The sequence below is a fragment of the Corvus moneduloides genome, chromosome 1, assembly GCF_009650955.1.
Source record: "Corvus moneduloides isolate bCorMon1 chromosome 1, bCorMon1.pri, whole genome shotgun sequence".
NCBI lineage: Eukaryota > Metazoa > Chordata > Aves > Passeriformes > Corvidae > Corvus > Corvus moneduloides.
Window position 1 is genome coordinate 59,171,130 of NC_045476.1, and position 256,308 is coordinate 59,427,437.

The 256,308-nt window shown below is 38.1% G+C and overlaps 1 protein-coding gene across 4 annotated transcripts; it reads right to left on the minus strand.

Annotated features, from left to right (window-relative positions):
• Nucleotides 1–101,914: 101,914 nt before the first annotated feature.
• Nucleotides 101,915–242,981, minus strand: NXPH1 (neurexophilin 1). Of its 4 annotated transcripts, none has more exons than XM_032111201.1 (3): nt 242,575–242,955; nt 241,452–241,613; nt 101,915–106,112 (listed from the first exon to the last, which is right to left on the minus strand). In XM_032111201.1, the coding sequence occupies exons 2-3, from the start codon at nt 241,503–241,505 to the stop codon at nt 105,351–105,353; spliced, it is 816 nt and encodes a 271-aa protein (XP_031967092.1). In that variant the 5' UTR covers nt 241,506–241,613; nt 242,575–242,955; the 3' UTR covers nt 101,915–105,350. The 4 variants fall into 4 exon arrangements, 3 of the variants coding, with proteins under 3 accessions (XP_031967092.1, XP_031967084.1, XP_031967102.1); XM_032111193.1 differs by having other exon boundaries at nt 242,322–242,955; XM_032111211.1 differs by lacking the exon at nt 242,575–242,955 and adding an exon at nt 242,139–242,217.
• Nucleotides 242,982–256,308: the final 13,327 nt, after the last annotated feature.

Sequence of the window (256,308 nt, forward strand, 5' to 3'; positions counted from 1 at the left end):
CCATTTACATAAAATTTACTCCTCAGGCATGCTATAACTGGGACTTTTTCTCTGGATCTCCCAAGTGAGATCATCTGGGTGGCATAACTTGCACTTGGCAAGGACACAAGCAGAACCACAGGACCCAGGGACTCGTCCTGCTGCATCACGGCAGCAGAGATTCTGACTGCCACAGATGGCATTATTTCAAGGCTTGTGTGATTTTCTTTTGATAAAAGATCTTTTTGTGACCTTGTGGACCCAGAAATCAGACTTCAGGAAAATTACTTTTATGTAGGACTCAGACAGCTGCTTTAAGTCCCCAAGACTGAGCAGAATGAACAAAAATCAGCAACACACAATGCCCGTCAGTGGTGAGTAATACTGAGGTAGCATGTGAAAGAAAAATATATTCCTTCCATCCTGCAGTACCAACACCCTTTTATGCTACGGTACCCACTCAAGGTGTAGGCCACTGGAATTCACTGGGACATAGGAGTTTTTGATGACACCATAACAATGAATTGTGATACCTAGTTTCACATGCTTCTTACAAGCGTTAGCTGAGGCCTTAACTCATCACCAGGTCATCTTGATCTGCATACCTTCCCGCATTAACAGCACTAGAGAGTTTCCAGCAGGACATGTGAAGCTTAGTCGTGGATCTGCACCTGTCATGGCTGTAGACAAGATCTGAGCCCTGACCCAGTCAGTATTTTTCACCTGCAATAGAACCACTTTCCCTGAAAGTACAACTCCCTAGGTAGCTGTAACTCACCTCCAGCTGACGGCAGGCTCTCTGAGTCTGCTGTAAAACAGCACACTATCAGGAGGCTCTACATTCCTTCTTTTACCGCCTCCTCACTGGCCTCTTACAAAGCAGAAAACTGAAGGACTGCAAAGAATGATCAGAGCCTGGTTTAACCCTATTTTCTGCCCCAGGAGGTTTACTGAAACACACCTGGGGAGGCAGAGAGGCAAGAGTACTCCTTGGCTCAGTGGGTCTAATTGTCTGCTCCAAGGAGTTAGGCTAAAACCAGGAAAAAGTTATTCAATTCCCACATGCAAACTCTCGGCGTCCTCATCTTGTGTCTTAATTTTCAGAAAATCAGCATTGCTACTATGCAAAACCAGAAATTGATCACATACTTAAAGCAACAGCATCTCAAAATGCCAGTTCATAAGTCAAATAATGTTTTTGTGGGTTTTGTTTTCTTTAAACATGGCACTCCAGCCATTTCTTATATCTCAGATAATACTGGAAAGGTTTTCAGTTCAAGTGAAATAAACTACCCTCTGAGGACACTATAGATTTGACATGTAGATTTACCCTATTAAGTCACAGTGAAGATGGAGCTATATTCAAACTAGGAGCATTTTGAAGATAACAGGATGAGATATATCAAATATGTATATGGATTTATATTCTCAGAATTTGCCAAGTAGATATAAATGAGGCATATATTGCTTCTCTCCTTGCCTTTAAAAATGTTACATACACCCTCCAAGTTACAGTAAACATGGTAGTTATCTAACTATGATGAGTATTGCCCCACAAATTGTAGCCCAGGGCCCAGTTTCTGCAGTGGGTAGCACTTAATCAGGCAGCTGCTTCTCTGACATCACATGTTGCCCATAATGTGCAGGGTTACACATGGCTAAGTACAAATTACAAAGACAGGAGGGAAAGAACCGGCTCCACAGTTACTGTTCCCTTAGAGCATTCATTTATTCCTTGAGTAACAGAGCAGGTCAAGCAGAATTTCTTATAAACAATTTGGTCTAGTTGTCTCCCTAAACTGGGATAAAATAAAAAAAAAAGGCAAATTCCTTCGCCTATAAATATGTTCACTTCAAACAAATGCTGCTTCAGTAAAGCTCCAGCCTTCTCTTCAAGTTCTCCTTATCACTTTGTATTATATTGTGGCTGACTTTAGAAAAGAATTAGCTGTTGAAGTGTCATATAATAAACCAATATGATTGCTCTAACCACATCAAAACTAAAGATTTTAATTATTTTCTGGAAAAAAGGCCAGAGGAATTGATGTAGATGTGTCAATTTTATTGAACACATGACCGTTTTCCCACTGTCAAATTTTTCCACTAGAGGACTTTCTAAAAATTGTTAAAAAACTGTTCTCTGGAAACACAGTACTGCTAGCTGTGTAGCGAGTACTAATTCAGGGCAAGGCATGTATTTCAAACCTTGTTATATGGTCTTAACTTTTTGCAGTTTAAAATGGGAATAATCCTTAAAACTGACCATTTTAAAATATGTAACCCAGTAGCTCTGTTCTTTATATATATTTAAATTGGCTTTTCTGTGTTGATGACAATAAACACAGATAAGTCTCTCAACACTAGGAGCACTGCCTGGCTGGAGAGCATAAAAGAACTTTGCAACAGGTCAACACTACATATGCAGCACATGCCCAAGGTACCGAACTCATAAGGCAGTATGAAGAAGAACCAATAAGTTTACACAGACTTGTTTCCACACTGTCACATTCAGTGAAAAAGACCCTCTGAGACAATTATTAGTTTCAATCACTGCTTGTGGACCCAGGCTGGCTGACATGTCAGTTCCAGCACAAGAGTGTCTCTACTCTTCACTCATCAGGATTTTTTTTCTGCGGTCTGCATGGTCATGGTGTAGATACATTCTCTGCTAATTAGTTTTTCTTTGATTTTGGATACCTGAGTGGCTGCTACCCAGGAACTCAAAAGCCATTCAGACTTGGCAATCTGCACATCTGTGATTGACGCTTTCTTACTTTAATCTTCTGCATGTAGGAATGAAACCAACTTTTTTAAAAGACACAGTGGGCTCTGTAATGCAGTAGACCATCTGTGTAAGCCATGAGAGCTGCCAACAACAGAGTACCCCTCCTGCGCTCTGCTTTTTAAATAGGCTCCTTGGGGAATAGCAGCTGAGATTTACATTGTCTCAAAGCAGTCTAAGAATGAAAGAAACGGGATGCCCAAATTGTGATGGCAAATCCCTCAGGCTTTGTTGTAAGGTAGGATGGAAATGATGATGATGGTGACAGTACACTAATGAGGACAATGATGCTGTAGGCTGGGTAAGTTACCGAGGATTCCTTAATTAGAGGTGTCTACATCATATAACTAGCTTGTCTTCTCTAATTTTCTTTCTGATAGTTCATATGTGGCTATTTACTTTTCCTTCTAAGACTTTCTGTCCCTAACCTTACCTAGACTCTTGAAAATCCATGCTAATGCTAATCTTAACTTGAAATAATTTTATGTCCATGTTTTCTACAACCTTGGCCCTTCCTTGTCACAACAAAAATCTGTATAATATTTTCAAGCTAGACTAAAATGTGTTTCAACTTTTAGTCAATTTCTGAAGTGCAAAATTTCTTCAGAGCTCATGAATCTCAAGTCTGAAAAAACACATGATGCCTTTGTAATATATCAAATTTGTAGGTTTTCTTGGACATCATGTGAAACTGAGGGAGTTTCAGATAGCAGTTCTGACAGAATTTTGCAATGAAAACAGAAAAAAATTTAAGTCAGCAGATGTTGCTCTAAGTGTACCAAAACCAAATAAATGTTTGTATGGATCCCTGCAAAGCAAAACTGTCAAACTGAACGTTATTTCAAGGCAACAGTTTGCTGTAATGAAAACCACAGTTAATACTTTCATATTTCCAAGACCCATATTACCATAAGTTCAAAGATATATTCATCCTCTCCTAATAGTTTTATGCTTTCAAAGGACATGGAAGCATATTTTCCTCTAAATAATGGCAAAAATTACACTGTTTCTTCCAGATGAAAGAAAGTGTATTCAGCAGAACAAAAGACAAAGGCCCAACAAAGAAGCGTAAGTGATCCTGTTTGTGTTTCCATATTTTTTTTTTTATCAGTGATAGTCTAGATCTCAGTGACACTGTGAAACCCTTAGCAAAACCCCATTTGTATATGAAAATAATACAAGACTCCTTCTAGCAAACACTTCTTAGCAAACACAGTACTGATTCTGAGTGAAAATATGATGAGCAATATTGTGGGTATCTACTCTACCCCTTACCACTCAGAGGCTGTTTTCTTTATTGACAGGACATAGTCTGGCATAGTATTGCAAGTGTTTTTGTCATTATTAAGATTTGTTGAAAAGCTTTTTATTTAGCACTGTCAGCTCTAATGGGGGACAAGATTGATCAGCATATCTGACAGAAGTCTCCTCTTCATAATTGCATTGTACCAAAGTGTCAGGTTCAAACATTGTGGCAATCCCTTCACATGCATTGAATTATAAATAAGGACTCAGCACTATTATGCAATTGTAGTCAAAATTGTATTTCTAAAAAGATATATTCAGCTTATATTGTTCACACATTCCAAGTATATACATAGCGGGACACCACGGTACATGTTAAAAGTCCCCAGTCTTGAATGAGTTCAGAAAAGGTGAACCAATCTGATTTCTATCATGTCCTCATGAATCCCCTGATCAGAATTCAATGCTCATTGAGTAGTTTAACAGGCCACTGTTGTTTCTCCCTCTTTTTGCTGGGGACAATTTTATTCTTAGGTGAATTACCACACTTAGTCCCTTCCCCCTTTGTTTTTTCTCTAGAGAACATTTGTAATAGATCAATATCTAAAAATATTGACTTGTATTTATGCAGTCCTTTATTTGTATATTATTTTATCTATCATGTTAAAAGAATATCAACCATGTTAAAAATGAAAATTTCATCAAATAATGAAGATACAAATAATCCAGTGTCTGATTTTCAGCAGTGGAAATCGGATGACCTTTGATGCTTATATCCAAAATTTGGATAAAATGTCCAATTACCTCTGAATGGTACTTCCATATTATTTATGTTTCTCCTGACGGTTATAGGTCTAAATGCTTTGGAACTGTCAAGGTGTAAACTCAAAAGGGCTCCTCAGTGTTACCCACAACCTATGCATTCCTAACCTAGCTCCTCTGAGGTACCTAAGTATCTTCTTTGCAAGATCATCTCAACTTTGTCCTATATAGCTTACTCATAACATTATCTTACTGTCCCTTTTCAGTTTGTGGATCTCAAAATATTCGTTTGGATCTCTACGCTTATAAATGGCCATTACACCGTGCAATTATAAATACAATTCAAGACTGGAATGGACACGTTTTCAAAGTTACCTCTCACAGTGTTCATTTGGATTGTTTGACTGTCTTCTCCTATCAAAAGAAGTCATGCAAAAGGGTGACCTGGTATCACTGAAACAGTTTCCAAAATCCTTCAATTCCCCCTCCCAAGTAAATACCAGACCATGGTACTTTTTTTTTTTTTTTTTTTTTTTGGTGACTAAACAATAGTCTCTGTTTTGAAGCTTTATTAGCCTGGATGTCTGATAACCGGTGAAGAATGGTTAATATTATGCCTGTAAGAGATGAGGACTGAAGGTAGGCAGAAATACAGAAAAGTAAATAAGGAAATAAAGGCATTATAAAAACCCCACAAAAACAACAATGCACGGTGATATTCAGACACATCCATATTTTAATGTAATAGTTAATTAGAATTTTATTTTTTCTTATATCTACTGTCCTGGGGTGACTTTATGATGTGTATTCCCTATCGCTGCTCTATGCCCAGAAATTAATTTTGTGCCTTTCTGTGCCTTTAAACTGAGCCTGAGAGGGGGGAGAGAAAAAAACCAAGCGAAATTTTCAAAACAGTTGTTCAAGGACAGAGACACACACTCCTCTGTGCTCTCCTGATGTGGTAGAAAGAGCAGAGGAAGCACCCTTCTTGCTTTTCAGCCAACTTTTGGCTCCTTTCTCCAGAGGGAGACAGAGAGTTGAACTTTGTTTTCCTGGGACTTCGGTTTTTCCCTTCTTCCCTTCTGGACTGTTTCAACATCAGAACACATTGGGAGGATTTTCCACCGGTGGGCCCACACCAACCCAGCTCCAAGGAGGAGGAGAGAGACCACACCTACAGAAGGGCTCTGAAATCTTCCCAGGTTTCTCTCCACAGCGAGAGGTTTTTTTTTTTTTGCATTATTATCCTTTTCCTGTGTGTTTGTTAAATAGTTTTTTTATCTCTTTCACTTTCCTACGAGGAAAATTTTTTTCCCCAAACCTGGTGGGGGAGGGATGGTTGTAACCTGCCTTATCTCAGAGGATATTTTCCTCCAAATTTGTCCAAACCGGCACACTACTATTCAGAGATGACATGACGGAATGACTTTTTAGGACAGCTTTGAAAGAGGAAGAAGAAATTACTTCACATGACTTTACCCAAATTTTGTTGGGTCTTTTCCATTAAAACTACTACTATGGAATGCATGGAATAAAAGCAGTTTCAGTGAAGCAAGACAAATGAAAAAAAACCAGACAAAAAAATTCTCTGCATTTGACATCAGAATCATTCCCCTCATATTGCAAATACCTTCCATGAACTCATCAGCTTCATCAAGTTTAGAAGCAATTTAGATTCTCCATTCCTAAGCCTTTCCAAATCTTTCTTTGTTGATTAGGAAACTATTTATAATTTCTAGTTTAAAATTATATATTTCTTTCCATTTAATTTTCTGTAAGTACTATCCTTCAGTATTTATGCCCTTGCATTTATTTCCTGAATGTATTTATGAAAAATAATCATACCCTTCTCAACTTTTATTTTGCTAGGCTGAACAAACCAATTCCCTTTAATCTCCTTATATACTATAAGTCTTCCATTTCCTCTAGACATACAAGGAGTCCTCCTTTGCTCCTGTTCCAGTCTCAGAGGATTTTGTTAGTTTGTTTTAAACACAGATTGCATAATGGAGTATTACTGTACTTTAAACGTGCTCCTACTAATAGCTTTGTAAAGCAACTATGCAGTACCTGGAATATTTCTCCTGAAAATATTCCACACTATATATTGCAAAACTGTCACCTTTTTCCATGGCTGAAATTTAACCATCCTTTTTTTTCGTGTAGGTTTGTTCTTCCATCCCATTAAATTTATTCACTACTTTTTCTTATAAGAAGTATTATGCTATCCATTCCAAAATACATGATCTTTTACTGCTCTGTCTCATTGCTGTCCACTCCTTGAAGATAGACCACCATGTGGTTCCTCACACTGGTAGTAAGTTTTGGATTGGTACAAACTCTACTTTTCTACAACATCAAGCCCATTAAGGAAAATATTGAACAGAGGTTTTAAAAATACCCAGCACCCAAAGAAAGCAAGAAGTGATGGATCCCCTTATTTCATAATTAGTATCAGGAATTATCATCTTTCTCTTATTCAGCTTTTTATTCACTATACAACAAACTCCATGTATCCCATGGTCTTCACTTCAATAATTACTTGTGGGCATTTAATCAAAAGCATTTCCTTAAACATGGCTAAAGAAAGTTAATAAATTTACCATTTTTTAAAAAATCAGTATTCTTAGCAGTAAGTTAATTTATTAGAAATTACCCCTCATAAAAACACTGTAATTTTTAGTTTACTTTCCGTTTACACCTGCTTGCTACATACAAAATTCTCAAACTGAAATGATCAGGTATTTCCTGACCACCTCCCCACCACACCCACTTTTTCAAAAGTAGATACTGTGTTTGGTATTTTATTTGTAGCTTTCTATGTCCTAAGTTCAATTCCCTAGAATAAATCTAACTGAAATAATGACTATTGGATTTGCAAATTATTTTTCCAATTGTTTTAATATTTCTAAATGGTAGTTAGATTTTAACCAGTTAGTAGCCCAAATATTGTTTTCACAGAATCACAGAATCTTTGGTTTGCAAAGACCTCCAAGATCATCAAGTCCAGATTTAGACTGATCACCACCTTGTCAACTAAACCATGGCACTAAGTGCCACATCCAAGTGTTTCTTGGACACTTCCAGGGACAGTGACTCCACCATCTCCATGGCAGTCCCTTCCAGTGCTTAACAACCCATTCCATGGAGAAATTCCTCCTAATATCAAACCTGAACCTCCCCTGATGCAGCTTGAGGCTTTGTTCTCTTGTCTTTTTAGTGGTTGCCTGGGATAAGAGTTCCACCCACCTGGCTACAGTCTCCTTTCAGGCAGTTGTAGAGAATGATTAGGCCTCCCCTGAGCTTCCTTTTCTCCAGGCTAAATACCCCCAGCTCCCTCAGCCACTCCTCATATGACTTACTCTCTAGACTCTGTAGATGTGTGTTTTCATCCCAAATTTGGCAGTTTTCATTACTCAGTGTGCTGTTTTGTGAGTACATACATATATACACTACATATACATGTTACTCTCTGCATTAAAACTGTAATTAAACTATTCATTTCCACTCCAGTTCACAGACTTTCTTTAGCCTTATACACATCCTTGGTATTAGTAATGTGTTGCATAGGCCTTCACATTTTATCTCATTATTTATATGACTGAAAGCTCTATTTCTATTTTTATTTACAAAATGAAAAAGTCCTCATCTTTTAGCTATTTTCACTGTATTCTTTATTTCTCTTAGTTTCAAGAATTATCTCTTTTGTTCATCATTCTTTTTCCCTTTATTTGACTATACCTTTCTTCTGGATGCCCATTTGAATTGTTTATTCTTAACTCATTATTTATCCTTTGTCACTTTACTATTTTCCATCTGAAATATAACCTCTGTAAAATATTTGCATTTATTTAGAGTAAATTAAATGAATTCTGGGCATCCTCCATGTTCCAATTCTTTGTGTCTTTTCAGTAACTCACATTAACAAGTTTCTTCTATCTCTTATGCTTTGATCTTCCCCCCATATCTACTTTCCTAAAAGTAACATTTTCAGAAGTACTGAAGGAGCTCTAGAATTGTTCACTCCCAGATTTTTTTCCATGATCTATTCTCAGTAAGATGTATGTCCCCATTCATTCTAAAAAACTAATTAATAAATTAATTAAAATGTTGATCCTCAGTGGTTTTGCTACCTGTCTCCATAAAAGACATGGGCCTATTACAGGAAGAATGACCTGGAAAGGATAAGAGGACAAGATGGTAGGAAAAAAAAAAGTGTACAAGATTTAAAAATGTGCTCAGGACACAAAACAAAAAAAAAAAAAAGAAGAAAAATTCAGGCTAATACAATTAGATGGGGACAAAATAACATAAATCATAAATTTTGCAGGCAGAAAGAAACCTAGATAGTCAAGACAGGAGAGACAATAGAAAGCAATTTAGACAGCAGTATGAAATACAGCAGCAAAAGCAACCCAATGCAATTTCGGTCTCTCTATGCATTGATGACACAACACAGTGAAGCACTCGATCATCTGGGAAAAGGAAAAGTAACTCAAGAACTTAAGGATGTTTCAACTGCATACCTTAAACAAGGAAAAGTGATTGTATCTTATACTAGAACCACCATAGAATCTCCTTCCAAACAACATCAGGGCTTAGACTACATTCAGTTGTCCAAATGCTGACTTTGTTGAAATATTATTTTTAGATGCCCAATGTGGATTCCATACTAGCTGCAATATTGCTGGCTGCAGTATTCACAAATGGGGAAGCTGAAGAGAAGTGTAGTGCCTAGGCTCAATCCTTCATAATCTTTATGTTTGCATTGTTAAAAAACTAAAACAAGTCATGAGTACTTCTTACCCTGGGCTCTTATCAAGACATTATCTGCCTTTACAGACAGTGTTAATACTTTATTATTAGATAATTTCAATCCTGTCATATAAAATTCAGACTAATTTCAGTATGTTTGGGTCAGTCTTCCTTCCTATTTTCTAGGATTTCAATGTTACCACCTGTACCGACATTTGAAAAACAGGATTTGTCCAGTATCTCACCACTGCTCATCCCTCCTCATCTCAAGTTGTTGCCTTGACTAGTCATGTTTTAAAACATAAGCACAGTTTCCATAGAGTTTTAAAGTATTTTTTGTTATCATGGAGCAGAAAGCTAGTCTTCATGGTATACACAAAGCAATGACTTTATACTTTACTCATTGTTTAAAGTCACACTTTACTGATTACTTAAGGAGATGACAGCACTGAACATGTAATCATTAGTATTCCCTAAGTAAAAAATGTAATGTTGTATAATCTCAAAATCCTCCTGTCAGCCTCTCCTCTTTTTTCTCCAGCTTCCTCTGAATATCCATCCTTTGTTTACTGCAGAATCTCTCAGCAGTTTGTTAGCTGAGCCACCTAAGACAGCAAATACAGCAAACACAGAGAGACTTTGTAGCAGAGCATTAACACCATTTATCAGGTATTTGTAAATCATTCTGTAAATACTTGCTACTGGTTCCCTCTCTTCATTTTTTCTTTCAAGGAGACCTGTGCTCACAAGGCCATTTCAGCAGGGAAATTCCTAGAGCTCTGATCCAAGTTACATATGAAGTTTAAACATACCCCAGAGTAGCAAACTGAGATGCCAAACTGCCCCAACCACTGCAGTGCTGAACGCCCTCAGTAAGATTTCACTTTGTACCGTGCTAGACATGAAATCTTTTATGAAATAGACATGAAAATTGCAATTTGGCTGGAAACTTTTATGACAGGGATAGTATATGCAGAATCTAGGAAAAAATCTATCTAGCATCAACCAACAGTTAGGAGAAATGCTTTGCACTTCATCTTTTAATGGAGTCAACCAGCCCTTCTCGAGATATGAAAGTATTTTGAGTTTGGCTTGAGTCCAGGGTGAGAATGTGAATGGAGTGTTTATCTTAGATAACAGGGACCACAGGACATATCTATTTGTTGTTCTTATTTGCAAATCCTAAATAATATTTTTTTTATTACGATAGTATTTTTAATTTTAGAATGGAGGACATTCCTATCACTCATCTGCTTATGAATTAGGCAGGACATTTCTCTCCTTCTATATTCCTCCCCTATCATTTGTGTTATCATCACATTTTAGTCACTTTGAAAATGTATTTTATTTCAATAACTAACTTCCTCCTACTATGCCCTACATGCTCAATTTCCAGATCAGTCTTGAGTGGGATGCCCTCTGAATTCTAATCACTAAAATCATATTCATATCTACACATTTATATCAAAGTCAATCTTAGGCCCACCTGTTTTAAGGATTAATTTTGAACTGCTCTACTAGAATCTATAGATGTCTGAGTTCACATATTACTGAAGGATTTGATAGACAGAGAGATACAAAGGTTTAGTAACTTAAATCATCATCTGACCTATGCTTGGCATTTCATTCCCACATCAACTATGTCTATAATCTCTAAAGCAAACATGGATTACAGCAGACTTGAATGAAAATTGATATTATAGTGTATATTGTCAGAGGAACTATTTCAGCAGCTCATTAGATTTTCAAGAAGTCTGACGACATTAAAGACATCCCTTGTTTATCTTGATCTAAAGTAAACAAAACTTTACTTTAGAAATTAATATTTATAGCCATTTGTCTAAGTAATATCATAAACTTAGATCTTTTTACTGTCTTGTGCTTTGAATCAACTTCATTTATTATGTAAAAAATAGCTTCCATTAAGGTGGTTGCTTTACATTAATCTCTAGAAAATGTAGTGTTTACCCTGCTAGAAAAGCAGAGTGTTACCAGACAGCACATCCCTTGTATCCCTTGTATTCCTACACAGGGCCATGCGAATTTGGGTAGAGGCTGTATCTAACCTTCTGCATCTACAAGACGGAAAAAACAAACATTTTCCTGAGATTTGACAAAAATGAATCAATTAGACCTCAGCCTTAGTTGCCTGAGATCTTAATATAAAGCACAGCTTTGATGGGCAATTGAACATGCAGGTATTCCTATAATGAGTGTACTGAAAGCGATTATGCTCTCCTCTTGATGATACAGAAGCACAGTCAGAGCCTTGTTCTGTTTTTACTGCCAAATCTGAATGTTAAATTAATACCTAATCTTTTAGAGTGGCCTGCAAGTATTAGACTCGTCCCTCTCTCTTCCACTGCTTTGTAACCTAGTGTGTTTTAACATAACCTCACCAAAGCTCTGCAGCTTAAAATGTATTGGTCTGGGTGTGTCCTTATGTACAAAGAATACTTCTGGCAGAAATACCAGAAATAAGGTATACAGGAGGGAGTTCTGAATCTGACTCTTTGGTTCCCAGACACCAGCGCAAATGAGATTATTCTTGAGGAGAACATAGCCATTCACATCAACAACATTCAGCTGTTAACAATCTAAAAAGAACAGGAATTATTGCTTTTTAAATATATTTATATAAAAATTTGTGAAGTCATTAGATTGTCCTCTGAGATTTTTTAACTTTTATTTCTAAAGACTAAAAATGCTTATTTGGAGATTTAAAAAAGCCCCATAATAATACCAATTTCAAATCTACTTTTCCTCTCCTGTTGCTATGAGGTAATGCTTTGTACCCACTTTTAAATCAAAGAAGATATATCTGTAGAAGTCACCTATGATTAAAGTTCCATCATTTTACCATCCTTTTCAGACATATTTACTGTTTGCGGGGTCTGTGGATTTTTAATATTCATGTAGTGAAGCAACATATTGCCTTAATTAAAATAAGTCACATTAATTTATCAATCTCTGTTTGAAATTTGCAAATAGTGATTAAGGGGTAATAGAAAGATGCAATCACAGCTAACAGGAATTCAGCAGTTGTCTCACAGTAAGAAACTCTTGACCTTACAACTCATTTGCTCTTCAGCTTGGCCTGGTAATCTCCAGAATGAAATGACGTGGAACACATGAGGATTCAGGTCAGAACCTTGTTAGAGTCAGTGTGAAAGAGCAAAAGATTATTAGGCCTCTCAATAATTTAAGATTGAAAATTATTTAAAGGCAGAATTGTGCTAGGATGCAAAAGGAGCAAGCAGAAAAATAATTAAATAATAAGTCCTTATTCCACTGAAATCACCTCAAACCTGATTTGTATTGACACTACACCACTATACAAGATGCCTACCTATGTGCAGACTGATTTTCTCTGTTATATTGTAAATATTTTTATTTTCAAAAGCCTATTGTGTTTTATGATAATGGACATCAAGAAACAGATAACAGTTCTATTATGTGTATGTAGGTTTTTCCTATTTGCTCTACTTCTTACACTGATAAAATCTTGTAGTTACTTATGCAAAAATATTTGGACAATAAACAGAGTCAGTACTGATTAACCACAAAGAACCAAGTTCTCTCTCAAAATGCCATTAAACTCCCTTCACTCCCACATTCAGGTACTGTGCTCACTCACGGTTTTCTTTACTCCATAAGAGTACCAATACCTGCAAGCTTGTACATAAATTGGAGGCAGAACAGTGTGTCCAAAAATGGCTTACTAGTCTAAAATCATAACTGGCAATATCTGAACAAACTATGCTCTTTGGAAGTTTGCAGTTGTGCAGTTTTCTTTCTGTATGTTTAGTACTATTCCCTATCTAGGAGTGGTTAAATGCCGTTTAGCATCATCTTATCATTATTTGCCCACTGCTTAGCTTCTGCCTTGAATCCAGACTTTACCTAAACTCTCCCAGTTTGGAGAGTACTATCACACACAGTCCCATCACATCTATCTTACTGTTATTCCAAATCTCTAACCTCAATGGTTAGTCTCTTGCCTCTCCTTCAGGTTTCCCGCAACGCCTCTACTAGATGAAGGCCTTACTTCGTCTTACTTACTTACTTAAGTCAATACTTACATTGACTGTAAATCCATACTCTAGCTATGGCTTATCAGTCTCATCCTCTAGTTACTGCCTACTGATGAACAATCCTCTTCAAGATCTCAATAGTTCCTGAAGGACTTAAGGTCCAGTAAAATATTCAGCCAGAGATTATGCTTTGGTTTTTTAATTGCATATCTAGGTGATTAAAAGAAACAGGATTTTCAGTGGCCCTTTGGCTTCCTCATATTCTTGAAGACTAGAAACATGGTTGTCCTATTCAATACCCCCAGAGAAGATAATCTCCACAGAAAATGTCCTTTGTGCTTCCCAGACACTTCCTGGCAAAAGAAGAAAGGCTGTAAAACTCTGTGCACTGTTATCCACAAAGTAAATATAAGGGAACTGATCTTAAGCAGTCATGTCAACACACACAAAAAAAAAAAAAAATCAGAAAAAGATCTCCATAAAATGAAGGGGGAAAAAAGGTAAGCAATATGTTGAAAAATATTTCAATATGATCACCAAAGTCAGGCTTCTCAGAAGACTATTCTCTCTCAGACGTAGTGAATGTGCTGTGATTCCTCTATTGTACCAAGTACTTACCAGGAGAGAAATTCTCAACTATTGAAAACAAGATCTTTGGGTTATATACATTCAAAAATGTATTTTAGGATCAGTTGGTAGATGCTATTCTTACATGTCTAGGACACACACATCCCATCTTGGGTTGCCAGCAAAATGCTCACACCAAGGCTTATTGCACTTGCTGCAATCCTCAAAAACAATCTCATGATATGAGAAATGCCATTAAGAGATTCCTTCCCAAATTACTTGTCGTTGTACAGGAAACCACCAGATGGCGACTAGAAATGCAGATCATCATTTCCTGAGACTGAATAATGTTCGGTCTTCAGACCTGGCTTGCTGATGGCCTCAAAGGGCAGTCAACTTAGAGTCGATGAAAGGAAAGCATTTATCACCTTCTGTAGTTTACACCTGCCTGCCAGCCAAAATTTTGAGAGAGCTGCAAACAACTTAAACATCCATAGATCTGTTCATAATGTCCTAGTCTGCTATGAAATTTATTCTATAAGCTCTCTTTTGCCCCCAGCTTAGCAACACATACACTGTGAATGCAGCAGAGATAAATCTGCTATCACTCAAGAAATCCTAGGTCACCTGTCAACTCAGTGTCTGGGAGCAAGTCATATTGTAACAGGGAACAGGAGCTCAACTGTTCTGAAAGATAAAGTGTATTAGCAGCAGAAAAAAATTAAAATAAAGGGAAAAAGGCTGAGGGCAGAAGTGAAAAAGTTTTTCCACTATTATAATAACACACATATTTATTAATCTCTCTTAGTGTTGCTTTAGTCCTAAAACAATCACTGTGTATCAAATGAATGAGAGTCTTCTTGTTGCCAATGTGTCAGCTGAACTGGGTTTATGATTTTCTTTGTTACATCTGCTTCATTAATTTGCTTTAAATGACCTGAGAAACTGCTGGGAACATATTTTACTGCTAAATAATTTATGTGGACGGTAACGATATGTGGATATTAGTCTGCAGTTGCATTCCCTTGTACATGTTACAGTCCACTCTCCCAGATAAAAAAGCTAATTACAAAACATCCACAGTTCTTAAATCCTCTAGTTAGACTAGCTATGCAGCTTCAGTGGCTAGTGGCACTCACATTTGTTTATGTTGCCTTGAGCTCCCTCTGTCTTGCTCAAAAGAACATGTTTACCATACTTGCATTGTGTACGTTGAGTATTTGAACATGCTTAGAAGCGGTGGCTTAGAAGACTGTAAATGAATCTTTATACTCAGCCTCTTCAGTTTATATGAGGAAAATACAACTCTTGATGGACCAGAGTACTTTGACATATTCAGGAGGTAATCTTTCTTCTTTCATTTTTGAAATAAAATGTTAAATTATTTGGGGTGTTTTAGTGGGTGGGAGGGGTTTGTTTGTTTTGATATTTCTTTATATCCCGAACTTCCTTATCAAGGAAAAAGTAGGAATTCTTCCCAACTGTCTCTTGATAAAAATGACAATACTTAAAATTCAGTGGAAGAAGCCAATTGTCTTTTGTTAATGTATTTTTTCAGTTCCAATCTGATTAATTGGATATGATGAATAATATTCTTTCTTTATCATCTTAAGAATTTTGCTTTAAATAAAGCCATCAAAATGTAAATCTAACATGTACAAAGAGCTTGGAGAAGTTGAGGAATAACCACAAGTGTAACAAAATTTGTCATCAAGAATTGTTTAGTTTTGTGAATTTTGCCTTGCAATGAATAGGAAGGAGACTACTACTTTACCAAAAAACCAGATGCAGTACAGTTATGGTATCAACCATCAAGTACATATTATAGTACCAAACAAAACATATTTTAAAGTAGAGGAATTAAAGGTGAATTAAATGCAGGTGTAGCTTGCAATGTGCTCCCATCTTCTAGAAAACTCTCTTTGCCCTTTTTTTTAAGAGAGAAGATTGCTCAATTGATTTAAACTTAAACTTGTTTTTTTAGTAGTCCTAGAACCTGAAGATGTGCCTCTTGATGGTGAGTGGAATTTGTGTTGTCAGTTTCTTTGGTTTTCAGTTGTCTTTCCAAAATTTGTTTGCAGCTGGGCCTGGACATGATATCTAAAGTTAAAGGTACAGAAAGTGTCATTCCGCATTGGAAAGTGGCCTAAAAAAGTACATCATCTCAGGGACAGCACTGGAATTAAAGTACTTATAGAAAATATCATGTTATTGTTATTAGTCCTCGCTACTCCTTTTGGTACTACAGCACACCCTCCCCACTCTTCCAACCAACACCACATGAGGTGTGTAAAGATGCAAGGGAACTAATTTCCCATTTTCTTCAAGCATGCTTGAGCATCAGCTTCATCATTCTCCTCAGATCCTTACAGTGGTCATCAGGTGCCTTACAGCTTCCACAGAAAAAGGAGAGATGATAGATAAAAATGCAGTATTCTTACAAGACCAGTCTAGCTCTTACTGGTCTGCAGTTGTTTACTATTGTCTGAGTTATTGATTCAGTTACCTGAATTTCATGTTGAACATTCTGTACTCCATAATCTATGGAAATTATATTAATATACATGTATATGGTACGTGTATACATATTATCTATAATGTCTAATATATAGTTTATAATACATTAATATTCTGAGCTTTGTCTTATCCCAAAATACTCATTTACCTGCCCCTGATGACCAAAATGTGGCTTGAGTGCAAATTTTTATTTCTAATTTTTATAGATCACATGGAATGACCATGCCCATTACAGTTTAAATGGATTTGAGCTCTTTAAGCACTTGTACAAAACTACAGCCTGTGATATAAAATATCACTTCATAAATGAAGTGGAAATGTACTAAGAAATACAAAGAAATGAAAGAAATTCAAGAAATAAAAGTATCTATATTCTTTAGAGCTCTTGTTGATAAGCCTATAATGTGTACGTGTTCTGCCAATAAGATTTTACTTACTGTAGGTTTCATTTCATAAATAAAATAGAAAGCATGCATGAAAGTAATTTTTTTACACCACCTATTTCCTTCAAAACCAGAGCATATTCCAACCCTAGTTTTTGTATATCTACTAAATGTGAGTTGTGAGCAACAAAACAAGAAGCATTTGAATTAAAGTTTGGGCATGCTTTTCTTACACTGTCCATTACAAAGGCCAAAAAAACTAGCAAACATTCAATGTGTCCCTTTTCAGGACTATTAGTCAGTCACCCAAATTTCAGCTGAACTAACTCCTAAAAGCTTTTGGCTTTTTTGTTGATATATGAAATGTACAAATAGAAATGAGAACTAACATAAACTTCTGAAAACAGCCCCCTTCCCTTAATCCATTATTCTGGGGGAAAAGCCATCATCTGCTCCAATATACAATGCTGAGTAGACTAGGCAATCTGCCAACGCCTCCTTTTTTGTGACATGAGGTCAGATAAAGCCCCATAAATTTAAAAGAAAACACCTCCATTAAGAATGGAATCAAACTACTTAACCAAATAGCAAACTGTTTTAATGTTAGGAACTTACCCTGATGCTGACTTTTGAGATTGGAAAAACAAAATAAGGAGGTGGTAAGGAGGGGATGTATCACTTCAGTGGTGTTCTTTCTAGTCTGATTTTTCACTGAGCAGGGCAACTCAGAAGGTGGTAATTTCAAAGCCACACATTCACAATTCTTGTCCTTCACTGTACATCATAAATTTCAGTATCTAATAAACTTTAAGAAGCATCAATGCTTGGTATGATGTAAGCAAAATATTTTAATACCTATCTCAGGTAAGATCACCACAAAATTAAAGAAGACACATCATGAGATTTGTGTAACTAAATGAAAAGTTTGTTTAAAAAAATGGAAAAAGAGGATTTTGCTATAGGGCCTACTTATTCAACCAGCTTTTAACTGTAATGATAACTGTAAGCACAGTTTTCCACCTCCAATTGTTTGCTATTTTTTATTGTTAACTTTCTTGTTTACTTGCACAATTTATAGGAACAGTTTTGTGTGAGAAAAAGTGTAGTCTCACACTGCAGTGAGGCAAAGGCACAGAGTTTCATTCCATAAACTTACTGTTCTCACCAGAAAGTCTTGCATCTACATTTTCTCTGTAGAGTGACAGGTTGTTCATCATAAAAAATGACTGTAACATCAGAGACAAGAGGATTTCACACAATTTTCAGTGAGGCAGATTTCCTTTTAAACTCAGTTTATGAGCTTCATTCTACTTTGACACCAAGACAGTCAAGATGTCCAGTTGGTAAATCTGAAATCTCTGAATGTGCAAGTGGACATTCCTAGATCCAAACTGTATGGGGCAAGTCTACCAATGTCCACTACTGTGGCTTCCAAAGCATTTTGAGGTAATGGCATTTTCTTTTTTTTTTTTTTATATCAGCAATAATAAAGCTGTAGATGGGATGCCCAGAGAAAGTGTGAAATCTCTGGAGATTCTGGAAACTTGACAGTACAAGTTAATCTTTTTTTCAGGGATCACTAAGTTACAGTTCTCTGCAGGTGACTAAGTTGATTGTCCAACCTGTGACTGAACAGCAGGAAGCCAAGAGACTGAGTAGTCTCTGTTACTTCTCCCACTGTTAGAATGGTAGCTGAAGGTTGCTCTGGACATTCAGCTCTAGAGGAACTGTGAGAGACTATGCTGTCCTGTCTTTCCATCAAACAACCCCACAGACACATCTATCCCTCAGCTCCTGGGTCACTCACCATCAGAATTTCTGATTTCTCAGATCTCAGAGAACAATCTTTTCTTACCTGCTCTCACCTTCTCTCCTCCTCCCCTATTGCCCCTTTCCCTCTTCTGTCCTAGCCTATGGATTAACCAAGAAAATGAGGCACAGTATCCCATTATGGTCTTCTACCTTGATATCACCTTAAAAGAAACAACAAATCTTTGAACCCTGCCCTCTCACTCCTTCCATTTAAAGCCCACGTCATCAAGTTGGACATCTACCACCAAAGATTCCCTTGCCTCTTCTAGAGAGAAGTATCCCATTCCTCCCTGATAGGCTATAATAATCAAAGAATGTCCTGTTGTTGTAAAAGCCAAAACCCTCAAGACAGCACTAGCCACTAAGCCAGAAATTTGTTTGCATAATATGTCTATTTCTGGCTGCAACCTGTTCTCTAACTGGTAAAATGCAAGAAAAGATAATTTGGGTACCAGTACTTCGCTTACAGATCCAGAGCTTTGTAGTCTTCTCTGATTTTGTTCAGGTTCCAGCTTGCAGTTTCATTTACTCCCACATGAAAGGGTAACATGGGACAGAAATCTGTGCTCTTGATAAGCTGTGGCACCCTCTTGGCAACATCTTGGACCTTAGCTCCCAGAAGGCAACACACATCTCATGACTCCCTGTCAGAGTAGCTGATCAGCTCCTGAGTGCCCCTTAACAGAGAATCGCCCCCTCATTCTTTCTTTTTGCAGTGTATACATCTGAAATACCTGTAAGGTAAGAAGCATCTTTGTCCCCATTTCCGAAGAGAGAATTGAAGCACTGGGAGATTAAGTGAATTGCCCAAAGTGATAGTGGTAGTAAGGAATAAATCCTAGTCTTCTGACACCAACTCAATGCTTTAGTAATCCTCTCAGTTACAGCTGCTATAAGAAAATAAGCCTGATCCCCTGTAAATATTGCCTAGACCTCCAGATGTGTAATCCTGCTTGAACGTGTAATGTCTGTTTCGTTGGCTGGAGAACTGAAAGCCAGCTAACTATACGAAGACATCATTATAACACTTTAACAGTGCCCATAACCACATTGAATAGTACTCACACTCTGTTGTTGCTGCCCTGTACAGCCACAGTAAAGTCAGGTCAGAATCTGCAGAGATGTAGAGCTGTAGATTCTTCTTCTATCAAAATGTTAAATAACGGTTTTTAAATTTAGTGTGTGTATAGAAGATTGTATTTGTACATATACTAAACACAGTACTTAGGTTTTTTTAATATTTTGAAACAACTATTTATTACACCTTAAAATACTGTCTTCATGAGCTAAAGGCAAAGGCCTACACACTGGTTTAAAGTTCTAGCAGGTCCTGGATAACACAGTGACAAGCAAAAAAAATCAATTTTACGCAACTAAAATGTTCCTATAGTTTCACGGGAGTGGTTAGTTATTGCCAAAATATGTTAATGTGAACCTCTGGTATTCAAGTTTGAGGTATATAAACACACAGAGAATGCCCACATTTTGCTCAGTTAAAAAAGTTAGAAAAAACTCATTTCTTTGGCACAGAAAATTCCAAACGATCATTGTACTTTGTGTGATATGGTATTAGAATGGAAAAATAATTTTTTGTCAGGTCCAAGGTATGAGACAACAAAGAAAGACAAGCTTTCCAGGTTTCAGTGGAGCAGACACAACTCTGCATTTGGCCTAATCTACTCAGTAGCATTTCCCTGAGCATGATGACCACGAAAGGTCCTAGGCCTGTTCATAGGAGGTCGGTGCTATCTTGCTGACACTGCACCTCCCTTTGCCCTTTCTCTCCACAGCCAGGAATGTGACTACAAAAGCAGGTGCTTTTGTGATTTTTTTTTTTTTTTTTTTTTTTGAGCCTCTTTTGTTTCCACTGAATGGAAGTCTACCGTGTCCATTCCCTCAGGGGTACCCCACTGGCAGGCAGGCTTTAGCAAGGCAACTTGGGGAAAAAGCTGGCAGGGAGATAAAATGTAGCTACCCTCTCCCAAGGAGTTCCCTATTAAAAAAATCTGAAAAGCTACTACCATTTATTCCCTTAAATCTCCACAATACCTAATTCAGTGCCACTGAGAATATTAACATTTTTTTAAAGCAATGCAAAGTGATGCCTGGACATTGAAAAAGCTATGTATATTTTTACCAAGTAAAATATGGCATAGAAACATGATATATATTTTCACATAATTACACATGCTTAGCATACTGATGTTCCTGTAGGTTTTTGAATCCACTGTCTGCCCAAACTGGAACTGTTTTGAGGCAAAAGGTGGCTCCATATCTTTATATAGTGCCTGTACCAGCATCAGTATTTAACTGTACAAATATTTCCAATAGGAGTTTTGAATATTAAGCTTTTCCCTAAAAGGGAAAATAGCAATATGCCTTGGAAAAATTGGGACAGGAAATCATTATTTGAAATTCATGTAAGTTGGTATTATGCTTTTGATCACTAATTTCTCTTCTGATATTCTGCTAAGAAGCAGTTGTCTTGAATTTAGTTTAAAGGAAAAGTAGAATTGTTTTGACACTGGAAATAGAAAATTTTCAGAAACAAGGAATTAAGAATTTAGAGGAAGCATTTTACATTTCTGTGAGAAGTTACTGTAAAATAACAAACAAAACACTCTGCCCTCATCTGCTTCCTTACACCCGCTGTGGGGAGAAACAAGACCAAGAAAACAACAGAACAGTGGGAACTTTCTCTGTGTAAAGAGGGGATTGTTATCAAGAGCTATAGCTTGAAAGCAACAGGTTGAAAATCTTTCAACAGCCATTCTTCTGGGAGAAAACTTTATTTCTCCTAAACTAAATTTTTTTAAATGAACACAGCAGGAATTTTGCATTGGAAAGAGTCTTTAGGTATATTGGATTTTTTATCCACAACAAACAAAAAGAGACCTCACCCAGAATAGTCAAAGCTCAATAGTTGTGCAGTTACCTGTATACATGGGTCCTTAGTTTAAAGTCCTTCTTTGCCCAACTCAGAAAATGACATTTTTACCTCCCAGCTGAGTATCCTGGATATGGAAATAGGATCAATCATACCCTTTCTTTAGCACGGTAACATTCTATGTAAAGAATCCAGTGGGCCAGCTACTTAAAGACTGACCCAATGGTCACCGTGTTCCCTTGAGAAGCAAGAAGCAGAGACCCAAGGCCCCTCTATGGTAAATATTTAATCATTTATCTGACATGAAACAGTTCCATTAAGACAGCTTGGAAAAGAACACTCTGCCAGCTACCCTACATGTCTAGTCAGCAGGAAAGACCTTGCTCATCTTGTTCCATCTATAATTATACACTAAAGAAAGAAAAACATGATAATAGACAGCTTTTTGTTGTAGCATACTGCTTTGATCACTATAAAAGCCAGAAAACCCATATGGGAAATAAGGGTGAAGGTTTTAGCTAGAACTATATATTGATTACAGTGATAGATATTTTTCTCCAATTTTTAAATCAAGATGTGGTTCAAGTTCAAGTGGTTATTATTCAGGGAAGTCTCATGGCCAAGTCAGTCAGGAGGGATTATTAGGAGGTTACACTAATTTCTTTGGGCTCTGTCAGTTTAGAATTTATGAAGATGACACAACGCAGGAAGGCAAGTCAGCAGCGAAGGGAAGTGAGTGACCTACTGAGCTGGTTGCATGGTTAGGCCAAACATTCAGACAGTGGCAACGGTCCCATCAGACTTGAGGATAAATATCTACTCTGAACAACCATATGAGATTTTGGACAGAAAAGGATCTTGTGGGCTTCTCCACAAATCCAAAAGAGTAAACAGAAATCCATTCTTTTCTTCCAAGGCAGTTTACTATTTAGGCAGCCAGAGCTGCAATATAAAGTACTACTCCTCTATAAAATTTTTTGTAACCTGAATATTATTCTTATATTGAAATGCTTTTGAGTCACCAGTACTTCAACCAGATTTCATAGCAGAGAAAAACAGCAGAGAGTATGAAATTCTTGCTCTAGATATCTACCATCTAGCCTGTCCAAAGCAGACTTACTGTCTGAACTCCATTATATTCATGGGGAGATAATCAATACAGTTAATGGAGTTTAAAGAACAATTCATCTGATCAAATTTAGGACAAGATGAACTGCTCTCTAGATGCCACTGACTGTATTGGCTATATCTTCATTGACTCTAATGGGACTTACACAATTAATTCAAATATGGCCAGATGCATTACATGCAACCAAGGCAAGATGAATCTTAACTAGACCCTTTCCATTATGTGGGTAATGAAAATACTCACAGCGACATTAGACAGTGCATAAGACTTTTTTTGTTTAAATCTCTTTGTTTCATCTGAAATTGAGCTGGACTGCCCTCAGCCTTTATCGCAGCTAAGAAGCTGAGAGCAAGCAGACATATTGCTAACAGTACTGTTCCTTGTGTGACATGGTGTAAAAGAACTGCTGTACCTCAGCAATGCTTCACTGGCTGGCCATCTAGGTTTGAGCAGATTACTGGCTTTGATGTGTATGCGAATATGCATAAATATGCATCCCTAGAAATCAAACTTTAACCTTGTCTGCTTGTAGCACTCTGCCCAAATCAGTAACACAAGGGATAACGGGACTTTGGAGTTGAAATTTTCAAACACTTGACTAACTTATATTGCTTGGAAATGAGAATGTTGGATCCTCAGTATTCCATTATTACTTCCCTTAGATTGTAAAATATGTTTAGTTATGTGTGACATAATGGAATTATTTTAACATAAATTCAAATCCCAGTAGATGAGTACAAGAATCTAAATATAGGAAAAAAACAGAAATAAAAATATTATGAATGTTTTAGAAAGATCTACATGCCAAAATATTTTAAAGAATGCTAGAAGGTGAAAAGTTTCATGTAATAACTGTTCTCATAAAGTATATGCAAATGTTCACTATAATGAATAAAATATTATTAAACTCTTTTGTACCCTGAATCCATGTTTGGCTCGACCTTATCTCATTAAAAACTTGGTGCTGAAATAATATCTGCCAGATGGCATTATAATTCTGAGTCCAAGGAGCATGGGCTAATTCCTTCAAGTGAAATGTTTTCAGCCAGGACATATCAGAAGTGGTCTCCTGTTACCTTTAAAATTTGTTTAACAGAGACCAATCGTTTGTCTAAAAGTACAGTCATACCGTTCAGTCAAATTCCAATACTTTAACTGACAGGAACACAATTTAAAATGACCAGCTGGGACAGTCCATTTTATTTCTTGTTATTGATTCTAGCAGGAAGAAAAATCTGTGAGTTTGTCTCAAAAGTTCATTAATACAAAATAGTTGTTTTCTACAGATTTATAGATATCATGGATATTTTAAATTTTATATCGCAGTTAAATTATTTTGGTTTCATTACTGACAATATTTCTGTAAATTTCTAATTTTCAAAAATTCTATTCCTCTCTGGGCATACATTATTTACTGGTAAAAGTAAGAAAAAGGACATTGTTTCTCCAAAAACATAGGACAACCTTCAGCTCCTGTGTAAGATGGCAGCAAGGAGATTCTTTGTAGTTTTACAACTGAATATATGTGCAGACCACAAGCTCTGTCATTTTGAAAAGGGATTTATGTCATTCTGAGCATGTAGTTATGAACAGCACAACTGCCATAGGTCAGTATGCAAACTAGAAGCAAAAGGATAAAGAAACTCCATTTGAGCTTTCAAAACCACAGGGAAGTAAAACAGGTACATTAAGCTATTAAAAATGACATGATACAAAAATGCAGACCTCATCAGGTTCATCTCGTTTGAGTCATGATACGGAATTGTCATGGTTTAAGAATGGTATTCCCCAAATTAGTACTTTCACTAAAAAGAAAACCACAAGCCTCTCCCCTCTCCCCCTCTGGTGGGAGACAGAAGGCAGAGATCATAAATTGATATAAGAACAACTTACTGGAAAAAGCAATGAGATAAGAAAATGAACAGTAACAGCAACAATACTAATAACAGAAAGTGCACATAGGACAGGGTGATTTACATGAAAAATGCTCACCCAGCCTGACCCAAGGCAGTTTCACCCCAGATAAAGAACAATGGTTAAAGGTTTCCCCACCCTGCCACACTGTCCCACCCAAAGCTATGCCCAACTTCCCAGAAGCAGACTCCCTTCCTTCTGCCCCCAGAGGTGATGTTTTTGGTGTGGAATGCAGACAAGCCCACATGGCTCCAAGGCACTCATGGCTACCACCAAAAAAATTAACCCTGTCCTGGCCAAACCCAGGACAGGAACCACAGTGGGGCCAGGTGGATTACATAGACTATCCTGAGTAGTGAAATTACAGGAAGAAGTAAATTAAAAATAAAAATGAAATAAAAAGAAAGGCAGAATTGTAATTTTAAAAGTCAGGGTGGAAAGAAAAGCTGCCAAAAAGTCCTGTATGAGCAACAATGACAGTCCTGTTATCCCAGACAAACTCTCTTCCACTTGAGAGTCAGCCCAAGGACATGAATGCTGAAAATAGTTCGATGCAAATGTCAGGAAAGACTGAAGACCTCTTTCTGGATGTCATCTCGGAGACAGACCAATGAGCCAGGTGTGCTAGACTATAACTTGAACCTACCAAGCCCCTGCTTATAGAAAGTATGTGTTTCAATATGGCAATAGGGCAGAACAATATTTATTAAGAGAATGGCCACCCTGAGTGACTGACTCAAAACCTGGGCTTTTAAACAGTATTGGGGAAGAGCTGTTTAGCAGGAAGTATCCATTTTGACTCAGCAAAATTACATTCTTGGTCAATCAGCAGGTTCTCAGACAGAATGATAATGCTCAGAAAGGAGCTTCACAGATATGCATTAAATACCAGAGAAACCCTGTAACTTGATGTGGACTGAAATCACCACAGACTAAATTTATCTGCTAGCAGAGTATACAAATGCTGCTATACAAATGATCCTGAATATCAGTGGACCTCCACAGTATGAAAAACTAAACACAATAAATCCACTTAGATCTTCTAAAGGACTATAGCCTACCTTATCATGGTCAGGAATTAGGAGCTGTCAGACCATAGTCATTGACTATAAAGACACATCAGTATCTTATATATTCTGGCTCCACTAGGTAATACTATGCTGCTACCCACATGCATATTCATGTAATACACATGCAACCTCAACATCTCAATAATCATAAGAGATTTGCAGAAGTGCTTTATTTTCTCTTTTTTTTTCTTTTGTAGATGCCTGTCTGTGTGTGTTTAACAGCATTGTGTTGGTCTTCAGTTTCATTCTTCCGGCTTTAGGAGTAACACAGACTAACCAGAACTGATAGTCAGCAAACAGCAGGGAATTGCTTTCAAAGCAGGAGAAACAGAGAAGATATTTTTGATCATGTTTTTGACCTGTCCCAGTGACCCTGTGGAGCACAGCACAAAACTTCATGAACGGAAATATTCGTTCAAAAAGGCATCTGAACCTCAGGATGTTGTAGCAGAAATTGTAGGCTGGTATTTTTTTTACAAGTCTCTTCAGGGTGTTAACTGTAGTCAGGGTGTAGAAACTATTCTTAGTCAGCATCAGTGTTTTATACTGATCTTAAGCACTATACTCATTTTAGTGCCTCACAGATCTTACCTACCAAAATTTAATTTTCAGCATGGTCACACAGCATTCAGTCAGCTTAGCATGTGGACATACTCTTACTTTGATGGTGTTTCTTTAACACTAACTACTTTAGCAAGAAGTGCTGTGCATTTCCAAATGTTAAGTTTCCATAGTTGTAAACATCAAAATAATCAATTCCATGTGCAGAATTGCAGATTGAATAGTGGTATTAAATCACATTAATCCTTCTGCTTTGATGTACACCTTCTTTATCCAGCAACAACAATCACCCTAGCAGGAAAGACAGTAATAGCAGATCTTCTGATGCTCAGAGAGTTCAGCCACAATCTATGAGGTTTAGCAGAGATCAACCCTTAAATCTCTGAAGCCAAATTAGAACATAAGACAAACTAGCTTTGTTTCAACTCCCACTTCCTGAGTTTTTCTGTTTTCTTTACACCACTTAGAGACTCAGTCTTCCTGTGCCTAAGACCTTTCAATTCCATAATCCTCCCTCTAGCTGTATGCTCTGTAACCTCTGAATGCAAATCAAGGGACCTCAGCTGGTGTTTCTGGCTGGCTGCTAAACAGTCTTCTCACGCTCCTGTTAAAGTCCCCTTGTGTTACACAGAAAATGCTCCCTAATTCACTTAAACTTTAGAAAATATCATGGTGCAAAGAATTTGCACCAAACTATTTCAGACTTTTATATTTCTGCAAAGATTTTTAGGTTTGAATATATACATAGCAATTTTATACATGGAGAAGAGCAAAGAGGAATTCTACAGGACTTTGGATCTTATTCATACCAGTTCATCCGATAGGCCAGAGGACATTTTCATGTCTGCCCCTCACTCCTGACCTAGTATATGAGCATAGTCTAGCTGCAAATTTGAAAGTTATTTTTCATTTTATCTGAAAAATTTTAGATTTATTTCATTTTCCCCAATTAAGCATAAATCCTTCACAATATCAGTCAATAAAGAAGGACAACCAAGTAGAAACATTCAACTGCTCAGAAGACAGCTAATGAGATTTATCTATTGTGTAAGTCAAACTTTTTCTATAAGAAAATTTTGCATCCTGTTAACTTTGTTTCCAATTTTTCTCTCCCTTTTCTTGCATTTACTTGAGTCCCATCCCCAGGGAAACAAAAAAGCTGATGAACATCAGCAACCTGATTCCACGCAGGCCATTTTTGAATAACTCTCAGAAGACGAGGAACAAGCAAATCCTAAGATTGGCCATGGCCAAGGGAATTGACACAGATCCCTACTTGCCAGAGGCGATTTTTTCCAGTTTTCTGCTGCAAATTCTAAATGCCTTGCTCAGCTGTTTATTAGAGTCAGAAATTAGCAAGTTCTTTGCAGAGCCTGCAAAATATTTGGAGCTTATCTGGATGGTGCCACAGGATCTCTACAGAATGGATCTCCAGATATTATTGATGACTGGTCATGTGCACTGTCAGAATGAAAGTGAAAAAACTACAATTGAATATAGATATCATGGTTGGTTTGTTGGTGGGGTTTTTTCTTCCATATTCTGTAAGATCTAAGACACTGCTTCTCTCACTGAGAAAAGGGATAGTTGAGCCATTTTCCCTCTCAATGTGGACCAACAAGCAGATAGATATTCCTCCCTGGAAGAAGGAAAAGTGTAATTTTCTTGAAGGTTAGAGGAGGTCAAATTTATGACTTCATCATGTAAAATACAAGGGGTGTTTGATTACCTAAAAATTTATAACAAAAACATCAATATTCTTTATAAACAAGTTGATTTTGGAAATGATGACACTGTTCGGAGGTCTAGCTTGCAGGCTACTGACCTTCACTCTTAGGGAAGGGAGATGATGCCACTCAGGGCTCCTTTGGTCTGTTGTCCCTGAATGACAGTGTTCAGACAGAAGCCCTGCCATGTAGAACAAGAACATAAATCAACATAGTTCTTATAGGATGTGAAAAGCATTTGATGTTTGGGGAAAAAGAGAACATCCCTGTCCTGTTATCTTTATGAAAGTTCACCAAGTTTCTTACTCTCAGCCTAATCTGCAGAGACTGACTCTCCAGCTGTCCTGGGGGGCAAAGTAGTTACTTCCCATGAAATGTCTTCAGAACTACCCCAAACTGAGTGTTCAAAGGACTTAAAAGCCATAAAAGAGAATTGATAGGTAAAGGGATCATAGACACACATTTACGCCCTTCGCATACAAGATGTAAAGCATGAATACCTGAATCTTATTCTCTGATAAGACCAGACTGAAATACATTAATAAAAAATGTGTGGACACATTTATTTAGTAACTAGTAGGCAGAATAATTTGATCTGGCTCATGCAGTCATTAGGACACAATAACTATACAGGCTGACATTCCCACAGGCAGCGAGAAAAAGAGCTACTGTTGTCAACAGCTTACATATATATGTCTTTTTGCATAGATGTATTACTTTGTTTGTGGTGGCACTAAAAGGATGTGGAAGTAAAAGAGTGCATATATTTCCAAGATTAAAGCAAGATATCCAAGTTCAACAACTGTCTGCTTCTGATTTTTAAAAAAAATACTATCTTGATGTTTTCCTATGTCACCAAACAGCTCTTTATCCTTGCTTTTCTTCTGCTATTTACAAGACAAAAAATCTCTTTTCTTATAGAGCTAAAGAAACAAGAATCTCACTGGTTTTAACCAGGGGAAAGGATGGACAAGTCATCGTATACTTGAAATTCCCAGGGAGAATTTTACGAGAAACAAGGAGAGGGTTAATTTCTCTGTATTGTCAGCAGGCTTCCTTCACCCCACAGCAAAAATTCCAGAACAGAACGGTAAGACCCAAATAACAAGGCAAATCATAATCATGATAGCAAATAAATAACAGTGTTAAGACATATTCCAGTCATCTCTTTTGCCTTTTATTTTGCCAGAGGCATTCTACTTTTTTCTATTAAAATAAAACAAATAAAAAGCAGTAACATTCTTTATCAGCTTTGAAAATATTACTTTAAAAAATGGATCCCTCTCAGCAATTTTATTAAAATAAAGTTGAATATCTTCTGGTTATAAAAGTGGAAATGATTCCGTGCTTTTAATTTCTTTCTGAAGTAACGAATTGCACAGCACCAGAATGCTGCTTACCATTACTGGTTCTGGCCTTAGGGAATGTTACTTTATTACCTTTCCAAACCATACTTCAGAGGAATTAATTAATTGATGCTCTTAGCAGCCTCATCCTGACAAAAACATATGATACTCAAATGTTAAACATGGAAGCTAAGATGAAACTGTCAGGAGAAGGCTGAAAGTGGTTATTAATATGGGTTTTGATAAATACCTTCTCAGGCTCACACTGTGCCTCGTCTACTTTCATCTTGGAAAGTAGTTAATCTGATTGATGAAGATCCTGTTTCAGATTGTCTCCATGCTGAGTTTAATAACTGCTTCTTTTTTTTCTCAAAAATAAAAAGTCCCTTATTGCAAGGCAAAAAAGCTTTGCACTGGCAATCATGTAAGAAGCCTAACAGTGAAACCCTTGGGTTTTTCCACATTCCATGCTTGAACAGTGTTGCTTAATTACCACACCATGCCATATATGATAGTCCACTCCCTCCTCCCTGGGTGCTTTGCAAAGCAGACTCTGATAAGAAAATTGTCATATGCTGCTAATGTTAAGCCCTTAGGCTTAAAAGAGTAAGTTCATCATGGCATCCTATCAGGCCTCCAGCACAAAGGGGCAACACAGCAAGCCAGCTTTGTGTCATTACTAACATTCCAGTGTTAAAAATGGGGTTTTGTTATTATTTAAATTATTCCATTTTAAACATATAGTCACAGTTATGGCTGCCAAGTTGAATAGAAAGGTGTACAGATTAGCATCTGTAGATGCATTACCATACAGAAACCAAACTTCAAAATACAGTACATATTTTAGAAGAGAACTTGAAATATTTTCTAAGCAACTAATTCTACAGATAAACTTGGATAACATTGAGGGCTACTGCAATACTGAGGAATAGGTTGTATCCACAATCCAGGCAAGACTCTACAGCCCCTTAGGAAATTGTCTGGGAAATGTTATTTTGTGTGAAAATACTGACTCATCAGAAAATAAATTTAGAAAGGTTAAATTTCTGCTGCCTTTTGTTCCAAAAATGATGTAACAGAATGTTCTCTTTTTGTGTATGGTTTTATCTGAAAGGGCTCTTTATTTCAGATTGTAGTTGCTTTTCATAATTAAAAGCATGAAGGGAAAATATATCTAAGTAAATGTAGAAAACTGTTTCAATTCACTGAAACTTTGTTTTTATACTGGTACCATGCAAATATTTCTGAAAGAGCAGCAAAATGTTTTCATTCTGTAAAGAATTACAGTATATTAGGGCAGCATTCCATGAAGTCTTCTCTTAACAATGTAGACAAACTCAATTTTGTTCCTGCATGACCAAGGGGTCTACTGGGAGTATAGTGCTCCTTGTTCCAGCAGCGGAGGCCTTAGCAGACATCTGAGGGGATAGAGAAGATGTGAATCTGTGTACAATGAAGGGAAAACACCTGAAGGGTCAGGCTTGGTGTTCCTTGCAGTAGTGGTAAGGAACAGGCCAGGCGAGAATTTAAATTAGACATCTGTTAGAGGCAGGAGCCACCTTTCCCCACATACCCAAACCCCTTACTGGTGGTGTTGCAGAAACTGATATGGTTTTCCAGGGCCTAAACACTGATAAAGGAAATAGGAAAGGCCCACAACATCCACCGTTCATCAATTCCCACATGTAAGCTAGCGTTGTTCCTTCCTTCCCTCACCAGGGAAGGAAGCAGTTATTTACTGTGAGGGAAGTTGCACCACTGCCTGCAAATGCCACACACACTGTGGCATACCACAGGGAATCTTGAGTTTGCTGCCAGTCAAAAGACTGATGATATCTCTGTCTCTTTTGAAATGGAGGAAAAGCTTCTCACATACCCTGACTCCAACAGAGCACTAAAACATAGCACTACCTGTATGCTTTCTCAAAATATGAAGAGGGGAGGGGAGGGGAAAAGGAAAGGTCTCACTTTCCTGAAAGTTAATGCCTTGATAAACATACAATACAACATGTTTAAATGGCACTCTTAGCAGTGTCATTTTATCAGATTATGCTGCTCATAACAATTTTAAACATCACATGAGTGCCTTGGGTGCTGCATTATTTTAGGTGTACTTTCCTGGAGGAACAGCACGCTGAGCCAACTGCCAGCAAATGTAGAACACAAACTTTGCAGGGAAGGACTAGAAATGCTTAGGCTGCCAATCTACACAGGAGCAGCTGGTGGATTTTCACTCCAAATTGGTGTGGCTTGTTTTGTTTTGTGGTAAGTTACAGAGACTGCAAGAAGGAGAAATCAACTGATCCGAACAGGTAAACAGAGACCATTTCTTATCAAAATGGAAATAAAATCACACTAGACTTGATTAAAAAAAAAGAAAAAAGGTTAAATAATTAGTATTTTTATAATGATGCCGACTCAGATTTTCTCTTGCCCTCTGAGTTTTTACAGTTTCACACCAGAAGGGAGGACAATAAGAAACTGTATATCTGCAACTGGGAATTATCTTTACATGGGTGTCCCAGTAGGAGAAAAGCAGATGTGGATTTTGCCATAATGGGCATCATCACTCATTCCCATAGCAGGACTGATAGAATGTGTATCAATAGAGGAGCACGAGGACTGAAATGAGATATTCTTATTTATTCATGATTGTAAAGATGAATTGCTAAATAGCAACCTTTCATCCCCAAAAGGACACCCCAAAGACTTCCACAACTGATTACATTACCAGAACTTTCCTCCCTGAATTCTTCATGGTCAACCTATTTTTCTCAACTATCAAAATTAAATTTATTTTTCAGAAAGGTATTTATAATCTGCACATATTAAATATGTCCTGCTTGTCTCAGGTCTCCTCAGACATGCTGTAGTTGAGTCTCTCATTTTTATGCATTCTTTAAAAAAAGGAGCAACTTGACTGTCTTTTGGTGGGAGTTTCATATAACCAAAAAGAGAGATATGGTTTCCTCTGCTGAAAAGCAGAACTATGAGTACTGTGAGTAATGAAGGGCATGCAAGTAAGTGAGATTTCTCAGTAGGAGAGAGGCAGAAATTGGGGCCAGGGGAGAGAAGAAAGGAGAAAAAAAAAGGGAACATTTAGGTGAGAAAGGAATTCTTTGTGGATGGAGATGATAAATTCTTTGGTGGAGCAAACCCAGGAAAAACTAGTAAAATTAGATATTTTGCATGCAAAATTTAATATTTTTATCCTTCATGCATACAGAAGGTTTTTGTGGTTTTGTTGGAATTTTCCTTCAAATTATGAACATTATCTTTCATGTGTGGATGAGGAGGGGGAAGGGGAAGTGACAGAGGAGTGCTGATTCTACCCATGATGATTCATAGCAAAGAAATTAGTACAACCACCGTCTCTTTCTCTACATTAGTTACTGGTATTCTTGTGTCTCTTCCTATAGCATTAAATGGTATGTAGCAGAAGAAAGATCAGTGGAGGATCTCTTAAAATTTTTTAACCATCTATATCACCAGTCGATATAGGTCTTCCCACTCCATCCACTTATCTCCTGGTTTGTTTTATGTATAATTCACTAGTTTTCTTCCCATAGCAAGGCTGGGAAAATCATACAATGAGACTTCTCATCCTGAAGCATAGTCTTTATCTGTCATGATGCCATGAAGATTTTTGCCTTTTCTTTTATACCCGTTACAGCTTTTTACAACTTCTGTATTCCTAGTGCTTTTTGCCTACATTCTTGGACTTGTTTGTCAAGCTAAGAGACTAAACATTTTAGAAGCTTCATAGCTAGGGATCAGTGTGCCCCAGACCCCAAGGTCCTCTCCAGAACACATTCTGTAAACCAAGATAGAACCATCCAGGAGAAGGTTCCTTGGGGAGGGGGGCTCACTTGAGCCTCTCATTGGGGAATCTTTGATAGATATACTAATTAGTAAAACCTATAATGTTATACCCGATCTTTGGGGATATACTCGGTGGGGTGCATCTCGATGCATATGACCTGGACGCGTGCACCTAAGGATCCTTAAAATAAATACCAAGGTAAAATCCCTTTTCCCCTTCTAACCGTGTATGACTCTTGATTTTAAGACCAGGAAAAGGCATCAGTCAGGCCGGTGCCGTAGGGGCAAATCTGTGTGAGTTCTGGGCCTCCCCAGAAAGGATCTTGAGACACTCAAAGGTGTCCAGAGAAGGGCAACAAGGCTGGTGTCTAGACAACAAGGTCCTAGAACACAAGCCCTACGAGGAGTGGCTGAGGGATCTGGTGTTGTTTAGCCTGGAGAGGAGGAGGCTCAGGAGAGAGCTTATTGCTCTCTACAACTCCCCCAAAGGAGGGTGCAGCCAGGTGAGGGTTGATCTCTTCTCCCACGCAACCAGTGGCAGGATAAAGGGACACAGTCTTAAGCTGCACCAGGGGAAGTTTAGGCCAGACATTAGGAAAAAAATTCTTAACAGAGAGAGTGATTGGACAGTGGAATGTGTCGCCCAGGAAAGTGGTGGAGCCACCATCCCTGGAAGTGTTTAAAAATAGACTGGACTTGCTACTCAGTGCCATGGTTTAGTTGATGAGGTGGTGTTTGGGCATGGGTTGGACTTAGGCTCAAAGGCCTTTTCCATCCTGATTAATTCTGTGATTCTTTTGTAAATGAGAACATTCTATTAACATGGGTAAAACTTGTCTGCTAACAGGAAAGGTCAACTGGCTCATCAGTTTGTACTGGGGGGTACTGAACCCTGCTCTTTTTTTTTTCTTTGCTATTCCTACATTTTAATACAAAGAAAACAATTAGTCTTCTGGAAAAATGATAGCTGAGGTTTAATTTATTTGAGAGGATTAAATTTCTACACCAACAAACAGTAGCTTTTCAAAAAAATACAGTACACTGTTGGCAAATTATTATTAAGAAATGCAGATTTAAGAATTCAAATTGGTATCAGATTGGTGGCAGCTCTGAGAAGCTGTGAGGATATACATTAGTTACTTTAGCATCTGCGGAAGAAACTGTAGGCCTAAGTGTCTTGCTTTTGTTTGTATCAATCCCTGTGACTGTTAAAGCAATAAGTATGTCTGACATGTTTCATTTCAAAGAAACCTCTTTGTGACTAACAATGAGTTGATCTCATTACCTGCTTCTTGTATCAGTCTGGTGAAAGAGTAAATCTGAAGTTCAATTTGTCAGTCTTTCTTCTTAATCAGTCTGGAAAAAAAGTCTTTAAACTAAAGTGACTAATTCAGAAAAAAATAAATGGAGAACTAGACGTTCTTATCTTTTGAAATCTGGGCTCTAGCTGGAAGCTACATTTTTTTTATTAAAATACCTTTTATAAGCCTAAGATATTAACTAGTCTAGAAAGAACATTTATCAAAGCTGCAGTTAGTCTCTGAAAAGCAGTTAGATCTGAGGAAAATGAAATTAAATATGAAAATTCAGTGCCACTGTGGAACGAAGCACTGCATGGAAATATAAAAGTGCTGGTATATATTACAGTAGTTTAGCACACACCACACAGAACAAGTCATTACATAATTATAATTAAAGTTGCTTAATTGTATTCCTACATTATTATTACCAAAGGCAAGAATCAAGAAACATTCACTCATATATGTGAGTCTCCTTCACTAAGGCTTATCACCCTTGGGAATACAGGCATCCACAACAGAGTAAATCAAAGTACCAGATACTCTCTTGGTTTGCTGCTATGTCTTCTATGTCACTCATCTTTGTAAAATATGACCATTTAAGAATGTATTGTGCATGAGCTAAACTTACTGTAAAGAATTTCAGTTTCGAATAAGAGGATAAGAGTACTCTCAAGAGTAGGACACTACTCAAGCAGGAGAAAATACAGGTATTATCAAAATAGCAATATCCAAACTGAGTCACTGAGTGAAGAACAGGGCAAGATGAAGTCACTTGAATGAATATAACAGCAAAAGATAGTGGGCAAATTGGAAAAAAATAGGGTAATTTAATAGCATCAGTTGAAAGAAGAGTGAAGTCCAAGAATCATCAAGGTCACCTCAAAGACACTCAGTCAAGAAAGGGCCTGAAATGGGAAGAGACTTAAAGTTCTAAGTACAAGAAGTCTCTCAAGGACTATCAAAGAGTTCAAGCTGAAATTAAGCAAACAACATGAGCTAGAAATAGAAAATGCAACATTTAATATAAAAGTAATATTTGAAGTGCTCAAACATGCTTATGTAGGCACTCAAAGTTCAAGTTTTGGCTAACAGGAACAAATATACATTTCCCCTTCCTTTATATTATTATATATAGTATATATTTGAGTCAACTATTTCATCTTCACAACCATGGTGCACAGGAGGAACTTTTCAGAAATGAAAGTTGAAATGCACATATTTTTACAAGAATTCAAAGGAACATGTCAGCTTATTGAATTTTTAAAAAATGGCTTTACATTGTGTAATGACCTAAAAAGAAGGAAGAAATGTGGAAGAAATCCATGTGAAAATGAGTGATGAGTAAAAATTCCATACAACAAAAAGAAAGTCCAGGTTTGGTGGGGAAAGTTTGCTAAATACAGCACTGAGCAGTACCTGTCTGCCTCCTGTCATTGACACTCACCTGGGTGGGACAGGGTTCAATTTGGTGCATTTGCTCTACCTCACTTGTCTTCAGCAAACCCTGCTTTCAGTTCCTGCTGCCCCACCACTTCACTGTCTGTACTTGATTTAGAAAGCAAATTTGTCCACTGCCCATGGCATATGTGAGTGGAGAATTTCTGCTGGATTTCTTTGCGGAGATATACTTACAGCTTTTTACCGGCTAGGCTCGTAGTTCAATGCCTTAGAAAGCCTCGGGCAGCCTAGAGAGGTAGCACAGGCAATCCAGCATTTCAGTAGCTCTAAAAGCGGTAAATCACAGCTGCAAAACTGATATCACCAGCAGAAGCAAAGAGGGAGAAATATAGCTTTTGGTTTGCCTAATTCCCACAATTAGAGCTTTTAAACAGAAACAGACGACAAGATGTTCACAGAAAGGGTGCAAGCCAAAGAGGGTGGGTCCCCCCTTGGTCCTTTCTTTTATTTGGAGAAGGGGAAAGGGGAGGGCTGGGGGCGGACCCAGGGTGACCGGCCAATCAGACACTGCTAAAGAGTTTGAGTTACATTTGGTTTTGCCTGCTCTTGGAACAAAGGGGTTCAGAGCACAGGGCAGAGGCAAGTGTCTTGGGGAGGGGGAAGGGAAGCTCGGAACAGGCAGCAACATTTCTTCTCTCCTGCCCTATCTTTAGCACTTTCCCCATATTTTTTATGTTACATCCTGAGACCTGCTTGCAAAAACTTACTAGGAATTTTGATTTGGATGCCAAATTATAGTTTATTCTAAGAGTTTGGCTTTTTTTGCCAAATTACATCTCTCATAGTAGACCAAGTTTATAGGCTTTCCAGCACATTCCTAGAAATGAGACAACGATGAAGCTGGGATACATTAAGAGAAATGCAGCCCATACAGAGAACTTAAACCACCAGAGAGAAAAGAAATAGGAGCTCCAAGACTGTAATTGGACTGTAGTTATTGTCATCCCAAAATAAAATTTCTTCATTGCATTTAAAAATGAAGATATTCCAGTTAAGGACAGCTTTTCTTCTGATATTCTTAAACCGGAAACAAAAATGTTCAAGCAGTCTCCTATCTTCACCATGACAATATATTTCCTTGTAGCAACCATATGTCAGAAAATATTTTGACAGAAAATTGCCAGGGAAACCTTTCTTTGAGGATAGAAATAAAAAACAACTACAACAAAACAAACAGAAGAATGATATCAATAGAAAACAGGTTTAAATGCATAGTTTCACAATTTTACTAGAAATATATTTGCATCAGAGACATGATGACTGAGAGAGACCAGTGGAGGTCATTTAGTCCAGTCACTCAAAGCAAAGCAAGTGATGTTGGTGACGGAATTTCTTTCTCTTTGCCAGGAGGAGAATGATGTTGACCCTCTTCCCCCTGTAAGGGACTGTGTTTTAACATTTTCCAACATGCTTTCATATTGCACTCTCTCCATTGATCTTCAGCTCCATGTTACATGCAAACATATGATAACCAGAGTGCCAGAGATATGATAGATATTTTTTCTTTGCTTTTTTTTATCCCTAAATCTGCTTTTTTTTCCTTGCTCACAAGGTTGCATTTCATTAAATGACCAGTGGTTTGTAGAGTTGGTATGTTCATTATCATCTCCTGCCACTTCAGGCTGTATGGATTCTTCTCTCCTTCATCCTGTCTTTATCTTAGCTGCTCTTCGTCTTCAGATACCAGGCTCTTGCTATTTGGTGATCACAGCTGCTCTATTTTTTTATTATTATTAAGACAATATTATTTTCCTGAGAGTTGTAAACAATACCTTCATATTACTACCTCTGTTTCCTACACACCTTAAAAAGCGAGATGCTTGTATTTCTTTTCTGAGGAAAAAATTGGAAAATAAAAAAGGGTTTTTTCAGCATTAGATCAGTAACCTGATCTCAGAGAAGAGGGAGGCTGAGTCATGATTACTGAATGCTGAACTCCTGAGATTGGCCGTACTGATGATTAGGAGAAATGTTCCTCAAAGGCAATAGCAAAAAAGAAAAGAAATGATTGTATGTGGTTGATTTACAAGTATGAGAATGAAACAAAGATCCAGATGGTGGAAAAATATAAGGGCAGGAGAAACTGGATGAACATCAGTATTTACAGGAATGGTGATGAGGGAGAAAGAAACAAGGGCAGTAATGGTAAGTGAGGAACATTGTCTGTGACAGTCAATACTCAATGTGAGCACTGTTCAATCAATATGCAAAGAAGCAGCTAAAGTGGCAACAGCAAAAGGCTCCAGGAAGAAGTGAAAATGGCTGCAGCACATACAGTGCGCATTTGTTAATCAACAAACAGCTGAAGTCGTACCATCCACTGTGACATGCAAAAGAGCAAAAGAGGCAGGGAGCAGGCAAACTAAGGTTAAGTGAATAACATATGATTGATTATTAACAAGGCCAGCAAGCAGGTGAGAAGCAAAGGCAGTTAAGACTGAAGGATGAAAAGCACAGTTCCTTGTAATGACAACAGAAAATGCCTAACCACACACACACACTTGCTCACGCTTGCAGCCCTGCTCTGCTCAGAACCCTTCCAGCCTCACACACACCAGATGAGCTGCAGAGTGGCTCAGGCAGGCTGGAAATTTCCCACAATACCCCATCTTTTTTGTCTCTAAGTGCTAAAGAGAATTCCCTAGTGCAAATTCTGTCTTGCTCCAGGCATATCCTCAACATTCATATAATACCCCCCTTTTCAGTCCTATATTAGTGAGTAGGAACTATGATTACCTGCTATCACCATATACATTCTACACTGCTAGCAATAATGTGCACTCTGCTCTTTCAATTCCTTTCGCTATTCAATGCTTTGCTATTTCATTGGCCTTTTACCTGTCCAGATCTTTACTTTCATTTGTTACTATTTGTTTCATTTGTTAGTCGTGGAGCTTATTTTTATTGTAACATATGATGAAATAAATACAACTTGTCAATGGAACAGAGAAGGACACCTAGAGAAGGACAGCACATTGCAGTCAGCCTAAAAATAAAGAGGAGTAGAAACATTTAGTTAGAGCCCTTAGAGATAAGAAGGATAGCCACAACTAGACTTCCTCCGGTGCTACCATGACATTTTTCTCTTATGGTTTGTGTTTGTTTAGGTATTTTGGATATGGGGTAGAGTTGGGTTTTTCTTCAGCTTATGAATAAACTGAAATGATTCCCAAAGGAGATATATTGTAAATGAAGGTGAACAGGTTCAATCAATTATATCAGTATACTACAATAGGATCTATCAAGAAATTTGTGACCCATAAGTCATATACCTTGTTTGCTTAACGAGACTGCTCAGGACAGCTGTTCAGAGGCAATTTCTCAGCATAATCAGGAATCTGAATATTACCCTTTGAACAGCTGAACAGGTTGTGATATTATCCACTCTAAGAAGAAGAATTTAGTTAGACTATGATGGACACAGCCCTTATGAGCTTACAGTACCATTTTCTGCCTGGATGCTGAAATTCTACTGCACATTACACATTTTAGGTACAAAATATTCAAAACCAATGTAAGGCCCTGAGTTATCAGCAAATCTGACTTAGTTTTTCCATAGTAATTTGAAGTGGAAGATATTTAGCTTAGGAAAAATACCATACGTATTTCTAAGAAGGACTCATGCAAAACTTGCTGTCTCTGGCCTGAGATAATTTTATACTATGATATTATAGAGTTATATGTTATAGATTACATATCACTCCCATTACATTCCTGTAATAGTTAAATAGTAAAGGGCACAATACAAAATCACATATTTTTCACAGATGTGCCATGTTTGGAAATATGTTTTAGGTACAAACACTGGGAAAATGCTTTCCGAGTTTCTTTTTTGATTATAAAACTAATTACTTTTAATAATTTTTGATTAAAAAATTAAACTGAAACCATGTTTGTACAGACCCTCAAAATACATTTTTTTTAGACTCTTATAACTTGAAAAAATATTTTCATTAAATCTACATATATTCATGTTCTCTAGTACCTTTTATGGAATTGGCATTTTCCTGGAGGAATGTCCATGAAAGCATGTAAACTACGTCTTACTCTCAAAAAGTTTTTAGTATAAAGAAAGAAAAAATGAGCTGTTTCTCTGTGCCACTTCGTACAGTTACTCTCAGATATCATTATCAACTAAAACAGTTATTCCACATAGCAGATTAATCTATAGACATATAGAGTCTGCATACAGCTCCATAACTACTAAAAAGAAATAGATATCAATATTCAGACAGATTAATATTACTATAGCCTCTTTCACCTGCAAGTCAAAAAAACAAAAGTGTGTATAACTTAGAAGAATAAATACTAGCAATAATGGTCAGAATACCACAAGTTTACCACTGAATTTTATATTTTCTGTGAAATAAACAGTGAGAGTATAAGCATGTTCATAAATGAAGGGGAAAACAGCACTCCATAACAATAGGTGTACATTGAGTTAGGTTAAGGGGAAATAAAGCCTTAACAAATGACAAGGAAATTTGCACATCTTAAGGAGCTATTTAGCAGAATTCCATACAGGTGTGTTTACATCAACAGAGGTTTGGGAGCCCTCAGTAATGACTTTCAAATCTATTTGTTAATCTTAGCCACACTGAACAGAAGGCAAGAATCTCTAAGATATCTGACAGAAGAGAAAGATAGCATCAGTGCATAGTGATGGAGGACTTAGGAATGTTTTGATGTTCAGCTCTTGCTGGTTGCTGGGATTTGGTTCAGCCGAGAGCCATTACAAGCTTCACAGTTGTAGCAAGGCCACAGTTGCCATTTTCACCTTACTAAACATAACATAATACAGCTGCTAAATCCAAACCCAAAGGAAATTGGATTGGATTATTCACACTTACAAAGCAAGTTTTCAGAGATCACTGGCCTTTATTTATTAACACAACTGTGGATTTTTGCAGCCTGAGCAGGAGTAACTTCTTGAGTAATATGGTACTAGCTGTAGTGACTTTACAATGCCATGTGGAGGTGAAGAGATCTAGACAGAGGCCAGAGATTTGTAGGAAACTGCCACAAAGGGGAGCCTTTTGTAAAGGAAATGTTAATAGAAAAGGACTCTGAGAAGGACAGATTGTCTAGTCATTGTAACTCCCATTAGTTAAAGTTCTCAAGTGAATGGGGAATATAACATAGTCAGCCTCTATGAGAAATCTTTATCTACAAAAGGAAATGTGCTAGTAACTAGAGAGGAGCATTTCCTTCATACAATTATACATATCTGCATAATTGTAAACTTTAGCTTACCCAGCTGCTGTGATATGGATCAAGGTACTGGAGTGTAAGGGTTTAGACTTTATTCGATATTAGTCCTCTGTGTTTCAACAGGGAAGAAGCTGCATGTTGAAAACGGAGTGGGGAAAGGTAGTTTCATGTCAGCTGCTCTGATACAGAAAGGGCTGAGGGGGTTTCCCACGCTCATCCCCATGGATCTGAACTCTTTATACGAAGTGAGAAGGTGACATCAAAAAGACATTTGTGTTGGCTGACTAGAAAGAAAATGATAAAACCAGACAGAGGTCTGGAGATATAATGTATAGATAGATAAGCAGTAAGCAGCTATAGCAATCTCAGTTCATTACAGAAGACATAAATCAAAAAAACCTGATTCAGTCAAGACATATGGAGATGCCATGTAGTACAGGAAAAAGGCTAATACTGTGACCTGTCATCATGTCAGAATTATTTTACGGTAGAAAACATGGGGCTGACTTTGAAGAGTACTTCATGACACGTGCAGGGAGGTTTGCCAAATTCAAGTACTGGGGTATACAAAAGGAAGTCCCGCCAAAGCACTCCTCAGGACACTGCACTCATTATTGATCCTATGCGAAAGTTACCTCTGTATCAGTTTAAGAAAATTAACCTTGTTTCCCCTTCCCCACCTTTTACTTTCCCAAAGAGAAAATGCTCTGTAAATTCTATTCCAATTACTCCAGTTTTATATTTCCCAAATGGTTTTTTCCAACATTGTTCTCTTGCAAGCATATAGTATAAACGTGTTGAGAAATGCTATAAAGATAGGACAATATAATTTCCTCAGACTCTAAGGGGATTTGTCAATTATCCCCAGAGCAGTAATATTGGGAATGGGGAGGTATGTTTCCTTGCCACTTTAATTCCCCTGGGGAAGACCTTCGCACATTTCAGGTAGGATTTTCTATGAAGGCCATATTTCTATGGGCTATGTAGGCACCTAAGGAAGAGCAAGAATCACAGTGAAGTTTATAAAAGCATCCAATTTAATGGTGGATTAAAATTATCAAAACTAGGCTGAAAAGCAAAAAAAAAGTGAAAATAAGACTCTCACAGTATTTAAACACTCTAAAAAGTCTCAACTAAATCAAATTTAAAAGCATGCACCCCATGAAAATAACCAATGGGCCTTCTGTTCCTACGTTATTTATGAGCTTATAAAAATTCCACCTTTAGAGCCGTCACTTTTTAATTTTGACAAAAAATGCAAATGTCCCAGTTCTAGAAATAATTGCAACATCATCTCATGTTTTCTGTATTAAACAAGAAAATAATTAGGTATATAACACTATTCTTCTGGTCACTCAGGAGCAGTGGCTGACAAACATTTTATAAAGTCAGTGAATTGACTGGACTGTTTCAGTGCTCATTGATGGCTGCTACCTATTTCACTGTCTGCAGTTGCTGGAAAAATTATTAGTCTAACTAAGACAAAAATAATGTTAATGTCCCAGAATTCTGTTGCAAAGTAAAATGACTGAAGAGCCAGATTTATGTTTGAATCCTATTTGAAATGTTATTCATGACATTTTCCAACAAAAGTTGCAATTAGTGTCATGGACATTGCTGTCATCGCAATGCAAACACTTTGTTTCTTGTCTGTCAAAATCAGAGCAGCTGTCACAATTTAACTAAATTGAAAAGAATTGTAATTAGAAATCCCCACTTTATAAAATTTCCCCATAGTTTAGCTAAAGTCAAAGTAGTAATTACTCAGATTTCAGTCAGAAATGCAGTCTTCAAACTTTTAAAATAGAAAATATTGCCTTTTTGCTTTTCTGAATGCCAAAAGAAATTAGAAAAAAATGGAGGTTAACTGAGATTAGAATATTACTGTATATCCTCAGTATTAGAAAGTAATACTGTGAAAAAAAATATTAAATTATATATATTGTATATAATCCTCTATCCCTTAAGTGTTTTCTGTATAGAAAGTTGATGCATTTACCCTAGAACCAATAACATGTAAAGGGCACAATAAAGAGGCATTTAGAATTAGAGACTCAGTTTGCATCATAATTTTTCAGGTACTCAGAGAGATTCCACCAGAAAGTTCTTGTTATTTAAAACCAATAAATGATGCAGAATAGTATCTGATGTAGCTACAGCCCCAACATAGTTGCTGGTTTGGGCAGACTAGGAAGGAAGAATTAGTTTTAAACCTTTCATCCAACTCAGATCCCTACAGGGGCTGTCGTTATCATGATGGCAGTGTGGTATCATACAATTTATGAAAAATTTTGCAGCTGTGACTGGCTTTACTAATTTATTAAGAGGTATTTTAATTAGTTTAAATTTCATTTAACCTATAAAACCATTAATTCTTAAAAATAAAATAGTTTTCAGTAAATTCCTATACTCTTTTTTGCAATAATTTGCAAATATTTCTGCTTCTTAAAAAAAAAATCTTTTTAGAATTTACCCTTTATTGGTCAGCAGAGACATTATTCAGACAATTCGTTATTGCTACTTTCTTGCCTTTAAAATCAAAAAATTCACCAACATTTCTTACAGAGTAACACATAGACTCAGCAAAATATTAACAGTCAGGCCTCTGTCCCAAAATTTCTGAAGAAAGACAACAAGACAGCTGAATAATGAGGGATTAAAATTTCTTCATGAACAGACAGCAACATTTAAGTTTGTTGAATAAATTACTGGCTGTTAATATTTTTTTTATTTCCAGGTATCCTTGATTTATTTCCCATTTGAATGTCACTTTCAACTTTTAAAATACATTTATGTCTCCCTTTATACAAAACCCCATATTTTCAGAGTTAGACATATGAAATAAAAGCACACTGAGTTATCCAAGTAAGTGACCTGATTTTTAGAAATGTTGAGACTCAGCTTCCAGTGTGATCAATATATATTGATTCTACATACTACATTCTCTTTATGCAGCTGAAAACATACCAATGTTGCCATCCAGTATTTCATCAGGAAGCTATAAAAATTTCTTAGATATCTGTATTATTGACAAACTAAAAGAAAGCATCAAACTATAATTTCAGTGGTGTATAATCTTAATAATGCTCAGCATTGATTTGTAGAGTTTGAATTAGAGAACTTATTTATGTATTCTCTGAAATGCAACAAAAGTTTTCAAACAGAATGCTATAGAAAGGGCTTAAAAAGTGTCTCTTACCTCTCAGTTCACTTGAAATCTTTTTTCTTAGAGATGTTGTTATTAACAGTATATATTCATATTCTACATTTCATGTAAGGACAGTTCCTCTGTGAAGCCAAGCCACTGATCCTAAAAGGTTTGTTTTGTTTTGTTCATATCATTCTTACCATCCTGAAAATGCCATAACTTCCCTTATCTTATAGCTCTTACTGGATTATAAACTGGAAAAATCGACATCCTATCTCTGTTAACCTTTGGCAAAGCTTGAGGAACTATTTCTTGCTCATGAAAAAGCCATCTAATTGCTAATCTATAATCCTTTTAATATGCTCTACGTTGTGGATTGATCTATTGCCAGCTGACCCAGCAGTGCCCGTGGCTATACTAATCCTATTATTCACGTGTTCCAATGGAACTCTTTAATGAAGTCTGAAGGGCTTGCATATTACTGATATTAAGCATGGTTACACTTGTATTGCACCTAATTATGGAACATTCTATTGTATCACCTAATTGTGCAAATTACTTTTTTTCCCAAGGCATAACTTATTTCAGCTATGAGTTTTATCATATTGTTTTCATCTGTGTTCTTTTTTTTTTGGAGGCAATGACTTATTTACAGCTTCAACGCTATGTTTTTAATATCCTAATAAGTGTTACATTGCTTGACCAGACTGAAAATAAAATTAGCTAGGTAAAGAAAGATGTTCTGAAAAACAGGAGCCATAAATAGTAATAGTATCTTATATAATTAGAATTTAACTCGACGATTTAAAGCTACTCTAGAAATAATGACAAATTGCTAGACCTTAAAATACTCTTTTATGAAAACATATTTAACAATATTATAAATCTGTAGAGAAAGAAATTAGTGAAACATGTTAATAGAAATTACACTCTGCTATCATCTGCCATAGTTCTTCAATCTTGACTTTTTGACTTTCTTCCTCATAGAAAATATAGAAACAGTATGGTTTGCATTGCCTTCTCCTTTAGGAGTTTGAAGCAATTCACAGCTGTTGAGGCTGATGTAATCACTTTCAGTGTCCCATACTAAAAACAAATGTTTTTCCACTTCATGCATTGCACAGCAACTAGGCACATCATCTGTAAGTACAGCATCAGAAAAAAAGTTTCTAATCCAGCCATCTGTAATCCAGGGCAATTTAGAAAATAAAGGCTGCTATTCCCTTCACTGATGCCCTTCATTCAGTCTTGTTATGGTTTGGGTCATGTACCTGCCCTGCAGTTACAAAAGAAATCACTTACCCTTCATAATGCCATAAGAAAAATAATAGCCTGCTCACTCAAAAAATCACTCAAACCAGATGTCACGTTTCCCTGTCAACCATCCCAAGAAATAAGAGCATCAAGAACACAACCTGTGTTTTCTAAACTGCATCTTGGGTATGTTACCATCTTACCCCAACTTGGCAGAAGCCTCTATTTGCATTGTATTGGAAATTAACATTTTACTATTAACCCCTAATAATTAAAGAATAGTAAGCATGTTGTAATATCTCAGCTGTTGAGTGATCAGCAGAATATATGTGCTCCTCACTGGTAAAAAAGAAATAGCAAAGCCTCAACTGAATAGTAACCCTCAACTTTTTCTGAAAAGAGAAAAATCAAGCTTCTTCTCTTAGATCTGTTTCAAAATATTAAATCTATCCCATAAAGCATAACCTTAGACAAGTAATGTAACAGTGGAGTATTGATTACTTTCTTAGTCTTGATAAGGTTTATGTATTTATATGTAAATACAGATTCACGACAAAATATACTTATGATAGCCAGCTTATACTACACAATATTGTGCAACTGGCTTTTGCTTGTGCTTTCTAAACACCAGAGAAAATGAGGATGAATGCATGCTGTCTCTGAAACACTTCATTAAGGTTGTCTAATTAGAATGCTACTTAATTATCCAATATAATGCCTACAAGTGCTTATAAGACATGCAAATACTCATAGACACATCTAATTCAGGATAATAGTTTAAAATGCACTACATTGGTGGCTTTGGGTGTCATAACAGTAAATAAAACTGCAGTAGTTGCACATTACTCAAGATGTATGAGGTTCCTTGAAAAAATACTGGTCTCACAAAAATCTCTTGAAAGAATAATCTCCTCTGGCAAGCACTAGTTCTCACTTTCAGTTTGGCTTTTCATACAAGTCAGTTGCTTCCCCAGGACACTCTGCCTAATCCCTTCATGAGTCTTTCCATAGAGCATCCTTCTTTCCTATCTGCACATATATCTGAAGTTCCTGACAAAGAAAATCAGAGACACTAATGAATTCATTGTCCTTTCATGGTGTCAGAAATTTGGGACCTACTTCAGAGGATTTGTGTCTTACAGCATAAACCCAGACAAACCCAGACAACATTTCCCACAACTAAGAGGCCAGGAGCAACTCTAAAGTACTTTCTCACGCTATTTTATGTCACTTCCCTGCACTGTACAAGGTAACTACACAAGCCCCCTGAAATATTACCCAAACTACAGGAATCACCTAGAAATGAGACACACAGTGCTTAAAGAGACTTGATAAGCCAGAACTGAAGACTAAAAATTCACCTAAAGTTTTGGTGCAAGCCAGATACCCACGCTGAGTATTCTTCCTCCTTACCAGTAACCTCACTGTCATCCCAAGGAACCTCTGAATTTTAGGTGAGATCCAGCATGGACAACAATGTAACAAGCTGGGAAAGAGAGTAGGTAAGAGAGATAAGTGAAAAAACAAGTAGTTCAACAAGGGAAATCAATAGATTATTCAACCCTGGGCAATATATGCTATTAACATAAATATGTTCATTAGCCTGCTAATAGATTTACCAGGCAAAAGCATTTCTCCCTTTAGGACTACAGACACCACAGAATATAAGTCTCTGACTCTCTTAAAAGAAGAGAACCATGCCAGTGTTGGATATATTTCCTTTGATCAACACTAGCAAACACTCACCAAACTGAAAAAAAAAAACAACAAACCAACAAAAAATAAACCACCCCAAAATCAAAAAAAAAAAAAATCCAACTGGTTATGCAAGACATCAACATTGCTCTGGTGATACCTTAATTAGAAGTTTCTTGACTAACTGAAGCAGGAAACCATTAAAGAAGACAGTAAGAACCAAGTTAGGACAATGTCATCAGTCATGTAGGCTGAGAGAAACAGTGTGAAAGGCCCAGAAGATCATGGATTGCGTGCAAAAATGAAAACCATCTGGGAAAATATATGTAGAAGTTGATTTATTTTTTTACTATTTCAGATTCCTGAGATCCTGCCCATTATTAAAATTTCAATTTGTTATCAACTTATTTTTCTAATATCTTATCTTTGAAAGAAACTAAGCTAAGATTTTAGGTTTGGAGGGAAGGGGAAGAGGGAAGGAATTATGTATGCTATCTTAGATTTTGACTAAATGACATTGATAGTCACTATGAGTCTATTTCCACATTATTTTTAAGATATCTCTGGTAGTTTACACTCAGCAGCCATATGTGTGTATCACTTATCTGGTATGTTCTCTAGGACTTGTTGAAGTAAATTGGCACAGATTGATTTGGGGTTTAAGATATTAGGTTTTTGTTTTGCTTTGGGGTTTTTTTCAAACAATTTTAACCCATTTTCAATCGCCCTTAAAAAAATCTTCATTTACATCCATAAGGAGTAGTAATAGTTTCTTCAATTTTTAAAGTTAAAGATTAGATGATTTTCTCTTTCTGGAAGTTAATGAATTTTTAACTCTGCAGGTTGTCAATTTGCAGTTTGAATGATGATGAACTAGGCTTTGAGCACCTTTGCAAGAAGGCTTCATAAAGTTTCTGTTGTTGATGATACAGTTAGAGAATCTGAAAGAGTGAAAGCAATTCAGATACTTCTGCTAATATATTGATTGGCTGTCTTAAAATTATCAGATTCACAGGTGTGTTATTTGGCTAACTATTCTGGGAGCTGGTTGGTAGAGCTCAGCATGGCCATTAGCTCCTGACCTCCTACCTTGCAACCACTTTGAAATTTTGAAAGAAGTTTCATGTCTATAAGATTCATATTATCATTAATTATTCATATTAATTATTCATATTATTCATATGAATCATTTATCTGTTGTTTGCTGGATTACATCTATTATTTGCTTTCTCCAGAAATATGTATTAGAATTCACATATCACTGGTTCATCACAAGGATGTATTTCATCAAAAGAATTTGCAAGTGCAATATGTGATGCTTCTCTGTACAAAGTACAGCACAAATTTTAATTAAGTTTCCCAAAAATGAAACTGACTGGCCATGGTATCATTTTCCTGGTAGTATACTTTGTTCCTAATTTTTACCAAAATATCATGAAGAAGTCAATATTTAGAAAATAAGTGACAGTAAATTCACAGATTAAGCACCCAATACAAAGAACAGCTCAACTATATTTAAAAGTCCAAAATCAAAGTTCATTGTAAATTGTCATAACTATCTGATTTGGGAGTTGATCGATCAAACAAACTTAAGCAGCAATATATTTCATAAAATTGTGAGAACCTTGCGGCAAAGCCATCAAACAGAAATAGCAACATTAATCAAAAATGGCTCACTGCAATAAGTGAAGGTTTAATAAGTATAAATGTACTGAAGCAAAACATTTAGTTAACCCTACATGCTCTGCTGATTCAGCAGGCTACACCATAGGTTGTTCTAGTAAAGCATGTTTGTATCATAAAGTAATTGAAGGAATCAGCTCCTGTGACGCCAGCAGCCTGTTTTTTTGTGAAAAAAACTTTAGTGTGGAAGAAGAGAAAGAGGGAGACTGTTCATTTGCAGCAGATAAAAATAAATCTTTTGTTTATGCTAGGTCCAGTGGAAAAAATATTACCTGAGGATAAATTAAAATAGCTCCAGGAAAATATTATATTTTTCTTAAATCTGAACAAAAAATGCATGTTCTAAAGGTTGAAAAGCATTTAACTATTTTTGGGGGGACATATTTTCATGTCTTTGTTTTATACTATGCAGACTTATCAGTGGTTTTTGTTTGGTTAGTTTTTTCCCCAGGCTAATCCTAGAGAATATTTCTTAACAGTCTAGTTATTCTGAAACACAGTGCTCTCAGTGGGCTATAATGAGTTACACCGTGCAATCTCTATCCAGGAGAAAAAGTTCACACAAGGAAAAAAAGCCAACATCTTTAAAATGAGTCAGTTTGGAATGTACTTTACTTCAAGACATATTCCATTAACTGTGTGGGGGTTTTTCCCCTCCTTTTGGTTGCATTTAAACTCCATATAACTCATCAAGGAAAAATATGGTACAATGGAAAAAAAAAATTTTCTCCATGTGATCAAAATAGATAACATAAATTCAACCTCAAGAACAATTCCTTCAATACATTAAGATAAACTTGATAAAGTCTGTGAACAGTTCAGACTGTAATGCACTATGAACCAGGCAGTGGACATACAGCTAATTCAGGCCCTGAAGTCTGTGATATTTTTCTTAAAAGAACTATGGCTGAATAAATATAAGGGTTAAGATTATGAGAGTATCTGGAAGGACATGAAAATATGGATAATAAATAAAACAATCTACTGAGGATGGACACTGGGTCTGGAGGGTTACTATTCAGGCCAGGGAAAGTTGAGAAACAAAGAAGCTGTGCAAAAAGTGCAGAAAAGTGACATCATTTTTGCATCTTCTACACTTCTGAACTAGCAACCAGAACTTTTAAGCATGCACCATCCCAAAACAATGTGCTGCTGTAAGGTGAGTACAGGCAATCCTCAGATGAATCTCCTCCCACTTGCAACTATCCATCCATCCCACCAGTTCCAGGGTCTTGTGGAGGCTATTGCTGCTGTGAGTTAAAACTTCTGGCACAGGGAATCTTCACATCTCATTTCTACCCACATATTTTTAATGGCTCCCAGTGCCAGCAAGTGTGTCGGGAAAAAGACCTATTGACTCAGATAGTAATATGATAAAGAAAGAATTTGTTACTTTTTGTTCTCTCTTCCTTCCTCTTCCACGCTACGCTTCTATTAAACTCTTCAAAGTATTACAAAGACAAATGATGTAAATACAGTTAGAAATTTACTTATAGGATCAACTATTTAAATCCTGGGAGACCTAAATTGAAACTATTTCTGAATTCAGAATAGGGACTTGGGTACCTTTTTTCATATTACAAGAGTACTCTTACAAATTGTCTACTGGCTAGGGTCCAATAGATGTTTCTTGTTCTCTCAGTTTTGAACTCTTAGTGATACAAAATAACTTTCAGTACTGTAAAAACTATATATAATACATATATGACAGGCAAGAATTTTAGAAGAAAGTGCATCAGATGAAGTAGCTGGAAATAAAAGACTTAAATATAAGTTAAAGTAAGTTATTTCCTGATCCTTAACAAAATAGCAGCAAACTCAAAAGGAAATCACAGTTTGAAACAACAAATTTAAGTAAAACAATTATATTTAATGATCTGCAAGGACAAGCTAGTTAACTAGTTAAAAATAATGAATCATGAACCAGGAAAGAAAAGAAACTGTAATGTGTCTGAAAACCACTATCAGAATTAAGTACATAACTCTGAGTATAAATCAGAGTTGTAATTTTAATTGAAAGATTTACCTTTGCAGCTTTTTTGTACTTCTCTGATGAGCATCATGTCTAATAGATCAGAAAACAGCCATTTTGTTGAAAATATTCTCCCAGTCTTAGTTGACCAAGTGAATTCATTTTGACACAAAGTGATTGCTTTGCTTCACCTGCATAGTTTCAGTGCAGCATTGGGCACAGAAGTTCCCCTGGAAGGATACCTATGACTTTTGATGTTCCCTTTGATACAGTGGGGGAAGAGATGGTGGTGACTGTGCTGGCTCCAGTGGACAGGTTTGTTAGTTGTTCCTCTGATAAGGTCTGGTTGTATATATTAGCCTGGTGGATGTTTGGTTCTTGTGGTGAGTTGGAAAGCTCAGAATGTTCAAATTAACGGAATTTTCTTTATAAGAGGGAGAAATGAAGGAAAATATTTTAAAATACAGTGTTCCAGTGCCAATTGCTATCATTCAATGATTTTCATATAGATTAGTTTATGTTATACCGTGTGAAAACTAGAACTACAGAGTTTGTGGTATCTGTAACTTGTTTGACCTCTGCTTTCTGCTTTAAACTTGTACATGATATTAAAGCATTGAGAAACTGGAAAATACATACATTAGCGTTCCTACCTAGTGTGATGCTTTGTGCTTTACGATAAAGTTCTTAATTGCCTGATCTCAAATTTCTGTGAAAATATGTGGTAATTTGGAATCTTTTTTCACGACATGCACATAAACACATGCATTCACAAAAGTCTGTCTGGAGGGAGATATCAAACTGAAAATTTTTTAATACTAGCTATCATGAGAATTTATTGAAAGTTTTAGTGGGAAGATGCTAGACTGGTCTATAAAGAGTCACCGTCTCAATGCCATGACATGAACCACAGCATTAATTTATTTTATAGATGACCTGGAATAAAGTTCCGAAATCTATTCTTCCATTTTTTTATGCTATTTGCTGTTGAGGCTTAAATCTCTAATTTTGGTTGAATATCATATTTAGATCCAAAGAATCTTTCTGCACATTTCTGAACATATTTCCCACACTAAAGCAGTTCCACAAAGTAGTTCATTTCTAAGGGAATTTTTTTCTCATCATCTCTGGTCGGGGTATAGTTTATACTCATCAAGGGGAAAAGTTGTCTCACCCACTGAGTCTAGGCAGGTATCTTAAAATGGAGATTTTTGAAGATTCCAATGAAAACAAATATATCTTCTAGTGATATTCACCTTCTTCAACAGACCCAGAGAGAGGAAGATGAAAGTTCAGGGAAGAAAGAGTCTTATAAAAACTGTTGTTTGATTTTTACTGAGGAAGGTTTGACTGATCAAGACAGAAAGTTGTATGTGTTTCTAACCGCGCATTAATTGATCGTTATTTGTAAACATTGCTTTATACTTTAAAGACAGTCAATTGGTTCATTGTAAGGCTTACTCATGCATGGAAAATAAAGCCCTATGTTTCTGCTAGTTCCTTGAGTAGTGTTTTACTAGACTACTCAAAAATTAATTAAATAACTAAATACTAATTCTTGCATTTTCCTATTTTTAATTTGGTCTGTATTCCAAGAGTGGGTTAGGTTTTTTTTCCCAACATCAGTATAATACCTAAAAAACTTGAAAAGAAAACACACACACACACACACACAAACACACACAAAACCCCAAAACAAAACCCCAAAAACCTCAGAATACTTGAAACACAGAAACATTTCAAAATATCGCAAGTACTTTATCTTCTGCAACTTCTTATCTTTTAAAGCATCAGCTTTATGACTGATAAAGCATCAGCTTTATGACTCAGCACCTGCTAAGTCACAGTTATATGTGTAAACTTTGAGATGGAAAAATGCTTAATGGCAAAATACAGAATTTGGCTTGATATGGAAAGAGAGTATTGATTCCTCATAATATGGAGTACTTTGACAACTGAAAGCAGTGTAAGATCTAGTCCACTGAAGCGAGCAAAAAGATCATTGATTTCCTTGTGGTTTTTTACATTTAAAATAAATAAACAAACAAACACATTCTTTTGTAATTGTACCATATTCTTTTAAAGAAAGCTTCTGAATTAAATATGGAACCTTTGTTTAGAAAAAGCCAATTATTCACCCGGGTATTTTCCAAGATAAACACTATTGCAAATAGTGAAAATGAGCAGCAAATATCATTTGAGCATGAAAACAATCTTAAATTGAAAAAAAAATTAAACCTTTTCTATTTCAGAATATTTCTCATCTTCCTATTAAACATTATCCACCTTCTCTAATGCAGGATTCAATTTCCAGCACAAAAGAGATAAAACATTGATAATGGTAATGGATATTAATCTGAAATGGAATGAAGAAAAAAAAAAGAAGCATGCATTAATATATGTTAATGTTAATGTTTGCAAAATATCCATAATATCATATTTTTAATGTATTTAGGCAAACTGAAAACAACTGACATTAACAGTGGATTACAAATTCCTTTATTTTGTGTGTCCTCATATAATTTACATGCTGAGATCGTTATGTTTCTTGACACACATGCAATGAAAATAGCAATTAAATAAATTAATCTGGCACTACTGAAGTCGGCATTGCAGTACAGTCTCTCTCAGGTTTTGAGCCTCCAATATACCCCAAACACCCAGAAAACAAACAGGACACACAGTATCATATGTACTAGCTTACACCACAGAGTTCTCTTAACACACAGAGAAACTGCCAATATGCCCTTGGAAAATATATTGCATTAAACATGTCAATATCAAACACTATCAGCTTAATGAAACAGATGTTCAGGATTCCAAGTGGATTGAATGACACTGATAACTTCATTCACAAGTAATAGTCAATATAAAATATGATTTTCTTAATAGAGCAGAGCACAGTATTGATAATTAAATAAACTTTTAATAATGAATCTGTCACAGAGCAAGAAGTGCCATGAATCATTCATAGTTACATGCTTGAGGCAAAAAGTGAAAAATGAGTGGTTTTTTTCACTTTTTTTCTGGCGAGATTTGCTTTTCCAAATTAGCTGGCCAAACCAGCTGAATAATGAGGTCAAATTTTTGACAGGGTTAAAACATCATGGGTTTACATCTTTTAAGTAAGTTGGCTGTACAGCTTTAATGTTCAGTAAATTATTCAAGATTATGTAAAGCAAGAAACTATGATAGAATAGATGACATGAGGTTTCCTTTGCAAAGCTGTAGTAAACAATAGCGGTTCTTAATATTTCACTGTATTTACTTCCTACGAATATACATATTTTCTTCAGTTTGGTCCAGTCTGGAAGCGTCTGGCATGACTTGGGGTAAAAACTGAAACACAACACAACTCTCCTATAATCTGTCCACAGAGTTTTTGGGGCTCAGGTACTCCAAAACATAGAGTCATTCTTGATGTACCAGGAAAGCTCTGAGGTTTCTAAGAAGGTGGCCTGCTAAAGATACCTCAGACAGGCACCTCACACAAAGCCGTGCAAAGAGACAGAATTTACTCAAAAGAAAGAATATTGGAGGAAGATAAAATGTTGTGTCAAGTTTTCAGATGACACCAAATTGGTGAAGACAGTCAACAGGCTCCAGAGCAGAGCTGCCCCCCAATGGGACCTGGAGGGTCGGGAGGAATGGGCCACAGGGGCCTGATGAAATTCACCATGGACAAATGCTGAGGCCCACACATGAGAAGGGAGATCACCTTGTAATGATATTGGATGGAAAACAGCTCTGCTTAAAGGTCCTGGAGCAGTTTGTAGAAAGTGAGTTAGGTGAGCATGAGCCCAATGGTACTTATTGGTACTGAAATGTTATAAACTGGCCCTAGTGTTTTTTGTTCAGTCTGACTCTGCTAAGTTTTGTGGAGATGAAAAAAGACCAGGCAGAATAGAGACTACTCAGTGAAATAGCCAGTGAAGACTGGAAACACTGCTAGAGACCTTCTGGATAAGACACTACCCAAAAGAGCTTGAGCTCCAGACTCTACGCTTCTGTTATTCCGTTCCCATCTTCATTTTCCTGAGGGTCAAGCAACAGCACAAAACATTTCTATGTTGCAGTCTATATAGTGTAGATTTGTATCTTACATATTTTTAAAACAAATTATCTTAAATTACAAAATTAAATAAATTAGCTTTCATTGTGCTCCATTCTGCAGAGACTAGTTTTCTTCCACTTAACTCACTGACAACTTACTTTACCACAGTGACACAATGCTGCAAACTGCAAGAGAAAAACAGCTCAGGAGAGAAACTACTCAGTAGGTAATTGGTGACCTCTAGTACCGGTTCATCAGTGATGTGTCAAGCATCACTGCTGTGCAGCACAACTCTTTGCATGTTCCTAGAGGACTGTACAGTTTGTTTTCCACAGGACTGCAAGGCAGGGTTAATAGTTTCATACAGATACTTTCTAGTCTGTCTCATATTCTTTCTCTGCTGTGCCATATTTCTTCAGTTTCTTCACTCAAAAGGATTTACTTTCTTACAATCAGATAGATATGGTGAGTAATACAAGTACCTCTGTATTATACTCACGTTCTCAATTAGTTCCTCCCTATTGAAGAAGTAGATCCAGGACAGTTTCTCCTCTGGTTGCATTTTCTACTTTCTGGATCATAAAGCTGTCTTCTCTGTATTCTAGGAACTACTTCAATGTTTTACTGTCTTCATTACCTAATGGGTTTCAAAATGGTTATTGTTAAGTCCCTCATGAATATAGTAGCTTCGGCCTTTTAACACTTCAAGAGTTGATGTAGGAATTTTCCATTCCAAGTCAAGTGACCTGTAACAAACACACACAGTCATATCCTAATCATATCCATTTATTTTTCCAAAGTATACAGTACATCTAGCCAGTACTGTTTTGTTTTCTTATTTTTCTATTTAAGATTCAAATAGTTTATATTATATGGCTATATTATCGCCTTTTTTTTTTTCTTTTTTTTTGGGGTGGGGGGGCTGTTTTGGGGTTTTTTTTTTTTATTTTAATTCTCCCTTAGGAATATGTTGGTTTGTGTTTTCTCCTCTTTTGATGTCTTAGCACTTTTCTTGCCCTCTCTTTCTCCTGACACATGTTGCATCTTTCTTTTCTACTGTTTAATACAAATAGCCTAGAGCAACTAAAAGATTTCTTTTTTGTTTCAACTGAAAATTAAGCATTTTACCCTACGGGCTTTGCCAGAAAAGATAAAGATCTTTGTCATCTATTTGTATACATTCCTTTAAGAAAGCATATTCTGTATATCAACTAACTGATACAGTAAGGCACAGTAGTTGCTAGGAGAATTTTTCACTATAATAACAGAACAAATAGTGATTTGTCTGAATATAATTTATAGCTTCCCTAAGGCTGCAGTAAATTATGCATCTTCTTTTACACACAGAATGTCTTACAAATGTCTACTGAAGATACCTCTTTTTCTACCTGTGTTTTTTTCCCATAATGCTTCATATTTTTAATATAGACAGCAATATGTTCATAAGAATGAATAACATTTCTTTTTTCTTTAAAGCTAACATCCACAATAAGTATGATTTCCTTATAAGTACGCTCTCTAAAGTAGCCAGCTTCTAATGACATATAGCAATTGTTAATTTCTAATCATTATGGAACACAGTAGAATTGGTAGAATGTCCATTCCTCCTTCCTTTTCACCAAGGGTATTAGGACATTTTGTTAGCAACTGAAGTATTTAGGAGAATCACAGAATGGGTCACGTTGAAAGGGGGTCATCTGCTCCAACCTCCCTGCTCAAGCAGGGCCATCCTAGAGAATGAGTGCTAAGTTTTCAGAAATACTTCTAACTTCTCTGGGTAATTTTAAAACATGCCCTTTGAGATGCTGAAAATCAAACCAGAGTAATTTTTTATTTTTGTTATTGGTTTCCTCTCACAGGGAAGAGTTCTAGTAAACTCCCTAGAAAGAGAGCTCTAATTTTATGTTATTCATCTTGGTCACAGAGTGCAGCATCAGCAACTGTCACTTGCTCAATTACTTTTGGTTGTCAGAACTGACTTACTGGTATCAGAGACCTTTACTGAAATTTCCAGGAAGCTTCACATCCTTCAGTTTACAGATTGCAAAATTATTTACAGAATAGTGTTATAATGCACCTATAAAATCAATTTGTTCCAAAGGAACTGCAAATTACCAGAATTTAAAATAAAAGTCTTACATGAATCACAGTTACGGCTTCCAACAAGTTCCAGTGTTCTCAAAACAAGAGAGCATTGAGAAGGCAAACTCACAAATGAAGAAATGAAAGTTTGAGCTCTCTAGAATATAATTTGTGCAGTGTTCAAAAGTTAAGAATAGTCACATTCTTTAGCTGGATTAATTTCAATATTTTTAATTACAGTTTGCTTTCATGGTATTAACTTTAAAGATACAGGTATTTGCACCCAATGAAAATGTAACTGCATTTCATACGCTAAGACAATGTGGAGTCTGAAGGCAGTGGTATTTTTGATGAATGTAAAATATAATGTCTAAGGCGATGAGTGTCAAAACTGACACACTAAAAACCATGATAAGAACTTATAGTAAGAAAATTTCTTACTTATTTAAATGATCAAAGAATTTATTATTTATGGAAAAATGCACTTTTGACCTTATACTCCTAAGCCTATATTGTTCTCAACTCATGGCAAGGAATAAAAGGCTGAACAAATCCAAGAGCTTATGTGAATCAAATGATTCATTTCAGTCATAGAGCAAGTGCAGTAAATTATACTAAATGCAGAACAAGACAGCAGAAGAGAAAGCAAATAGCTCAGGAAACTGACTCTTATTTTAGAAGGCAAAATGATCTTAAACTTGCACAGCAAATCTTGAAGAAAATTCATAACCATATTGTGTAGGTTATCTATATTATTCCAGTGTAGGATTGTAGTGGCTTGACCCTGGCTGGACATTGGGTCCACGAAGCTGTTCTACCACTCCCCTTCTCAGCTGAGCAGGGGAGAGAAAATATAAGGAAAGCTTCATGGATCAATACAAGGACAGGGTGAGTAACTCAGCAGTTACGATCATGGGCAAAACAGATTAGACTTGTGGAAATTAGATATTTATTTTTATGCATCAAAATCAGAATAAATTAATGAGAAAACAAAATCCAAATCTTAAAACACTTTCCCCCTACTCCTCCCTTCTTCCTGGGCTCAGCTTTACTCCCAGTTTTCTCTACCTCCTTCTTCCCAGTGGCACAGAGGTTAGGGAATGAGGCCTGGAGTCAGTTCATCACACATTTTTTCTTCTGCTCCCTCCTCCTCAGGGGAGGACTATTCACACTCTTCTGCTCCAGTGTGCGGTTCCTCTCATGGGAGGCAGTTCTACATAGGCTTCTCCAACATGAGTTCTTCCCACAGGTTTCAGTTCTTCATTCACTGCTGCAGTGGGGGCTCCCCACAGGGTCACAATTCCTGCCAGCAAATCTGCTCCAGCATCATCTCCTCTGATTCCATGGCTCCACAACTCCTGCCAGGAGCTTGCACAAGTGCAGGCTTCCCTTGGGGTCACAGGCTTCTTGGGATACCTGTCCCTGCTCTTGCATGGAGCCCTGCACAGGCTTCAAGTTGATCTCTGCTCTACTGTGGCCCTCCAAGGGCTTCAGGGGAATCTCTGATCTGGCATCTGAAGCACCTCTGCCTACCCCTTCTTCACAGATCTTGCTGTTTGCAGAGCTGTTTCTCTCATGTATTCTCACTCCTCTCTTATCTGTCTGCAGTTGCTGTTGTGCAGCACCTTTTTTCTGCTTCTCAATTACGTCATCCCGGAGGTGCTACCACCATCACTGATGGGCTCAGCCTTGGCCGGCAGTGGGTCCGTCTTAGATCGGGATGGCTTTGTCTCCATTGGACATTAGAGAAGCTTCTGGCAGCTTCTCACAGGAGCCAGCCCTGTAGCTCCCCCTGCTACCAAAACCTTGCCACACAAACCAAGTACAAGGATTTCCTCTTAAATCTTTTTTATTTAAAGGAAGGAGACAAACAGTTACATCTAAATAGTTCTTTTTCTTTTTTTTTTCACTGCTGGTTTGATTTTCTTAACTGGCCTTGTTTAGGTTCTTCAGCAGGATCAAATGAGCATCAGACACAACACAAACAGATGCGAACATGGCTACAGTGGACATGGGCGAAGATGATAAAAATACGGACAATTGCAACAGAATGCCTTAAACTCTCCTAGAGAAAACCACTTCATCTGCTGTGTATGGAAAACCAAATCCTCATTTATGTTTTCAGGACATGTTTAATCTCTTAGGTCTGTGACATTTGGTTTTAAATTCAATAATATTCCAAATTACTCCGGGAGTTTAGACTTGCTATGCGAGAAGTTTGCAAATATTAGCTAGCTTTTAAGGAAACATACTGGTAAATATTACTCAAAGGTATGAGCACTGAGGAACTGGGTAGGAAACTATCTTAGCCTACGGTAACACTGCATCAAGCCAAAACTACAACTTCTGAAGGGTTTTATGGGAAAAAAATAGAGAACATCTGTTCAGAAGAGGCAGTAGCTCCCATGGGATATGAGAATTGCAAGTTCAAGACATTCTTTCCAAATGAGTCAGGCCAAAGATGTAAAGTCTGCTTTTTCATACTGTCAGTGCATGGCTATCTGTTTGCAATGACAGGATGGGTTTTTTCTAGTTTTGACAGAAATTAAATGCTGAATAAGAGAAACCATTCCTGAATAAAAAAAAATCTGTGCATTCATGTGGGTAGTTCCCTTCCAGTACCTCAGTATGTTCTACTGACAGTTTCTCAATTTCTAGTATCATTTTTATAAGCTCTGTTACTTAGTTCCTGGCTTTTTCAGACTACTAAAATTTGTCATAGTACATTACAGAGGTCTTCCTTAACAGAAGGAAAAAAAATTGCCTAGAGTCAGTGATCAAAAAGATACTTCAACGGTAGCTGTGAAAACTAAACCATTATATGGGCTCAATATTATCATTAACTATAAGCTTTTACTAAGCAAATCTGCCTGGTGTCTAGTTCTTTGTGCATTTCTAAGTTACAACCAGTCTTTGATTCCTGAATTTGAGAGAGTGATGTATAGTGTACAGTTTGTCTTCTATTGTATCTCCAAGATAGTTTTCTGCAATGTTAATTTTCTTATGTTTCACACACCCAAGAAACTCAGGAGGTTCAGAGGAGTTTATAGTGACAGCTGTTTTAGAATATATGGGGGTTTGGAGTTGCTGCTGATTTGAAACCTATGACCTCATACTACAAGGTCCAAGGTGATTCAAGGGAAAAGTTTCAGATATTTTTAAGTTTTCCAAGTTAGCTGTTGACCTGCCCCAGCACAGAGGAAAATTTTAAGCAGAGACTGAGACACTTCACCTTGATCCCTGACTCAAGAAGAAAAGGGGAAAGGATTTGACAGTCAGCTGCCAAGGAATGTAAATGAAGATTGCTGTTTTATTATTAACTTGATTGATATATTCTAGGTAAAAGCACTCTGGAGCACTCCTGTTAGGTAGTGATATTGGGTGAAATAGCTGTTTTGCATCTCCCCAGTTATCATTATGTTAATTAAGTTAATAAAGTTACAGCCTCTAGCAGCAGTCATATTCTTATGTGTGCATCTTATTTGCCTGAGGTGCTTAAATCAACACACAGGTCTTATCAAGCCCGACAAAAATCCATATTTTGTTACATGATTACCAGTCTAAAAAGAAATTTGGGGGGTTTGGAATGTATTCAGTTACTGGTGCATTGAAATTTTTCCATTTTTAGGAAATATACCAAAGGGATATATACATAACTTCCAAAGTACAACTGCAGTCCACACATACAAACTCAGGTTGCATAAATGAGGATTTTTAAGGATCCCAGGGTAGTGCAGACAATCATATTTCTTTTTTAACACTATTTTATAGGTCATTACATCAAATGGATTAACCTCTACCTATTTAAATTCTTTTTATCTAATTTGATGAGATTTTTCCAAATATCCTAAAATTTCTCTTTTCCGGAGAGTTTTCAGAGCAGTTTTTTACTTTATAATTAAGAGAGCTGTTTTCTGATCTTGCTCTAAATAATGATAGTGTAATTGGATTTTAAATTAAAATACAAGTGAGAGGAGAAAATTCACTTAAAACCGAGTCAAATAAACATTATCACTCCTATCATTTAGCAGTTCTAAATTAGCCTATGGAATCCAAAAGACATTATGGAAACCTAAGGATAAACCAGCTTCATCAAAGTTTGACTTGTTATCGTTTGAAAAAATTGATATTGAAATGGAAACATCTGTACAAAAGAAACAGAAACTATTCTGTTTATACACAAAAAAAAATTTGAGGACATCTGAAAGAAAAGACTTAAAGGGCAGGTTAAGCCATATTATTGCTATAGTATCCCACATTTACCCCTCTAAAGAATCCAATTTCAGCCACTATCTGAGAAAAGCTGTAACATAAATGTTCCTTTGATTCTACTGAGGAATATCATTATATCAGACCAGCAAGGTTAAAAGCATTTTATACATTGAAGGATTACTTCCTTATTTGTTTCTTCATCTCACTATGGATTTTCAGTATAAATGCAAAATAGAAGATGGCCACCAGCAGATGATGTCACAACCAGGAGTTGTGATAAGATGCACTCACCACATTAATCCGTAGGCTTGCACACCATTCTGCAAGACCCTCCAGGCTTTTTAGTGTGGAAGGCAAACTGATTGATGGGGTTGACAGCCCTGAAGGATGGGATACCATCCAAATGGACCTGGACAAGCTTGAGATGTGGCCCATGGGAACTCAAGAGGACAAACAAAGCCAAGTGCAAGGTCCTGCACCCAGGTCAGGGCAATCCCCATTATCAATACATGTTGGGGTATGAACAGTGGAGAGCAGCCCTGCCCAGAAGAACCTGGGGATGCTGGTGGATGAGAGGCTGGACATGACCCAGCAATGTGCACTCATAGCCCAGAAAGCCAAATGTGTCCCGGGCTGCATCCAAGGCAGCAGGGCAAGGGAGGGGATTCTGCTCCTCTCCTGCCTGAAACACTGAATCCAACTCTGGGGTCCCAGCACAGGAAGGACATGGACCTTTGTGAGCAAGTCCAGAGGAGGCCGACAAGATAATCAGAGGCATGGAGCACCTCTCCTAAGAGGAAAGGCTGAGAAAATAGGGATTGTTCAGCCAGCAGAAGAGAAGGCTTAGAGGAGATCTTACTGCAGCCTTTCAGTACTTGAAGGAAGCCTATAAGAAAGATGGCAACAAACTTTTTAGCAGGGTCTGTAGTGACAGGATGAGAGGAAATGGCTTCAAACTAAAGGACAGTCAATTTAGATTAGATATCAGAAAGAAGTTTTTTACAATGAGGACTGGGAGACACTGACACAGGTTGCCCAGAGAGGTGGTAGATGCCCCCTCCCTGAAAACATTCAACATCAGGTTGGACAGAGTTCTGATAAACCTGATCTAGATTAAGATGTCCTTGCTCATTGCAGTGAGGTTGGAATAGATGACCTTCAAAAGGTCCTATCCAACTCAAACTATTCTATGATTTCATGAAGAAACAATGAAAATATCTAAGTGAAGGTTTGGGTCAGAATACATGACTAGATGCTGCTTTAGGGCATGGTCAGATATGGGGGTTGAATTCAGCCTTTCTGTGGGTCCTCTGGGTCCACAACTGACTTGGCAGTTTGGGGAAAGAATGTGGAAAAGAGACTGTTGGTGAAAGGGACATTGTTTAAATAAGTTCTGGAAATTCAACAGTGTTAAGTATTTCATACCATGACTGGCAAATTAAAATTCAGAAACCAAAAAACAAACACACCCAAAATGTATTCATTAAAAAACAATGGGTTTCACCTTATTATTTTTGAACTAATGTCAAAAGATAATTAACTCATGAGTCTCTGATTTCAAAACTTATTCTGGTTGGGTTTTTGATTTTTTCCATAATATCCAGTAGGAATTCTATGGTGATATTCAGTGAAGTTTTCCACATTCATATGTGAAACTACTGAATGCAACAGAACAATCAGTCAGTAGAGTACCAGTTGCAATGAGACTTTCAGTTGTAATGAGATGAAGCCTTTCTCTCTATAGAAACAAGTAAAGTAAGCAGAAAGCTTACTGTCTTTGTTTAAAATACTTTGGGTTCTAATAATAAATTTCAGATCTAATTTGAGATATCTTAAGGTCAATAGAAAAGCTCCCAACAGTTACCAGGGCTTTTGATAAGGTTTATGGGTTTGGGGTTTTTTTCTGAAAGAGAAATTACATCATATTTTCCTTTGAAAGGAGTTCATTGATGACAATTGTTACACTTGACTTGATGATGTATGGAAAAGTTGGGCAATGTTTTTTTCCCAGCTAGTGCCTTTTTTTCCCTCCCTTCTACAGCTGCAGCCAGTTGTGTTACCTACGTTCTACAATGTAGAATTAGGATTTAGATTTAGCTAAACTCCTATATCTTTCAAACTCTGCCCTGTGATTTCATTCTCAAAAAAAAACCCCAGAACCCCAATCTATCATACTCTAGTGTATGATTAGTATGATTGTTTGATTAAACTGTGCTTAGTTTCAATCAGCAATGCTAACATGTCAGGAAAGATTATCTCAGTCCAGCCCATTTTCAAAACTGTCACTGGCTCATAAGTTCTTTGTTATGTTGACACAAAACACATCAAGTCAAAGAACATTTTCTGTTGAATGGCAGCTGGGACAGATATCACATGTGTAGTGTTAGTATCAGCACTTCCATAGTGTGCAGTCTCGTCTGATTTTACTGTAAATGCTTTTTCCTGCATCTGATTCACCTAAAAGCCTCAGATATCATTAAACAAAAAAAGTGTTTATGATAGCCTATTTGTATAGCCATAATTTAAAAAATACTGATCAGGAATACCAATTTTACAAAGGTTGTCATCCTCCTTATATTTAGAGAACTTACTTGACATTTGGGTTTAGTTTTCACTTTTCTTTTTCTTTGGGTTTGACAATTTAGAGTGGAGTTCTTTTCCAGTTCTTTCTAGTTCACACAAATTAGCAATGCTAGTTCTAGTACAAATCTCAAAGTTTTGGTATTGATTTCACAGACACCTCAAACAAGATTTTGAAAAGCAAAACCTATTAGGAAACTTAATCATTTGTAGTAAAATTATGTTAGCTACTACTTGGCAAGATTGCTTCAGAACTAAGGCTTTGAAGCCTGTCACAGGTCTTAAAAATAAAATTGCTTGAGTAGTTGAGGAGAACTGTATTAAAATGCAAATTTCCAGCTGCTAATATTTCTTCAAAAACCAATAATCCCTCAAGGCCACCAGTATGTCAAATACTTAATGGAAAAATATCCCTTAGGCAGAATGGCCTTTCTAAGTTGACTTTTGATTAAACTTAAAATACTATATAGCAAAAAAACTTAAAATCAAAAAGAGGATATAAATATAGTACTAGACTAAAATGTCATAAAGAATGCAATTGGAGGGGCAAATTTAAGGTCGCTAATTTTTAAGTAATTTTCTACCCTTTCTGAGGATTAGTCAAGGAAATATTTGCTAATATAAGGTATACCTTATAGTACACACCTACAAATGGGCCTTGGAGGAACAGAAACTAATATTTTTTTCAGAGTAATACTGATGTAAACAAAAAGTTCTGATATAGTTGGTGTGTACAGCACTGACGTCAAAGTCTCCACTGCCAAACATTTCTGCTTCTACTATGTTGTACAAAACCTCAAACTTAAGGCTCAAAATTATCAAGTGAGAATGCAACAGATCTTATTCTCCCTGGCTACCAAATCCCAAGGGTCTATGCATCTCTGTCAAACATAGGAGAGAATTTTCTTTTGAAAAAGAATGACTCAGTAAAAAGTCTAACCCTGCTCTCACAAAAAGCAGTGACAAAACATTAATGTGACAAGGACTAGGATATTGGTTTGTTTAAGTTACAGTACACTTTGACTGCGTACATCAAAATTTTGAGGAAATGAAATTGTTGTTTAAACATTAAATCAATCATAGAACCAATAGCTGCTAGCATATTGAATTCCATCATTCCTAAGTGTTGTCCAACAAAACAGATTTGTGGAAATCATAAGATGTCTGTTTACTGATTAGCATACTCTGTGACAAGCGTGCTGTTGCAGTACCACCTTTTACAACGAAAACTTTGTGGCAGCAAGGTAAAAACCATGAGATGTGTTGGGGTTCCTCCCCCTGCCATGTGGCCCTGGGGTAGAGGCATGACCTACGGAGTTTCCCCACTCCCTGGTCAGCCTCCTTCCCCTTTGGTTGTTTTGTGTTCCCCCGTGCGGAAAAGGACCTTGCGGGTCCAGTGATTGTGGCAGTTCCTTGGCAGTCCCTGGCCATGTGGCTGGAAAATAAACATCTCTAAAATATCTACCAAGAGTCAGCCCCTATTTTTTCCCACAGGCCCATTGTCTTATACATGTTGCAAAAATCCCCACTGCAACAGAGATGCACATGGTTTGTAATGTCACTGAGTGAAGAGACTATTTAGTAGCAAGAAAATGCAACACTCGGTGCCTGATGAATAATCCAGGTTCAGCTCACCTCCAATGTGCTGCACAATTGTTTTTGAATGGGAACTGGACAAGTGTTTTGGTCAGATAAGAAAATCTTATGTGATCACGAGGAAACAGCAGCTGGATTCTCAGCTGGGGTGAAGCAGAACAGTCTGACTAAAGCATCTTGAACATACAAGGATCTTTATCAGTTAAAGACATGACATTGCATTTGATCTTCAGAAGATGTGGTATGATGTTCTTAATCTGTAACATAATTCCAAAGAACATGTTTTCAGCACTAAAGGTATTTTATAGTACTTTGAAACATAATAATCTGTATAGCTTCACTTTAACTTTTGAGGCTTCAGTCACCAATGCATTAATCTAGTAATTGTGAACCAAGTAAAAAGAATTAAATTACCCTGAGGAAAAAGTATGAGGCAGAAGCAATACCAGGCCCCTGCTTTTAAATAGCTCTAGTTTTTTAGCAGCGCAGATCCATAGCCTCCCTGAAGAGTTACGGAGGCACCCTGAAATCTATATTCCTCCCAATCAGTTCCTTACATCTAAGAAAACTAACTGCCCTAGGTCTCACCTGCAGATGTCTTACCATCTTCCCATATAACCTAAGCTCTTGATACAGGATTCTGAATTTTAACCTTCAGTTTAAAGAATACAATGCATTTTCTCTCAATAATTAATAATCTCTCAATAGTTAATAATCTAATCTAGTAACCTTTAAAGACTCTTCAAAGGAAAGTATCCACCCTTTTGAAACCCCATGGGTTTAGTTCCTGGGTGAGCAGATAAAGTAGAATCAGACATAGACACTTCACGTGGTCAGCACATTTCCAGTTCACCAAGTACTCAATTCTTTTTTGTAAAAATAAATTGAAGTCTAAAGAAACTTTAATTTTGGGGTTTTTTCCAATCAAAAGGAGGTCACTTATTGAGTGTTGAGGACACCATATTAAAGGCAGTGACCAGTGATCACACTCAAAACCTGGCTGTGATCGATGATCAAAATACACTTTCTGACAAAGTGTTGCACAGTAGCATTTCTCACAGCATCAAAATAGCTATACAAACTATTTCATTTACACTGGGTGGAGGATGATTAGTAGTACATTTTCAGTCTGACAATTATATGCTTAAGAGAGGGTAGAAAATAAAAATGAAATATAGTTAGGAGCACGATAAACAAAGATTACTTCACTTACAGTATTTGGCATGAACAACTTTAAATGAAAAATAATTCAAGTGCATTTCAATCTAACTCCCTGAACTTGTCGTTAAAATTAATTTTGTTGATTCATGCTTAGGCCTTAGCTGCACTTCCAGCCAAAGTACATGTCATCAAAACCATATAAGTACAGTCATATTGTTGTTCTAGCTTTACATGGCATTTAACAATGCTTTATTCTAAACCCATTTTTGGTTGTTTTTAAGCCAGACTTCGCAGCAATAAGTTGTTGCAATAAGCACTGTTGAACCAAAGATGGAACCAGACAGTGTTCTGTATTCAGTTCAGGGAGACCTAGACCCCTTTCTCTTCATCACTCCAGAGAAGAAGAAATGAAAGGCTGTTTCAGTATTTCTGAGATTCAGAATTAAGTGCTGTCAGACTTTCACTCCTTTAATACTCTTTTAGGTTGTGTTGTTAGCAATTTAAGCTCACAAACAGGTGACCCTATGTTACGAGATTATAGCTTTCTTTCAACATCAGTTGTTCGGCCTTTGTTTATATATCAGGATGTTCTGACAATCTTTTGAAAGTTAGTAGTCTTACCCTTTTATTTGGTCTGTTTTCTGATATTTCCCTTTATTTTCCCCAGGGTCCATTCGGAGTTAAATTTTAGTTTTGAACAAATTCAAACATCCTTATTTCTCTGTTCACTAAATAGTTGTTTTGTTTTGGGTTGTTTTTTGTTGTTTTTTTAAATTTAGTTATTCCTAAGTGGCCTTTTTACATTTTAATAGACAATTGAGAAGGCATTCCTTTTACTTGTTTACCTTTTATCTTAGAAAGTCTGTGGTGGGTTGACCTTGCCCGTATGGCAGGTGCCAACCAAGCCTCTCTACCACTCCCCTTCCCAGCTGGACAGGGGAGAGAAGAAAAGATGGAAAAAAAACTTGTATGTTGGGATAAGGCACTTCACTAAAGTGAAAGCAAAAGTTTACACGTGCATAAGCAAAATTTTAAAAAAGGGTTTATTCTCTACTTCCCATGAGCAGGCAATGTTCAGCCACCTCTTGGGACGCAGGGCTTCAGCACATGTAGGGTTGCTCCAGAAGACAAACACTGCAAATAACAAATGCCGCCCGCCTTGTCCCACCATTCCTCCTCCTCCCTTAGGTTTTCTATCTGAGATGATGTCATATGGTATGGAATATCCATTTGGTTAATTTGGGTCAGCTGGCCTAGTTGAGTCCCCTCCCAAGACCTAGTCCACTTCCAGCCCCTTTGATGGGGGGGGAGGATGTTGAGAGACAGAGCTGATGCTGTGCCAGCACTGCCCAGCAGTAGCAAAAACACTGGTGTGTTATCAGCATCTTTCAAGCTACCAATGCAAAGCACAGCACTGTGAGGGTTGCTAAGGGAAAGTGAACTCCATCTCAGCCAGGCCAAATACAAAGACATATTTTGTCTTTTAGTTTGGTAAGGAAGTTGCTTGAGCATTGTCAGATTTCTAATTGATTCCCTAAATGATAGTGTTGCTTGTGACTCATTTTGGGGGTTTTGGTTTTTTACATTTAAATTGCTTTTTACTTTGTTATCCAGTTATAGCATCAGACAGCCTTGTTATATTGTAGGTAATTTTTTTGATATTCACATAGCAATGGGATCAGGAAGGGATTATGCAATGGTTTACTTTTAGACATATGGTATTTTTGACTGCAAATTTCAAAAGAGCCTTATCTTAAATAGTTGAGAAACAATTAAATTTTCCATCAGAGAAAGAACATGAATAAGTTAAAAGTAATGAGTTTCTGTAAGACATATCCCAACAATCAGTGTTGTCTAAAAATTAAATCCTTTGGCATTGTTATAAAAATTGCTTAAACTAAGAATTATATTGTGTTGTAAAATTAGGGTTTATTATCAAAGAACAACAAAAGTAAGAAAGAAAAAGTCTGATAAGTGATTTGGATTTACTGCCCAGCAATAATGCTTATTCTCAATGGCCTCCTCGAATTACTATAAGTAATGGAATTTTCCCTGTTGTGTCTGTTGAGTAACTGTCATTTTGTTGGGTGGGTAAGACTAAACTTATCTTTAAGGTTGACTGGTATCTTTAAAGGTGAATTCTTTTCCTTGTTATGAACTTATGATTCTCTTGTCTTTTGACCAAAGTGGCAAATAGATTTATAAGCTGTGATTTCCTACTATGGTGGCTTGAATTTGGCCAGGTGACTGATTCCCATCCAGCCACTCCCTCTTTTCACTCCTCTCACAAGTCTCTGCTCAGAGAGACAAAAGATGAGAAGAGCTTGCAGGTTGAAACAACATCTTCCTTCTCTCCCTCCTTTTTCCCAGGCTCAACTTCACTTCCTCATTCTCAACTTCTCTAATTTCTCCCTGTTCCAAGCAGTGCAGGAGGATGAGGAATGACGGGGTCACAGTCAGCCCATAGTAGTTCCTTTCTGCTGCTCCATCCATCCTTTTACTCTTCTTCAGTGTGGGCCTCTCCATGGGCCGCAGTCATTCAGTGAAAACCTGCTCCAAAATGGGCTCTCCATGGACCACAAATAATTTAGGAAACATCCACATGCTCCAGTGTAGAGTCCTCCATGAAGTGTGGATGTCTTCTTCAGCATGGTACTCCCATAGGTTGCAGGACATTACCTGTTCAATCACGGCCTCTTCCACAGGCTGCAGAGGATTCTCTGCTCTGTTCCTCCTCCTCTCCCTTCCCTAACCCTCGTGTTCCTACTGCTGCTTCTCACTGGTTTTCCTCACTCCTATTTGTCATTTTTCCTTTTCTTTATTTTTTTTTTCCTTTTCCCCACAAAGGCTTCACCAGCTTTGCTTATGGTCTCAGCTGTGTCCTGTGGCAGACCATAGAGAAGCTGGCAGGAGCTGGCTGTGTCCAGTACTGGGCAATCCCTGACCTCCTCCCTCAGAGGCCAACCCTGCAACCACACCACTCACCAATAGATATTTCTGATAAATATTTTATGCAAAGTAAAAAATCTTAATAAAGTTCATATAAGTTTTCCTAAAATAGAACTAAATTGTTTAGGAAAGTAAATTAGGAAATGATTCCTAACACAGGTTTAAAATCTGCAAAAATATATGCATGTTTACTAAAATCTTTCTCAAATAACAAACTACTATCTTGCCTATATATTTTTTTTCTTTTATGATGCAAATTATGAGTCTTTTAGCAATCTCTCATTTAGGCTGCATATGTCAATAAACTGTCGAAGACCACCCAATCATACCATATATCATGATAAACACGTTCTTTAAGCACTGTCTGTAAAACCCTGCCTCTTTAAATCAGAAAGAACACAAGCAAGAGTTTAGTAACACAAATTCCCCACAACTAAATTTGAATTATTTTATTGAAAAGCATTTTTGCATCTCTATTAAGATTTACTTCCTATAATGGTTTTGCACAAACATGCAAAGCAAGCAGCAGTTTCTTGTTGTAAATGAAAATAGAGGCAATGATACCAGATGGATGAGGAGACAAAGGGTCAAACTAACCATAAACAGAACTGTCAGAAGAAATCTGATTAATTTTCAACTTGTTGGTAAATGAATAAGGCCCCTTCATTCAATCTGCAGCCAAGACAGTGGCTCTAAAACTGCAATGCCATAGGCAGACAAACACTCTGCATATGCATTTTACATCAGTATGTGAGCATTGTGACACCAAAGGGGCAAAGATGTGTGTGGTTTAATGTAGAAGGCATCTAGGTAAAAACAAATTGTAATTAAATAACAAAATTAGCACAAGTGACTGCAAATAGGCAGGATATAATGCCAAATACATAAGAAGGATATTCACATATGAAACAATCACTAAAGACTAGCAACCATGTAGATGCAGGGATGATAACTAATAACTTGTGGAGGTTTTAATGAAAGAATTTGGTAATGTCTTTTTCTAAACCTCAGAACTGTTCTGTTTTGTCAGTATCTTAAGCACCCCCATCATACCAGTCTCCAAGTCCCTAAATTTTATCTATATCTACATATATCTGCACATGTAATAAACTTCATGGCATCTCCCTATCAGTATTTAATCATGAAAATGTTAAAATTTTCGCATCCAACCATTTCCAAAATGACAAAGAATTACATAGGTATCACTGCACAAACTCATAACAAGTCTGCTGAGAAAGGAAAACCCAAATTACGTCTAAAGTATCTCCTCAAATACACTTGCTGAGAGCATATTTCAAGCTAAGCTAATCTACCAAGTCAGCAAAGCCAACAAAAGGAACTTAAACCAGGGATATTTCTCCCTCTCTTTACCCTAACCTGGTACTATCATCTGCACTACCAAATCCTAGTTCCCCAGTGTCAGAGAAGCTTGGGATACCAAGTCTCCTCAGTGTTCCTTCTCTACTGGGAGAAGCAATGTAGCTTGGAGAGAACAAAATTTGGACACACAGAACTGCACATAAAACCATCAAATGTGTAAAGTCTAAGGCATGAGACAGGCAATAGGAAATCTGGGAGGGATGGTGTGGTAAAGGTGTGATCATCAGCATTAGTCCATTCAGATCTCTCTGGGGCTACTGAACAGCTCATTATTATAGGACTCCCTGATGAGTCTTCAAGGGCTGGTGGTGACACAAAGTTCCTCAGTCCCTTCAATTTCTGTGATCACATTGCAGTTTCTGATGATGATGGAGATTGTCTGCATCCCACGTAGGGAGTTAGGGTTCAGTCTCTGGTGACCAAAAAGTCTCTGGATTTGGACTCTTTAGAAAACATTCCCTAGAAAACACATACAACGCACTCTTCAAGTCTTCTCAGTATAGTCAGCCCTTTCTGGGGAAAAAAGAATAATGAAACAACAGAATGAGCATCTTACAAATGCAACAAGTTTTGGTGTATGGGCAAGACAAGAATCCTGATACATCCTGGATCTTGGGATTTATCTACAGAATCTGTATCAGCTCTGTATCACTCCAAAAAGCAATCACAGTAGGGGGAGGCCACGTCTCTTCTTTACTATTATCCTCAAATGGGATGCATAGGTGGCTTTGTTAATCTATGTGTTGAGAAGTACTTGGGAAGAAAAAAAATGGCAGTATAAGAATATATTTCTACAGTAGGTAACATGTTATGTAGAAAAATTTTTATGTAAGAAAATTCTGTTGCCTTAATTTTTCTTTTGAAATACCTTATGTTTTGATATGCTGTTCATTCAAGTGACTGAACGTTTCTTCTAAGAGCAGATTTAATAGAAAAGAAAAAACAAAGTATGAGAAAAATAATAAAAAGAGAGAGCTAATGAATATGATGTTTAGTATGCTCTCTGCCATTTAAGGCTTATGCTGCCACAACTCCAGTTAGCTGAGCACAGCAGTAGTTATGAGGAGTAATGAGTTTGCCAGACATTTTGAAATTCCTCTCCTGCTGTGTCCTGTCAGTTGAAAAAGAGGGAGACAGTGATGGCCAACAATTTAAACATAATGGATTGACCACAACTGGCACCTAAAGAACAATAAAGCAAAGACCAAATGGCAGGATCTGACCAGACAGCTTGTAAGCTCCCTGAATATGACAAGGATTTTTACATTTTAAGTTTTGTTTGAAAAGAAAAATGCAGCTATAGATTCAGTAGCCTGAAAACATTTAATTAGAAATAACCACATTCTATTGTAATAAAAAGATAATTTATGACATAATAATGAATATTAAAGATGGCTACATAATTTTTCTCTTTTTTCTGCCCAATTTAAAGTAGGGAGGTATTTCTTGATAATCTTGAGTAATAGATAAGAAAAAGATGCATGCCAAATACATTTCTCCAGTTCTAGTGATGTTCCTGTGAAAGACCAGAGATTACTTTCCTTCTGCATTCCTCCTCAGAAAGATTAAAGTCTGGATTTTTAAAAAACAAAGAAGATCTTCATAGCTGTCACCATGCTACACAGTTAGAGTATTCATTATTTTCTGGTAAAAGAGGGATTGGACATCAAATTTTCCACTCCAAAACAATATTCCTCTGCCAAGTTATTTAGATCAGATCTATATGAAAAATTTATCCTGCTAGAACTTTATTTTCAGAATAATATTTTAGTTTTGATAAGAAAGATGAAAAAAAAAAAGAAAAAATCATAAACTCACAACAAATGGCTTTTCAGTTCTACTATTTAGCTGGAGCAAGTCAGCCTGGAGTGGGCTGTGAAGCTGTTCCTATTTTGGTATATACTAGAAGACTCATCAAAGGAGAGGGTTTTCTTTTCTCCTGCTAAGGAACCCAAACCTTAGTTTATGGGGCTGAGCTAGTCACCCCATGATTCTGCTATAGACAGCAGAGAAAAAGGAAGGCACCTCTAGACAATTATTTATCTCCCTAAAATGATGGATCAGATTAATTGTATCTATTTTTGCTTATATTTTCTATAAATGGAGTCTCAAGTGTTTAATTCTGAATTAAATATCCAGTTTTTACACACCTAAACTTTGTGCAAATCTTTTTTTGCCATCAATGTAGCTCATTTGGTTACTTTTCTATAAATATGCCATTTTACTACTTTTGAAATAAAAAAGACAAGGCACTTTTGCCTAAAATTCAATCCTTCATGATTCCAACAGTCCCTATTTTCAAAGGGCAGAACCTTTGGACTAAATATATACAACTTGTATCATGTTGTATAAATTAAGTTATGCAAAGTTCTAAATTATTTAATGCAAAAAATAAAGGTAATATTGATCATGCCTGACAATGCATGTCTGTACCTGTGATATAAGAAATAACAACTTTCTATTTTTTTTTTTGTAGACCACAGCAGTGACTTGTTGCAAGGCACATTTGGACAACTGTAAGTTCACAGCACTATGAGCTGATCTGGAAGCCCCCTAGCCCCTGAATCTGGAATTCAGCCACTCTGGAATTCACCAGAACACTGCTAGAAGAGATTTTAGTTCACAGATCACTAGCATGATGGAATCGTTATCTTAAATGCCTAACTAATTTCCTTTTATTTTTAAATATTTAAAAATGATGGGATAGATTTATTTCAAACTAAGAAAACAAGAATTGGGCATGCCAAGCTCAGAGCTTCACCTGCTTTGTCTCCATCAAGCATCCTGACTGTAGAACAGTTATGCAAAGAAGCCTCTGGACTACCTGGATAATGTATAAAGCTCCACCAGATTTACTTAAGGAAGGTAGTGCTGGATCACAGGGTGCAAGTGTCCAAAAGAAGCACAGAGACACAGAGTCATCGTAAAATCTTCACGTCCACATCCATTGGATGTAAATATATTCCCACTTTTGTCATACAAAGGGAACACATGGTTTTGTCACATTACTTGGCAGACACACAGCTTGGTGTCACGTCACATACCCAGGAGAGCTCGTGCTGTGCACGCACCAGTGCAGGTGCTGCTTACGTGTGCAGGAAGAAGGGAACTCCAGTTGTGTACCGGCCACATGTAAGCTCCCAGCGCTACAGCACTGAATCGAATGCTTGCATCCGACTTCCCGAAATAATTCCCTGCCTGCTTAACACACTAAGCACCACAGAAGGACTGCAGCTTTTACAACTAGATAAGGAGAGCAGCTTACAGCAAGAATGGCAATAGGCTTAAGTACCATAATCCACAGCCATGGCTGTAGCCTAGACAGAGTTTTGTGAACAGCATATAAACCTATCCTGGCCTCACAGGGTGTTCTTGCTATTCAAAACCATTTCAAAAAGTGTTTTTACATGTAGCTCTGTCACCCACTGTAATGGCTGAACTGTATCATCTTTTCTGCAACATGATTATTTTTCAATCCAGGATTCCTGGTATAGTTCATTCTCCTTGAACGGACAACAGAGAAGTTTAAGTAGGGAATTTACAAGTGAAAAGTAGAAAATAATCCTCTTCAAATACAAAAAGGAATATTCCTGTTTAAATTTCTCCCTGGCTTTTATATTTGGCAATATTTTTATGGGGAATATAATGAATTTTTAAATACTAATACTAACAAGCACAATAAGGGGAAACAGATTTATAGCAATCATTCTCAAAAACATTTCAAACCATTTTTTCATACAAAGGCAATTCTCTATTTCACAGCTCTATTTTGTCACTCAGAGAATCATATCTCTTATTAAACAAGGGAATCTGGGGTATTTCCAGCAAAGGGAATCCAGGGTGTTTCCAGCAGTTGTAAGCAACTGGTATACTTTGTGCTTAAGAACAACCAAGCCCTTCAAGAAATAATTTTCTCTATTTGGAACAATAAGAAAGAAACACTGGGTGTTAGAAGGATGATGCCTTAGGATTTTGGCTTTTATATTTTTCAGATCCTGTACTGCTTTAGTGTGTAACTCTAAAACTCCACATAGCCTGTTGGCTGCTGTTCTCCCATTCTGGTTAGACATAAGAAATCCTCTCTAGGCCTGAGACTCAAGGACACCTTGTTGTCCCAGGCCCCGAAATATGTAAACAAAGCCTCTAAAAAAGGGGAACAAACTTGGGGGAATGACATCATTACCTGAAATTGTAATTGGACAATTAACCCTGATATGCAAATGGACCAAACTTATAAAAGTGTGAAAAATCCATGACCCATGGTCCATTTTGGGTGTAGCCCTAGCCCACAGTGTACCTTATTGAAGGCCCTTCAATAAATACCTGCTTTTATCCTCTTAATTTTGTCTAGCCTCTGTTTTTAGGTTGCCGCACCAAGGCATCAAGGAGGCATGACCTTAATGCTCCAGTTTTTGAAAGCAAGTATTTATGAGGTTAACTAAATTTGCAATTAGTTAAGAATTTTGCAGTTGAATGAGTGTAATGTCCTTACCCACATACATGTCAGTGGTACAATAAACCTCATATTGTCTGACTTAGCTAGGTTTATTCTAGGCTGGAGTCTCAGTCCCTGTTCTGACATTGATTCTAATCATATTTTGAAAGCAGTAAAGCTTTGGGTAGATATCATTTTCCACAACTGCTAGTATAGGACTGATGTTTTATTCTTAAAACTGAGTAGGAAAGCAGCATGGTCTATGTTCTGAGGGTCTTCAGAGGGGCCTGACTTTCACTCTGGTCTTGCCTTTATTCTGACATGTAACAGAACGCCACTCATGTGTCTGCATTGCCATAGTCTGTCCAGATTCTAGCATTGTCAGGGAAATTCTTCTAACTATAAATGCAGAAATTAATTCCAAATTGCTAAGCCTTGGGTGAGAGGCTAAATCTTAGAGCATATTGACTGTGTACTCAGTCATCTCACTACAGTCATCTAATCTGAATCTTTATTCAGTTTTATCCATGAGAATTTTTTGCTATGGTACTATAATGTCTCCACACAATAAAAAGTGTTTACTAAAAATCTACCTGAAATACAATGGGAATAATTTTGTTGCCTGAACCAGGTTAGCATCTCCCACTTTAAAGCAGAGATAAAGGCAGATTTCTGAAAGATGTACATCACTGTCACAAGATACAAGACAGAAAGTTCAGAAAAAGGGAATGATCCATGTGAAGCAGGAGACATGGGAGTCAATTTCTTCCTCTGTCACTAACTCTGTTTATGTCCTTAGACATACCAATCAGCGCTTTTTTTTTTCTGTGTTGGACTTCCTTCAAGGATTAATAATATTTCCCTGTCTCACAATATTTGACAGACAATCCACACAAGACTTTGAAGCATTTGGATACGAGGGTACCAATACTAGTCTACAAAAGGGTATTCAATAGAGACTCCACACCAGACTCCTATTATGGGCTCCTCTTCAATGCCTTCACTCGTGGTTTTTCATTTCCATCAGCCCAAGCGCCGCTCCGCACAGCTGCAGCAAGTGCAGCCACCCAATGATCAAGATCAAGACCAGCTTCCACACTTCAGTTCATACAACCAGCTAGACCAGTGCTGAAACCTTTTTATATTTTTTGTCTCAAATTTCTCTTATGCTTTTGTTTCTTTTCTTTCTTGTTCCTCCTCCCACCTTTCTTCCCCATTTCTGATCCTGAATCATACTGAGTTGCCTCTTGTAACAAAGGTTTCACAGTCCTTTCCTAATTGGCAAAACCCTCCCAAGGGGATGACTTTTTAGCATTTCAACATCTCATATTACTGCTGTGATCTTTTACATAAGAGCTGCCAGACAAAAATGATTCAGGTTCAGTTTTCCAAATGAGATGACTAATGGGAGTAGACAATGGATCTGCAGATGGACGTGTTTGTCTCTTTCTACCCCATGAATGTGCAAATATATCACCATTTAGATGACTGGCATTTTGTGGGTTTTGCAGGAGCTATTTATAATATTTTTACACATTCAAACTAGAAAATAATCTTCCTATGTTCAAAACCATTATCTATTAGAGATTACATATCCTCAAAGTCATATTAAATCCTAGTGTTGGATATAAAGACTTTTTCTAATTAATTCAATTTGGTTATGCAGATTTGGTTCTGTCTACATAATTTTTTCATACAGCATTTTTAATATTACCTCTTTTACAAAGAGATTAGACTTCACAAATTAAAATAAAAATCTACATGAAAAATAGGATGACATTGGTCTGCCTTTAACCCTAGCATCTAGTTCTTCTCTAAGATAATGGCTGCTAAGCAGACTAAAGTTCTTAAGTTGAAATGTGACTGCATAAATCATGCAAAACAATTCAAAGTTTCTCGGCATCAAGAGGCTTGCAGGCTTGAGGTGTGATTGAAGAGTAATAATGTGCGTTTGTCAGTGAGTTAGCCTGGATCTGAAAAATAGACTAGTTGATTGAAGGACTTGACCTAATGCTCTCATTCTTCCATCTCTACTCTGTCCTTGTTTCCAGACTACTCTAGATTTTTCTTCCCCACTTTTTAGTAGAAGAAAATTTTCCATCCATTCCACTTATGTAAATGAATTTCACTGAATCCGTTAGTTTTGGTGAGATCACTCTTTATGGTACCCTTACTATTATCAGTTGATCTGACAGACCTAACAATAAGTAATAAAAATAGCTTTGGCACAGGGATCACAGATTTTTTTTCCAGAAAATTTCACATTACTTAGATACAAATCTATTTAACTAGAACAGTAGCACTTTAGGTAAATATAGGTAAAATTTAAAAAAAAAAAATTTACAGAAACACCAAGAAGCATGAAAAAATATACCTACTTAAATATGCCTATTTAAATTTACCTCAATTGCACCTGTATTGGTTTATTCACGGCCTGGTTTTTGGTAGCTAGGGAGACCACAGAGGTGGCATCTGGGAGAAGGCACTAGAAGCTTCCACCGTGCCCAGCAGAGGCAGCCCTGTGTTGATGCAAGTGGCCCCACCCACTCTCACCACTGAGGATACCCCCAACACCAAGCTGTGGTGGTCAGGCACTGAGGTCTAAAGCAGCTCACTCTGTGGTGAGGGTGAGAACCCACAATCCCCCAGTTCTATGATTTACATGTTTCCCTACAACTGGTTTGTGTTTTCCCCTCCCAGTTTTATCTATAAATCTATGTATATTCATTTCCCTTAGTTAATATGTATTGATTCTAGAAAGTTCTGATGTGCTTGACACCCCATTGGTTCCTTCCCTAAGTCCCTCCTATGTGTTATTCCCATTGGTTCACTCACTGTTAACCCCGCCTTCTTGCCCTTATCTCATTCCCCGCCTTCCCATCCCCACTATAAAATCTCTGGACCGTGTCAAAATTTTGGCTCTTTGTCCCTGTCCCTTCATCTGAATAAATCTTAGCATGGAATCCATATGGAGAGTCTTCTCTGTTCTTCGGCTCCACCTGCGTGCTCTCACACCTGTGACAGAGCAGATTGCTCCCTCGGGCGAGGAGCTCTTTGCCTCCTTTTTGTGTGTGCCACCTTCCAAAGGGGTTGCAGCCTAGACCTCCGGGCTCCTCTTTGTTGGCACGCTGGGTGCAAACCCCCTCACAACCCCTGATGGGTCTGAAGATGGACATGCTGCTCACCAAACCTGGCCCAATTGGAGATGGTGGTAATGCCTCTGTGATAACAGATTTAAGAAGAAATCAAAACAAGGAAGTCTTCATTATAGTTTTTTTCCTCTGTCTAGTTGCAGAGGGGAGTGAGCAAGAGGTTTTCATGGGTGCCTGGCATTTGGCCAGTCTCAAACCACAACAGCATCATTTGATAGAAAGTTTAGTCTGCTTTATGTGTCTTAAATTATTCCCCATCTAGAAAAGATTACTAGGGGTTCACCAGTACTTTTCCCAGACCATAACAATTATTGCACAAATAAAAATGTAAGATCTGTGCTAAAGGACTACCTGAGAGTTTTTTATGACCTATACCACATTGTGCTCATCTTGTTACAGGACAGAAAAAACCCTCCAAGCTTGACACATGAAATAAACTATTTTCTTCATTTCACACAAAATTCTGTGTATTTCCAATGCAGGAAAAGAACATTTAACATTCTAATAAACACTGGAAATAAAAGGTCATTTAAGGAACGAAAAATGAAATTTGCATTTCTTACACCTCTTATAAGTTGCCTTATCCATAGTTGTCATCATTGTCATCAGAGTAGAAGGATATTCTAATTTTAAAAAAAATTATATGAATGGCAGTACAATAATTCACAGGTGATTTCAGATTTCAGTGTTCTTGAAGAAAAATGCAGGTTTAATTTTGAATAGCTAACAGGGAAATTAATGAAGATGTATGACTTAATTTAGATATAAGTGAAAATGGCTGCTACCTATTAGATGCTTTCCAGAAGTGCATTCCTTCTAAGCTGCTCTATCACAGAAATAAAGAGATCACTTTATAATATCTTTTCATTATCTTTATTATCAATCATTCATCATGTGCTTTGGCTGTTTAAAAATAAGAACAAAATCATTGAACAAGTCTGGCTAAAGATAATGCTGCTTGAAATTAAAGGAATAGTTTTTCTTTGTGTTATCATTTTCAGAGTGCAACGAACAACTGATTTATTTCAATATGTATTCAAAAAGTAGTGCTGCAAGTTTGTAAACACTGTTTCTCTGTTTTATGCCAGTATTATATCTATGCTACTTCCACACAAGAAGGCATCCATAAGGGGAAAAAAGTAAGTTTTACTTTGCGTATTTTTATAGCTGATTTATTGTTTCTAGGGATTTAATCAAAGTTTCCCCTCAGAAGTCTAATTTTTGAAGCCAATTTGCATCTTACCAGCTATTTTAAAATGCAACCAATCATCAGAAGGCCCATTTGTATGTTTAATTCTTTAGCTGAGAGGGGGATTTTTAAAGGGAAATTCATCCAGTTTTGAAAAGGTTTGCAAAAGTTTTGCACTCATTTATGCACTCCGTTCAGGCTGTAAGTGAAACTCTCAGTGCTGCTTGCTCAGGAGACTTTAACCCAATTAAAAAGCCCTTGACAAAATAGGCTACTGCATTTCAGGCTCAGTTAGCCTCAGGAGAAAACATCAGGGATAGGGACATGACAACATGGTCAATTAACATGACTTCAGATATGTTAGCCCAGCGCTGCAATGCCATTAACTAAAATCAAGTGAACTAACACAATTAAACAGAAGAGCCTCTTTATCCATCCAAATATACCCCAAAGACTAAGAAAGATGATCCAATGCCTGCCAGATCTTTTCAGGGAAGACACAGTTAAAGCTCCATTTGGAGCACCATTGCATCCTTAGATACAGCCATGTATTCAAGTGAAACTAGAAATCAGTCATAAATTTTGCATTTATCCTCAGTTTCTCCTGCATAGAAACCATTCAAATGCCTTACAGGAGCAGTGAAGCATCCTCCCTGTCCTTTTTTTCTTCCGTGATCCATCCATACTGCACACTCAATAGGCTAGCACTGGTACAGAACCTGTACAGCTTGGTTTGTGTTTCCTCTACCTGTTATAATGACCCCTTCCAGGAAGGGCTTATTTGGAGTTTTTTTCCAACATTTACTTTGTCCATGTAGGACTATTCATCTTTTCTGATTGAATGTACATCTTCAGCTTTCTGACAAAGGGTGACATTGACATGCAAACCAAAACTATCATCACTCACTTTGGAGGTTTCTTTGACCATGAGTGGTCATTGTACAAAAAGTTCATTGAGATATAAAAGTGGAATATTATTTTTTAAGTGTATTGACGGACCAAAGATACAAAACTAATTTAATGTATCTTGAGTGGAGAAGTCTCATAAATTGTATAGGCACTTAAAGAATAAACCCTAGCAAATTTTAAGTACAAGAATAGAGACAATCGCAAGAACTGCATTGAGCTGTGGTTTGATAGTGTGATACTGACAATGTTAAAAATAAAGTTGTCCAATTTAACAGATGACTAAAATAATGCAGATGAAAAGAGAGAAAAATGCAAACATTTTCACAGCACTACATAAATTCTCTAACTTATATTGGATGTTAACACTCAGAACCTTTGCAAGGCTTCTCTTAGTCAAAACTGTTATGGAAAAAAACTGTGGGTGCACAGTGCACGTCAGGAAATACCCTTCTCACAGCTGCAGTCCAGAGCCTCTGGATCAACATGTATCGCTTTTACCTGCACCACTTTGTTTACATACTGACATGAAATGAAGCTTCTAGTCAGGCACATAAAACAAGACAAAACTTCCACATGATTTGTAACTACCAAGCTCCGTGCATGTCAGTGTGGCAACTCATGAAACTATTACACATTTTTATCCCTATCCTTTCAATTTTTTCTTCTTCCTGCCTTGTTGTTTATTGCATTCATTATGACCCATTTTAGATTTGATCCTGATCTCTTCAAGGGAGAGACTGTTTTCTCTTGGTATTTTGCACAGTGATTTTTTTTTTTTAAATCAAGTAATTTGTTTTAAATAATGTTTGAAAGAACAATTAATTGATTTGAATAATCAGTGTTAGCTCTTCTGTTATTGAATCAGAAAAAAATAATCACACTTGCTGAATAATCATTTGAAATTAGAATTTTAAAATATTTGGAAAGTAATTTGACCAGCTTAAGTATTCTGAAATTTGTCTCAAAATTCTCCTGGCGGAGTCTCATAGGCAAACTGTGATAAATGCTGTCTGTCGTATCTAAGATTTTTTCCATCATGGAGACAGTAGGATTTTACAGACCTGTAATGGCTGTCAGCCATTCAGGTATGGATTACACTTCTTTCCTATAAAGATCCTTTTGTTGTTTCTGGATGGTAATCATTGCTGTCAGTCATGATACTCTCTGTAATTTCATGGTTTTCCTGACTATGAGAAACAGTAAAACAGCAGCTCTCCATTCCCACCATTCTAAATTTCTCCCTCAAGTCTTGTTTAATTCAAAATAAAATTAAGACAAAAATTTATGTTAGCAGTATTTGACCTTCCAGCATATTGCATTCAATGGGAGTACGAACCACACAGCAATCAGACAATACAGGCTCAACAAAAACTGATTTTTTCGGTCAAATAATATAAAAAAATATATTGTCTGTGGGGATTTGTACAAGATTGTCATGGCTATTCACAAAAATTTAGCTTACTGTCACAGAAGGAACTGCTCAGCCTGAAGAAGGGATAATTTCATGGGGAACATGAATGCCAGGACCTAAAAGGAGGGCATCAAGAATGGTTCTCCACAGAGGTGCATGGCTGGGAGGATGACATGGACATAAGTTGAAATAACAGAGGTTCAGACTAAATGTAAGGAAAAGAAAATTTTACCATGAAAGGAGCTAAGCAGTGAACCTGTTTGGGCAGAGAGTTTAGGTAGTCTCTTTCCTTGGAGATTTTGAAGACTGGATAAAGCCATGAGTATCTTGTGCTGAAGTCATAGTTAACCGTGAAGAGAAGACTTCTTCCATTCTGAATTTTCCAATGATCCTTTAATCCTATATCTAATAGAAATGCAGAATATGATAATGGGTTGTGTGGTTGCATTGCACTTAGAATTGTATGGCAATACACTGAATACAGTCCTTTTTTCATCCATGAAGAACTATTATTACATAGGCAGAAGAATTCAGCTGATTTAGTGGTTTGTACAATGCTTAATACAGTAGGGGACCAGGCTGGGGGAGTTTAAGTGCTTAAGTAGCATAGATCACAAATAATTATATTAAGCATACAGTACCAAGTATTTAAGCATTATGACTTACTTGCAATAAGACAGGGCATGCATTCATTTTAAATACACTACTAATCAAAAATATTTCACCATGTATTTACACATACTTCTGTATGCTCTTATATACCTACGCATACAGCAACACACAGCATATTATAAAGTAATTGAAGTAACTACATAAAACTCACAATATAGTCACAGGAATATCAGCATACACATGAAGCTAAAATTTCAGCCTTGACTTCACTGGAGAGAATTAGCATAAACAGCATTTGCAGAAAGTGTCAGCACTGTTGAAAGCTGTGTCATAAATCGGGTTATCATTTCTTTTCAGGCTGCAGAGGAAAACCTCTTCACCATCTTCCTCATATGCACTTATCCAGGTTGCCATGTTTTAGTGAACAAAAAGGAATCACCCCTTCTCTGTGAGTGTGTGCGAATAATTTCTCTAGGTATATATGGGTACAGATACAGAAATAATAACTGGAAAGGAGCAGGCTGAACAGATTAAAGGGACAGGTTAAGACATAGCATGTGACAGCCTCCAAAGAACTGGTATGCTCCAGGGACCAGATATCCTATTGAATCTACAAGAATTGATGATCTGAGAAAGCCAAGAGTTGAACAAATCTGTGCAAGGGCAGTAGCACACAGTGGGATCAACAACAGTCTGTGTCTCCTGAACCACTTCCAATGATGACTGCAAAGACTAGAGGACTGTGCACATACCTTATAAAAGAATGGACCTTGAGGGACTTTCCAAACACCTACAAATAAACCATTGATCCAGCAGATTGCAAACATTTAAAATAGCTGGAATCTGGGATTCCAGCCTACTGCCTTGCAGAAAATGCAGCAAGAAGCTAAAATGACTCAGTTTAGCTCAAATAAAGGCAGCAATGAAATTGAAGTATCTTGAATCCACTGTGATTGGTAATGCTAAGAGCATATTTTAAGAAATGTTACTTTTTTCCCAGATTTTTTTCATAGGTTTATTAAGTCTAACAGCACCCACAAAAAAGGAAAACATTCTTCAACATCTTGATATTGAATGCATAATTTTGTCTTGCCCTGGATGTCTTATTTTACTTACTGTTCCCATAAACAGGAGCTGACCTCTCCTGTCAGAGACAAGTTATAACTTTTAAGTGCCAAGATAGGCACAAATTGCTATTTTGCTTTACTTTCTGATTTTATATTACTTCTGTGATTTGTAATGTACTGCAACTCCATTTGCAGTCTATATTGTCTTTGTGGGGAGATCAATTAAAGATAACAAGACAAATTCTTGATTATATTCAGGGAGTCAATTTTAATATTACTTAAAGAGGGGATTGTAATCTTATCAAGGATGTAATCCCTCCAGTTTTGCTTTTGCTTACTGGGAGGTTTGAACATAGTAATTCAAACCAATATGATATGGAATATAAGCAAAGTCCAATTTAACAGTGTTCCATCACATAATTTAAATAAATAACAGTGTAATGAAGTCAAAGCTAAAAAAGAAAACTGCAGTGACATTTCTGATGGCGTATTCTAAGAGGCAGTGAATCTCAAAGTCAGTGCAGAATATGAAGGAAGTATCAAATTAATACCAATTTCAGAGAAAAATACAACCTCTTACTGTACTCAGAATGACTTTAGAGCATCTTTATATTCAAGACAGCATAGTATTCTTGAAAGAGAACAATGAGGTAGCTTGACTCCACTAACTGCTGCCTTCAGTGAATATGGAAACATCAGATACTTCCTTTTCGTACAGGATTTCATGAATTGTTAATATCAGAAAACTGATTACGAGGTGGGTGTGAGATCTTGTCTTACTGACAATCAGAACTGACATCAGAATGTATCATTTTAGATATCTAACTTGAGACTTTTGTAAACAAACTGTTGAGATACATAGATTATATTTCTATCAAGCTTTCATTTTGCATACATACCTGAGGCACTGAAAGTCCAAAGTGTTTGCTATTGAACAGATGTAGACATTTTAGGTCTGTTGAAATTGGTCAAATACTTTTGCAAACTAACATATTGGTGTGAATAGGATTCAAATAATAATTTAGCAACTTTCAAAACAATTTGCTAGTCATTATTTGCTCATAGGTGTAGGTAAAGAGGCCTGAGAGAGGATGGAGTCATTTCATGTACTCTGGAAGCTTTATCCATACAAGACTGATCCCACTTCAGTTAATGGAACTACCGTGACATATAAAGGTGCATCAGAGTGTAGTACTGTCTCTGGTTCAACGCAGCTTTTGATTTCTCCTTGTTCTTCACTGTGCAAGACCTAGTTCAGCTCATTTGAAATAAATTTATGAACAACTATATTTAATTATTTGGGTTTGGAAGATAAGCAAGAAGTAAAAAACATAGCATTTTGTGTTGCTTTCATTACATTTTTGTAAGAATGTGACTGACCTTAAAGCAAAGAAGGCTAAGTGTCCTGAGCTTCATTAGGAGGAGTATTGCCTCAAGCAGGTCAAGAAATATGATCCTTCCCCTCTGATCAGCACTGGTGAGGCCACACCTGGAGTACTGGATCCAGTTCTGGTTTCCCCAGTACAAGATGACATGCTGGAGACCATTCACTGAAGGGCCACAGAGAAGATTTAGGGGCTGAAGCATCCTTCATATGAATAGAGCTATACTGAGCCTGAAGAAGACTCAGGGGTAACCCCATCAAAGTGCATGAATATCTGAATTGAGGCAGTGGAGAAGACGAAGCCAGGCTATTTTCAGTGGTGATCTGTGACAGAACAGGAGTCAATGGACGCTGAAGGTTTCATCTGAACTGTGAGGGTGATGGAGCACTGGCACAGGTTGCACACTCTATATCCTTGGAGATATTTAAAAGCCATCTGGGCCTGATCCTGGAGAACCTGCTCTGGTGACCCTGGTGACCCTGTTTGAAAAGGGTTGGACAAGATGACTTGCTGAGATCCCTCTCAACCTCAATGACTTGGTGATTCTGATTCTGTGGCTCTTGTATCTCACATTCCTTTTGGAAAGTATCAGAAATACTGACTGTGGTTTGCTCCCACAGGTGCAGAGCCTAGAGCTGTGTGGGCATGGCTGAATTGCTGTTCTGTACCACCCACTGCGCAGCTGGGGGCGTGGCTTTGGGGGAAATTAAAAAACAGCCTCAGGGCAGAAGTGCACTGTTCTGCTCTACTTCTTCCTTGGGGCAGCTGCCAGGACCAGCACTGAGGACTCTCTACCTCTCCCGCTGCTGCCCTTCCTCTCCCTCAGAGAATGCAGCTCCAGGCAGCGAACAGGTCTGAGCCATGGCGCATCTCCAAAAAACGACAAACTCAGCCAAGCCTCGGCTCTGAAGTGGCAGTGAGATGAGCCCCAGCCGAGTCCAGTGGAGCCAAGCAGACAGGTCAGAAGCAGCAGCACCACACAGAATTAAATCAGAGGAGTGGAGCAGTCCAGAGGTGGGCACTGCAGTGCTGTGCAGATGATCCAGCTTTTGGCGAGATTGTCTGTCATCATTTTTCATTGTGTTGGGCATGGGGATGGGCAATGCCAGCTGTGGAGAACCTCCACCAACTTGTCTTTGTCTTGGCAGCCACACGGAACTGGGCTGAGATGGTGAACTCCTCTTGTGTGTAAAGCACTGTCTTGGGGTGACCTTATGACGTGTATCCCATATCGCTGCCCTATGCCCAGAAATTAATTTTTTGTGCCTTTCTATGCCTCTAAACTGAGCCTGAGAGGGGGAAGGAAAAACTGAGCAAAACTTTTTCAAAGCAGTTTGCAGCTTGTTCAAGGTCATACAGAGATAGCAATTTTTTTTTCCAGCCGCGGCGGGGGAGGGAGGAAGCACCCAGCTTGCTGCTTCCAGGACAGTTTTTTTGGCCTGTTGTTCAGCTTCTTTTTCTCCAGAGAGAGACTGAGAGTTGAATTTTCCTTTCCCTGGAATTTCGGATTTTCCCCTTTTCCACTGGACTGCTTCAATATCAGAACACATCGGGAGAACTTTCCACTGAGCATAGAGGGCCTGGCCCTGGGCCAAGCCCCAGCTCCGAGGAGACCAAAGGGAGGACTCTAACACTTTCCCAGGTTTTTTCTCCACAGCGAAAGATTTTATTATTTAGCATTATTTTCCTTTCCCTGTGTGTTTGTTAAATAAATAGTTTTTATCTCTTTCATTTTCCTTTGAGGAAAATTTATTTTCCCCGAACTTGGTGGGGGAGGGGTGGTGACCTGCCTTCTCTCAGAGGATATATATTTCTAAATTTGGCCAAACCAGCACAAGCACCTTCTATTTTGTCTACTTTTGTTATTAATATTGTTGCATTACTGTATGTTTCTTATTCCATTGCTATTTGTTTTCAGTAAATTGTTATCTCAACCCATAGTCTCTACCCTCTGTCTCTCTCACCAGAAGGGGACTGGGGGAAGGGGACCAGCGTATTTGGAGTTTAGTTCCCAGCTGGTTTTTTTTAACCACCACAAGTATATAAGGGCTTTCATGACCAGTTTTGCCAAACATGGGTTTGTGAAACCAGGCGAGTGGGAGGAATGAAAAAACAGGAGACACAAGGAACTGAGCTCACAGTTCAGTGTTACCGTCCTTATGTGGGCCTGCAAAGCCCAAGTTCAGCTGGACCCCACCACACAGGTGCAACTTGACCTCTTAGGACTTAATGATGCTGCAAGGTCTGCATTCACTGAGCAACACTTCTATGAGCTGGGCCAACTTGAAAGTCTAGTATGCACTGCAGGCCACAGGGAGCCTCACATTTATCTGAAAAGACATCCGCAGTGCCAGCTGGGGGCATGTGCATCTGCGGCAACACCGTTTTTTATAAAAGTGTTTGGGCCCCATTTTTAGGAGTCTTTTAGCTGATCAAACTCCTGGTGGTCCTAACCAGATTTGAATGGGCTGCTGTGTAGGCATCCAGGATCTGCCACAGTGGAGAGTGAGAGAAGAAAGTAGAAGGACTAAGGAGCTGGATTTGATAGTACCAAGACTGATAACTTGTCCCACTGTGCATCTCGCATGAAATTAGGTTTCTCAGTCTCTCTCCCCATTTATGGTACCCCTTTCAGACACAGCTGGTGTCACTTGACTGTTTATGCAGATGTTCCAGCTGTTAAGGACTTTAATCTGGCCCTTCTGCTACAAGGTTTACAGGATAGAAAGTGTTAGGCACTTTATGTGAATTATATATCATTCACAAACTAGATGTTCCCAGCTTCTGTAATAGTCCATCTTCAAGGCCTCAAGGCTGGAGCTAGTGCTCTAAGCAGCTAATCAGTAGGGAAAGTTGCAGCAGTGCTTTGGATGCTGTGAAGCTGCCAGTTGCGAGAGACTATACACGTAACTGAATTGGACACCTGGGAGGTTGGGCTGTAGTTATAGCTGTGAAAACAGCAGCCGTGCCAATACTATGAATCTAAGCACCAATCTGTTGTTTTGGGAGCCTGAATTATTTTGAAAGATCTAGCAAATGACTGTCAAGGAGACTTAGAGCTACAGCTATAACTTGTGATAGGATGTTTCACAGGTACTTTCTTAGGTCCTGAGGTAGTCACATCAGTTCAGGTCCACTCCAATATGTGTATTTACTTATGGTTGCTTGGACTAAGAACCCTGCAGAGACTGGTATAGTTGGCGACTGAGAGAAAATTCAATTAGGAAAGAGCTACCTTTTCTGTTCACAGCAGTGCAGGCTGGATATCCCAAAACTCCAACACCCCTCAGTGACTTATGAAAACTGGACTTCAGGTTCCCAAGTCATTTTATACTGGCATTTCACATCTCTTTCTGAATTTCTAGAACAAAAATAATTACTGTTCCACCAGTAAGGAGTATAAAGCAATGGTGAAGTTAAACATGGTACATTTAGGGTTTATGTTCCCATGAAACATCTGTCTCAGGAATATGTCTTACTTTGCCAAGCAAAGACAGAAAAAATCTTATTTAAAGCAACACTGTTGAAAAAACTGTTTTCTCATTACATAGAGTGTTGAACATTAGCTTCTAGTACTTGTGTTTCTCCTAATTGTAGTAAAACTATTTTTAAAGTTGTAGCAGTATTTAATGAAAAAACAGTACAAAAATTGTCTAACCCACAACAAAAAGAGTTCTGCCTACCTACTCTCCCATTCCATCTGATGTATTTTAAACTAGTTCTGAGATAACATTGAATGTTCCAAATATATTTAGCAATGTTAAATGCAAATTATGAGCCGGCAGGGCTAGCTACAAAGCATAAGGCTTACTGACACTTTTTTCCTTCATAAAATGAGACTTGTAATTCAATTATGTACTCATAGGGGGAGAAAATGGTGCATGTTCCAGCCAGCAGCTCCCATTGTCCACATGTGCATTCTTGGATCAAACAGATCTAATAATTCCTTGTTAAAGTCATCATTTCCCATTAGATGAGCAACTGTGGCTGGTAAAAGGTAATGGTTACAGTGTGTTACACAATTAACACAGTGTGAAATGAACTGAAATATGTTTTCTAAAGACGATTTTCAATGGAAATGGAGTATTTAGACTGTATATATCAAAAATACACACCCAAATGTGGATTGTACTGAATATTTTTACAAAACTGACAATGTGCTCAGTCACAGCAGCTCTTATACTACAAATAAAATTAGTATGCTGTCAAAAGCATAGCAAACATTCTTTAGGGCTATGAAAGAGAAAATTTGCATTAGAAGAAAATCACTTGAAGTTGTCTGGAAATACATAAATGATGGAAATATTTTCAGGCTTTGTAATGGTTTCTGCCACAAAATGTACTAAAAATTCAGATAATCAGAAGGACTGCAATGGGTAATAGCAAGTTTAGTGTAAGTAGAAAGAATTAAGAAAAGAAAATTATATGGGTCTGGGGATAAAAAAAAAAAAAAGAAAGAAAAAAGAAACTAGCAAACTCATAAGTGAAAAGTTTACTGTGTTTTCTATGGTGTGTTCCAAACTACCCCAGAATAATTCAAGTAGTCAGTGAACCACAATATCCATCAGTTGTGAGCTACAGAGGTTGCTTATCATTTCATGCAGTTTCTGCCTCTCAATAAAGAGAGCAGGTTTGGTAGCAGATATCTGATCTGAATTTAAAAAAATAAAAATCCATACCTCTTTTCATGTAGTGGAGCATTTTTACTACCTGTAGGCTAAACGCAATTCTGTGGAGTTTAGAGCAATGAAACCATTTAATATCTCACCTGGGTAATGACACACTGCTGGAATTTGATAGAAGGTGCTCCAGAAGATAATGTTGTGAAATTTGTTCTTCAAGGGCATAAATCATTACCAAAACTAGCTGAGACTCTAGAGCCATTTAGACAGGTCTGTATGCGACTGTGTCCCTGCTAACAATTCTTGCTTCTCAAATGGATTTATGGGTATGAGGCAGGCTGACCAGGTTAGTGCACTGGGAAGGTTAATGTACAAGTGGCAGCATCTGACCATTTAGACAATTCCTGAGGTGCTGTCGTGTTGAACAGAGCAAATCTCTGACTCTCAGGTGGCCCTTAGGAATCTTTTGGTATAAAGAAGCCCCACGTTAGAATCATAAAATCACAAAATGGCTCAGGCTGGAATAGAATCATAGAATCATAGAATCAATCATAGAATAATAGAATCATAGAATCATAGAATCGTAGAATCATAGAATCATAGAATATGCTGAGATGGAAGAGATTTCTCAGGATCAACTCCTGGCCCTGTGCAGGACACCACAAGAATCCCACCATGTGCCTGAGAGCATTGTCCAAATTCTTCTTGAACTTAGACAGACTTGGTACTGTGACAGCTTCTCTAGGGAGCCTGTTCAATCACCCTCTGGGTGAAAAAACTTTTCCTGATATTCAACCTAAACCTCCCCTGACTCAGCTTGATTACAAGAGTGAAAAATCTCGACACACACCCAATAGTGCTGTTGTGGTGAAGTGGGTTTCCTATTATAGAATCATAGAATCATAGTATCTTAGAATCATCATAGAAGCATAGAATGGTTTGGGTTGGAAGTGACCTTAAAGAACATCTAGTTTCAAGCCCCCTGAAATGAGCAGGGACATCTTTCACTAGACCAGTTTGCTTAGAGCCACATCTAACCTGGCTTAGAACACTTCCAAGGGTGGGGCAATTCTGGCCAGCCTGTTCCCGTCCCCTCACCACCTTCACAGTAAAGAATTTCTTTCTAATAGCTAATCTAAATGTATTCTTTTGGTTTGAAGCCATTCCTCCTTGTCCTGTCACTCCATGCTCTTGTGAATAGCCTCTTTCCATCTTTCTTGTAGGCTCCTTTCAGATGTTGAAAGACCACAATTAGGTCGCCCTGAAGCCTTCTCTTTCCAGGCTGAACAATCCCAATTCTCTCAGCCTTTCCTCACAGAAGAGGTGCTCCATCTTAGTCTGGTCATCTTGGCCATCCTCCTCTGGACTCTCTCCAACAGGTCCATGTCCTTCCTGTGCTGGGATCGCAGAGCTGGATGCAGCACTGCAGGTGGGGTCTCAGCAGAGCAGAGTAGAGGAGCAGAATCCTCTCCCTTGCCATGCTGGCCACGCTGCTTTTGATGCAGCCTAGCATATGGTTAGCCAGGTGCAAAGATATGGCTAAGCATCTCAGAAAAGGATTTCAAAACACTGAGACATACTACATTAGAGAAAATCTGGCTGAATCTCGAACACAGGCAATATTCTGCAGATCCCTTACTGCAAAAAAAACGAAGTTCAGCTTCCAGTCAGGATGAGATCAGGCCATTAGTAATTAAGTTACATGAAAAGAAAAAAAAGTGATACACCTTGTCTTCCTTTTGGGGCAGGAGGGCTTCTCAGGTGAAGAGATACAGAAGCCAGATGTTAGAAACAAAAATACTTAAAAACAAGGGTCTATCTATACTCTATAATGGAACACAGTACAATAATCTCCCCTGTAACTACTGGAATAACATGGCAGGTTTTATTTTCTATTTTTCTGTGTTGCTCTCATGCTAGATTTCTTTTTCATAATTACTCTGTTGCTCTTGAGTGTTGCTTTGCCGTATACCACTATGCTTGTCCTTGAGGCTTTCATTTTACAAGCCTACAAGGTATCAGGTGTTTGCTGAGACCAGTTCAGAGAATAATTAGGAGATACACATTTTATCCCATTAATAGGATACAGTAGCACTGAGATAGTTTTTGAGGCACTAGGCAGTATCTCCTTTTCCTTGTCTTTCTCCCTAACCTTCCTTTTTATCCTCCATAATGCACACCTTGAAACTCCCATCTCCATTTAACTAGTTTTTGGAACAGGGACTGTCTGCTTCTGGCTGCACAGTGGGTGAGATCATATATCCCATTATGCAAATAGTAAGCAATAAATAGAAATAAATAAATAAATAACCATATGACAAACGTCAAAAAACAATGGTTCCGTTCCTCTGTTTGCAATCTTTCGAAAGAACGCAACTTTTTGTAGGACTGTTCCTTTTGCATTGTCAAGATCCCACTCTGTGTTCCCTGGGAATGGGATGAAGAGGTGTTTAAGTTTCAAAGATGAGGAAGAAAAGCCACCACTAAAACATCCATTGACTATATCTTGTCTCTCAAAAATAGGGAAAGATTTATTCAGCTATCTTGTCTCTTTCTGAAGATTTAGTTACGTTAGTCTATGAGACAGTTACAACTTTATCTATAGGCTGTGATGCCTTTGATTGTAGTAGTATTCATTAAAATCATGGCAGAAAATCCAGAGGCTCCAAAGTGAATCTTAACAAGGATTTTGGTGGTCTTGAGATTGGATATCACATGAACACTCTGATAGGCATTTGAGACTGTTCCAAAACGGAGTACTTCAGATAATGTCAGTGCTTTCATATAAGCAAGGAATGTCAGAAATTACAGACCAAAACTTGACCCAGTATGAAAACTCAGAAGACTTGATTCCCTCATAGTCTAAATTTGACCTTGTAACTATGCCCTCTGTGAAAATGGTGTTATGCGACTTGCCTTAACAGTGAAATGCTGGGGCATGATATCTCCTTCTATAGTTGAAAATACACACAAAAGAAAATATCTGCTCTTACAAATCAAACACACTGTACCCCTTAGCAGATGATGTCCAGATAGGTAACTTCAGATGATTGGCAGACAGAGTTTACAGCCAAATCTCTTAGAAACCAGCAATTTAGTTTCAGTCCACAGACCTTTGAAACTACTCTTCATGACTCAGATCATCCGTACATGATTTTTTCAATACACTAAGGGCATTTGATAGTTCAAAGTAACAAAGAAGAAATTGGCTATAATGATGCTCTTCAACTGCTCTTTTCAGAAACTTCAAAACAATGACGTGTAATTGTAGATGAAAAAAATATTGTCATGTCTCAGCAGAACAGCTTTTCTTCAAGTGGAATATGTGCGATAAAAAGCCCTTACATAATTGTCTACAGTAGTGGTGAAGGGGACAGAGGGAAGTGTGGGATCCTTCACACAGGTCATGCAGAAATACCTTTAGTTAGGAAAAAGAGACAGATCTATCTTCTTGCTTTGAACAGCAGGAAGCAGTATTAGTGAAAAGAGACCATATGGATGCATGAGCTGATGCAGTTCCACATGGAAAAGCTGCTCCGCAGTTGTTGCCTCCTCACAGAAGCACAGTCCTTGGAAAGCAGAGGTTCCACACTGTCTCCTCTTTAGGCTGATGTTATACAGGACTAATAATATCAGAAATATAATTAAGTGAAGAGTGGAAAGACCCTCTTCTAACAGAATTTCTGCAGGAAATGAGTTAATTTGTGCCTATCAGGCTGTTAGGCAATTGAGAATAACTGGTATTTTACTTCCAATACTGAACAACACTGCAAATAAATTCTGAGTATATTGATTAATCAGTGAACAAGTAAATAGAGAGAGAGACACTTTCTTCCACTGCAGTGTAAATGGTCTTCCATTTGTTTTTTGATTAAGCTGTAGGGGTTAATTCACAGATGGACAAATGCACCTTGAAGCCCATCAAGCTTGTCCTTATGATACTGAACCCAAAATTTCATGCTATTCTTTCCTAGCTGACTGACTAAACAGTCCCCTTGAATAGCTAGATCTCCTTCCCCAAAAAACATAGGCCAAAATTGCCCTTGTTAAGTTGCTGTCTATCAGGAGAGGAGGTAAAACCTACACTTCTTACAATTTCAAACAGTAAAACTCCAGGATACTTGAAAGCTTCTATTCTGCTTAAGTGCTGAAAAATGAATACCTAACATATACCTAAGCCTTACTTCCCTCTTCTTGAAAACCTTGGAGGTGTTCAGAATGGTAGGCTTTTTCAGAGTGCATAGAACAGAAACGAAGAGAAATCATAGCCTTAGAGAATGCAGGTAGAGTGTATAATTCGGCAGAGTAGGGAACACTGAATTTGGAGCTAGGATACGTCCTCCAGTTTCTAGGCAAGTGATGTAACCAGATGATTCTCATAGAAATGGTGAGGATGAAGCCTGTGTATTTTAAAAGGGAAAACTTTTTTCATTGTTTTGGAGGAAATACAGGAGTGAGGACTGATTCAATTTATACTGCAGCTGTCATGAGATCCAATTAAAAAAAAAAGACATGTCTGAGTGTTTGAAGACAACAGCCCAGGAGATGAAGAAGCAGAAAACTTCTTTTACCAGCAAACTGCAGAAACAAGACTGGTGTTAAAGGAAATCACTTCCTCAGTTCCAGTCCAGGATCTACAGAGTCATTCATGTACATTTTTACAGCCAGGTGTGAGCTGACTTCACTTATCCTATGGACTTACCTCCCTTCAGCCTGAAAGCTGTGCATATTTATCACCTCAGTGATGTTCTCACATTTAAACCCATCACAGATGTCTGTTAGCATAGGAGAGTGTGTTAATACAGCTTCCTCCTCACATTTTGATCAGAGCACTGGCAAAGTCTCTGCCTGCAAGTAATCAGAGACCTGGGCCTTTGTTTTCACTCTCTACATGTTCTGATAGCCACCAGAGGTAAACAGAGAGGTGATAGCTAATAGTAAAACAGTGTAAACAGTAGACATAGGTGAGTTTTGTTTTACAAATATTTGTAGTTAAATTTTTACAAAGAAGGATCAAATTCAGATTAAATGATGAAAATTTAATGATCCGAAAACTGAAATGGTATTTAGAGAGCTAAAGTCCTTGTTTTGACAAGAAGATACCATTAACATATCTTAGACGTGTGATGTCCATTAAAATGTGGGAGCTTGTCTTAGAGTTATATAAAAGTCATTTTCCCAAACTGGAACCTCTGATCTAGGCAGTTTTTATTTGTAACACATACATACTAACAGGCCAGAGGTAACAGGTACTTCTAATATATTAAAAAATGTCAGCATAAATCCCAAAGAAACTATGAACAGCATTCTCCAAGGAATTATTTCACTCATTAATATGAGAAGGAATTAGGCCCTTATTAATTGTCACTGGTGTCAAGAGAAATACTTTTCTGCCTTGACTTTACACACAAGAATCTACTTAAAGTTTATGACCTTTCTTCATTCCAAAAGCAGATAAATTATAAAAGTAGCTCATTCCCTCAACACATTAAAGGTATCTCTTCTGGTGAATAATTTGTTGAGTCTTCTGTTTAGTCCCCAGTTAATCATTTCTTTAAACTTGCGTGATTGCAGTCTAAAAACTGTAACTGTAAAAATGTTATCTTGGTTACGCTGACAATGTTAAGACTCCACCTGTGCCATCTCGCAATGATTTACAATATAATTAAAGACTACAAAGTCTATGAAGAGCTGATGTAACTTTGAAAGGAAAAAAGGGGGAGGAGACAAGTGCTTTATTGAATACCAAAATTATTTTGATAAATGGGGGGGTTGGTCTGAAATCAATAACAAGAAATTCAGTAGAGACAGGTGCAGAGTACTACACTTGGGGCTTGTCTATACAAACAGATTAGTACAGAAAACTAAAGCATGAATTTACAGTACACTTGCTGCTGCATACTAACTTTTCTTGCTGACACTTTGCTAAGCAGTAAGTATAGCTCTCTGTCATGTCTTCTACTTCACATTTTGCACAGAGCCAGCATTAGTGCAGGCTACAAGCATCCACAGGGGAAGCTGGCATGGAGCAGCTAGTGTGCTGTAAATTTATACCCTATCTTACTGAAATTTGGTAGTTTAAATTCTACCTTAGGCAGAAAAAATCATCGAATGCACAAATAGAAAATGTGGAATTACAGGTTAGACAACCCAACTGCATAAGCAAGTTGTAGTCAGCATAGTCAATGATAAATGATGAAAAATAACTATGATATTGGTATTACATAGAACACTGTTACTAGTACACAGAAAGAAACAGAAAAGAATTATTCAGATTCTGCTTTTCTCACTGTTGGCAAGATATAAGCCAGAATAGTCTGTTTTCTTTGGAGTTCCACACTTGAAAGGGTAGGCAGACTTTAGAGTAGTCAGAGGAATGCAGTCAAACATGCTGTAAGAACCAAGACTGATAAATCCAAAACAACTATGACTGATGGCTGAGTATGGCAACAGTCTTCAAAGATGTAAAAGAATTCTATAAGACAACTTCCTCCTTATTTTTTCAAGTCCAAGGAGACTTGGAAGAAAATAATTGTTTCATTTACAATTGTGATATTCCATGCCAGCAGTTTGGAAGTGTTGATGTATACCATCCTGAAGGGTACAAGACCAAGGGCAACAATGGAAACAAGGGGAAATGGGTTTATTACTCTCATTTGTAACATGAAGACATGTTCTAGGAGTGAGTGCAAGAATAGCAGTAAAAAAGGGAAAGTGAGAGACTTCAAGATTAGCTTCCTTTGAGAAAAGGGCACAAGAACATACAGTTTGAGAACTACTGAGTTTGGAGACAATTTACCTTGAAAGAACAAGAAATCAACTACACTGGAGGGTCCTAAAAAGTATTCACAGACAAACACCTTTCCATGTGGTCTAAGCATTCTTGAACCTTTCTCTGGGCAGAAGTTCAGAATTAAACAGCTTTGCAATTCCCTTTAATTTCTTTTTAAACCTGTAGCAGCCATGCTAAAATACAGACCTTCTAGTGATGTGTTCTTGGCTCAAATACATTCTTTGCAATTAGCTACAGAGCAGCAACACCTATTGAGTGAAGCCTGACAGCAAGTGACTGGGACTCTAATTTTAGATATGAACATTTATCACCCATTTTTCAGTTTCCCATCTAACTTATCTTCCTCGTCTTTGCTATATGTAAAAAGAAATTTTAGTGTTATACTTCTCATCATTGAAAAGAGAAGTAAATATGATAATTACAATATATGCAAATTATGCTTATATTTATATTTGTTCTGTTATTATTCATTTGCATTTGCTTACTTAGCTGTCATTCTATGTGCGTCCTAGTTCTCCATATAATTTTCATTACTGAATGTGTTCTATACTGAATTTACAGCTTGCATGTTACAGCAGGTTCAATCCATCTTATATTAGGACCCAGGTAGCCTAAAAAATAAGCCTTTGAGTTGGCTTCATTTCTCTTCCACAAAGACAGCACATAGAAATGATCTTAAAGTGAGAGATGAAAAATCAGTACCTGCTAGAAAAAGAGTGGAGAGTAAATTTAAAATATGCCAACTGGATAAACTAAAAGTTCTGGAAATTTAAGAATTCAAAAGGTCAAAGGGGAGATTACAGTTACAGAAAGTTAGAAAGCCTTCTCTTGACAACTAGCCATCAGTCTAAGTCATATAAGACTGGCAAAAGGAATCCAGTGTAAAGCCTTTTTAAAAATAATGATAATAGTATCTGGGGGAGAACAAGACAAAGTGAAAGGAATAGAATAAGCCTACAGGCTGGCAATTACAACTGTGTATTAGCCTTCTACCTAGAAAGATACAAGGAATAGCAGGAAACTAAATGGAAATAGTGTGTATTTCCTAGCAATTATGTGAAATTTTATTACTGATTTGTTCTACCACCAAGCTAATCGCTTTGCCTTTAGTGATATTTAGACACAGACAACAACTTTTTTTACATTAGTTCCCATCCCTATGAATAAAGTAACTACATTTTTTTCATGGCATACTTAAATCCTTACCTGAGTATTAGTTACAAGTATGACTACCACTTGTTACTTAGTACTTCTAAATGAGTTTATGCAATCACCTCATTAGCTCAATTTTTAATAGAATACATAATTATATATTTCATCTGCTCCTATGTGTAAACACATCAGTGAGCACTACTCACATCTGATCTGGAGCAGACAAAAGGACTTCAAACATAGAGCAAGAGGAAACACACCAAACAGGGAAGAAGGCAGACCAGAAATCAATCAGAAAAGAATAAAATATTTCCTATCTATATGACATCACAGCAGTTAGCTGGAAGTCTAAGTAATGTGCTAATGAAGTTCACAGGCAATTCTTACATCTGTGAGGTTAGAAGTGTATTAAAAATGGGCCTAAAGAGGTAGACTTGCATGAAGAAGTGGCAAAGGAAAGTAGTCACAAATACATCTGAAGACTGCTACTTCAAAACTCAAATGAGAAGGAACATTGGAAAGCAGTATAATTAAGACTGGCTTCTATTAGAAATAATAGTGGAGAGCTCATTAGCAGTGAATTTTTTGCAGTTTGGGACCTGAGAGATACCATTGTAACTATGAATAGGAAGGAATTTCATTAGAGAAAGGTGATGAGACTCTTTATCATTGGAATTCCATCTAAAATACTGCATTCATTTTGTAGTCTTTAACTGTAATAGAGATTGAGGAAATGGGAGTTGTTCTGAAAAGAGTCACACAGTTCTTTTGGAGTGGTTAATGAAAAGCAACTATACAGGTAATACTTGTGCAATTAGCAAAAGGAACTAAATTGGGCAAATTTGTGTGATTCCCATGAATAAATGAAAGGGATCTTTTTACCTCAGTAGGAGGAAAAACCTTCTTTTGGGAGTGTAAATTCAGTAACAGCATAGTCTGCAGGGTAAAAAGTAGAAACTTGTTCAGTATTTGTAGAAGAATAGTAGAAGAATTTTTAGAAAATAATACTTCACTGAAAAATGAGAGATTACTTACTAAAACATTTCTCACAGTAATGGCTTTGATTAAAGAAATGGTAAGTCCCTGATGTGCACAGGAGATGTTATAATTCCATAAAATGGGATGCTACTGAAAAATTTTGGTGAGATCTTGAGAAAAATACAGGTCAAAATTTGTGAGTATTGATCCTGTTTTCTGAAGGGCTAACTTACAGCTAACTTACTGAAGTGCATCAGCTAAAGGTTTCAGAAATTTTTTCTCAAGTCATGGAAGATTCATGTGGGAATTCATCTGATACACAATTTGTGTTGCTACTGTCTGTCCACCTTATTAACTGGATATGGCCTACAGGTCATTAGCAAAATAAAGACTAGAGCACTTAATGTCATACAGCTATATATCAGTTTGTTTCATAGAGTTTATGAGTGAACTCCACTGGAGTGTTAAAGTGAATCATGGCTAGATAAATGCATTTCTTATGCCTCTACATTTAAAAAAAATACAAACACAAAACCAGAAACAGACAAACACAACAAAATTAACATACAATGAACTCAAGATCACCACAGTCCTGCCAGTCAAGTTCTATTATTTCTGGTTTGTTTACTACCAGCAATCACAGTTCTGGATTCCACATGTAGCCAGTTGAAAAGAATTCCAGAGTACTTGCCTCTGGAAAGAGTATGTTGCAACTGTAGAAACTTCTGTGCAAAAAATTCCATGTTTATTTCCAAGACCTCCCCACTCTTTGACTAATCAAAATACTTTACTTTCACAATAGAAATTTAAAAATGCTTCATAAATATGCTGTAATAAATTTAACAATTATAGATAGCTATTGGATAGTGGAAGAATTAATATGACTTTCTGTTTACACTCCATAAGTGACCTCATTTTTCCTTACCCTACCTGTTTCTAAGTAGGTTTTTGCATCTCATTTTAGATTTTCTGTGACCTAGATGAGGAACTAAAGATCTCATGTTATTTATGCCTCTGCCAAGTCTGGTTTTACTTACTTGTGATGAACATGTCTGTAAGTACTTTCGGCTTTTTCCAGAAACTCAGTAGCCCTTTCATAAAATACTGATTTACTTTTTGAAATGTTTAATTTCCACATCTTCACTGATGTGTATGAACTGCTTCAACTTTATAAATTTTCTTTTGGTGCCTCTAATTTCTTGTTAACAACAGGCAGAAGTTCATTTCACACACCACGTAAGCCTTCCCTCATAGCAATATCTCTACTTGATACATGGCTGAGGTATAGTTTGAACTAGGAATAAATCCCAAACATGCTCCATCTTCCCAAATTCCTTCTTTGACAATGGGATTATGGCTCTCTTAGAATAAAAGTTCAGGTGAGTCATTGGCTTGCTCCTGATCTAAAGCACCTACAAAAAACTACTATTCTTTCTTTATCCCAGAGGCAAACTAAGATAAAGGATTCAAAATTATGTATACCATTCACAGAACATCAGTCCAAGCTCAAGCAGAGATTCACCAGCTGTGTCCTTCAAAGAAGAATTAAAAATTGCATAGGTATTTTCCAATGAGAAAATAAATTCCTGTACAAAACAAAGTAATCTGCTTGCTGGCTTGAGTAATTTAACTAAGTAGCACAGAATACAGGAAACAATGAAAAAAAAATAATTTTAACTTTAAGATGCATCGATGATTTTGAAGGGATAATGCTACAAGTATTAGATCATATTGTCAGGTGCATAGTAGCCAAGGAAATACAATATTCCCATAGTCCCACAATTTATTGTATCTTTACAAATGACAGTTTATTTTTAATGAGTGCTCCTCTCACAAGCAGTAAAGAGTGTTAACCATATCCATGGATATTTAGTTTGTCAAATTGATCCAGAAAATTTTTAATCTGCCAATTTACCAACATTTTAGTAAGATACTGCCCAATAAAAAAAAAAAAAAAAAAAAAACGAAAAAAAGGAAATGTTTTTTTATTATAAAATATTCTGTTCTTCCACTGTCAAAATATTTTTTGGAAATAGTATTCATATTCATAAACTAAAGTGGTAACCGTAACTAATCAGAAGGGCCAAGAGTGCTTGTATTTCATTGATGTATGTATGAGATTTTAAAAATAATTCTTTTTTGGGAGCTGTGTATATTTAACAAAAAAAAAAAATCAGAAACAGCATGCTTCAAATTTATAAGTAAAGGGTTCACAAGAACTCTGCAGTACACTGTCTTGAAAATTAGGCATTCTTGGCATCAAAACCATTCCCAAACAGGTATTGTATACATCGTATATTATGCAGGTCCTAGCACAACAGATCCTTGATGCAGCCATTTGGGGTCTCTGGCAGTCCTAAGACACGCAGCTGAGCACAAATCACTAGAGAAAAGCTTTTCTTCCTTTTCTAGATGCAGTCAGATACAATTTTACTACCTCTGCCACAGAAGGACATAGAAGGACCCACAAGATGCCGAGACTGAGGTTCATTGTCTTCTGTTGAAGAATAATTCTTCAGATCAGTTGCCTACGCCTTAGGTTGGTTTTACTGTAAGCTGAGCAGATGTTTTGTAATCCGTTTTCTTCCACAATTCTCTAACACATAATTTGCAGAGTAGTTTATGGTATTCTAACAGATTTGCAATTTGCACCACAGGATTCAGAACTCATGAGGATATCATGACTTAATCAAGGTAAAACTGACCTCTGACCAAATGGATGAATAGTATTACATAAATTTCTGGGCTAATGTGTACAAGGACACTACAATACTTCCACTGTGCTCTCATATAAAGGGAATTGAAATATTTCTAATTTTACTGTAAATTACTACCATAATTTTCAACAGTTTCTGACATCATTACTTTTTAAGTAAGGGGAAACTTTGAAAAACCATGTCTGTGTAGATGAATTTGTTAGTTTGCTTACTGTCAGTGTAAGAAGAAAAAGAGAGAAAGGGATAAAATTTTACAAGTGATTTCATAAGGAGAGAAGATAGTATATTTTCTGCACCATGCTGAAATATTTTGATAAAATTAACAAGTGAAAGCCTTGCAGGTTTCACCATTGCTTAGAACTTTGATCAGTGATTTTTGCAGGTTTTTTTTGCAAACTACCCATTTCCTATATCTTCGATTCCTTTTTTCAAAAGCACAGGAACTGACACATAAATAATATCACTGATCCACGCAAGGCAACTTTAATATACTAATACTTGCTCATGTGCATGATCCATGTATTTTTCCACCAGAAATTATTGATTTCATTAAAATATCTCCATTTGTGATTTCTCTACAAAGTGAAAATAAGAGCCAAAGAATGACTTAAAAGTTTTTTAAAAAAAAGGTGAACAGAAACAGTCTCTTCACTTCTTAAAAATAAGTGACTTAATCTTCTTTAATCCTAAAAATATATCTTTAGAGATATACATCTTTATTACTTCTAGAATTAGTGAGTTATAGAGTGGCAACATATGCCTGGCCTAGCACTCCATTAAGGCATTGTTCATGTGCAAGACCCAGATACCCATACATACATTATTTAACTGACTTAACACATTCATGTTCATTAAAATCCTTTTCAAATGACAAAACCAAAAACATTCTTTAACAAAATTAGTAAACACAAAATGTTTCTCAAAAAGATTGAATGAAATGCAGTGAACTAGCACCTAAGTAATACATTAATCTATTCTGGTATTAAATCACTGTTTCACAACTCAATCACCAAAAGAACTCTTTCAAGTTCAAACTCAAAAATGCCTATGAAGAATAGCAAATTCTTCAAAGGCATAGGACTAATTAATAGTATGACTGACTGTGACGGAGGCAGACAAAATACCAACAACCACTGTTAATAGGATCAAAACCATTGCATGATGAATAGTTCCTTTTTGTATGGATTTTACCTGAAAAGTGGACAAATATTTATATATGAACAGAATGCGTATATTGCATATATTTATGGGAAGTTTTAAAAAATATAGAAAATATTGAAACTGTACCAGCAATAGTATTTCACATCCATTTTCCAGGTATATAAACGAACCATGTAATGCTCAATTGTAATACAGACTGCTAAAATTGTTAATCATATTTAACACTGGAGTTCTACAGACTATTAAATGGAAATTTATATTGAAATCAATAGCAAAATTCCCATTGATTTAATAGACCCAAGATATAACTATTGGCAGCAACACAAATTGCTTTATGGTATATATTCATAACAATTACTTTTCATAGAGCACAAGGGATAAACACTACCAGTTTAATCATAATCCCCGTCCAAGGAAAAAATTGTGTATCTCAGCATATTCCTGAATGAGATCAGAATAGGGACTACATGGCTTGGAAAATTTCTTTCTCCAAATCTGCACACGGTCCAGGGTCACAAGTTTGTCCTGGGAAATGTCATACATAATGAAGAAATTCCCACAAGCGTATCAATTCAAAGAAGCCAAAGCAATAATAATAATATGAAAGTCTCCTCTCCTACTGGTACATCAGTGGGAGAAACATTTACTTTCAATAATGTTATCCATTTGCTTTGTTCCATTCTCATTTAGGTTCTGCACATTTCAGCAAGAGAGGTCCTCAACTGGTAGTTGTTTCAAACTTTTCAGTTCTTGAAACATTAGTGGAGTTTTTACTGGGATTTTGGAGAAGCTGTTCATAATGCTGCACATAGTTGGAAGCTGACCCATATCTGCATTCACAGCTTTGACCCAAGGGCACAGAACCTGGGGGCGAGGGTGATAGGGGGAAGAAAACATTTCCAGGAATGACAATTCTGAAAGATATGATATGATATGATAGGATATACTGAGTTCTTCTTTGGGCAGCCTTCTTTTAGGCATGGACTTCTTACAGTTGCTGGTTTTCTGGATGTTGGGGGTAAAGTATGCCACTATCCACAAAAAAAAAAAAAATATATATATATAAAAGCTATGAGCTTTTTCTTTATAGGAAGAAAATTCCCTAGTACCATAAAAAGGGATCTCCTCATTCCATAGAAATCAGTACCTCAGAGGAGGCTAGAATTAAGGCAAAGACAGGCCTTTGTACACAGAGAGTGGCTCTATGTTTTCCCACTTCTAAATTATAATGACTCATTTTAAACAAAACCCTGCACCTGTAATTTCTTATCGGAGTGGGGGCTTCTGCTTGAGCTAGCAAGACCTTCAGTAATCAGATCTGCTTGCTAGGAAGAGGGCTAGAGAAATTTTTATGTATTCAACATATATATGTATTTGCATACACTCACACACACATGTACTTATACACACACAAATATGCACACACACAAATTTATAAATAGCTGTCTATATATGTACATATACAAAGAGACAATATTGAAAATCATATTAGACTTGGAGTGTTACCTGCTTGTCAGAACTCTTTAAACTACTATCTACACAGTACATATTGAAACTCAACTTTAAGATTTTTTATTTTTATGTACAGTTCATTTTTTTCCTCTGGAAATAAAATATCTAAATACAGACAGACTGTAATGTTGTATATGTATAGCTTTCAACAATACTTTAGCTGAATAAATGCTTTGTACATAGTTCTGTCTTTTAATGGAGTTTACAGCTACATTGATAAAATGGATTCCTCATTTTCTTGATTGTTTTAACCAATAACAAGCAGAGAGACAATTACAAGTTAATATTAATAAGCAGCTCAAATAACACTGGTTAAATTATGTACAATACAAACCATTCATACAAATGAAGACTAGGATATTGAATTTGTTACAATATTTTGTAATAAAGATAAGACAGCCACTTATAACTTACATGTTCTCTCTCCATCAGGCATTTTCCTTCTTAGAGATCAGTTGCAGTTTTTAAGTAGTTTAGCTGGTCTAAACTCAAACAAGTTTAAAGAATCAGAGCTTAAAGAGTCAGAGAAACATTAAAACAGAATGTCTGCTCACATGTAAATTCCAAATGTTTGCCCATCTTTACTAGAAACAGGCTTGTTCCATGGAAAAAGAGCCACCACCACCACCTTGAATGTGCCTACTGTGTGCTGGGAAAAAGTCGTGACACTTTGCTGTGTTCATATAATAGGGAATACTGAACTCTAAACACACTTTTTCCCCATTTTTTACAAGTATTTACTCCTACAGTATTATTTACCAGTACAGCTACTCCAAGCAGTAGAATGCATGAGTGGGGATTATTGATTGGCATGTACTCAAAGGACTTTCAAGGAGACTTCCATAACAGTCTGCATTAGAAACCTTGTACTGTCTAGTTAATCCATTTTGCTTGATGATAGGTTATGCTGAATCCTTAGATATCAGACAATGAAAGATTTCTTAACAGGAATCTCAATAATGTGCGCCGAGAAGTGTGTGTGTCTCTGTGTATGTGTATGGTTTTATTTCAAATCCATAGTGATTTACACCTAGATTGATACATGGAGCTGACTGGGTAAAAATTACATTAGATTGTTTTCCACTAACATATTTGTAGCCATTTGACATCAGCAGCAGCAGGTAGACACATTCCAGGAAATAGATGTGGCCTTCCTCCTTGAGGTTACAGCCCTGTCATTCGACCTCTTTTATTCCCCAGGCTTCAGTCTCAGACATGAGTTGGTCCTCACCCTGAAGGGAAGTAGGGTGTGTCACTGTGGTAGTTGTAATCAGGACACACTTTCTGTACTAGTTTATAATCTGTACTATAAAAGGAAATGTAAATACAGATTACTTTAAAGGGCTTGGAGCAGAGCCATGACACGTGACTCTGGGTCTGCTCCTGATAACAGGTTTTTGAAGGGTCATAGTTGCAGAGTGTATTCTTGGTAGCCTTGTCAACCTTTTCATACTCGATTCGACAGTTAAAGGACTTGGAATCTTTGGCATCAATCACTGTCTGTTGTGCCAAGTCAAATTCCACTATTTTCGTAGGGGGCACTAGGCTCACAGATACATTCCCTTGACCAGTGGAGTTATGCCTGAAGTAAACACTAAACGTCCCATTGCCATGGTCAACGATTTTCCCTGTTATTAACAGATTTAGCTTCACAGTCTTGATGTTGGAATGAAAATCTCCCCAGCCAAACATTTTCTTAAATTTCCCAGTCTTGACGATGGGCCGTCTCTTTGCTCTGGGCCGAGGCTCTTGCAGATCTGTGGAGTTCCTCAGCCAGTCCCAGAGATCTTGCTCAGAATAAGTTTCTGGGGCATCATATCGCAGGTTCAAATCTGTATCATTTTCCTTTCCACGAAAAGTCTGTGACAGCAGTCGGCTGATGGACAAGTCTTTGCTACTTTCCGTCCATATGTGCTTTAGTGTGGATTTGGAGCTTCCTGACTTTAGAAGTTCTGTTTTTCCTCCATTTGTTAAATTTGCACAGGTAACCTGAAAAAGAAGGGAAGAAGAAAGAAACAATATATTTAGATATGTGATACAAAACCTATCATTTCCACCTGAGACCAAAAAGACCAGATTTCCAAATCATAGAGAAATACTTTTTTGAGAAATTAAATTGTATTATGCTACTTAGTAAACTAAGAAAAATGTCTGTTTTCCTCCACTTTCCAAGTAGTTATTACTAAGTTCTCCTTTGCCAGTTTTTTACATTGGACTTTAGATTTAATCCCAGACATTCACATTATTCTTCTGTTGTGATGCCTGGAAGTGATGAGTGTGTAATGAATTACTACAAAAACTGACGTACACAGTCTTGTCATCCTTCAGGCTGTATGTGGCTGTATGTGGCATCTCAGAGCTCTTGCTTGAATGTTCACTCTGCAAAGTTGCTGTGTCTTCCACCGTCAGAGTCACATTCATTTATTTTTGCTGCCCCTGGAGTCCACTGTCAGGGTGCTGTCTGGGTGGTGCCAGCCTGACCATGCTTGGAGTCCATGTCATTATGAATCTAATAATAATAATACAATTTCCCTACTCCTTTTATGAATACTCATTGGTCTGTGTTCTTGACTGGGACCTTCAGTCACAACTACAATATAAATAACAGAATAATTAAAATTTTAATGAGGTTTGAGTCGACAGCTGTACATACTGTGTACTCCACATCAGTTAATGCAGGAGAAGTCACAGCCTTTTCTAATAATCCCTTACAGGCAGCTACTGATTTGTCTTGTCTGTATCTGGTATGACAAGCATTTCTCCTTCCTCGCTTCGCTTCTTTTTTCACCATTTCCTCCCCAAATTAAATAGTGATCTGTGTAAGACATAAAGCCTTTTGTGTATTTACAAAAAATAAAAAATATATATAGGCACCAATTTAAAAGCAGTAATAAAAAAATCCTGGAAAATCAAATTTTAAAGAACACAAAATCTTGCACCAAGTTCCTACAAAATCATATATTTCAGACATAATTTTTCACAAAATTTACTGTCAGAGCAATTTGTCTTATTTATATATTTTCTCTTTGCTTTAATTGAGTGGAAAACAGAGAACAGATGCAGTCTCGCAGCTGTCTAACATGCAGCACTGGCAGAGAGCTCTGACAGAGCGGAGCTGGGAAGACTAGAATTCGTGCAGGCAGTGAGTGGATGGAAAGGGACTGACAACGTGTGTAGTCCCATTCCCCCTAAAATTTGCACCACACACTGCCCGATTTTTTAACATTTGCACTGTTCTGAAGAGGCCATCAAGTCTCTTATTTCCCTTTTCATGGCTACATATGAGATTTCAAATATTCCTCTGTGTTTTGGCACTGATTTATGTGCTTCTATCATACTTGCAGTTATATCTTTCTCTTCACTTAAAAATGAATTAAGTGCACTCCATACCCAGGAAACCCATTGGAAACCAGACAGTATTTAAATCATGTCCCCTCCCTACTGGTACAACTGGAGGTGTATGTCACAGAGGATATCTATCACAGCATGGCCTTTTCATTTCTTAACAGTCATGAAATTGAAACACACTTTCATTAACTTCAGTAGTTTTTCAAGGTCATTTGAAGGCACATACATAAAATCAGTCTAAATTGTCTTAATACACTGATCAGATAAGAGATCTGCCCCCAGCCTTTTACAGCAGATAAATAGGTAAATAAATCTGTCACATCCTACACTATACCTCCTCAGTCTATTTCATGTGGGGCCAGTAAGGATAATAGATAAAATATGGATTTAATTCAGGATTTTGCCAAAGAAATGACTTCCCCCTCTTTTGAATGGACAGAAGGATTAAAACACAGACTAGCATTTTGATAGCCAGTTCATAGCTGCATCTTAGCAATAACACAGTAGGCCAGGAGAGAAGCTGTAATAAAATGCACTGATGGTGCACTGGTTAATGAAGCAGCAACGAAGACGTCACAGGGAGAGAGAAAGAGAATATTTTTTTTTTTCTATGGCATATGGGGAAGGAGGGCAAAAATAAGAAAAGAAATGTGGTTAAAAGGAAAAATGTGACTGTCTAGCACGAATCTGTCAACCTACAATGAATCTAAGCAGTTAGCTAGCACAGCTAGCAAACCAGCAATCTGTAGGTGGGATACAGACTGCTTACCACTCTCGTTTTCTTTGCTTACAGTTTATTTTTCCTTTGGTTTTTTTTCTTCATATAATGATTTACATTTCATAGGATTAGACTACCAGTTCCATGTAACAACATGTAGAGTATAAAAACCTTTAAAACAGAAGGTATCTCTTTTTTTTCAGGTATACAAAACTGAAGGCTCAGGAAAGGGAGGAGTTATTTTCTGAAATGATTAATGACTGATCCAATACATGTGGTTTTTTGAAAGCCAGCATATTTAATGGAAATGGATGATTTACACTCCATGCATTCTATACTGCTTCATACCCAATCTAACAAATACAATTGATTGTTCCTGTCATTGATTATGTAATACCTGAAAGACTTCTGGTTGGGCAGTTAGCCCTGAGACCTCTGTTTGTGATTTAGTGTGGGTAACTGTTGCTTCCATGAGTAAAGGTCTGAACCTGCCCTTCCTAGTCAAGAGTCTGTGTGAGCACTAAAAAAACAGCCCACAAGGGTTAATAAAAAAGCTCTAGATCTCATTGTTCTTCACTAACATTTTCCATCCAACTGCTTTTTTATATACTACTAGTACACTGTCTGCTATAGAAAGTATCCTCAGAGACTCACACACCCAGTAACACAGAGCATTGCTGTGTAATAGAATTTCTGCAAATGCAGCAGTTCTTTCATGTGAACTGATTCAGTTTTCTTCGATCTCTCTTCCCCAAAATAAGGCTACAATAATACAAGAAAGAGCATGCAAAAGCATGAGGGTTTGCACTTAGTATTGTGAAACTGAAACATAGACCTATTTTTAGAGGTGCCTGGAAAAAGAGCCAATTTAAAGTCAATAATAAAACACTGAGCAACATAATTTATGTGGTGGTTTTATTGTCCTCTTTCTTGAAGATAAAATTCAGAAACTTGCATATTCTACCTTATCAATTAGTTAACTATAACCAGTGTTGCCTTCTTTTCCATAGCCAAGTGTCACTCCTAGACGAAACATTGAAAAGCTTGCCCCAATTTTAATGGCTCTGTCTAGGATGGAGTTCATTTTCTTCATAGCAGCTCATATGGTGCTGTGGTTTAGACTTTTGACCCAAATGCTGGTAACACGCTAATGTTCAAGCTCTGGCTGAACACAGTTTGTACAGCACCAAGACGTTCTCTGTTTCTCTCTCAGCCCCTCAAGTGAACAGACTGGGGGGGGGTGCACAATGGTTTGGGAATGGACACAACTGAGCAGAGAACCTGAATTAACCAGAGATACTCCATAATATGTGGCACCATGCTTAACAATTAAAAGGAAGTGTCAGGGGTTTAGAGGCGGGTAGACATCTTTTGTTCAGGAACTGGTTGGTCATCATTCTACCCACTGGAGTTGGTTGTGTGTTGAGTGTTGCCTTTGCATCCTGTGTTCTGGTTTGTTTTCTTCTTTTCTCTCTTCTACTATTTATCTTTCTACTATTTATCCTTCACTTATTAAACTTTTCTTTATCTTGATCCCCAAGTTTTCGTGCTTTTGTTCTTCCGTTCCTCTTCCCCGTCCCATTGGGGAAAGGGGGAAAGTAAACAAAGGACTGTGAGGTGCTTAGCTGCTCACGAGTGTTAACCCAAAACACCACTGCAGTGCAATAAATTGATGTTGCGAAAGGGCTGATTTCCTCCACAACTGCATAGCCAGAAGTGGTTCTGAATGATGATGATGGCAGAAATGTTGATTTAGAAAAATAGTAAGGAGCAAAAAAATTTAGAAGTGCTTATCTAGTGCTACAAGCATCATTGGAAAAGCACTTATTAAGCATGGCAGACTGATATTTGGTTCTGGTCTTGTACTTTTACTGGAAAGTATGGATTTCCACTACCTACTGATATCAAAAAGGCACCAGGAGCTTTTACAACTGCCTAGTAACTCTTTTCCAACAAATACTGACAAATTGTTTTTCCATTTCTTCTACTTCTTCTTTGAAGAAGGAAAGACAGTGGTTTCGTTGGGCACAATATCCAAAAACATCATTAAAAAGACACAGGAATTGATCTGTAATTAATTTTTTTAATCCATTAAAATAGAATACTCTATTCATTTTGTATCCTTTGTTTTGAGGTGAGGAATTTTTGATAATTTTAACTTCATTAAGCATATTTTCATTAATATATGTAGTTCTTTTAGGACTTCCTAAGGGATAGGCAGTTCATTTGTCTCAGAAATTTTGGAGTTCTCTTTCAAGACACTGTGCCCTGAATGCTTTGCCAAGTCAAACCTGAACAACTGGAGCGGAGAAAATAAAGTTAAAAAGGAATTTCAGGAATCTATGAAGGCCTCAAGTGGTGATTCGGGTCCTCTTCTCAGTGTAAAATCAACCATAGGTATATTAACATTAATTTAAGACTGATCAATTTGAGATTTTAAAAAATAGTAATTCAAAAAGGTACAGAACGCATCTTGATTTCTCACTCTTCTCCTTTTTTTCTAGCTCTACTACAGTTCATTACCTATAATTACAGTATTGGTTTAGAAATTATGCATTTATTCCTCTGAATATATGACTACTTGAGAGCAAAGGAAAATGCAAACAAACAATCTAATACTCAAGGTGGAAAATCTCTCTCTTCAGGTAAATAACTAACCAAAAGCCAAGATTGTTTTTATTGGCATAGCACTGTAAGAATTTGGCAGCACTGTGTTTGCAAATGCTCTGTATAAAAGAATTCAGAATTTTCATTCTTTGTTAAGATATCTCAGATACAACATAGGTAGGAGAGTACTGTTGGACATTATAATAAGCTGGACCATTATCAAGGCGTGACAGCACTCAGAAAGTTTTCACTGAATCCAGAGTCCTTATATTCATCCTGTTTATGCAATGGGTGGAGGGAAAACAAGACTGAGTTTACTCTTCCATTTAGATCAATTTTTCTTCCTGCAGCTGTCTACACGTTGTACAAAGTTACCAGTGGCATGGAAACATTTTATTCAGTGAATAAAGTTCAAAGAAAAGTCAAAGTCAATATTCTACAGATATTTGATAATAAAAAAAGAAACTGAGAATGCAAGTTAATGGAGATATGATTTTAATGGGAGAGAGTAAAACACACTGAATGACTTGTGCCTGTTAAAATGGACACTTTGGAAAGGGAGGACAAACGTGGAAAACCACATACATGGATATTTCACAGAAACAGGCCTCTCTGGTTTTAGCTTACAAACCTTTTTGCTGCACAACATGAAAAGGATGTGTGTCAGTCATTCAAAAAATCTGCAAACTCATATGAGTCTGACAAACAGAACAGTGTCTCATGATCTACTGTGTCAAATGAGAACTCAAAAGTGGCTAAGCAGGATCAAACCAAAGATTCGGTTAGAAAAATCATCGTGTCTCCAACAGCAGCTATAAGAGATGCCTGGTGAAGAGCAAGAACATGGCAAGCATATTATAGACCCCTGATTTCTTCTCAGCTGTCCAATAATTCAATTTCCTCTGCTGATGCCAGGTTCTTTAAGGCATCAGCTAGATATTGTTTCTGTACATGTTTTCTGTTTCATCATTTCTCTTTAAATTTATAAAATATTATGCTATCTCATGTAAAATATGTAAACTGAAGGACCAAATGAGTTTTCTGTTTCAGTAACTAAACAGACTGATCTTCTGTGCATGTGTTCACTTTGACTCTTTGTAAACTTTTAACATTCATAAGATACTTTCAGCAATGAGTTCCACAGCTCTACTTCCTCTTACTGTTTGTTTTGAACCTGGTTCCTGACACCTTCTTTGGAGAACCCTTCAGATGGACAATTCTGTCTCTATCCAAATTTCCTATGCTTCTCCTTAATTTCCTTTGCTGCTATGCTTTAAGTATTTTTTCTACAAATACCAGTGAATGGAAAATTTGATGATTCCTAGCTGCATAAGGAAGCCTCCTTCTAGCTCACTAGTATATGCATCAAACTATATCCATTCATAATAGTAAACAGATATTGATCACTTTTCCAGCCCTGAGTAACAGCCTCTTGAATCATGCAAATAATCCTTGTACATAAGCTATTCTATACCTATACCTTTGAATCTCCTTTTTTGTCCTTCTCCACTCCCAGTTCTGTCTTTAAAATGAAGAGACCAGAATGGCACACAGTGTACAAGATGCGGCAGAACCACGGTCCTGTATGATGGCAAATATGGCCTTCCATTATTTGTTCAGTCTTTTTTCTCTACTAATTCATTTTATTTGGGTTTTGTCATTAAAGAGCACTAAATTGATGTTTTCGTGAAGCATTCTTAACTCTAAAATCTCAATCCTAATTATATATGGAGCAGGGATTTATATTTATAATGTGTTCCATATTGCATTAGCTACCACAGAATTTCATTCCTTAATTTACTGCCTATTTATCTATTCTGATAAGATCTCTCTGCCTATTCCTCATTCTCAGCTCTTATCATTTCTATTCTGAAATATTTTGTCATCAACAAACTTTCTCACTCACCTTTCCCCAGTCATTTACAAATACATTGAACAGCAGAGGTTCTTGCATAGAGCCCTGCAGAATTTGTATGGTGACTTCCTTTCTTTATTAACCATGTAAAAAGAAGCATCTGAAGTTTTCAATAATATTTTCTAAAATAATCACTTGGGATCATTCATTTAAGCATAAAAAATGGTAATTTTTTGTCACACAGAAAACAGAGGTAGTGGAATTTTTTTTTATCGTCTTTAGGTTAAGAAATTGAATTTAACATACACTGTTACTGCGATTTTTGTGTAGAACATCCTTAGGAGTCACAAAATTCAGAATACTACTATTAACTGTTCTCAGTTCAGCTTTAAATTCTGTATTTTTCTGGTTTTAATCTATGAGCTATCATTCTTGATTCAAACAGCCCTTGTTAAAACAAAAATGTAGCTACCTGAGCTTTTTCATCATTCACACAACAGCAGTTATGCAAGACAAGAAGCTGATATAAATTCAGCTGACAACGGCTGATATAAATTCAGTGAAATTTAACATCATTGAAATTACACTGGCTCTATCAGTTGATATCTCTTTGAGATCTGACTGAGAATCAAAGACTAATTAGAAAACTTGTACCCACAGAAAGATGAGGGTACTAATAAAACAGTAGCAACACTGCTTTGTTTAGGTGCATTATAATTCGTAACAGTTGTTATCATAAAATATTAGGATATTGGCATGGCTGTTCTGCAAAAGGAAAAAGGCCAGCCAAAATTATAGTTTTACAGTGCTTTCTACCCCATGTAAGTTGACTGTTATAAATAAATCTGAAAACTAGCTAGTTTCAAATAGTTTGCAGGAAATGCAAAGATGGTAAAGCACCTTAAGTGTTTGGTCTCAGTAAAAATCCTTAAGAATTGCTCTGTCAAATTTTGCTTTAGCGTTTCATTTCCTCTCCCTTGCATTCCTGGACTGTGGGCTAAGCTGCCACAAGCCCTGTGAATGGTAACAGACTGATTAATAAAGCTGGCAACCTACCAGCTATTAAGTCCTGAATTAGATCATATTTTTTGCTAGCCCAGTCCATGATCTTGGGTGGGATTCACTGATCTACTCATTCACCTGGAATTCTAGGCCTATTCCCTAATCAAGGGAGAAACAGAATGGATTGTGTCCTCTATGGCCATGAATTATTGATCAGCCTTCCAAACTGAATAAATGCTCTTCACCTAGTTGTCCAATAGTAACCGAAAACAATCTGACCTATGGTGCATAGCTTGCCCTGGAGACAATTCTATGGGGAGAACCCAAAAGCTGTAGGCTGGAAGCAGAGCAATGAATGCTCTGTGTAAATGCCTTCTGAAATTCTCTAGTCATGCTGAGGTGCACTTCTCCCTATACATCTGTAAGCATGCTGAAACTGATAGAGTGATGTGGTACTCATACAGCAAGGCATGCACACTTGCTAGTATTGCTCCTCCTTTTAGATATAGGAAATTCCCCATCTCGATGTTTCCTTTAAGAAACAGTGTAGATTTGTACTATTCTGTTATCTTTTCAGTTTGATTTAATCACCTGAAAAATTTTCACAAGTATTTAGGATCTGAAAAATTAGTCTTCTTGAGCCTGTTTCATTCACTAGTGACTAAAAGAATTGTTTAGTAAGCAGCCTTTTAAAAAGTGTTTAGTCATCTAAGACAGATAGGTACTTTAAATCAATCAGACTTAGATTGTAATTACAGAGACATTTCTTCTAGTAGCAGTGCCCTAATGGATACTTTTCTCTTTCTCCTTTTTTTCTCTGCTTCATTCTGCCAGTGCTGCCTTCTCCCCTGTGGTGGTCAGATATATACCCAGAATTAAACATCCAGGCTCCCCTATCTTCCTGGATAACACTAGGACCTTTGAAGCAAGAACCAAAATCACAGATCCACAACAGGAAATGATGAAAAGCCAGCCATACTGTTTGTTCCACCCTTTTCCTGGAAAGCAGGAGCTAAGACAGGCACTGCTGTCACTGTTGTTTTTCAAAGAAGAAAACTCATTGTTTTCTCTCAAAACATGTAGCTTTTAGAGAGAGGAAAAAAAAGGAAATTATTGCCATTGTCTATTTAATTTAAGAGCTTGAAAGGATTAGCAAGTCAAAATGGAAGTCCATCTGGTCCTGTACAACAACTAAAATTTTATTTTATCAATGAATGCAAAATGAGCAGAAGAATATGCTATTTGTACCAGAAAATCTTTTTCATTTTCAAGTCTTTGCAGATCAAGGACTTCTTAAGTTGGGGGTGTGGCTATGAATTTATTCATTTTCAATAAATATTGCTTACAAGAATTTGTCTGTTTCTGTTTGAAACTTCCACCATGTGAAACACCCTACCACCTCATCTCTATTTCAGACTCTCAGAACTTTCTCATCCTGTTTTGAACAAGCCACCTGCCAGCTTCTTCTGCTGCCACCTAAACTCTGGTCCAGCATGACACAACAAAACCTTGCAAGGAAGCAGCATTTTTCCTGTGGAGCTCAGGCAGAAGTTTGGTGCCTGGATGCTGAGGCTAGGCAAAGCTGTAAAAGTCTATCTATGGCTGGCACTAGAGGAGCTTCCTCGTTAAAGAACATAAGGTGTTGTCTGAGTTACAGGTACTTCCAGAACTAGGCAGCTCCAAAGGTGATAGTCAAGGAAGAGTGTAAAACTGTAGATTTCAAGTGCATAGGAAATGCATGAAATTTTCCCAATCAATTTGTGGGCCAAAATTTGACCCACCAATAAAATTAATTGTAAAAATTCTAGAGGAGCAGAAAGATGGCGTGGTATTCTTTATCTTAATTTAATTTTCTTACCCAGTTAAGACAGAATGGAAGGTGTTAGGTTTGTAAAACATCATTTCTCATTCAGTTTAGAAAATATTATGCTATCACACATAACAGTCTGTGAACTGAAGGACCAAATGAGTTACAATACTCTGTGAAAATCACTGCATTAGAATTTTACAGCTTTCTGGGTTTTGCCTTAAAAGAACAGAAATTGAGCCCAAGTGTTTCTGATGGCAGAGATACAAGTGAGTGTATAAAGATTTGGAAAAGGATTGAAATATAACTGCATGAAATATCCTATTAACTCTTGCCTAAGTTTTACATTTTTAGAAAGAATTTAAACTAAACTCTTGAAGCCTGCTGTCTATGTTGTCATTACAGATTTTTTACTTCACTGGATTATAACTTTTAAAAATTCACCCCATCCCCATTCAGCAGAGGATTAAACTACGATGGAATAAGTTAAAGTGGGTTAAAAATGTCTAACAGAGTTTTAAGACCCCAGTATTATGCCAGTATCACAGAGTGTTGCTAACTTTGAAATGAAAGTCTAGCTAGGTAAATAAATTTTGACAAGGATCTGTTGTTCTTGTCCCACATTCCTGTAAGCCTTCTTTTATTAATATTAGCTTGCCATTTTCTGCATACATGTAGAAAGTAATATTAAATAAAATTAGGTTTTATATGAAAGGCCACAGAGCAACATTTTAATCAAAATTTGAACTATAGTTTGCTTTACATGTAACAAACTGAAGAACATATCCATTTCCATATGAGTAGCCATATCCTATGAAGAAAGGGAAAAAGACTATAACTTGGCATGCCCTGGTACTATATAATGGACAAGGCCACTGTGTACTATTAACATACTCTATTAATATTGCTCATTTTCTACATGAAGTTTCCAATCATCCACTGTAAGATGCAAGCTTTTAATAAAATTAAATGCACACAAATAGTTTATTGCTCATGTGTCGGACACCATATTTTTTCCAGAGAAAAACATTAGAATGTTGATACAGCTGAGTCACTTTCCACATTCATAGGTGCATCCTAGAAATCTTAATTTGAACAAAGATGTCTTTTGAAGAGATTTAACTCCCAGTGATGCTGGCAGAGTGCACATTGCCACACAAAGGAATTTCATATCTATATGAGATACTTGTGAAAAAAAAAAAAAGAAGGCCTCCCACAAGTGCAAGAAATTCTATTGCAAAAATATAGATTCCTTTCATTAAAATTCCCCGTTCCCCACCATGAGTTATTCATTTATTGCAAACAGCTGAATACTTCAGGAAAGGCATTTTAAAAACATAGAGGAATCTGTTCCAATATTCAGAGTTTGGCATATCACTGCTAACATTTAGGCCTTCATCTTCACCTTATGCCCTTGCCAGATATACATACTGACTTCTCAGAAGTCTTCTGTGATCTCAAAGAAGGAGGTTTTCTTCTCTTTGAATTTTAGCAGATGCAGCAATATACTGCCTTTCTAACTGTGTTTGTTTAATAGGTGTTGATCATTCATTTGTTGAGTCAGTGGATTTCGACCTCTATTAAAACCCATTTCTGAGGAAAGAGGTGTATTTCTTTAAAGTTGTTCTAGTAAGGAAGGGGAGCGTTAAGCACCTGTTCTATTGCAAGTGTACTCAGTTTTTATTGAGATTTTTTTGATGGTTTTGTCAAGGTCTGCTAATTCTTACAGGGGTATGCTCAGCAATAAGCAGCATGTGGGCACCAGCTCTGCTGGACAAGCCAAGTGCTGAACATTGTTTTCCTGGCTATGACATATGCAAACATGTTGCAATGTTTGCGAAGTGCAAAGATGTCAAAGAAATATGAATTGGCCTGTTGGAAATCAGGAGACACCACATGTTACATATTTACAAGGTCCAGGCAAAACTTAGTCTTGATCCAAACCTAAGCAGGACTTTATCATCAGTATACATTTGCTCAGTCAGGATGCAGGGAAACCAAGTAGCCTCAGTAAAACCCATAGCCACACTTGCCTACAGAGCTGGTCTTTTTGTGACTCTGGACAGAGTATAACAAGAGACCTATATACCCTTCAGAGGAATAGAGCTACAGAGTACTGGAAGGGGATATCATAAACCAATTTCCCTACATCACATAAACCATTAATATTCAATTAATATGGTGCTTCTTTGTGCTAACTATCACTGAGCTTGCACAGACCTGTTTTAAGGTCTATGGTACCTTTCTGAGCTGATCCAAACAGACATTGTCAGGGAATTTACCACAGCCAAGCAAAACAGAATAGAATACTCAACAGAAAATCAACATTGTCTCTGCCTGATAGTAGTCTTGTATTTTCTCCTGCAATAGTATCACACCTAATTAAAAGTGAAAATTGATAGCCAGCAGGATTAATCAAATTCCATATGCAAATAGCTGGCTCATGAGAGCTATGGTCCAATTGCTAATACTATCACTAAGGTCATTAATTTAAATTGAGATGAGCTAAGAGTCCTTTGGGCATTGACACATAAGTTGAAGGAGGTTATTCACTGCTAAGTTTTTCACACTGTAACAAAAAACTTAGGAAGGGAATATGTGAACTCCAGCATGCCAACTTCTAGGATGAGCAGCACTGTGAACTTGTCTGTGGGGGCCATGAGTCTTCTCCTGAGCAGTTCTGATACATCACTTTAAATTCTTATTAAGATGTACTGACTTGAGTTAAATACAAGACAGTTCAAGGTCTAATAAGATGACATCTTTGGAATTATTTCATGCCTGCTGGCTTTTGCTGAACACCTTCAAATAAACAAAAAGACTTCTATTTTTTAAACAAGACTTGAGTACTTGTTTCATAAACCCTTCAGAACTTTTCTAACCTTCAGCTTTCATAAAAGGTCCAGTCATTTCCAATTAGCAAGAAATATTAACTCAGTTTATGAAGAGAAATACTGCAGCTCTAGAGCACTGGTTATTCTAATGCAAATACTGTGCATTCTCAGCTTACCAGCTCACCTCAAAACTAGTTCTGGTGTCTTGATCTATCACTGCCTTTCCAGACAGGGTGACTAGAAGAAATATAGTTTTACAGGCAGATTATAATACAGTGCTACACACCTATGAACTTTCTCCAAATGCTGATGGCTAAAATATTTTAAATTGCATAGTAACAAAATGACTGCAGAGTAATAAAGTAGTGATGTGATTATATAACTTCTCCTACATAAAGAATAAAAACATAACATTTATTACTCTGACCTTGTATCCCAAGAACTTCTCAGGTATATAAAAAAAATTCAATTGTTCTATCAAAATAGGCTTGGACTAAAGTGAAACCTGCAAATCTTGGTTGCCAAAAGGTTTTTTCTAAATTTAAAGAGAACACCGAATTCTGGAAAATTAAGCTGGAATCCTTACAAGTTTGGGATTCATTACTTACTCAAGATCCTGTTTTCACATTCTTAAAGTACAATAAATTAGGGTTCAGGGAGAATCAGGCATTATTTGTCCAAAATCTGCTCAAGTTAGGAAATGAGGTGACACAAAAAAATGGATAGAGGAACACAAACTTTTCACACCAAGTTTCAGAAAGCCTTCATCTTTTTTGACTGATACTCTGCGTTGACCTCAGACAGTTCTAAGTATCACCACTCTGACCACACTGAAATATTTGAGCCAATTCTATCTTCAGTTCCACTCGTGCAGCCTCCTGCATGAACAAGATTTCAGTGGAGTGATTCAGACATAAATTAAGTGCTTTGCCTTTCACAGAATAAACATTTCTTCAAAGACAGGTCAAGATCACTGTTACATTCATATGTCTGCCCCAAAAAGCAAATCACTTTTTTTCCATTGTCTCCTTCTATATCTTTGTGGCTGAGCAGCAGCACAAAACAATTTAACATTAGCAAGCAAATTTCATTTGTTACCTGCCAAAAGCTGATACAAAAGATAACTACGAAAAAGCAATAATATCCTCATTCTAAGGCAGAGGGTAACATGTCTTTGCTATGATATACTTGCTAAATAACATTCAATGAACTCATAAAAGCATTTAATTTAAATATAAATGCTTAGCAGTTCCATTTTTCAGTAAATGACACTCCTGCTTGTGTTTCTTTTAAATGTGTCTTCAGAATGGACATCCTTTCATAACGTACAGTTAGTGTTATATATTATTACTATTATTGCAATGCTCACAGACCTCCCTGTGGTCAGAGTTAAGGTGTACTAGAAGCTAAACATACATAGTCACTGACCTAGAAAGATTTCTCACTGAAACATATTTGGCAAAGGCAAAGCTAAAGGAAGAAATATTGGTGATGACCTAACTCAGTTGCAGAGCTAAGAGTTAGTACAAATCTCTGGACTTCTCTTTCCCATGTCATATTCAGTATGTACCAATAAAAAGATCAATTCCAATAACTGCTTATACATAATGCCACTAGCTGTTTTAAAAAGGATGTGAGCTCAAAAAAACAAAGTCAGCTTAGAAGGGAGTTGTGTCAACAAGAAGCCTGAAAACCATTTGAAGACCATTAGGTGGTCCCACTTTTCTACAGGAGCAGGAAAAACTGTCCTTGTTAATGAGAAATGTTTGATTTGTTCCTCTGCCAAAACATGATAGTGAAAATAATCATACTAATATCTAGTATGATTATTGTGTTGCAATGTCATTGTAAAACAACAACAAAAAAAAGAAATAAAGTTGGTTTCACAATTTGGAAGACATTATAAATGTCTTTCAAAATGTCAATCCCTCTGATTGCCGTTTATCTTTCAGCAGTCTGTCAACACCAGCTCTGGGTAGTACATAAGCTACCTAGTGAATAATAAGAATATTTTTCCATTGTTTCAAACTTACTTTATAAAAATCTAATGATGTAATTTTTATAAACTTAGTGGAAACTAGAAGAATCTTACCTTATTCAAGTTATTAGCTTTTTAGAGTGTTTTCTTTCTTCGTTTGCTCTATAGATAACTAAGACAAGAGACTGTAGAACAGCAAGCAAAGTCCAGCTGGTACTTGTTACAAGATACTTTAAGAATTTTATTCATCCACTGATTTCTTTTTGTCCATTTATCTTATGGATTTTATTGCTAAAATATGGAAGAATTTTCATCTACTGTAATCTGGCAATATTCCTAGATTAATTATTAAAATAGATTTCCTGATAATTTCAGAACAGCTTTTCCATGGAGAACAGCATGTACACAGATTTGATCTAAAAGAAAGAAATTTGTCTTCTATTTACAGGAAAGACGTTCTGTCACTCACGAGTTACAGGAGTATGAGAATACAAAGCTTTGGAATTTAAAGTTTTGCTATATCATGGTAGTAACTCTAAGCAAATGTCTGAAGCCTAAGCCCCAGCCCCAAACTCTTACCCATTTTAAGCCCCTACTATACAACCTCTCACCTAATCCTAAACTGGTTGAGAGCAAGAAAAAGAAGGGCAGGCCTTGTATGTATAATACACATAACTTTGCTATACTTTCTCTAAAAATACTTGTGCATCTTAAATATGATTTTGTACTTTGAGTAATCCAGAATCAGATCTTTTTCCAGGTTCACTGACTACAACTTAACTAATTTTTCAGCAGATCCATGTCAGATTAATCCAGCTGAGAATCAACTACATATATTTAAAATTATCAAATAAAACCTGCCAGAGTTAAGTTGCAGGTTATTCTGCATTCAGAGCCCTTCAAATAATTTTCAGCTTTATTTTTGGTCCAAAATATTATTTGATATTAGTCAGGGTGAAAGTTCTCCAAATAAAATACAAAAATCTCAGACTGCAACTTTTCAGCTTGTCCTTGAGACCGAAAATGGCAGTAATTTTGTTTATGGGGAATGGGAGTAGAAGCTGCATGGCAGTTCTCTGTGCCTGTTCAATTACTGTCCATTCTAATCAGATTGCTAACAAGGGACCATTAGGAGTTTGGTGTCTATGATGTAAAATATCTACTAGGAATTGGATTTTGATCATTACTTCATTTTACATCTGTTTCCCACTAACCAATGGAACAAAGACTGTTAATCACTCTTGACCTTTCCTGGACTTGAACTAGTAATTTAACTGTTAATCCTTACCGAGGGACTCTGAAGTACACTATAGAGCCCCCACGGCTTGCAGCTTGACCCTCTCTGTTCAACGCTGGTTTAACCAACAACATCATCAACACTCAGATCTGACAATGTTAATTGCAGCTTTGGCCACAGTTTCCAGATGAAGTAGAAGAAACTGTCTAATGAGAAACATTAAAAATATCTGCTGAGCTCTAGGTGATTCTACATGAATCAAAAAACATCTCTCCAGCCAAGAAGACCTCGCAGGCAAGACAATCCTGCAGACTCACACTACTGCACTGTCAATTTTCTCCCAAGAAATGCCCAACCCCTGGCAATTAGAATTCTTAAGGGGCTGGTGAAAATCTGTTAGTTTTGGCTTGTTTCAAAATCTTCCCCCAGATGGTAATATAATTCCAAACCAGCTGAGATTCACTTTGTCTTGAATTTCATTCTAAAAAAGGATCATGCAGCAAAACGAGGAACAAAATCTTTTCCCCTCCCCAAATTTCAAGTTAAAACATGGAGAACATTTTCTTCAAATCATTCTTTTGAGTATGATTAGGTTATTCTAAATTCTGTATCTCCAAATCTAACTTCTTCCTTGATTATTTTCAAATCTACAATCAATTATATTTCAGACTAACATTTTCTAACTGAGAGAGAAGAAACATAAGGCAGTATTGTCTACCATGCACTCAGGTCTTACCGCAAAGCTTAAAACCAGAAGAACACAAGCTTCTACCTGCACATTTTCTGCCAGATTAAAATCACATTAAACTGATAATAATTTTCCTGTAAATGCCAGTGCCTAATACTGTTACAGTTTGTCACACAGTTTCATGCTTCTTACATGTGTTTTTCAGTATATATTGGTTTTTCACCGGACTTAAGATCATATTTGTAACTAAGATTAGAACCACATTTCTGTTTTAAACCTGCTTGTTGAAGATTTCTGTATGCATTACATTTACTTTTCTGTAATAGTTAGAGCACATTGTCATTGAAAACTGGAATGCAGTGTCTACTGCCCTCAGATTGTACTGATTAATATCCCAGACAGAAATACTAGTAAGGTCCCTCAAAGCAGACAAACTGCATGAACATCAAGTTGTGCAGCAGCTAATTAAATCCACCTAATAGTAGACCTTATTAACTCGGGCACTATGCAGCTCTGTGCTTACTGGTTCAGGAAACAGCTTGCACAGTTCTAGCTTAGAGGTCTGCACTGAATTTTTTGTGATGTCAGAACCCTATTCTCTTCATTTTTATCCATTGAAAAATGTAGATCTTCCAAAGTAAGTACAAATCACTGTAGTTGTTCACTGGAGAGAGTAATTTCCCCTGCAAACTGAGTTCAGGCTTCACAGAGGAACGTATTAAAGGTACCTCTCAGTTTGATGGGCTACCAGCCACTCGAGTTGCACCTCAAGAGACAAAAAGAGAATGCTGGTTTTTTGTATGCAAATAGAATAATTGAATTCACTTTACTGGAGTTACTCCTGAACTATGCTGTCATAAACAGAAGTTCTAATCTGTTCCACATGGTTACTGAATAGCCCAGTCAATAGCAACTTATTAAACAAGTAATTGATATTTGTCAGGACTGAGAACATTTCCCATTTTCTGCTGTCTTGATCATACTGAGACAGGTAACAAAGATTATTTTAAAATAAATATTTTGGCCAGTGTAAGCCAAAAATTTAGAACTCTCTCTGCCTGAAGATCTTAGCAAGAGACACATGCAAGTCCTCACAGAAAGCTGACTGAGAAAGTGTGTTGTGTTGGAAATATTTCTTTGACTGAGAATTTACAAACTTTCATCTACACACCAACTTTCTTAAGCATTTCAAAGAACCAGCAAAATACAGCAAGATCCATGAAAAGACTCGGGACTTCTGAACCATTCCCAGCCTTCTTTCTGTTACTGCAGCTCCTCCAGGAAGGCAGCTTGCCAGCTTTCACAAACAAATCCGCAGCACGAGGGGACTGAGGTATTGGATGGACTCAGTCAACAGGAACTCGTGGCCAGTGTGCCAGGCCACCTGTTCTATGGGGGATCAAGCCATGGAGAAGGGTTGAATTCAATTTCCTTAGCAATTCTCTTTACACAGCTTCCCAGCATTTATCAAATCTCTGCCACCTGGAGAAACTCTCTTTATGTCTGGCAGAGAGAGGGAACAATGAAACAGAATGTGTTTCCCCATCCCCATACCAGATTGACACTGGAAACCCCTAAGTAACTACTACAAATATTACAATGCAAATACACATTTTTCATCTAAAGAATGAAGAAATTTCTGGCAAAGACCAAAGGAAAAAGAAAAGGCAAAAATTACTCATTAATTTCTGTGAGAATGAATTAAAACTTCAGGGGACTGAATTAGTGAACCAGATGCAGTCCAGAGGGAAGTTTTTATCCATGGTTGAATCATGTTATTTACCACAATAAAGCTCAAAAGTTTGCAGGAACTTAGAACTACTCACCGCAAACCCTCTTCTTCTTAGTTGTTATTATTATAGCCCAAAGACAATGACTTCAGCAGCAAATCAACAGCAAATTCTAACACAAACAAGTACATATGAAAACCACTTTTTTCCTTTACTTCACAACACAGAGAACAATAAATATTTTTTCCATACTGGATAAAAATATTTAGATATTGACCATTTATAAAATGTAACAAAAACTAATTACTTGAATCTTATTATCTGTAGGAACACAATATAAAAATAATATTCTTTTGAGATACTGCACTTTTTCTAAAGGTGTCTAAGAACTTTACAGTAGAAGCAAGTCTGTCAACAGAATCAGAATTATCAAAATACTGAAAGTTACACCATTTTCTCACAGCAACCCAAAATTTTTCTGAACATTGTTTTGACTGCAAAATTGTAGAATTGCCAAAATGAATCCAAGAAGAATCAAGGACAGTTTTGTTACATTTTCAGTGAGAGTCATAATTCAAATGTGGTCCTGGGGGCAAAAGAACAGGCAATAGAATTTTTTTAAGTAGAATCAGTTTGAAGCTAATAAGTATCTGCTTTGATTAGAAATTCAGGAAGTAATTGCAAGATTAAAAATAGAACGTACATATAAGTACTAGCATATTTTGAAAGGAAATGTGTAGATTTAAATCCAAATTATTTTTTTGCCTGTCTACACTACTGAATTTGGCACAATGAAAAATGAGACAAGACAGACAAGAATACAAAGCTTCCCAGTGCTAGTCCATCACTGGCAAAGTTGCAAAGAGGAATGAAGGTTTATACTTGGTGTGGACCCGTGTGACACTTGCCGGAGAAGCAAGCTTTTTATTCAGAAAAGGAACAGATGTTTTGGCAGATAGCATAGAAAGAATCCTGTCAGAGACTATAAACCAGGCTTGAAGGGGAAAAAAAAGAGTCTGGAAAAAATGTGAAGTATAAAACAAAAGAACCAAAATGACATGGATAAAATAGAAATGCAGAAAAAAAGACAAGGGCTTTGTTGAAATTGAAAAGAGAAAGTAAATGTGCTCAACTCTTTGTAACTTTGGAAGAAGTTTTAAGGCAAAAAAAATGAAACTTATCTCTCTTCTACTGACACAGCTCATTGCAGCATGAGACTGGGAGATTAATTTTATAGCTGCAGACAGAAATCAAATAAAAGGAAGAGTCAATGCCCTTTTTAAGCATCAGTAGAGAAAGATCACAAGTACACAGCCAATATTAAAATGCAGCCAAGGTTTATGGCCAACATTTAAGTAGATTTGTACTGGAAGAACAAAAAATAACCAACTATGTAAATGGAGATGGGCATACTACCACCTCACCTGATCTGCGCCCAGAAGTTTTTGTCTTTCATTTCTTGGCAATAAAGAAGCTCCTTCTGAACCAAACAGATGTGTTTAAGAAGACCTGAAACTCAAATTCACCAAGCCATTTCCTGTCAATACCTTTAGTCTTCATAAGAAAGAGCTTTGTCAAGAAATTCTCAGCCTACACCATTCTGAAATCTGCTGGACAACATTTCAAAAAATCCTCTTTAACCTCCAAGAATAGCCTTTTCTGAAAAAATATACACTGTTATCAAGGATTCCGAGCCAATTATGCAGGACTCAGTCCTGCCATCTGCTCAGAATGAAGTACCAGCCAAAGATACTATGGCATATCTTGGTACCGATACCTAAGAGGGAAAAATGTAGCAGTACGTAAATCACCTCCAGCTAGCTGTGTATCTACTGTGATGACACTGATGCCTGAACAAGTCATCACAAAGGATTCAGGCACTGTATTTCAGGAGCTCCACAGTTAGAGACCACACATCCATCCTTACCATGAAGTAAGTTCAAGGCAGTTCAAGACCACTTGTGCATAAACAACAAAAAAAGTTATCACAGAAGAAAAGCAAGAGCATAGATTTTTTCATCACAGAGTACTCAAATTTACACTTTAAATTCCACTGCAGTAAGCTACCTACATCCAAAAATGACATTATCTGGCCTGCAGGGATGCAGCTTAAGGTGCTGTCCCTGAAAATATCTTAAAGACTAAATTTAATGCTTAGATGCTGTCCCAAATCACTGTTTCTATGCGGAAAGACCCATGCAGTAACACTGACTAGAGTAAGAGTCAGAAATGTAATATTGCAATGAAAGTTACATACTTTTGTCTTTTGGATTGTAAACCCTATATTAAGTCATTAAGAGGTGCTGTTTCTCACACAGCAAGACATAGAATATCTCTGTAAAAACTAGAAACCATGAAAAAATTTACAGTCAGAAAAATGTACAAGGAAAAACTGCAAGGAAATGAGTACAAAGTCCCAGTAAAACTGACAGGAAGAAATAAGAAGGTTCATCTGGATAGAAAATTGACCGTATAAACACTTCTTTGCATTCCATATATATCTCCATCAGAGGTTTCCATTTAAAATGTTCTCAGTCTGCAGTCAAAACCAGATTTTCCTGTCTGATGGACATGAAAGCTCAAATTCACCTCTGCAAATTAACTATGTTCTTTCCGCTTCATACATCAACTATTATGTGCAACGTTATTTCTGGAATTGTATCTTAGCTTACAATTTGATGATTATGGTACATCAGGGAGAAGAGAATGCACCTTGCTCTGCCACAGCTACATTTTTATTGACTCCACAGTACTGAATTGGGAAATTTCTTTTTGTCAGCAAACTAAGCAGGTCTGACTTGGAAGATTTAAAGGGTGCAGCTCTGGCATCAGTGATCAGTTGATGCTTGCAATGACAGTGGGATGGCAAAAAGAATATGCTTAGTCTAGGAAGCTACGACAACTATTTACAACTGAAACACTAAGGGATAACAGTGTACCAGACTTTTGCCATCTTTTTCTCTAGGAAGAATGTGTTTCTTCATGAAAGGGGAGACTTTCTGCACTCTCACCTCCAACCCACCTCAGCATTTGCAGCCTGTTATTCGTCATTAACCAACAATACAAAGTAATCACCCCAATGGTTCCCAGTGAATCCGTAGATTCCGGATTTTGTGATATATGATCCATCCTCTCTGGTAAAGTCTCTAGCCTCCCAGTTTAGACCTTCAGACTCCAGAACCATGAAACATAATATTAAGACCTCTGAGCTCTCTCACAAATCCTCTGAGGCCTCTAGCAAGATCTTTCCTCATCCACCCCTAGACTTCTCAAAATCTTCTTTGACTCTGAAAACTGAGTTTCTGTCTCCTGAGAAACAAATTCTTTGCTGGCGAGGTCTGATTAAAAGTAGATCTCCCTTATTCTGTAAAGAGGAAACAACAGAAATCATTTCTTACTGAAGAAAAAGCCACGAGTCCAAAATGCCAGAGGACAGAGGGATTGATCAAAAGGACAATGGAGTCTTTCCATTAACTTGGATAGACTTTGGTCTTAGGTCATCAATCAGCACTGTTAAGAACTGTGGATTTTGTAAGAGGATTTGTACTGGAAAAACAGAGAGAAAAAATATAATCTTGACATTTCCACTCGACAAGAAAAACTCAGGGGATGTACTCACAGCCATACCACAGTTGCTGGATTATAATGACCAGCTTTATATTTACATAGAGCAGGTCAATGACAAATTAAGTATGGAACTAATGGCATTTTTTTCATCATTAAGTTTTGTGACTGACTGTTGCCATAACTGGTGGCATACACGTTTTTATTTTCATTTTAGAAATAAGTGCTGTGGCTAAAATAAACACAGATCTCTATATTTTCCTTTCCAGAATTATTAGACCATATAATTTCATGTATGGGCATTCTCTGTATATCGAGATATTACTAGAAAATTTAAAATTACATAGACAATAGAAATTTTGGTATCATAGATTTTGTGATTTTTTTATAGCAGGCTAATATAATTTATATTCAATGCTGTATTTATTGAAATTTAATGTTGCTTGGGGTTTTTGCTGTTATTACATAAGTAATTATGTAAAAAAATAGTTATATGCTTGTAATTCTTTCATCTAGATCATCCTTCTGATTAATGTTAATTTGCATGTGACTTTGGGGTATTTTCTTTTTCTTGTTCCTCCTACAATTCTCTTACATTTTTTCACCCAGTATGTACAAATTAGTTTGCTGAACTCTCTTCCCAAGCTATCCCAAGTAAGTGTGAATTACTTTGCTTACTTGTATTAAAATGCCAAATTCTACACAAATTCTGCTTTTCACTGTTTTACTCACTTATGCTCCCCGTTTGTGTTGCTCTAGTAAGTGAAAATTAGCATTATGCTGATCCTCACAAAATGGCTGAAGTAATTTGCTTTCATTTGCGTTTTTCATTACCTGATAACTCCAGAACTCTTTCCCTTCCTGCAGATAATCACCCTCCCTTATCCAAATAAGATGAAGGTCTCAGTGTTTGCTGCAGCTGCCACTGACCAATATTTAACCCAATCTGGCACCAATGCTAGTGTGGATCTGATGGGTGCAGAGACTTCTTGGTACCACTGAACCCTCAGAACACTGCAAGGAATCACCAGCTCTGAAAAGGAAGACCCAGGAGTGTATAACATGTGTAACATGCAAAGAGATGCTGGCTGGCTAGAAAAGCTTTTAAAAATCTGGCCTTTTAGACTGTGCTATAGACAAAGCTTCTCAAAATCATCAACACTTACCTGCCTTTCTCCCCCTCCCTAGTTAACTTTTGATCTGAGACTACTACTTAAAACAATTAAATGTCTTCCCTTCCTGAGTTCTGTCTGTAAATAAATAATAACTTTCTGAAAACGAATGGTTAGCTGTCACTGTCCTCAAGAGAAGAAGTGATCCCTAAATATCATTAATTTTCTGTCTCAGTTTCTACTCACCATTCTAAGTCTACCAGTATTTTCTATTATAATATGATGTTGTCTATACTCACATAAATTCTTGGGTTTCTCATCTCTGGGACAGACTCCATCTGCCCCTGGAGTTTCGCTAATCTTTAGACGTTGTAATATCCTGATCATCTGTTCAGGTATGGTCTTGATTTCCCTCAGTATTTCTTCTTCCTCTCATAGGAAATTTACAGCCATTTCCAGCATCTGTCACCCACTCACTTGTGAATGTTAAGGCAAATCATTAACTTAATGTGTAGAAGTTCTGTCCATTAATTGTGTTAGCTTCTTACTCCAGCTACCTTTATGGACTTCCCATGCAAAGTACTTTAAAATTGCTTCACAAAACAGCTCAGCATGTCTTTTTTTAGGTTGACTTTTCTATAGGATTAGGCTTCCCGCAAAGAATATGTATTTGCCTTCCTCTTCTATAAAAGCTAAAATAGAAATCTATTGTGTGCATTAGTTTTTTTCAAATCTCTCATTAACTACCTGGTCTCAACTGTGGCATGTACGAATTGCTTTGGTCATCTGTATTAAACCCCTGATTTTCAGGGAACCTAACCTTTTTTCTGCAAGCATTTTAATATAATCACTCTTGAAACTGAACTTTTAATTGTGAGGATTATTCTAAAATTCAAAGTAACCAGACCTGAAGCTTTTGAAAAAATGTAAGGGGATGGCATATCTCCAAGAAAACCAAACAGAGTTTCTGTTGCTATGGCTGCTCATGCTATATTTTTGTATGTATTTATTTTTTAACTTTCTTTATAGCCCTCATTCAGACAGAAGATTTTTAGCTTTCCGTATTAGAAAAGAGGAACAGTCTACACACTGACGCAACTTTATCTTAACACCAGACAGTGCTTCCCTTTTACATATAAAACTTGTCACATGTTCCTCTAGAAATTTAGATCACATCACCTCCTTTGTAAACAAGTCAATGTCCAATGCAATATACTTCAGCCTAAATTTTTTAGTTATTTCTGCACAGCACCTTTAATGAATGCCCATTGATGTTCACCTACAAAGGTCTTGTTCAGACTGTCATAATCCACTTCAAATCTCTACCATCATAACGTCTGTTCCTCTGGTTAACTCTGATCCCCTCACACAGAATCTAATGGAACAAAAGCCCCAGCCTTTTTGACCAGTGCCTGTTTATGATTTTCTAAATAATCAGATATAAGCTATTTGCCTTCATCTTCAAATTCTTCCTCATTTTCATCCTACCCATGATCTCCAATGAGCTCTGTCTCCAGTTAGACCATAATGTTGGCTTCCATTATCCATTTGTCAGATATTTTTAAACAAGCTCCTCTGTGATTTTTTCCAAGCATCTGCCACACAACCTCATTATCTTCCTTCAAATCCCTCATTAAAACCCTCTTGCTGTGATGCCTACAAAAAAACATGAGAAAATGTTTAAGCTAATAATGCACCGAGACTCTTTCTCTCATACTGACCAACATTGCCTCATTGTTTCCTTGTGCTCTTTTAGCTGTCTCGATCCATGTGTTGTCTCTTACATTTGAATCATAACCTCCCCATGTGGTCCTGGTTTATGACTTAGAGCTCTTTGGTGTTGATAATACAAATAAGAATCAGAAGAAAAGGCTTTTCCCCTCATTATAATTTGCTAGCTCCTGCAAACATGTTCACACTTCCCTTTTGTGTTAGTTTCTAGCAAGTAATTATAAAAAGCACCTCTAATATAATCTTAAAGTCCTCTCTCCCTTTTCAGAGGGGAACACCCAAGTGAAGGACTAATTCATTCTCTATTTAACAAAAAATATATTTGGAAAGGAGAACTATGGGTAAGAGGGAAAAGCAAGTGTTTCAGCACACTTTTTTCCATAGAGGATAGAGAAGTTCAAACCCTATTTTCTCTCTGGTTCCTGTCCTGCCCCTTAGAACAACACACATAGGATTCACTTCAAGGAAAGGATGAGGTCTTTCCTGGGGATTAGCAATTCCCTTTCTTCCTTCCCTGACTGCCATTGTTTCCTGGGTATAGCCCAAATCCTGCTGCTTTTGAAAGCACAGACTCCTGCTCTGGCGCTTCCCATGGAAAGGATTTTCCTTCAGGATGGGAAAGAATTCTTTTTCCACCGATAATGGAGAACAGAATGAAAAGTGAATGTTTTTCTCATCACATATTTCACAGTCTCTCAGTTTAGCATTATTTCCCTTCTCAGATCTTAAAGTTATTTGTAATCTTCCCTAATACACACAGCCAAAGCAGCTCTGCACCTGCACTAAAAGGAGCCCTACCTAAGAACAGAATTTCCTCTGCATGGATCTCAGAGCTACAGTGATGGCTGATATTTCCACTTTGGCTTTTAAGTCCTCTATGTATATAATATGTCCTTAGCCACTGATTTTTTTTCCCTTTGCATCTTGTCTCCTTTTGCCCTTTTTACCAGATTAATATAACACTCATAGGAATGACCCCTGTTTACAAAGAGGATAATTATTTCCCTGGTCTGACACATTATCATTGCGAATACTACTCAGAAGTGTAGAAATTAGTTTAGATAGATACAATTCATTAATGTGCTCAGCAGATATCTGTCTATCAGCTGGACAACTTCACACCTTTCTAACAAGAGATACACATGCAAGATAAATATATGCATTTATATACCTACCAAATTTCCCACAGTAAATCATACAGCAATTGCTGATTTTGAGATGTAAGCAGTCAGTTTTGACATCTGTATGTTCTATATAGGCAAAAACACACAAAGACATGGGGTTTGTATTGCTCAAATGAGATAGGACTTTGGGAAAGCTTGATACTAAATTTTTCCTGTGTTTCCATTTTGTTAACAAAAAACACCAACAATGCAAGCTACCAAATTATATCAATTATGTTCATGAATGACACGACCCTGCATCATATCCTTTTAATCAATCTGAGTTATGGGAAAATGATTTAATTATGAGAATTTAAGCTGTCATAGAGTTCATTAATCCCATAGCACATCCATGAGAGGTAAGCATGGAACTGCAGTGCAAGCACTGGGCAGAGCCAGAGGCTATTCTAGCACAGAAACAGTTTGGAGACAACATGGAGCAGGTGTAATCTTCACCTCTTCAGGAAGCATTTCAGAATTGCAGCTGTGGAGCTTCTTTGTGCTCCTAAGGGAGTGAGGCAGCTCCATGCTGGTAGAATAATCTCACTCTACAAAGGCAGCAAATGCAAATATACTGTCCCCCCTTTGACTTCATGTTGACAACACTGTGTCATGGCTGATCAACCAGTCTCCATTTAATTGTAATTTCTTATCTCAAGAGAAATTCAACTCTCTACCACTTTAACATCAGAAACCTGTTGGAAAATAATAATAAAAAATGCAGCTGAACAGGAAGCTGTGTTTTCTATAGTTAGCACCTGTTAGTGCCTTACTAGCAGCTATGCAACACTGATGGACGCGTTACAAAACAATGGACTTTCTCTCCATGCAACAAATACAAAACAGTTTGCTTGTTATAAACACAGCAGAAGCTCAGCTTTGAGAACTCACAGTGTAAGGACTTTTTCTTCCACATGAACATGGCTAGCAGACTTCTTGTCTTAGCCCGTGAGAAAACTACCCAAAGCAAACAGTTTCATCATAAAATGCTGAGCCACTTTAAGAAGAAACTCAAACACTCTTGGGGAAAATAAATTTTAAAAATACAAAAAAAAAAACCCCAAACAAACAAAAAACCCTCACGAACCAAAGTATATAATTTTTCAGAATTTCTGTAACTATCTGGTTTTCTTCAGTGGGTTTTGGTCACTTTCCTAACATCACTTCCAAAACATCTCATACCAATATCAACTTCAATCTTTCTCCAAATTCAAGACATATTAACCTGAAATCATGCTCTGATTTAGCAATAAATGACCTTGCAAGACAGCATGATGGACAATTTAAGTGAGCTGAGGAAATGTTAATTAACAACAGATTAAGATATTGGAACTTAGTTTAGATTATTTGTGTAATACTATGAATAAAAAAGCAATTAATCAAAAAAGGGAAAGCAATAATGTGATCATGTAACAAATGAAATTAAGGAGGAGAATCAATTACTTGATCTACAGTCTATGGACCCAATTTGAAGTTATGCACCATTTACAAAGATCTTTTGAATAATTCACCCAGGGGAAAAAAGTCCAAAAATTGCTGTCCAATAAAGCACAGAGCTTTACAGTTCATTTAAGCTATGTTTCTTTATGCACAAGTACCCGTATCTCCATTATGCATCCAAGGGTGCACAATCAGAAAACAAGGTGGACTGTGACAGAAAGGGACATGACCTGTTCCAGCACACAAAATATATGCATTACCAGTGCTCATTTCATTGAGGAAAAGTAAAATAGGTATAAAATATCAAACTGCCTGATGTACCCTAACTTAAAATAACGCTCATTACCTTTGATGGCTTTATTTTGAATTTTGCTGCAATAGAAATAAAGGGTGAAGAGGACAAGAAAAAATTCAACCACTTAGAGAAATTTCCCAAGAAAATATGCTGAAGCTGAGACATGCAATTTGCAGGTTTTGTGGCCCCACATATCTTACTAAAGTCTTTTACTGATCTGCATGGTAACATACATGATCACCAGTAAAGGCTTTTGATCACTCATACTTCAAAGGGAGTAATAGGTAGCAAATCTATAGATAATTAGACAATACAAATGCCATGGGACAGTTTATTAAGTTGGGGAAAAACATCGTAAGGGATTTTTTAAAGCCCCCCAAAAACCAAAGGATTGTCGGAATCTTACATCACACCATGATCTACAGTACCTGAAACAATCAGATAAAGAGGAGACTGAGTCAGCTGAAAGCTCCCATCACTTTGGCATCTTTAGAAATTTTTGATAAAAACAAAATTTCAAGGAAAAATGTAATAATGTGATTTTGTATATTTGGCAATGGCCTAAGCACTGCCAGAACATACTTTCACACTCTGCTGTCCACATTTCAACAGAAATGTTGATAAACTGTACTCAGTTCACAGAAGAACCTTGAGCATGCTTAGCAGATCAGAAGATCTGCTCATAGCTAAATACTCCAAGAGCTCAATACTTTTACAGAAGATTAGGAATGATTTCATCTACAGCTTAAAAGAATGTATATGGGAAACACAAACTTAATAATGGCTTCTCTGATCTACAGCAAAGAATAATTTTAAGGAGTCATCCCCAAAACTTAAAAAAAGAAAAAAACATGGAAAACAATATGATTAAAAGCCATCAGCTTTGGAAAAAGATAGGAATTAGAAACGTGAAACATCTGATCTTACATACCCCAAAAGTTCCCCAAACTATTATAGCAAAGGCAGAGCAGAATTGTGCACACATCACAGACTTCTCAGAGATAAGATACATAGAAATACAGAAGGATCTACATTCACAATGAAAGAAAGACTACAAGACATGAAATGGGAGCAGTTAAAATACATTATCACCAGGAATACCTTTGAAGCCATTAGTGGACAAACGTTCCATTAAGATTAAAAGGAGATAGCTCAGTATTGACTTCACCAATATATCTACTTTCACTGAAGAAAAATATAGATTATTAGATGATGAATGTGCTGAATATCTTCAACAGCTGTAGGACAGCTTACAACTTCTACAGTTTTAGTACAGGCAATGAAGAAGCTAAAAAAAAATTGAAAATAATACAAGTGTTTCATGATATTCGAACTTCATTACTTTGAACAGATTTTATGAAGTGCCTTTACAGAGTACTACATTTTCTGCTACAGCTATTCACAAACATTGGCAAAGAACACAGATGGAGTTACTATTAGCTAGACTGATCATGCACTTACTAAGTCATGACAGAAATCTTTGCTTCTTGGCATCAAAAACCTAGAGGGAGGCAACAGTAACTCATATGAATGTGTCATAGGAGACATTAAAAAAAATTCAAATAGTAGAGAAAACACAGAATATGTGAGCATATATAGAAGACATTGTCTTTAGATATTTCAAATTATGCACACGAATGGGAAGTATTGATTCAGAAAAAAATTCTGGAGTCTGCTATAATAAATTGCAGATGTGTTGATAGCAAAAAGAAAGATATTAGGAAAACAAAGGACAGTACAAAAGCAGAACTCCCACAAATACATCCAAATGTAAATGAACAACTTGGACCTAATATGCAACACGGTCAGTGTGCTAGTGTAATTAATATAATGAGAAACTACAGAATATGAAAAGGCTGAAGAAGAAACTGCAATTCTACAAAGGCAATATAAAACTTCAAGGAAATAATTAATCAGAATTAATTTATTAAAAATATGAGTATCCTTCATGATTTCAGGACGCATTTAGCCGCACAAAGAATGCTATGTTCACTCTTGGATCCTTGGTACAGGGTCCAACCATCTGAGGGCAATCCACTGGAGTGCCATGAAAATGTCTAAGGTGCAAAAGCAGACTTATGAAGCTAAAGAAACTGGGTTCAGTCTAGAGAAAAGTGTAAGGAAGGACCTTATTGTCAGATTTCTACTACCTAAAAGGGAGCAATAGAGAAGATGGAGACAGGCTTTCATAGGAAATTTTGTGTAAAAACAAGAAATAAAGAGAAAATCCCTTTGAACATGGTGAGAACTATGACTGTGATCAAACATGGTAACAGCTGCTTGAGAGACTGTAACACATTTATTTACAACACTGGACTAAACACAGCCCTGATCAATCTGATTACCTTCAAACTTAGTTGTGCTACAAGAAAAACAGTGAGGTAAATAACCTTCAGAAGGCAAAAAAAAAAAAAAAAAAAAAAAAAAAACAAAGCTATGGTTATGTAGACCCTCCTTCAGATCATAAATAGGAGTAACAAATTGCAAAGTTAAAGACAGACTGAAAACAATTAGCTATATTGAAAAAAACCGTTCCAAAATCTGAGAAAGAAGAGTTAATTGATTCTGAGAAGTAGAAGAATTTTAATAAGACTGTAGGTGAAAAGTTGAGAGGCAGAGGTAATTATTAGCTGATTATTAGCAAAGAAATACAAGGAAGTTGGTGCAAAAAGACTGACCATTACTGTTCCTTGAAATCTGGAGCTATAAGGCTTAGCCTTTTAGTATCCAGCAGCATAAGAAATTTTGCTTTTCAAACTTCTCTTCTAAAGCTATTCCATACCTTTCCTGCATTAGGCCTGAAAGGTCAGAGAGGGAAGGTATATTTTGTGAAAAACATTCCCCCACAGGAAAATGGATTTTTATAGCCAGTATTGGTTTTCTGTAGGGGTTCATTCTAGTGTGAATTTGTTGTTCAATTATACCAGTTTCCATCCTCATTTTCCCTAAGGACTTTTCATGTGTTAGGTGAAATACATTATATTCTGCAAAATTCAAATACAAAATTCAGGGCTTTCAGTGGTTTCTTTGGAGGAGATACTTACTATGGTGTGATGGTGAATGTTGGGAAATTGTACATTTGTTCGTCAGGCAAGAGTGGACCTTTTCAGAGGATTATAGTTTGAATATAGAGAATTTGCTTCTGATGACTGAGTTTAAGGAGTCTGAGACCGTTCAAAAATTTTACAGGGGTATCAATGCATGAAGAAAAGAATATCAATAATAAGAAAGTCTGATAAAATATAGAAATGAAAATAATCTTATTGCAAAGAATGGAAGTAGAGAAATATGGCAGGACTGCTTAGACAACCTCCATAAAGAAAGTGGAAAAGCTGACAACAAATGGCCATTTTCCAGGCAGCTGAGCCAAATTTTAAGGAGATTCAAGAGGCAATCAGAACCCTTAGGAATAACAAGCACCAGGTGTCAACAGTGTTGCTGCTGAAATGTTAAAAACAAGAAGCTGTAATCTTAGACACCTTATCCTTTTTTTTTTTTTTATATGGAGGTCTGTGAAAAAGCTAAGGGAACTGAAGAAAGTAGGCATATTTCTAATTTCAAAAAGGAAGACCAAATGTAAAGAGACAGTCTGCTTTCTCTACTAATTATGATTGATAGAATCCTAGCTTTAACACTTTTATATAGATTTTGCCCTTAGAGGCAACAAACAATAGGAGAATGCAAGTTTTTCCAGGCATATATAACATTTCATAAATCTCATCTCTATGTATCAGACATTTTCAATGCTTCAGTGACAAAGAAAAATTGTAGTATGATCAGCATACATATTTAAATAGATTTTAAGGACTGTGTGATAGCATTTTCCAACATGGTCTTTGTATTGCAGTGAAAGAGATGCCTAATAAAATTATTAGGGTAGCCCAGTTGTCTTTACATGATTGAAATTTAGACTATGACATAGGAAATTCCTATGCAATTTGCCAACAATATAGGATTATGAAGGCCAAAACTATGTCTGTAAAAGATCTGTCATGAACCTGTAGGAAGATTATTACATAGGGTAGAAAAAAAAATAGGTCTCGAGAAAATTCAGTAGTGGACCATACAGCCAGAATTCTGGGAGAATATTCCAGTTATAAATTTCTTGATACTGTTCTTATGCCGCTATTGGATAACCACACAAAATGCTGACCAAGGAGGAGGCAGAAAAATATGGCAAGCATTGCTAAGAATCTGTAATGTCAAGGTAATGAAAAAGAAGAAATGAGAATCTGAACTTAATTCGATCAAAGTGATATAACAGCTGGCCTTCTTCACTGAAGTTGATAGTTTCATAAGTATAATTTCAACAGACACTCAGGATGAGTATGCACTCAGTAGTGAGTTGTGTTTATTCATTGAGCAAGAGCTTCCTTTGTTATAGTGGGTATTTATGCTCTTGACCATACCTTGTTGAAGGCAAGTTTCTGAATTATTGTTAGACTTGACATGATACTGTACTTCATTACATTAAAATTTTCCTGATGCCTGATTTAATATTCAGATGCAAGATGCAACAATATTTTGTCTCTATTTTGTTTTAATTTAATAAAAGTTACCTACCTCAGTCATTTCTGCTCTCCCTTCTGCTTTCAACGACCATTTCATGCTCTTCCTCTTTATCTAGTAATTATCGCTCTAGGCAGTTGCTAGATCCAGTTACAGAGAGTTCATTACTAATTTTGATTTGAAGATCCACATTGTTTTTAAAAATCATCAGCAGAAGAAGCACCTTATATCTTATTGGAGATTAGCATATCTTGCTACAGAATACCTCTTATTCTTGTCCCTTTTTCATATACAATTTCTCATAGGAAGAAAGCTGCATAAAGGCATCTCTGAGCCAAAAGAAGGATAAATAGGTCATTGACCTTGGAAAATAATCACATGCAGAATTCAGGGCTATCATGTAGCATTTCATCATTATGAGATTTTCTTCAAGAGGCAAAGTTTGCTCCTGCTCTCTTTTCATGGATCATTAACAGCTTTTTAATCAGGAAAAATTAGCTGAAGATAGTGTCATTTATCTAGAGCTATATAATGATCTTTACAAATCTATCCTAAATGCAGTGTCAAAACTGGAAGATCTCCACAACAGTTCTTTTATTTATTTCCCATTTCTATCTACTTTAATGTCTGGCTACTCTGTTATGAAAATTACAACTGAATATTACAGCTGAAGGAAAGAATTAAAATATCTTTTGAAATAACAGAATAAAACTCGCCTTTTTCTTTTTTTTTCTTAAAAAAAAAAAATTGAATGTATAAATCAACTTATAGAATGCCATAAAATTCAACAAATAGTCTTTATTAGGCCAAAATGAAGAAATAAACTCACAACCCAATTGTGAGCCAGTAAGATATTTCCAATCCTTCAATATTCAAATCAGAAATTATTCAATTAAATCTCTTCCTTTAAAATTATATACTTTCATAAATTTTGTTTTAAATTCACATCTAAAAACATAAACTATATTATATAGACAAAAATAGACTGTACCTGCAAATGCAGAGTGTCATTTATGTACAAAGACTAAATGTATTTCTTTCAAGAATCAACCCAGTGGCAACAGGATTTTCTACTTAAATGAGCTATTTCTGAATAAAAGTGTCATTTATGGGGTATTTGTTCAAACAACCAGCATATAGTAATGATGCTAAGACAGAAGGAGTTCAAAGCTTTAAACAAAATTCCTATGTTCATCCAAACATTTGTTTTGTTTTAATTTAGAGACTAAAATTTTCCCTCCACCCAAATCTTAAAAATTCAAAGGTGTAATCCAAATTCTTAAACATACTCAATACAAATTATGCAGACGTACTGTTAGATCACCTAAATAAATAACACCATCACTGCACTATTAGTCTAATCTGCATTTGAGGAAAGATTACCTAGTTTTCACAGCATCTGGCACTGACTATTTGAATTAAAAAAAAAAAATCCCCATAGTGATAGTAAAATATATGTAGAAATGTTACATGTACATTTATGACAGCACTTTCTTTTGTTTTGATGATGTAACATTGTAATTTCACTATATTGACGAAGATTTGTGCTTTGGTAGTACCTCTAATTGTACCTCGTGACAATTCTACCTGAATTGTGAAGAGTAACCACTTATCTGCCACAGTTCCATTTTTAAGATACTCCAATATGCTTCTGCCTGTCTCTTAGTTGTCTTCTGTGTTCTTTATTTATATCTATTTTTTACTCATATCTCCACATCATAAGATCAGATCACCTGAAGCTATGACTTCCCCAGAGAGGGAGAAGAAGAAGAAGATATCTCAATATACTTGCTTAACAGTGTACACACACCTATGCCTATGCAAACCAGATGAAATAAGTAAAATGAACAAACAGTATAATTCAGTAAGCAACATTGCACCTCATATCAAACAAATACACCCAAGAAGAAATAATATCACTAGTTTGGTTACTATCTGTAACAGGCTCTATATTTTACAGAGATTGAGAAATTGGGAAAGGTTCGCCTGCTTTGGAAAGGCTCCAAAGGCAATCTTCTATGCAGTGGCACAGTTCTTTTCTACTTCTAAACCTGATATAGAGGTCCTGATATGAGGTTAAATTTGTTGCATATCACATATCTGCGATGAAGTTATACAGAGAATTGTCTAGTACTGATTGCAACTGAAGTCTGCTATTCTAATGTGGCTGTCCCTCCACGTGTTGTAAAGAACCTAAAACCTTCTGTGCATTTATAGCTAGGAATGAAGGGACATGTTTGTGAGGCTATTGAGATACCTAAAGAAGTAGATTCTAGCTCCCCAGAACTTTTCAAAAGTATCTGTTCACTAAGGTATGACAAAGACATGTATTCAGAAAGAAAGAAAATAGGCACCTACACATCTGATAATCCCACTGTACTTAACCGTATCGCTAAGCACATGAAAGCCTATGTGCTTTCAGTTCTAAGTCATTTGTTCAAGACTTCATGGAAGGAAATGATCACTAAGCAAAAGATAGAATATGGGGCATCTTGTATGTCTGGTTGTTTTTCTTTTGAGTTTGCCATACAAAGTTTGCCATACAAAGGCATGTTCACTCAGGAGCTATGTGACCAGGAACACGGAACTTACTGAAGTTTGTTGGATGTATCTGAAACACAGCAAAAGCATCAAATGTACATTATGTGTTTAAACATAGCCATCTAGTGCCATTTTAGGTACACTAAGTTATCCAAGATATCAGATAACCTAAGTCAATAAAAATAACTGTATGAAACCAAATTTTAGAAAGAGGAATCTATCTCAGGGTAACTACTAATACAACAGTCTCCATTTATCCCCCACGATCTGGTTGATCCAGTCATTTTATAATCTCCTGGATTCTGCCTCAGTTGTAAATTAATGGTAAACAGATTTCTATCAGTTTGTGGCACCAGACAACAGCATACACTTCAGCTTCCATCTCGCAACTACACAGTTTATCTGGTAGAAACCACTTAACGTAAACAAAAAAAACCAAACAAACCGATCTGAATATATATCTGCCAATAATGTGTCTATGTTATGAACTCACAAATCTTTTCTCTAGATGATATCAAGATCAAGCTCCAGTGGGGAATATATTACAGCTAAAGGTAAACCACAGTAAGGTGTTGAACCTCAAGTAAACCCTAGAAGTTTATGCTGGCCAGACTCCCCAGGAGGCCAGCTGTAGGGTTTCATCACATGTTCTAGGACTGTTTAGGTTTGCACAGAGACAGTGCACAGCTGTAATGTAAACAAAAGACTCTAACCTTGTGGTTAATGCTGTCATCGCTTGGCTTTTTAACTCACCCTGAGGAAGCAGCACAGAAAAGGATAGCTTGAAGGTCTCTTCTGCATAACTCAATTGGTGAATAGTTTTAAGTAACCCCCATAGCCCTATTATTAAAGGTAAGATGAAAGGAAAGAATTTTCTTTTCTGAAACAAGGAGAGAGTGCTTGAATTGCTGTCTAGATTAGAGAAGATCTTGGTCAATGGCAGCTCCCAGAAGGAAGGTAGCACAGGCTACCTTGGATCTTGGATGACCTAAACAAAGGTGGTATCTGGACTGAAGGGTCTCAGGTTTTAAAATTGCAGCCTATATGAAAGGCCTATTATCATTGCAATAACTGAAGTAAAGATAGATTGAAATTTCACATCAATATATAAATTAAGAGGAAATTATAGAGGAAATGCAGAAGATTCATGTTATGGCAGTGCCATTGTCCCCAGAATTCTTCTCCCCTCACCATGTTTTACTGCTAAGTGGCACTGGCTCAAGAAGGGACTCCATGCAGAGCACTTCTCTCCCCTGGGTAGACTCACTTGAGTTCCCCATGCAGGCTTTCTGCACCCACTTGCTTTTGCCTTAAACCACTTCATTAGTTCAGATGCCAGTAGCAGTAATTTATAAAATTCCTTTTGATTTTGGAACATACATAAAGAAATCACTGAATGCATTATCCAATACATGGGTGTCCACATGGATTTATCTCCTTCTTAGGTATATCAGCTTGCTGGCTATTGCATGTCCTTTTCTGATCAGAAACTAAAGAAGATCAGCAACAACAACAAAAACAAACAAACAATATAGCTTATTCTTCTAATGGATTATCTACAGCATATTTCCTGAAAAACATCAACAAATACCAAAATTACCTGACTCACTATTTCCCATGCACTTATACAGGATCAAGAACAGCTGGGTAGATGGGCAATGATAACAGTCTGCAGATGAACAGGGTGACAGCAAGATCAAATGGCAAATTCAGTAGAAGAGGGAAGGTATAAAGAGTGATCAAAATAAGTAAGAAATATCAAGAAAAATAAAGCAAACTGACTGTCCTATATAACAGGTGGTCTGTGAGTGTGGAGAGAGGGACCATCTCAAAGGAAATGAAGATTGCTGTCACATCTTACTCAGAGGAGCTGTGTAAGGACTTGATGGTGGGTGTCAGGGGTTGGTTGTTGTACTGAGAGGTGGGTTGGAAGTCAAAAGGCACAGGATAAGAGAAGGTACTTGCTCCAGGTAAAGCTCCAGGGTGGCTTTGAAGAGACCCACCCTATCATAGACCTAACTCTGCTGCCTTCAGCAGCCTAACTTTGTGCCTTCAGGCAATTAATTTTGTTTCTTTGTGATTCTGTTTCTCTTCCTGTCTTCCTTGCCATCTATTCTGAACCGTATGTTGTTTAGGATAGCAGCTGTTCTTATACAGTTCCTAGAACAATGGGGGTCTGATCTCACAGGAATCATCTAGATGCTCCTAGAATACAAATAATAAATAATCTTAATTTAGCAAATATTTATTGAGTTCTCTCAGGTATTAGAACTAATTACTGCCACTTTCTCTTAAAGAAATAATCCGTCACTCTGCTGATGATAAAAGAGGTTTTTGAACAATGGATTTAAAACCTATCTATTCAGATAAATAATTTGTTCTTATTTCTTTCTTATCGCTTTATGCAAATTGTTTGCTTCCCTGTGGGACAACTCTAAACTCTCTAAATAGTGTGAACTAAGCCAGTATTGAGCAGGTTCAGATTCTGTACAATGTAAAGATGCAAAGAGATAGTTTCTAAAGACATTGTGTACATACAAAATTTACATTCCACTCAAAAGTAATTAATAGAAGAGCTGAACTATGTGGGATGACTGCATAGCCATCTAATTTAATAATTATATATTAACAGTAGCATTTTTCTATTAGATTTGTGATTACAGTATACTAATTCTAAGTAACTCATTTCTACCCAGACTATTTAATAGTAGTAGACTATATAACTTAACTACACCTGTGATAGGCACATTTTCAGGAGTAGACATTTCTTTCAATTGGATCAATTTAGGAGCTTAAATTCAGGTATTCAAAGACTTCTTTTCATAATTAAATGAGACCTCACAGTCCACTCTCAAGAAAGAGACAGAAATTTGAAAAGTTTGACATCCTGCGTGGGAGGTTTGCTTACCTAGAGATTGTTTACTTCAGCTATTTAGAAAGGGCTTGTTCTAGTTATTACTGGAAATATTCCCATGAATTCCAGCAGTACTCACCACAGGGAGATGGCTAAAAAGTAGAAATTCTCCTTTCTAGTGAAAAAGGAAAAAAGGTTCTATATTTCATCTACATATGTCAAATATAGAATGCATCAATACAAAAACACAGAAACCCGTCTTGGGTTTCAGCTCAACAAATGTGATGTCATGTCATGTAACTGAAAAAGAAATGCTGTAAATAAATTCTTTCATGACCAATTTATTTTGTGGAGGTTTGAATTCCCATTCTATCTATATAACAATTCAAGCTAGATATTACTCTGACATTAAGCTGCTGGTTTACCTGCTGTAACTGTAATGAAAATTTTGGCTCATTTTCATAAACTTTTTCAGGATAGGGGTTTAAGGAAAAAGCCTTAATATAACAAAGGCTAATGGCATTTCTAGTTGGAATTTTAGAATTTTATCTACCTTTAAAAGAGAGCTCTATTATGGTCCCAGATGGTAAACCAGATCAATTTAGAGAGGATGCTAAGAAGAGAAAGATATTGATAAGATAAATGAAGCAGTTCTTCATTTGCCCTATTCCACAGGTATCATTAGTCTCAGGAAACAAAACTGGATACTAATCTAGTGACAGAGCACTAAAAAATCCACATTACATGAGATATACTGTGGTGAGCGTGGGTCATGGGCAATAACCACAGGTCAGGTGATAAGATATGTGGTTCCACTGATTGTTTCAGTCCCTGGACTATCAAGCAACTGACGGTCCCTAAAGCTATATCCATTTATCCCATATAAGAGTATTTCTGCTGTTCAAGGCACAGTCTAGCAGTGGACTGAATTTCAAGGATTAGGAGGCGAATTCAAATTTGGCTACTCTGAGCTGTGAAACCTTCCTCATTTCATTGTGTGACTGACTTTTACCTTTTGGCCCTGTACTGTTTAAGCTTCAAGCTTTGTGTGGCAGGTACTGTCTCTTACTATTTATGTACACAGCTCCTTGTATAAGATGACCCCAACCTCATTCAAAATCCCTAGGTACTTCTCAAACTAAAAACAGAATCAGTAGCTCCATTGAATCAACTCACGACACCTCCAGAGGCATACACACAGACCTGGGGACCTCATTCACTTCCCAAGTCCATGTGGAGATAAACTCCCAAAAATGTGTTTAAACCCCATCCAACCACTGGAAGGAGAATCTGCTTCAGTCACAACTTTTTCTCATCACTGATACAGACATGAAGAAGATTAAAGGAAGAAAAAAAGAAACTGGAAAAAGAAGACAATGGACATGGAGACTGGAGAGACAAGGCGGTGGAGATCTTTCATTGTCCAGAACTATGGGTACTGGAAGGATGGTACATGATTTTTTCTTGATAAACAAGTTCAAGCAACATCACCACAAAATAGCAGGGCCACAATGCTGCTCATGCAAGGCTTTCTTTGGCTTCATAAGATATCTGACAGCCCAAACTTCTGCACTTTAATCTTGCCTTAGGGAGATGATGTTCTTATGAATTGCCTCAGTATTACTTTGCTTTCTGCTGATAAGTTTCTGAAATAAACTCAGAATCAAATTGCATCAAATTAACCAGTTCCACAACAGTGCTCCAATCTCCTGAACTCCTGTTCATTGTGGTGAGCCTGCAAGCGTCAAACAGGACTCCGACCTTTTAATCACCTCTGAGATTCTAAGCTGATTCCTCTGGATGAGTCTAGCATAGTTCCCACACACTCATTATGAAGATAAATCTAATTTTATCCTATTCAAAAATACAAATTAAAAACACAGAGACATATTTTCACTTTCAGCCATAGGCTTCCAGTATCAGCATGACAATTACTTGTGCTTTTAATTTTGTGCTATCACGGTAAGTAAATCTGCAATCATGTCAAAAATTAGAACCAAAGGTCAGCAAGTTTTCCATAACAATAGTAATATTAACATTTTTATAGATCTAGAATTCCTATGAATCTTTCCAAGTAGCACAAAACCTTTCAGTTTTACAACAGCAATAACTGATACCAGTATATAGATTCTAAGTGACCTAATGACCATTTTTAATTTATTCAGGACCTGTAACAGTATAAAACTGTGCTTCTAAAGTCATGCAAGACTAACAGAATATGAAATAAACAAACAAAACAAAATAAAAAAACTCCCACAAAAATAATCCCTACCATTTGAGCAAGAAGTTTTCTTAAAATGTCCTTTTCTCTCATTTGTAAAAAAACTGTCACTAGATGGAATGCATTCTTGACTGCAATGCTCAAAGGTACTCATTAAGTCCAGGAAAATATATATTTCAGATGAAATTTGTACATAACCTTTGCCCACAACACTTTTGAGGTTCAGACCTATTCCAATAAGCTAGGAGTAGTGCTTGTTTGAATGGTTGGCTGGTGTTATTGTGATTGCGCTGTGTCAGGTTGGTTGGCAGGCTGGCTCTTTATTTAACACAGACCACAGCCCCTTAGTAGTCAAGCAGTTTGCAATCATTTGTTTGTCCTCAGAATATTTTAAAACTACAGGAGTCTCATTTATGCTATTGCACAGCTAGAGGACAGAGGGAGACGCGACTCAACTCGAACTTGGTTTTGGTACAGACTTACAATTTTTTATTGCCACTGAGTGCAGGATCACAGAGTATCATCATTGGGACCACCCAGATTGAGTAAAGGTGGCGGAACTGCATCCAGATTATTAAGATTGAAACTCGGATCTGGTCTAGTTGGGTCTTTGTACCTCTGTGCTGCAACAGGTATACAAATTTTCCCATTAGCAAAATATTTCTCTCTCCACCCCTGAAGCAGACAGGATGTTGGGTAGGGACTGTGAGAAGCCAGTCTGTGGTTCCAATGCACAGCATCTCATCATGGATCGATGCAGGTACTTAAAATTATAATCTAGAGCAAAATTGCTTTTCTGTAATCTGTAATTACTCTTCACAGAATCAAAGCCTAAACCCCTTAGTCCCAATCCTATACCTCTGGCTATGATATCATCTTTCCTGATTGGCTGTAAGTCAGTTTGAAAGACTGGTCTCAGATGATGTCCAGCTTAATTCTGCAGGAGGCTTAAAATTAAGGCAACCTGATCTAAGATGCACTGAAAACACTGGGAGTGATTTCCTAAAGATATCAGTGGCCTCGATATTGCAGATCAAGTATGTATACACAGCCTGCTTGCAAAAATAAGGAAATTCTTTCCAGATCCATGTTCCCCATATGCCTTTCAAGGAGGTAGAGTTTAAAAAAAAAAAACACAGGGAAAAAAAAAGCCAAAACACCAACCTCTCTCGTTTTATTAGGACATTTGTAAAAGTCTTGTTATAATTTCAATTTCCCAGTCAGGTTGATTTATGGATTTCCCCCCTTGTTTATGGCTTTTTCAATGCTCCATTTTATAGAAGCCATGAATACATCAGGATTTGCACCAAGGACCTCAAATAAGTAGCTCAACGTCAGCTGACAAAGCAGCAGACTGATTTAATAAGATTTTTTGCTCCAGGTTCTCTCAATCTGCTTTGCACCAATTACAAAAGGTAGGGTCAGAAAGAAGGCTTAACCTAGAATTTTTTTCAGAGATTTTAGCAATGCCACGTTCAAAACTGTTTTCCTGATCCCTATTATGTTGTTAGCCCAGCAGAGGGAAAAAAGCATGTCACAGTAGGAGCTGTCTTAATATTAAGTATTAGATCACTGATGGTAGGTGTGAAATATTCTGGCTTTGTTGTAGTGTTTGAAGGCTTGTACAGAATTGCTAAATAAAGAAACGTGATTTTACTTTCTTTTTCTTTTTTTAGAAAAAATAAAATAATCATGAAGGAATCACTGCATGCCCCTGTTAATACAAACTGAGTCAAAGCCAGTGAATGTATCACAACTATAAATGCTGTAATTAATAGCTCAGAAAAAGACCTGCTTTTCTGGACTCTTTTAAAATTGGGTCAGAGTAGGTCACTCCTAAATCTCCAGGCAACCAAAACTTTTTTCCCAAATGCAAAGTACTTATATGAATATTCAAATATGATCTAATTAATTTTCTAAAAGCCAATGTCTTTTCCTGCCAGAACACAGATTATCATAATTTCATCCTTCAACTTTGAGAAAAGAAAATCATAAAATTCTAGATAATTTTTAAAACCTTCACATTATTATATGGAAGTCCCCTATGCACAGGATAATAACAAACAGTTTGCAGATTTCTTAACCTCGAGGAAGAAAAATACCTTTAACCTTGTAAAACTTCAAGGTATAATCATCTTAGGCTTTTATTCACCTAAATTGGTATGATTTTTATCAGGACCAATCAGATAAGCTTGTGATTTTTGGTTTTTGATTCTTTGGGCTTCCACAGCAAACCTTTTCTGGTTTTTCATGCTTTGATCTTCATGTTGAAAAATTTGAAAAATAATCTATCACTATATATGTGATAATAATGTACAGACATATCAGCAATATAGAATAATTTCCCTTCATACAACAAATGCAAATTTTTATGTTTTTTTCCTGGTTATTACAGAAGGGAAAATGCTAGCCTTGTGTATGACAGCAATGTGGCTTCCAGTCCTTAGCAATAAATATACCTGGAATATGGACAGCAGTGGTGTTCAGCCTGAACATCCATCACCATTTTAAGAGTTTGAAGTGCATCTGGTCCTTTGGAGTATATTTCCTGTGATTACCCAGCTCAAGTCTTTCCCCACTATTGTATGTGTCATCAAATGACAGTAATGAAAATAACTCCAGCCATTATTATAGGGTTTAGGACTTTGCCATCTGTTGAATATTAGCCTCTGGCTTCCCCCAACTGGCATGTTGTTATGCCAAAATCGACACATCAGCAGTGTCACCATACTACATTTGTAGTCATTTTTATAGCTCTTTTGTTTATACATATTCCACAGAATTCCACAAAACAGTGTTAATAGAGCCAGTAATCACCAATAAAAGAGGTCAGATAGAACAAAGGTAGTTCAAGAACTGACACCCAAACACCATGGTGCAGAGAGACAGGGACTGCAGCTGAGATTCCCCATTGCAAGATCTGCATGCTTAAAAAGCTAATACAACTGTGTTAAGCATATGTTAAGATCTGGTAGTGTCAAACCCTGATCTCAACAGATTTTTTGCTTCACAATTAGCACCTGTATAGAGTCTTAGGTGCAAGGGAATATAAGATACTAGCATAATACCCTAGAGAACAATTAATGGTTTCATAGCTATCCTTATAAAATATCAGTTTGTTCTCATATACAACAAAGCATTGGCAGTGTCCTAGCAGCTGAATGCCAGAAATGACTACCCAAGCTTTAGACCATAAAACTTTCTCTTGTTTTCTGAAGACTCAAGTCCTTCGAAGATAAAAATGGATATAAGTCTTTTGATATCAGAAATTCCGTGAGTTTCAAGAGTTCATCAGTCACAAGACTGCATCATCATTAGCAATATATGCATTCCCACTGCACCTGCAAGAGATCATTCTAAGCAAAATCTTCGTGGTTGCATTCTCACCTGCTATATCACAGATGACTAAGATGACTTGTAAAATTCACATGCTACTTGCTGGGAAATACTAGATTTTGTAACTACTTCAAAGACAATATGTCACCATTAGCTGATAAAAAAAGGTCAAAATAAAGCAATGCACTGAATGATTTCAACAGGAAATCAGTCAGTGCAAAAGAACTATAGTAGATATAGCAACATCAAAAACTCTGTGAGGATTCATTGTGGTGACCAGGAAACTAAATTAAGAGATAAAGATTGTTATATGAAGATTGGAAGTTCTAAGGGAACATTCATACTGGTCATATCCTTCATGTTTTTATGTCTGGAATGTACTGTCTCCTTTACATTTTTCTTCAGAGGTTACTATTTTGGAAAAATTGTGATTCTATGGTTTCATTCTTCAACCCATGGTAACAGCTTGAATAGAGGATAACAGCTCAATCTATTGTCTTCAGCCAAAGAAGACAAGGAAGTACAGGTGTCTCAATAATGAATATGACTGAAGAATGAACACAATCAAGTGTGAAGGAGGTTCTTACCAATTTTTTAATAGCCAAAGCTATTTTCACTTCTGAAAATTCATGTGAGCCATGTACATGTATAGCAAAAAAGTACTGCCTACAACAAAAAAAAAATACTAAGAGAAACAAACAGAATTGGACAATCCCCAGGCAAACTGCAGGACATAAAGTGCATCCGGTATTTCCTGACAAACCACTTCCAGTTCCATACTCAACTGATCAGATTTGTTGGTATTAAAATAAAACTGTAGTAGCTTAGAATTCATAGCTTTATCAATAAACTAGTAGCACGGTACTTTGGCAACCGGTCTGAGCATTAAACACATAATATTGCTCTTTCAGACACAAACCTGGGCTTACTATTAGTGCTACGATGAACTGTAACTGCTCTCCCTGTTTTTGGAGATTACTGATTTAGCAGCATAGAGCAAAGAGATTTAGAGAAAAAATAATCAGCTTCAGTAAATCTAATTAAGTTTGCTTAATTCAAGATTCTAGATGACTCTCATGTCATCTTTATAACCTTAAGTTCTTAAATTACATAAACTGAGCAACGGAGGAAAGATGCATTAAAACAGGTGGAACCATGTCCAGAATATTCTTTTGATTTTCCTCCCGGTTCCTTCTCGGCTTGTCAATACGTCTGTACATTTCACTAGTATTTTTCCTATTATCACTATCTAACTTTTTCATTTCTAAGATAGATTAAAAGTGAATAGGATGGTAAGGAGTAACTTGCTTATTTCAGCCCCACCATTTTTGGAAGACATGATTTTCTAAAATATGGAAGGTGATTCCTCTGTTGGAGAAGTTATGAAAGAAAATGAGTGAGCACAGAACATCCAGAAGAGTTGATATATTGACCAGCAAAGTGATCAGCCACCAAGATGGTGAAGACTCATTTTCGGTCCCTTTTCATACTCTCCCCACATTAATGCACTAAGAGATAACAGCTCTCTTGGGTTTCAGCTCTGTCTCCACCTATCTCACCGTTTGTAATCAGAAGATTGACCCTTAGAGGATAGAAATCTTTTCAATTAGGCTGGCTGAAGTGCCTACATTACTGTGAAAATTTTGGCTTCGTAAATTGGTATATTTTTAAGATATACCATTTCATCAAAATATGCCTGAGCAGTGTAAGACTTCAGAATCAGCTGGATCAGAAAAAAATGCAGGATAAACTCAGACCTTGTAATAGAAACAGAGCTACATGCAAGTCACATTTCACCATAGCTCTGTGGGAACTGTAATCAGGCTAAGTGCTGTAAAATGTAGCTGCAATTATTTGCAGATTAAAAATTCCAGCCACAGTTACTCCTTGATTCAAAATTGAGGATGAGGAATTAGAGGTCACTCTGTTAAAATAAGAACATTTTAGTGTAATGATTGTCAAGGTTGTCTTGCTTAAGTTTTTTGTAGTTGCTTTTGTACCATAGTGTAAAAATAAATTCTATAAATCTGCACACAAATTCTAAATATTCAAATGCAAAACCATGAACTATTCAAAATGCTGCCAAGCAAAATAATGCTGCAGGCCATCTTCAGTGATAGGAGCACAGCTGTATTGAGAACCTTCACTGAGATCTCCACTAGAGCATGGGAGTACAAAGACTGGAGAAATGGCCCAGTAAATGTGCGATGGGCAATCTGCTGTGATTTTTAAGGACACAAAATTGGACCAAATTAGAGAAAATTATAAATCCAGACTATTTAGCCATCTCTGGAGTCAAAATGCAAAGTGTTGGAGTAGACAAAAAGTCTAATAGTTTCTTTAGACTAGGAAGCTCATTTACGGTTCACTATATTCCCAACCATCTGGGACTAACCTGGAGACAAAAGCCTTTGTATCATGTGGAAGGACACTAAGCTATATCATCCACAGCCCTAAGTACAGAGAGCAAGTAAGGTGAAGGGGAAATGTGATAGAAGCAACAAAGAAGATAACAGAAGCCAACTAGAGGGAAGTCTGGGGAATACATGAAAAAAAAGGCTATTTATGTTGCTGTGCTGAAGAGACACATATTTCATGTTTTCAGGAGTACTGCATAAACATATATACAAAATTCAGCTTAGTGTTAGTTTCAACTCTCTGCTGGCTACTAGCCATAAGACTAATCCTCTCTTACAGATATAGACTTTCTGAAGACCACAAAATAGCTCCTGTTAACTGAGCCTGATTGACACCCAGCCCCTCATTCTCATGTGATACTGAAATATAAGTTTCTTATTTCATACCAAAACCAATTTTTGGAACAGAAAAAAGATTAAATTAGGACTTAACTATTACTTCTTGAAACTGCAACTAAGCTTCTATCAAAAGGAATTACTGTGATCCCCATGTGTTAAAGGTTAGGCAAAAGCCTGTGAAAGAAGTTGCATCCAACAAATATACCAAACACTAGGACTATGTGACACAAAAAAATCTGAAAAGTATATTAGCAAAAATCCAGTGAAATTCATTAAAAATCAGGCATGCCTCCAGCAAGAGTTGCAAAAATTATCCTGAATTTTTTAGTAAATGCTGAGAAATATTTTAAATATTTTTTTTAAAGTATGTTGCTTTCCAGAGTCCCTAATAGACATGGTGATTCAATCAATACATCTATATAGTCAGGAGATATGGTAGTTATTACTCATTCATTACGTAGCATTCTCTAAAGCCAAATTAAAAGGAGATATTAAGAAACGGCTGGCTAGTAGATTGACACATGCCATTGTGCTGTATTCGATCAATTAAACCATCCAGATAGTCCTTTGAGGATAAATGGGTAGATGCTCAAAGAACATATCTGTGCAATCTGATGAAGACATTGAAACAGCAATTCATCATTGCTTCAACATGAATGGTAATAAAGACTAACCAAATGACAGATGTTCTATACAAAGTCAGACATTGCAGACAAATGCAAGAGATAAGACACTTTAACTCCTTCCAGTAATGACTGAAAAAACATCAAGCCAAAATTCCATGTTTATAGAAATATTCCACTAGAAAAAAATCTCCTGCTGTTGGAATAGTCCATTTTGCTCTGCCAAACTGCTGTAAGCATGCAGCTTTGACACAAATAGACTGTAGGTTACTTTGTACCAGCAACAAATCCTGTCATAATTACTTAATACAAATCCCTATTTGGTTGAAGAGGAATGTATTCAAGCACAAGAGATATGGCACCACTGGAAAGTGGCTGGCAAGAGCGAGGAGAATGCGTAGCTGATCCACCAGCTTAATTTAAAAGGTTGCTGGGAGTTAGTTTGCAGAAGTGAAAGTAGTCTCAGGTTCACACTAAGTCTACAGGTTTTAAGGTCTCTCTTAAAGAGGTGTTAAACCACCCATGCCTGTTGAACTACTCCTGCATTGTTTGTTTTCATCAAATCACATTTGTTCCTTTCTCTTCCCCAGCTGTACTCTAGAACTGTGAGTCTTTTGTCCCTTGAGATCTTAGAAATGATTTGTAGGGGATCAAAATGTCTGAAGGGCTCATTTCATGATGGTTTAAGCTAATCCAAGGTTCCCCTGCTGTCAAAAAGAAGGATCCTCTTTCTCACAGCCTCAGACTGCAATTTCCTCCTTTTCATCAGCTCTAAGACTAAATAGAGCCATGAAATGAGTCACATCAGTTTATTGATATCTGATTTCTGGAGGGTTAGTTTTAGTGTAAGCCATCACACAGTCACAAAGTGCCAGCACAACAAGCAAGCAAGGCTGGGGGGAAGGGAAGGACTGCCCTTTTCCTCATGCTGGCCATGGGCTAGCATAATCTGAACACAGGACAACTGATATTTAAGAGTACTGATATTTAGCAGCAGTTCCGTCCTCCACAGAGCAGGGAAGCGAAAAGCTACTGCTAATTAGTAGCTGCAAGTGTCTACACTAGCCAGGAGACTACTAAACACTTGTAATTTCTGGCATAAGCTCAGATCCTCCAGGACCAAGTGCGTATTTACAGCATCAGCCAATAATTAGAATTGATTGCCATTCCCCAATCTCGAGGAGCTGAGCTGCTGCCAAATGCCCAGATCACACAGGTTCTGGGGAGCCCAAAAAGGGTCTCACAACTTCAGAAAGAGGTTCAAATATAGGTTCTTCCATCAGAAGAATGGCTCTTCTTCCCAGGCATTAGGGCCCAGAAAAATGCAGTTCAGTTCTCTTGCAGGCTCTTGAATATTAGCAATATTTTATTTGTGGATGGTTCTGGCAAAAGATGCTAACGGATTGCATGTGAATGTTTGATGATATTTCAGCAGTTAGTGCTACCTCAGAGAAAACTTAGACAGCCTGCAGTAACAACACTCAGAGCAATCAAAAGCCTTCTGTAAGATAGAGACTACTGCACTTTCTGGCTGGGGAAAATGTATCAGCTCTGCAAAAGGAAGATATATACCTTGGCTCACCATAAGCCTTTCAAACTTTTCACACAGCTACGGACTGATTTTCCACGTAATACTGCGGGGCTTCAAGGAAAATGAGTATCACAGGTGTGGCAAGGAATTAGATCTTTGCATGTTTCACTGAAGATGGCAAATTCCCAAGTCCTGACTATGGAAAAGATAGCTGGTACTAAGTCAGGGAAGAAATTAAACACAATATATAAAATCAATGAATGTCTGTACACCCTGACTTGAACATCTACAAGCCAGTGTAAAGAAAGATTTTAGCACATCAGTGTTGGGATTTTCTCATTTATGCAAGAAATTAGCATCTTCCAAACCAAACTTGCCTTCTCCTTGCAAAAGAACATGAAAACCCTTCTTGTCCTTTAATTACCCTAGTAATTAAAAGGTAGAAAAATAAAATAAACTAGAGAATATTTTGTGCTTTCTCTTTTTTCCAAATATTTACTTGTTTCTCATTTTTTCAGCTCTTTTTTCATGGACATGTAGGCTAATTCTTCAAAGGTACTCATCAGCAAAGACCCTTTTAAGTGCCAAGGTTTTAGAAATTTTATATCCCGGAAACTTGATAGGTTTGCATTATAACACTTGCCAGTATCATCTCAGATGAGAATTTTTATAAAGATGGACCTTAATTAATATTTAAATGGAGTATTACACAGTGAAGATGTTGATTTCAGTCTACAAACCATTCTGCAACAGTTGGGACTTACCAGAGAGTAATTACATTTAATAGCCAAGCCAGCAGCTGACATTTCCATGTTCCAGATTTCTCCTAACTGTGCACTGTGTTGGCAGGAGAGCAGCCTAACTGTAGTACTATCATCAACACAGAATACAAAAGGAGAGTCAGCTTTATATGCTAGAGAGACAACCAATGAAAAGAAATATAAGCATTTAATTTTGGAGTGTTCTGTTGGTTAAATATAAAATTATTGTGCTTTTTTTCTTATAAAAAACTGATTGCTTAAGGAAGGTTGCTGTAACTGTTGTTAGTCCATTTCTCTTTAGCATAGGTAACAGCAGTGACAATGTGAATTTCAGAATTTCCATTATATTAATCTCATTGCATAGGAAATGGATAGCTTTGAAGTCATATTTTTGTTCAGTTGGTCATAATTCCTATTATTCATCAGGAGGATTAAGCGGCCTGGCTTGTCCTACCTCTGTCCATGTATCATACTAGTATCATTCTGCATCCTCAGCCACAGGCAGTCCTTGAACTGTAAGTTGTTGGAGGGTGAAGATGCATGATGGAGCTCTGCTTTCCTGGACATAGCTGAAAATCTGCCAGTCCAGAAAGTGATGAAGTGGTGAATTAATTCCTTGGTTTGCTTTGCTTGTGTGTGCAGCTTTTGCTTCACCTATTAAAGTGTCTTTATCTCAACTCATGAGTTGTTTCACTTTACCATTCTGATTCTCTGCCCATCCCACCAGAGGAAGGGGTGTAATCAAGTGGTTGTGTGGGGCTTGGTTAAATCAGGACAAAGAGGAAGGCTGTCCATTCTCCCCAGTCTGAAGTGCTACAGAGATTTTCTCCATAAATCTTGCTTTCTTATATTTTACATTGAAATAACTGACACTTATTTTTATTTCTGTTCACCATTAGTTGACTTCAAAGGTATTTTATAAATAAGAAGATTCTGACAGTCAAAACATCTATTCCTTTTATGATCTCTTTTTATTTGCTGCAAGGTTTTCATGTGAAAACTCTATTTCAAGATTTTCTTACATTCCCAGTTTTGCAAATGTGAAAAGAAAAGCATACATGTAATATTAATCATATCCTAATTCTGTCTTTAAGGTCAAACATAATTTTTGAAGTTGATATACCTGACAAAGGATTATGACTACAAGAGTCATATCTGCATCTTAAAAGCAGATTTGAGAAATGCCAAATTACTCCAGTTCTAACTGCAAAGCCCAGAGAAAACACCTTTCCACATAACACTTCAGCTGTTTTCACTAATTTACTCAAGTATTAATTTTCCAGAGTAGATAGTGAGTATACAATGGATATAACAGTTTCAACAATATTGTCACAACTGTTGTGTTACCATAAATTAGGTCACCTACTAGTCAGCAACATCTGAGACTGTACAGAAGATTACCAGGAAAGCCCAACAAAGACGATTTTCTATCCTCCCTCAACACAATGTGTGAAAACAGCAACCTTTCTCACCTGCATGTGCCCTTCAGCAGCTTAAGAGTTATGTTGCAGTGCATTAGTATTTCACTGTCTCCATTTGGTTTCATACAAGGTGATAGGGGGTAGGGGTGGAGGGTAGAGGGGCAGAAATATGCATGGATTTCCCCTGTATTTTATTGCTACAGATGTACTTTGCATGATTGCACAGCATCAAGTTGTCCTTCTTCAGGGTAGGAGAGCCAGCACATTAAAGCAGAATATCACTGAACAGCCTATTAATCTTGCATGTTGAAGTGCCCTCAAAACCAGGAGTGTCCAACAAAAACTGATACTTGGAAGTAAGAGTAAAGAGCTCAATGTCTTCTCTACTGATCCCTCGAGAAAGACTTCACAAAAATTTGGTGGCCAGCCCTCACCTGAGAAACTAGACAATTGTGCCTTGCAGTGTATTGGTATAGTCTCTGTGGTAAACTTCTAAGTGTTGTGTTCTTCATTGAGACTATTGTCCTGGAGAGCAAAGAATAGACTTGTTTTTCTCTGAGTCCAGGTGATGGCATGCTACCATACTGTTTAGTGAAGAAAGAAATCATGTTTGGTCCTCCTGTTGGCTTCTTTCAGGGAGAGGATGCATTAGTATTATTGCACTAATCTCCTCTGGAAAGGAAACTCGAGACAAGAGCCTCTTCCCAAGGAGAAAATATTGAAAAGGTCATATTTTTATAGCAAACTGAAGAGCAAATATAAGTATAGAGGCAATTTTGTGCCAAATCCTATTTTGAGAGCTTCTTTTTTGTTTTTCAGAAGCAAAAATATCGTCTGAACTGATATTTTTCATTTTTGTGCTCAGTCTGCAGTTTACCACCTTTCATGATGAATAAAGTAAAATGTGGCTATTTTTCATTAAAAACTGCCTTTTGTACTTTAAAGAAAATGTCCTTGTCATTTTTTGCATACTGCTTAGTCCAGAAAAGAGTTTTTTGACAAGTTCCAAATGCTGTATGTATATAGTCAAAGGGGAAGATTTCATACTTGACTGAGTGTGGAAGTAGCAGATAAGAAACAAATGCATTAACACATAAAAAACAACATATTCTAGAACATCTATTGGCCTTTGTAGAACAGGATATTTATAACAATCCTGACTCAATGCTCCAATGCAAATGGATTGCAAGTATGCTTAAGGTACTATGAAGTCAGGGCTTCAGGTACTGATCCAGTTCTGTAAAGTCAAAAGGAGTCTCTGGGTATTGCATTGGATATTAAACATGTAGAAAATGCTTCCTGGCATCCTGGGAAGTGTTGAAATGTTTATAACATAATCAAAACAATTTCTTTGTCTGTTAAGCACTTCTGAGCATACGTTACCATTATGCAAACACAGATATTGTTAGGCTACTGATTACATGGTGAACTAGTTGTTGAAGAACTTCAATACCACGACATTTTCTTTATAATACTACACATCCCAATTTACTATTTTTGCTTTTTACCTGTCTATATTTTTAAAGATGTGGAAAGCACTCCCTCTTCAAAAGGAAAAAAATATCATTTAAAATAATATTTTTGTGACATTTGGTTAAGAAATTCACAGTCATCAAAATGTCAAACAATTCAAAGTTATGATTTCCAGGACAAACACAGCATCCACACTGCACGTAGACCTAGAAATAGCTGCCAAAGAAAGCTTTAGAAAATTCTCTGCAAAGTAGAAGGAGACTAAGTTAAAATTCCTGTGAGAAACAACACTTTGAATTTCTTGACTCCTCTGTGCATGTACATTCTTATCATGACATTGCACAGACATACTTTTTTGCATTTCATACTACACTTCTACTACATTTGTAACACCAGAAAATTTCACTGTGAATGTTAAGCACTAGGATCCTAATACCTTGTTCTTATGGAAAAGGCTTACCAGAGCAGAAACTGAGCTGTATTAATTTATTGTCATGATGAAAGGGATAGTGAGAATCAAAACTGACACTAACTCCTTCTATTTTCTCCTCTACTTTTTGATTGCAATCATTGTGGTCTCCACGGATGTCATATCCTAAACAGGCACACAGCATCTGAAGCAGTTTACTGAGGCTGGAAAACAATTCTGATAAAAATGTGCTGCTGCCAGAACTTGGCATATTAGAGTGTCTGAAAAGATTGCCAAGGCTGGCATTTTGCCTCTGTTGCCCAGGGCCATGGAAGATTGACACAAACTAAAAATAGTTGAAAAGATCAAATGTGTGTTTTTATGAGACGCTTTTCTTTTCTTTTAAAACACAACTTCCCTGACAGACCACAAGCACCTAAAACAGCAAGGTGCCGATGGTTTCAGAAATGGTGCTGGGGATCATATGGGCTTTGCTTGGTTTGAGAGCACTCTACAGAACCAGATCTATGGCACATGTTAATGTTCACAATATTATGTACAAGGTGGAATTTTAAAAAGCCAAAGGAGTCCGAAAAGCAAATGTCAGTAAAAATCATGCAAATCATGTAGAAGTTGATGGACAAAACTAAAAACAAATAGGGGATTAGTATTTGATCAAGTTTTTGATCAAGCATTAAGTTCTGTGACCTTTCTATGCCCACAGAAAATTCAAACCTCAAGACACACACAATCTGAGTAATAGTACCTGGTACATGATTCTCCCTGGATTTGCGACACCCTTTTTAGATTTTTGAAGACTTGAAACTGGTTTTGCCTCATTTCTTACAGAACCATTTGGATGGATGCAGACACACATACACAAAATTATTTATTTCTTTTTGATTTTTTACATAATTCTGCATCTATTTTTTGCACTTTTCCTCTATAAATCATCACGAAGAGAAGTTGTACAGGCAAAAATGTGTGCAGCATGCCAATTTCCAAATCAATTATAATTGACTAATAGGTCAGATGTAACAGTCTCACGGCCAATATCCAACTTCTACAGAGGATTTTCCAGAATGTAAAGATTACATTTTTAATTGATTATTCTAGGATATGAAGGAAAGATAAGCATGGGACAACATTATATTGAGTATTTTATAAATAGAAAATATATTCACTAAGTTCAAGTTATTATTAGTTGTGAACTATTTACAAACTTTAGAACTTCTTGCAGTCTTGGAGAAAAAAAGAGCATAAGACCAGATTGGACATGGCTCTGAGCAACCTGATCTAGGAGGTAGCATCCCAGTCCGTGGTCGTGGGGCTGTAAGATGACCTTTATGGTTCATTCCAGTTGAAACCTTTCTATCATTCTATTATTCTATCATAGACTGTACACAGAAAGCAACAGCTTGGACAATTTTCCAACACTTACTTCCTCTGCTTGACCAAACCTTTACCAGAATTCCTTTGAAACAGGAGAACTTTGTAATATACAAATTTGTTTTGCATAACTGCAAAAACTCGGGGGAATTTTAGGTTTCCTCTAGTGGATTTGCATAAAACCTGCTAGAAGCTCCTTTCAGATTTTGTGCATACAAATGGTGTAATTAATTCATACTAAAATCCGTGGCACCTGAAGGAACTAAAAGGATAGCAAAACTTTCCATGGTTTCAGAGAGGTAGAACCAAGACCAAATTTCCAATCAATTCAATTAATTCTACATTAATACAACATGAGGTCTGTATGCTACACAGTCTGTCTCTGTGGAATGATATAGTGTGTTTGAGAATCGGGAGAAACACTAGAAACCTGTTTCTAGCAGCTACTTACGACAGGAGCGGTACCGTATCTGAGGAACATTAGGATTTTCAAAGCCACTGTCATTCAGATATGGAAGATTGTGGGTTCAATTACTTCTTGTATCTTATAAAAAATATTAGTTTCTCAAGAAAAGTAAGTAAGAAAAATATTGTGGCATAATGAATTTCTCTGAAGAGCTAATAAAACTTCATTTCACAAACTTCTCTCAAATGCTGATCCACACATTTCTAGTTACTGGTTGTTGGGTGGCTGCCGAGTCATCAGAGTGACTGACACACTTTTGACTTTAAAAAATGCTTATTTGGTGCATCAGTAGCAGTTTTCAATACACTGGTTGCTGTGCCCTGCAGACCTCTGGAATTAGACTGTCCTGGCCCACAGAGGCAGATTCTCCAATTATAATTTCTGCAATATCGTCTCTCCCTGCCACTTCAAGAACAACAATGGTGGTGGATGCTATAAAGCACAGACTGCATTAGACTTTCACACTTACAGCTTACTTCCATGCTACTTACAGTTATTGTGGCATAGATTAATAATAAATACTGCCTCTTAATACTGTAGTACAAATACTTCACCAAAACTGCTCATTCATTTAGCCTTCTTTGTTTTTCCTTTTCTCATAGGAAGGAATACGTGTTTTTCTGAGGAACACATTTGATATGTTCACCAGGTTTGCTTCTTCATTATGTTGGTAGTAGTGGAGCTTTTCTCTGTTGGTGGCTGTGATTGCATCTGCATGTTATTGGTCTATTACCTATAGAGGTAGTGTGTGGATGACTTCCACCACTAGAAGTTTCATACTGATAGTTGGCCATATGGGAAATATCTCCATGATTACTGGAAAAGAGGTTAAAAGGATCAATGCAATTTTTTTGTCTCCATTGAGGGATTCATGGATTATAAATTTCCTCTTTTGTGTCTCAGCAGCTACAAGCTAGAAATATATGTTAACAGAGCAGCTGTCGCCAGTCTCAAGCATTTAGAGACATCCTGATTCAATTAGATTGCCACTGATGAATTCATACTTGTAATACATTTTGGCCCTTAATTTGTACTCTGGGCAAAAAAATAATTCCTACTTTCTCTAGTCCTACTTTCTCTAGTCCTGCTCCTCATTTCACCAAATCTTCATAAATAAAAGCATAAAAGCACAATAAATGAATGCTATTAGTGAAATAAAAGATACAGTAGTACTTTTAACTTCTTCCATATTCTTGAGCAGATACCACTAAAATAAGAGGCCATTTCAAGGGACATTTTCATTTTTCCTATGCCAAAAGAAAAGGTATTAAAATGTTCTCTGTCCTGAAAATTTGTAGTATATATGATTTTATGCCATGTCTTAAAAGTATTGAAGAGTTTTCATATTAAACCAGGCATTTTGATCAGAAGGCAACTTGAAATAATATTTGTGTCATGTCACGATCATGAACAGCACTTAGCACAAAGGCAGGGAGACTGTGCAGACCTTGACAAATTATAGGATGACACAATCACCAACCATCATGAAGTTCAACAAGGGAAAGTGTCAGATTCTGAACCTGAGATGGGGCAACCCTGGATGTACAGACAGACTGGGGAATGAGATGCTGGAAAGCAGTGCTGTGGAAAGGGACCTGGGAGTCCTGGTTAATGGCAAGCTGAACATGAGTCAACAGTGCCCTGGCAGCCAGGAGGGCCAACCATGTCCTGGGGGGCATCAGGCACAGCATCACCAGCTGGGTAAGGGAGGGGATTGTCCTGCTCTGCTCTGTGCTGGTACAGCCTCACCTTGAATATTCTGTGTGGGTTTGGGTGCCACAATATAAGACATTAAGCTGTTAGAGAGCATCCAAATGAGGACAACAAAGATGGTGAAGGGTCTAGAGGGGAAGCCATAGCTGTAGCTGAGGTCAATAGCTGAGGTCAGTTGGTCTGTTCAGCCTGGAGGAGATTGAAGGGAGACCTCATGGCAATCTACAACTTCCTCATGAGGGGAAGAGGAGGGGCAGGCACTGATCTCTTCTCTGGGTGAACAGTGACAGGACCAGTGAGGGAATGGCCTGAAGTTGTGTCAGGGGAGGTTTAGGTTAGATATTAGAAAAAGGTTTTTCATCCAGAGGGTGGTTGAGCACTGGAACAGGATCCTCTGTGAAGTGGTCACAGCACCAAGCCTGACAGAGTTCAAGAAACATTCAGACAATGCTCTCAGGCACATGGTGTGACGCTTGGGGATGGACCTGTGCAGGGCCAGGAGATGGACTCAATGCTCCTTGTGGGTCCCTTCCAACTCAACTTATTCTGTGATTCTGTTTCCAGGGCTGAGTTCTCTGCTTTCAGTCAAAATATAAATAATAATGCACAGCAGATATTTTTAGTAGTGACACATTTTCACAAGCAGCAGACTTACCTACCTATTCTTACATGGGACTCTAGACAAGCATGATATCTACCTTTGAGTCAATTACAAAAACTTACTGGAGCAGAGGGCTCTGATCTAAAACCCACAAAAGCTTTATAAAGTTAACAACTATCACCAGAATCATCATAACACTGAATGTGCACACCCTAAGACTACCTCAAATCTGATATAAGGTCACTCAGCTTAGGCTTTCCTTTGAGTTTTAATGCAAATCCCATTATCTTGCAACTGGAATATGTTAAGGACATATACACTTGCTGTGCCTGTTGATCAGATGACTTTTATGACTTTTGATCAGTAGAGCACATAGGATCAGGACCAGGTCCCCAGGACTCAAGAGAGTGCCTGAATATAACTGTAGAAGCTTTGCCATTAAATTACATAGGAGTTAACTGAATAAGCATAATTAAGCTCAAAATTACCATGACATAGTTTTTAAAATGAAAATATTTTTTCTGTTTTGCTCTTTTGTTATACTGAAAACATCACCAGCTGAATTTATTTACAGAAATGTAGTTGCAATTGTCTCTGAAATTTTCAGCCCCTTAAATTCAGACTAAGACCTAAAAGACTCATAGTGTTCATATAACTGACAAATTACATCAGGATTGGATCTTACACACTGAGATTTCTGCTTCCTCTTGCATTAACACTTTGTTTTTAACACTCACACAGCACAGCCTCAGGTACTCTTTCTTCTCCATTATACCATGCCTTCAGGTAGGTTCTCTGAGCTGTCACACTCACCCACTGGAAAAGCAAATATTCAAAGGTTTTGGAGAAGGTTTGAGACCTTCATAGAAATTGTTTTTGGTGTTGTTGGAAAACCTAATGTGTTCTCCCATAGCTGCAGGCACTGAAGGTGAAACTAGATCTAACCATGAAAGCAATCAGGTATGTCTATTAGAACACATTTTTTTGCTGAATTCAGCATGAATAAAGTAGTTACTTGATCTCCTGAGAGCAGTTGTTTGGTCTCTTGAGAAAGGGCCAGCTTATAGAGATTCTTTTCAAAGTGTTAAGCAATGCAACTCTTCTCCCTATAACTTGTTTTTCCTGTTGCAGCAAGTTCTTAGCTCTTTGCTTTTGTAAACAATTAATACAGTCATTCATTAATGCTCTTCTTAACCAGGTTCTTTGTAAATCTCCATTTTCTAATAGAAAAAGAAGAAAATATGAGAGAACTTTATCGGGGTTTATTATTTAGCAGCATTGGAAATATTCCATCAAGAAATTTTAGTCACATTATTTGCTGTAGGATAGATTAATCAAAAAAAAGAAAATTCCTTTAAAGGCATTAACCTTTGCTAAAAATTGCAGATGGCTGTAATGACAATTTTTATGCCTTAGGTATTAGATGATGTACAAAGTGCCTGATCCAGCAAAAAATATCCCTACCCTTATGGACCATGCAAACACTGGATGCTGCTTCCGCAGCAGGTGAGTTGACATATTCAGATGAAAGGTCAAACTGCAACAGAAACCAAATACCTCAAGTACAAGTAGTGAATGGACTCCCTGTGTCCATCTGTCACCACCCCTGGTCTCTAGACAGTCTTCCCACCGAGAGCCATGTGAATTACAAGGCTCCCCTTTCCCTGCTCCACTCCTTTTCTCTCTCATTCCTTTCTTCTGTTCCTCAGAACTGTGAGCAACACATTGCTCCTTCATTACTCATCTTTACAAGTACCTTCTGCTTCCTTGCTCCTTAAATAAGTATAGCCAGTTATTAACAAATCCACTGGAACAGTAATGACATGGCTTTCAAAGACAGATCACCAACTCAGAATAGTTCATGCTGATTCCTGTTTGTCCCAGCTGACAATAACTGCATATTTCTCCACACCGAATAAGTTTTAAATGTCAGGACTTTCTATTGTCATTATTCAGATAATCAGAAGAGATCAATTTTGTCTATCTGCTCACTTAAACACCTTTGTGGTGTTAAAGGACAAAACCTTTATCCTCACTGCACATTTCCTGTATAGTACCCATACCAGAAGTTTGTTCTTATTTAGGAGTGAAAATCAGAAAAACTTTGAAAATGGTTGAGAGTAGTTCATATTGGCTTACAGAAATGCCCATTATACCCACACTCAACTGGTGTGTGAATGAATAATCCAAACCTACTGTACCTATAAAAGTGAGCTGGGCAATAATGTTCAAGGCACCTCATCTTTAAGATGAATTAGACTTATTCTAAAAATTTTATATTTCTTGTGGTATTCCTGTCCTGTCCTGGGTGAAGGAAAAAAAAAAGAAAGGAAAAAGAAGGCGGTGAAGAGTGTGAAGAAATACAAAGCACAGCTCTTGAGGGATATTAAATATTTGCCCTAGGTTCAGGTGCAATTTTTGGTGAAGGTTCATAACTAGCTCTGTTTGTCAAAGCTTGATTCTTACAGGAAGGATTTCTAAAAATAGATGCAAGTGTATATTACTTTTCCTCTCTCTAAATGCCCACAAACATTTAAATTATGTGTTCTAACTACATGCTATTCATGTACTTGCTTCATTATTGCAATCTATCATATCTGTACAGGTAATATTAAAAATCTGGTCATGTACATAGGACGCTTTAAATCAAACAATTAATTACTTTTAGAAGCAGGGTTCTTTTTCAAAGATGAAGGAAAATATTTTAGTTAGTCAAGATATCTTATTACTTCTCCATAATATACAGAGCTTTAGGGAAAGATTAGGTTTATTAAGTCAGACTCACAATGCAGGCTTTCAACACTGCCATTTCCAATAAGTACACATTTGTTTAATATTAAAGTTCCCTTTCAAAACAAAGTAATTAAGCCTACCCTTACATTTATACATCTGCAGTTTGTTTGATAACTTACAACATAATTACAGGCTGTCCTCCCACTAAATGCTGTATTCAGACTTATGAAACAAGGTGGTAAAATATGCACTGGAATCTGAGTACTAAGCCCATAATTTACCACAAGCACTAGGAAGAAAAGAAACAGAGGGGAACCCTGCTATTTCAACTGCTCAGTTACCACGTTTTCCTCCCCCACACATGCAGTAGCATATAACCCATTCATATTTCAATTTTACATTTCCCAAACTGTCATCTTGTGTTTCAAGTTCATTTGAAATCCAATCTGCTTATCAGAGCAGCAGTGAATGCTATTGCAGATAGAGAGAGAGCTGTCACTCCCCACTAACAGATAGGTCTGTGGCACATGGGTTGGTGAAATAAAGCAGGCCTCGAGGGGTTAAGAAAAGTGCCCAGTGTTACGGAGGGAAGAGGTGTCCAGCCCCTTTCTTACCTCCCATGTCCAAGCAATGAGAGAGTATCCTCCCTCTCTGTTGGAGCTGCAGCTAAAATAACTAAGTAAATTCCCAGGTAGAACCAGGGAATGTGGAAAAATGAGAGACTGACCTAATTTCAGCCATTTCTGCCAAGTTTCTCACAGAGAGTGGGCCACCCCAGGGAAGGCACTGAAGAGACCAGATGCCCACTGTCTTGCGGTGCTCACTTCAGGATACCTCATCACCCCTATCCTTTCTCCAGAGCTGCTTGCTCACATAGAAAACAAGGCTCACATGGTACCTGGGTTCTGTCCAGCCTTTCCTTCCAGCCTGGCTTCCCTTGGAGTAGGAAGCTCCTGTGCACCCCTTTCCTCAGAGATTGCAAGCCATTAGCCAGAAATAATGCTTTCAGGTAATCACAGTCTCTTTCTTTTTTACTTTTTTGTTGTTGTTCATTTTACTCTCCCATCACATTTAAATAGAAATCACAGGTTCTGAATTGTGATTTTCTGTGATATGTATATGTGAAGCTCACCTTGCAGCAGTGTTCTCAGAACAGCTCCACTCTGTAAACATACCAGTTCACTTGATGCTGCTCCAGACAGCATTTGTCTCAGGCACTACCTACAGCTGTAGCAAATTACCCAAGTTTTAGATTTTAAAAAATGAAAGCCACATCTTCACATATACTACTCACTAAACAAATCCTGTACTATAAAAAATAACTGTTGAAGGCATACTTATTTTCCACTATGTTTTTTCTACCTTTTTGCTGCCTCTCAAACCTACACCATAAATATCAATGAAAACACAGCCACTCTTAATTCCATTTTAAAATCTCTAAAGTACATTTGCCATCATTGCAAGATGAAAGTAGAGTTCATCTGCTGTGAGAAAACAAGTAACACTAGAATAATATCTTAAATGTAGGTATGTGACTTTCATAACAGTGAAATATTTATTAGGGGAGGGAAAGAGATAATATACTGAAAGCTGAGTGGTTTAGATTCCTTTGTTTGCTAAAGCTTCTCCATAATGTGATTCTGAGAAACCTAGGTCCATTCCCACTCATTCTGAAGTATTGTGAAATGCCAAGAAAATTAGAAAAGCATATTCCACACAATTTTCTCAGTAAGCTTCCTCTTAGTTCTCATACCTGTTGTATTCAAGGACACCCATCTCAGATTTTGTCTGGGCTTTCAAAGAAAATAAAGGATGTTTTCCTCATGCCAAAATCTATACTGGTTTTTTTGAGTGTACTCAACAAGCAAATAAAACTGGTAAAGACACAAACTACCAATAAAGCTATTGAAATCTGTTGAAATTTTGTCTCCTGCAATTAGATCCAAAGCTGCAGCCTTACTGAGATTCTACCTTCTATGTGAGCTAAACCAAAGTGGTATCTGGCAATATCTGAAATAATACAGGAATCTTTAAAGCACAACTTGAAAAGGTAAAAGCTTTTCTGACCTGTATGGATGCAACATATAAAAAATCGCTAGAACATGAGGCTTCCAATAGGGGTCCCTATTTCACTACAGTCCTTAAAGTTGAGCCAGGGCTGGTTAGAACATTCAAGTCCCGTCACCTGCTCCAGAAAAAAATATTAAAAGATGTTAATGGAAGAGACAGACAGATAAAGAGGAAAACCAGATGTGTCTCTTTCAGTATTTTTGCAAGCTCTTTTTCAAACTGTGTTGAAGAGCTAAGAAATTCAGTGCAACTGTTGCAATATCAGCAGAAAAAATATGGCACTACTGTAAAAGAAAGAATGTGAGGCAGCGTGTCAAGGTGTTTGATTCTTAAATAATAAATCAGACTTATGTTTGAAATAAAGTTCCTATATAAAACTATTTACAATTTCTGTTGTTACCTGTCAAAGCTAGCTACTTGCATGTCTGAGTCCCTATATAATCTGAATCATAGCAAGTATAATTTATGCTTTTTCCCCTAAACCTTTCTCCAGAAAAACATTTCCTTGGACATATTTTTCCAAAACTCCAGTTTGTCATTCTCTTCTTTCCCCATCTATCAGTTAGCCAGAATATATTCTTCAATGCAGTGGTGAAACATGCATGATGTGATAAGTCCGCCTAGAAGAGACACATCCTTTATGACACAGGTTGGTATTTGGGCATGTAATGCCTTTGGGTTTTGAATAATTGCCTAATTAACATCCATCTATAGTTCAAATAGTATCAATTAAAGCATGAATGTGATGATGTCCACAAAAAGAAAGAAAACAGATTACAAGTGACTTCTGAAAAGAAAATTCACATCTGTGGACTGACCCACCTGGCACGAAAACAAGAACAGGAAGGCACACACAAGACTTTATTTTATGGTCTGCCTAATTATCCAACTATACCTTTTGTCCCATGTAATTAAGGCTGCTGTGAGGGAGGGAATGGTGCTTATGGCTGGATTCACAAAAAGGGCTACTGAATTGTGTATTTTGATGATGGGCAGTGTTTTTATTTTTTCTTGATTCCTGTCAGTTATAGGAATCAACTGCTGACAGATGTACTACAATTCAGAGTTAAAGTGCTAGGTGGCTGGGCTCTGGATTGCTTCTTTAAAGTTCAACAGCAATGATCTTTGGCAGCAAAGCTCTCTTGTTTTCACAGCTAATGCACTGATTTGGGGTTTACTCACACTACTCTGTTTCATGACAGCATCTTAAGTGCCCCATCATGGTGAGCTCCATGAAAAATTGTGATACAACAACAAAAGTTGCAGTTGTTGTTGTTTTGCAGTTCTTTGATCTGGAAGCCTGAGGTGAAAGGTCTTCTCTAAATAACACTCCTCCCCACTCCCAGGCTAAAGCACAGGTTGTAGCACCCATCTGATGCCTGGGCTTCAGTTACATCCCTTCTCTTTGCCAGAGAAGGTAACAGAGTGGTAACCATGTACCCTGGGTCCACCTCTTGAGCCAGAATAGGTTGGGAGGCCAAGGTCCCATGTGGTCTCTAATGTAAGGAAAGGTTGCTGCAGTGCTGGGGAGAGCACAAGATTGAAACTATACACAGTAAAGGTTCAACTTAGTAAGTTGCTGACACTTTGGCAAACCTGATTCAAGTCTGGGGAAACCCCAGTGCCAGGGAAATATATATCACTTGTCCTATTTCAAGCTTTGTCTTTGCCCTTTAGAAAATATCTCCTTTTAATGCCGTTATTATAAATAAATCTATAGGTCCTGCAGAGTGGAAACAAGTTTATAAAAGAAGTATTTTTGCATTGTCACTTATCAGGACACAATTTCTCTAGGCTAGACACCCTATGGTTACGTATTCACAGTAATAAAAAGCAAAATTTTCCATGCCACCCACAGATTTGCCTGCTCTTGGAGTGCAACTCAATAAGAATTGACTTGGGTTAAGAAACATAAAATAGAAGAGTGAGTTTTCAATAATTTCAGGATCTATCAGTTCCAGTAGAAGTCCAAACATGCTGTAAGACCTACAAAATAAATTCACCGGCTACATCCAGTACTACTGATCTTTTCCATTCATCATTATTTAAGTTATGCATGAGGACAAAGCATGCTGAAGAGTTGTTAGGGAAGGTGACACTACCACAAAGTATTCATATTCAAAGCAGACTTTAAAATGGATTGTAAAAGTATGAGATGAGTAGTAGAACATAGCAGTCAACAAGCCAAGGATAAAGACAGTAATCTACATCCCAAATGGTCTTTTAAAACAAGGCTGATCATGGCCAGTACTTAACAACCAAACTATGTCAGAGAGTGTCAGCTTTCCAGACAATCACTAATGCTGACTGACATGCAAAGTGATTGTGGAAATATCAAACAATAGTCCAATTCCTGAGGTTCTTACTCATACATTTAACTCAGTTGTTACTAGGGCAATTTTTTTTATTGAAGTCAATCCATTCTGACACCCTGCTCTGAACGCTTGTTGGACTTGGCAATAATAATTCCTTCTGCTTCTTTTCGTGTGTTATCCCTTCAGCCTTGATCCTTTCATCTGTGTCCCCTGTAGGAATGATGTGCAATCCCTACTCTATTTCCAATTATTGAGACATTTGGAGACGGTAGTAAGGAGGCATGACAACCGAAATATAACAAAGGACCCTAAATTTAAAAAGCAAATTTACCTAATAGTTGCAGAGAGAAAAGATTGCTATGATTATAGACAGACATTATAAACATCTGATAATCTGCTCACTATTTGAAGTATGTTTAATTCAACCGAATACAATATCTTTTCTCTTGCAGACATTTTTGGATTTGAGTAAAAAGAATTAAAGCATGATGAAAGATTAAAAAGATGAAAAAGAGGAAAAATCAGGACTTTTTTTGTTGAAAGCAACTCTACCAGTTGAGAAACAAGTAAATAAAAATCCCAGGTCTCTACCAAACTACTTCTGCAAAAATTTGACATCAGTTTGAAATTTCAGCCAAGTAAAAATGGTGTACAAAACTACAAACTGTAGAATCCTTTTTTTTTCTGCAAAGAAAGACTATCTGATTATTTTAAATCTCTTCCATAAACAGTCAATGCCACATAATTGAAAGAAAAAAGCTGGGAGATATTAAATTATGTTTAAATTCAGGATGACAAAAAAATACTGGCAACAAACATTTTGATCCCTTGCATCACAGGTCATGATGAAGGCATGTTCAGCAACTCAGCACATCAATGTTATGTCTGCCAAGCAGGAGGATTGAGAACATTTTGTCATGCCTCCAAGGCAAACTCTCTCTAAATTAGTCTACTAGCCAGATTGACTTCTACCACCAGAGCAGAATATCCTGAATATTTATGCATTTTAGGCAGCCCTTTGTAACCTCCAGCCCACCAGGTCTCACTCTACCACGTGCTATAACATCGGTGCTCTGCTTTGCCACTTGTCAGCCACAAGCTCATAGGCATGCCAGGCACCCTGCCTAAATTCTCAGCAATCATCTCCTTTCAGGGTGAATGATTTGAAGGCTCCTGGACGGAGAGAGGAAAGCCTGCTTTATAAGTCTGTATCATGCTGTGAGACCAGCCCCCAGCTTTCTGTTATGCAAACCTTAATCTCTTCACAACCTGTCTAGTTTCATCTTAGTCTGATGTGAATATCATTTCTCTGCTGAAGGATCTGGATTGCTCATGATCTAATCACGTCTCCTGTCGTCTCAATACAGGTTATTTCTCCTACATGTTTATCATAGATACATACTTCCAAATGTCATCTAAAAACAATGTGACAATATCAGCAAAGGTTTTACTTTATGTTGGGTATTTGAGCAAAATGGCACCATCTTCTTTTCTAATTTTTAATCCTATTGCTTGCCTTTTCAATGTCACTAGTTGCTTCCTCCTTGCTTATCCTCTGAATCAGACAGTGACAGTACATTTTCATACTGTACTGCATTTTCGTAACTCACATAACATGAAAAGTTGCTTCTGTGTCAATTTTTTTTCTATCATTGACTACTTTAAAAGTAAGTCTTCAGCCACTGATATTCACAAAGCGTTTCTGTGAATATCCTTGAATATACCTTCAAAAGCAATCATTCCCTCTTGCGCAGAAATGTATGGGTCTTTTAAGTACGTAACCAAAAGAGCGTACATCCTTGGGCTCTATGTGTGGGTCCTTCTTTACTTTTACTGTGTTTTTATTTTGATGTTTATTGATCTTTTTACCCTCAGATCCAAACCCGTAAAAACACAGGAAAAAAACATCCTCTTTCGAGTGACAGAAAAGGAAAAGGGCAGCAAAAGCCCATGCCAAAATCCAAAAGGTGAAGGAAGGATCCCAGTGAGATGATGCACCTAAATGTATGCAGGGCAATAAAGAGAGAGTGGGCCTTCCTTGTATTTCACCCTCCTTGTAGGAGAAAGAGAAAGGGCAGCAAACTCAGGTCTTCCCAGTAAACAAAGACACAGAGGGAAGGAGGAACAGACAAAATCAGGCACATCACTTGGAGCAAACTGTCCCCTGAGAAATAAAAAATAAAAAAAATTCATCCTTTCCCCCAAAAGGGAGGGAAGCAGGTGAGACACTGCCCTAAGGTCTGTTTGAGGAGGGGTGCAGCCATACAATGTTTACCCAGACCTTTCAAACTATGTAGTGTTGCCTTCAGTAAGACATTACTGTGAACACATTATAGCACAGCTATCAACCTAACACAGCCATTCACATCCAGGCAGGTTGAGCACTTCATACATCACTCTATCTAGGGCTTTGCCTTTAAATCCTCTTACTTCACTACCTCAAAGGCACCTCAGTGTGTCCTAGTCAAAGTGGCTGCACAATTTATCAATAACAGCAGCAGCTGCTGACACATCTTGCAGTTATTTGGAACTGTAGCAATCCACCTGTAAGGAAACAGTGAAAAAAATCAGCATCTAAGATGTGCGCGGGTAACAAAGGCAGAGCAGTAGTTTTATGAGTCCTAGAGCAGGCTCCAGTACAGCAAATTTAAATGATTGTGACATTGATTTCTCCAGTAGCTCAATTCAGTAATTAAAGCTATAACCAAAGGATCATTTCATTTTTTACTCAGGCAAATTCTTACTGCAGTCAAAAGAATCTATCCAACGAAAGTCCAGGAAAACCTCAGTAGTAGTCCAAAGATTTAAAACTACTTGCTTTATTCCTAATCACTCTCTTTTAGAAGGGTAATTAAAGCCACTTGACATGTGAGATGCTGTACATGTGCTGTAACCTAGTATGAGAAAGTAACAAGATAGCCTTCTTTGTTAGAAAATAAAAAGCGCGAACCAGAAGCAATAATCTCCTCTGGGTTTTCTGCAGCATGCCCTGATTAAAAAGGAAATCTTTCTCCTGTCTACAAATCAAGGCAGATGAAGTCTACAATGCAGTATTTAGACTCCAAAAGTTACAGTGGTGCAGTGTGAGGCAGCTGAAGGCAACCTCTGAGCCAAGACTTTCCTATCCTCTCCCTTTGTACCCCACGCTCACCCTTTGTTACGTGTCCTGCCCACCCATGCACCTGTAGCACCCATTGGTGCTCCCTCACCTGCCCTTGCTCTCTCCTTCCCTGACTCCCTACACACAGGCAGATGTTTCCTCCACTGCTGAGAACTGGATTGTTGCCCTTATTTATTTGGTTTCCTTTTTTCTAATCTCTGGAGATGACCACATGGGGTTGTCTTTGTCACATCATGACTGCCGCCTTTTATAATTACAAGACACTGGCATTCCTGTGTATTTTCAAATGCAGTTTAAGGATTAATGTTATTACATATCATTTTCTTCTGACAGAGCTAAAGTTTTCTCCATACTGTTACACATTCACAATTATCTCTTAAATTTCTTCTGTGGAAGGTACATCACAGTTAGAAGTGATCATCAATTAACAGTGTTAATATACTGTGATATCAAAGTGTCTTCTAAATAAACTTAATGTTTAATTTTCAAGGGGTTTTTTAACATTCAGAGGTTACTTAACACAGTTTAAAAATAATGGCATAGGTCACTTGGAGGCAAAACAGTTTGAGAAGCTATCCGCCTATACAGCAAAATGCTAATGCACTTTGAAATACAAAGGCGGGGGTGTTGTTCTATTTATTGTCTGTGTTTTGTACATTTACACACCAGGTCCAGAAGTATTTATCTTTCACCTCAAAATCTGATTGCTGTGCTAATGCCATTTAAAACTAAATGGAAGAAAATTATATTCTCTGCAAGAATTCGATTGTTCCCTTTTTTTGGATAGAAAAAGAAATAATAGTAGTTTTTACTCACACAAATTCCTACATAGAAACCTCTGTGCATAAATCACATTGGGCCTCTATCATTTGTTATTAGCTATCGGTTATAGTTGGGATAAATGCATGAGAACACTATTTACGTAATTGTAAGAAATGTCACATTTGGATTTGGGTGTCAGGCCTCCTGTAGCTTTCTACAAATCTTTCTCTAGTTTTCTCTTTTCCTGCAAATCGTTGAGTTTAAGCCAAACAGGAACATTGTTCCCAATCACAGGAAGAGTCAAATTAGTTCTCAGTGAGCAAAAAACCCAAGGGAACTCACTATGCAGTTGTATCAACCATATGCATAATGTTTAAAGTGGCATTTGAGGAATTAAATGGGATGAAATATTCAAGAATTATTCAAGTTTCCAGTGAACCATATGATGCTTAGGTCAACATCTTTACAGACTCTTTACAGAGAGGCCCAGTGTGTTTTCCTGACTCCTGACATGGTGCAGTCCAAAGGAAATGGCTTAATGCCACATACCATGCTAATTCTCCATATATTTTCCCTTCATATTCCATCTTGTGATCTTCCCTATCATGCTGATAGTATGTGCTGCACAACACAGGACAACAGAACCAACTTACTGATTCACGAGTGCGGAAGCCTTCAACTGAAAATGTTAACAGTTGTGTGGGATGCTTGGATATCACCTTCCCAGATGAGGAAGGAAAGCAGTTCAGTATAAAGATCTCATCCTTTTGTGCCCTTTCACTGACTATCATTAGTGTCTCTAGAAACCCACAAAGTAATTTACAATCTGTCTTTTCAGAATACCATTCAAAGAAATCATTAAATAATATTTTAAATTTTAGCCCTTTACAGAAATACGAAGCTGTGCTTGCTTTGCTTGAAATAGAGGTCTACAACAACTGGTTTTATATGCATATGCAGGTACTACAAGTATATGTTCAAATAGCTTATATGTAGAGAGAAAGCTAAACACCCACTCATGAGTTAAGTTTACATGCCTCAGTTACAGACATTCTGTGTTTAAATTAGGTACTTAATTGCATACTCAAACCTTGATTTCTGTTTGTGAATCTGATCTTTATTGGATTTTCCCTCAATAAAAGATTCCCAAAGCACCTCTGCCACTCTGTTGAAAGTGTTTCCTTCCCCTTCCCAATCTTTAACTTTTATCACAGATTCCTTGGGGCGAATACATTGTTTACTATATCAAAGCATTTCGCAGCTCACCCGATCTTTCTCTTTCCAAAAGTTGAAGAATCGTTCTGTAGATGTCCCAACTGACAGTGCAAAAATCAGACCCTCACAGGAAAGAAGTCAGAGCCTGCACTCATGCCCACAGTCTATAAAGCAGGACATGTATTTGGAGAAAGGTTCCTTGCTCCCTCACCTCCCAGATATATGTGCAAACATCAGGCATAATGCAAGATGCAGCAAATTTCTTTCAAAGCTACAGAAGTCCAGTTAGAATCTGGACCACAACACAGAGTTCCCATTCTCCTCATACAATAGAAGACAATGCTTCTCTAGACTCAATACTATACATACACATTCAGATTTGGGCCTGCAGAATTAGGAATACCAAACTGTCTTACATATTTTTCCAGCTTATGATGTATGCTATAGTCCACTACGAACAGATCTGAAATAATTATATTTCATTTCATCTCACGTCAGACAACAAATTAGCTTAGCACATTTTAATGGAGTGGTGCACAGTGTCTCTTTCACTTAATGAGGCTACATTTTGATGAGAGACTCTAGTGGGTTAAGGAATCATAACCATAATGAAATACAAGGTTTGAGGTTTGGTTCATTAGGCAACAAGGAGAGCTCTTCAGAATACTTGCTTCCAAAAAGAAATACTGATGCCAGGATGTTATATCCCTCTGGAGAGTTTTTCTGTGAACTGTCATTACTGAAGAAATGTACTTGGAGGGAGAGTAATGGAAAGAGGGATTAAAGAATTCAGCTGTGCCACAACACATTTATCTATCAGAAGAGGATAAAAAGTTGATTTCTCAGTCATGAAAAGAAAAAAAAATAGTTCATTAATCTGGTTTGATAATCAGTCTTACACTGGGAAAAGAGTAATTTCTATTTCCAGAATATCAGTTACCTTGCATATATTCAATGTATGCATGACAACTGACAGTTATACACATCTCTTTCCATCATATATACAAAAAAGTACAAGCAGAAGATAGGGGCAACGTGCATGTCTCCAACCTCTGGCAGGTATTTTCCTAGAAGAAATTAGTATGGTGACTTCACTAGGAGCAGACAGTAAGAAAAAGGGGACAAATTAGAAATTTTGCACTATTTAAACCTACAGAAACTGCATTTCCACTTCACAATGAAAATATGATCAAACAAAAGTTGAAGGTTACTTTTGGGACATGTGATGTGTTTTCATACCAATTCTCCTTATGATTATAATTTTCATAAACTAGCAAACATACTGGTAATAGAGAAGAAGGGAAAAGTTATGGATTATCTTGCCCAGACATGGTCCCTCTGGAAAGGTAAGCAAAAAAAGATGTACAATTTTTAAGAAGGTTGAAGAAAACCAGGTAAAGGAGGCAGGAGTTTATCCTTTGGTGCACTTGTATCCATGCTTGTCCCAGAAGCTAAGCCATAGACCTGTAGCACCAAGTAATTGTGTCCATTTTAAAATCTGAACAGAAGAAGATAAGAAAGGATTTTAAGTACTGGAAAATAATCAATATCCCTTTCATTAGTAGTAAGGGAACAATCAATGTGGAGAGATGGAAGCCCTGAACGCTTCTTTACTATAATAAAATGCTAAAAGTCGGAATCTGGAGATTGGAAGAGGGTTTCTGGGAGTTCTGTTCCTCTCTGCATGTGCATGTTCCTCTTTGCATGTGCATGCCATGGATCACAAAAAATCTCACAGAAAACTGTATGTTAATACTTTCAATCTCTGAACTACTGAAAACAAAATATAGTGAATGTAGTAGAAGCATTCCTTTCAAACATTAATGTGCAGACTGTATGAGTCCTCCCAGGCATAATCATCCAGCAAAAATTATAATTAAAAGCCATAATGCATACTTTTTTCCCAAATCCCACACTTGACTTTGATCATAATATCAGATTACAAGGAACACATAATCAACAATATTGTAATTAAATTCCATCAGAGATTGCTGAACTTTTGGTGCAATCTTTCGGGTAAAATTCACAGTACACAAAAATATTTTAGTCTATGTGAAACATTTAACATGCATAAAGAAAGGTAACTTTTAACATCAACATAATTAGCCCTGGCATATTGACTCTACATGTCAGCCCTTGGCTGTGAGCTAACTTGTGTGAGATCTTGACATAATCATGGTAAGTGCTGCCAGTTTGCGTAGCTGCCATGGATTAAACAAGAAAAATGGTATCAACAATGTAGGCGTACGTTCTCTGCCGCATGTTAATGAAGCCATTTGCACTAAAAGTGTTGATATTTAGAATTTCCTTTGTTTTGATTATGAAAACAATCAATAGTACAGAATCTTAGTACTTTTTGAAATAGGCCGTTAATTAACCTATTGATTAGTTTGGAGAGTGAGATAAATAATCTTCCTAAAAATATATTCCCTTTTTCAAGGTCTTCTCTGTGCCTTTTAGGATGCTGAGATCTACTGACAGAATAATGTTGCCTTTTTACCGTATGAATAAATAGCCATGATAGCGACAGCATAATTTACAGATTATTTCTGTTCTCCTTGAACCAAGGTCTGAAAGCTGCTAAAACCACTCAATAAGGGAAACTTGCCATCAGATGAAATTGGATTTATATCCACAGAAAGCACTGGATTTAATTTTCTCAACTTTATCTGGAAGTTGCATACTGAGAGCAGGGACCTCTGAAGACTTTTCAACTTGGCCTGTCTTTGCATACTTGATATCCTGAAATCACCTTCTGAGATCTTAGAGCAGTGTCATTTCTCCTAGCAATGAGAGATAAGAGGATGTACTTTGCACATTCCTTCAGCTTGATAACATTAAAATACTGTATCTTGGCATCAGTAGAAACTTCATTGCAAATGTAACACAGTGGGTTTTAATACATGCAAGGTTTAAATGATCCAATTTTGATCTTTTTCTATTATTTTAGGTAACACGATACTAATGCTTATTTCAGCATATGCCTTGGTGCTTTGATGATCTGGGGCAAGGCAGCAAATTTTGCCACACGTACAAAACTATCATGAGACCACATTTTAAGGCGGTGACAAAAAGACAGTTTCAAACTTGTCTATTTATACCACACACAAAACAAAGTTTGACTTTTGAATATAATGATTTCATAATCACAAGCTACAAACTCAGTATCAGCAACATCCATTAAAAAAATCAGCATCATCCTTTATTGTTAAAAATACACTTAACAAGCATAGGTTATAAAATGATATTAGGAGCTGGCCAGCTCCAAAATTTAAATTTTTCCACATTCCGGTGCATTGCAGGTTAACTAGTTTTGAATATCTAAATCTGAACCCACTCTAGGGTCCAAACGCTGTCCTTCTGTTTAGGATCTCTTTGAAAAAAAATCATGTTTTGGCCACAATTTAAGCACAGGAGGATAGAAAATCCCCTAAAAAAACCACTGCTTTCTCAATGATTCCACCATTTAAAAAACTCTGATTCTGAATCCCTTGCAGCAGGTGGGTACTGCTGATCCAAATCCATCCATAACCCTGAAACTGACTGAACCTGTGCCGTTCAGGTTACAGACCTCATCTGGAGCTAAATCCTGTTAGAGGGATTGTCTTCAGAGTGATTTTTGTATGAACTTAAAAACTGCTTCTTTATAAAGTACTCTTATTAGTATATTAATTTTCTTCCTTTAAAAATAGATCTGAAAGTCAGTTAAATCTCTTAAAAAACCTGATTCTTTTTAAAAAGAGAATTGGAGCATCCGAATAACCTGGCTCTGTTCTGGAATTTTTTAAGGTTCTTGCTAACCTTTTATTCCAATCTTCACAGATGAAACAATATTTATTTGCCTAGAAACGGGTATTTACTGCCATTGGGACAGCCTTTCATCCAGGTACCACTCCAGAAGGGTGTGGGGACACTGTAGGTCCTGTGCCATCTCTGTCAAAGCCACACTGGTATCAGATGCTTACAGTATCTCCGGTGGCAGTGGGCATCTTGGTGTGGGCAACTGAACTGAGTCCCTAAGCACTGCTCCACACACACAGGGTAGCATTCAGCATGGAATTAAAAGGTATGTTTTAGGTGTCTACATACAAAGCAGGTGTCCAAGCTCCCACTGTAGGCAATAGAGGGCTAGTAAAAAAAAGTGGTGGGGACCAGGAGACTTCTTATCTGCTCAGCATATCTTAGGGTCCAGTAACTGTACTAACTGCAGATTCAGTTCAATCGCCTAAAATTTGCGCTTTTGTCTATCAAGATGCCCAAATGTTGTAAATGTGACATAGGACATGGCAAATCCAAGCCTTTCTGGACCAACAGTTTGCAGCAGGAAAGTCTGTGTTTCAAGTGGCACCAGAAAACTACGTTTAAGCAACTGAATCAAGCTGTGCTCTTATACTGTGAATTTAGACTCCCAGATGATAGGCAGACTCTTATTTTGATGTATCTGACAGGGAACTAAATCCAAAAATGGTGTCCAGTGACAAATTCGCTTCTAGATCCCAGTTTCCCTGTAACTCTCACAAGTTTGAATCAGAAACAGCACAAAATGAAAATTGAATTACTTTGATGTACAACTAAGAACCACCTGTTTGGCTTCTTTTTCTCTTACAGTCCAGTAACAGTATAGATTTTATAATTCTGCAAATCATAGGCTTAGTCTTGCCACTCCAAGCACCAAATCAAACCCAATTCCGGAATTAAGACATGAACATCAAAGAGATACTTCTGCTACTCCTCCTCCTTCCTGCACAGTTTCTTGCTCAGCCATTTAGGGAATTAACTGCACAGTCCATGTACACAAAATCAAGTATCTGTGAAGGAATTTTTCTATTCTGCTTCTGTTTATTCCTTAATAGTAATGAACCTTTCCAAAAGAGCTGTTGATGTGCCTTCCTATTCTGCATGATGTTTATAAGAAGCACTTCGCAAGCAACCTTGACAGTACCAGTATTTAGTGAAATGGATTTCTTTTTGCATTGCCACACAAGTTATTGGTTCTGGAAATTTAGTTTAATTTATTTGTTTCCAAGTATCTCAGCATTTCACATGTCTTTTTAGTATCCCTTTCTCTCATCATGAACACTAGACATGTTTATACCTCCAGGGTTCTTAATACATCTTGAACATAAAGAACAGGTATTCTTTCCGCTGCACAGGGAGAATCTAATGATCAAAAATATTCCACTGTGAAAATTTTCATTCATCTTCTCTGCACAGATGCTAATTTTAAAAACATACACTCAGGTATAAATAAATGTTAATTGTCAGTTTTCTCTGGGGAACTGTGTTTGTTTCTGACTGCTTAATACATCAACAGCTTCATATTCTCTGGTGGGACATGTATGTAATCCCTTGCTGTTCTTTCTCCAGTACTTCAAGGAGTCCTGGACAACACAAATAGCTGGTACCAACAACGGGTGGACACATCAAAAACAAGTCTAGGAAATCCACCCATTTTTTCTGGCACTATATTCTGCAGCAACATAAAAGGCACTACTACTGAGCAGAAGCTTAAAATTTCTCTTAATTTGTCAACTCCCAAAAGAATCATTTAAAAACTGATGCCAAAATGTACTTTACAGGATTCCTGGAACTTTCAGAATTTCTCAAGCAGCAATAGCTGAATCCTGTGAAATGTTAGAACATGAGAAAGATTTCCAAATGGTGTCATACCCAATCCTCTTTTTTTCCCCAGTTTCTTTGAGTAACTGGAAAATGCTGAAAGGTCAAGAAATCTTTAAGTCTTCTCTGTATTATCATTTTCACTTAATTTTTTGATGTGCACTGAAAAACAGTATTAACATTGGGAACAACATTCCAGAGCGGTACATAGTTCATATGTGGTATTCCAGGCTAGTTTTTATTCCCTACCAGATTATTTTCATATGTGACTTCAAAATATTCTTCACCAATTGCTGACTCCTTTCTCCCTACCATTGCTTATGGTCCTTGTTGTCTTCTTTTACAAAGGTTACATATCATGTCCAAATTATTTTTGACCTGTGTTTTGTTACCTTTCAGTCACCTAAAATTTCTGCTACTTTTGTTCAAATACAGAGGAATCTACAACATAAAATTTCACTTCCTAGAAATATCATCCACACTCTGGGCACCAGAGTGATCAAGGAGAGTTTTGCCCATAGGGTAGTTCTTTAGAAACTTAGAAAAGTTTTAAACATTCTTTCCAAGTCAGTTTGCCCATACAGGCAGGTGATTTTGTGTTTGAGACTAAACCTTGGAGGCATTGATATCATTAAGATCACAGTTTTTTTCCTACAATGCAGTGTTTGATGCTTAATCAAAGACATTAAATAAACCGAGATGTATGCACCCAAATGTATGCACTTCACATTTTTATGTATTACAAATACATATATATGCATATATATATTTATACACAATCCAATAATAACTGGCACCCTGCACATACTTGTTCTGTCAAAATGATTATTCAGATATTTGAATGTTTTTTAAAATTGGATTTTTCTCAGCTTGTTTATATATGCAGATTTTATGATGTTTATAGTAATGTAGATTCTTCCATAACCTGGACCAGATTTGCCAAAATGTCCTGCTTCTTACACTTTCTCATCCTGACTTTGCCAAGAAAGGTGTTTCATTTTGACTCAAGTATGCAAGCAATATGTTGCAATATTACAGATTATCTTACTTCTGATATGCAAGCCAAACCTTATCAGGAATGCAGTAAACAGCATGTATGGCCACATTATTATCTATAGATTCAGTAACTCACTGAAGAAGACAGACGTGGCAGGTGTTTTCATAATAATTTCTAACCTTTTTTAGACTGTGAATCCTTCCAAACATTTCAACCTGCTTTGAGCATGTCTGCTGCACTCTTTTGGAAGCTTATGAATAAGCTCTGCATAGCAACTGCTCCCTGTATACTCACTCGCTGTCAGGAGGTTAACTGGTAGATCTTTATTTCCCACATTTTCTCCCAGGCTCTAAAGCCCTCATTCCCTCTGCCACGATAAACAGAGACCCTACAAGCACCGCTCTAAGTACACACAACTTCCATCTCTGCGTGAGATTTCTGTTGACTATTCCCTAACCACTACATGCAGCAAAGCCACATACGTTTTGCTATTATCCAGGCACTGTATGCCTCCTGAGGGGATGGAAATGCCTGGGTCTTCTTTATAATAGTTATTGTCAGAGCAAAGCCCACTGGACAAAGCACAATATTTTCACCTTATAAAGAATAAACACTACTATTCATGTAGCATAAGAAAATGCAGCTAAGCCCTGAACGCCTTTGGCATTCAAAATTCATAGCAATCCTTGTACCCAAAAATTATATCAAGTCTGAGATTTCTTATAACTAACCCTGATTTTATGAGGATTTCACTCATCCGCCACAACCTTCAGAAAATTAGAGTTTACCTATGCTTATTTTTAGACATGAAGGGAAAGAGGATTTCATTTTAACGAGCTTTAAAGAACTTGCAAAGCCAAAAATAGTTTCCAGTAATAATATGCTGAAACTTCAAAATGCTTAATGCTAAATCCTAAAAGTACTAGACAGTGAGTTTTACTATTTTAGTTACATGAAGGGTTTGTATTTGCATGAAGGTGCTGTGGTCTTCATGAGTATATCATTGCAAAAGTCAGTTTCCAACTTACCATAAAATTTCACAACAGGAAATCACCTTGTTGTAGATATGAAATTTGTATACTACTTTACCTATAAATCACTATTTCTAGAGAGCATATCATAAGATCCCCAACACCTGAAGTTCATTAGTTTGTTTGCTTCATTAGTCTGGTGGGCAGTAAAGATGCTCATGTGTAGAAGGTATTCTGGTCTCCTTTTACATTCTCAGTTATTTATATATCTGAAATATTTTTTCCCATTAAAAATGTTTATGTTTCAAAAACCTTTTCTTCTGATCAAATTTGACTCATCCATTACTGAAAAAGATATTACAAAGTCTCAGTGTGTCATGAGAAGTGAAAAAAACACACTCGTAAAGATAGTCGATTTGCCGAGAGTTGTTGCATAATAGTTTTGGACTACAGTGCTGGCAAACTTAGTTCCTTGATGGCAGTCTTCAAAACTGGCTTGTTCCTTCCAGTAGATTTCCAGTGGAACTAAGAAAGCAAGTTTCCTCTTTTTGCACTGAACAGTTCAATTTTTGCTATTGAAGAATAAAAGGAAAATGTAAAAAAAAATGGTAAGCAATGAAACTTTTAAAATTGAGTAGCATTAATTTTGACATGGTCTCCAAACCTGCAGACAGATTCATAACCACTGAGATGACTCTGAAGGTCACTTCAGGATAGTTTTATGTATGGTGAGTTTTAAAATTTGAATAATCATTTCTCTTTGAGCGTGACTCTTTTTGCCATCTCAATAAAGAAATTCCGAACTGAAGACCATCTCCAATGTATCAGCAAATTCTACCACAATTTATTGAAACATATTACAAAGATTGAAGGTCTTTGGAAGCATATGCACAATCTGGTATTTACTACCAGTCTGAAGGCTTGTTTTTTCGACTTTAATAATCCTTGATAAAAATAATTTCTCCAGAATGCATGAAAAGAAATCCTTCTTATACCAAATACCTAATATCTTCCATATAAAGATTTATATGCATTCTTTTAAAGCAATATCTTGTTTCACACTCTTAAACTAATGTTTCTTTTCCAAATAATATACGATTAGTAGATATTATGCCAAGAATAAATCTACTGCACAGTAATAGAATGAATCTGTAAGCTTCAATACTTGCACAGTACTCTACCAGCATATCTTGTAGCAATCAATAATACATTTCACACTATCAAGGAACAGCATAACACAGTGAAAGATGCATGGAAGTCTTTGCTATATCAAATAAATTATGCTTCTTAGACAGATTTTGTTTGAGAATGGGCTGCATTACAAACAACTCCTGGGAACTATAAGTTCGGGATCACTTCTATAATATCTGAAGATATATTAATGTCAAATCTGGAACGTAAGGTTCCAAACTGATTTGATACCTAAGCAAATTGGAACAAATGCTATATCAAGGGCATTTTTTTTCATCATTAATAAAGCTGACATACAGCATACCACAGAACTATGCTAACATATATTTTCAAGGATGAGCCTAACTGCAGGTAATAGAACACATCCTGAATGTAAATGTTTTTATGCAGTGGCAACAGCAAACTTAAAGCCCACTCTATGACATTTATACTTTCTAGCCAAGGTAGATATAACTTTTGCCAAACTTCCTCTGACTACAAGTGACAAGGTTTCTTTATAGCCCAAGTTAACAAAACACTTGTAGCTGTGCAGGTACTTCAGATGAGAAACACCACTTCTCTCAGCTATTCATACCACATCTAAGTCACCATGCCTCCCTCTCTTGAGGAGCTGTAAAACACTTCATGTTATAAGATCCTGTTAAATTTTTTCAGTTGTTTCCCTCTGCGTCCAGAGGGCAATTGTATTTACAACAGAGGAAAAAGCTAGTGACAACAATTTAAAAAAAAAAAAGGAAAACAAGGAAAACAAAAGCTGTTTCATGGAGGAAATATTTCAAGAGCTAATATTTCAGGTCTACAAGAGGAAATAACCACCATGAGTCTGAACATCCGCCTACTTTTTGGTCGCCCTTCCACAGACGAAAAGAACTTTATAAAGAGGTGAAAGAAGCATGTTTTAGAAACGACAGTAAGCAAATTTCTGAACTCCAGATTCCCATGGTCTTGGGAAGTTCCACAGATGGAGAATGAATCTATGAAGACCCCGTTTTGAAGGATCTGAACTTTTCTGGTAAAATAGACAAATTAATGCCTATTGGAGGTATGAGTTTTGTATTTAGTGTTCACTTAGGGCTCAAATATTTAGATCTGAATGCAGTTTTAATTGCCTTAGAGACTGAGGTGTCATCTCTCAGATTCAGTGAAAATTTGAGGGAAGGGAAAGAAAGAGAAAAGAGGATTTAAGAGGCACAAGACAAGTCACCTTGTGAACCCTATCTCTCAATACATACAGATACCAATTTTCAAAATTATTGTAGTAATTCAAATAAATACCAAAAAAAAAAACCAAACTGTAACAGAATTCACTGAAATTTCGGTTAGAAATGGACAATTCCTATGATATAAAACTGGTCCTTACCTATCTATTTACTTTATTAACAGCAAAGCCCTGGAAACCCAAGCTGCCACTGAAGGACAAGTGAGAATGCATCAGGCAATACTCTTGGTTGGTGAAAGAGTCTCCACCACCTCAGTAATTTTTTGTTAATTTTGATAAACCAAGCTCTCCGTAGCTCTATATCCTCTGTGTAGTGCAACACACTTCTCCCCGATTCACTGATCCCTTCATCCTTGCACAACAGTGGGGCAGAGCCAGAGCACCAGGACTGACACAAAAATAATCTCAGTTCTGCCTAGGCCTCTTATAACTATATTCACACTCACTTGTCGTGTGTCTTCCCTATGTGATACCTGGAACATGGAGCACGGGCAGATTTTCTTCAAACTCACAATACAGTTAAAATTTAAGTAACTCAAATCAGGAAAACAATTGAAGAAAACCCTATCTAACCCACTTAGGTGTCAGGGACATACCTCCCTGGTAATTATAGATGTATTACTGAGGAAACTCTCTGGCATCTTTACTGAGCTGGCTAGATAAATCACCTCTCATTAACAGTTGAGAAGGATGCACTGATGTCTGAGACCTCAGAGGAGCCTAGATTTCTAGCCATTCTCTGACGAAAATTAACTCATTCAGACTGCTTTGTGTGAAAAGCTGTGGCAGATATGAATGGTACCCACTTCCTACATCACAGCAAGGTGTTTGAAGCACTTGCCTCAAAAGCAGGAGCCCAGCTTCAACAGAACGGGCACAGAGTACTTTAATCCAAAAAGCTGGTGTTGAAGGCACTGCCTAGAATGCAAAACCCATTAGGTTAATGCAAGTGAGAGCTCTCATGACTCCATACCAGCATAGGAATACTGTACAATTTATAAGGTACCATCCTGCAAATGAGAGGTCAACATCTTACCTCACAAAGACACAGAGCAATTCCAAGCTCTGATTCCTAGTACAGGAGTATTACTTGGTATGGGAGTATAGCTTGTAACTCCCCTCTTTTTTGGTGCTAGCCTACTGAGTAACACATGAGCTTTTGCGACTCCCAGACTGGGTACCAAACCTGCCTCACCCTGTGTGTGGGGAACTTTGGCGTTATGAATTCAACTTGCTCAGCAAAGGTCAAGTACCAAGGGAATTTAGAAGCTAGGGCTTGGATAACAAACTTGTTTACATGGCTAGAAAGCTTTCATAGTCCCAGAATTGCTTGGAGCATGTAACCTATATATTGGTCTCTTGCTAGACTGTTGAATGGGGAAAGAGCATTCCCTGACAAAAGAGAACAGCTGATAAAAGTGTTACACTGCATGTTTGCTTCTCTACTGAAAAATAGTATTTGTCTGAGCATATTTATTGTACATCTAATTTCATCTTTGTTTGCACTTCACAGATACTGCCTACCAGCACAGATGTCTTATGTTGAAAAATATGACAATTTTGAAATGAAATTACTCAGCATATATAATGTCAACAGATGTTTTGGAAATATGGAAATATGTCCCATTTCCACACAGCAGACTTCTGCTGCTTTTTCCCAAAAAACATACAAGGTAACAGAAAGCTCGTGAGGCTAATGGTTTTGGAGCAGCCATCAGCCATCTTGGAGGACCACTGGTTGTGGACTTTGTGGTAGGCTCAGGTTCAGAGGAAATCCCTTTGACAGCCAGGCTTCCCATGCCAATATCAAACCAGGCAGTCAACACCGATATGAATCCAGATTCCAGCCACTGTCTAAAACCACTCTACCATGATTGCTACAAGACTGTGTGTCCACTAAAACCCATTCAATCACTTACCCAGGGAGGTTTGACTCATTTACATGCAGCCTCTTTATGCTAGCTTAGCAATGTGGAGCAGTCATAAAATGGATACAAATGCAAAACAAGTCATCCTCCGTGCTGCGTCCATGTCATCTCTGCATAGTCTCCCTAGCCTTAGCGCACTGTTGCTCCCCATCTCACTCTTTTGTTGTCCCTCTTAGAGTACCCTGTGTGAAAGTAAATCATTAGCTGCTTAGAGCAGGGGTGTGTAATTATGGGTATTGAAAGCATGCAGAGAATGCACTGAAAAAAATGTATTCATAAGAAAAATACTCTGCTAAGGAACAACTGAGAATTTCCTCTCATTGCCAATGGATGGGAAAATCTAGGCTACTTTATTCCCACTACATTGTTGCCTAAGAGTCACAGCACCCTTTATAATCCCTCTTCCATCTCAGGGATGACAGTTTTCAGCATATGCAAGTTACTGTCTCCCCTCTCCTCCCTCCCCACACATATCTCCTGTCAGTTATATTTTTAAACTGGTTCTACCTGAGGAACAACTGAGGCTTCCCCACCTCCAGATAGTTCATACCCAGGTAATAGGTCCCAGTGCCTGCCACTCCACAATACCTGAGGTGGGCATGAGCTCCTCTACTTTCCTCATCCTCTGAGTACCCTCATAGAGTTAAATGATAACCTACCTTGATTTGATTTTAAAGTGCATTATGGGTGATCTCTGAAATAAGTTTTCAGAGTGTGAACCAAATCTGAAAGAACTGTTAAAATATATATATAACTCCATGAAAAAGGCAATCTGGTTTTGGATGTGGAAAACTAACATGGTCTTTTAAAAAAACTTATCAAAAATTCAGTCTTAACCCTAAATGTCGTTAAGAGATATGCAAATAAGCCATTGCCAGAGGTAATCTGAAAAGAGATTACCAGGGAATTCATCATGGGGCACAAAAGCAGAGCAGTTTAGAGCATCCTGGTGTTGCGCTTGAAACGAGCTGACTTTCTTATGGACTTCTGCTGTAATCACACACTTTCTCAGCTAGTCTATATGAATGCAGACAAGGTCACAGGCATGGAGAATTCAAGGACAGACAGATAAGATACTAATCACATCACCTTCCTGCCTCTTATTGGTATGCTTCAACCACACCAGCCCAGCAAGCCATCCTAAACAGGAGCTGCAGACTCAAAACCTCATACAATGCTCAAATTCAGGGTAGATGGTTCAGGGCCATCACTTCCTTTCTTTGTCATGTTGGCCCATTTCCCAGATAAATAACAAAATACATATAGGGTTTTCTGTTTTCTTTCCATCCCTCACCCACATATACAAACGATGAAAACAGATACAAGCATACTAATACCTATTGTTACAGTCCCTTGCCTTGGGACAGAAAATTATTCCCTTTCTGTAAATAAAGAAAATGCTACAAAAATACATGTTAATTCTCCCATAATATTGTATAAGGGTTTTAAAAATATTCCATCTATAAGATTTGAAATCTGAGATTTCAGAGAGTATCTGGAAGTCAAAGTACCTACTGCCACTTTTGCAAGGGGTATTTTTGCATCTAACTTTTCACCTCTTTTCTAAAATGACACACAGATGTTCTGGTAACTTAGTATCAGTGCATTAGAGAAAGTGAAAAACCAAATTCATAAGTGGCATTTTTTAAAATAACTTGCTCACAGACTTTTTTTTTCCAGATTGGCAAACATGCTGAGATCTGAGGACTTATGTTACTGATTATTTTTTTGTTTGTTGTTTCCTATTTAATGTCCTGAGGATGTTTGCATTGTCTACGTAAATGCCACAGGTTAATTAAGTAATATCTTTAAATGTATTTCCTTTTATCAGTTTTAATTGCAGAGGCTTCCAATTTCAAATCAAAGTCATTTTTTGATGAAATCTTTAGAAAGTAAATAGAAGCTTCAGATTTAGCTTCTGATTAATATTCACTATCTTGTATACCTTCATTGTGTCTTTTTTCTTTTCTAAAATTCATGACTTCATCTCTTTCTTCAGATCAAAATTGCTCCGTGCTTCTATCTGTTTTTGCCATGTACCTGTTGGCCTCTTCTCATTTATATGTATATGGCTTCAGCTGGAGTGTGGAGTTAATAAAGTGTTGGTACTATATCTTTCTATTTTTTTCTGTGTTACACTATTGCTCTTTGCCAATTACTGTGGAGATTTATAGTGAGCTGTCCAAAGTAGCCTCCAATACTGTACTTCCAACTCCATGGTCACTTAATAGAGAGGGCTTAATTATATCAACGTCACATCTGGCATTTCAGCTGTTTCCAATTGGACTGTGTCATAGGTTACAAAAAGGGTATTATTTATTCATTGTAGCTTAGAGCCAGATACTCAAAGTCACGTCTTTTGGGGTCTTTAACCAGTTGATATATTATATCTTATTGATCTCCCTTGGGTTTTTTCATGGAAAATACTTTGGTCAGGACACTGGTAATGTAATAAAGTCATAATCTGTGAAACATATACAGTATTTCTGTAGACATTTCCACGTATTAAGAAAGTGTACCTCTTTGAAGAATATAATATAATTTAGGTGTAGCACTACTCAACCATTTGATGACTTAAATCTACTCATTATAAATAGTCAAATCCAGATTTTTAAGCATTTTATTTCCATCTTTCATTCCCCCAGGTTATAGAATTCTTCTTGCCACATGACCAAGTAATCAAGTTCAACTTCCTAGCCTTTTTAGCTTTGCACTGGCACGCACGTTTTATTTAATATTTTAGCCCTTTTATTTAGCTTTGTGCTCTGATATGCCATTAACTTTTCAGGATACTCCTTTGTGAGCAGCACCTGTTCCTCCCCTAGTTCAATTGTAATTTTCCTTATCTTTTATGACTGATGTCTTTGGCAGATGTCTTTGTCTGACCTGAATACTCTTTAGCACCTGTCAGCCTTCTCCTGCTCTTGCTTTATATAATTTCCCTAAATATTGTCAGTTCTCTGTGGTAGCAGTTTTGCCCTGTTAGACAAAGAGGACGCATCACTTTCTGTAGAGGACTTTTTTCTTCAAAACTTTCTGCATTTCTAAGTATATTTAAACTCCCTGTCTTTACTTCTGTTTTCCTACTACAATTCTGAGATTTTGAGTATTCATGCTGTGCTGCACATGTTGGTAAGCTGGGGTACATTTTATGGAACTGTTGCTTAGAGGGGCTTCTTTTTCCTGTTAATTTAATTTTGATTTCTAAAAGACTCATTTCCCTTCACACTGTCAAATTCATAGGTAAAAGTTCTGAATCTGGCCAGAAGGATTTCTCAGGTCTTGCCAGAATTTTACTGATATCCCAGGAAATAACCCATCTTCACACCTGTTGCATATAACTTCCCAACCATCACTTACCCAGTAAAAGACTTATTCAGACTAATAACTGAATTTCCCACTGACAACTCCATCTCCTGGTGTTACAGGAGTAAAAATATCACCACCAGTTCTAATCTGAACTGCTGAGATCATTGAATTTTTCCACAGAAAACAAATTACAATGAATGAGCAAACAAAATGTGCAAATTATCTTTCCAAAGTCTTTCTTTTGGGAAGTCGCAATTTATTATCACTGGTATGGATTGCACATTTTAATTTTTTTTTTTTTTTGCATGTATAAATGATTTTGTATTCTTTGAAAACATCACAGACAAGGAACTGAATTTTAAGTGGTAGTGGCACAGTTGTCCATTTACATTCATTTTTCGTATTATTTTCCCTTGTGGCAGTTTCCCTCAGGCTAGAGCACAGGCAGCTAATCGTTCCAGGAACAAAACTTTGGATTAAAAGATTTCCAAGTCCATTACAAAAGTCCTAATGAAAGTGTTTACTTTCAAAGTCATATTTAACAATCAAACACAGTTCCCACTCAGGCTGTAGTCAGTCTTAGAAGTAAGCCAAGGGCTGACTTTAGAATATAAAGCAAATCTTCTGCAAAAGTGTTCTGCGTGTTGAAACTTCAGAGTAGTTTCTCCAGTTGCAAACCCTAGTTAAAGGCTTGCCAGATAGCATCTTACAGCCTCTCATGCGTATTCACGGTGACTGTTTGGGAATATCTTTAAACAAGCAGGAAAAATGGGCAAGGAGAGTTCTTCTGGACTCAAAGGCACCATTAAAGATAGACTGAATTGGCTTACTGTTCCCATAGGTTAGGCTGACATTTTAAATTGTAATTTGGAAAAATGAGGGAAGAGATATTATTGAAAGCAAAAAGGATGAAGGGAAATGAAAAAGAAAGAGTAAAGTGAAGCTGAGACAGACTGCTTTTTGCAAATGTAAAATGAAGAGATTTCCCATTTACCAGTAATCTTCTAAAATATAAATCACTGTACTCTTTCTCTCCTGTAGAGATAATCCTGAATTTTTCCTTCTGTTGTAAAGGCCATGTAAAGATTCAATAAAAACATCTCTTACGCAAACTGAAAGTTGTTTTCTTTACAGGTCATCTTTTTAAATTTTCAGTTTCTGAATCTTTTCCATTTCTGTCAGGTGTAAATAGAAAAAGACCAGATCTTAGCTGTTATAAATATCATAGGCTAAAGAGAGATCATCAGTAAAATATAGTTAAAAGAAACTACCCTTGGATATCCCATAGATGCCATTCATCTGTTCTTGCACTGGTTTTTGATACAGCAGCAGAGACAAATTTGCCCTTATGCATGTTATGAAAAGCTTACTCCATCACTTCAGAATTAGGTCCTGAGGTTGCAAAGAGCAGAGGACCCTCTGCAGTCCACAAGAACTGAGGGTTTTCAACATCATGAGGGACTGACATTTTTCATTATCAAAGCTAGAGTCCTTGGGCAACATCATTCCCTAACTCAGAGCTATTACTTCCAGCAGTTCTTCTGATGAAGTATAAGCAAACAGCTCTGGAGTCTTCTACACAGTAGGAAATTTAGAAGTAGTTTCACTGCAAATGATTTCCCACAAATAAAAAGACACCAATAAACACAAAACTGTGATTTTCAATTTTCAGAAATGACCTAATGAGCTGAGACAGTGAAGCTAATGTGCCCCAATTATGTCAGGGAGGAGAAGGGGGAGGAAGAAGAAATGAAAAAACAAAGAAAGAACTTGGATTATAAATGGTTCTGATTTCACCCTTCTGAACACCCCATTTTAATTCACAGTGAACTAGTCGGCAACTGAAAATAGACTGCAATTTTCTGAGGTAGTTTTAAAGGTGCATGGAAGGAGTATGCTTTGAGCTCCGCATGGAAGAGCACCACAGCAAGTGTTCCTGAAGGCAGTGTCCTTGGAGCAGGTAAAAAATACAGTTGTGTGATCATCCTCTTCCAGTCTACAGGATGTATTTCTTTTGTGAAGGGCCTGCTGTACCATGACAGACATGTCAGTCAGCGTGGAATGTAGCTTCAAAGGTGCCACCTCTTCTCTTAGCGCTTCCCTGAACTGTGCTCAAGACCCACACCCTCGTATCCACACAGAGAGTTTTGATAAAACACATCTAACAAGTATCTCTCCTTTCCATTCCTCTGCCTGCTCCTTTCCTGCTATATGGCTTTAAAGACAAATTCTAGTGTTTTTACAGATAGGTGTGTCACTTGACAGAGACAAAATGGGGACCTCTTGGCAGATAGACTATATTTAGTTTGGAATTTCTTGGCTTGTCTTTGACTCTTTTCTACAATCGCCTCCCAGAATCTTCTCCTTTTAGCTTCATTCCCCCTCCGTTGCCCGTAGAATGCTCAGTCCTCTTCATTTAGCCTCCCTTCAGTGTAGGCTTCCCTTACATTTTTGCATTCCATTTCTCTCATCAACACGACTAAAGCCTTTCCTATAAAGTGCCAAAAATGAACACACAGTTTGCTCTGCTAAAGCACTTACCTCTATTTCTAGTTTCTTGTGTTTAGGTTACAAATTTAGAAGGGCAGGAATCATTTACTGATTCACATTAATACAGTACCTAAAACAAAAGTCCTCCAGCTGAGGAATAAGAGTATATTTTTCTCCCTCTTCTTTTTAATACATGTGATGGAATACAGAACTTTATGCAAAGCATTGGAAAACACTTGCTAACAGTTGGATAAACTTTTCTTACCTTCAGGCTCCCCTGTAACAAAATATGGTTACTTCTCCTTATCCCAAAGCATAGACTCGTGTCAGCAGAGTTGTGGCCTTTGTGCCTTGCCACTCCATAAGAATGAAAGCAGAGAAAAAACTGTTATCCTTTCCTGTGTTACCATACTGAACTAAACACAGAGAGGCTCTCAGGTAGGAGACCTGATTTTTCATTATTAAAAATTAACCTGGTGACTTGAAGAAGTGGTTTGAAATCAATAGGATGCAATTCTGTAAGGACAAGTGAAAGTGCTACAGTTATGTAGACTAATCAACTGTACAGATAGAAGGTGGAAAATGAGTCTGTAGGAAACAGTTTGTGACCTATGGGGGATCACGAGCTGAACAGAAATACAGTCTCATCTCCCTGCAAAAACTATTGCAGAGGTTTTCTGGGGCAGTATCATGTGTAAGATTTTCCTGTAGTTACTCCAGAATCGGTAAGCAGCTAGTGTACTGTATGCGCCTTTAGGCACTCTGCTTTAAAAGAGATGTGGACTTCTTGCAGAAGCCCAGGGAGAAAAACAAGGTGGATTAGAGGACTGGAAAAAAATGATCTGCAGGTAAAAATTGAACAAAACCAGAGTTGTTCAGTTTGGAGAGTGAAACACTTAAGAGGAAATGTCATAACAGACTTCAACAGTACCCTGCTGAGGAATCTGAATCAATTGTTCTCCATGTCCACAGGGATTAGAACAAGAAATAATGGAATGTGGAAACTTTAGACTAAGCATTAGAAAAACTTTCTAACGTATGAGAGCAAAGCATCAGAACACGTTGCCTGGAAAGACTGCAAAATCCATATCATTGGATTTTTTAACAATAGGTTCCAGACATGTTTTATCAGATTCTGTGATAACATTTGTAATAATAACACCTTATGTCTCTCTTGTGTGTTTTATAACAAAGAACCTCAGGGCGCAGCTACCCTCTAAGTAAAACATACAGACAGGAAAAATTTGCACTCCACTTCTTCAGACAATGAGAAAAATGTCTCGAAGTAGTTAAATCTGAGCTGTAAACATGCCCTAAAAAAGGATTGCGCTGATAATTTGGGGTCTCAACTCCAAGGTCCCATCAAGCTATAATGACTCCATTGAGTCTGAGCCACCTGATCATCCTACAGATGTCTATAAAGTAAACAGCTATAACAACTCATCATAGTGCTCTCCCTTTGTAGTCAACGAAAGAGAGCAGTTATGTTTAGGCAGTGAATCGCCTGGCTGCCTAAGGTACACAATATAAGCTATATTTCATTGTTTTGCAGGCTGGGAGTGGATCCACCAACTAGGAATCTGAGCTTTCCAACTCCTCCCTTTAATAACCCAGGATTTGAAATAAAGTACTTTGAAGCTACATATTTGCATATAGAAAAGTATGGGTGTAACTTGGCCATTCTCAGTACATGGTGGAGGTTATTATGGAGTAAATTCTATATTTAGGAGCAGAAAAAGGAAAAATTCCCCTTCTACATTTTAACATGTTAAGATGATGGCTCAATTGTAAGAAGATGAACTGCCTGACAAACCTTGTATGATAGATGAAGATGGCCATAGGAATATGATCTGTTCAGCTCTCATGTGATTTTATAATTTACCACGTGGTCCATCCTGCATCTATAAAGCGAAAAGGATCTCTTCAGATGTGCTAGAATAAAAGTCAATTCTAGTAACAGCTTTCATATTGCCTTTCCCTCAGAAATCAATCTCCTTTCACACTAGATTTGTTTCGCAAATATGAAATCTTTCTCCTGGTCTGCTTCCCAGAGATTTTTTCCTTACTTCAAAAACATCATCTCTTCAGCTTGTCTGTCTCTTTCTCTTTCTATCTCTTTTTGCCCTCATTCCTAGCATGAGGTCTCACCCTTAAATGTATCACAAGCCTTTAGAGAGACCTGACTAATCCTAAGAAAGGATGGCTTGTTTAGGTGGCAGAATCAATATTCTCCTTGGGACCACAGTACAATTCAGGAGTTATTAGCTAGGCATTCTAGCAGAGGTGATCGGACTGAGGACCTTTGCTCTTGACCTCCTGTGCTACAGGTGAGGGAGGTTGCTCTGCAGCTGCAGAGTGGAAGGCTGCCAGGTCAGCTGTGGGCACTGGGCACAGCAGCAGACCAAAGGGACCTTAGCAAGGATTAGCAGTGCTTTATATGAACTCCACACAGCTGCTGAGCCAACACCATTTGCTTCTGAACACCTCTTACCTTAGGCTGTGCGATACCAAGTGGGTCCCCTGTTAGAGGGGGACACCCATGCAGGTGATGTCCCGCTGACTTAGACACTGTGGCCCCTTCTCCAAACATCACGATCCATGAATTAAAATGCTTTTCAAATTAGCAACTCAGCCCTGTGTGTATTTTTAATTTTGCCATTGCCCTGGACTGGGATGGAGTCAGAAAAGTGGGGCAAGCTTCCATTTTGTTCATACATTTAATCTATTTAATCACAGATCCTCCAGGATGTGGATGCAACAAAAGGAAATGTCTGAATTGGGATTCTGCTGAATTGGGATTCTGCTGACAGTGCCTCTTGTTCTGAAAATACCAGTACAATCACAGTACTCATTTGGCTTTGTTTTAGTCCTGTAGCTGGAGAATTGCCACTACTGGTCCCTTTGGCCACTTTCCGTTATCTCTTCCAAAAAAAAGCCAACTAGCTTGGCTACTCTGAGGGCTAGTTTGGCAGCTGTTAACTTCCAGATTATATTTCTTGAGCACTGGCGTCTGCATCAGTGACCAGCCCTTCCTCTGGCCTCTGCCCTGGCTTTGTTCCCAGCAGCACAAGAGCCTCAGGCTGCTGCAGGCCCAGTCTGCTGCTGGAATCCCTTCGCATCCTGGTGGCTGCTTTCCTTTGAGCCCACCTTGAAAATAGAAAATATGCTTCATAGTAGCTGCCACACTTGCAAACAAACCCAATGGGCTGCATCTTGTATTCAAGACAAGCACAGACCTAACACTATCCTAAACACACCTGGAAATTTTTTGTTGCCACAACATGGCTGGAAGAAGTGCAAATCACTTGTATTTGAGCCTTTTCCTCATAAACAAGGCAGAGATTTTATACCTGCCTTATTTTCTGATCCTGTTTTGCGGAAGATTTCTTGTATACAGTCACACAATTGAAAGTAATAAAATTTAATTATCACCCATCAGCAGATGCATAACACCTAACAGACTATGTCAGTACCCTGAGCCTGGATGAATCAGTGTAACATAAGAAGGCAGCCCACATTGTTATAAAGTACTAGAACTCTCTGAGTCCAGAGTTTACACTTGAAATGGGAGATGGAAACAGATAGGACACAAATTAATATGAATAAGGATTTGGTAGATAATGATCATGAAAGCCCAAGAAATCCTGCAAAGGACTAAATTCTACATCAAATGTGGAGCCTATGGAATTTTAAAAATAAATGCTCAAAGCAGGTTCCAGGTGCTTCTTAGATCACTAAGCTAAGTCCTGTCTGAGACCAAGATTTCAAATGAATTAGCCTTAGTATGTTTTTATAGCAGAAATCTAACTCCCCAAACATGCATGAGGAAACATGGTAGGACTTGCAACCAGTGAAGCAGACAGTGTGTACTCTGTGTCTCTTTCATCTTAATGTAATATTTAGCATGCAAATATAGGGTTAGTTTTCTTTGAGGTAAGTTCAAGACGCAAAGTTCATTCAAAGCCTCCCAAGAACTCCCCATTGCCTACAGTTACTCTGTACTGGAAGGAATCACGTCAGACACCAGACTTGCAGAGGCTTCTACCCTGTCTCCTGGGACATTTCCCAGCACTGTCATTCAAATCCTTTGCCAGAATGCAACATAATAGTCAAGAAGCAGGGAAAGGAAGAGTAAAGGGACAATGACAGACCAAAATAACTGTTTGTCCATCCCCTGCTTCCGTGAAATTTTGATATGCCATTGGTAAAGTATTACTCCTTATCAGACTTAATTTCCCACTCAGGAATTGTAATTATCTGCTCAAGACCCCTCACTAACTGGTCAGATGTGAAGGTTCATTTTCCCAGTGTCATGACCCTGTAAATCACTCTGAATTTCTGCAGCAACACATTGAATCTCAGTTGTAGACAAGACAGTGCGCCAGTGACTAGGCAGAGTCTGATAAGCTGTTGATCAAAGTGAGGATACACACTATCTGTATTGTCTGATCCATTCTGGGACGTTCAAGCTAGACCAAACTTTGCTTTGCAATAGTGGCAATATTGTTCACGGCTGATATCTACTGAACTCAGATACAAATGAATGAAAATTTACAGAGCAAATTTTTCAGGTATATAACGTGTGCTCAGCATTTGCTTTGCTCAGCAAACTACAATTTACATGGGCAAGTACAGGAAGTTTGGTTTCATTACAGAAGCTGAAAAGGTGGCACAGGTAACCAGGCACCTGATAATTTTTCCATTAAATAGGAAATCTCCAAACAGGATATCACTACATATCCTCCATTCTGCCCTCTCTTACATTCCTTGGGTAGTGTGTGAAGGAAAATGTTGCAAAATGTCTGCATTTTGTCTGGTTCATCTAATGTTGTCAAGAGATCTCTGCTTCAGGCTGTTCTAGCTGAATTTCTGGCTTCAGAAAAATCACAGATCCCTGACCTTCTCTTAGGTCTTCACCCATGAGAGTGAGTTCATATGAATCTATTAGCTATGGTTGTAATTAAGATTTTTTTTAATCTCCTGTACTCTCTACAAAGCATCATTTACATTTTAAATGTAAAGTGTTGCTACACTTATACAGCTCTGCAATCAAACTGAAGTCAGCAGCATCACATCCATTTCAATGGGTGGATTTAGTTCATATGAGTTAAAAGACAGTTGCAAAAGAAGGACCCTGATAAGCTACTACAGGCACCACATCCTGTCATGTCTTTCAGAAATCAAAATCAGTGAACAAAATCCATGTTAATACTAATTAAGGTCTTCATTGAGCTCTTCCAACTGGTCAGATGCTCCAGAATACGTTTCTCTGATTGCTAGATGTTTTCAAGTCTGAATTTACTTATGGGCAATCGCAAGACCTTGATTCTTATGGCAATGTTATTGTTCGGCCAAAGGAAGTGGTTTTTCTTCCTTTCTACTTACCCCAGGATGTATTTAAACAGAGCAGACATAGCCCCTTTCTTCTAGGCCTAATAAGCCATCTTTTAGACAGTCTCCTCTCAAAAAAAAAAAAAAAAAAATAGCCTGGCACTTCACAAAGTAATTTATTTCTTCCTTGAATATGAGTTACTAGAACTGCACATAATTTTCCAGATAAAATACCAGTAATATAATTTTCCATCTCACTAGAAGTACCTTACTTGACTTGCCTCAGGAAAATTTGATCTTTTTCATGGCTAAATCATATTGGGATATGTTGGTCAATCTGTGACCATTTGATTCAACCAAGATTCCTTACTTCCTTAGTAGTTTCCAAAACATGATTTCTCCAGCTTACCAAATAAATTCTTTTTACTAATTCCTAAATGCAGTGGCTGGGTTCTAAAAATGTTCACTTCACTATTCTTCCTCTCTGTTTTTCAAATGAAAAGTCAAGCTCTGTCATGGTGTTAAAACTTTCCAGTTGGATTGGGCTACATGGATTGGACTTTTCCATATCTGGACTGGACTACCACTCTGTGTCAGGCATTTTACTCACTATTCACATCATCTCAATATTAAAAGGACATTTTTCTTACCAGAGTGGATAAAACTGTACAAAACACATTGCAAGAAAAAAAAATTAAGTCAGCAAAGAAATTAGAAGAGCTGAATTGCTTCCTGCTGTAGTGGTGGCTCTTTCATCTCTTATTAAATACACAGTCAAGCTTCATCTTCTCAACAGATACTTTTTCAAGCGCTTCTGTCTTTTATCTTTAAGAAAAGATACAAAGCATCTCATAGATGGGCAAACAATGCAGAAAGCCATGATGAGATTTTGCCCAAGCAGGTAACACTGCTGGCTGCACGACTCAGAGCTGTAATCCTTGCTTGGAGGAATGCACAAAGACACCAGTATTTGCTTCACTGAGACTAGGTTTTCATAATAATATGACTGGTAAAATAAAAAGCATTGTAAAATGAAATTCAGTTTCTGGTTTTGATTTCTTAGTCTGAGGTTTCGGGGTTTTTGGTGATTTGGGGTTTTTTTCTGTATGTGTCATGAGGCTATCTCTGCTTTATTTTACTTTTCATTCAGTTACTATTCAAGTATCACTCCAGGTTTTCCAGAACCAATGATATAAACTTATGCTTTATTGAAAACCCCACCAAGAAATAAATGAAGAGAAAAATACCCTTCATCATGTGTATTTCTACTTTGATTTAGTTTAGGTCAATCTGGGCCAGAAGTGTATTTTTAACATTCCTTAACAGGCAATTTCTCTCCTTTTCAATAAATATTGTTTTGTCATGCCTCACTATAATACTCAACAACTGCAATGCAATCACAATAGACAATTGACTTCTGTCAAATGCCAAACCAGGACATTTATGTCTGAATGAGGTTGAACTATTTACTGTAATCACATAATAGAGAAGCTTACCTCCTACCCAGGTCTCTTCCCAGAGTGAATTAAACTCTCCTGAACTCTTATTCTATGAGTACACTTGGTTTTTGCATATCATACAGCAAATTGCTAACATTCTTGTCGCATCTCAAGGAATGTGAACTTTGAAATGGAAACTGTCATGTCAGAGACACCACTCAACAACTTTTTATTTGAGAAATTTACCAGAGACAAGGGGCTGAGACACGGAGTAACAGAGGTTTATTCTTGCAGAAGTGTTTTTTTCTCATTATTTTGCTATGTAGATATTACCCAACACCAGAACACTGAAAGGTTTTGCATAAATTCCCCCCACTTTCTTTTTTATATCATTCTTGAAGGTTTTTTCCTGGTGTTTCATTACTTGGATGGGTGCACTGTTCACTGTGTAATAAACAGGCTCAGCCCAGTGAGTGGTGGTGAATGGAGTTAAATCCAGATGGCAACAATTCACTAGCGGTGTTACCCAGGGCTCAGTGTTGGGGCCAGTCCTGTTTAATATCTTTATCAAAGATCTGGACAAGGGGATCAAGTTTGCCTCCAGACAGCTTGCAGGTGACACCAAGCTGGGCAGCAGTGTTGATCTGCTGGAAGGCAAGAAGGCTCTGCAAAGCGATCTGGACAGGCTGGACAGGTGGGTCAAGGACTAATGGTGTGAGACTCAACAAGAAAAATTTCCACATCCTGCATTTGTGTCACAACAACCCCATGGAGCACTACAGGCTGGGGGCAGAGTGGCTGAAAAGACACCTGAGGACCTGGTCTACAGCCAGTTGAACATGAGCCAGCATGTGTCCAGGTGGCCGAGAAGGCCAATGGCATCCGGGCTTGTAGCAGGATTAGTGTGGCCACCCGCACGAAGGCAGTGATCATCCCCCTGTACTTGGCACTCGTGAGGCCACACCTCAAATCCTGTGTCCAGTTTTGGGCCCATCACTACAAGAAAGACACTGAGGTGCTCGAGCGAGTCCAGAGAAGCATAACAGAGCTGGTGAAGGGTCTGGAACACAAGTCTGATGGGCAGCAGCTGAGGGAGCTGGTGATTAGTCTGAAGAAGAGAAGGCGCAGCAGAGACCTTATCACTGTCTACAACTACCTGAAGGAAGTGTGTAGCCAGGTGGGGGTTGTTCTCCCAAGTAACAAGGGACAGAACAAGAGGAAATGGCCTTAGGTTGTCAGAGGAGGTTTATGTTGGATTTTAGGAAAAACTTCTCCACTGAAAGAGTCATCAAGCATTGGAACAGGCTGCCCAAGGAGGTGGCTAAGTCACCATCTCTGGGGTATTTAAAAGACATGTAGATGTGGCACTTAAGACATGTTTCAGTGGTGGACTTGGCAGTGTTAAGGTAATGGCTGGATCTGATGATCTTAAAGGTCTTTTCTAACCTAAATAATTCTAGCATTCTATAATTTTATATGCTAGAGTGCAGGTCTCAAAACCATGAGTTAAATTAAATGACTGACAAAATGATTAACAAAAAGTGTTACCATCTTGGAGAATCCTTGCTGGACTATTTGTTCAGAATTGCTTTTCCTTCCTGTACACAGCAGGAAACTAAGAACTGGATCTTATCACAGACTGGGTGAAGGCTGTGCTGGACAACCACCACTTTCAAGGTTAGAAAAGATTTTAAAAATCTTTTAAGAAGCCATTCAAAAAATAAAACCCAAATCTGCCAAGTCACTTCAGCTTTCTCCTATGGCTCCCTTGGTGTGGATCACAGAGACTGCAGTGATTCTGAGGGACAGCAAGGTAGGGTGGGCCTCTGAAGGGGATCAGCAGGGGCAATATTCAAGAATAAAAGGTTCAGTCACAGAAAACACTGCAGTAAGGAACAGAGTTCAGGAATTAGGTCATTATTAATCAAATTACAGATCAGTCCCAATAACCACATATTTCCTTGAGCTTGCATTCAACAGCCCTTTTGTAAGATATTCACAGAGTAGGATCAATATCTCTCTGGAGGTAAGTGGCATAAATTATGTCTCAACATATACACCACAGGAGTTTTACTGTGTGTTGTATACAGTAATTGCATTTTATAGATGACTGTGGAAGGTTTCAGCTTTCATTGATTTTTATCATAAACTAAAAGGCGCCAAGAAGAAAAGAACAGCAGTTTATATGAAGAAGCCAGTCAGCTGAAGCTGGAAAAGAAAATGAAAATTTGGCAAAGTATGTGCGATCAATCCATGTTTCATGCAGAAATGAATGCAGGTATTTGAGCCTTTCCACTCAGAGTAGGAAAAATCTTGAAAATGCCACAGAAATCCCAGTTCACCTAATAGCAGTCCATTGTGCTGTCCATCAGCAGGGTTTGAGACTGTAAGAAGTCTCTCTAATTACAGCACTTTTAATATTTCTTATATCATGAATGCCATCTGAATCATTTATGAAACAAGGTAACAGGTTATGTTTTCATTATCACACATAATGTGACCACATTCACATTATAATTGAGGTGAGGGATATATATTAAGATCATCATCCTATCTAACATTTGTAACTTTCAAAAGCATATTTTTAAAACATTGCTCTTCTGATTTCCTTCTTTTTCATGTCCTTCACAGCAAGCAATTCAGAAGAGATGTTAATGCAGCATAACAACTCTTTACCCTTTTTCAAGGCCAATTTTGTAATATGGGCAAAGTGATTGGAAATGTAGTCCTGAAAAAGCTTAAACCATCTGTCAGGGACTCAGTTAAGAAGATCCACACTGTTTCACAGCCAAAGATGTGGATAAAATATGCCTGGCTAGAAATGTCCAAGGCATGTGGGTTACCATTCAAGCTTATTAGGATGAATTGCAATTTTTTTTATTGTTCATTACCCTGGTAACATCATCTTTTCAAATTATAATATGCAATAAACCATGCAGACTGGAAAGCAAGCAAGTGGTAAACATGGGTACTAATGATTATAAAAGCTCCGTGTCCTGTTATATCAAAAAGCCATGTATGTGTATGCACCCAAAAGCCTATTTGTTTCTCTGTTGACATAGCTTTTTCTACATTTTTGTGCTCCATACATATTTATTTGTTACTGATCATGTTTAATCGCATGCCATAAGCCACTTGTCTATTTTATTCCTGAAATGTATTTCACAAAAAAAATAACAATGTGGAGAATGAGAGGTTGGGATTGTTGTGGTTAATTGTATTACTTAGGCTAGAAGACCTAAAAACAACGTTAATGTTATGCTGTTGTTTTAATATTGTTATTGTTTTAATGGACATCTGTTATCCCAACATTTCTAAACAAGGATATTTCCAAAGTATTTTATAAACACTCTCCATCTAAAACCGTCTAAAGACCATAAATACTGTATGAAGCTTTTATCAGAAATATGAAAGTGATTATTACTTGAGGGAAGGTCTCTGGACAATATTCAAAATCAAAATAAATCAAATTTTCCCATCTAAATTACTGTGCTATGATTTTTAAAACCCCCACAGACACTGTAAATGCTAAAAGGTATGTGAAGATCTATGCTTATTATATACATGAGAGTGATGAGAATTATTTGATAAGCAATAGTCATTTTGTGCACAAAGGCCATAACTAGTGCTTAGCTATCTAAGATTTTCTCCTCCACAGCTATTAAAAAATTCTTCCAAATCCAAAAATTTATCCCTTACCATCTTCAGAAATTACCACTAATTTCACCTGGGAAAGTAAATGGTCTGTAAACCAAGCCTGTCCAACTAAATTTAACAAAGCCCTAAATATCTTGGCTTTCACATTTATGAGTATTTTTTCTGATTAGTCTCTTAAGGGTCAAAATAAACTAATATTTGATTTTCTCACACTACTTTCACTGTCCAGGAATGAAAGATGCTAATATATCTGAGACAGCCCCTTGAGAAGGTGAAAGCAAACCAAAAGAAATTATCTGAAATGCTGATGCAAATAAAAATCTCAAACTTTCCTCTTTCTTTCATCTTACCACGAAATACTTTTGCATGTTTGAAATCAGTCTTTCTTGGGGAAAGGAAGATAAAATTAAGAGAGGCATAGAATGTTTAGAGTGATGGCAGCAATTCGGCAGAGTACCTGCTGTAAAGTGATGCAGTGTATAGTGTACAGGTACCCCTACCACACCCTGAGTGGATCCCTCATGACCACTCAAAGCACTTAACAGGCCACATATTTTGTACAGGTGCAATCAAGTGAAAATATACAATGATCACCAATTCCAAAAATGGATGCTATGCAGCCAAATTTCTCCACAAAACCACCTTGGCATCCATACAACCTGAATGGTCTTTTTTATATTTTCACTGGATAATAAAAGTGATGTAAAATCCATTAATACAGCAAGAAACAAACAAACAAACAAAACAAAACAAAGCAGCAGCTGGCACATTAGGTGCTGTTCAGGTGCCAACACAGCAGTCTGCAACTAACAAGATTATTTTGTGTTTGTTTTGCTGATTATATTCAGTGGAAAATAGATTGCAAGCAGGAATAGCAGCTTTATCAGTGAGGCTGACTGGAGACTCTGTTAGGCTTTCTACAAAATGTCACCTGAAATGCTTTTTACTCACATCACTTTGGTTTTTGTCTCTGTCTCCATTTTTATACTGGCAAAGCTTGTGTTTCCACTTACAGTTGCTGAGTATATGACAATACTCCTAGTCAAGCACGTCTAATTTACAGAAGATTGGGCCAAGTGACATCTTGGACTGAATTTGAACCAATAACCTAGATAATGGAAAATCACGTGACTTTACGGTACTGTGGTACCTAGGGCATGGGTTAGTTTCAGACATTGGAAAAAAAAAACTAAGGAAAAATATGGTGCCCTTTTGTGATTTTATTTATGTGAGCAAATTTGTGCATCCCTGAAAGATTATCCTCTTATGTCTTTAAGCTCCCTCCTCCACTATAACGATGAGCCAGTTGAGCTATTACTTATCACAGCAGGCTAAAATTGACACAGCCTTGTCTGACTGTTCAGGGAGAGAGGAAAGGAAACTCCTGGCGAAGCCATAGGTTTTTGCCTGGTTCTGCTCAGAATATGAATTTCTCTGCTATGAAAAGAGCAAGAAGGCCTCATCCAAGTAACTGGAAAATGGGAATTACGAGATGTAGAACCCATGTCCAGACTTACCAAGGACATGGGGAAGCAACTTATCCTCTACCAAGAAATTAAATGGGAGAGGAATAGAAGGATGGAAATCTTACTGGCAGCATCCTAACATACTTGCCAACATGCACTCCACCATCTTAACTGCAAGCTTAGTTTGTCCTTTGGCTTGTTCCTGGAATAGGGCGAGTACAGCTGTCCTGTCTATTCTCCACCACCCTGTGGCAGATTGTAAAGCCCCAATCTAGAAAAAAACCCTTCCTTTTCCTTCTGCCCTCATAGAAGTCTGAATAGCATGTTATAGCTATAAAATGACTAGATATAAGTGCTACCGTGAAAGGCATATAAAATATCTTCTAATGCACGGGAAAACTGTATTTGAGGTCAGTTACCTTAAGTCTGTTTATCTGTTATGTAGAGCAAGTTTCATTTGCCCAAAGCCAAGCTCTGAACTGCACCAGCAGCGAAGCATTTTTTAAATGAGAGCTTCTTTGAATAACCCAACACCTGCACTTCTAATATACCTTCTATTCTTATGCTCTCCACTAACTGTTATTTACAGTAGACTTTGTAATTTATATATGGAGTTTGGTTTGTTGGTTTGTTTTATAAAAAAGAAATAAAGAATAGATGACTGAACTTCACATTCAGAGATCACCAAATGAAAGACTGAAAACATCCAGTGAGAGAATAATTGTTAGAGGATAAAAAAACAAAGCCAATTTTTGATTTAGCCTTTCAAATAGCTGGCAGTATTTAAATTTTGACTGGTTTATGATCTCATGTTTTGAAGTTCAAAACAAATCTTGGATGCAATGCAAATAAGCTCATTATCTCACCTCTCATCTTTATGTATCTAATTTCTTGATGACCTGTTTTACTTTTCCTCTTCCTTAAAAGCAAGAAATAATTCAGAGACAGAGGAATATTTTTACATTTTTTTCTATTTCTCTTACCCAGATGTGATTACTAATCACAATGAATAAATCATTCTTAAATGAATACTGGGTAGACAAAAATGACTGACTAGTCAGTGTTCTCAAAACAGCAAGATATTTTTATGTGGAATAGAAAAATAAAGTAACCCTCTGGTAAGTTTTGAGATGTTAATAAAGATAAACGTCTGTAGAATTAAAATGATGTTTTCTCAGTTCACCTGACAAAATGACAAATGACAAATGTTAATCAAAATAACCTTTTAGTTTAATCTATATAACAAGTTAGTAAGAAAAATGCTTGTTTTAGACTCTGAATGATGAGCTTCAGAAGTCTGTGCCAATGTGAATGGATCAGTCTGCTGCTTCTCATTAAACTCTGTTCACAGTACCTGTGTTCATCTCCTTGTTGTGTGGGGATTTACAAATGGAACACTTCTACTCAAAGCATTTATGTGCTGGTTTTGTCAGTAAATGAAGTATGCTAAAGATGAAAGAAGTTGACCATGAAACATCAAAAATATTGAAGTAGCAACCATGTTGCCAACATCTAAATGTGAGGATCTTGAATTATACACGCTTACAAACTGTCAGAGGAATAAAAGCTTTAATTCCAGAACAGATTGGGGAAAGCTTGCAATTGTAGGTCTACCAGTCACTGGCAAATCCTTTCTGTTCCTTCTTCTCTCCCCATACAGTGCACAGGCTGAAGTGGATGCTCAAGTTCACACACTGAGTGGGTAGATTAAATAAAGATCTGCAATGGTTTCTGGGATCTGAAGTTTACATCAGACATTAGCTGCTTTTCACTGAAATATAAGGAATGTTTATGCCACAAAGGGCTGTGGCTTAGCCCACTCAGATTCATTGCTGACCTGCCTGACCTTCAACTGTTGTGGATCTTTTTGGAGCCAAATACACAGGGACATCTAAGTGCTGTTCAAAGAGCCTCTGGGGAAAAGGAAATATATATATATATATATATATATATATATATATATATATATATATATATGGAAGATATAATATTAATGCAGAATATGCATATTTACAGACATTGTTTGTGGTCAGTTGGAGCAAGAAAGGCTCCTATACAAAATTGAATTCACTGGTATACTGGAGCTCAGCTGCTACATGGTGGAACACGAGTACCCATGGAGAAAAGGGATCTCATGTGTGGCTTACAAAGCCCTATCATGACAATGAAGACCTCACCTGCAGGTCAGTGAGGTCACATGCTGCCCCTGAATTATGCAGAAACAGACTTGTAGAATCCTAAATTTCCCCAAACTACACCAGCTAGCAGAGTTCATTGGCAATGGAAGTATCCTGTACCTCCTCTGCATGTTCTTACTGGGGGTGTGGGGGACTGTCAGACTCATAAAACATTTCACCCAACAGAACTGATGGTTACATTTGAAAGAATACCCTCTTCTGCCCACTCCCTTGTTCCAGCACTGAAATTTTCCTCATATAAATCAAGGACTGTTTATGGAGCTAAACCATTAGAAAAATTTCTCTTTAGTTTGTTTTCTTGAAGGATGGGGAAGAGGGTAGATAGGAAACCAGACACAACTTCTTAATTCTTTACTTTGGCCCTGATGTAATTCAGAGTAAACCTATATTTGTGGAAGCTTTGTATTACTTCAGTAGAACTGTATAATCTTATCTAGTTTGAAGTACTAGCAAATACATTCTACAATCTCTACTTTATGCATAATGAATAACAAAATAAGTTTAGGGACTTAGACCATTATTTTGATGGATAGATTAACATTCTGGATTTTAAACAATAGACTAAAGCAGGAAACTAATATCAGTAAAGAACACTGCTAAAAAGTAGTCTAATACTGAAGATAAATTGAATGCCTTTGGAAATGTATCAGCTGACCTTTTGATATTCAATGTTAGATACAATTTGGCTCTCTGCACCTTAATTTACCTATAAGTCTCATCTCTGAAAAGTCAGTTAAAGTGATGTTTTATGACATAAGGGATATATTTCAGGGGTCTCTCTGTGGTTTTTCACATCCTAGAAACAACCACACCATCTGGCACAATAACCTCTGCACATGTAGTCAAACTACACAACTTTGCAGCAGCTGAGCAGAACAGTATGGGAAAGGTTGCCTGACAATTTCTCTAAGCAGAGCTTGAAATAAGAACATTAGTTTCTCACATGCTGCAGCACATTATTAACATGAATAATTGGAAATGAAATAAAAGGAAAAACCCAAGCTACATGACAACACCACTGCTACAATGCAGGAAAATACATTTACTTTTTAATTGGACTTTTACCGTCAATTTGAATTGTGGATATGTGATCCAAAATAGTCACAGCATGCCTACGTGAATTGGCTAATGAGATGTCCGCTGACTGCTGAGCCCTTCAATTAATCAAAGAGCTGAATACATTGAAGGTAGATAAATATTCTTCTCTCTGGTACTCTATTAAAACTCAGCATTATATCAGATATTTTCACAAGAGACTGAAATCTGAGTTCATGTTGGGATAGCCTTCAAACGAAAAACGACACTCATTTAGTGATTCGAACATCTGCTTAATTATCTTTATTACCCTGTTTCTTCTTAGGAGTAATATACCAAGAATTTGACTTACAAAATAAATTACCTTTAAGACAAAGAATGGAAGATTAGTTCATGTTAAGACACCCGGGAGAGAAGTGGGTTTAAATCCCAATTCTACCATTCTTTTCTGTTTAACCTTGGACATGACATTTAGCTTTCTAGCCTTATTTTCCATATCTATTGATGTAACAAGTGATTGTTAGCTCTTCCTTCCCTACAGCAAGTTAGAAGCCATGGAATCCCTGTAAAAATGGTGCTATACAACAATGAGCTAAAAGATATCCAACACTTCAGAAATGCTTAATAAGAAACTACTGTAAAGAAGCAACTTCACAATATTCCTACCTAAAAACTTTCATCAGCGTATGGAGGAACTGTTCAGGGAACATCCCAGACCCTGTCTTAAGGAAACTGAATACTATTGAGTATATTAACATTTTTTTGTCTCATCTTGTGTTTTTCAGAGACTTATGTTTGTTTCCCTGTTGAATCCAAGCCTAGCCTCACCCTGTAAGTTGTCATCAAAAAGAGGCTACGTCCTCACATACCCTCTCTTTTCAGTTCTATGAGATACCAAACCAGCTTCCAGAAACAACTGCATATTAGTTGCTAGTACCATTACCATAATAACAGTGATCTCTGCAAATTCTAGTGATCAAAATCATAAAGGGAAAGGCGGAAGTATGGGGTTTTTCATAAAAGATACCATTAGCTACACCCTATATTCACTCACAGTTTGCTGCATACAACTTCAGCATTTCTCCGGCATGCAGCCGGGCTTATGCTGTGGTCCACTTCCCAGACCATTCTACAGTGGGGTCCTTCTGGACACCTCTCTTAGGCAATGAAAATCTTATAGCTGAGAATCTTCTTTTTCCAGCAGAAGAGTCCCTCTCTTCAGCATTACGCGTGGCTGAGGAAGTGATCTATTGCAGAACACCCAAACTAAAAAGCAGTACTTAAAAATAAGCATATTCAGATAATAGTGCTCACAGTACTTACTCAGTATTTATCAGCAATTCTGACCTAATTAGAAACTGTGATGGGATAGCCCTATCCAGTAGCTAAGTTCCCACCCAGTCACTCACTCTTCCCCCAGAAGGAAGAAGGATGTAATCAGATGGGCTAAAGCAAGAAAAACCTTATGGGTCACAATAAAGACAGTTTCTTAATAGAGTTTAAAAGAAAAAAAGAAGAAGAATAAATAAATCAAGTGATGCAAAGGCAATAGCTCACCACCTCCCACAAACAGACCAATCTCCAGCTAGTCTGAACAATGTCTACTTTGGAAAAACTGCCCTTCAGTTTCATTGCTGAACATGACTTTATAAGACACTGTGCAAGCTCTGTTCAGCAATAGCTAAAACATTGGTGAGTTATCAGCAATGTTTTCATCACAAATCCAAAATGCAGCCCCATAAAGGCTGCTCTGAAGAAAATTAACTCCATCCCAACCCTATCCAGCAGAGAAATGAAACATTCCCATGGTTTTTGGGAAGCCCTACAAAAGTCACATCCTGTTTTCAGTCATACAAGACAACCTCTCCATTATATTCCTCAGTATAATTTCCAAGTACAGAACATGACTGTTGAATATTTGACTAATGCCAGAAACTTTTCAAAGAAACAGCTTCTCCTTAGGCACAGTCACAAAAAACTGTCTTGGTTTCAATGGTGAAACAAATAAAAAAGCCTCTGTTACTCCAGCACCCTTCCAGAAAAGAAATTCAAGATTCCTAAGAGAAAATTTATTCCAGCTTAAAGGCTGAACGTATTCCAGGACCCAATTCTTAAAAATTTTGGAACCACAATAACAATTAGAATTTCTGAAAATCTTGCTCTTCTTTTTTGTCAGTTCCTCAGTACTTCAAGAGTGAAGTACTATTGCTCAGTCGACCTAATTAAGTCATACTACATTAAGTATACTTCAGCTGGAAAACTGAACTTATCTGATTTTGCCTGCTTCAATACCAAGGTGGACGTGAAATATCACATCATTTGTTCTGGTGTGATATCACACCCAAAACAAAGTTCCCCAGCTGTTCACCTTGCCTTATAGTATAGAGAAAATCACCAAAAGGCAACAAAACAAGAAAAGCATTCCTTCTACACAAGTAATGTTATTCCACAAAGTGGCATAACAAATGCTCACAAGAATCTTTCCTAATGAGGACAATATTGGGCTAGATTTAAGTGGCTACACATAGGTCTGTGCACATGAGTTGGGCATCTAAGATTTCATTGTGGCTGACAGAGCTAGCCTACAGGATCATTGGAGCCTCAAGAAATTTTTCCCAAACTGAAATACACATAAAATTATTTGGGCAAGCCTAGTTGCTTTAGCCAAAACTCTAGCAGACAAACCCCTATTTCCTACTCCATGCAGAAATGTTCTGTTGTAAGAATATTTTAGGTTGTCAAAATGAGAGAAGAATTTAGGATTTTCCTACTGCTTCCTACCCCTGCCTCCAGACACCAGACATGAGGTAGAGGCCCTGTATTGCATGGCCCACTCTGCAACAGTGTAGGAAAGACAAGGGCAATAAACCTTGAAGAATGTTTGGGCAAGTGGCTAGTGAAAAGGCAGAAATATAAGATTAGGAACACAACGTGTGGTTCAGCTTAGGTTTAAGAGGCAGGCTGTCCTCCTAGTTTGTCTAGTTAATCTATTTTCTACCAGTCCATTTCCTTTGATCTGTTAGTGATATTAAAGTCCTATTCTGCAGTGCTGCTTCTGAACTGGTCCATTTTTCCTTTTAAATTCCACACTCTGGCAGGAAGGGCTATTGGCTTGATCTTCTTTGAAGATAGATTTGCTTGTTGTCACAGCTGATTTAGAGATTCCCATGACATTCAGATCCCCTCTGGTTTCCCATATTGCAGATGAGCAAAGCTTTCCCTTTGGAGGCACTGACAGGTAGAGCTAATTTGCAGCTCCCAGTAATTGACCATTTCTTAAAGACTAATGATGCAGTTCATGCCTAACCAGCCTTACAAAAAATGCAAGAGAGCAAAGCAATTCAGAAGAATGTATATTTCAAACCTCATTAAAGGTCTTTCATCAGCAATTCTTCCTCAGACTTGACAAACTTTCACTCTCTTTTATGTTGATGCAATTTGTAAACCTAAACAATTGGCTCAAGCTAATCCTATTTATTAGATGTTTTAATATGAAATTACTGCACTTTCTATGGATTACCAGCTTTATATTACAAAAAAAAATTTACTTCGTTAAACAGAAAAAACATTCCAGACCATATCTACCTGTATTCCTTTTCTTATCACTGCAATGTGAGGAATCTATTACTTACACTCTTGAAATACATGGACTCTCATAAAAAATGTGTTTGTGTTCAGTGATTGCTATACATTGCTTTTCTGCAACTTCCTGTACACCTTTAATGAAACCTGGGACAAAAGCCAGAGACAATACAGTGGCATAAGGGAGAAAGTGGGAGTAAAAGAAATAGATGGGAAAGGGTTAAACAGTCACAGAAACCAAGAAAATATGTAGATGTGTAGCAGTAACACTATGAAAAAAGAGAGCAATAATAAACCTTGACTAGAGAAACAGTACCAAAAAAAAAATTAAACGAGGAGAAAAAGTCTTGGAAAAGAGTTCTAGAGGAATAAAATTAGATTGGAGAAGATAAATTAGCCTAACATAATATAAAACACTGGTAAAATTCCCTGGAAAAAAAGTAGTCAAATTCCAAGTGAAAATGAGTAAAACAAAGGAAAGAAAAAAAGTACTAATAACAGAAAAATATTGTTGTTTTACTAATTTCTAATCTGTAAGAGGCTCATGCTATCCATCATGTTTGATTTCACAGAAATTCATAAGCATACACATTTTATACACTACTTCATTTATGTTGATAGTACTTCTGCATGTGCAGGTAGTTATAAATATTTGCAGGACTAATATTTCATCTCCCCCATGTTTGATGGGCCATATTCATGTGGAAGAACCATTTCTGTTGGTGTGAATTGTTCTAATAGTTTCTTATCCAGCAAAAAAAAATCAACACCTGTGATCCGTCTTACATTGCTGTGACACGCACATTCCACCCCAGAATCTCATCATCTTCTGGAAGCCTTCTTGGTGACACACACATCTAAATTACATGGAAAACACTTCATCCAGCTGTATTTATCCAATGTTAGGTAGACAGTCACAACACATAACTTCATCTGCATATAGATTTTGAGCTGGTTTCAACTTGCTGGCAGCCATTTCAAAATACAGGCACCAAGAGTTTATTTTGCTCAGCAGCTGCATATTATTTACTCACAACTACCTTCAGACTATATATTTTTTATATTTTCTTTATGAAGGAGAGAAAAGAATTAGTGTTAGTAGAGACAGAGTTCTCCCATATTTCCAGATTTGGCACGAAGAAAGCATGTTGACTGGGTATATATTACTCATAAAATCATAATTTTAATCAAAACTGTTAGTGATGCTGACTTTGGGGTTATCACAGGACATGATTTAATGTTAAATATAGCACCATGGTTTCCCTGATTAAAGAATTTGCCTTCTGTATGTGTCAGAAGAGAAACTTCTGAAGTGGAAACTTCTCAGTCATGGGGCTCTTATAGTATTAGACACCATCTATCTTTGTGTCAACAGCACTTCAGGTAGCTAAAGTACGAGTTCTCCCCCTCTGATCTACTGATGAGTTACACTATGACCTAAAAGAAGGTATTCATGAGGAAGCAACCTTCTTTATGGAAATTAATTTTCCAGGAAAGTTTTTTCAGGCATCGCCTCACCAGAGGCAAGCAACCAGTAGAAATGCCACAGCTGTTGGACACTGAACACTTGATATAATACCAGCACAGAGTCATCTAAAAAAAGTTTTAAAGCATTCTTAAATTAAAAGGCAATCACTTTCAATAGCAAGTGCATACTGAGTCGTTTAATGCTCCATGATTTATTTATGAGAATTTTCACCATAGTAAGGAAAAAACATCGTTGAAAAATAAATGAAAACCAGCATGACATTAATATGACCAGAGAGAACCTCTTGCTCTTGCCTTTGGGATATGATCAAAGGACTCACTTCTGTGAGTATAGTTCTGAAAAATAATCATGTCTGACAGTCAGCATATGGCCCCGATCCTTAGTTGTAGTCGAACAGCATTTGCCACACCATCAGTGCAAAGAAAGCCTAAAGACAACACAGCCTTCTCCTGCAGCAACTACGCAAAACAGGGAACTTCCAGAAACACAAAGGAAAGCACCTTGCTTATCCTCATAGCCTAGATAAAGGAAATGCATGGGAAAAAGACCAGGATAAAAGGTCATCCCTAAACTAAACAACTAAACAATGGCTTTTGTCCATGGTCAGGGGAGACAAAGGAACTTTCAATCTCCAAAACTACAGGAGATTAGTTCTTTGAAACAACTTCCATTTCTTTTGAAGTTGTGCTTCATCCCAGTGACACAGCCGAAAAGCAAGGGCTTCCTCCCACAGGCTATACACAGACTGCAATGAATGCTCTCTGCGATGCCACGCACAGTCCCTGTTCACAACTATTCAGTTTGAGATCTACCCAAAGCTGATTGAAGTTCCCCCAAAGCTCATGTGACCCTTTCTTCTAGGAAAGTGAAAGCATAGGAATAGAGAGGAAGAGGAAGAATAAAACTGGTGAAAAAAACCTAAAAATCAGGAAATGCACAGGTGACACACACAAATCCAGAAACTGGGGAGTAATTCTTAGGTTTTGCTGATTTCATAGAGAGTAGGAAGTCATGATATACATTTCCATGAATGCTTTAGACCATTTGCCCTTATTCACTGAATAATTTTGTCCTTTGCTGCATGTATTTTCTGCTCCTCTTTGGCACATCCTTCTATCAATTCCCCTAGCAATCAGGTCAGCACAAAGAGATGTGAAAGGAAGGTCTCTGATTCAATGCCCACCATAACACACTCTTCAAAGCAGTCTGTCATGTTCACTGTACATGTCTGGAAGGTACAGTTGAAGCCACACATTCAAGCAAAAATCTCTTGCTCTTCTCTTACAGAGCTTTTCCTCACTCTAAACAAGCCCATTCGAAAACCACTTGATCATCTGAAATTACACCTCCCTCTCCCCATCCCTTCCCATTGCTGCAGCAAGAATTGGTGTCCTTCTCACCATGAACAACAAGAAATAACTAGATTTGGCCCCAAAATACACATCTGTTTCGAGCACCCTGTAAAAATGCTAGAACTGTGATTTTTTTGTCACTGAGGATAAAGATGTACTTACACTATCGAACAACCTAGGTAATTCTGCATTTTATTACTCAGGATCTGTGATTCTCCCTAAGAGATTTAAATTAATGGAGTATAAATAAGTTTGTCACATCTTCAATAATTTTCATTAAGTGTTTTTACTTTAATTTGTGAAAATATAATTTGTACACATTATAAAAAAATCAATATTTCACTTCCCATATCTTTTCATTTACATGAAGAAAGATGGAGGGGGAGAGAGAGAGTGACAAGAAAAGTCTTTGCCACTTCAGCTTCTTCACCTGGGACAATGAAAGGGGAGCAACATTTATTGAGGGAACGAACACTGAAAATTTATAAGTTTTTCAACCTGAAGTGAATTTACTGCATCGGTTTCCCACACACATTTATATAGTTCTGTTTTCACCTCTATACTCCCATGCACATGAATATTGTGATCACTCAACATGCCCTGATATCAACACTTCCTGATATCAAGTCTTGAGCATTTCTACACATAAATTTTTCATGGTTTTAAAGTTCCCTTTAATAATTAGAAGTGAAGGAAGTGAAAATGGATCAAATAGCTGCAACTGATACTTATGTCCACAAATTGTGCATGCTGAAAATATCATCACATCCAAAGATGTTATTCTGCTCACTTTTAGAGTGGTTGTGATCCTTTTCTGTATTATTTTCAACATCAGTTCCAGTACGGATCTATAAATGCAGAGAACTGCAAATATATGCTGCATTTACAATTCCATACTGTGAAAAGCAAGCTTTTTTTTTCTTTTTAAAATAAAAATTAGAATCTAGGGCTATTTTTTTATTTATAAAGAGTACTAAAATACCAAAATAGACTATAAAGTTACACATCCCTAGAGAGGCCTAGATATTAAAAGATGTTTAGATAAATTATTTTCATTTCAAAAGCACTAAACACTTAAAAGTATCTGTTGTACAAAACAGGAAATGCTGGATTTTCACTGCCTCTTACAACTTGAACTCTTTAAACACAGACTGAAGGATTTCATTTCAGGTTCAATCATGGTGACCAGCTGCTCCTTAGTCTTCTATTTGCAAGATAAGCACTGACCTTGATCTGTCATTCTGGGCTTCAGATAGTCGTTTATGCTCACAGAAAGTAAGTGTAATACACTGGTGTTTTTCTAATCATTGTTCTGGTCAACAAATGGGTATGTCAGAAGTGGTATGAAACAGTAGAAAATGAGGTCCATCTATTTTAATGTAATTAAAACCACATTTCAAATAAACCTGTAACATACTGTATGGAAAAAAATAATTTGAATTGTTTTGTTACATAGGTATATTTTCTATTTTGTATCATTCCCTCTATGATATGTCATCCTCTGAACATGAAAATGGAAAGAGTCACATATACAATTACACACCGAAACTTCTACATAGATAAAACTGACTGAAACTTCAATTAAAGCTTTGAAATACAGATATTATTTTATAAAAAAAAAAAATAAATAAATTGAAAGGAACTTTGTATATTTGAGAATACACATGGTGATTTTAGAAACTCACAGAGACTGCAAGTATCATACAGATCTGGTACATTAACAACGTATCACATCAGAACTAGAAACACTGAGAAAACAGAGTATATAATTTTATGTCAGGGAATATTCAGCAATATGTATTTTATAAATATTTTTAATGAAAGGAAGCTGCCTGAACAGCAAAAGAACAAGGTAAATTAAAATTAAGCCCCAATGAGCTTCTCATTTTTCAGGTGGCCAATCTCAAGTTCAATTTTGACATAGAAAAATGTTAATTTTTTTAGAGTTTGCCAATTTTATTTTTTGTCAGCTGAACCAGAATATTTAACCTCAGGAGTAGAGGCAGATGTTTCTTAAATAACACACCTGTTCCCATTAAGTAGGAAAATATAGTCAAATTGCATTAGATTATCCACCTGCATGAGCATGTTTTAGATGCAGAAAAGAGAATTGTCTACAAGGAGTTGATTATAGTTAGCTTGCAGCAGTTCAGATACTTGTTTCTGCTTCAAGGGCTGGATTCAGACATCAGAAGACTCAGACTCAGTTGCTGCACTCCATCTCAGGGTGTGGCACAGAAAACCATTTTCCTTCTTCCACCTCTCAGAGGAAGCTATTGCTTTGTGAGGCAAGTTCCCCACCACCCACAGAAGCACACAAGGAAAAGTACACAGGAGGGACCACAAGTCTGTTTTCAAGACCAGTAAACAAAGGGTTCTTAGTGCAGAGTACAAGAAAAAGGTAAGTCTGTAATGATGTTTCCCCATAATATCCTTCCAGCATCTAACCATTTGTGTCTCAGAGAGATCCTCAAGCCACAACATATTTTTTCTGGAAATCACCACCCACTGCCTCACCTCAGGCAATTTAAGAAAACCAAAACCTATGTCTAGTTCACAAAAAAAAAAAAAAAAAAACCCTCCTTTCCTTTCCATTGGTATAAGTCATCAGTTACTCTACACATGTTGTACCCTTCTAAAATTACTACTAAAGACAAATCAGGCCTAGCTACAAACCTGTCTCAGTGATCATTGCAGGGCACAGTGAGCCCACCCTCTCTTCCTTCCATTATAGTCGCCAGTGTGTATGGCTAGGCAGTCATAGGGTTCCTACAAACCTCTCCTTTGCAAGCCTTATACTCCAACCTCTGATTCTCCTTCACAGGAATAGGGACAGCTGAGCAATCCCTCCATGTGAAGATAGCCAAGAATGCCAGTTATTTTTGTTCCACACTCCACATAAGAGTAGTATTTAAAACTATAAAAGACATTGTGTTCCCTGTGCACAGAGAACGTGCACTCTTTGTGCTGTAACACAACATATGCATTCCAGAAATCTCCAAAAGAACTAACTTGACATTTTAATAATATAGATACCAACTATTCTCCTTCAAGTCTCTATGCAGACAGAGGAAATGGTGACTATTGATAGAAAGTAGGTAACTTCCCCTTGATTCCTATTCATAAACTCCTTATGAATGTTAACACTGTAGGTCTTGCGTATCATTGAAATTAAGATTTCTGCCTGGAAATACCTGCACTCCTGTACTGCTTGGTCTACAAAGGCTTTCAAATTTTTAAAATTGTTTGCATAGAAGGAGAAGATTCACTTTATTGTGAGCCATGGCAGCTTGGTAGGCAGATAAGGCTTTACCCGAGACTGGTGTGTTAACTCCTTTAGAGTTTTGATCTCCCTGTTCATTTACTTTTTAAATAGCAGAGAGAAAAGTGGATCAGATAGAAAATGGATGTGACTGCAAATTATGCATCTATCATTCTTACTGCCTACTGTCAATTTCCCTTAAACTTGCAAAAGAGTGAGATGGGGCTCTTTCAACATTACCAAATGCAGAAAAGTAAAATACAAGTTCTGCTTAAAGTGGTGGCATTGTGAAATGATGATTATTGAAAAACAGTAAATAACAACAACCAAAAAATCCCTATATACTGTATTGGACTTCCATGAGCCAAAGGTCGAATCCTGGGCAAAACCCACTGAAATATTTCCCACATAAGGGTTAATGTATTCACATGGGTTTTGTCAAAAGGATTATAATAAGACAAGCTTTCCAATGGGCATTAAACTTCTCCAGTCAATGGGACCAAGTGCAAATGAATTACTTTTATGTAATTACTTTCATGTTCTGTAGTAACACCCTGGCTGTACAGCAATTAGGCCTCAGAACATCGTGATGCCATTTTCATCACTCACTTAGGCTTCTCCCACCAAGGGCAACCCATACTCCAGCCCTGTGGCAACTATCCACATTCCCAACCACACTGTATGAGCTCAAACTACACGTCCTGACGCGCCCTCAGGCCTTCAGCTGTCCTCCCAGGATTCTCCACATCTTTGACCATTGCATCCTGAGACCAACCACACAACTTAACTGGCCCTGACTGAGTCTCAGTCTTTGATTATCTTGTAGCTAAAGGCAATGGACATCAAAAACTGGACTTGTCTATCAGCCTTTCACTGGGTATATGTGCACATGGTGTCTGGCAGCCCAAAAGGGCTGTGTATCAAACAAGTACCTGTTTTCTCAAGGAGCCAGGCCAGAGCACTCCAGAGGTTTTATGTCTTGCTTACTTAATTTTTCTGAATATAACTCATGCTGCGATTTACTGGAGAATTCTTCCCCCACTGAGATTCCAAGTCATCAGAGGTCACCAAGATTTAGAAATACAGCACACAGGACAGAACACACAACATTGGATGTAACACTCTTGTGTTAACATGAAGAGGTAGGGAGGTAGTGGAAGAACAGAACCAAGGCCAAGGTTCTCTTCCCAAGTCATACAGACAGCAGATTAGTTACATGTCAAAAAGTCACACAATTTTTAATCCTCCAAAAACCTTTGTTGTTGTTCAAGACAAAAGACTTCCATTGACTGCACTCCACACTTTACTCACTTCACAAAGAATGAATTCTGACAGCCCTGCTTCAAGGAACAGCACCCAGAGTGCTTTTCTGTGTTCTTGGTTCATCTGGAAGGCAAGTATGACCCTTTTCACAAAGGACCCTGTCTTTAGCACACCCTGTAATGTTTTGAAACATTGAGTTTGATGAGGAGCCACACCTCAGCTGTCCAAGCCTTAAACTGAAAGCTGCATCAAAGACAGGCAATGCTAAGAATCCTCTGCTAGCATGGACTTCCACAAAAGCAGGCCAACTTAGTTGTCACATACACATACATATATTCATATCTATCAATATGTGTTCATATATGTCCTCTTTATACCTAACTTTGATCCAAAGAAATGTTGATCTTTACTCACAGGAGCCTATACCCTGTCCTCCCTGGCAGATCTCTGAATCAAAACTTGTTATCAACTATCCAAGAAATCCTGCATAGTAACCGGGGTTAAAAAAATACAAGGGAATTCGCTTTCTAAGAAGAAAATCCTTGATAAAAGCATCACATGAAAACACATTCTTTAAGGTATACACCCTTCCTTACCAGCCTCTGTTCTCACCCACCACATTCTTCCAACACTCAACACCTGAGCCACTTCAAGACTTGCCCTGTGCTTGAGACACCTTAACAGACAGTCCTTTTCTCACATGCCTGTTCCCAGGATAGCAATCACCTGGTTTGGTAGGATTCTCTTGGATGGCTTTAGTTGTGGACACGGTTTCTCCTCCCTCAAACAGCAGTGAAAAAGATAAAACTAAGGTGTCCCGAAGCACCTATATATGGCTGCATAGAGTAGTAACAGATGGTTATCCAGGAAGAGCAAGCAGGAGAAAGGGTGAGAGAGCAGAACATCAAACAAGAGAGAAGCAAGGCCAAACCAAACGTGCATACCCAGTAATCTGGTTACAATCTTGGGTTTTTTAGTCCCTTCAGATGCCAGATGAATGGCCATAACCCAGTATACTGATTCAGAGAATGTGCAACAGTAACTGAGACTAGGATAATCACAGAAGCAGAGATGTGGCAGCCATCATCACAATGAACTTTCTTTATAATACAGGAAAACTTAACTGCTAGATCGAGAATGTCATGTATCTTTCCAAATGTCACTCTCGTTTTGTCTGCTGCATGAGTATTTATGCTAAAGCAAACAGAATAACATGGTACTTTGTACAAATATGCATATTTGGAAAATATTCAATCCCTACACATCTTCTACTGTACCAAATAAAACACTTCATATATGTATTCCTGAAAGCCCTGGGAAGGGAGCAGAGGAACCATGTGGAGAGAGATGGGTAGACTTCACAGCAGGAAGGTACAGCTGAGCTCCTGATTGAATTTTGCTTAAGCATGGGCACAGACTGGCGATGGACAGCAGTGGTACGTACATAAGATAGAACTTGTTCCACTGGTTGACATGTGAGATAAGAAGAGGCAGGACCAAGCTGAAACAGCCACAGACCTGTGTTGTAATGGTGGGAAGTCAAAGTAACACCATTCATGCTTATGCATTGTTGCTCTGGTCACCATTGTAAATGTCAGGTGTCAAGAGTTTCCAAGAATTGATAGGCAAATCTAGGCAACTTTTTGCTCAACATTTGGGCCACTATCACCAGTAAAAGCATATAAGGCAGAAAGACCTGTTTTCTGTCTTAACGAAGAACCCCAGCTACAGCTTGTACAACCTCAGGGATAAGGTAGGCTCTAGCTGCACCAGATAAGAGTCTCAGATGAGACTCTGGGTGGTGTAACCAAGGTCACTTCTCATTATCTGCTTCCAAGTACTGGAAAACCATCTTTCTCCAGAACTGGGCTGGGTTGTTTTGCAATATGCACCAGAGATTACATTAGAATACTAATAGCTAAACAAAACTCTGACCAAAAAGCAAGTTAAATAGATTTCTTACTTTCACCAATGTGTAACTGTAGCGGGATTCCACAGGGCTTCATCCTCAGACCTGTGCTCTTCAACATCTTCATAAATGGGTTGGGCACAGGATTGGAAGGGATTCTAAGCAAGTTCACAGACAGTAAAAAAGTGGGAGGAGCTGTTGACCCCTCAAAGACAGGGAGGCCCTGCAGAGAGATCTCAACAAATTACAGAACAGGGCAATCACAAACAGTATGAAATTCAACAAGGGAAAGTGATGGATTCTGCACCTGGGATGGAGCAACCCTGGATGTACAGACAGACTGGGGAATGAGAGGCTGGAGAGCAGCACCATGGAAAGGGACCTGGGGGTCCTGGTCAATGGCAAGCTGAACATGAGTCAGCAATGCCCTGGCAGCCAGGAGGGCCAACCATGTCCTGGGAGGCATCAGGCACAGCATCACTAGCCGGGCAAGGGAGGGGATTGTCCTGCTCTGCTCTGCACTGGGGCAGCCTCACCTCGAGTGCTGGGGGCAGTTTTGGGTGCCACAATAGAAAAAAAGACATTAAATTGTTAGAGAGTGTCCAAAGGAGGGCAACAAAGATGGTGAAGGGTCTAGAAGAGAAGCCATATGAGGAGTGGCTGAGGTCACTTGGTCTGCTCAGCCTGGAGAAGAAGAGCCTGAGGGGAGACCTCACTGCAGTTACATCTTCCTCATGAGGGGAAGAGGAGGGGCAGGCACTGATCTCGTCTCTGTGGTGACCAGTGACAAGACCAGTGAGGGAAAGGCCTGAAGTTGTGTCAGGGGAGGTTTAAGTTGGATATGAAAAAAAGGTTTTTCACCCAGAGGGTGGCTGGGGTCTGGAACAGGCTCCCCAGGGAAGTGGTCACAGCATCAAGCCTGGCAGAGTTCAAGAAGCGTTTGGGCAATGCTCTTGGGCACTTGGTGTGACTCTTGTGCAGGATCAGGAGCTGGACTTGATGATCTTTGTGGGTCTCTTCCAATTCAACTTATTTGTGATTGTGCGATATGCCTCTGTGCAGCAGAGAATGGAAGCAAATGTTTATACACATGAAGTCTCACTGCAGCCTGTGTTACATATTCAGAGTTCAGAACATGCTTTGTTGTTTCACTTGACTGGCACTAACAGAGTTTCCATGTCAGAAAAAGAGTGACATCAATTCCTCTTTGATTGTAGTAGTGAAAAATTTACTAACACTAAAATTCTGCCTGTATTTATTCGCCACAATAAAATGGACATGTGCAAATATACTTTGGTTTATAGAAAGCACATAAGTAATGTGTAAAGACTTGCAGGGAGCTCAGCCCAGCTATTCACCTTAGGTCAAACACAGCAAAACATTTTGACTTCTAAAGATTGTTGCATAGTTCTGCTAATACCAAGGAAAGAGCCTGTTCACCATTCTTCTGCAAGGCCTCTTTCATTGATAATGAGCTATGAATAGATTTCTGAGGTATTGGATTTGTTTGGTGCTTTTAAATCCTTTTCTGAGTCATATTTCTCTGCTCTTGTCCTTTTATTACAGATGAGTTAGTTGCAAAAGCACATAATATCCCAAAACATCAATCTGAGATGGCATAATGAGAGCAGGATTCATGGGGTGTTTTTTTGATTTTTTTTTTAATCAATTACTGACAAATCAATATATTTTATACTATTTCTGCCTCACTGTTTTATTATTTCATGAGGTCTGCTACTTCAATTAAAGACTAAATGAGTTATCATACCATTAATTGTTCTAAACTGGTGAAATGTTCCTGGTTATATATGAATGTCCTTGTTTATGACAGATAGGACAATTGCCTCCCACAGAGACACTGTAGCTGTAGTGTGATGTCCCACGGAGTATCCAGCATCACTGCTGATGGCAAGTGTGCATGGTTAGTGTGACTGGCAGGGAATTGCTTTGCACCTCCAACTTCCCCATCACTGTCCTCGTGGTTCAGTCAGTCAAACAAGTGATGCAGCTGTCTGGAGGTGAACATCTAAAACTAGCCCAAGATGGGTAGCACCTTTCACTGCTCTGCACTTCTGATTTATCTTCGTTATGATGTTTCTTGGGGGTTTTTTGGGGGGTTTGGGGGGAGTTGAAGTGTTTGGTTTTGGGGGGTTTTGTACCTTTTACAAAGCTCTGAAATCTCTTTTCTGGAAAGCTTTGTTAAACCTGTCTAGAGCTAGTGCAGAAAAATGTCCAGTTATTTCATTGACGGGCTTTAGATCAGACTAAATCTAGCAAATACTATAAGCAAATATTATACTTTTCTTCATACATTTGCTGCTTTTTATAATATATTGAGAGTACATTTTATAACCCCTAGGGCTCTCTCATGCTTGTACTTTTCCTCAAAAGGATGGCATAAAATGGCAAAGGAAAAAATAAATCAACATAAAAACCCCAAGTTTTACTTCTCCAAAACATGTAGTAATCTTGGTTATGGTCAGCACGTATTCTTATATCTCATTGAGCTTAACAGGAGACTTCTTTTAAACACCTCCATTCTGAAAAGTATTCCCTCTTGGTTAATAAACACAGGAACCATTTCCTTTAGACTCACAGGCTTGTTTTCACATATCTTCCTCCAAGCTGAATTTTACTATGAATATTACAAATAAACACTGACCTCATATCCCTTACTGAGCCTAGAAATACCTTTGTAAGCAAAGGTTAAGTAAAGTAGCCAACAGGAGAAGAATGAGGCAATTTCTGGAAGATAGATTTTTATTCCTTGCCTCAGTTACAATATTAATCTTGTTCATTTATGCTGAGGCTCAGGACAGAATGCAACAACAATGTATCTGTGTGGTCAAGCACAGAGCATTTCTTTGCCTCTGTGTGGGTAATTTCCCAGATGAAAACAATTACATTTGTGCAGATCTACATCCATGCTAACAGTTCACCTAAGAGGAAGGTGTTCTTTCTTTGCTCAAATACTTTGATTTCCTAACTGGGCTGCATATGTTCAGGATTAGAGATACTTCCTGCTCCCATAGCTCAAAAGACAGCCTAGCCAAGCACCTAAGTTGTCTGCATCCGGCTATGCAGTTGTGTTTTAAGAAAGAGCCCCATATATGTTCTCTACAGTGAATCTACAGACATCTACCTCATGAGAGGTAGAGTTCCCCAGTACCAGCCATTGGGACAACTTCTTCTGTTTCTAACATATGAAGCTATATGAAATCCCTCCACAGAAAGCTAAGAATATATTTGTAAAACTTTAATCCACAGTACCTTTGCTTGATACTGCAAGTCTGATTTTTTGGAGGCTCATGGATATCTAGGGGGAGTCTGGGAAGTGTGTTCCATCAAATTCTGTTGCTGTAAAGTGTTGTAGAGTCTAATAGTGGTTAGCTTTTACCAGTTCCTCTCAAATCAGTTGAGATCATCTCATGGTAGTATATTCAGTGTGTTCCACAGGATATAGAAATGAAGTAATGGCCAAATCAGTTCACCTAATCTAGTGTCCTGATCCTACCTATGGCCGATATAGGTGTTTCTAGTGAAGCTCTAAATAATGCAGCACATAAATATTTAAGAATAAGACATTGTTCACATTCTGCAGAAAAAAATCTATTATTTCCACTGAGCAAATGCAGAATTAGTTGCATGTATGAGTCTCATGCCAGCATTAAGCATTTAAGGGCTTGTTTCTGTTTCAAAGCTTAACAGTTTACACACTTTCAGAACAATTGTCTGCTAGCCAAGAGAGGAAGCAACAACAGAAGGTATGCATAGTCACATATGGCCAGATCAGGGGAACCATCCAGACTTAATACCGGCTGAAGCTCCGGCCAAAAAATGCTGCAGATATCCAGAGAGAAATCTGTGGGCACTTGGGTAGTCTGCATTGTGGCAAACAAACTTCACACTTATCCCAGATCTTGCATTGTCAGAATTTAAAAAATTCCATTTAATTAAAACTGTGTGTTTATTCATCTCCACCTCAAAACAGCATGCATAGTAGCTTTTGTTTGTTTTCAATTTCAAGTTTTAGAAGAATGCAGTTCATGCCAAATTTGCCGCAAAGATGATCTGAGAGAACTGTGTGAAATAAGCACATAGAAGCTTAAAGTAAAACTATCAGAGAGCCCTTGACCTCTTCTGCTAGTTGTTCCTCCTATCTTTTATAATACTCAGTCTTGTTACAAGACTGCACTACAAGATGTCCTGGCACTCTAAAATCTTCTCATTTTATACACAGACATTCTGTAAATAAATCTGAAATGAAGTGCTTAAAGGTCTATTTCTTACTTTTTAGCAACTAGGCATAAAATGTTGGGCTATAAAGTGTTTACAAATTAGATTACTGGAAGGGAATGGAATACATTGTTATCTACTGAACCAATGATGGGTCAAATGGCGCTTTGAATTCTTGTGGTGAATATGACTGCGACCTTCACATAGCCCATTGACAGAAAGCAATTTTATTTACATTTTTAAATCTGCATAAAAGTGAAAGATGGTACCACTACAAAATTAAACACTAAATATTTTGTCCCAAGGCATAACTGAGATCTTCCAAGGTTACAAATAGTCTGAAATGAAGCAAGACTTTCTTAATCCTGCCACCAGTATGTTTCACCCAAACCTTGTAGTGCTGATGATCTATTTTTGTTTGCCAGTCAAAAAGTCTCCTCATTTTAAGATGGAGAAATAAGAAATAATGAGAGACTGTCTCTTTGTCCCTTAACTGTTCTACACAAACAGATCATTAATTATGTTTGAGCTGCTATAACAAGTTAGTTTCATCTGTACAGATTAAAAAGGTCTACCCATAAAGAGATGGAAGGTGGAAAAAGCCTTATTCGAAACAAAATATACCACATCCTCCTGGACCAACAGCATTATAATGTCTATACTTTTAGAACAGTATATTTAGGAAATAATTAAAGCTGTGTATAATTGGATACAGTCTGCGCATTTAAACACTTAGAGAATGGCATATTCCTCCTATGTATACCAAATGTGCCTGTCATTTTCAATTTTAAAAAAAAATCTTTACAAATCTATCCATTACATCACAGTATTCCCTCTGCATTTTCTAAGAACCTCATGATGAAAAAGTTATTACTAAAAGATTTGTTTTTAAGCACTATACAGTGGGTAGTGTTATAAAGAAGTTATAAAGATGCAAAAATAACTGCATTCTTCTAACCATTATGTTTAGCCATGGAGCTACTCCAAAGTACAACATTAAAAAAAAGTGCAACAGTTTTTTACAGAATAACACCATTTTGCAAAGTACTGTCAAACAGAGCACCTAGAAGGATACATAGGTTTATAAACCCTAGGTGGTTCTGGTAGCAGTGGCTATGATTAAGGTGTCCTGAAACTTCATGTAATAAGACCTTTTTATCAGTTGCTTATAAGTTTGCTGAACTCCAACTACTAGGAGAAAAATTTTTCCCTGCAAGGTATCTACCTGAGTATTTCTTTAGTCTTTGTGGAAAGATTAACACAAAGTGGTTTAGAGAACAAGACTACAGGAAAATATCCCTGGCTTTGGAAAAAAAACCAAAACCAGTTTTTCTTTGAGAAGTCCTAGTGTTGCAATTTTGGAAATGGAAAAACCTTTAAAATGTGTTAGGGCAGGGCCTTTTTGTCAAGCATATAATTTTTATGATTCCTGGAATGCCCATTGAAAAGGAGGCTAGTTTGTTGGGTGTTTTCAATATCAAACCTTAACTACTTCCCAGAATCACTTTAGTTTCTACGGCTAAAAATCATTAATATTCTTTCCATGTTTTAACACTCAGGGCTGTTTTCATGGAATGACCTATACATGTTTCATGTTTCAAAGCCGAGTTCGCTTTCTTCAGCCCATAGAGCTAGATGCACCAATCAAGAACACCCCTTCAATCCTTGCTCTGGATATCATAGACCATCAAAATAAGGTGGTGGAACCAACTTCTCCTAACCTTTCCTGACAGTTCCTGCAGGTGCACTGAGAATGAAGAGGTAGGTAGACATAAAGAGAGCATGTAATGCAGTACTTTGTTTCAGGTTTTTATGGATGATGGATAAAAATCATTAAACAAAGGAAATTATAAGCTTAAAAATAATGGATGGGGAGTGAGGGTAGTGGTCTGCAAATTGGTAACTTTTTTACATCTCACAATGTGCACCCACAGTTTACCATGAGTATTCCTCTTCAAGAGAAAAAATAAAGCTTTCAGGATCTTGGGCACATAAACAGCTTTCTAGAAGCAATTAGTTACTAATTAGTTACTGTGCCATGACAGACTGACAGAGTTTCTCAAAATTTAAGACAAGAATTGGACATGTATGTAGCTGTGAGGATAATGGAGTTTCAGCAAGCAGATTAAAATCAGGACTGCTTAAGCTTACTGTTAGCTACCTTGGAAGATCATTCAAGCTAGATCCAGAAGGTGCCTATAATTACTATGGTGAAAGGCTTACTCTCTGCGTCCAAGGGACCTGTTAAAGTTCATAAACTGGAATTAGCTACCCATATACTTCTGCTGGGAAATGTTTCCTGAAATAATAATTCACAAAAGCTACTAAACTGTCCAAACTAAGCAACCAGAGAAAGAAAAGAAATTAACTTAAATACTTTCTGACATTTCTGAAGCATAAATGCCCCTAGAATTAGGAACCTTATTTTGCTGTTGCTTATATGTCCAATTAATAGAATTGACAAGGCAACATATTTTCAACTTTCTGGTTCAAGAATTTCTTACACATGATAGTAAAGCCTTTTTCTGATACAGAGCTCTCAAAATCTGAAGAGTTTCGATTATGAGGGAACTCAAACGCGTAAGGTCAAAGAGCAAGAGAGAGAGATTTAATAATGCAAATGTCTCAGAATTTACCTACAGTGAGATCCTGATTCCAGATTAAAGGAGTCCCTGACTATATTAAACCAAGCAGAATAAAATGAACAAGCAAAATCAAGAAAATTCCACAGATTATTCCACCAGGCAGTGGTTAAAGCAATTACCTCAAATTGTGAGGATTGGGTTCACATTTCCTCAAGAAGTAAAGAATTTGAATTTCTTAAATCCCTAACGGAAGCTTCAGTCACTGGGCTGATGAGAAAAATATGAACAAGAGACAGAGAAAATGGAGAGTGAAAAAGTGCTGTGACCCTATCAAATTTTTTGTAAGTCTAGGGTGTTACACACCCAGCTAGAACTGCTTCCTGATGGTCAGTACTCCCTTTTTTGGTTTTTTGGGTTGTTTTTTTGTTGTTGTTTGGGGGGTTTTTTTGGTTTGTTGGTTTGGTGGTTTTTGTTTTTTTCTTTTTGGTTGCTTGGTTGCTTGGTTTGTTGCTTGGTTGTTTTTTTGTTTTGTTTTCATGTTCCTAGGTGAGTCAACAGAATGAATACTAGAGAAGTTATGGTATTTTAGGCTGAAGTGACGGCATTTAAGTTGAAAAGAAGTCTAACTATCATATCTGACACTAATTCTGTTGTGATAGCTGAATGTGAGGTGCAGGCATTTATTTGTGAGCAAAGCTTTGCTGTTGTTTAGTTTCTTACAACTGACTAATAGGATGCTTGAAAGTGTGAATGCAGCTGACAGCTGAGCCCAGGATGGTCAGGTCTGACATATCAGCCATGGAAAAGGTACTGTTCAGTGAGGACATGCACACCGAAAAACATCCAAAGAATATGTTCAGACTGTCATGAGACAGAGCTTGAGTACATGGTTGATGTGAATTAATTATGGAGTAATATGAAGTAATTAAACAATTAAAGCTAGAAGTTGTGATACAAGAGATGAAAAAGAATATTGCATGTAAGAGTAACTTTCTGCACAGTCATTTTGTTGGACATTTGCAACGTGTTTTTGCTGTGATCAATGGCAGTAAAATTGTAGGAGAAAAAAAATCCCTAGATGAGGATTTCAGCCTTGAACCGAGCCTGTGACTGAACTCAGAGTTTCAGGTTTGCGGGTAACACTGACTCAGACACCAACAATGCAAGATGTAAATGATTCTTAAGTAGTCAAGAATGAAACAGAAGTCCAGGCTCAGAAATGGAGACAGACTCTTGTAAAAACAGACATCAAAGCTAAGCAATTGGGACAGGATGAATCTTTATTCAGATTCTGAGTTTTCTGAGATTTTGTTGTGATTTCTAAGAAGGAATTTGTGTTGGGATTGCCTTTTGATTACTGTACTTGTGTCTATGCAACTACAGTGACTCATTCATGTTTTAGAACCAACAGTATTCCATTAAAGACTAACCTCCTGTTTCTTCAGGCATGAGAGGTAATAATATGCGTTCTCTACCATTCCCAGTGAGTCTTCTAGCAAAAGTAGAGGTAACCATAACAAAATTGCTTAGGTATTAAATAGGTCAAATCATGTGCTTTTTAAAAATTATAGCTCCCATATCATGTTTACTTATCATGAAAACAGAAAAAAGATCATAGCATCAAGTATATTTTGTAACCATTGGAGGTCACTTTTATGCTGATATTTCTGCTAAGAATTCTCTGCCTAAGCAGTGATACATTTAACATCCATAAGTAACTTGAAATTACTTCCATTGTCAAAGAGAAGTGTGTCAATTAAAAAAAAAAAAAAATAGTTGAGTCCATTTTCTGTCCGGCTATCTTTATGACAGCTTCTGTTTCCTAAATACGTACTCAGAAGGCATTGGAAACTAGGATAAATTCATCAATGTAATTTCAATTGTGTAGATTTTTCCATCCCCACTGGGCATATTTATTGGAATCTTACTGTAGCTGGTCACATTATTAATAGCAAGCAATTTATTTGATTAATTTACCCTATAGTTCTGTTCATTAAAAATCCTCTCCCATTTTGATTTCTGCTTCTTTTATTCATAAGCATTCAGTGAATGTTTTCAGCATATTTTATTCTGGAGTTTGTTTGGAAGCTCTTTGCTTCATCTAGTCAAAATGATTATTTCTTTACTAGAGATGCTGTGACTTGAAATCTTCAGTCAGTATTGTCTCTGTTCCCCTATTGACTTTGCCACTGTAAGTGCAGTATCTGGAACACTTCTGACATGAACAGTGAACATCTAGTGCCATATTTGAAGCACTGACTTACCAAGGGATGCACAAATCCATAGGAAAACAATCTTTCTCTAAACAGTCATCAGACAAAACAAGTTTACACAGGGGTATGTTGAAAAATTAATAAAAAAATGTGAGAATACAGGAAAATTAAAATCTTTGGAGAAGCAAGAACTTTTATAGATGGATCCTCACACTATTATCCCAACTCATTTCAAGCCACTCCCCTGTTGTCCTGTAATATATTTTCCCAACACAGAATGATCCATCATTCAATCCAACCACCAATTGATCAGCTCCAGCTAAATCAAGGCAATAAAGGGCCCATAGGAGTTGTAAGTAGCATATGAAATGAGAATTATAGGATGTATGAGCAATGAGTTTTCTGGTTTTATAAATGTTATTAGTATAAATCCACTAGAATTAGTTTCACCTAAACATGTTGAAGAGAGAATTATTCCAAACATCTCTAAAGTCTTTGAGAACCTAACAAAAAGACAGGTCACAAAAAATCAGTCATGCAAGGTAGATTTTGCTCAAAGAGGGCTAAGTAGAAATACCGTCTTAGACTCCATCTAATTTACCCATTAATGCACAAAGCTGAGGTAAAAAAACCTCCCATAGGAGTTCCCTAGAACCACCACATTCCCACAAATTAACAACTGTTCTTGATGAATACATAAGCATATATGCCTCTCATTACATGAAACGTTTTATAGGTCAAGAGGTTAAAAACTTTCAGTCAGCAATGGAAATGTAGGTACAAATTTAGGGAGTGTAAAATACCTGAGCAAAATTGAGTCAGGGACCTGCCCAGGGAGATGGATTTTAGCCTGAATCAAGAGGCTAACGAAGTCACAGCTCCACCTGTTGAGCTAAAGCAAATCATCCACCTGTAGCAGCTGGCAGCACAGGTTTGTTTTTGTGCCAGACATAGATGACTAACACTGTGCTGCTTGGATAAAGTAAAACATCAAAGTTTAGGGACAAACCATGCAGTCATTACTCTGGGTGAAGGAGTACTGTAGCCATGGAGCCAATCTGCCAGAGAACAAAAGGACTTGGATCTACAGGAAGGATCTCATGGCAGACCAAAGACAGGGTGATATTCTTCTGGGTAAATTTACTAAAGAATAAAACAGTGACAGAAACAATGCTAGAAATAAAAGTCTATAGAGCCTGCTCAGCTCTTTTTGACTTCACAGAAGACTAAGTTGCTCAGACCAGAGGCTATGAATAGCCATACATACATATTCTTTCATGTTCATTAGAAATGCTTACTACTTCTTTCCTGTGTTACCTATGAATAGCCAGTTCATACAAAGCAAATCAAGCTAAAATGTAGTGAAATATCATTTCCAACAACCTTATAAAAATGGAAATATTTATCAAGCTAAAGACCCCATTTTACAGCCAAAGAAATCAATGAAAAAGTTCTCACGAGCCTAAGTGGTCTTGAATCAACATGCAAGTTTCTTGTGGAAGAATAAATAAGGCTATATTTTTTGCTTTACATGGTCATTGTTCCCGAACATTTTTCTTCTGAAAGGAAAAAAAGAATCTGCAGTGATCTGCAAAAATGTACATCAATAATGCAGTTAGACTTCAACTTTAGACCACAAATATAGTATTGGAAAAAGGCCACACATGGCTTTCCGAGATATGCCACCATTTGCATCTCTTTGTAATTCTAAACAGTAGTAAGGGTGGTGTCTGAATGCTTCAAAAACACATTTACAGAAAAAAAAAAAGACACATGAATTACCTATTTGAGAACCACAACTTTAGTTTAATTTCATAGATAAAGGTATTTTTGTAGACTGCTTCTTCAGAAGCTGGAGCAGTAGTCAGAATGAGTCACAAATCATGACTCAAAAAATTCAAACTTAATCAAAAAAATATAATTATTATCCCATAATTATAGGATTCTTAATAATTTAATTCATTATTATCCAATAACAATAAACAATATTTTTAGGATAAAGGATAGTAAAAAGTGTATGCTTGGTTAAATACAAATACTGTAATAGATTCTACGTAGTCTAGAGGTAAATTCAGCAGATTGTTGCCAAAAATATTACTCAATAATATTTTTGAAGACGTGGATGTGTTATCTTTTCCACCATGGAAGAAGAAAATTTTATATCCCAAAAAAAGAAATGCGAAAGCCATACTGGATTCACTTTCTCCTAGCTCAGTAAAGCACTGAAGCATATGTGAGCAAGTGTCCTGTCTTCAGTTGAGCTTGTGTTTTGCTTCTAAAAAGTAGTCGCAAGCTACTGACTTTTACTCTGAAGTGTCTGCTACAACACCACAATTTCAGAATATTCTATAAATTGTGGAGAACAAAAACAGCACCTCCTCTAATGTACTTAGTCACACACTTCCATATTCATTTGGATTGCATTACACTGGAAGACTGAACCATATCATTACAATCTGCTAATCCACACAATAACTTTTCCAAGACTCACACTCTGCTCTACCTAGCAAATATTCAGTGCATTTAAGATGCAAACACAAGCTGTATTCCAATATATTTATAATTCTGTGGGATAGTACCTCATAGCAATAACTTGTGCTAGCGGAGAGAGCAAAGCTGCTCACAGAGGAAGGAGACACACAGCAAGAGGTCCCACTGAGTCAGCAGACAGAAGCTAAAGATATAGAAGATGACTCACACAGACCACAGTCTTATGAAGGACCAGACAATGTCGTTTCTTATCCACTCCAAGTGACCACTCACAGACGTGATTCCACTGAAGGTATCGATGCACTACCCTCTGTTTGCAACAAGTACTACACTGCCACCTGCTACAAGCAAGTCAGCTAAGCAAATATGATGGTTTGTGGAAGCAGGGAGAAGAAACACGTGGGAATATAATATGTGGACATTGTTAAGTTAATATCCATTGCAGACGAAGGCAGCAGGATGGAGCGCATCTTTTTTAATGGTGAAGGCTTTCATGTACTATTTATTATGCACATCTTTTCTGTCACATCTCTGTAGTCTTCCTTATTTTCCTGATCCCTAAAGACCTGTTCGCTCAGTAATTGTCCTCCACAGAGCTACAGTATTATTGCTGTTTTACCTATCAATATTGCTCACAAAATCTTCTCAAGATGCAAGCATTCCCCAAATAAACATTAAGAAAAATCTCTGTATGCAATACAGAGTAGTTGCAGTAAGTGACAACAGAAATTACTCTAAATTAAAGTCAAATTACAAACTCACATTCTGATTTTAAGCACACCAATATTTTACAATACTGCTATGGACAGTGCAACAAGTATGAGGACACAATTTTAACATTATTCTATTTTAACTCTATCTCTTCTTTTGCAAGACCTCAAATGCAATGGATGAGATTGTAAATATAAAAAGCAGTCCATTAATTTTATATAAGCAGTTTTATACACCTATGGCCTATGACAACATTTCTTGACAAAATAGCCTAGCAGAAGGACTGTTTTTATAAAGTTCAATCAAAAATAGCTTATAAAAATGACTGTGCAGATAAATATTATGGTACAGGTGGTCTGAACTACCCATAACAGAAGTTCCATTAGCTAAAATTTTTTAAGAGCTGCCAATTACACTTTCAATTTGAAGTGGTTTCTGAATAGTGACAAGCAATTCTCAGAAATAGAAATGGTCTACTTAATCTTCAATATAAACAGAATCTGTCCTTCTCACACAAGAATACAAACCATCGATTTACAGGGAATCCTGTCTTGTATTACACTGCAGGATCAAGGCATAGGATCTGCTGCAGAGGAGTCTTTGCTTTTCCATAGTGTTCTTAATTTATGGCCAGAATGTTTCTCCTTTTCTATTTTCAATTTTACCCAGTAGCTCACATGCTCCTCTAAAACAAGTGCAGGAAATATTGTGCCAGCTGAAAGTTAACTCACACATAATGCAAGGCTGACATAGGGCAGGGGAAGGGGAAAGAGGATCATAAAACACACTGGTCGCTAATCATCAGTAATTTTATTTCTGTTATTTCAAAGCATGTTCCAACTAGGAAGGTAAGTAGCATCTTTGGTTTTTCAGCTGAGGATAATGTACTGGTTAGATTTAAGTGACTCTATACTTCTCTTTCTAAATAAATATTAACATTTTATTAATGTACCATATATTAATATAAGATTAATAATTAATATTTTTTTATATAGTACATATTATAATTTAATTCCATGCCTTTCCAGAAACTAAGGTTATTAGATCACTTTTTTCCTAGTATTATTTTGGCTGTCAGCTCTGCTTCTAAAAGGAGTCTGCTGCTATCACCAGATTTTAACTAAATATACAAAGGAACAACATAGACATATTTTACTTATCAGTTTTTCAAAAGTCCAGCAAAAAAAAGAGCATTCACAAGTGCTCTTGTGCACACAATAATCAGGTTACACACACAAAGAAACAACCAGGCTCTTTGTTCTTTTGGGTTTTGTGTCAAGTCTGAGTTAGAAGATGAAGTTGGAGGAAAATAGGGCACTAATATCATAATCATTTGGTAGGCCTAATTTCTCCCCTTTCAACAACCTGCAGATTTGGAAAGAGCAGACTATCTTTCCATACGCTGGTCAACCTGTCATCAAAGTGATCAAACAGATTGACAGGAAAGGTGATAACCCAGAGGCACTGGCAAAACTAACTAGTGAATGGACAGGACAGAGACGAAATGGACAGTGGAAAAATCTTTTTTGAGCAGATGCAGGGGGCAAGGAAGAAAATATTACTAAACCTCTCCTTGGAGAGAAAGACAAGGCGGGAGAGATGGCGCAGTGTGCAAGGCAGACGAACGTCCCGGAGACATTTGTCACTAGCTGGATGGTGAGACTTTGACATTAATGAGGGTGGCATTTGGAAGATAAAAGCAGTATCTCTGCAGCAGACAATGCAGTTTTGAGACACCACACACAGGGATAAGTTGTAATCAAAAGGGACTGGAGAATGTTCACATCTAGCAAAAGCATCACAATCGCTACCGATATTCATGGGAGAATATGGATCAGGACTAAATGGCTTATGGCTTTGTCTGGAAGGCTGGTGGAGATTGTGGGTTATTTTACCTCTCAGTCAAGTCAATTCCTATCACATTCCTTTATTGAAGGACTCTTCATCAGTCATTCACTTACACCTGCCTTGCCAAAAGTCACTGTTTCATTGACAAGTGCTTTTGAGGCAGCAGAGCTGTAGACGACAGCTCTGTCGATAGTGAGTGGGGATTTACAGGGGTGGAGGTGCTTGCCTGCGATTATCTTCTCCTGAAAACAAGGAGAGAGCTGGGAGATACCCTGAGCACTCTCTGCCAGGACACAGGCAAGTGAAGGCAGCAAGATCTGGCTGCCCCTCGCAGATGCCTCAGAGAGCCACGACCCCAAAAATGACATCAACTGTGTCTGAGAGACGCTCCTGACCCGACCCATGGGATAGAAAGTGTCATTGTTAATTAATAACTCCCTGTTCTCATGTCTCAGTGTCAGCCCTGTCTCAGAGCTCATTTTTTACTCCAATGCTCTTGGATATGTCTGGTCTCTCTCCAAAAGAAGACGATGCCGTGGTCCTGGGATGAAATGAGACAAACCTGAGCATCTCAGAGCAGCTTTCCTATCCCTAGATTCATTCTACCATCCCAGTTCCACTCCATGCTCGTGTATTGTCCCTCTGACCAGTTTTCCCTCACAAAATAAAGCTACTATTTCGCCATTGAGAGAAAGCCAGTCAGCAGCAAGAGTAAATAAATACATCGATCTGCTGGTCCACCTGTCTACTTCTTCCTTCAGGAAAACTGACGCAGAGCGCCAAGCCCCAAGTCCAGAGCGTGCTGCGGGTAAGGTCTAAGCAGCAGCGGCCCGAAACTTTGACTAGCCCGGGACGGGCCGCCTGTGAACGAGCAGTCGGCGGCGCGGGCCAGGGCCGGGCGCTGTCCGCGGTGCTGCCCCGCCCCGGGCGCTCTCCAGGGTGCTGCTGCACGGCGCTGCCGCCCCGGACAATGGTCAGCGCCAGCCCCGGCCCGGCGCGGGGTGGGACACTCAAAGCCAGCCCACTCTCGGCCCGATTGCCAGAGCTTTCCCTCTCTCCCCGCTCTCAGTGCTTGCACTCGCCGTCCGCGGCTCTAAACACTCAGCATCTCCGACGGGGTTGGGGGTGGGGGTGGGGGGGTGGGGGGGGGGGGGAGGAACACACTTTAAAAAAAAAATAATCAATCAATAAATAACACGTAGACCAATCGTGCACTGAAGAAAGTTTTAGACGCGGATCCAGCAACGAACAGGAAAATAGGAAGCCAGACTAACCCGATATGTGCTAAGGACAAGCTCTTTCTGCTTCCTCATTAATGCTTCATGCAAGGAGTGCAGCCCCACGTGTGAAAGTAACCATGTCCCCGTCCTGCTGCAGTTTCGAGAACCTCCCTGTTGTCCTTCAATACCGTCTCTCTGCTTTGATACAAAAATTGAGAGTATTGGGAAGCGATAGATGAAATCTGACTGCATCAATCACAAGCAAGCCCAGCAAGACGGATTATGGGAAAAGAAGCTGTATTCCTGAGTAACGACTGGCGTCACAGTAGTTAATATAGAACAGAAAAGCCTCTCGAAAAGTCAATTCTTATGTAGATGAGGTGACATAAGAGCTTTTCTCTCCCTTCAAGGGCTTAGTGAATTCCTAATTTGCCCATAGAAGCCCTAGAGGAATGAGAAAGAAAGGGCGGGAATATTGGGATTGCTAGTCATAACAAATATCACCGTGATCTGGATTGTTGCCTAGAAATACACTGAAAATGAGGGGATCCAATGCCATTGTCTCAGCCGAGCTATTTGTCTTGACCTTCGGCTTTGTCCATCCAGGCTGAACAAACTTCGTGCAATGAGCGTCGCCCCCGCTGTCTCCCAGTCACACAACTTTGATCTCTCTGGGTCACGGAAAGGGAAAGAGGATGGGAGGAATTTTCCCCTCCGAAAGAGGGGCACTCGCAGAAGTTTAAACAACAGCCAGAAAAACGTAGGGTTCAGCAACAAACTGAGAAATGTGCTGTCCTGTGAAGAGAGAGTAGTTTGCACAGCATTGAGAACCCGCCAATATATATCATATCAATAAAAAGGAGCTCTTCGAAAGCTTGCATAGTAATTGAGATTGGAGATCTTTTTTGATATGGGTTGGCATTTCCTCATATCAATCTGACAGAGCCAACTCAGGAAATTGCTGGTAATATTCATCTGGGGAGCACTTTCATTAAACGTAGTTCATTCGACTTTCACAATAAATTGAGTGACATCCTTACAGCAGAACCTTTTTATCCCTGATGAAGTGCTTGCCAGCCTTTGGTTTTCCACTTTATTGTCACATTCCTTAAAGCAGAATCGTCAACATGTCAATCTGCTGCATGAAAAAAATGCTAAAGCTGTATTTACAAAGCACCCAGGAGGTGGTTTAATGCTGACTTACAAGAAGAGCGAGCTGGGTGTTAAACTATCTGCTAAATCACAGCAAAACTTCATCCAAACCCAGTCAGAACAGAAGCCAATCCTAGGGAGGGAAGGATGGCTCATACATTCATTTTCTCCAAGTGCTGGCTATTCCGAGCAATTGGTTTCGTAACCTGCTTCACCGCACCTTCCAAGACGATTAGGAAATTGGCTTTTTGTTAATTAAAATGGCGGTTTAGAGATGCAGGGAAATATTAAAGAGGTTAAAATGGGTACCTCTAGGTACCGTACCAACGTGGAAGATTTGGCTAGTCGAAAAGAGGCAGGGATATTGGATTATATTCAGATGCCTCCCTAAAAGGTGAAATCTGTTCCAGATTGCTTTCTCCAGCGATGTACTAAATTAAAATAGTGTGTACTAAGCATCAGGTAAAACAAATTTCAGTGCGGGGGAACCCCTTTTTAAACTAGCACAGGTCCCTGGTGGTTAGGAAGTAAGGAAGCCTGGGAAAGAATACACTATCCTCCGCTTGAAAAAAAAAATTCAAGAGCGCAGATAAGTTTGTTTCACCTACACAAGATCGGGGTCCCGTTGTTATTCCCGTGCCTTACCTTTTCCCTTACACCACCGCTACAGCGTCTCTCAAACTCCTTTAGAAAGAGGGAGCAGGAGCATCTCAAGGCTACGCAAACTCCCTCGCACAAAAAGCCGCTGCTGTCCCTGCTCGCCAAGCGCTCTCCCCCGCCCTCCCTGCCTTCGACGTCAATTTGAAAATTGAAAGAAATCGCTTATTTGGGGAGAAAAAAGCAATACCCGAATGCATTCAGCACCAAATGCCTCTGAGAAAATACTGTGGGTAGTGATTACGATAGGACAATGCCTTCTCTCTCTTTTGTTTTCTGCCTATAGTGGTGTGGGTTTGTTTGTTGGGTTTTTTTCTTCCATGGTAAAGTAGGACACAATCAGCAATAATCTTAAAAAAGAAAGAAGAAAAAAAAATCAATTTATCTTCGCCGGCACGTGATATTTCCTCACGTTCACCACGGCTTTCATTAACCGGGGTGAAATGACCGCAAACAGTGCGACACACAGCGAAATTAAATGTACACAAACTCTGGAGCCGCTGACCCCCTGTTTACTCCCTCAGCAAATACTGTACCAAGTGTGCCACCGCTGAGGACAATTTTAAACCTCTATTATTCGCAACAATTTTGCAGGAAAGCTCCTCTCGGCTGTCAGAAGGCCTCCGAGCTACAGTGACGGCGTGAAACAGACCTTAAAATCCCAGCCCGGCATAGGGAGAAGGTTAGCAGGCTGTTTCCAAAGCCCCTCGGCCAAAGCCATCGCCCTGTTTAACAGGGTGCCCCTAGAGCCCCGTAGTTCTACTCCTGTGGCAAAGCGCCGCGCAGGGAAGCTCCCCCCGCGATACAGCCTTCGTCGCGGGCTGAAAAATCACCCCTCCTTTTGCTCCTGCGCTGCTTAAGTTTTGCAGAGTTGAAGCGCTCTGCTACCCGGCTCCTGTGAGTATCCTAATTAACAAACCCACCGCTGAATAAACACTTCGCTGGGAGAAGACAAGCCGAGCGGGAGGATGAGGGGGGGAGGGATCCTTAGCCTAGCAGCATGCCACGCAAAATTCCGACTGCTTTTAGTTCCGTACCCGCTACTCCGGGTGAGGAGCACCTAAGTCATGAGCCGAAGTCTCTTCGAGCCCGGATGATCCCAGCAAAAGAGGCTCATGTTACCACTCCGTGCTTGTGCGGTGCGGGAAGGTCTCCCCGGAGCGGGCGGGGGAGTAAAGCCTGTGACCGTGACGGGAGGGGAAATCCTGCCGTGTGCGAGCCCTTTGCCGCCCGGCGCCCGCGATTGCCGGGGGTGCGCAGGGCCCGGGGACGGCCGGGCCGGGGCAGGACGGGCTGGGGAGGGCGCCCGTCGCCGCCGGGAGCTGGCTGCCACAGCCCGCCGGGCCCCGCCGCACGGAGCGCCTCCGCAGCTGCCGGCACGGAAGCGATCTGCCTCTTCCTCCGAGGCCCTGCTTGACCTGTCCCTCTGAGAAACAATACTCAGGATCCTTGCTGTCCTTCCTAAAAGCCCACGCGTTCTGTAGTCGCTTCTACAGCGTGCTGCTTCCACATTTGGTGGGGGGGGGGAAAGGGAGGGAGAAGAAGAGATGAAAAGAAACAGCCTGGCCTTTTATTGTCGTGTGGTGTCAGACTGAAAGTTCACTGGCAACTAGGCAGGAGGTACAACGAGAAGGTTTCCGTTAAGGGAATGGTGTAAAATCCCGGCGTCCTTATAAACAGAACCCAGTTCTATAAGACTCTGCGATCTCCGGGTGTTATTTCGGTTATTTCTTTATTCTTTACGTGCTTCCTTACTGACAATTCTGAGCTCAGCACAGCACTGTTAGTTAAGGAAACATTATCCATTAGAATCAGACTAAGATGCTTTTGAAAGAACAGAGGTGATATGGAGTGTCGTGGTAAGTAAGACCGAGTGTAGGTGTTTGAACACTTTCTGCAGCTTTCTAAAAGTAGAGAAAGAAAACAACTGCAAGACTTTAAAGGTTAACTCCCAATTTTGCCAAACAAGTACTCAGTTCCCCGTTTAGGCCAAAGGAAATGCACTTCCACTGCAAATCAAATATAACATTTTCAATACACTGCACAGCTCAAAACAAGGAGAAAATGCACACCTCACAATGCACAACTAATGTTCTTTTCAATAAACATATGGTGAACCATCTCTACCCCAGCAAAATTCCTACTCATTCAGATCGGCCATGACCTCTATAAATTTCAGGCAATAAGGCTGGATAGCATATGGCTCTATTAAAAAGGGAAGAAAAGCAGAAACACTATTTTTTTTCCCCTCAAGATTCCATTACGAAGAGGTTTAACGGGGGGGGGGGGAACAAAAAAAGGAAAAAGAGCAGCGGTTTGCTGAGTGAAGAGGAATTACAAGGCAGACAGTGTCTGTAAATGAGTGACTTCGAGGCAGCCCAGCCTCGCCGCAGCTGTTCACTCTCCATGAACACCTCCTAGTTCAGGCGGAGGGGTAACAGGCTATTTTCCCTCTCACCTATATTATTAGCCCCTCTCAAAAAGGGTTGGGTTTTTTTTAACAAACTCGATAGGAAGCTGTTTGTGCTGCCATTTCATTTACCCTTCCTAGCAGTTTGAGCACTGAAAATTTAATTCCTAATTGAAACTGCTTTTGTCCACGCGGAGCGATGTGCACATACGGATAGGCACAACAAAGTGCTGCACCTTGCTGCTTTGTGGCACCGCATTAAAGCTTTAATCAAAACTTCATGCTTCAGTGCTAATAAACTGTTTATTATCATGCGACGGCCTAATGCAAACTTTCAGAGTCACTCCTGAAATACAGAGGATGGGGAGAGATTGGCATAAACGTGGAATTATCGAGTCAGAAAAAAGAATCGAGCTAGGGAAATCCTTTGGATCCTCCCCGAGAGTTTTGGCAGAAGACACAGACCAGCCGAAGGGCACATTCCCTCCCCCTAGCTTGTCTGTTATTTCCCGACCTTTTTTTTTTTTTTTTTTTTTGCATCATATTTCGCATTGTTTCGAGGGAAACTTGGAAATCGTCTCCTTCACTCTGCAATGCCAAGCCCTCGGAAAAAAAAAGTGTTCAGGTAATGAAGTCTGTAACTAAACGGTAATTGAATCAGCATAATTTGCACACTGAATGGTTTTCAAATGCTCCCAGTTTACAATTAAAGGAGAATTAATGCGCTTGTTGTTCAGACTGCAGCGCATTAGAATAAATCCAGCACTGTTGTTGTAATGAGTCGAGAGCAGTTTAAGTGCCAGCAAACACATTTAAAATTTAACACGACGTATCGATCTCGCTCCGGCTTTTTGATGGATTATTTGCCACGCACTTTTCTCCCCATTTTCCCCCACCCCTTCACCCCCACCCCGGCTATAAAATTCGCAGGGAGGAGAGGCGCCCGCGGCAGACGTGGTACCGCCCGGCGAGGGCAGGACCCCCGATGAGGGAGCCACGTCGGGCGGGCACGGGAAGGGACGGGCCGGGACGGGCCGGGATGGGTCGGGCCAGGCCGGGCCGGGCCGGGCGCGGCGGGCGCTGCGCGGGCGCGGGAGGAGCGCGCGCGGCCCCGCCTGCCCCCCCGCCCCCGCCCGCGCCGGGCCCGCGCCCCATTGGCTGCCCCGCGCGGGGCCGCGCGCGCTGCCCCGCAGCGCCCCCGGGTGGCGCGGCCGCCACAGCGCAGGGAGCGGCGGCGCGGGCAGCGCCCGGAGCCCGAGCAGCCCGAGCCGGAGCCGGAGCCCGAGCCGGAGCCCGAGCCGGAGCCCGAGCCGGAGCCCGAGCCGGAGCCCGAGCCGGAGCCGGAGCCGGGCCGTCGCCGCCACCACCCCCAGCAAGGGCGCCGGTGTTCTTCTCTCGGCAACGCTCCTGGAAAAAGGTCTTTTCCCTCCCCCGTAGACACGGGGATGAGCTGCCGCCAAGCGTTTGCCTGCTTAACGCATCACAGGCGAGAGAGGATGCGGACTGCAAAGGAGCAGTATGCCTGGTTTTTGTTCCTTGCAATCGTAGAGGGAATAAAGCGTGTGTGTGTGTGTGAAAGGAGATAACGCCGATGTTTACTCGTGTTCCCGCGGTAATCTTAAAGGAGATTTGCTACGAAAGTCAATGACACTTCACGCGGAAAATACTAGCTGTGCTCGCCGCCGAGTGCCCGCCCGCGGGGGTTCCCTTCCGGAGGGGCTCCCACCCTCAGGAGGGAGCAGAGGGCAAGAAGTTGCCTCTATCCCACAGCCTGGCCGAGGGCTAGAAGTTGCCTCCATCCTACAGCCTGGCCGGGCGCCCCCGTGGCGGCGCTCTGGTGCCCACGCAGACACGCAGGGACCCGGCCCGGGAGGTGGCACCGGGGGAGGCGGCCCAGGAGACCCCGACCCTGCCCTGGCCGAGCGGAGCACCCCTTCCCCGCGGAGATGTTACTGGTCTGCGCCCCCACTGCTCGCGCCCCGCCGACATTTCCCGGCCGGGACCAGCAGCTCCCCGGCCCGGCCCCGGCCCAGCCCCGGGAGGACGGGGCAGGGCTGGCTGCGGGGTGCAAGTAGTTGCCGTGAGTTTGTTCGTTCTCCGCCAGGCTGGTGCCCTCCACCCCGACGAGCTCCCCCATGCCCGGCCCGTGAGAGAGGCCGGGGACACTCACCAGGTAGAGAGTGGGCTGCAGCAGAAGGACCGCGTACCAGTACACAGCCTGCATCCTCGCCGCTCAAACTTCCCCCGCGCTGCTTTCGCTGCCTCTTTGTTCCTTCCAGAACATAGATCCACCTGACATCCACTTTACAGAACAAGCAGAGCTCTCACCAGCCTAGACAAAAATGAAATTATAGATCCCATGACCACAAGACAAGGTTAGCCTTAGCACAAGGGGGGAAGAGAGGTGTGTAGGGAAAGGGGGGAGGGGGGGGGGCGGGAGAGAAGGAGGAGATGAGGTGTGTGAATGGGTGTGGGGGAAACAAAAAACGATTAAAATCGAGTTAATCCAGCAGCAGTGCAAAGTGATCGCACGGTCCGAGCTGGCGGCACACCGCCTATAGGCAGCGCTCCCCGGCGCTCAGTCCTTTTACTGGGCGGGAGAGCCCCGCGGTGTGAGCTGGGACGGCCCGAGGATGCCACTGCCAGCCCTGCCTGTCTGTGCGCCCTCGGTGGGAACCGGGCTGCAGCCGCCCGCCAGTTGGCCGCGGAGCCCCGGCAGCGAGCTGGGTAGCGGAGTGGCGCCGGAGCGGGGAGAAGGCGACAGCAGATGCTGGGATCGGGGCTCCGGGTGCTTCTGGGGGCTTAAAGCCGAGGCAGAGAGCTTTGCCTTCGGGACGCCCGAGCAGGCTCTGCTTACCCCTGCAAGCGCCCACCTCACTCTGCCGCTCCTAAAGGCGCGCCGTGCCTTGCCCCGGGCCGCGACCGCGCCCCGGGGCGCCCCGACGGGCGAGGACCCCCATCCCCGGCTCCAGCCCTTCTCCGCCCCCGCGGCCCGCGGACAGCCCCGCCGCCGCGGGGGGGCCGCGGTGGGGATACGTACGGCGTGGGGGATCCGACGGCGGACGGGGCTCCGCGGGACGCTCCATGGGCGAGCCTAGAGGGGCTGAGTGCCGCGGCGCAGCCCACCGCCCCTGCGCATCTCCTCGCCGCGCTCCGTGCCGAGCTGTCCCGCGGCCGCTGTGCATCCAGCGCAGGCACTGTCAGGGCGGCGGGGCGGCTGGCAGGCTCTCCCCCCCTCGCCTCCCCTTCTCCGCACACGGCCGCGCTCTGGGTCCGCCGAGCAGGACACTTACGGGAGGAGGGAGCTGCCCGGGCTGCCCGCTCGCCTTCGGCGGGTGGCACGGGCAGGAGCGGCGGCACCGGCGCTCCGGGGCGTCCAGTGCGATTTGTCTCTATTAAAAATGACTTATTGGCGAGGGAGCGGCGAGCGCCTGCTATTTAACTTCAGATAAAATCTATCTGCAAAGACCTTGGCCGATCATCTTAAAATAAAGCGCTGGAGCCGAGCACTGTCCGAGCCTCACTGCTTGGGGAGAGAGAAAGAGCAGTGGAGGGGGGAGGAGGGGGGGGCTTGCTTGGCGAGGGGAGAAGGGAGGAGGGAGGAAGGGGAGTTTAGCGGCGTCCCATCCTCTCCGCTGAACGGGGTGATGAATTAGAGCCCTCCCCGGGCGGCGCGAGCTGCCTTGCGCTGCCTGCCCTGCCCGCCCTGCCCGCCCTGCTGCCTGCCGTGTGTCCTGCCCTGTCCCTGCTGCCCGCCCTGTCCGCGCGGCCTCTCCTATCCGCCCTGCTGCCTGCCGTGTGTCCTGCCCTGTCCCTGCTGCCCGCCCTGTCCGTGCTGCCTCTCCTATCCGCCCTGCTGCCTGCCGTGTGTCCTGCCCTGTCCCTGCTGCCCGCCCTGTCCGTGCTGCCTCTCCTATCCGCCCTGCTGCCTGCCGTGTGTCCTGCCCTGTCCCTGCTGCCCGCCCTGTCCGTGCTGCCTCTCCTATCCGCCCTGCTGCCTGCCGTGTATCCTGCCCTGTCCCTGCTGCCTGCTCTGCCCGTGCTGCCTGACTTATCGGCCCTGCTGCCTGCCGTGTATCCTGCCCTGTCCCTGCTGCCTGCTCTGCCCGTGCTGCCTGACTTATCGGCCCTGCTGTCTGCCTCTACCCGGGAGCGGGCGATGCCCTCTCTGCCCTCCCTGCTGCCCACGCTGCTGCCTGGGCACAGCCCGTTCCCTCTCTGCCTGCCCGCGGGAGCCGGCTGTCTGCGTGAAAGGAGCATGGGAGAGCACCTTCTTTCGCTTTCTTCCCTTTCATTTCAGGTTTTTCCACCTCCCTCAGCGGTGTCCCGTGCACCGGCAGTGCTGCTCCGCCTGGGAAGTCAGGCACGGAGGTGGCAGGATCGCGGAGCCCAGTTGGGTGACGGCTGCGGGAGCCAGGCTCCGAGATGGAAGGGTTGCTTCTCCCTCGCTAGCAGGAACCTGTAGCTGGACAGCCTCTCGGAGTGAAGCTGGAAAGCTCACCCCTGTCGGGTGCTGTGGCTTATTCTGCCAGCTGTCACACAAATGGAAAGGTCTCACCGACCTTTTTTTACTTCTTCTTTACAAAGAGTTCTATGGATTTTTTCGTACACTCTTCCACCCCCCAGGCGGTATCATTACTAGTGTGACATTGGGACAGGGTGAAGGGAAGGATACCAGCAGCACAGAGCAGCCTTACCAGATGCCCAAACTCAATAGCAAACCTCATATTCATCACTTCCAAAAGCCAAAGCAAGAAGCAAGCCAGTAAGCTGTACAGAGAAGGAAATGAGAAAGAAAAGGAAGACTTCAGTTGTCCTGTCAAATCCTTGCTTCTCTCAGAGCATGTAGGGGTAACTAATACCTGCGATCTGAGGCTTCAGTATCAAGCTGTAAAATGCTGTTTTAATTTGGGGGTCTGAGTTTGGAACATTGTAATAAGAGGGGAGCAGGGAAAGAATGGGGAAGGTAATGAGACTCTTTGAAAGAGCTGCACCAGAGCCCTCCCCCACAGCCATTTCTGCTCCAAACACCTGGAAGATGGACACCTCCATATGCTTCCAGCACCATCACTCTGCTAGACATGTGGAATGCTCATGTCACAGCTTTGAACAGAAGTGTGCAGCCTGTGAGGATTCATACTGTCATCCTGCCCCTCCAGACAGCCTCTGCATTACAGTGCAGGCTAAAGCTGCCTAGGGACTTCTTGTTTCAAAAGAATAACAAAAAATTACAGCTGACTTTTCCCTTGCAACTCCTTCCTTCCTATCTCTCCCACTCTTACTTCTCCATAAGTCTGGGGCTAGAACAACACATAGTAAACAATGTAGAGAGAGATGTGTGAGAGAGAGAGATTACTACTCAGATATTGCTGTCTTTGCATAGAACAAACTTACCATAAACTGTGCTGATCATTGCAATAAGCTGCTGTTTAGATCCAGCACAATTACTCTTATCTTAGATATGAAATTGCCAGGATAGTATGGAGCAGAGAAAGCAAATGCGAAGTCTGCCAGATTTCGATAGGTCATGTTTCTGGAGAAGACAAAATATCTTCAGGAAGGAGCAATTCAGCTCTGTGTACAACTCGATTCAGTTTACCCAAGTTCTGATCACTGCTTTCATATTAGAGTGACAAGGAAGTAGTCCTTGGAGAATAATTACTCCTTCAGCTGGTCAAATAGAAGAAGGTCCTCCCAGTCTTTCTCATCCAGATCCTTAACTTCTCTAGGGGACCACTGTGGAGGAGCTCCTGGTTCCACTGGAATGACAAGCATGGGCTCCTCTTTACTTCATCCCATTGAAATGTCTTCATCCTGTAAATTCAGCAAGGTCTCCTATAAACAGCCTGGTCTGTGTGGCATCTATTTGAATTGTTAGACAGGCTCTCAAGGCAAAGTTCTTAGGGATGGATGAATCTGTTTTCTGAAGGTTCAGACTGATCCAAGGTCTCATTGGCTTAACTGAGGGCTTCTTTCTTTGCCCTTCAGCTGACCTCCTTAGCCAGAGGCCACTGGGACTAACTTTCTAACTACAATGGAACTGAGATTTCCTTCAGAAATGCTGCTTGAATTGCTCCTTCTCTCCATTGCCACTCCAGAAGAAAGGAGTAAGGAATATATAGGAGTCTGGATTAAGCTTTTTACTATTAAAGAAAAAAATAAGCAAACTCCAAAGTATTCCAGCTGTGAACATGTGATACTTTTTCAAAGGGAATAAAATGATAAAATGCATATGAAAATCTGACATTTAAGATTTTTGGATACAGTCATTTGAATTTCATTTGATTCTGTAATATTGGTGCAGCAGCTTAAGTGGAATATTAGATTTTTTAAAGTGAATAAGTGAATTTTAATTTCAACCATTTGGATGCTGTTTGCAATCTTAACAATAAAGTCCTCTTCAAAGCAGTATCAGCTAGTGAGGTTTTAAAGAATCACAAATTCTGGGCTTAGTAATGGACTTTGAAAAAGACCAATTAGACTTTAGAACGCAATGGGACTATTTTTACAGCTTGGAAATGCATTCTAACCTTTAGATATCTTCCCTGCTTCTGCAAAGATAGCGTCCTGGGTTGCAGAACTGAAAGGGTCAGAAGCAGAAAATCCAAAGACAATGGCAAGTGATTAATAACTGCTACAGGTTCCAATGGAAGATGGGCACATGGTTTAATTGCTTGAGGCACTAGAAGAATGCTGTAATGATAAATATCAAATGATTGTTCTAAACTTACTGCACAATGTAGCTAACCAGTTTAAACATGGACAGTTATTTATGAAATAGTAGATAGAACTGAATCCCGTGGAATCCTATTCACAGAGGCCATGTTTCTTATTTTGGAAATAAACTGCTTGGGAAAAAAAAGAAAGCAAAGCAAAGAAGGGAAAGGTGGGCCAGAGAACAAAGAAATTTATTTAAAATGTGAAGAGGTGAAGGAATAAGAAGAGAAAGTCTAATGGATCAGTGTTTGTCAATATGAAGAATATTTCAGTAAGATTATTTACATGAGTGATATGAAGTGTCCAGCCTGTAACAGTATAGTACATATGTAGTGCATGTGCAACTCCAGTATCTTATCTATATGCAAGCTGAAGTACTATTGAATTCAGCTGGAGTTGCATATGCACTACGATGACAGATTATGGCCTCCACAGCTTTTCTATATTTGTACAATACAGTGCACGGGCCAGATGCCTCATATCACTCATGTAAATAATCTTATTGAAATGTTCTTCATATTGCCAGCCATTAATTCATCAGACCTTCTCTTCTTATCCCTTCCCCTCTTCACATTTTAAATAGATTTCTTTTGTTTCAAGGAAATCTTCATGTTTGAACAGAGTATTTTTATGGTTGGTATAAATACTACAGAGTCCCTTGTCACATTTTATTTCCATTTTTTCAAGGTCAGAATATGACTGTATGTACCATCTCTTTTCTAAATACAAAAATATCTCTGTGAGACTTTTATTTTTATTACATTGATTTCTGCCTGCTTACAGTCAAAGGCATACCACAAAGTGGTGTTTCTCTGTATCCCATATGGAAAAATACAGGAATACTCCAACCACTTCAAGAGAAGTACCTTGTATTCATGGTGTTCTTAACTATTTCTCCTGATGCTATGTCATGAGGATTCACACCTCGCTGGAGTGAGATGTGACGTTCAGCATCAAAGACTAAAAGGTAATGTAGAAACAGCTGTGTCTGGACCACTCAGCACTTCTGTGATATAAACACGAGCAAGCCTACAGGCTTCACGAGACAGTCCAGGTGACACTCAGTTTGCATGTATATACTCAGGATTTTGCAAAAAAAATATTTGAGATGAGGTAAGACATAAATTGTAACCTATATGAATAAAATTTACAGCCAAGTTTATCTACAGGATTTTCTCATTAATAATGCCTTTTAATTCAAGGAGGGGGGGAAATCATGAATATAATAAGTAAGAAATCTTTCTAACTTTCATTGCATAGGGAACTTCTTTACCAACATAATATTTATAGTAGAGATTTTTATTTGCATTTCACTTTTATTTCATCCATTAGATCTAGAAAAAGTTCTACAGTGACAATACAGGTGTCATCAAACCACGACAACAGGAAATAGAAGAGTTTTAATAATAGCTATAAGAAGTGGAGAAAAAGAATTTAAAGTAAGAAAGGAGTCTGTACTAAGTCTGTATATTGTCCAGAAAATACCACAACTTGGGTGAGTTTCCTGAAGACATAATTAGATTTCAAAAATAGTGTAGGACTAAGTGAATTGGTTAATTAAAATCCAATTATTAGAATATTTCATGATGACTACTCTAGGGATTGTTAGCTGACAGCAATACTTGTTGGAAAAATAAAACTTGGTAACAAAAGTTTTACTAAAATTTTTATGTCTATGGGTTTTAACTGCAAAATAACACAATGTATATCATGTCAGCTGGGAAGGCTTTATACAAAAGAGCTAAAATATGAGAGTTAAATTGTCTTGAAGCAGAAACTGATGTGGGGAAGAGTCTGCAAAGCCAGTTTTCTTTCTTTCAGTGTGATGGCGAGGAAGAGAGCAGGGAAGTCCCTGAAGGCTTCTTGGGCTGCCTGCTGAGCCAAAGGAAGGAGGGATGTTTGCAGCCCAGGGCACTGTCGAAGCACCTGCCCTTGGCTCCTGGGAGCAGTTTCCTTTTCGGGGCTTGAGTCAGAGGGCTGCATAAACCTTGAGCATTCAGGGCAGAAGGACACTCCACAGAGAATGAGGAAGAATGGCAAAACTTCACCCTAAAAAGCCTGCCAGGGTAGGACATCCCGACTCTACATCGTATGTGCCAAAAAGACCCTGTGGAGTCACACCCTGTGAAGCAGCAATCAACTATTCTCCATTCACTGTATTATAAGCAGGAACAAACTCTCTGATGCGGTGTTAAGGCCACTGAAGGCAGATCTGCTTAGTATCTTTCCCTCTGCCTCTTTTTTTTCTCCTTCATCCTGTATTGACTGCATACACCCAACAGCAAGGCTGTCCTGAAGCCAGAATTTACTTGTCACTCTGTGTGGTGGCTGCAGCAGCAGCCAGGCAGGGCAGGACATTAGGCTGTATACCCAGTCGGGCTCTTGATGTTGGAGCCATCACACTGAAGGCTCTGGGGGCAGCTCCTTCCACCCACCCTGCCACCCCTTGGGGTTTGTGGCAAGCACATTGGTGCCAGGCTGAGAGGCAGCGGGTGCTGGGTCTGCTGCTGCACGCTCATCTGCTCACGGGGAGCCAGGTTGGGGCTACAGCTTTTACACGCTGCAATAAAGAGCTCTGTTGACCTTAGGAAGGGAAGTACAGGTGGTAAATGACTGGAATTGCTGTGCCCAAAAGGAACCTTATTCTCTTTTGAGAAAGCAGCTGATAAAAGGATAAATGGTCTCGGATAAAAGAGTTCAGACACTGGACCCTTCATGTCAAATACAGCTGCCACTGGCTGTAGCTAGCAAGAAACCAGTTTCTGAGGGAGTGTTAAGTGTGTTTTGTGGAGCTCTGCAGCCTTTCACATTGCTTCTGACTCATGGCGAGTTTGTAAATTAACAACCACACTGATTTTGCCTCGAGCTCAGTGAGTAGCAGAACCTGAGGGGGATTTTTTACCTTTCATAACGAATAACTTAATATTGTTTTACCTACCAGGCAAAATGAGCTATCAGGAAACTATGCAGAAAAACTCTGCCTTTCATGTTTTAGACCTGTAAATTTGGGTGACCAGTCTGTTCATCATCAGATAAATCAAACTATTGCGTTTTCCTTTGAACAAGGTGGAGTTGAGATTTTGTGAGAAGTCTCCTCTGGATATGTCTTGCAGCAACAAGAATTTTTAAAGACAATTTTTTTCTAAGTCCCTGAATAAGTACATTATTTCATGTGGTCAGGTCTTAAGACCAGCAAGGAATATTTTTTAAACTATTCAAGGCTGTTTACACTTCATTATCAAGATTTTACATCGCAGCTACAGTAATTAGGACTAAAAAGGCACGTGTTTTATTTTCTTTGTTAGCTAGAGGGCAGTCTCTTAGGCGCAGGTGTAAAAGACAGTCCGCAATTAGACAATAGCCCGCTCAAATGAGCGACATCTTGTTCCTTTACTCAGCTACGAACCAGCCTCCATATTTTCAATATTCAGAAGATCAGAAGGAAATGCGGCTATATGGGAAGGAGCTATATACTTTGTAAAGCCATGCAAAAATGTGTCACCTTTCCCCTGTAATAGAAATACAGTAATTAACTGTTTTTCTTTACCCAAGCCTACATCTGGTATTAAAACCAAGTGAGATTTTTGAACTAGAATATTGTGAAATCTATTGGAAGGGGACAAACCTTGGAAGAACTTTCACATTTGAGAAAAACCTGAAATAGATTTTCAACTTTATAAGGGAAGAGAAAGCTTCAGACAACATATCAAAGAAATTACAGAGGAAATTAAATTCCCTCTTTTGAATTGCAGTGGCTGCTGAGGTATGAACACTTCGTTACAAAAACAGAGACAGATTTTAGGACCGCCAGTAGTAAAGAATACATGTTGAAAAACAAAGAGATGTCTATTTGTCGAGTTAGTTTGTTTTACCTTTGCAGTAGCTACACTGCACACAGACACATTTCCCTTTCACTCTTCAGAAAACTTCACTAAAAATTTTTAGTGAATCCAAAAATCAGAAGAAAGAAAAATAATCAATTCGCATGGTTTACATGATTTAATACAAGAAGTTGTGCTTTCTCTGTCGGAGACTGCGGGGTGATGGTGTTAATTACGCTGGATTATAGCAATCTTCCAGTGCCACCTTGTGGCGCAGTGTAATACCGCAAAAGGCGTCCAACATTACCCTCACCAAGCAAAAGCATCCGAGTTATCCATGCAGCAGTCCATAAACATAATAAGCTGAGAGGTGGAAGAGTGTTTTCATCTTAGATATTACCCTAACTTCTGCCCCTGCCACAAGAAAATGTCAGCTTTTGCTGGTAGACAGTAGCACCCATCACACCTAATGCTATTTGGGTGTTACTCTAAGGGTGTCCCCCAAAGCAGTGTGCAAAAAGACTCCAAGGGAGGCTTTGCAACAGGCCATGTCGAAGCACATAAGCATTGCTCTATGTTACACCGTATAATTTAGCACCAAGGAGATTTTTTTTTTTTTAAACCACCATTCTTATTTTACAATGTAATTGAATCCATCAACATAGGCAAACATCACCAAATGTGGGCAGCTGTTCCAGTCTTGACTACTCTCCCTGTGAAGATTTCCCTAAGCCTACCGGGATTTGCCTTGCTGCAGTCTGACTCTGTGTTATCACATCACACTCACAGCAGTAGGATCATGGCTCCTGAGCAGAGCCCTTCCATGCTGCCATGAGGACTCCTTGCACACACATAGAGTACCTTGGTGGTAAGTGCTTTCCACCAACAGATAAGTGGAGTTCTTAAAGCTGGAAGTTAAGAGATATACATCACCCAAAATAAAACTGGCCGATTTCATTGACACATATCCCAGAACATAATAGCTTTAAACAGGGAAGAAAAGGGTCCAAGGCACAAGGATGTCAGCAAGAGTGGTAGTGACACTGGCAAGAGCTGCAGACCAGCTCATACTCAGACTGGTCCTGTGAACTGTGATTTGGGGGGGACAGTCCAGTTCCCCAGGCTGGTTAACTTCACATCCTACTGTGAAACTGCCCATCTCAGCTGTACAAGGCTTGCAGTGACAGCAAGGACATTTGGAGGATACAAAAAAATTAAACCAAGGGGAACCAAGTGGCTCAATTTCCATGAGTGTGAAAATCCATGAAACCTACAAATGACACATGAATTAAAATAATCTGCAGGATGCTAAGGCAGAATGTACTAATAAGATCAAAATCAGTCCTGGATAATTATGTCTCAGATGGTCATGCAGTGCCAGGCAAGCATCATACAGCAGGCTTTAAAATGGGATTCCTGTTTTGGAGAGTCAACCAATTACTCTACAGACAGATCCATCTTTTACTTTTCATCCTATACTTCTCACAGATCTGTGCTGACAAATCTTTCGTTTCTTGTCATCTGTCGATAGTATATATTATGTTATTTTCAAAGGTGCTGAGCTTATGTAGTGTACCACTCATAAGGTAATAGGATCATAAAATATAATTGTAAGAAGCACATTTTCAGAAGATTCATCTTCCTCTTGAGGACATAAGATGTGTCCATGGTTTTATTTCTACACATAGATTTAAAGAGACTATCAGAAGCTGACAGAAGCCTGATTTAAACAGCAATGGTGTTTAAATCTAGCAAGGTGGCCACGATCACTCCAGCTCCCCAGGTAAATTGAAGCTTGCAGATCTCATTTTTGTCTTTTCAGAGGAGGACAGTTTTAAGATGAAGGACAATACTCTTCTAAGACAAGCACATGCTAACTACATCGGCTTCTATGTACACATCAGAACATGAATGTACTATGTTTTTCAAGTTCAGGTTGTTTGCACTTTTAGATATATAGTATAAAATATATATTCCACAATAAGAACAGACTGTTCAGGATAAAATCTGCTTTCCTGAGCTGACAAGTTTCAAACACTGCAGTAAAATAAGTTCAGTAAATTTGAATTCTACAGATCAGCTAGTCTTATGGGGGAATTACATTTAAATTTGAGACAGGCTGGGAATTGTGTAATTCAACTAGGTTTTAAGTTCAGCTAATTTAAAACTTTGCCACCATGGTACAGTGTACTTAGACAAAACAGACGTACAGTTTTAGAATTTGTTCAGTTTAAGCACCACTGATTAAAATTTAGCAAATCCTTGAGCATGGTAGTTCAAATTCCTAGTTTGAATCAAATCCACAGCTTTAACAATATTTAACTGGATTCAGTATAAAGCTGGTCTGAAAGAGTGATAAATAGGTTGCTGTTTGGTTTCCATTTGAGTGCTGGGCACTGCAACGGTAGATTAATTACCCTTAATTAACTATCTCCTTTGTAGAAGCTTGGAGCAAACTATCTAATGAGACCAGAAGGAGAGCTGAAGCTACTTGATTCACTTAATGCACAGGTATCATCTGTACAATTATCTGCCCTCTGAGCAGATGGGGTGTGCTCACAGCAACGGAGCTCCTGGCCCTGGCAAACGTGACAAATGGCAAGATCTCAGGGAGACAGGAGAGCACCACCAACACACGTGGAGACAGCACAGTCCCAGCTGTGGGCTACAGCACCTGTGCTACTGAACAGTCCTACATCAGGGCTCCACTCATCTGAAAAGGAGCAAATTTCTCCAGCACATGGAGATGGACATCTTTAACCCTAGGATGTCCGTGTATTCTTTTTCACCAAGGATATCGCTCAGTGGTCAAGGAATCTAGCTTTCACTGTAAAAGAGTTACACTACAGAAAGATTCAGTTGTCAAGTACACAGATAATCTAGTTTCCAAAGCCATGGAAACCTGGCCAGTGTTTTGTATGCCACATGTCATAGCACAGGACCTCTGAAGGCTTCTAGATAGTTTCTTATACAACATCAAAGAGGATGTGGTAGCTCTGGATCATGATAGTATCAATATCAAAGGGAGAAAATGTAATCTTTTTGGCTAGGAAGTGTACTCTGAAACTGACATAGAGACAGAGAAAATATACATTTGAAAAGCAAAGTTAAGAAAGCAGAAAAGGCAGAAAGGTTAATTTTTGGAACTCTTTGGAATAGCTGAAATCTGTGTAAGAAGGAAGAAAAAACCAAACTAGAACCAATTAATTAATTAATTGAAACAGTTATAGAGAAGTTCTAATTTTTTTTTTTAATAAATAAAAGTCAATATCTGTAAAAAAAGCACATACTCTTTCCAATTCTGTAGTACTACACCTCTCTCCTTCTATCCAAACAAATGGCACTCCTCTTCACCAAGTCCACTCCAGAGCTAATGACTGTGTATGGTATCTGACTTCCATCCTGTTTGAAGGGAGGCTCTCTCCACTCGGTCCCTCAGAGGACTCATAAATTCTTATTAAGAAAGGACTATATGCATGACAGCCCCTGGAAGCAGAGATGCCTCACCTCCATGGTGATGATCCAAGGTGATTCAAACACCCAGAGCACCTGTAATTTCCCAGTCCTTTTACAGGCAGCAGATACCCTGCTCCGGAACTGACAGCTGAGAACAAACAGTACCTGGTTTCCTGAGAAAGTACCCTGAGATGGGCTGGATGCTGGAGCATTCAGAGCTTTGGGACACTCTTGACAAACACAGCCTGAAAGCACCATGATTTTGAGGACTAACTGAGAGAATCTGTTCTTTGTTCACAGCCATAGCCAGGGAAATGAAAAACAAGGATTCTTTCCTAACAAGGAGTCACAAGGAATAAATGTTTGGTACTAGATAACAACTTCCTCCTCCTTGGACTAAATACCCCAGGGAAAGACTTCTGTTTCTGAATCTTCATTTACTTCAGACATTCCTTCCTTCTGCTGCAAGATACTGGTGGATAAACCAAGCAGGACCATTTCATCACAGTGGCAGGATGGGATCATATAACACGTGCGACAAAGCAGGTCAGTGAGCTATTAACAGTCTGGAGAAACCTTCCTAGAGGTTAAAGATTCCCAGGAACTGCTGTTGTGCAGAATGGTGTCAGAGGTACCTCCTGTGTCCTCTTCTCAGGACTGCCTTAGAAAACACTGTAGACATTGCCCACTTATGATTACATGACCTAACAGCTTGGAGAGCCCCCACCAGAAAAAGCCATTATTGATTCAGGTCCAAGCAGTGGCCTACTTCAAACTGGCTGCAAAAGGGATGTAATACAGCCTTATATTACAGACACAGTGACTATGCACATAGGAGCAAATGCGTTGAAAGAATTAATGTGAAAGGTATTTGACTTCAAAAGAGAGAACTCCCTAAAAAAGAGAAAGCTAGGAAAGAGGCAAAAGGGCACAAATTTTTGCATGGTGTGGAAATTGTTTCAAGATGTCCTGTTAGAGGCTAGTTATAAAAAAGACAGTAATTACTATCACAAAGTTTTAAAAGGAACAAAATCACAAGTCAGAGTGAACAACAGGGTGAAGAAAGATTTTAAAAGTTTAAAAAAAAAAGGAAAGAAAAAGAAGTTTCATCCAAGTGAGGAAAAGAGATCATAAAAACTGGAAAGTTTACAGAAAACCACAAGGAAGACCAAAATACTATTTAGAAGCAATTTGCTGAAGGCATAAAAATGTTTCATAAAAAAAAAAAAAAAAAAAAAAAAAAAAACACCTCCTTTTAAACACCTCAGAAGTAGGAAGGCAGCCAGCTAGCTAGTCAGGCAGATATATTATCAAGATGCAAAAGGAATGCTCATGGAAGATAAGGCTGAAAATGTTTAATGAATTTTTCCACTACTGTTCATGGTGGAGGATCTGAGGGAGGCTCAGGCAACAGAGCACTTCATATGGGATAAGAATGTGATGACCTGTCTCAAACTGAAATGTTAGAAGAAAATAGTACAGAAAAAAATTACAAAATAAGTTGTAAAAAATCAGGTTCCAAAACTAAAAAATATTCACTCAGGACACGTAAAGGAATTAATGTATGAAATTGCTGAAGAGCCAACTCCATTTCACATCTGAAAACATACACTGGTATTGGTACCAGAGATGTTAAGTTTGATGCCAATTTTTTTAAGTAGTTGTTGATATGAACCTAGTAAATCTGTTTTCCGTCTTGGGTAAATTTGTAGAAAGTACATTAAATAAGGGAATATATAGACTCAGAAATAAACATGATAGGTTGGGAAGGGTCAGTATGACTTTCATGGTGAAAAGTCATGCTTCATAAATCTTTGAATCTTTTCACACTTCTTTGAAGAGTCAATTAATATGTAAACAAGGATACTGCAGTGCAGTAGAAATGTGAGAATTTCTGTAAAAGTTAGGTTAAATTCTCTCCATAAGGGCTTTAAAAATTGTCTGCTTGCCTGGAGGAAGGTAGAGTTCTTGTTATGAATTAAAATTTTTCACAACAGGGAGATTGAGCCAGGGGCTCACAGGGATCCAGGTAGGCATTTTTGGTGCTCAGCAGATTTTCAAATTGTCTGGAAGGAACACTATACTGATGTGCCAAGATTGGCACATCATGATGATATCAAATTATTCAGGGCTGTAAAAAAATTAAGATGGCAGTGAAAAGTTGCAAAGGGACCTCATTTACGAGTGGCTGGTATGTAGACTGGCAACAAAATGTAAAGTGAAGTTCAATATCAGTAAATTAAAAGGTAGAACCTTTAAACATGTGCTCTAAACAAATTTTTTCCACTCAGGAAAGAGATGTGTGGAAAGTTCAACTTAATAGTTTGTGGGAATCATGAAGACAAACAGATCTTAAGCATTTCATACCAAAAAAAAAAAAAAAAAAAAGGAGCAAAGAAGTCAGAAAACAGCAGTACGAGAACTACATTGCTCACAAATGGTTACTACATCCCCATCATTGACTGTGCACAGGTCTACTCCTCTATCAGCAAATGGCTTTAATAGAAGTAGAAAAGCTGCAGAGAAAGATAAGATCACCACTGTGTTACAGCTTCTACATAAGGAAAGCCTCTACAAACCACATTCTCTACTAGTAAAACCAATGGCAAAGGAATAAAATGACGTGAAGAAGGAAAAAATCCCCTTCAAATGCATCAACTTGTTTGTACTTATATTCCAAAAAATACAGATGCCTAAGAGCCACTGTTAAAAAGTCTGATGTTACTTTTTCCTTTCTCTGTTGCAATTCTTGTTTAGGTGCATCTGAATGACTAGGGCAAGAGAGATGCCAATTTTTGTAAAAGGAAATGGAAGTGCTGTTATTCAACTCAGCTATAAGATCACTAAATCTTAAAGCTTGTCTCATAGTGGAGGAGCAGTGAAGCAGGAAATTGCTAATGCAAAGTGTATAAGAGAAGATCCACTACAGCAGGATTCAAGCTTCACCCCAAAAGCCACTCTTGCAAAGAAAAAAAGAAGAAATATGTGAGGAGAGGAGAGCACTATGAAAATTAAATAGCATTCCAAAACAGA

Coding starts and splice junctions, on each gene's coding strand:
- NXPH1 (XM_032111201.1), bottom strand. CDS start 241,505: ATGCAGGCTGTGTACTGGTACGCGGTCCTTCTGCTGCAGCCCACTCTC. Junction 106,113..241,451: donor TGCAGCCCACTCTCTACCTG/GTGAGTGTCCCC, acceptor CTTCTTTTTCAG/GTTACCTGTGCAAATTTAAC.